Below are 288,358 nucleotides of genomic sequence, written 5' to 3' on the forward strand. Positions count from 1 at the left end.
TCTATTTATATATTTAGGAATGTTGAGATTGTTCTGTTGTTTGCATTCTGAATATATATATAAATATGTAATTAATGATACTTTTTAAATCTTATTTTGCATTAAATATTCAGCCAAATACATGTATGTATTTTCCTTTCGTCAATGTCGACCGGACAGTACTATAGATGAAATCTTGCCACTGGAATTTACAGGTATTAAAAGCGCAAAAGTCAGTGCGGTACTTCACATATAAAAAGCTTTTAATTCTTGGTCGTTTCGACTAGAAATATTAAATGTGCGTAGTTTTCACTGTTCGCACGTACATGTAAGTCATCGGTGATTAATAAAATCTCATAACTCGATTCAGTAGACACAAACTGAGGGGATCGCAATAAACTCCAGCAAAAGCGAGACCAGATGCAACGTCAAAGGAAACGTCTCCTGGTTTGCATGCGTCACTCGCAATGCAAATTTTAACACTCAGGGCAAAATATCACGATCGATAATATGACTATTTCGATAAAATCAAATATAGAATCATAAACAAGCGTTAGCCTTTAAAAAAGGCTATTCGACTCTTAGCTGATGAAAATGGAAAGTGCTTTCGCTTTGTCGATTAATTCATTTAATTACTAGAATAGCCACGTGCATCAATCAACAAATTTTACCACACACGTGAGGTCACACGTTATGAAGTAGTAATATATTTTAACGTTGTTGTTTACTCCAGAAGATTCAACTATTTATAGATAAAAGTTACCTGTGTAAAATCTAATTGCTAAAATAGAGAGGACAAATCCGATACTCTACGGGATTGAAGGACATTTACTATGTTTGGATTGTCCTAACCAATCAATAAACTTTGATTATTCATGTCTCGTAATATCTTCCAATCAGGTAGCAAGAAAAATTCAACGCACTAACTGTCCATCGTTCAATTCTTAATCTCGACTCCTAGGAGTCGATAATAATTTGTGAGACTATTCTGGTATCAAAAGATCTAAGATAACGCTTATTAGTTGAGACACAGACATATCGTCAACCATTTCATGATTATAAGTAACCATGTTTAATGTTAAAAGGAAATAAGTAACGATGACTGGCGCGATGTTTTGACATCAAAGATAAAAGGTAGATGTAAATTTATTGTCTGCTGCCTTGTTAATTAGAAAAGTAAATTGAAATAGTGAGTTGTGAGCAAGCATGTTAAAAATCCTTCTCAGTGTGTTGGTCTAATACAAAGCAGAATTCTTATGTATTTTATATAAACACGTTCTCGCCTTGAAATGGATATACTATTTGTCACTGGAGGTTGACATGGTTGAACACCCCTTCATTATCACACATCCGTAAAATTTACCGTTAACCTTTCAAGAAATGTAAAATCTGCACAAAAATATTCAATGGCCATGGTCAAAGAAGTACATATGTATGGTACACTTGACACACATTAACTGGAAAGAACATAAGTCGTCTGATAAATTATTCAATAGTTTCAACGTAAATAAGACAACTTTTGTCATATCGATAAAATATTAATATCTCGTCGGAATGAAATAGATTTCTAACACTTAATATCATTTCAAATGGGTAGTTTATGAAATTGACAAAAGAAAATTAATAATACCTCATTTGATCAATGAAAGATGCAGATTTTAAAATGATTTAGTTTCAGGTGTTTTAAATGCCATCCGTTCGGATATATGTTGATTGGTTGCTATGGTAATTCCTTTCACGTAAGTATACGGTTGACAAATCGATACGTTTGTTCAATAATTAAATGGAAGCAAATTGCTGTCTTTGGATTATCCCGTTTAAGTGCCATTTTAACACGTAGTTTAATGGTGGATACAAAAGGAGCTTCAATATAAAAGGTAAATATGTTTTACGTTACTTGAAAACGCACGTGAACGATGATATACATGTATGTATACATCATATTGACTCTAGAAGAAGAGAATTAATGTTACAATTGTATATTATTTGGTAAATAATCATAATGACTAAAAAGCATAACTTTCGATTTGTCGATTTTTATTTTCTTTGACCAGTTGGTTTTGCTTTTAAAATCAGTGAATTGCTCGCTTTCTTGTGGTTCATAATTTGTTAATGTATAATTCCGATGTCACATTTTCTTGTTATCTTTTGCTTTTGTGGACGTCAAGGTTAATTTAAGGACAACCATGCATGCAGGTGACTGAAGGAAAAAACACATTTGTTGCAGATCATTGAAGACCAATTGGTGGCCTTCGGCTGTTTTCTGCTCTATGGTCGGGTTGTTGTCGCTCTGACACATTCCCCATTTCTAAACTAAAACGTACATTCAAATTACAAAAAGTTTAAAACAAACAATAACAATTCATAGACTTGATAATATGTACCAGCATTTCATGTGTATTTTAGTCTAAACGCTATCTACATGTACATGTAATTACACCATCGAACACTTTCGACGGCCAGATAGCCCTATGCAAACTTGAAGATAAACATATATTGGTGACTTTCGGCTGTTGTCTGCTCTGTGGTCGGGTTGTTGTATTTTTGGCATATTACCTATATTCATTCACAAATTTATAGATAGAGAACGAGTGAGCGGGCACGTACAATTGAATTTTATTAGGTATGTTTAATTTCTTATTATAGGTTCAAAAATATCTAAATCATCGTTTTACCTGCATAAGGATTTATTTTTCTTGGTCGAAACAGTCAAGTAAATGGTGCATCCTTATTTCACTTTCAATGTTAACATTATATCCCTTTATTTAGCTAATGTGTAACCCATCTCCTGTTAAGCAGTTGAATCGAAGGTCAGAAAAATACCGATTCGATTAGATTATATTTTTGACTTGCAAGTCAATAATACATAGTTTATGATAGATAAGCGATGTTTTTTAGCTAATTGGGCCAAACTGAATACTTATAACGAAATATTATTTCCAATTCCCGCTTAAATGAATACTAGAAATAACAAGAATCGTATTTTCACTGTTGACTAATCGGTACGGTAGCTAATGGCCCTTAAAATAATAATAACCATAATAATAGTATTCGCAGCAAACTACACCCATATGAGTCAAGCACAAAGCACACAAAAATACAAAAAAAAACAGCCGAGAATTACAAGAAATCAAAAAGCAACATATGATTGATAGGAGATGTGGTATGAGGGCCAATGAGACGATTCTACATCCAAGTAAACATTTATAAAAGTGAACCATTATAGTTCAAGATACAGTCTTCAACACGGAGCCTTGCTCACACCGAACAGCAGGCTATAAAGGGCCCCAAAAATACTAGTGTAAAACCATTGAAACTGAAAAACTAACGCATGTTTATAGACAACCCTTTTCAAATAAATATATTTTGAATCCAACATGGAAAGTGATGTTTTGACTTTATTTCATTTTACTTATTATCACATGGGTGTTTCGGTACCGGCTAATGTACAGTCGAACCTCGTCGTGTCGAACTCGGTTGTGTCGAAAACTCTGATGAATCGAAGTAATTTCTAGGTCCCGGTAAATTCCCGTTTGATCAATGCATGATTACCTCTGATGAGTCGAACTCGGTTGATTCGAATACTCGGTTAAGTCGAGTAAATTTTATTGTCCCGTCGAAGTAAAATTAATGTTAATTGACCCCGATGTCTCGAACTTCGAAAGTACGAATTTCCGAAAGATGCAGACCTAATGATAAAAATTTAAGTCGGATGTATTTCCTAAGCCAACTATCGAGAAAAAAAAGGCACACTGTTCAAAGTGTTTATGCATACGTATAACTTTTACATACATGAATCTATTTATCCACAACTAATTAACTACTGAATTCGCCTCTGATGCAAAGTGGCAAAATTGAACACAAAAGCTTTATTGTATACGAAAAGTCATTATATATAATTGAGAATGGAAACAGTGAATGTGTCAACATTTTATAGTATCTCTTTCATCATATTGGAGCCAAGGATTTGTTATCCGTGAAAACACAAGAAGGGTAACAAATATTTAAAAAAAAAAAGAAGATGTGGTATGATTGACAATAAGACAACTCTCAACAACTGACAAAGTGACACAGAAATTAACAGTTACATGTATAAGTAATTGTACGGCCTTCAACGCTGACCAAAGTCCATACCAAATAGTGCGGCCTCTAACACCAAGCTAGAAAGGGTCAAAAAGAGGACTCCTGTAAAACCGTTCAAACATGAATACCAACGATCTTATATATATAAAAGAAAGAGAACCGAGAAACCATTGAACCACATCAACAAACGACAACTACTGAACATCAGATTCCTGACTTTTTGTATGTAAAGAACTTTAAATACGTTTACATGTATCTTGAATCATCCCATTTAAGAAAAGAAGAAAAATGGACAAGATACTTTCACTTGCTACAATTTAGATTGGTAGACAATCTTTTAACGTTTTTTTCAAATCTAAGAGTGGTCGCTACTCTGTTTCAAAAGAACAAGCAATGCGGTGGGTATGGGCTTTATTCATTGTTCAAGGTAGTATGGTGACCCATAGTTGTTAATTTCTGTGTCATTTCCGTCTCTTGTGAACAGTTGTCTCGTTGGCTATTATACCACATCTTCTTTTTTATATGTTAAAAAATTTAATAAATTGATCGTGTAAATTAAAAAGAATTTAAAATGCAGGATTTTTTTTTAAATAAACAACACTCGAGGTCCGTGTCTTTGTTTTTCAGATTTAAGTCTATGCAATTTGTTAGAAAATGATTATCTCTAGCTTTAAAGATACAAATAACAAAGACGCCTTGTTTCTTTCCGAAACTATGAAAAAAATACAAAGTTACATTTTTATAAAAAAAAAAAGCAATCAATTGATAGACTACATCATTAAACTAATTTTTAATAAGATAAACACATTTTTAGAAAGGACATAAAAAGTTAATATTTATTACAATTTCAAGGATCAAATAACGGCTGCTGTATTATCTTCTACTTCATATAACATTATTACATTAAAATGACGTCTAATAAAACAAATGGAATTTAATATTCCTTGCCAATTTTTGTTTCTCTAAAATTATTACCAATACATCGTACAAATAACGTTAATTTGTTTGGAGTCTTTTATTTTAATTTGCTGTGATACCGATCAAATCAATAAGAAAATACACTGTTTAAACATTATTTTGTTTACAAACCGAAAGCAAAAATAAATAAATGGTATCAATAAGTTAAACACCACTTAATTATTGCTTAGTTTTATTATTTATTAACTGGTGGGATATATTAGGTTTTGAAAAGTCTAACAATTGGATTTATCGTAATATTTGTTGTCACGCATATTCATACGTTATCGGAATCTGGAATTTATTTCCACTTCCAACTGGGTTTCAACGTTAGAACTAGTTAGTGTTCCGCTACATCATTGTTTAGTGTGAATGGAAGATTGGGCGCTCACAAACATATTTAACCCCGCCGCATTGTGTATATTTCTGTGTTAATCTAAGTCTGACGTTTGTATTTCCGATGGTTAGCGTAACGTTGTTTTCTGTATTATTATTTTTTTATTTTAATGTTTTTACCGTTATTTCGTATGTTTTTCTCAAACAAAATGTTTTACATTTATTTGCATTTATTCATCACTTTTTGATAGATAGTTTACAATCATACCACAAATCTTTTGTGTTATTCAAGCTAATTAACATTCATTTAATTTTGTGTTGTGGTTTCGATAAACATTAGCTGTAACAATGGTTTCCCCATTTTTGAAAATTCATTGCAGGATGTTTAAACTGTTCATGGTAATACTCATCAATACGATGGTAAAACTATTCTAAAACGGTTTGACAAGATATCGACACGCAATTACGACTATCGGTTACTGTAGTTTTGTTTCTTTGTGGTTTATAGACATATCGTTTCATTGATCGGGAAAAGAAGACAAAATGGCGGAACGCAGAGAATTGATACTATAAATTTAAAATCAATGGCGATCGCTTATATAGCGGAATAAAACTTTAATATCTATGAATTTGAGCATTTTTATACAGAATGAACATAATATCAATTTTTGATTTTTTTGCGAAGTTTCCCTTTAATGATCAATTGAGACTTGGATGGAGAGTTGTGTCATTGGCATTCATACCACATCTTCTTATATATCTACAAACACTTGTGGAAGAATTGTTTTATTGCCTGCTTCCTACAGTACGTTAAAAAATAACATTGAAAGTGGGATAGATCAGACAAACCGTTAGCTTTTTGTTTCATACCCTTGAATGGATAAGCGGACGCTACTTAAGTCATTTACAAGAATTAAAATGTAAATACGATTAAAAGAAGATCCTTTTACGAACAGTACAACCTCACGTGTTGATCTGTAATCAATCAACTTCCAGTTGTGTTCTCAGTGTGTACTGTCTTATATTTTGTTTCTCTCTCTTGCAGCTGAGTAATTATTGGCAAATGAACATCGTGGAAAATCAATGACACACCAAACCGTTCACTCATGTTGTTGGTACTCTTATTAACATTAGTTATTTTTGGTAAGTAACTTTTATCGCTATCATTTTATTTATTAGGTATATTCCTATTTTTGTGCGTAAAGGGGAGTTGAAAGATACCAAAGGTATATTTTAACCCATACGTTAAAAGTAAATTGACACCGCTGTGGTAAACAATGAAGGAAAACAAAAGGCAACATAACGTAATACAACAGTATACAAAACACAACAGAGAAGTATACACACTTTAGCTATACGAACCCCACCAAAAAACCGGGAGTGATCTTAAATGCTCTGAAGGATAGGCAGATCCTGCTCTATATACAGTGTCTAAATGTAACACCCGTCGTGTTGCTCGTGTTAGTACAAATCGTAAATGTGTCTTATATGATGCGTCAAGTTCGAGGAAAACATTACGGGTAAAAGTTATTTTGAAAAAGGGGATGTGAGTAAGTGTTCTAGTAGTCAGAACAAATACAGTTACGTTTTCCGTTTTTCAAAATGATAGAGTCGAGTTTCAAGCTGCCAGCAACTTGTTTTCCAGCAGCCAATTTTGATGATATGTCTAAAAACCAAAAACTATATGAGACCCAAACGTTCCATAAATCTAAAAATATTAGTTTAATAATATAATTTAAGAGCGGTATTCAACAATTTCTAATTAGTTATCAAAAGTAAGAGGATAATAATTTAGTACGCCAGACGCGCGTTTCGTCTACATAAGACTCATCAGTAACGCTCTAAACTTGTTTATGATTCGCACTATGTTCTTTTGAAATTATCGACCTATTTTTAAGGTTCCAAATTTAATACATAGTCACTTATATACATATACACGGAATTTTATTAAATTTTGACGACTGTTGAAAAATAATTGGTCTCAAACGCCAGTCACTCATATTTTTATTGCATAGCTTTCGTTTTCAAAAAGCTTTAATTATTTTGATATTTATTACATGTTTTTACGAATGATACTGAAATATGAAACATACGTCATAATTCAATTTGAAATCAACAACATCCAAGGTAATATAAACTGATATTCCCCTCACGAGAATATCGTATTGGTCGATATTGTTTAATATTATTTGTAAAACCCGATTTGAATTCCAAGTGAAAACTCGCGTGATTTGAAAGCATTCTAGCGTATTTAAACGTGATCATATTAGAAATCATTTGATGTTATATGGTTCTACTGTTCATTTACCTGTTAGTTAATATTCAATAGCTTATGTTCTGAACAAAGCTATTGTTCAAATCAATAATGTCTTCGTTTCTACAATATTAGCGCCAAAAATAGAATCTAGATCATAAGGACACAATTGATACATTTATTTATAAGATAAACGCCAATAACGGCACATTAAAAACACATTTAATTGTGCTTGAACCCGAAAGTAAAAAGGTAAATGAAATAAATCGAAATATATTGGGAGATAAAAAAACGAGATTGACTAAAATGATGATCAAATGGATGTATTGCAATAATTTTACCCTCAGTTCTACGAGTTTAAAAATTCATAACATATTTTACATAAGAAAATATGGTACTTTTTTTTGTTTACCTCTGAATATACTCATATTGAACCGATGCTTCTGAAGGAACCCCATCGGAATTAATCTTGTAAGACTTTTATGTGTTATCGTTGGTTGAAAATACATTTGAAGCATTGAATTATGGTTTTCCAATATGTTACTTCAAAGAACAATCAACGATTTTATCTTTTACTTTTAATTGACAAAATATTGTTTTATCAATTATGTATAATGTTGATATTTAACCTAGATATCCACTACCATTTTACAACAACCAATAAGTCATATTTATAACAGTTAACGCCAAATCATATGTCAATCTTTACCGTTAACATAAACGGGACTATTTTTACACGAGATGTGATTGAAAGGAAAGACGGACGGGAACGATGTTTTAAATATCGGTGTCGAATTTGCGAAGACCTCTTAAAGTGAACAGTCGAAACAAAAATGTAGAACTATCTTCATTTAAAGCAATCTTTTATTACAAAAACGAAGAGATGGTGTGATGGCCAATGAGACCTCTCTTCACAAGAGACTAAATGAAACAGCAATTAACAACTATATAGATCACCATACGGTCTTAAACAATGAGAAAAACCCATAACGTATAGTAAGCGATAAAAAAATCCCGAAAGCCAAAATTTAATGTAAAACAATTTATCACATATTTGAAAATTTTTCCCGTATACGAAATGATTGATTGATAGTTGATTGCATAATGTCAAACATTTTCATTGATGTTCAGGATGATCCTAATAACTCACAAATAATATATATTTATCTTAATATTTTTTTTTTATATATTCCAGTTCCTGATGATATTGATGCACAGTGCTCATCATTATCAACCCTATCAGCCAATACAAATGAAAAAGTAATAGAAAAATCAAAGGAAAGGTAAACTATATTTGTATGATACCGCCGTCACTGGAGGTTCATTTAGTGTAACCCTTGTACGTCCAAACGTTCAAAAGTCCCAAAATTAGTTTCTGTTCTCTGTCTTAAGTTTGTCTAAACCAAATAATATGAAACTTTAAACAATGCGTATTACTATAAAATACAGATCAAATTTGAAGGTGGGTGTCGTCGATTTTACTGTTCTCGAGTTATGCCCCGTATACACTAAATGCAAGTGGGGGCATTAAGTACAATAGACACATTCTCCATTTAATTGTAAATGCTATGATATGAGATTTAAAAAAAAAAAATATTTGAGAGAGCTGCATACAAAACAATACCAAATTTGATCATTAGAAAAGGTGAATGATGGCGTTTGCCTTAAACTATAATATCAAGAAGCGTCTGAAGAAGAACCAGGTTACACTGAAAAATACATAGAACACTGAGTACTGAGCAACACAAACACATTAAAAAACTGGGATTGATCTGTGCGGTTCTGAATGGGTAAGCAATTCCGGCTTTACTAGTCCGATAGTCGAACCAGAAGTGCTGATCATGGTTAAAGTAAATTCGGTGAGGAGTCTCATTCAATAATGTATCGAAAAATTTAAAGCAATTATTTCGTATATCTTGAAGTCAAGTTCATTGATTGATATGATTGTTATAAGTATGCTTGTTCGTTAATCATAACACCTGTTTACAGGGTATCGATTTTACCTCTAATCAGGCTTATTCCAAATCAAGCTCTCTGAAACATTTTGACTTGTAATTGAATTGTTTTCAAATTGTACATGTACATGTATGCATTATTACATGACTGTTTTTGTTTCATATTTTAATTTCCAGTAATTTAGACTGTCATTGGACAATTGAATCCCCCGACCATGTTGAAATAAACGTAACAAAGTGGTCATTAGCACAGACATGCGCAGAAGACAGCCTTCGGATTTATGATGGTACTGTTATTTATATCTCTTTACAACATTATTCAAAAATGAAGATTGAAAGTAGATAAATGACACATTAACAGCACATATCTGTTCAGGCAATCATTATTCGAATAGAAATAAAAAAACATGTTTTGTACTCATACTCCAATTAAAATGTTGGATTTCGTGTTTCGATCATGATTTTTGTGCTCCGAGCACTGAGCAAAGTTTTATGACTTCAACCCAAGGTCAACCGTATATATCTGTCTATAACATAAGTCAATCTCAAAATTGCAAACATTTTTTTACCTTGCGAATAAATTCATCAGTAAATTGAAATGGAAATGGGGACCAAACAGCAGATAACAGCCGAATTCCTCCAACGGGTCTTCATTGCAGTGAGAAAATCCCCCACCCGGAAGTGGTCCTCCGCTGGCCCCTAAATATGATTGTGTGAAAATGGACGTCACACTGAACTCCAAAACACATATAAATGATCTAAAATTTAAAAAATTACTTACTAAGGTCATATCAGAGGCTCCTGACTATGGAAAGACGCAAAATTGCGGCGGGGTTAAACATGAATTGTGAGATGTCAACCCTCAACCTATACCTCTAGCCAACAAACCAAAATGACAATAATACATCAATTAACAAAGGACTACTAGCAGTTACTGACATGCAAGCTCCAGACCGTAATTAAATTGATTGAAAGGTTATGTCTTCGTCATACGAAAATCAAATACATTCCCTCCCGTTAGGGTTTTAGTATTACACCATCATACTGAATATGAGAAGAACATAACTCGTATCATGCCAACAACTGGTTTTAGAATAAATGTGTTTATCTCCGAAGCAAAGACCCTGTAAGTGAATTAATAGTATACCAAAATATGCTATCCTTAATGACCTGACAACGTGTCCCTTTCGAATAAGATTGTTTAAAGGTTTTGTAAGGTTTTGAGGGGAATTGAGACATTTTTTGTGATTTGTAGAGAATATTACAATACAATATTGGATGTGAAATATCTGAGCGAACCGATTTACAAACTATATAATTATATATCTTTCTGTCTGTATTGCATTGTTGGATAACTATAATGAACAAAAAGTATGTAATCGCTTCAGCATTTAGTATTTTGATGACTGCTGATAGTTGAAAATTGATTTTTAGGACATAATACCCATGGTCTATTGTTGGCCGAACTTTGCAGCTATGGCTCAATCAAAATTATGGTTTCACGTCGTGGAAAGGCGCATGTGTGGTTCAAAACCGGAAGTACAAGCACCGGGACTGGAATAACACTGACGTACAAATCGTATGGTCAAAGTATGTTTTATATATCATAGCTAACTTTCTAAATTGACAGTTTTGGAGACTTTATATTTTTCTGTTTATACATATACATTTTGTATTTTCAAATTGTATAATTTTTCAGCACAATCGGAATTCAATAATCTGTGAGATCTTTTCTAAAAACAGTCTTGTCTAATACAGTTTAGTCATGATAGCCTAGTGTTGTTCAAATGTCAAAAATTTGTATAGCCGAAGCATAACTCTTATTAGAAGCTGTTGTTTTAAAGGTGTCGGGGAAAATACTTCTATTGACAAAGAGGTCAGAACTGATTCCTACTGTATATACAATGTGATTTAATTGAAACTGCTGGTATATATGCATAGTTTTTGCGTATTTGTATACATATCATCTTGAACAAAACATTTAGTCTAACCCATTAATTTTAAAAAAGAATTTAAATTTTGCAACAATAAAAAAAATAACGAAGGATGTCAAAGATATGTAGGTATAATACATTTACTGTTTTTTCTATTTGAAAACACAAGTGATATCTGGAGTATAGACATACGATCATCATGTTTTCAACAGGTTTGACTCAGTATAGCGATGAATACAATCTCTTTGATTTCTTATCTCTGTTGTTTATACCAAAGGCATTAAGACAGTCTGGTGCACTGTTTGGACGGGAACGATGTGGGGATTTAGCCTCACTCCCTTCGTTAAACATCTTTTAAACGTATCCTTTTGTTGTTGGTTCGACCTTTATCTCTATAATGTATAAATCAGCAATGGCTACTCAAGCACAAACATGAAAGTTACATTCATTGCCTTGACTATGGAAAGCATTATTCACCCAGATGTTGGAAGATGTGGTATGAGTGCCAATGAGAAAACTCTCCATTCAAATCACAATTTATAAAAGTAAACCATTATAGGTCAATGTACGGCCTTCAACACGGAGCCTTGGCTCACACCGAACAACAAGCTATAAAGGGCCCCCAAATAACAAGTGTAAAACCATTCAAACGGGAAAACCAACGGTCTAATCTGTATAAAAAAACGAGAAACACGTATAAATCATAGCATCCTACAACTGCAGTGATGTATTCAAGAAAAATATCTAGAGCCGAAATTCCTTCAAAATAAATTTAATGCTATCAGATTTAGCAGATGAATTTGGAAATACAAATGGCTTGTAACGCCTACCTTATAGGTTTTATTTTTAGGTTGACTTTTACTTAAGATTCATAGTTAATGTTTTATATTATCTTATTATAAACTCATCATAGATACTAGGATTAAAGTTCAGTGTGCCAGACGAGCCTTTCGTCTAAAAAAAACATCAACAGTGACGCTTAAAAGGTAAAAAAAATATATTGAAAAGCAGCTTATGTAATCTATGAATTCTATTATTTTAGGTTTACCTTCATGTAAATCTGGATACGAGTGGCCGCAACGACGCTTTGTTAGAGCTGACGAAACACACCAGGTCATCACCTCTGAGAATTATCCTAACAACTACCCAAAGTAAGTCTGATTGTTTAAATATTGGAAGCCGTTGTTAAAAAATTGGAACGTTTTCATGGCGATTACTTATTTTTTATAATAGTGTAAATTGATCTCACGACTTTGCACAAGTATTCGTCATTTCATGAATGATTGAACTATTCTAATTTGTTTTATATATCTCATTGTTACTTGGATGGAGAGTTGTCTCATTGGCACTCATACCACATCTTCCTATATCTACTCATAGCTAGTGCTTCTTTAACCTGTTGATATCTTATGTATATTACAGAGATGATAAAGAGGAGTGGGTTAATATTAAGCCAAGTGCCTCCACACCTCTAGCTATTTATGTTAATCACGTCTATTATATATTACAGAGATGATAAAGAGGAGTGGGTTATTATTAACACTAGTGCCTCCACACCTCTGGCTATTGTTGTGAGTCTTTTTTTTTATCTATTACAGAGATGATAAAGAGGAGTGGGTTATTGTTAAGCCTAGTGCATCCACACCTCTAGCTATTGTTGTTGAGGATATGGATATTGAAGACAGTCATCACTGTGGATATGATTACCTCGCTCTATATGACGGTAAGAACTTTAATAAAAATGTTTTTTTGTGACTTTTTAAAAACTAAAATAGAAAAAATATTGGAAAATGTAGACTAATAAGACAGAGATACCATCAAACCAAGTTAGGAAACAAATACAACGACGAAAAGACAAAAAACAAAAGTCTAATTTTTAAATGTTCGGTGGTTTCGTGACTTTTGTGTAAAAAGTTCAAACCGATATCTTCTATTATTTTGCACGTTTAATCCTACTTCAGATATGAAATTGTTTTATTGCAGGAAAGTGTTCATACGACAAAGAGAAAGCAAAGTTATGTAACGATAGAAAAGGATCTTGGACCCTTACAGGAAACAAATATTCCCTTATCAGATTCCATTCTGATACTGATAGAACAGGAAAAGGTTTTAAACTTCGTTTCTACGTAGGCACTGTTGAAGGTATGGAATTAAAGTTGTTTTAATTAATCTCTGCATTCACTGATATGATCGATAATAATAATTCGTATTTGTTCATTTTAAAGTCACTACATACTTCCAGTTCACCTGTTAACGTCTCCCTAATAAACTTGTGAATGAAAATATGTAATTTGTCAAAGAGACAACAACCCGACTAAAGAGCAGAAAATAGACGAAGGCCACAACAACTTTTTTCAAAAACATTGAGTAAATTTGGCTGACGGGCTAAGGCTTGCACATAAACAATGTGTACTAGGACGTCACACTAAAAAAAATAACGAACTACGATGAAACAACATATATGAGCATCAGTTTGACTTTGTGAGATGAATGAATACACAGCCACTTTGGTTCAAAATAGAGGATTTATAACTTGATGATACGAATAGGAAAGCACCAATGTTTTCTGCTCAATATCAAGTATTCTATGTTTTAATTGATGTTTGTTTTTATTGTCATGGCGTTGTCTATTTTTTTTTAATACACCAATTGTTTTAAAAAGTAAAATAACAAAAGTACTAAACTCCGATGAAAATTCAAATGGAAAGTCTGTAACAAAATGTAAAAATCAAATGATAAAAGACATCGAACGAATGAACAACAGCTGAGAACTAAGACTATGACCTTGAACTTCAAGTTTAACACTTTGGTATACTCCCGCCATTTTTATTATTTTGGTTTAATGTATGCATACTTTTGTGGATCCACACGTTTATGTCTAAGGTTATATTATTTACCTCTGCATAAATGTTGTCGATTGTCAGTAGATATTATAAAAAAAAAAGAAGATGTGGTATGATTGACAATGAGACAACTATCCACATAAGACCAAAATGACACAAACATTAACCAATACGGCCTTCAACAAGTGCTACTTAGAAATGGGCTCGACTATACGAAGACAGATGACAAAGTATTTTGCGTCTAGTTTAACCTTTAAGTTTGTTTTTTTTTGGTAATGTATGGTCTCCTCATCTTGAAACATAGTATGATTGCTCAGCATACAGTGAACTATTTAATATGTATTATTTCAAATAAGGGGTGTAACCTATCTCACTTTATATGGAAATGATTGAGAGAACCTAAACAAATGCGTTTGATAGAATATATAATTGAAAGTGGTATAATTGACAATGAGACCCAAAAAAACAAAAGTAACACCTCTTATATTTATAAATATATATTTTAATTTCAAATTCTTACCACATTTCAGAACCAAAAGGAGATTCAAGTGCACTACATGCCATTTTGATTGGATTAATAGCTGCCTGTATAGTTGTCATATTTTTACTTGCATCAGCTAAATTATACATGCGTTGTTTCAAGAAACCAAAAGTTCGTCCAAACCAAGACCATCTTCGTAACCGGAGAGCAGTTCTTGAGGCTCAAGTCCGAAGAGGTCCACTTGGATCAAGATTAGCCAGAATGATGACAGCCCAATCTATTCATTCAGAAATGACTCGGTACCTGAGCAATACAACGGAGCACGATAGCCGAGTCTCTACATTTGAGATATCCACATCACAGTCGTCAGGGGCTGGTTTGGTTTTTGAAGATGGAATGTTTCAGCCGCCATCTTACAGTGCACTTTTTCGCCATTCGGAAGAACCATCAGCACCCCCAGCAGATAATAGTGCACCGCCTCCTTATCCGGGTTCACCAGATTTAAAACTTGAAGGTCAAGGAAATACTGTCAGTGTTGCTCATGCGTCACCTATTCACGATAGCAATAAGGCCGTTGGTTGCCTGACAAATGTAGAGACGGTCTCTCCACCACCGTACAATTCTAGCTAATCCATTTGAACATTTGTCAATATTTGGAGCAACATATAGATATTCTATTCTTAAAAACGACTATCATTAAGTGTTTTTTTATTCATCGACAAGCAAATAATCTAGTTCAAGATTATGTGCGTTCAAGATTATGTGCACAAATCTTTTGAAAGAGAATTATGTAAAATATCCAAGAGTAACTGAAAAACTTTCCTTATCGGACAAATAGTTGTAAAAATCAATAATGAGAGTTTTCTCCAAATACTTTATAAATGTTACTGTGTACATATTTCCGTCCATAGAATGTATGTTATATTTATACTGTAGTATGCGTTCGGACAAAGCATGATACGACAGAATTGAAAGATGAGGATACATATTGAATGTTCCAAATTTTTTGAGCTAAAGACCAACAACAAAATGTTTATTCCTTTGATTTAGGCTTTTACATGTGCGATCAGTGATTTTGTTATATGAATGATAAACTTCATACTTTATTTTTAGTTCATCAGAAAACCTGTAAATTATTAATTCAATAAACATTTTATTTTCCTCAACTGTTTAAACAACTTATATAAGGTATGTCAATCTCTGATCATTTAGGTCCAAGATGATAAACTTTACTTGTATTTTTCACACAATATGTGTAAACAAGTTACAATAAAAAATTCCAAACTCTGAGGTAAAAAAGGGTAGTTTATGTTTCTATGTAGGTCTTCTATTAAGTATTTTCATTAAATATTTGACAATTTTAAAAACATTTGAAATAGTAATTGCACGTGTCAATTTTTTTTTTGTGTATTCAATTTTTTATACTTATTTTATTTGAAGGACAAGCACGTTTCATTGTACATTATACTAACATGGCTAACGAGAACTAAAGCTAGTATGTCTCTAGTGTGCCTTTATCATTTGGCGTTACTATATTTCCTCCAGAAATGTCTTCATATCATGGCAATATACTTTATAATTAGGACCAAAGAGTGTCAATTATGACAATGCAGTATATTTTCATCTCTTTGTATGCTATAATTTGTTTTCAACTACTTAATTATTATATTTGTATATCTTCATTATATTTTAATCTGTTATAACAGTCTTAACATAAGAACAAAGACTATAAAATCAGATCTGTTTTATGTTTTCTAATAATAAATTATCCAAAAGTTAAAACGAAGTTAGACAAAGTATTTTTTGATACTCTATTATTGATACGATTCTTATTGTTTTGTACTCTGTTATGCCTATACTTTAATCTATTAAAATATAATTTTATTAATCGCATCAACTTATATCTTCCTTGCATGGGGCATTGTCGTTAAACGTCTTTTAACGCTTTAGTACAGTAGCAAATGTTTCAGTTACCAGGAATTCAATAAGTCATCGTTCTTTCAAGTTTGTCGACCAGAATGAATAGCGTGTGAGAGATATTTTTAGTTTTAGACAACTATGGACCATTCAAAGAGTTGCTGCAAAAGCCTTTTCACAAGAAGGGAACTTGGTACCCTGAACTTGTACAAAAACTGTTTTAAAAAACCAACGGTTTACATCATGCATGTTTGTGTATTAATCTTAGAAATTTCATCTGTTATTGTGTTATTATTCATGGCACATACGTTTTTTACGATAACTACGCAAAAGCTGAATCACGAATTGAAATGCATGTAATCAATGAAAATAGTACCCACGAAAATAAATAGATCCAAAGAACTTTACTTATTTACGTTATTGCATATTCAATGTAAATATACAATTACTATGTTTGGGTTCCTTGTTTTGTAAGTATAATGTGAACAATAAATGTATTGAAATTTGAAATTTAGCTAACAATCTCCCCTCCACTCCCATCAGTTATATCTAAAAAAAAACCTCCAATGTTGAATTCCAGCCAATCATTCCGGTAGACCATATTTGCAGAGTCTAGTTCAAATTTCTGACAGGTTGACTGTAATTAAGTCGTTTGTGTGTTCGTATGTACACTTACTAACCTGTTTATTCCGATAACGCACCCTCGCTTTTAGCCTGATCAAAGGAATTACAATGTTATTCAAAAGGGACGCCTTGGTATGGTGGTCTGTGTATCGTTTAAGTGACATGATTAAAAACATTGAAGAAAAGGTTTGGGTCTTCATGATCGAATAAATATTAAGAACAATACTCACACAGATTGAAAACTATCGCACGCTTACATATATATCTTACATAAGAAATCCATCTCACCTTTTAACACGGAAGAAATATGTTGAGGCCCAACGACATATGCAACTTGGAGGTTCAAGAACATAACACAAAAACAATTGAATGAAAACATAAAAAATAATTAATTGTTTTACATATATCATCGATACGCGACATAATGGGAAGCTAAAAAGAGACAAACCAAGATAACAAACATAATCTGTAGACATTGCATGAACTAAAAAGAGCAAGACTCCTTGTTTGTTGACAGTGTAAATGTCTCCAGTACCCGCCATGCGAGTGCACCCCAATCCTAATGACACAATCGGGAATAGGACTCATCTTAACTTATAAAATTGGAGACCAACGATTTATGAGCCAGTTTGTGTCCGAGCCGACGATCGTCTGAAGTATTATAATATAATATATACATAGTTAGTGTATATAATGAACTGAATAAAGTTTAGAAGCTGGTCATGCACGAGTGTGGCGTATTAACTGAGATATGTAAACGCCATACAAATACAAAAAAAGTCAAATAACAAAAATACCGAACTTAGAGCCCGACATCACAAGCTCAAACACATTAAACGAATGGGTAGCAACTGTCATAATCCTGACTTGGACAAGCACCAATAGAGTGTACGTTACTGTTGAAAAAATTGGTAAAAGACATACACGCAATGAAGAAATAAGTCTTGTTGAAAATCAGTTTTTTTAATCATTTGTGATATTTTGTTTTTTAATTAATTACATTAAGTTGTCTTTCTTATACCATACTAAACTGATGTACTGGAGTAATCGATTGATGACTTGCGCATGAGATATCTCACTTTTAAAGGTAAGATAATCAATATAATTGCGTTGCAATCTTTACTATTTAAATTCTTTATTGTATAGAAGGGTGTTAGATATGTTAAAATGCCGGAAGTAAACCCGTCCAAATCACTGAATACACGTCTGACATTATAAGGGGATATGATATACTATTAGTATAAAACGTTTTATTCCATGTCTTACATATGAACAGAACTTGCGACTTTAGTAAGATGAATACTACAAAGAATGGAATTGGAATTAATGCATTGATCGGACATGACCTCTAGCTGCATATTTATAGAGACATCGGAAAATTTCAATTTTGGAAATTATTTCTGTAGCTTCAAAATGAACTAAGGTGCATTTTGCGAGTACTTTTGGGACAAATGAGACAAATTATATCGAGACTGGAAAAAATTTAAATAAAAGAGAAATATATGTCAAAATGAAAGTGAGTATTTTTTCTAAACTTTGAAGTTATAAATGACCTTAAATTCCGTTTTGAAATTTGTGGTCCTCAGCATCACTGTTTAGTCTTGTGTGAACAAAACGCACGTCTGGCGTTTTTAATTTTAAATCTTGTACCTTTTGTTAGTTATTATTCGTGTGTTCTCTGTCCTATATGTTCTCCCATTTATTGGTATAGCAATCCTGTCATGTAATGTTGTCATTTTAATTTCATATTTTACATTGCCGTAAAAGAGGGGGGTTTCGCATGCCACAACACCAGTCTCACCCCACCATTTCTTTCATAAAATGTCTTGAACCAAGTCAGGAAAATAGTCATTGTTATTTTATAGTTCGTTTCTGTTTAGTGTTTCTGTTGTGTCGTAGTTCTCATCTTTTTTTCTCAATCGATTTATGAATTTCGGACATTGGTATACTACTGTTGCCTTCATTTACATAAGCATCATCTGCTCTGTATGAATAAGACGCTATACGAATTTCATACGCAGTCAAAAATCATATCAAATACAGGACACAATCGATTTCTATAATTAAATCGTATACCACAGACTAATTTAACGTGTGACAATTTTTCATGATGAAGGCAAAACCTTTAGTTATCTCGAGTCCAGTAGTTTCCCTTAACTCTGTCGGGGTTGTATTTGTTAAAGGAATCCTGCTTATTATGTCCATATATTGTGAACGTGCCGAAGCGTAATGGTTTATTTTGTGTATGTCAGAAGACAGTGTTGAGAAAGGTTCATATGAAAGTACACAACTATTCATCTACTAAGTTGCAATATAAAAGATAGGTGAACTCAAAACATGTGAAGATACCAAAGGGGCAGACACAGATATTCCACAAAAATCAGCCAACTCGTGAAGGCCTTTCTAAAATGTTCGAATGGATGATTCCACCTTCACAACCTGAAACTCTTAGTTACATAGCTTCCTTTTGAGCAGTAACCTATTCCCGGGGAATCCTCATAGGAAATGTATTATTTTGGAATACTATTTTACGTTGGAAATTTCTAATCGATATCGAGAGGCTGCTAGAATTTTACAACATAGAAATTGAAAGCGCAAAATTGTAAAAATAATTCATATCGTGTGTAGACAAAAACGTAAAACTTAATATTGATTCATGGGATATATTTCTAAAATATTCTACATATAGTCAACAGATATATACAGTTTATACGCATGACAAAACATAAAGAATAAAGTTTAACCCTGACGTATTGAGAGTTAATGTGTAATTCGAAGTCATATAAAAGATTTTATGCAAGCCCACGAAGTCAATCATTACATGTAAATAATAAAAAAGAGCAGTTGTTGCCCACACCTATGAATTTTATACATATTCTTTGAACGTTAAAAGTTTATTAAATTTGTGTACAAGCTTCCTGTAATATTTACAGCTCAAATATTTATTATGAAATAATGTACAATTTTTTATTTAGATTTGTTTGTCTTCTAGAAATTTATCCCATATTCAAGTATAAAATATTATATCTTTTTTTTTAATTAACATTCATCTTTTGTTAATTATGTTGATAAGAAACAAATTAGTATTTATCTTTCACTATACTAAATATAAGGGTCTTCGCTAGCTATGAAACCTGGTTCAATTATTCTACATAAGAAAATGCCTTCACCAAGTCAGGCATATGTCTTGCGCATGTTGCGTTATCATTCGTTTAATGTGTTGGAGCTTTTGATTTTGCCTTTTGATTACGGACTTTGCGTTTTGAATTTTCCTCAGAGTTCGGTATTTCTTATCTTTTGCTTTTTGATAACAATAGAGATTGACTTATTTGCCTGCCCCTGTTGTATCACCATGGCAATCGCATATATACCGACACAACATTGATGTCGTTCGATCAAATTCATGATTAATAAAGTTCAGTCAAAAGTAGTTTGCTGATGACCAAAAAAATACATTGAAAACAATAACGCATGGTATGGGTTAGGAAACATGTGTATTTTGATTTTAAAACCAAACCAAGAGATACTGTGAATTATCTAGTAATTTCCGAGGATAGCATGTCAGTTCTGCTTGGAATGATATGTACTGCAGTTCCTTATCGTAGTAAATCACAAGAGTCCTGTAAAACTGTCGTTAAATAAGTAAAGACAACCATCATTTCATTTTTATTTTCCCAATATGCCGCCGTTCGAATAATTAAATGAGATGAAAGTTTAGTCTTGTGTTATAAAATATTAAACGTTCTGTAAGTAATTTAAGGGTTAGTGATCATAATAAGCAACATTCTAGCAGAATTATTAATTGTCAAGACTTTATAACATAAGCATACGATAGGTATATCTTATTAAAAATTTCAAAATGTTCACGAGGGAAATCGAGTGAATAACTACAGAAATGGCATAAGATATATCATGAAACACATATTTGATCAGAGCAAATATTCTGCTAAAAATGTTTTATTTAAAAGTGCCATAACCCACTTATAATTTGCCTTGGAACTTCACAAATTTATCTCTATTTCATCGTTTGCTTTTATCAAAATAGGTTCTTACTACAGCCGTTGCTTCTTTTTATAGAAGAATGCATATGTGTCTGTTCATAGATATAGGAAGATGTGGTGTGAGTGCCAATGAGACAACTCTCCATCCAAATAACAATTTAAAAATTAAACCATTATAGGTTAATGTACGGCCTTCAACACGGAGCCTTGGCTCACACCGAACAACAAGCTATAAAGGGCCCCAAAATTACTAGTGTAAAACCATTCAAACATAACACATTAGTATAAAAACGATTGACCTTGACAATGCATGTAACATGTGTAATTACTTGTTGTAATATTGAAGTATTCACGACTTGTTAACAAAGTTATATAATTGAGTCCTGAAGCAACAGCTTCTGTTTGATGGCATTGACAACAGCATTAAATAAAGAGAATATTTACACCTGTCTATTACAATTTCAACTAAAACACGCATTAAACGAACAGGGTTTGGCGTCAGCAATCTAATTTAAACTCGCCACATTAGGTATGTGGCTGTTCCTAATCAGAGGCATGTAATTATATCGTTTGTTGTTGTTTATGATAACAGTTTTTCGTCCATCGTTTTTTTCTTAAATTAGGCCATTAGTTTTCTTGTTAATATTTTTTCATAAATGTCATTTCTGGCCCTTAATAGCTGACTATGCGGTATGAGTTTTGCTTATTATTGAAGGCCATAAGATGACCTATAGTTGTTAAGTTCTATATCATATTGTCCCTGGTGGAGAGCTGTCTTATTTGCATTTATACCACATCTAATATTTGTTTATATCATATGACACATTTTGATTGAAAGTTACTTATCAAGTTTACATCTTTGTACAATTCAATAAGAAATGAATAAAAAGAATATATTTTATTTTTTATTCAGATGGTATGTCATGTTTTTACTTTAACATTAAATTTTAAATTATTTAACTTGTAATTCTACACGATTTTTATTTTGAAAACGATGACGACCTCAAGTGACAAATACTTTTAAACATACAGTATATGTGGACCTTATCTCACGGAAATGTAAATCAAATACAATAATAATCGTTGTAAAATAATAAAGCTATATTTCTGTCATATGACCCTACTTTGTTAACAGTTTAATATTACAAATACCTGGTCTTTTAAAATTATTTTACCTGAGTCATAAAATGTTCACATACGACCCGACCCTCCTTGTTTATCTGAAATGTCTATACAAATTGACAAAATACAGTTCTATAAATAAAACAGTCATAGCATATGAAAATCATAGTAAAGACAACTCAAGAAACAGATGATTAACGATGCATATATGATTTTTAAAAGCCCTTTAAATCCACAACAGTATGTTCAGTATATATAAGAGAATGATAATCCCTTTCTTCATGATCATGTACGAGCGACAGCGAGTACTTATCACGAAGAAAGGGATTATCATTCTCCTACAAACTTAGAATATTGTAAAGTGCTCAAGGATAAAATTATCTCTTGATTGGTTGTATTTAAAAATAGGTTCATTGTCAGTGCAATGTTTGCAATTAAGGCATCATGACTTTCTTTAGCTATTTCATTTATGGACTAGTTTTAGTGCTGTAAAGACTTTCTTTTAATTTTGGAAAGTTTCCTGATGGTGAATATGAATGTAAATCATGTTATATTTTAGCAAGGGATTATTTTTTGTTAATTTTCAGTTTAAATCATTAAATTCAAAAGTTGAATAACAGCTAAATTGAGCCGTCATGCTCTATAGGGAATATTTTGACCATGGGCTGATAAGAGGTCATATATGAAGAATGACATGTTATGTCCTTTTTATCGTTTACTTCAGCAGAGGACATTCTGATTGTTATGCGTTGGATTTTTCTACATTGGCTAGAGGTAAAGGAGGAGGATTTATAGCTAAAACATGTGTAACCCCCGCTGCATTATTGCGCTTGTCCCAGGTCAGGTGCCTCTAGCTTTTGTCAGTCTTCAGTCAATTTCAGTTTCGTGTGTACATTTTGGAGCTTATGAAGACGTCCATCATCACTGAACCAGTATATAGTTTTGTTGAGGGTCCAGCTGAAGAAAGCCTCCGCGTGCGGGAGTTTCCCGCTGTATAAAAGACCAATTGGTGGTTTGGCTGTTGTTTGCTCATTGTTCGGGTTGTTGTATCTTTGACCCATTCCCCATTACCATATTTGTTTTTTAAACTTTTTAAATTTCATCTATTCTATTTCCTTGTTTCCTTATGTTGTTTTTTATTCTATTAAGTTATGCTTTCATTAAAATGTACCACTGAGATTTATTTTCCGGAAAGTGCAGAATGACGTCGAAATGCTTTGCGATTACCAGGATATAGCGTTAAGGAAAGGCATGCTATAATAACCGAAATCAGTGGGAAAAACTGAAAGCAGTTTATATAAACCGGAAGCTGTTGAAAACAAAAGTCATACCAACCAGCTAAGGCAATTCTTCAAATTTAATGAATTAATATATGTTCAAATAAGTTTTATCAAGATGTACAATTATACCATTATTTTCTTTACGTATATGATAAAATATTTTATCAACAAGGTCATTGTAACCTTCATTTTGTACGATGTTTAATTAACCATAACTAAAAGAACAATGCACTTCAAGTTCACGTCATAAGATATGAAAGGTATATCTTTTGATATATTCGACATGTATATTACAAAATTTGAAAAAAGGCTGAAAAGATATAGAATACGAAATTTAAATCAACTAAATAGCAAAATACAAATGTATTGTTTTACATAACATTCCGTTCTTGTCATGCCCTGTTTGATTCAAAAATTTAAACTTCGTTTGCAAATTAAGAGAAGATATGCAAAACTTATTTGTAATACAATCAAATAAATAGTACAAGTAATTATTTATTAACAGACAAACAAAAATCTGAACGTAAGTAGGAAGGTACTTTTCATATAGTTATAATAGATTTAAACAAAACAACAAATTGTTAAAGGTTATTACTTTATAACAACTAATGAATTTCATTTTCTTACAGACATACCAAGTACGGGTATTTCGCATAGATCATTTTATTTGCCTTGAATAAAACAAAAATGGCAGAACCAGCTCAAACAAGATACACCAGATGTCGATATGTTGTAGGGGATGTTTTGACTGATATAATGAGGGAATACATGATGCACTCGAAAATTCCGTTGAGTGTTATATATAATAAAATAATGGGAGACGACAAATTTAGAAAAAGACTTAAACCGCGGGAAATTGGACAAATTCAAACACTCGAATCACTTCGATTTGGCGACTGTGATATCAGTTTAATGTTCAAAATTGCTAGATACCACAAGTTTGCAATTATAATACCAGACGATCCCTCGCATGGCTGGGATTCGTATCCACTTGAAACAGACAGTACGTTTTGTGATAACATTTTGCGCATTATAAGCAGCAGGAATGATATAAATCACAATCCTAAAACAGTCCTGTCTGAGAACGAATTCAAAAAAATGTTTAAAATGTACATAGATATTGGCAGAAGAGCTGATGAACATTTAAGTACAAACAATAACCATTTTACACGTCGGATTGAAAATTACTTAACTTGTAGTTTAGACAAAGAGATGGAAGAGAAATACAAAGGAGAAATTGAAAATCTAAAAAGTAAGTTTTACATTATATCGTATTACTTGAAGAATTTACTGGAATCTTGTGAAAACTTTATTTTGTAAAGATCAATCGTGTTTCACTTAATTGGTATAATATAAGTCCTCATGGTAATTATAAACAAAAAAAACATATTGCTAGCTGCTGTTGTCGTTATTGATGTCAGCATATTGGACCTAATTATTTTAGTAGTATAGTAAATACATCAATTTTATAACTAATAAATACTCTGAACTAATATTCTTCTTTTTATGAGCTATATTTTTGTCATCAAACTCAACGTGTTTTGTGAAACTACAAATGTTAACCAGCATGACGTTAAAATGACGAATCTGAGAATTAAATATAATGTTTAACTAATATAGGATAATGATGTTTAAAATCTACATCATTTCAGATATTTTGTTTTCCACATTTTTAATATAAGAAACAATTTACAAGATCCTGGTCGAATCCGATACCAGTATATCAATACCAATAGTGTGTGTCATTTCCAGTTACCAGGTACCTTCTGTAAATCTATTTTCTATCAGGAAACCCTAAAGTGCTTCCAGTGATTGTTTTATACATATGTAACACTCTTTCACAAATCGGTTTACTTTCAAATTGGTACCAATGTCAATTTGATCAATACGAAAATAATCAAAAGTAGTTTACAGTAAATTTTGAGGAAAATTATACGGTTTTGAACAGGAAGATGTTGCAAGCAGGGAAAACTGTGTCTCTTGCAATAAACTTGACTTCATCAGTTAACTCTACGACTACTAAAAATCTAGACTAAAATAAGGCATATGCATTTCAATTCGGTCTCAGACCCGCGATGTCGCGCTTGTGTTTCAGTTTTTCTATCTTTACGTGTATTTTCATTTTATATGTATTTTCAAAAGAACTTACATTGACCTATAATGGTTTACTTTTATTAATCGTGACTTGGATGGAGAGTGTCTCATATATTCCTATATATATTTAGCTTAACAGAAGGGTTTTTTTTAAAGTAACAACGTAATGATACAGTATCCAAATACTTGAATACGTGTCTTACGTTAAGGGCATACGATACAGTTACAGTGGAGGTAATGACGTTGCTCACGAAAATGTTATTTTCGCGTCGTCAAACTGTAACATATCTGGAAAAGATGCATTTTCGACTGATTTTTGTCATTCAAACTGATTTAATTTGAAAACGAGTTCATGGACCCTTATTTTTCAAAACGGCAATTTGTTTAATTTTGCAGTGAGATTATGTGACCCAAATTTAATAAAACTGTAAACAGAGGATTTTTTTTTAATTTTGATAAAAAAGCAGTAAAAATTTTACATATTTGATTTAATCGGGTAAAAAATAGCCTATATGCAAATTTTCATGAACTTGTAAATACAGAATTAAAACTGTATCGTATGCCCTTAAGAGACATCAAAAGGAAAAACATCAGTACAAGCTTAAAATATATACATTTGGTTTTTACATATACAAACAATTTCGTAGTGCTTTTATAGTTAATTTCTTTTTTTTTTATATTGAAGATTTCGTTTTGTCTAAAATATTTGTCATCAATATTTCTGCAGAATTAGTTGAATCCAATCCAAGATCGGATACTACCGTAAAGACGTATGCGACAAAGGAAACACAAACCAAAATCGATGCCATACGTGCTGAAGAGTTGTTTGAAGGTAAACCCTTTCTTATTATTACTTTGTTATAAAGAATCGATCAATTCTTACAGTCTTTGGATGGTTTAAACTTTCCACTAACACCGTACACCATTTCACCATTCACAATGCACCATTACACCATTACACCATACACCCTGTGACATAACACCATACACGTTACAACTTTGAATCGTACGCCTTACACATTACATCATAATGCAGTTTAACTTCAAAGAAAGCATGCAACTAAATTTATGTATAAAATCAGTTATAACCAATACTTTGCATAGTTTTAAATGTCTTACACCATACATTCACACCATTACAGGTCTCACGTGACATCATTACACCATACACCTTCTACCATTGCACCATATACCATACACCATGACACCATACACTTTTTTAGAAGTTATTTTATTAACCAAGAGATGTAATAAGTATTATACATGAAATATATTGAAGTAAGTAAATAACAACGTATCAAAATAACAGCTTTTCTTCTGTAATGTAATGCAGGGTTTCTTGCATAATAAAAACCTACTTATTTAGATAAGTTCGTGGTAAATAAAACAACATATTGCAGGAAACCATTTGCAATTGGCAGAGCTTTTGCATTCGATCAGTTTACACGAATGCACAAATCAATATTTTGCATTTGTTTGGTTGGTTGATTCAAAACAATACTTGATAAACAAGAAGTGCTTCAATGATTGGGTTGATCCTTATTTCTATATTTCATAGCTACCCTGTTTTTGGTTAAAGATCTTGATATCTGTATAGGACCTTTATCTAAAATGCAGTTTTCAATCGAGGAAAAAAAATGGCATCTATAGAAAATGTTTACATCAACCAATTCGTTTGTGTGTGTAATAATTGATGTTAATACCTTTATTGTATGTGTAGACTTTTAAACGTCAGATTTATATCAACAGTAAAATTCCTATTTATCCGTTGTTCTATCAATTTTTAAATTATATGGCTCAGTATGTGATCAGATTCCAACAAAACAGAAATCATCCTTTCACCTGCAGTTTGTTTTATGCAGTATTATAACATCTTTTTACCTGATGAGGGAGGGTAAAGGCTTGTTCCCTCACAGTTATGTTTTACCATGACAAATTATCTACGAGTCAGGACCCTATAGTTAAGTGATTGTGTTTGGTTCATGTCTGCCATATTTGTTTTTATGCCCCACCTACGATAGTAGAGGGGCATTATGTTTTCTGGTCTGTGGCTCCGTTCGTTCGTTCGTTCGTCCGTCTGTGCGTCCGTTCAGGTTAAAGTTTTTGGTCAAGGTAGCTTTTGATGAAGCTGAAGTCCAATCAACTTGACACTTAGTACGCTTGTTGCTTATGATATGATATTTCTAGTTTTAAAGCCAAATTAGACTTTTGACCCCAATTTCACTGTCCACTAAACATAGAAAATGAAAGAAGTAGTTTCAGGTTAAAGTTTTTGGTCAAAGTAGTTTTTGGTGAATCTGAAGTCCAATCAACTTAAAACTTAATACACTTGTTGCTTATGATATGATCTTTCTAATTTAAAGCCAAATTAGACTCTTGACCCCAATTTCACGGTCCACTGAACATAGAAGATGAAAGTGGGAATTTCAGGTTAAAGTTTTTGGTCAACATGGTCAAGGTAGTTTTTGATAAAATCAAAGTCCAATCAACTTGAAACTTAGTGCATATGTTCCCTATAATATAATATTTCTTATTTTAAAGACAAATTAGATTATAACCCAATTTCACGGTTCATGGAACATGGAAAAGGATAGTGCGAGTGGGGCATCCGTGTACTTTGGACATATTCTTGTTTAGTTAATAAATTGTTGTCAATAGGCTTTTCGTTTTCTCAAATGAACTGTTTCGTGTTTTCATGTCGGTACAATTAATAATCAACTCTATATTATCGATTTTGTTCATTGTTGAAGGACGAACGGTTGCTTACAGTCACTTCTTTTTAATTTTGGCGGAAAGTTATCTCATTGACAATCATGAAAAGATTTAACAAATATTATTTCCCTCTGACATTTACAGAAACTAGTACAGCAAAAATCACGGTGTCTGGAATAGAAAATGCGGCTGAAAAAGCGAAGCAGCTGAATGATCAAAAAGAAAACTTTAAAACTGACTATATAGAGATGAAAAAGGCAACCGAAGGGAGTTTGGTATTGTTTTTGCTGATTGATAACAGACTTTTTAAAGATGACAACATGATGAAAAGAGAACTGGAACGTTTTGTCAATACTTTGTTTGTTACTGCAGATTTACAGTGTATCCAAAATCATCGATGTAACATTGTTTTAGAACTAGAGGATGGTAAGTAAATGATGTAAAGTATCAATACAGTTAAACTTCTCATGAAAGTCACTACTGACATGTCACCTATTTGCCTTTTTTATAATCAAGCAGTTAAAAGGTAAAGGAAACTTTGTTTTTTTCCTTTCCCTCTGTCAGTCCATCCGTCTCATAATGGGTTACAGCTATTCCAGGTTAATCCTTCTTTAGTTTGAATGATATATAAGACGTTCTTACTGTCAATGATGGTAAATCAGGTAGGCGTTCAGAGACATTACTTTGTCTAAGTTTTTGAGGTTTTTTTTATGTAGCTCAGTGTTTCTTTTGTTCTGGTGTTTCCCTCGGCTTATGGGCGGGATTTGTTTTGCCTTATTGACAGCTTTTAATTTTCTATTCATTTAATTTTGATATAGTCAACATACGTAGTTTTATTCCTAGAGGTCATCAAACAACTTATGAAAAGTGAGCCCAGATCTTATCTATTTTAAAACCATGTCGTCTCTCAGGAAATACTTGGCTGTTTTATTTTACAGCCGAGAGCGATACTGAGGAATCGGAGAACGAAGACGATATTGTATTACATGTTGAAATAAAAAATGGAGCTTTCAAAACTGACGAGTTTCTATCACAAGACTTGGACCAATTCATTTCGAACGTCGTCACTAAAGCGAATGGAAAACCTCATTCATGCCATAACGAAGTTACAGCGGTGTTAGATATTTCCAACAAAGGTGAATATGTATTTCTCTAATTTTTGTGTTTTTTTTACATTTCCTAAACGTTGTGAGAAAAATATTTCTCCTCACTAGTGAGAAATCTGTTCTCCGCAAATGATTGGTTGAAATTCAATTGTGACGTTGAATTTTCTTTTGTTCTTCTGAATTTTCTAGTTGTTTCATCAAAAGTGCACAACTTTCCTCAAATCTTAAAAAAAGGAGAAAAACAGATTCCACCACTTTAACTCGTGTATACCAAATTCATGTATTTGGTTTTGATGTTATATTTGTTATTCTCATCGGATTTTGTCTAATGCATAGTGCGTTTCTGTGTGTGTTACATTTTAATGTTGTGTCGTGGTTCTCCTCTTATATTTAATGCGTTTCCCTCAGTTTTAGTTTGTTACCCCGATTTTGTTTTTGTCCATCGATTTACGAGTTTTTAACAGCGGTATACTACTGTTGCCTTTATGTCTATAGTTCTCCACTCTTAACAGTTAAATTTTATTTATTTAAAAAAAAACGGCAGGCCTCGCGCTTTAAATATTAAAATGTAACTGTCTCGATTGAAGAAATATCGTAAAACACTAGCTTGCAATTCTCTATTGTGCTATTTTCGCATTTCGTGATCGGTGTAAGAAAACATTTTCTCCTGACTATATCTGTTGTCGGCAAATGATTAGTCGAAATTTGATTATGACGTATAAATGTTTTGTTTTCTTCTGACATTTCCTATTGTGACGTCATGATAAAGGCGACCATGCCTGATGACGGCGCATATAAAGAACACAAGTTTCTGAAAATCTTTGAAAAAGAAGGAAAGAAATCATCAGAGAAACAGATTCCTACACTTTAACTCGTGTATTTCGATTCTTTCCCACTCTCGACAGTTAAGCCTTTCGCTTTAAATAATAAAATTTAACTGTCTCGAGTGGAGAAATATCGTATTACACTTGTTGCAGTGTAGTGATCTATATATATATATGTATTCAACTAAACTTAACACTACTTACTGTGTTTACAAGAATTATCATTGCTGCAATTAACATCAGGTCCGACGTAGATTTAAATCAAAGAATATATGTTAATGATCAAAATACTAAATTAAATCATTTTTGGTATTTTAGAATGGCAATATTGACAAATATTAAAAACTCTGACGTTTATCAGCAAATCTCAAAACTCGAGTTTTGTACCACATACTCTGCTTTTAATCACTTATAAATTATCATATGAAAAAGAAGATGTGGTATGAGTATCAATGAGACAACTCTTCACATGAGACCAAAATGACACAGAAATTAACATCTACATGTCACCGGACGGCCTTCAACAATGAACAATGCCCATACCACCTAGTCAGCTATAAATGCCTTGAAATGACAATATAAAGCAATTCAAACGAGAAAACTAACGGCCTTATTATGTTCAATAAATGAACGAAAAACTAATATGTAACACATAAACAAACGACAACCACTGGTATACAGGCTCCTGACTTAGTACAGGCACATACAAACATGGTTTGGTGGGTTTAGTAGTGTTCGTAGATAGTAGATAGTAGATGTTTTTGTGTCCTGTTAAATTGTTCCTTTTAAGATTGTTATACGATGATGACTGATGTACCCATATTTTGACTATTTTATTAATTGTGACTGTTTATTTAACGCATCATGTAAATGTTGCGGAATTTGATGAGACTGTTATTAAAGTGAGAGGGTTAGCGCTATAGAACCAGGTTAAATCCACCATTTTCTACATTTGAAAATGCCTGTACCAAGTCAGGAATATGACAGTTCTTGTCCATTCGTTTTTGATGCGTTTTGTTTTTTGATTTTGCCATGTGATTATGGACTTTCCAAATTGATTTTCTTCTGAGTTCAGTATTTTTGTTATTTTACTTTTTAAACATGTTAACGGAGTTCCGACCCTCTCCTAACCTGTGACAGTACTATAACAGTACAACATAAGAATGAACTATACAAATCAGTTGAAAAGGCTTAACTCATCAGATGGAAAAAAAAATACAAGTGGACGTGGCCGGGTACTTGTACATCCCAACAACAAAAAGACACTAGGTACATATCTGAGAGTACTCGCAGTTAACTGATATCTAGTTCAAAGCCACTAACAACTAATAAAAAAACATGTATCTAAGACTAAATTATCAATCCATATACATCCAACATCCAATGGATTTCTTAAACTGCACATAAATGTGGAATTTGTCAAGACCTCTTCTGTTATCAAAATTATCGTTTTCCGCTATTTAAATTTAATTTTGATTAGAATACCAACGACCCTATGCTCTGATCTTTATTGGTCAACTTTTTTCTGAATTTTTGAGAGTTTAGTTATACGGCATAATATTGAAAACATTTATAACGAATTTTATTTTTCTGCAGAAAGCAATTCGGCAGATTCAATACAATGTGAAGAAATTATAAAAGACGAAGCGAAAGGTATTGATAAGTAATGACTTATTCAAAAAATACCAGTGAAAACAATGCTAAGTATACTGCATTTTATACCTAAAAGAAATCGTAATTAATGTTACACTCATTGTCTTATTGTTTTCTTTTGTTTCAGAATAGATAGATCTAAATTTTAAATGCTTTGTATCAATAATCTTCGATAGATAAATATATAGAAGCTTTATTTTCTTAATAATAAATATTTGTTTACAGAGAAACATACAATATAAATACAAATTTAATAGTTGCAGTAAAATAAAATTTAGTACGATATTTGTAAAATAAAGAATAAAACTATGCTGGCATAATTTAATTGAATGCAAGCATGACACATTGTATGGAGGAAATAAGATGAAGAACCGTTGGTCATTTAGTATTTAAAAGGGGAAAATCTTGAAAGCTTATATGAACCAAACAACTATGTTATGTCTAACGTATTAAAAATGTTTAAATGCAATTGATTTTAAGCATTAAAATGAATATTAAAAAGTATAATAATATCATCTTTCAAGATTTATTGATAAATCTCCCTTTGTATGATAAAGTTATTTATTTTATTTTATATATTTATGCAAAAAAGTCCAGTGAGTTATTTATTGTCATTCTGATAAATATACTTGTGTTTGACAGCATCAGAAAACAACATACCAGATTACATGAAAGAAATTTCACAGTTTCTCATCAAAAATGAATTGCAACATTTAAAGGAGAAATTCGAAATGGAAGAAATAACAATCCCAGCATTACTCCAGATGGATGATGCTGACTTAAAGGACATTGGAATAAAAAAGGGACCTAGAGTCTTACTTTTAGCTGCAGCAAAAGAACTTCTAGAAAAAAACGGTATAATATCATATTTTCTAAATCAGGATTTCTTGGATAAGAACATAATTCATATTGAAAGCTATTACCTTTTTTATTTTTTTTATAATTGACTCTTGTGTTCTTTCATTTTCTAAAGTCTTTAAAATACACTTATAAATATTCTATGAATTAAATTTGACATAACACAGAGTTTTTTCTAAATTTTAAAAGATTTATATTAAAACATATATTCCAATAAAAGTTGGCTGCATGCTGTGTTTCAATACATGTATTTTTGTATCAAAAAGGTTGTATTCAAATGAAAAATAATCATTTGTTTTATAAATGTTTGTTTAACATATTATCTACTTTTATTTTGTTTAAGCTGTTGATACAGAATACCAACATGAAGATGAAATAGATGATGTTGAGAAGTTTCTTAAATCGCTCAACCTTCAATATTTGGAAGACTGCTTTAAACGCCAAGATGTGACAATAAATTCACTCCGTGTGATGGATGCAGATGATCTGGTGTACATGGGTGTCGACGATGTATTGACAAGAAGTAAAATTCTGGACGCTACAAAAGTTCTTAAACCATCCCAAGGTATAATTTTCAAAATTTAACACTTTTATTTTAGGAGTCAAAAATATTTAAGCCATATACAAATGAATCTTTATTTATATATAAATGTTTTAGTTACTTTTTTCGAAAATGAGTACTTACAATAGTTATCAAAAGTACCAGGATTATAATTTTATACGCCAGACGCGCGTTTCGTCTACATAAGACTCATCAGTGACGCTCAGATCAAAATGGTTAAAAAGCCAACAAATACAAAGTTGAAGAGCATTGAGGACCCAAAATTCCAAAAAGTTGTGCCAAATACGGCTAAGGTAATCTACTCCTGGGGTTAAAAAGCCAAACAAATACAAAGTTGAAGAGCATTGATTGTAAAAATATAATGTTGGTAATAGTAAAAGATATATAGATTTTATTAAACTTTCAATGTGTATCATTCTATTTCCACATGCTTGTTTTATATATATAAAAAAGATGTGGTATGATTGCAAAGAGACAACTATCCACAAAAGACCAAAATGACACAAAAATTAACAATTAAAGGTCACCGTCCGGCCTTCAACAACGAACAAAGCCCATCCATCATATAGTCAGCTATAAAAGGACCCGCTAAGACAATGTAAAACAATTCAAACGAGAAAACTAACGGCCTTATTTATGTAGAAAATGAACGAAAAACAAATATGTAACACATAAACAAACGACAACCATTGAATTACAGGCTCCTGACTTGGGACAGGCACATATATAAATAATGTGGCGGAGTTATGTCTGCTATTTCACCACGGTTTTTTTTTTTTATGACTAATACAAGTAAAAGTGTAACCACTAACAATTATTTAGGTGTGCATTATTATGTTTAAGTAGTATACATCTAATATTTCCGTCACCACAATCTCATAAAAAAAATATATATATCTTCTCCTCAAAGGGCCATTAGCTGTCAAATTCACCTTCACCGATTTGACTCCAATTCTCTTATACCTATATTTCTCTAATTCTTCGTCAATATTTCCCTTTCTTCACCTATTGTATAAAAAAAAATTAATCAACGTGTGGTTCGTTTGATCTCAGTACTTCATTGGTTAAACTCCGATTGTGACGTCGAATTCTATTGCTTTCCTCTGAATTTCCTATTGTGACGGCATGAAAAAAGGCGACCATGCCTGAAGACGTCACATAGAAAGAACACATCTTTTTGCAGATTATTCGAAAAGAAGGAATACGTTTGCCTGCACAATGTTAGAAAATCATTAGAGAAACAGATTCCACCACCAAATCTTGTGTAATACGATATTTATCCACTCTCGACAGTTGAATTATCAATTTTAAAGTCCCCGCCGAGGCGGCTCGGACTTTAAATTTGAAAATTTAACTGTCTCGAGTGGATAAATATCGTATTACACTCGATGCAGTGCCAGAATCTATATTTATACCATACTTATTCGTATAAAATTTCTGTATTCATACTCTTGTTATTTTTCATTTGTAAAATTATAGAAATAGAAGAAAGTGATATCAGCGACTTATCAAAATTTCTTCACGGAATTGGACTTCAGAAATTGACACCAAAATTTGAAGATGAAGAAATTTCAATTGAAGCATTGATTAGAATGACTGATGGAGACCTCAAAGAAATTGATATTAAAAAGAAAGGCCCAAGGGTGTTGTTATTGAAGTCTGCAAACAAAGTCAAGATGATGCGAGGTAATATTCTTATACTTGTGTTAAATAATCACAATTGCACACCTTACGTTAATTAAGTACCTTGATATTCCTTGCTTATTCGTTGAAGCTCTTCTATTTCTTTGCATGTTTTATAAATCAGTTGTTTTTAGAAAATACTTTGAAAAGCTTGTTAAGAAACACGAGTTAAAAACAAAAACAATTTTTTTTCTTAACAACAAGAACCCAACCTAAAAGTAAAAATGTTCTAGGTAATCAGGAAGGGGATCCTGTTAAAAAAAAAAAAGTGAAAGCTGTTTTTCAAAACAAGCCTCTTTTGGGGGAGATCTTGAATATTTATAGAAAATTAATTTTGTTAACTTTACTGGTTCCAAGTTATGCTCTCTGTGTTCTATCTCACAGAGACATAACTTGGGACTGTTACCAGTAATTAAACAGGTGCATATTGTTAACATAATTTTGAAAGGATCATTTCGATGGTTGGATTGAATGAAAAAAAAATGTCCAGATGTTTAAAGAGGTTCAGAAGTCAACATACAGGTGTAAACGATAAATATTTATATTACCTGTACCAAAGCATATAATGTATACATTGTTTTTTAAAAGTTAACGTGATAAATATATTGATTATTGTGCTTGTTGGAACTAAAACTTCCATGAAAAAAATAAGAATAAAAAAGCAAATAAGACAAAGATAATATTTTGAAGGATAAATCATAACCTTACAGTATGTTAAATATTATTTCGTGTATGCCTATTACATTTTACATTTCTTACACATACTGAGCGTACATTGTGCAAATATCCTCGAATGATAACATGTACTTCATCTGGTTGTCATTTTCCTTATTATTTACACACATATTTGGTAGAAAAGACTGATATAACATTTGGACAACAGCTGAGGAAAGGAGAATATGAAAACGACCAAACGATTGGAAAAGAAATTAAACAGGTAATGGTACTAACAGCTTATATTGCATTTATTCAGATGAATATGTTTGTATAAGTACACGGAGCGATACAAGTCGACAAACTGACCAAAAGCTTCACAGCTAAACTATTAAAAATACGATGATAATTGGTATGCAATTTTGGCCTTGTCTGTAGAAAACGTTATTTGAAGAGATAGTATGACGTAAAACTTTTATTCAACTTTAATTCAAAAAGTACCTCATGTACAGACTTACTTGACAATATTTTCCGATGCTTTGGACAGTAAGGACAAATTATGGTGACACTATTTCTTTATGAATACACATTTTGTAATGAAAAGTACTATACGTTAGCCATAGCTTTTCGTTGGAATCTTTGGCATGGTCGTTTTACTCCAAATTCATTTTAAGTCTTAGCGAGTGATAGAATAAATCAATGTTAGAACCTAAACTATGTGAAAATTAAATCTGATGTATGATTCATATTTAGCGTGTATGAATTTTTTCAATTCGAATTGTACAAATTAGTAATTTGACACTGTTGCGAAGTTAAAGGGAAATCACACTATTTAAACTACTAATAATAATTCATTTAAATTTTGCATGTAGACAGCTCATACTTTTTACAATATTTTAGGCGAAAAAAAAATTGGGGTCACCGATGTTGTTTTCGAGATATGACGTCATCAAAATGTAAAGAATTGCGTTATACGGTAATATAGAAATAGCGCTCAAAAATGCTAAAAGAAGACAATTTTTTTGAAAAACGATGTTTAACTGGTATAACTAAAACAGTCAATTGTAACTTTTATCTTATACACATTTATTTTTCTCAGTTTCGTTATTTTTTAAGGCCCTTTTACATTTCCCGCCATTTTTAATTGCCATTTATTATAGATTTTTCTTGAAATAAAAAAAATCTACTAATGTTTTTTCCTTCAAACTTCTGCATTAGTTGCAGCTTTAGGCGAGATTTTAAAAGCATAAATAAAAAAGGGGGGTCACCGATGTTTAAAATCCGCTACAATGGAAATAATCTTATTATCGATTTTTGGCGGGAATTATAACTTTTTCTCGTAACGTTAAAGAACGACGTTGCAAGCATAGCAGCATTTTTTGCAATGCTTTGAACTATTGGGTTAAACCTTTTTACTAAAAAATTATAATTTTTTTTATAGTAATATTTATGAAGGTATTTTGATTATTCATTATTAAACATACAGTAACAGTTTATTAAAAAGTAATTGTCAAAGTTGGAGTCATCTAAATTTTTAATTGCATTTGTTGTATAGGAAAAACTAATGTGTGCCTCATGCCGTATTAGAGAATTTATTTACGGCTTGCAGATTTAGAATCTTCAACTTCGGAAGATTGAGGGTATCTGGGCTGAAAAGTAACACGTTCCATTTATACTACCAACAGAATAAATTCAGTAACTTGTCCATTGCACCGGGAATATAAAACCCGAAATGCCATGTTTAAAAAGCCACAAACTCGGCACTTTGATAAAAAAAAAAAAGGCCTCAATGACACGGTTTTCGGTAGAAATATAAAATTGACTAACATTTATGTTATTACAAACGCTCCATAATCGAACCAAATGAAGTTCGAGTTCCAGTTAAATTTTGAGTTCAAAGTTCAAGTTTAATTTCGAATATTTTTTCCAGTAAGATTTCTAGTTTAAGCTCGAGTTACACTTATATTAGACACTTCTGAGTTATACTGTTAGATAGAATAAAAATTCTGGTAAGAGTTTAAATTTTGAGATCCGATGAAATTAAGATTAAGAATGTGGTTTCTATTTTCTGTTGGTGCACCTATTTTCGTTTGAATGTATATTCTTTTATCACATTTATCTTTCATTGTGGTAAATGCACCTATTTTTGCCAATACTGAGTTTTGAGGGGGGCAGGACATTTTTTGGTACGTTGAGATCAAGTGTTTTTAAGCTCGGGATTTCGGGATTGACCCTTTCGGGATCCGTGATTTGTTTTTTTCGATATTCGGGATGTCGGGATTTTTTTTAATTCTGGACTTATTGGATATCATGTTTTTAAGCCCGTGATTTCGGGATCAGGCCCCCCCCCTTACCCCGCCCCCTTCATTAATGATAGTTAATTTTAAAATAATTGATTGAATTCGTGTGCCAATATTTAAGCACTCTCTACTATATCATGTTGGGTTTTTTTTTTTAAAGAACTAAAGAATAAAGAGTTAATCAGCTATACCTTTGTATAAAAAAATGGATGTTCTTTACAGTCACGGTAGGGTTCCGACATTCTCCCTTTATCCTGTCGACAGTGATCATATTGAGTGACCTGAACTCGAACCTACATCTGAACTTTTATGTCTATATTTTTCATTTTTTTTTACCTTTTTTTCTTGATTTTTGCAAAACTTTCAGTGGCAAATATTAGATGAACATCCTCACAAACAGTTGTCTATATGAGTGGAATATTCGTTCGTCAGACGGACCATTAATGTGTTTGTTACAGTTTAGCAGTACTCTGTGAGACATGAATATATCTCTACATAAATGTAATTGTGTGTGTGTGTTAAATATTTCTCTTGTTGGAGACTGGTAAAGCCAAATGTATAGTACGTGTTGAATTATTATATATATATAATATACGCCCGGTTACTGGACGTATTGTGGTATACATCTGTCCGTCCGTCCCGTCGTCAACATGTCAGACATTAACTCAAAATCGCGTTAAACAATTGGCATAAAACTGGTGAATTGTTTATATCTATTGACGTGAGCTCCCTTTTTTTTTATGAATTTTAATTTTACGTTTCCGAGTTATAGGGTTTTATTCATTAAAAAAGGGGGATTTTTTAGTTTTCGGACAATTATAACTCAATAACGCTTTCATCAATTCTCATATTGATACTTTGATAAATTGTTTATATCTGTTGATGTAAATACCTTTTTGATTTTCATAAATTTCTAATATGACATTGAGAAGTAATGACTCTCTCTGAAATTGTACCACAAAATTCAATATCACAAATGAAAGGCTGAAATTGATTTAAGGGGTACATGTAATTGCTCAAAACGTTCAGGAATTAATAGGGGCCACAGACAAGCATTTTACTACATTTACTATTTTACAATAACTTGTGTTTAAGTGTATGAATCTATCTAAAATTGTACTACAAGGTTCAATACCACACAGGGAAGGCTGGGATTGTGTTTGAGGGTAATTACTCCAAGAGGGGAGGGGTTGGCGTTTCATTATTTTTTGGCAAATTTTTCGAAATATCTGAAGAAGAAATCTCCAATTGCACAGTATTGCACAATAAATTTTTATTATCTTTGATCACATTTATTTTGTGTCAGAAACCTATATTATGTCATTTTTTTTTATCACAATCCAAATTTAGACCGTATCAAGCTTGAATATTGTATCCAAACTTGCCCCAACTGATCCTATAAAGTGTTCAGGGTTCAGAGGCGTTAAATATTAAAGGAACATTTGGGAAAGATGGACGACACTTATATCATTTCTGTCGTCACATTTGAATTAAATAACGATATCAAATAGGACTCCACACATTAACGTCCAGTGGCAAGTTAAATGCATATTAAGAACTAAAACATATGAATTTTTACTCTGCTTTGTAAAAACCCGACAGGTTGAGCTGGATAAATTCATATATAAAATGAGATGTTTAATGAATTATGTATACATGTACATGTAGTATAGAAGACTATATTTATGACGTTGCATGCATCAATATTTTAAACATATAGTATAATAACGTAATCAGATCAATAACAGAAAACTACAGATTCCGATAGCTTTACGCTAACATGCTTGTACTCTTGATCTATTTGTACCCCCACACCCCAGAAAAGATACGCTGAACCCTACATACCGCATAGCTGCGAGACGCTGCCAAAGTTGTGCCATTTCATTACCTATTTTTTTGCCATACATTTTGTCTATTTCGGGTAGCATTTTCATTTTCGCACTTAAGATCAAGATGAGTCAATAGATTTTTTTGAAATTTAGATTCTATTAGATATTGAAAATATATATACATCAGAAAATTAAAAAAAATTATGTCACCGACTTCGTTTAATATCGAGAAAATGGTCGGAGGGGGTACTAACTAATGACTAAGTTACATTGAATATGCTATTAAATTCCAACGTTCTTAGTGTTGATTATGCATGATGATTATGTGTTTTGTATTGGTAAATCCTTTTTATCATAATGGTCTGGATAGTTGGTCATTCATTTATTAATGTTTATTTTGTGTTTCCAATATTTTTTATTCTTCATATTTTAGCAACTCATCATTCAATCTTTTTTTTACTTTTATTCTGCAGTATTTCCCAATTATTTTGTATTCCGCAGGTAAACCCTAATACAATCTAGAAACTCGCTAGTACAACATATCAGTTGTAAAAAATATAATATGTCCACTATCATTTCTCCTGCTTTAGTGGAACGTGCCTTCGAGCGCTCGCTTTTTCATAAATTAGCAACCTTTACGACGGAATCGCAAACGGCGACGTCATAATACAGTTACGACACTATGGCGGCGCCGAGAGCGATGCGTATAAACAATAGTGTGATTTCCCTTTAAGTGTGTCATGGTTATGCTGTTCTATTTAGATGCTTATAAGAATCTACAGCTTAAATATGTGTTTAATCCAATCCCTCAATCCAAACATTTACAGTTTATAATTCACAATTTTTTTTCGTTGACTGCTTTTTATCGTCTTTTTAAAGTTGATATAGCGTAACTAAGGAGTAAAAGAGGGACGAAAGATACTAAAGAGCCAGTCAAACTCATAAATCCAAAACAAACTGACAACGCCATGGCTAAAAATGAAAGAGACAAACAGAAAAACAATAGTACACATGATATACATAAGAAGTAAGCTGCCATGTTGTCTTTGTACGAATTTAAATTATCATCAACTATCACTATAAAATTTGTTTTTATAAAATCCCATTTAGTCAACTATAAGTATTTATACTCCGTCATAAAATGTGTTCAAATTACTTTAAGAACATGAACGAAGTGCGTACTTTACTCAAAGACGTTAAACTAGAAGATCTCTATAGTTTATTTGAAAAAGAAGAAATAACACTGCAAGAATTATTAGAAATGGGACATGAAGAACTTATCAGTATTGGAATAAAGCAGTTCGGCCGCAGGCAGAGAATAATTACTGCTGCTAGGAAAAGGGAAGGTAAAAATATTTATCAATATCAATAGCATATAGTGTTATATATTCGGTACCTCCTTTTTATATAGTTTATCAAGTTTAAAAAAAAACAATTTTGCTTTTTTATTTCGAGATAACATCGATATGAATACAGTAATTGGAGCATAATTTGATGAGAAAGTCGCCAAACTGCGATTTTTTTTTCTAAAAAGTTAAAATGCAGTTTTTAACAATTGAATCAAAGAATTTGAAATATTTCAGATATGACATGAGACATAAACTTTTGATATTACCGATCGTAGAATAATCAGGAGGTTAATGTATAATAAACTTTATTTTACAAATATTTAGACGTAAATTCCGTACATGCCAACATGAGTAAAATGTACAACATGAGTAAATTGATAAACCAATCGAAAGCGAACTGACAATATCATTTAAATAGTGAAAACAAAAAGATAAAAGACAAACAACAGTCTGCTCAACCACAAGAAAACCAAAGACTAAGTAAATGGAGACCACCAAAACCAAAATTTATCTCATATTCTCAGGATTGGTAATCATATCCTATCCGTATAGAAGTGTAAAAGAGCTTAATACGTATTGATAAATACCACGAGATTTGAATGTATATTCCTTTGCATATAAACAGTTATTCAAACCAACTATTATTCTGACATGACTAAATCACTTACATTTTGCGAATCAATTTTTCGATTTATCGCTATGTTGTGCATTTTTCGTTTGATGTTTTTTTTGTGATAATTTTCATATCATGCTACTCGCTTGAGATAGACAAATTATCCCTAGAAACTAAGCAGGCACATGGCATTGCTAATGAAATTGACATCAAATTGGCAACGTCGACATTCATTGTCATAGGTGAAATAACGATAAACAGATTATCATTGGTCATTTAGACTCCATTGCCGTCTTTTATTTTGCCGTCCCGACTCAATCGAGAAAATCAATATCGTGAAGATGATCAACAATTCTATAAATCTTGCATACAGAGTATCTAATATATTTTTTACTGATTTAATCACAAAAGATTCACTATTTGAGGATAAAGGTGTAGTAGTATATGAATCGATAGATGATATTCAGCATCTGAGACGTGATAAGTCAAGGGATCGGCCACCAGTACCTCCACGTTATTCTACAATGGAACTAAATAGCCAGCAAGGCAGTGAAAAGATGAAAGAACGCTCAAAATCTAAGGTTTCTTTTATTTATCCTTTATGTAAAAATATGTATTACAATTCCGAGAAAACAAAAACTGTATTACATTGTCTTTTCTCGCACATAAACTGGGTTTTGTGCGTTCTATCATTTACAATAATCCAATACGAATACTTAATAGATATAGGAAGATGTGGTATGAAAGCCAATGAGACAACTCTCCATCAAAGTCAAAATTAATAAAAGTAAAACATTATTATATTTAGGTCAACGTACGGTCTTCAACACGAAGCCTTGACAACCACCGAACAGCAAGCTATAAAGGGCCCCAAAATATTTAAAATATATTTAAAGTATATAAAACAATTCGAACAGGAAAACCCACGGTCTAATCTATATATTAAAACCAGAAACGAGAAACACTTGTCCGTCTCTCTGGTATATTCAGTCCCTCTTTTATGAACCACATCAACACACGAAAATTAATGAACATCAGGTTCCTGACTGGTTGTTTTGATATGAGCGTCACTGATGAGTTTTATGTAGACGAAACACGCGTCTTGCGTACTAAATTATAATCATGGTATCTTTGATAACTATTTACACCACTTGGTTAATGCCCCTGCTGGTGGACGTTTCTTCCCCGAGGGTATCACCAGCCCAGTAGTCAACACTTCGGTGTTGACATGAATATCATTAATGTGGTCATTTTCTAAATTCCTGTTTACAAAACTTTGAATTTACCGAAAAACTAAGGTTTTTTTTTAATCCCAGGCACAGATTACCTTAGCCGTTTTTGGCCCAACTTTTTTGAATTTTTTATCCTCAATGCTCTTCAACTTTTTACTTGTTTGGCTTTATAAATATTTTGATATGAGCGTCACTGATGAGTCTTATGTAGACGGAACGCGCGTCTGTCGTACTAAATTATGATCCTGATACTTTTGATAATTATTGTTGCTGCGGGAATGACTTAACCTAATCAGCAGACGTTGTAACACAAATGAACATACAATTAAGCCAGATTTATGTATTTGCTTATGACTATATCTTAACTTTTGAAATAACGTATCAAAAATATCAGAAATAATCGAACGCAAATTATATTTTATAACTTTCAAAGTTAGTTAACATTTTATTTACAATTGTTATAAACGTGATAGAATTAAACGGAAACATATCATTAAATATAATTTGTAAAATTATTACGTTTATTGTATTTTATAGACATTGCAACATTCTGGATCTGGTTATGTACGGATTCGATCAACAAGTCATCAGGTGAGGTTTCTGATCTGGTAATTATTTGTTTGTCTTTTTTCATTTAGCTCAACATTTTTTTCTTAATGTAAACATCCTTGGCTTTCATGGTTTTGTTCCTCGTTATTTGGAAAATTCATCGTTTTATTCAGCGTTATCTTTATCAATTTGAAATAAAGATTAAAACGAAAATGTATTGAAAAGTAATATATGGGGCCATATGCGCAAATATTTCATCATAGGTGGTAATGTTTACGTTGGTTTTTTTTTATTTAAAAATGCCTATATACTCTTCCGGATAGTGTTGAAATCACTGATCTCCGAAATTACAATATAAAGATGAAATACATTGATAACACAGAAGGACAATCTGCAATACGGAAAAAATCAATAACTTTGCCAACAAATTTTAGGAAGTCCTGTCGACAGGATATATTCGACATTTTTTGCTAGGATATTGACAAATACTAACACTGGTTTAATAGGCTACAGGAAATTGATTCCTGATTTCATCAATTGATTGTTTTTGGTATTAGTTTGAGAAAAATAGCCATAAAATCTTAGATATAGTGAAAAAGACACATTTATAGACAGAGTAAAATATACGAACAGTGTTTAATTGAAAATGTGGTAATGAGAAGTGAGATAACAAAATAATAGGAAAATTCAAATCCGAAAGTTCCTTATTAAAAATGTTAAATGCAGGCTTTTCCATGTGCGGAAATTGTGAATTAAAACTGGTTTTATTGCAAGATAAAGCTTTTACTTTTATAAAAGTCACATATAGTTCCCTTTTATTGAGCACAACAAACAGACATTATAGGTGAAAAGTTGGGGTACAAAACTCATATGTGTTGTAATTTTAATCATTATAAAATATGCAATGTAGACACTCTATAGAAAAAACGATCGGCAAAAATGAAACATAAGCAGACAAAAACCCATTGATTAATCGATCAAAGAGGGACCAAAGATACCAAAGGGACAGTCAAACTCGTAAATCTAAAACAAGCTGACAACGCCATGGCTAAAAATGAAAAAGACAAACAGAAAAACAATAGAACACATGACACAACATAGAAAACTAAAGAATAAACAACACGAACCCAACCAAAAAGTAGTGGTGATCTCAGGTGCTCCGGAAGGGTAAGCAGATCCTGTTCCACATGCGGCACCCGTCGTGTTGCTTATGTGATTACAAATCCGGTAAAAAGTCTAATTCGGTAGGTCAAATTCATGAAAGGGAAGGGGATTGTAGTTACATCGTAAGGAACATATCCGATATCATTTGTGAAACGGTTATTCCATGACGGTCAACCAACTCGTGATGGCGTCCGTAAAATTTACGAAGGGATGATTTCAACTTCAGCATTTGGAACTCTTGGTTTAATAGCTTCCTTGTGAGCAGTAACCCTCTATCAAGAAAATCATGATAGGAAATGCAAGCACGGGAATATCGTATCAATTGGGATATATATATACCCCGTATGCAGGTGCTGCTCAAAGACACGATTTGATGGAACAATAAAGTTAAGTTTGTCATTTAATCCCCGAGTCCGTTTTGAAATCTATCATATTCCTTTAAAAAAGTAATAACACAAACTCAGTCAAATTGCATTATGATCTTTTTCTGTAAATCAACTATTATCCAAGTAGTTTGGTAATGGAACCTGGCAAAAAATAATTAGGAATACACAAATCTATTAATATTCATGGTATTTTGTTTCCTGATAGCATGGTTCCCATATAAATCAGTTGGATGCACATATTTTAATTTATCGCAGTCTTGTAACCGCCCAATTTGACAGCTATAGATCTGAATACATCAGAAAAAACATATCGTTATTGTCACATCGGGGGCTTTTATAGCTGACAATGCGTTATGGGCTTTGCTTATTGTTGAACGTAGTAAGATGACCTATAGTTGTTAATTTCTGTGCCATTTGGTCTCTTGAGGAGAGCTGTTTCATTTACATTCATACAACATCTTTTTTGTTATATTGTTATATCTACTACATTAAGAATATATACAGGTACATGTATAGTTTGCTTGAGATATCAAATTTTGACAATTCCTTTCTTCATTCGCCGAAATAGGATCTTGCAACAGACTCTCAGATGGCTGAGTTCGGTCTTTCAAAAACTGTAAGTTTTATTTTGAAATATATATTAATGTTAGGAAATTGGTTTGTCAGCTTCTAGCTTTTAACGTCTTTGTACATTTAGAAGATAACTGCAATATATTTTAAGCTTATCCTTCGTAAAACGTAGATTTTACTATTGCACATTGAGTTTACCTAGCGACGTAGCGGAGCTTGTTGAACTGATATTTGCGACAGAAAAAACATATGACGGCCAATCCATAAATGCAATACAGATATCTACATTTAAATCCATTTAACAAATGTTTTTGCGAAAAAATACATAAATGAAAACACCGCGAAACTGTTTCATTGTCTTTAGCAACTAAATAATGTGCGTCATTTGTAGTCTCACGATGTATTTATACCTATCGTTTGCTTTAGAATGGTCTCAAGTTTTCAACGTTGACAAAAAAGAGCATTTTCAGGCTCAAAATATGACTTTCCTGTTTATTTTGTAAGAATTTACAAAAAAATCGGAATGCAAAAGGTGGCTTTCTTAGCTACGGACTGGTAGAACGTGAAATTTACCCCCTCAATATATTGGTCAACGTTCAATTTATATTATCGTTATAAACAATTTGCATCAGAATTGATTTTTTACATTCTTTAAATAAGTAAATAGTTATCAAAGTTACCAGGGTTATAAGTTATTGATTAATAAATACTTTTAAACTTATTTATCTTCTTTATCATATTAAAACATCAACAATACCAACGTTAACGTAACTTTGAATAAACGTCGCATACCTGAAGATCTGAAAAGTTAAGATATAAAAATGAACCTAAATTATAGCGAAATCTGGACGAGGAATTAGGCGTTGCATGAGAGATATATTCCTTAGTTAACAATTATTTGCACAATTTTATTACAGCGTATTTCAATTAAAACATTATTCGACTAAAGTACTGGATACTAGGCTTGTTGTATCCTTGTGGACTTACAGTCCACAACGTGAAGTGGTGGTAGTATTGACATGAATATAACAAATGTTAATCAATCTAATGCGTATTTCGTTTATAAATGGCTGCAGTGATACTCGAGGCTAAAATCTAAAAAAAAACAATGCCTAAATAAATGTCGAAGAGCATATATCACTAAACAGATCATAAATGATAGCACAATCCGACCTAGGCACGAAACTTTGCACGTGGGAGACACATTCCTCAATTTTACACTATTTCCACACTTTCTCATATTTTCGTTTATTTATTGTTTTGCATAGTGGCTTCTTGTGATGTGCCATTTCACAATAATTTCATAAAAGGGGAGTTTTGGCGCTTTCTAAATTGTTTTACACCCGCTTCATTCTGTATGTGCCTTTCTCAAATCATGACCAGATAGGTTATTGGTTGTCATTTGTTATTGTAAATCATGTTGTGTACATCAATCAGGCTGATAAGTATCTCATTTTTTGTTCGTTATATTATTTTATTTCTTAATACTGACTATGTGATATTATTGAAGGCCGAACAGTTACCAATATTTGTTACCTTCTATGAAATTTCATGCGATTGTCATACAAGTAAAGGATTAAGCTAGATGTAAAACAAGGAATAATTCATTATTTTCTACATAACATACATAAGAAAATGTTTGTACAAAGTCAGGATTATGTCAGTTGTTTTCCATTTGTTTAATGGCTTTGAGCTTTTATTTTGCTATTTGAAAATGGATATGATTATTTATGAGCTCGATTTTTTTTCATACGGTCTCTAGTGGAAAGCTGTCTTAATTGGAAATTACATCACATCATATCTACTGATTTTTATAAAACATGTTACTGTTAAAACGTATTTATTATTTAATAGATATAGGAAGGTGTGGTGTGAGTGCCAATGTGACAACTCTCCATTCAAATAACAATTTATAAATTTAAAGTAAACCAGTATAGGTAAATGTATGGCCTTCAACACAGAGCCAAACAAAAAGCTATAAATTAAGGGTTCCAAGAGAACTAGTTTAAAACAATTCAAACAGGAGAACCAACGGTCTAATCTATATCAATAAAAACACTTCTGTCTTAAACTTTCATGATAAAATTTATGATTCAAGGAAATACAAGATATTAGATTACCAAATAGATTGTTGCTGTTGCACAACTTTTTTCAAATTTGACTCTTTTAATGTTAACACAGTACTTCCCAAAAGATGCTCGCATGGCTCAGTCAGCTTTGAACTTGTCAAAAACGGTGAGTATTATCATTAGATTATATCTGCTTATTAACATTGTTTCATTAGTAAATAGGTATTGGTGTTCTGAAAAACTATGTCATGTTTGGTGGAAATAAAGGCAACAGTAGTATACCGCTGTTCAAAACTCATAAATCCATTGACAAAAACAAAATCGGGGTAACAAATTAAAACCGAGGGAAACGCTTTAAATATAAGAGGAGAACAACTACACAACACTGAAATGTAACACACACAGAAACGGACCAAGCATCAGACCAAATACCACGAGAATAACAAATATAACAAACATAACAGCAAAACCAAATACATGATTTTGGGATAGACAAGTACCGTGGCACGTCTTATCGCAATGTGAATTAACACTCAAAAATAAGAGAAAACAAACGACGCAACGTTAATATGTAACACACACAGAAACGAATAATAATATAACAATGGCCATCTTCCTGACTTGGTACAGGACATTTTTAAAGGAAAAAATGTTGGATTGAACCTGGTTTTGTGGCATGTCAAACCTCGCACTTTAATGGCAATGTTGAATATAACATTGAAATGACAACATAATACTAGTATTACAGGACTGCAATACAAATAAATAGGAGAACATATCAGACAAAGAAACACATGATTAATAGATAACAAAAAACTAAAAATACACTAGGGTTTGTTTTTTCGATGATTACCTCTACATGATTTATATATGTGTTGGTATTAGTTTGAGAAAAATAACCATAAAATTTTAGCTTTAGTAAAAAAGACACCTTTATAGAAAAACTTTTTTGACAGAGTGCTAACGTAAATATACGAGCAGTGTTTAATTGACAATTTGGTAATGAAAAGTGAGATAAAAAAAGATACTAGGAAAACTCAAATCTGAAATTTCCTTATAATCATGTCAGATGTCAAAATTTAAAGTTCAAACAAATCATTTTGTAATTTTCCTGACTTAGTGCAGGCTTTTGCTACTGCAGAAAATGGTGAATTAAAACTGACATTATAGGTGAAAATATCACAAGTAGGGGTAAAATAGTCAACAATCTGTTGTAATTCTAATCACTATTAAAAAAATGCAATGTAGACACTCTATAGAAAAAAACAGAAGGCAAACATGAAACATAAGAAGACAAAAACCCATTGATTAATCGACAAAAGACACGGTCTGAAGGAACAATAAAAGTCAAGTTGTCATTTGATGACCGATTCCGTTTTTAAATATATCATATTCCTTTTAAAAAGCAATAACACAAATTCAGCCAAATTGCATCATGATCTTTTTCAGTAAATCAACTTTTTCACAGGTATTTTGGTATCGGAACCTGGCAAAAGATTATCAAAAATATACCAAACTAAAAATATTCATGGTATTTTGTTTCCTTATAGCATGGTTCCAATATAAATCATTTGGATGCACATATTTTGATATCTCGCAGTCTTGAAACCGATCAATTTGACAGTTATAGATCTGAATATATTAGAAATAAAGTGTCGTTTGAATTGTTTCATAGAGTCACTGCGGGGCCCTTTAAAGCTGACTATACGTTATGGGCTTTGCTCATTGTTGAACGGCGTACGATGACCCATAGTTGTAATTTCTGTGTCATTTGGTCTCTTGTGGAGAGCTGTCTCATTTGCAATCATACTACATCTTCTTGTTGTATTGTTATTCATGTTATATATGCCAACACTTTCACTATTACTCTGTTTTTATTTGCCATTTGAACAGATGCCTGCTAAACACATGAAGAAATACCGACGCAAAACAGCAAAGGTAACTAAATTTCTTTGCAATCGTATGTCCTTGTTGTTACATTTGTGTTTTGAAAAAACTGTATGAAAAATGTACATATGTTATCTTATTCATTAATAGTATAATTTCTAAAGCTTTGCTCCTTTACAGAATTTATATTAATCGGATTATATCGGAATTTCTTTTCCTGCATTTGAAAATAACTAAATTTGTAGAAATGGTTTTTATTTTCTAAAAATGAAAATATTTTTAAGGATTCTGTGGACATACTACTTAGTAAAATTGCAGATTTCAAGCACAAGGCAAAGAATTCTCTGCTGCAGTCTTATATTGATATACAAAGACTGATACAAAACAAGCCTTTATCTGCTGACGTAAAAGATGAACTTAGCGCAGAATTTGGAGATATAGAAAAGGTTATTTCAGAATCTCTCAAGGATCTTGAGGATGACTTTTGTCCAATAGTTATAACAGGTACTCATTACTCAATCGACCATATTCAGTGCTGCTGTCTAAATACTTATACTGAATAATGACACTATCATGATAACCACATTATTAATTTTGTATCAACAATTAATCTGCTCATTCTATTTAATATATGTCAGCATTTACCGAGTAATATAGTAAAGAAATTAATAAATCTACACTCCTTTCCTTCAAAATCAATATAAAAATGAACTCGTTGACAAACGGAATCAGATATAGATATAAGAAGATGTGGTATCAGTGCCAATGAGACAATTTTTGTTTCAAAAATCATTACGTCTGTTTCCAGTAACGTCTGTTTTCAGATACGTAAAAGTATCAAAAACTTTTGATAAAGAAGAGTAAGCGCCGGGGGATGTAAATTATATGTTGATTTTAACAAAAATGTTTCAAAATGTGAGAATAACATTCCCTGTGAAAGTGTGCATCGTTAATCCTTTTTTTGTATTCTGAAAGGTAATTTGAACAATGTTATCAATTGTTCTTATAGACTGTTCAACGAAAAAAAAACACCCTTTTCTGCTTTTACTGTTGAGGAGACTTGTACTTTCCTTTTTATTGAAATTAAGTATATTTTTTTTGGTTTTTAGGTGAAACAAGCGCAGGCAAAAGTAGTTTTGTGAATTTGTTACTAGGCGTGGAATTGCTACCTACACACTCATTGACTTGCACTTCCACAATTTGCAGAATTTATAATAAAGAAGAAAAATCGATCGTTTTGATAAGTGGAAAAGACTACATAAAAGAATTAGTATTACAGGGAGATACTGATACAGCTGAAGTCCAGGATCTTTTACGAAAACACGGTAGTAAACCTGTCTCATCACCAACAGAAAAAGAAAACATACCAGACGAGGGGAGTGATGAGTTAAAGTACATAGATATTAATTGGCCGATCCCTGCTTTACAGGTAGGATTTGAAGTTTACATCCCTATATTGTTTTCTTATTTATCATTTCACATTCTTTATTCAAGCGTCACTGATGAGCATTTCAAAGACGAAAAGTGCGCAAGCAATTTTTTCATCATGAACATCTTCCGAACTTACTTTATTGACATTACTTAATTTTGTTTCGGGAATAACCACGGACATGCTTCATTTGTCAGACAAACGACATCTGCCTTATATAAATTATAAGTTTTAACACATTTTTCTACAGATAATGCACTTGGGATCAGGGGCGATCAACTCGTAAACTGGTGTCAAACTTGAATGTTGAGCTTGTGAGTCTTTTGAGTCAACTAGTGAGATTGTTTATCCAATAACTTTCTTGTGATAAGAAAAACACTACAGTGTTAATAGAACATGATCTACTTCTACCTTAGTGTAATTTGTTTTACATTACTAAACGGTATGTGATCTTAGGATAAAAAAAATCCTGCTCCAGAGCTCCGAAAAAGCTTCAGCAAGATTCGAAAAGCTTGAAAAATTGAAAAACACCATAAAAAAAGATAACATGAAATTAATGAATTAAGAATAAGGGGTGTCGCTAGATACATGTATCATAATGGGTATCTGATTTTGAGCTTGTTGTCCCTGAATTGATGATTTTAAGGAAATTTTGCACTTTTCGGTTATTATCTTGAATATTATTCAAACGGTTAGCAGCAATAAAGTAAGATCACAAAATTTCTAATTCTATGATCTAATGAACCTAGGTTTCGTCTTAAAATTTATGTTTCTATTTTCGTAATTCAATGAAAATGTACCTTTGCTTTTTAGGAACACATGTTGATTGTTGATACTCCTGGTATCGGGCCTGATTGTCCAGAACTGACAGAAAGATTGTACCAATACCTACCAAAGGCTTTGGCGTTCATCTATGTTATAAATACTCCAAATGCTGGCGGGATACAAAGTGACAGAGTAATGGTTTTTAATTCAATAAGTTTTACAAAGATATTTTAAAAGTCATTGATTGAACATTTAAAGTTTAATGTCATTTTGCCCACAACCAGTAGTTATTGGACGATTGTACGAAAAATAACAACAACAAAAATATAATGCTGGTTATAAAACAATAAGCGTAAAATAAACGAGATTTTATGAAAATTAAACGAACCAAATTAGTGTTAGTCAAGGTGTTGGGTACCACCTCAAAAGAATTGACAAATAAATTGTGGTTAAACTTAGTTATTGAGTTGAAAAGTAATTATCGTAATTTAAGAAGCATCTTTTTTACTTCGATTTTATTTAGATTGATATAAATGCATCAAATGATAGTCGGTCGTCACCTTTTCGGTATTGGCTGTCGATTAGTTAAGAAAGAAATTATGGTGCTTCCGTATACCGTATTATTATTTTTTTTAAATATTACAGAAGAAACATCTTGTATTGTCTGTTACGTGAATGTTTCATGAGCTGTTGTATTGGTCTTTTTCATACCGTCTACAAAAACAAATATGTAAATTTTGTTTTATATAAGATTCTTCAAATACGAGATGTGTTGATGAAACAAAATCAAGAGGAGCATATGTCGGTGTTTGATCCAGAAAGAGCAATATTTATATGCAATAAATGGGATCAAATCCATGAAGAACCAGACAAGGTTTTTCAGATGGTTCAAGATACTTTGGATGAGTGTTGGATTGGTTTTGATCCAGACAAGCTGTACAGACTGAGTGCACGCCAGGTAATGTGCTAATGATAAATTTATAAACACAATTTGTTCATCAGTGATGATAGAAATTTTCACTGAGGGAATTGTGCCGATTTTATAGTTCTTATATTTTAATTATCTAATCCTTAAAACACAAAACAAAACAAAAACATTTCAGTAGTAGTTCAGCTATCTGGCTATGTATAACTTTTTAATAAAAGAAGAAAAAAAATACAGAAAAAAAACTCTTCAACAAAATGTCAGGTCACTTCATATTCAAGGCGGAATATACCAAATTTGTTCAGGATATTTTTTCCCTGTAAGTTGAGATATTTCTATTTTTCTTTTTTTTTCTACATTTAAATTGAAGCAATATATGGTCTTCGTTTCGAACATTTTTTAAATACTTGTATAAATCCATTTTCTTAAATAAACGTTTAATTTTCATTCTATGATTTTATCTTATGACTTATTTTTAGGAGATGCAGAACTCTCTCGATGGTAAACCGGTTTCACAGGACTTTATTGATATCCTAAAAGGTATTGAAAGCATGATCCCCGCAACAACCAGAGAGAAGTACCACAGACATTTGCAGTTAGTAGCTTTGAAACATTTCACTTTTAAAAGAAATTATCAGAATGAAAGAAAGTGTATCTAAAATCTAAGTGACGCTCTGATCAAACACATTAAGAGTTGAGATGTGGGAGTTTATAATTGCGAAAGTTGTATTTTTTTTAAAATTGCTACATGTAATATGTTCCTTGGTTAGAAAATCTTGTTTTTGGGGTATTTTCGCAAATCTTATTACACTTTTAGAAATGTATTGTTTATTTGAAAATTTCGAAGTCATGGTTTATATAAAAAAAAACGTAAAACAGCCATTTTGTTACTGTTACTTTTAATGTTAAGAATAAACTCATCAAAGATACACGAATTCAAATTTTATATACGCCAGACGCGCGTTTCGTCTACAAAAGACTCATCAGTGACGCATGAATCAAAATGTTTAAATTCGAAATAATTGTTTTGGGTTACATATCGTTACATAGGTGCATAGAAAAGCTAACGAAAATTTTATCATGTTATAAAATTCTAAATCGTGATTATATTAACGATTGGAAATTGGAAGCTATGGTATTAAAAAGTTTTTGTTATGTGTTACTGTTTTATGCCCCGCCTACGAAATTCGGTCCGTTTTGTTTCTTCAGTCCATCAGAATAGTATGTGTCATCTGTTAAAATGGGTGAACAATTTCTTTTGATTATGTCACTTACTTGAAACTGTTAACATTCACAAATTTATATTCTAATGAAGAGATCTTTATGAGTTACAACAATTGATTATAACTAAATGGCTTTTTTTATCTGATTTCACTTTCTTGTTGGTGGGAGGGGGTCTTAAAGTACACACGTGCCTGCTTTTTTTTATTATTATTGTGTTAAACATAATTTTTTGTTTAAAGAACAAAATCAAATGACTTGTATTGATTTTAGCTGGCAGAGAAAACTTATAGAAAGATTATTGATGAAACTGTCTACAAGAATCCGAAATTCACATAAATCAAAACAAGACAAAAAAGAAATGAGAGAAAAAATTAAAAAAAGAATTCTGTTTGTAGAGGAAAATCTTTCATTGGTAAGAAACTTTCTGGTATTATAACAATTACTGTACCAACTATCTTTTATTATTTGCGGACTTCACTATTTAATTTCACTACGATGATGTTAATGGCCAAATTTTTCGTGAATTCTATATATTCCTAATTTCACCTATACAAAGTGTAATCAGAATTCAAAAATTCCCTCAACAACTGGCTAAAAAATAGATGAAACAAATCAAACAAATAAATAACATGGCTGATATCTGAAAAACCAAAGCATTTAGTCCAATCTTATATAGGCAAAAATATTCAAAAGGTCAAAAAGTAATAAGCCCTAGCAGTTTTTTTTTTTTGACAAATCAAACAGCGCATTTTGGGATTACTGCCACTACATTGGTGATTATAAGTGAGTTTTGCAGTTTTTGGTTATTTGTCTTAGATATTGTGATAAATAAAGAAAAACTGGAAACAGCAAAAAATGTTCAACATATACAATATGAACAAAATGGTCAGTTGGCCCCTGAAGGAGGTAGTGCCCTTAATAAGACAGTTTTACACAATTTATTTATCATGTTTGATGACATATAATATTTATTTAAACATATTTCTTTATAGTTGATTTGAAAACATGTTATTGCAACTTATATTAAAACATTTCCCCTTGCATTAGCCTGCTCTTTTACGAAATATGTAAGAGTGTCTTTCATGTGCAAGAGATATGGATCTCTCTCTATAGACGGGTCAGCCATTTATCGTTCTTTTCCGACGGACTATCATCGTAAGACCATACTCGCAAGTTGTGTCATAGGAAAGCCGACAATTCATTCCCTGTAATTTCCACCAAGGAACGGGGATCAAACAAGGAACAGTTGTATTAGTGTTCCGATGTGCTTACCACTTCACCACGTCTTTCAACATTTAAGAATCTCCTCTCCTGAAACTATTCGGCCTAGGACACCTTGACTTTAAACAAATAATCATTAGATTATCCAGTTAATAAATTGTATACGAAAGTTGAACCATCAACAAGCAAGGCTGTCATGGTTAAAAATAGAACATATGATCCAAATACAGTTTTTGGCTTATATCTCAAAAACTGAAGCATTGATAGCAAATTTGACATGTTATAAAAATGTTCAATATGTCAAAGTCTATCAGTCCTGTTATTTGAGACGAATTAATCAACACATTGTGTGGTTGTTGTCACGTATTGGTTGTTTCAAGGAAAATTTGCAGTTCTTGGTTATTATGTGAATAGTATTGAAGATTGAAGATAAAAATTAACTGTAAACAGCAAAAATGTTCAGTGATGTAAGATCTACAAATAAGTTTATATGACAAAAACAACAGTTGATGGCCTAGGGAGTTGGCCTTTAAGGACAATTTGACAAATGGTTTTATTATGTTTTCTAACTTTTAAAAATCTCAAATGAATCTATAATAAATTTTGTATTTTATTTCCTTATACAAAGAAACATAGCCATTATGACTGAAATGCAACATAAGGGTTTAAGAAAATGTGACACATACAAAGAACATTCAAATGGAATATTTAAGATACCATTAATATATACTGAAAGAATATATATTTGCTGAATTTATGCCCAAAAATACAGGTGAGGTGATTCAGGCTCTTGATAACCTCATGTTATTTTATCCAACATTCTTATTTATCTAGAAAGGGAATGATTATCTTATGCTTTTTGGCAATAATACAATAGGGTGAATTTGAATTTGATTTCCGTGTAACAAAAATTAACCCAGAATAATATGTGATGTTATTTTTACTTCAAATGTTCCACAGTATATCTCCCAATTGCGATGCGTTTAAATATGTGTGTGTTTCTGTTTCAGTTTTGAATGCTTTTTTTAAATATGATTTTTTTTTATATTTCAAAAAGAAAAAACAAGCTGTGCAGAGTAAAGCAAAAACTCATTGCAAGGAAATAGCAAAAAACGTCTTTGTACATTTTCAAAGCAAGGATACATTCGATAGGATGTTTAAATGGACCGAGGATGATCTGCCTAGTCATGGTCATATCCAAGAAATTAAAAGAGTCATTGACAAATTAGCTTTCGACTATATAACTCAGGAGTTACGCAAAAAACTTCAAGAAACAGAAGTTTCAAAACTTCGGGAAATAATTGAACAATTGTTTAAGAGTGAATGCTTTTTAATAGATAGAGAATGTGAAAAAATTGACGGAATTTTCCTAGGAGAAGAAGAAACTTTAATATCAAGAAAAATAAATGCAGCAGACAAGAGCACGATTTTTGAGTTGTCAGACATTGGTCTAACAGGCACAAAGGGGAAGATTATGTTGGCAGTAAGTTCGCCTATAATATTAGCCGTTGGGATTATATTGCTGCCAGTCGGTCTCACATATGCTATTTCAGATAAACTAAACAATGAAATGAAACTTTCTAAATACAATACAAATAGAATCGCTTTTGCAAACAAGAGAGCTTCAAAATTGTTAACCAAACTGAATGTACAAGTTCTTACTACGACAATAGAAGAATCGTTGTTAAAAACATTTAATTGTCGCATTCAAGAGTTTTTTGACAAAGAAATTCCAAGTCGAATAAAAGCAGGTGGCAAACTCATGGAAAATATTTCAAAAGATTTAAGACAACCAAGGGAAATACGAAAACACAGTTATAGTATGCAAAAAGATGTGATGCCTGTATATGGAAGAATAATTGTTGCTTCAATGGATGTCTTTGGTGAAAACATTATTGAAGCTGATCACATTGCTGGTTCTGATGTTATTGCCACTATACAGTTTAACAATGAAAATATTACAGTGGCAGTTAAATCAATGCAATATAAGGAAAACCATAACGACAAATATACAGCTACGGCAGAAGTGTATAGTATGAGGTACGTAGGAATAGTATGCATTTAAATATATATATATATATATATGTTAGCGGCAATAAGTGAAATTAGGCATTAAGCTTAAATCCTAGGCAATAAGCTAACGCCTAGGCATTAAGTTATTGCCTGAAATTTTCAGGCATTAAGCTTATTACCTGAAATCTGATGATGATTATTCAACCTATTGCCGAACATAACTTTAGGCAATAAGTGAATTTTAGAATTGATCTTTATCTAGTGATTTCTTCTTCGTATAAAGTAGTTTCTTAATTATACTCCTAATATTATATGTATTCCATACATTCATTTGACAGATCTTCATATTTTATTAGTAATTTTAGTAGTCAAAACTCAGAATTAAGGATGTATTTTTCTGACGTTTCAGTCTCGTTCTGGAATTATTTCCAAAACATGTGATACTAGTGGAAAATATCAAAATAAAAAAAAATGTTATAATCAAACTTCATTCTGTGAAAAATTGTGTATTTATAATCAAATGTTTTTGAGTAACAACTTTTCAGTATGTTTAGCAAAATGTTTAGAAAACGGGTGAAGGTACAACAAATGAATATACCAGAAACATGAATAAATGTACATCCTATCACTTTTTTCTTTTCAAAATTCTTAGATATGTAATTTTTCAATTATTTGAAACAAAAATGCTGAAACAATATGCATTTTGTACTAAAACACTAATTTACAGAAAATACGATACAAAAAATGTTGGATAGTGATTTTTTTACGATAATAGCCAAAAAATATGTAAAAATTGATGAAAATTTGAAAATAATCTAAATTGGGTTCTTTCAAAGGGCTGTAGGAAAAAAAAGTGCACCATCATAAGAGATCATCAGATTTTTTTTTACCAATTATTGTTTACAGTCATATAAACCCCAAAATCAGGTTAAGAAAAAGTTTTATTTTAGAAATGTTTGGCTCCTCAGAGGTGTGCATCTTGAACTCATACTTTTATGTGACATTACAAAAAATAAAAAAAGATTTTAATAAAGTGATAGTACCAAGGGAGTGCTGGAGATTCTATAAAATAGCTATAAAATAGCTGTGATAATTATTTAAATTTTGTTTACCAATCACTTGTCGAGCTGCTTTGAATTGATATAAAGTAGACTAAATTTGGATATAATATTTTGTTTACACCATTTTCAAATTTATTTTCAATTGGATAAGTAAACGTTCTTTTTTAACAGTTCCACAACTTGTGATAACAAATGATTTTAACACAAATTTCTATCTAGTTTTCATATTTTCTCAAATATTATTTGATGAGTTTTGATCTAAATTACATATTTTACAAGTAATTTTATTTCCGGTAGATGACATTTTAAAATTCAGTTCTTATAATGTTATTATGTAGCAAATTTATTTTTATTTAAATAAATAAATGTCTTTTATTTACTCGCATTTTCATTTTAGGCATTAAGCTTAATGCCTGCACACATTTTTTAGGATTTAAGCTTAAATCCTAGGATTTAAGACTAATGCCTAACATTATTTAGGCAATAGACTTACTGCCTAGGCGTTAGCTTATTGCCTAGGATTTAAGCTTAATGCCTAATTTCACTTATTGCCGCTAACATATATATATATATCCTTGTATTATATTTTCCCTCCAGTTCATATGATCCGTTCATCCTATATTGACTCTTAAAATTCAAGAGTTTATCTCAAAATGAGGGTAATTTTTATATGGCCTTCCAAATACTGTGTCGATCCCTAACATCACTGAAAAGACATTTATTGTCGAAATCCGGATCTGGTGTACTAAAAAAATTGACACCGTATGTTTGTGGCATAACATCGTGGCCACAAGTTAACAATTTTTTCTGTTTAGTATCAAATTTATATCAAAATCCATTTTGTTACATCTTGTGATCAATTTTATTTTGCAATCGTCAATGGCAGTCGGCAGGGTTAAAGAACATCAGTTGTTCGACCTGTTAGTCAAATGCGTTTTGTTTAAATATACTTTTTCACTTTTTTGGTCTTTTGGAAAATGTTGTTTGTGCTGTTTTTAGACCCTTCTACAACGAAATTTGTTTTACATGCACACTTATAAAAATTGCGGTTTTTATCCAACGCAATCATAGGTTTGAACGTAGTTATCAATTTAGACTCGTTTATATATATATAAGCATATAAAAATCAATTAATATCCCGGTTTCAAATGTCGTAAAATATGCACCCTTATGTTTGAGATTGCTTAATTTTTTCTTGTACAGCTGTTTGTTTGATGACCTTATTGCTAAATTTTATCACCGGTGGCAAATATTTTTGTTTATTGAGGACGATAAAAATAGATCAATTATATAATACTAGAAGATAAGCTCTGTAAAGTGACTCTCAAAGGGATGAAAATTGAAAAAGTTTGATTGTAACCAATGAAGGGTAAAGGGGACGACGTTGTCATGTTCAACAGGCCACATGGAAAGTGAAACAAGAGTCAATGAAATTCGTAGAACGTGCACTATCAATTAAAAATGAAAATTAGTTATCCGAAGACGATATGTAAAAAATGTCCCAAGATGCAAAATTCAAATATGCAATGCAATAAACAGAAGAAGGTCAACGTGCAGTATTCAACAATTGGAAAATACACTAATATAGCCAAGATAAATATAGACCCGTATCTATAAAAATAAAATGCTTAAAAAACTTGAAAAGACTGGACACCAACGTTTAATTCCCTACCAGTAAACACATAACGATTAAAATCCTCCCACGGGTAAGAACTAATGTATTTTTTTTCCCTTTTCTTATCTATCAGTAATATTTTATATGTTTGAGCATTCTCAGTTCTTCTGTCTTAAATATATTCATTCTATCTCATATATTTTCTTGTCTTTATTTTCTTAATTTTTCATTGTTTGGTTGTTTAACTTTTTTTAAATTTTGGCAAAGTTATTAAAAGATATATTCTACGCTTTAAGATCCCTCAACTAAAACCAATATGATTCAACGCATTGCTGAGAAAATTAAATTTTCATTCAATAAGTCATGTTTCGAATACTGTATTTCATGTAGTTACAGAATAGTCATATAGCAAGAAGTTCAACGTGATACCAAATATAAGTATACTACATATTTTGTATTGCAGATATCTCCATCACCAGAATGTTGTCAAGTTCTATGGCATTTGTCCAGTCATTGACCACGGAATGAAAGGCATCAAGGTTTTCACAGAATATTGTGAGGATAATTTAGACAGCAAGGTTTTTGATGAGCACATACTTTGGCAAGAAAGCCTTCCTTACATTAAAGACGGACTTGAAGGACTGATTTATCTCCATCAATCTGGAATCGTTCATAGAAACATTCGACTTGCTGCAATATTAGTAAGTTAAAATAGATTAGATATTACTTTAAAGACTTAGCAACACGAACCACACCAGAAACATGAGTTGATCTGCAAGAGTAGTGAGGTCGTCATATCGAGGAGCGTTTAGTACGGCTGTCATTTTTCCTGTAAACATGTATCATATTTTTTTTACCTAAAGTCAGGCTGTAAGATGTTTTGTTCGAACTGCTTAATCTTTATATTTGTCGGAGGTATGTGTTTTGTTTATTTTTGAAGACCGTATGATGACCTACTATTTATGTTAGTTGGTCTAGGTTGGATAGATGACTCGTTGGAAATAGTACTGTATTTGTATATTACTATGTGATTTCTTAGGTCATAGTGTATTCCGATACACCAACTTTTAAAGAAATTTGCTTTAACTGAAATTTCATTAATATATTAGTAATATATATATATAATACATCTAGTGATCTTTATATATGCTTGTTCTATAATTATAATAATTGAAGTGATTTTTACTGTAAACGATTATTTTCCCGAGCGGTGTTTTTTTTTGCAATTGGAAGATCATCGTATATATGTAAAATTCAGATCTTCTCGTCTGGGAACAAAACAACAATATAATAAAATAGCGACACTGTATTGACTTAAAATAGAATAGAATGGGTTTTACACGAAAAACAATATCAGCGAAAATTTTTATATAATATAAACAGCATTTTAATGGTTGTACATAATGTCTGTTTATTTTGGTCGTAACCTTTCCATCATTCACGACAGATATCACATAATTGAACTATGTCGAACATGAACTAAACCATGACACTTATGAACCAAACCATGACACAGAATTTTCTGTAATCTTAAATTGTGTGAAAATGTGTTTGTTTTTAGGAACAATTGACGGCAAATATATACCAAAACGAAATATGGAATGTAACAGACAGTTCAAAAATAACTGTACTTTATGCATTAGTAACGAACAACAATTTATAGATTTCAACATACGCAAGCATTATTATGGGTCAAATGATAACTTTATGATGAAAAAATTGATGTACTAATATAAGCAGTAAAATAAATCCTTACCCGCTTGATTTTACATTCAGCAAAACAACCAAATGTTTATGTTTTGTCATTGATTATCAATAAAAAAAACTCTTAACACAACCATGTCTTACTTAAATAAACTATGACAAAATCACAGTACTAAAAACCTCTCGATATGACGACCTTTCTACCCGTGAATACAAAGCTATTTAAACAAAGCCTTACGATTTTTCTATTTACGAGAAACAAGGAGGTAATGTATTGTTTGGTTGGTTGTTTTTGTTTTGTTTTTTTTTTTGTTTTTTTTTTTTTTTTAGGGGGGGGGGGGGGGGATTTGGACTTTATACTTGTGAAAAAAACATTGGTAGAAGAATGATTCTGCACCGACAATTCATCCATATCGAAGTATGAACGTGTTCTGTTTGTTGGGGAGGGGAATCTCATACACATACATGTCCATTACGTTTTTAATAAATTCTTTTTTTAGAATAAATCGTTTGTTTTTATTTTAAATGGCCCAACTCACACACACCATATATCACTTTTCTTTTGAAGATCGCAATGAAAATATGCATTTAATATATGTTTCAGGACGACAATCAATTTATAATCTAACCATACCAACCACACTAAACGATAAAGAACAATCGTAGGTTTTAACGTTGTTTTCAATTTAGACTTGCTTATATTTTTTTCATTTGGGCTTGTATTATATTTTCCGTCGGGGTTATTGTAGTCCTGTAATATTATTTTGTCATTTCAATGTTATATTTAACTTTGCCATTTAAATGCGAGGTTTTTCATGCCACAAAACCAGGTTCAACCCACCATTTTTATTCCCCTTTAAAAATGTCCTGTACCAAGTCGGGAAGATGGCCATTGTTATATTATTGTTAGTTTCTGTGTGTGTTGCATTTTAATGTTGTGTCGTTTGTTTTCTCTTATTTTGTTTTGAGATATTAAGATAAGATGTGGCACGGTACTTGTCTATCCCAAATTCATGTATTTGGTTTTGATGTTATATTTTTTATTCTCGTGATATTTTGTCTGATGCTTGGTCCGTTTCTGTGTTTGTTGCGTTTCGGTGTTGTGTCGTTGTTCTCCTCTTATATTTAATGCGTTTCCCTCGGTTTAAGTTTGTTACCCCGGTTTTGTTTTTTGTCCATGGATTTATGAGTTTTGAACAGTGGTATACTACTGTTGCCTTTATCTATATAATCCATTCATCCTATTTCGACTCTTTATTATTAATCATACCTAATGTTCGATTTGGTGTAAATTGATGCTGCCTCGCACACATACCGTTTATCTATATTGAAACAATGATATTTGACAAGCATGGATTAAAAGCAAAACAACAGTAGGTCAAGTATTGATCTTTAAAAAGGATTGTACTTCATAGCAATATTGGATTAGTCGATCACATTTCTATAAATGTTAATTATGTTGAATTATCTTTTGTATCTAAAAATGATAGTGTTGCTTAACATTAATAATATATTACCTTGGGTTTTTTTCACTTCACTTATTCAGATAAAAGATGGAGAAGCAAAACTGTCTGATGGTGGCATTACAATGAGAAAGATTTTAAAGGGTAATATAAGTGGTGGTGTGCCAATTGTTAGAGCTCCAGAAGTCTTATTATTCGATTACTGCGGTCATGAGTCGGACATGTTCCAAGTAGGTATAGTTCTATGGGAAGCTTTTTATACCAAGCGAGCTTTTTTCGATGAAAGTGCAAAGACAACCTATGAAGAACTGAACAAGCGCATTGCTAACGGGGAAAAACCTCCACTGGAGGAACCTTATCCACAAACAACTATCCGCCACAAAATTGAAGACTGTTGGGAAAAGGGTCTAGATCAAAGGCCTTCTGCAAAAGATGTGAGAGATGTAATCACTGCACTCCTAGAAAGTAGTCCTATAGCAAATTGATAAAAACGTCCTTAAGATGTTTGTTTGTTTGGTTTTATACAATCGTTCCGAAAGATTGGAATGTTGGTTAACGCCAATGCATCTATCCATCCTTTAATGATATTTTCGTGGCCTTTTTCAAAGCACTACAAGTCAACCTTCTTGAACGTTTGCAGCAAGTTTTGTGTGTCAGTGCGATACTGTTGGCGTTTGGTCTTTTCGTTCGTATCTATAATACTTATGTATAATTACAGATAAATAAATCAATTGTTGCATTATTTGAACTACACAAATGTATGAACTTAAGAGTTTCCTACAATGTGAAATATGCCTTACAACTACTTTTTTTTTTACAAAATAACTGATGCAACGTATCATTATTTAGCAATAGCTCATATCTCGACTTGGTTGTGTTTTTCTAAAACACTAGATTGTTTGTCATAAAAGTGCACCTGGTCAACCTGGAAGGCAATTTTATTATTTTTTTCATTCCACATCTATTATTTGAGTTATAGAGTAAATGGAATAGTTCAATAGAATATGATGTGGACATTTATATAGTTTGCCAGAATATTTATTCAACCACGGTTGACGCATTTGCTAACGCAGATATTATTTTCAAACCATGTGTCAAAATCAATAAATTGCTATTAATATCCTATAATTTAGTTTCTTGTGTTGATAAGGAGTTGTTTTCCATTGATGATCATGAGGATAAATCGTTTTATTATTATTATTTTGGTATTACTATTTATATTATTAGTTTTATTAGTTTTATTGTTCGACATGAACTAGCCAATCGCAGTTCGCATAAGGTATTGTTATGCTTACATTTCGAGATATGCAAAATGCAATCATGGAGCTGAGTTTTTGTCAAACAAGTGTCATTCAGATTTATTTATACTCATTTTACTAGAGTCCTTCGATTTAATGATATATAATATTTACATTAAACTTAGTAAGTTTTGTAACGTGTAAGCTTTACTCGTAATAAAAAAGTGATGAGTGTCTGTGTGAATTCAATTTTGAACTTTCTTTTTATGATATAGAATATTCTAAAACCTCAGTTTCAGTTTTCATATATTATACATGCTAAAGCTAGTAATAAATATTTATAAATATCTAATGCATTTTTCGTTTGTTTATTATTCAAATTCAATAATAAATATATAAGCAACAAGAACAGTGGAGTAAACATCAATCAGATACCAATAGTTTACTTCTTGAAAAGTTAAATCACAAAAATACTGAAGTCTGAGGAAAATTCAAAACGGAAAGTCCATAATCAAATGGCATAATCAAATGATAAAACACATGATACAAATGGACAAAAACTTCATATTCCTGAATTGGTACATGCACTTTCTTATATGGAAAATGGTTGATTAGAAAGCAATTAAAAGAGCTAAATCTCGTATGTCAGTCGCATTAATTTTTTTTTATATTGACAACGATGTGTGAACAAAACAAACAGACACAATATGTAAAAATGTCACAAATAGGGGTATACGACATCAACTCGAACCCCACTTAAAATTTTATGAAGCAGTTGTTATCCCAGTAAAAAAAATACATTACACTTTTGTATATTGGAGTGTCGGCAGTATAAACATTGAAACAGTAGCAGGAACTGTGGGTATTAGATGAGCTGATCGCTATGCATAATGGATGGATGGATGTTTAACATACAATGGTAAATTAAATGCATATTCAAGATTAAATTTTGATTGTGATACGTTTCGGAACAATCAATTCTGCTAGACCTTCAAACTGACAAAGTTTGTTCAAAGTTGACATTCAACAGGAAGTCACATAACTCACTCCTAAATATCTTGGTTCCTGGTACTACTATCCAAACGTTGTGCACGATGTTCCTACAACACAACGTTACACCACCACGACGTCAAAGAGAGTTTTCTAAAACTTTTGACGTACATTTATTCAATTTGCAAGTTTCATTTGCTTTTTTATGTAGTTAGTCAGTGATTCTAAATCTGTCTCTTTTAATTTTGTGATGTCTATTTACCATGAATTTATATACCTCCAGTTGTGGAAATCGATTAAATTATGTTTACCATTAATTCACCTTAAAATGTTACATATTGTCGTAAGAAATGAATTTGAAGGAAGGACAAATGGGACAGAAGTATACGGTTTTCAATAAATGAATTACAACAAAACTTTAATCGCAGGCCGCTAAAATTGCATGGGCATATCACCTGTCATTGTACATTTTTCATATCTTGATTCAACCCTAATACAAATATATCCGACACTCTGCAAGTAAATAAAAAGATATTTACCCTTCAGCCTTGATTAATTTGAATTGTATTAAAAATTTGCTTGACACATAACTTAAAATAAAAACAACCATTAGATAAAATTATTATATTGAAAATATGTATCTTGAAAATTATTTTCCCAGTCATTTGAAGATGTTATCTTCTCCTGAATCGTCCGTATAATACAGGGTTGCATTAATTCAATGAAACTGTATTTGTCGCTGTTTCCGATAAGTCTTTCAGTTACCTCCGTTTCATGCACAACATGCATCGTGTTTTTGTCCAGCAACCAGCAATGTTTTTTTTAAATTTCACCACGCGATTCGTTATAAGTATCAGGAATAGATAATGGAACAAATTGTGCACATGTAAAGTCGGAAAAAAACGTTTTTCGACGTTTGGACAAAATGGCTACCGTTTTGTAATGTTTCGTAGCATTTTATTTCTGTAAGACCCAAGCATGCAGTCAATAAAAAAAGAATCTAGACGTTATGTTCTTTTCGTGTATCTAACTTCTGTTTTGGTAAAATATAAATAACTTATTGAAATATCAGGTAAAAAAACCCGCATTAATTGCCTGGACAAATGAAATATCAACTTGGACAAAATGGCTACCGCTTGAAAAACGACTGGGTAGAGATAGTTTTATAGAATCTACAATTTTTGAACCCACGAACAATAAAGCAAATGTTTGTTCTTTCGATGTTATAATTATCTCACATTTTTAAGGCATTTGAAGCTATGTCTACTTATAGAACTACCTTTCATCCATTAAGTCAACGAAAAACGTCATTGGACATTTTTCTTATTCCAGCTTGATATGCAGCCACTGAGTCAAACGAAATTCGACAAAAGAACGGCTTTAATTTAACCAAGAACTGACACACTTCGTTGCTTCTGCCAAGTTTCAGGAGAATCAGAGAATAAGAAATAGTATCACTATGCATAAGAGATAAAACAGTTGTTCAAAAATGTAACGTTGGACATCCGTTTTTTCGCACAGCTTTGTTGTTTTATTCCTCAAATATACTAGTTATTACTAAGCATATGATCAAGAGCTGTAAGAACATAAAGTAAAACATATACTAAAATAGTTTTAATAGTGGTAAGTGTTTGATAACATTTTATTTTGTTTTGCGGAGGAAATTTCGAAGATTCTGTTTTAAATCATAGGGATTGTAGGAACAGCGTGCGTGACGTTCCAGGTATTAGCTGTTAGCCAGACGCTCTTATGTTAGTATTTGTGTAACATACTGCATATCGCCATCGGGAACCAGTGTAACTCCTAATCGTCACATGCTAAGCAGCATTACTTGTGCCGGAGGTTGAATATTAAACAAAGACTCACAAAACCAAGGACATTATCATAAACAGTTATAAATAATAATTTTAAGATACAACACGAACTTCACTAAAAACCGGGAGTGAAATCAGGTGCTCCGGAAGGGTATGCATTTCCTGCCGTATACGGCACCCGTCGTGTTATTTCTTTGTTCAGTTTGGCAATGATGGCAGGTTATTATGACTGAGGAAGAATATCAGATATGATTTCTGACACACTTTTGTCATAATGGCTTATCAGCTCAGGATGACGACAGTAAAATTGATTGGGTGATGACCTTAATTTGAATGATTCGTAGCCCTGTCTTAGCAACTTTCGAGAAAGCAGTATTCCTCGTTCAACAAAATCAACGAACTTTGAGCTAGCTTTAGAATAACGTTTCAATTGTGACACATATGCTCCTTTTGCTGGTGCCGCTGGGATGTTGCTACACAGAAATGGAAAGTTGACTATAGGAAAATTAAAATCATCGCGTTTGTCCTAAATTTTGGTATTCGACCTACCATGAGTAGTCATTTCGAGAAAAAGGTCTAAATATGAAGCACATTTATCTGTGTCGGTAGTATCTTTAATTTCAAGTTCACTTGGATATATTAAATGTAAATACAGTTAAGTCGGCTTCATATCTTGACTTACATCTAGAAACTGACAAGGAGGGTCGGTTGAAAACAAAATTTTACGACAAAAGCGATGATTTCAGCTTTCCAATTGTGAACTTTCCCACAAGGAAGCTATTACACCGAGAGTTCCAAATGGTGAAGTTGAAATCAACCCTTCGTAAATTTTACGAACGCCATCACGAGTTTGTTGACCGTTATGGAATAACCGTTTAACAAATGATATCGGATATGTTCCTAACGTCGTAACTACAATCCCCTTCCCTTTCATGAATGTGATCTACCGAGCACCTAAGATCACCCCTAGTTTTTGATGGAGTTCGTATTGTTTATTCTTTAGTTTTCTATGTTGGGTCATGTGTACTATTGTTTGTCTGTTTGTCTTTTTCATTTTTAGCCATGGCGTTGTCAGTTTGTTTCAGATTTATAAGTTTGACTGTCCCTTTGGTATCGTTCGTCCCTCTTTTAAATGTAAGTGATCATTGAATCTATTATTATTAAGAGACAGTACATCATCAATATACCGAAAGGTGAAATTAAGTAGAGGAGCACAATAGGTACCAATTGGGATTTAAATAGTCTGTTGGGAGACTAAACCTCCAAATTCAAAAATATGTTGTCAATTAAAAAGTCCAGCATGGGAGGGATATCCTCGTCGGTATATTTTCTCCTTGACTCTGTATGATTTTCACACAGTAAGCTGAAATAAAGCCCAAAACTAGATACATAAAACGTCTATTGTCCTTTTTGTTAAAGAAACATAAGCTGGCGAGTTCTTTCAGTTGAGCTTTAAGTTTATTATGTGGAATAGTGGTATAAAGAGTTGAAAAATCAAAGGTTTTAATGATGGTACAATGTTTTAATGATTGAGATTGTAAATTCACCAAGAACTCTTTTAAAATTTTCAGTATCCACATCTGATTAACACCACTTATTGAATATACCGTTTCGGAATATTTCTGAAGTCCTTCTTTGACTGCAGTAAGTATGGCAGTAGAAAGCGGTTTGGTGGAGAACTTGGCAGAACCTGCAATATACCTTTTATTAAAAGGATTTTTGTGAAGCTTAGGAATCCAATATAAGGATGGAAGATCCTGGTCTTCATCCTTTGGATGAACACCAAAGGAGATTAGAACCGATTTGTGGTTTTCCACGATCTCCTGCTTCGTAAGCGTACTCAGTGTAGATGTAAGATTTTCAAGTGTGCTATTTTCCCCAGTTCCTTAATCAGACAGTCAATGCAGTGTTTCTTGCAAACAAAAACAATTTTGTTTGGGGCTTTGTCAGCTGGAACGACAACCTATTTGTCATGGAGGCAAGACAATTCCTCTATGACCAGAGGGTCTTTAAAGATGGAAGGAGCTTTGGTGCTCATTGACCATTTAAGCTTACTAACTCTCATCTAAATCAATGACCTCACTGATTTTCAACTCCAACCTTTTCTTCTTTTGTCCAGTTTTTTGCATAACCCTCAACAGAATCCATTAGTAGTTTGAAGTTCTGCTTCCAATTGGTTGGCTGTGGCTCTATATTTGGGACCCTTGGACAAAAGTAGTCTCAACTTGTAGTTATCGACTATGTTTAGGTCTTTTAAAATTATATGGCCAGCAGAATTATACACGAAATGGGAATGTGAACAGGCACAATCAAGTAGTTTAGCTTTGAGGTCATCAACATTTAGATTCTGCAACACTTTTTTGTGATTAAAAATTAGAGATGCAACAGGTTTGGTCTAAGAATACGATACTATAGAAGATTTGTCCTTAAAGTAAAAAGGAATGTTGCTTTATACTCTTTTGTGGTGAAGAATATTACTTATATTTATATCTATTTTATCGATACATCCATAAGGTGTTGCAGTACCTAATTCTCTGATCCAATACTCTTCTCTTTGTCTGCGAAACATTATATATAAACTGCACCGAATGCTCATTGCCACAATTAACGTCTCTTCAGTGATGCTAGAGGCCAAATCAGTTGAAAACCTTAAAATAGTTACAAATGCGGAGGATATGATAAAACCAAAATGAACCCTAAGTATAACCAGATCCGCTAAAAGAATCAGAGGACTACTATTTCAAATTTTATTACCGCAAATTTCAATCACAACAAATAACAACATTTTCATGACAGTAGAAAATAAAGGATACTGGGATGGTGAAACCCTTGAGGAATAGCAATTACACGAGGAAGTTCTTTCATTTGCGGAATGTATACTTGACAATAACTTGTCTGTTGAATGATCTGCGAACAAGATAATTACTCGGTAAAAGAGTAAGCACGATGGCATGTCTCGTCTCCTTTACTTATGATTTAATTTATATTGAAAGTCTGTAAACAGTAAAATCACAAAAATACTGAACTTAGAGAAAAATCAATTCGGAAAGTCCATAATCACATGGCAAAATCAAACAACAAAACGCATCAATATTTAGAACAATAATGTGAAAATTTCATTAAGTTTCACATAAAAGTTAAGTCATAAAAAGATCAAATAAAAGACATGAAGATGAAGAATGTAAACTTTTTAATCATTTCAAACACTAAATATAATTCAACTATTGGTTATTGTATTTGATCAACTGACAAACCATGACATTAACATTGACATATGAACCAGGAAATGTAGTCATGGTAACTGCTAGTTAGACGTGAACACCTTACAACATTACATACAGAAAATTCAGTTGACCTATTGCATATGTATCTGAGAAAAAGACTAAACCTTTTAATAAATGGTCAACTGAACCATGAAAATAAGTCAGCTAGCTGAAAACTGTCAGTTGGACATGATCTCCGTACAATTATTCCATATATCCAAATATTGATCATAGTACTTAAGATAGGGACTTGACCACGTAAAATGGACATTCATCACAGATCCATAAGATAAGATCGACGTCAGGTGAAACTTGGTTGACAACATTTTTAGACCTTGCAAGGAAGCAATAAAACTTACGGCATTAACAAATATAGCTATAATATTAATAGTATATTACTAGTATTTGGTTGAGTATTTCATTCGACAAAAATGCCACACTTGAAAGCAGACACAAAACCATGAAAATGGGTAAAAGTAAATGGTCATATGACAGACATAAACTACCTAACATAAGGTTTCTGCATACAAGGTATGACGCATCAAGATCTTCTTAGCAACGATGGAAGAGTCCCAACATGTTTCCATTGTAACCCTTTTTTCAATTGCTGGTTGAGTAAAAATACAAATTATTTTTTTATCAGTTTTTCTCAAATCAAAAGCGATTTTAGCGGTCATGAACTGTATCTGTGTTAGTGCAATTACAGTATAAATGGTCATACCACACTTTAAAATTTGTCAAGTATAGCAAAAATGAAACATCATGTGCAGACATTTTTACTCACCCTATCAACCAAAATCCTTTTCAAATATATTAAATACATTAATTTGTTCTACTTTTTTTTTGGTTTTTCATACAAATATCTTTTTATCTATTGTTTACCTTTATTCTGTTTCATCGATATTTGTTATATCCATTCAATATTTGATCATATCTAATTACATTCCAAATTTTAAGAAAAATATAACAATTTTGGCTAAATCACAAATGTAGTAGAAAACTTTAACAATAGATTTGCCTGTTGTTGCGGGAACATAATACGGTAGTTTTTTGTTATAACCCGTTCATTTCAAGATTATTCTTCTCCAAGACTATAAGCAAATTAAACGTATAAAACAATGGGTGAATGGACACCTTTTACAGATCTAATTATCATGTGGTAGTAGCTGTCATGTAAAGCCTACATGTAAATACAATTCACATATATAGACTTTCGTTTAATCCAAAGGAAATCAAATTTCTTCTCTGAAACCAAATTAAAATATAACTGTCCATTGTAATATTTTTTAATGGCCTTTTTTTTTTAAATCAGCGGCTAAATAAACTCATCATAGATACCAGGACTAAATTGTGTATATACGCCAGACGCGCGTTACGTCTACAAAAGACTCATCAGTGACGCTCAAATCCAAAAAAAGTTTAAAAGGCCAAATAAAGTACGAAGTTGAAGATCATTGAGGACCAACATTCCTAAAAGTGTTGCCAAATACAGCTAAGGTAATCTATCCCTGAGGTAGAAAAGCCGTAGTATTTCAAAAAATTCAAAATTAACAGCTGACCTCATTATCTTTTATTTCTGGGTTGGATAGAACTAATAATAGATGATTAACATGCAGTGACATTTCAAGATGGTAGCAATATTTGAAGTGCCTCGTCTGTTTCTACTCGACACTTATATTATGAATATTTCTTATATTCTAAGAACATTTCCTTTCAAGTCTTCAAATCAATGTTTTTTATAATTATCTTGATCTTCATTATTCTTTGTGCATGAATCTTTGCTGTCGAGTTTATTATTCATTCTCATCATATAGGTTGTATATCACTTTTATAATGGTATATTTTTTGGTTATCCAATATGACTTAATATTCCATGGTCAACTACTTTCAAAAGTTAAATTGTCTGGTTAGGGCGAGACAATTCCTTGTGGGCTGTTAAGTTGTTTCAACGAATTGACTTTAGTTTTGTGTGTTTCCTTGGTGTTTGTGTTCAATTGAAATATATATGGATTGAAGCTACAAGGAAGGATAGGAACCCTGCTAAACTTGCTGTAAAAGGTCAAGCTCATCTTTGATAACTATTCACAACAGCTTAAAATAGTCTACAAAAACAAGTATAAGGTGTTAGTTGTTGTTTCTAAATTGGTAATTACTTGATATCCTTGTTGTATTTTAACATTGATTTCTTGGTGTTAAATGCCACTTATAGCACTTTGTGCTATTTCATGATCACTTTTTTTTTTGTAAATCCGAGTGCCTGGAGAGATCCCCCACCTTTGGTAAGAAAACTGACTATCCTTGTCAATAAAGACTAAAGTTTGGAGTCACTCACACAACCTAAGTGTTTACAGGATAGCGATAGAGTAGTATGACTACTAAGACCACTGGGCAACCAAAACCCCATATATATCTAATGTATTGAGCATATGTTTATCATGCCTCGTGGGTTTGGCAGCATCAAGGGAATCATGCTCCAAAATGGTTTTGTTTGTGTATTTTGAGCTCTTCAAAAAGTAAATTTAGAGTATTTTATCTAGCTGGAAATGTGCAACTAGCTGTACCATTCCACTGAGCTACCATGGCAGTTGCCATAAACTTGTTTTATAAAAAAATAAAACACTTGAATAAAATAATTACATCTTTATCAAAGAAGAAGTAATCATAAATAACAGCAGATGATGTAAATATTATGTGCATAGATATCTTAATAAAACAAATCATACAACACATAATTGTTGATAATTCATTTTGATGCATGAAAAAATACTTTTTTTAACACAAAACATATAATATATTATTTAGAATTTTAGAATCTTGTCTTTCTTTTTCAAAGGTATGCATATGTTATCTTTCTATGAGATGTCAACGTATTGGCTAATAATAGCAGAAACATATAATATCAGCAAGTATCATGATCAAATATTTTGGAAGCTATTGTAAATACAAAATAATCATCTAAAGGAAAGTCCAATAGGCTGCAAATTTTCTATGCATCAAAACAAAACATCAACTATTTGTTGGTTGTAGATTTCATAAGCAGTCATCAATTTAATACTATATAGCTTCTGTATATATCAGGTATAAAATTATTTCTGAAATTGAAGAAAGACAAAAATGAATAAATATGAAAAAAAAGTACAAGTATTTTATAACTAAAAAATTTCACAGTAATCTTACAAATATGTCTGCTCTTAAAAAACTTAATAAATTCCAACAATAATTCATCAAAATATTTAACAAAATATGATTCTAAATAATCATTATCAGCTAAAAAACATCTGAAATATATATCATTCTACAAATAATTATAACTACATGTAGATAATATATAATGACTTACTGAAAAAAAAAATCATTAATTACAATTCTTTCTTTATGATTCTTTTGCAATAGAAATAGCACCAAAGCTAGACTAATTTCATGTTATTTCTTTATGTCTGTGCCAAAATTGATAGTGCTGGGGATATGTGAAGCATGCAAATTTATTAACAGTTGGGGTTGCATTTATCTTAGGATTTTTAAAGACTTGTAATAATATAAGTAAAATGAATATTTCTTTTTGAGGGTCTAATAAAGTGCAATCCATGGCCTAATCCATTAAATGATGGAACAGACCTTACTGAATTCAATAAATTAAGCTTTTTTTGTCATGTGACCTTATATGGTATAATAAATTAATTTCCAATTAAAGGCATGTAAAATATGCTTGTGACCTTTAACATTTATCTGCATTTAAATATACAGGTATGTAAATATATCAAAATATGAAATACATGATGTAAATGTTTCAAATAACAGGATAAAAATGCATATAACTTTATGTAATACTAATGTCTACGACCTACAACCGTTTTATTTACATCAAAATCTCTTGAAACTAAATAGAAATACATCTGAAATGTTGAGTTATTTCTTATTTAATCTTACAATCTGACTATTTTAATGCGTACTTGCATAAAATACTTTTTTTTTGGTTGATCAAGTTTAAATACTTTATAAGTAATCCTAAGAGAAATATAGAAACATTTTTTTATGTTTTCTTGTTTTTTGAATCAAATAATTCAATTGAAGAGTTGTACTCTTTCAATAAAAAGTAAACAAAGATTTTTTAACTTAATGATCATTCACATAACAAACAAACAAAAATCTTTGAAGTGAGTAAATTGATAAAACAAAAATAATCTGACACTCGCAATAAAAAAAATCCCTTTTTTTAACAGAAATATATTTATCTGTATTTAAAGGAGCACTAGCTACGATATATATAAAAAAATTAAGTATATATTTTTTTAGATTAATCATCAATTAAATTGGAATAATGAAATAATAATTTGCTTTTAGCAATCAATTTGCTTTAATTTTGTTGAAATAAGCGATTATACATAATTTTTGACTGATTCACTTGCAAGTGAAAACGTCATCATCATTCTAACCGGTATTCATGTGAACTTAACTTAACCCCCTAGCTAGAGACTGACAACGCATGCATTGTACGTGAACTGGTTATTTAAAGAAAAAAAATGTCAACAATGAAAGTGAAACTACGGTAAATCATTTGATTACTAATTCGATCCACATAAATTATTTCTTATACGGTTAAAAACAATGAGTAACTAATATTTTTTATCTATAAATTCAAATCAAACAGACCTATAAAAAAATCCAATTGCACGTGCTGGTTTAACCTATTCATATCTTTATTTGTGTTTACATCGCTTATATGGTCATCTGAGGTCAAATCGATAGTTAATTAGATGGCGTCTGGATTTAAATACACACGAAACGAACCTACATATCATCTACCCCATGCTCTGTAAACTGTTTATTTTAAACGTTTGATAGATTGGATAAATGTTTTACATTGTTATTAATCAAATATGAGAATTTGAGTCAAATTGGTGACCATGAATTTAACAGCTAGTGCCCCTTTAACAACAATAATGATTCCAGCAATGCATTTAATTATTCATGATATATTTCAGTTTTTGATTTCCAATCCTTTACATATTCTTGTTATAATTTTGCTGCATAAGTTAATATATAAATTTTAAAAACTATACAATTTATTTTTTAAATTTATTAAATTCTGTAAACAGAATTTTGTTTTATTCAAACATAAAACTAAAAAAATGCCACAGAAATAATATCACTAAATAAGTAGAAAATCTTTAATAAATAACTCATAATAATATATATATATATAAATATCAAAATTTTATACAATATGTGATAGTTTTCCAGAAATTCCCGTACAAATAATGCAGAATTTCAGAATTTACATTTTATGATAAATTCAAGAGATCAGACTAATTTTTGAACAACCTTATTGAATAGGTTCAAGCTAAGTTTATATATAAATTACAATTTGTGAATATATATCAAAAAGCACACGTGTATAAGTATGAGAAATTGTGAGATATCATCTATTTCTGCATTTGCCTATGGCCCTGAATTCAAGTTCAGTATTTTAATCTTTTTTTATAAAAAAAATTTCTCATATAAACATGTTTTAACACAACGATTGGATATTCAACTTAAATCAATGTAGATATTGTAAATGCTGCATGCGAATTACACTATGAAATCATATATGCAAATATTTAGTTTTGCAACACAATTTTTGTTGCATTTTTTTCAACAGTTTCAGAATTTTAAGTATAAAATAATCATTATTACAAATATGAAGTGTTATATTCAGTATTTGAATACTGTAAAAGTTGTTGTAGATGAAATACGAAATCTAATAATGTAAATCATGCAGAAAAAAAAGCTTCTATGGTACTTCATACTGAGAAGATCCACTAGTACCCCATGGGCAATCCGTGTTTTAATAAATAAAGCTTTATCTTAAATCCTCTATGATTCTACAATGTTTACAGCATACAGCTAGTACCATTTGTGACATAAGTTAAGCTCTATCATATATGGCACATTGCAAAGGCTTTTTTGCTGAAACTTTTGTTTGTTCATACTGGCATCACATCTTCATTCTATTGCACCTGAAAAATAAAAATAAATTGTATATTCTGAAATGTCTTTTCTGCTTTTTTGTATCATGATTTATTTTAACTTTAATTCCACCTAATGTAATAATGTTGTACTTTGATTGGATTAGAGAAATGGTATTTTTCACAAATTTTTCTATATCCATATATATATAGATTTGTTATTCTCTCTGCTGGTGTAAATGTTGTACAGGAATTCCATATGCAAGGGTATTTGTTAAGGATGTAAAACTGCTAATAATTGCTCACATCCATTTCATTTGAATTTTGGTGGCTAGCTTTCTCATTAGCAATCCTACATCATCTCCTTATTATTATGTTCATACATGTACTTGACTCATATATATAACTATATAATTACCTTTTCAAAGGTCGTCTTCAAACTCTATATGTACAAATACCAATGCTTGTGGCATTTTGTCTCCATTCTTGCTGAATAAGGGAATGTGACGATAACCTATAAACAAAAACAGAAATACTTTAATTTGTGCATTTGAAAAATTGATGTCTTTTCAGAAATATTTGGGCTCAAAATATTTGAAAAATTTTAATACCAGATTTTGCTAACTCTTGGAGAGCATACAATTAATAGATTGGTTTTTTTTACTTGATTGGATAATTTATGATTGACAAAAGGACATATTTACTAAAGCACCAGTAAAACCCATGCTCAGGGAGATGACTTCTGAGTTTAAATTATATATAGAAAATAGAAGCATTCAACTCTTTCAATTAAGATTTTACTTATACCATGATATGACAAGCTCAAAAAATCATTTCATTGTTTATTAAAAACCTTCCTACAATCAGTTTCAACACGATTATGGAAAGCATGGCAGTCATTTATGATTCTGTGACAAAGGGAAGATACCCAATATCATTTCTTCTCTAGGTATAGGTAATATCTTTGACTAGCTTGCTTGCTAGCTGTACCGTGAAGTCATTATAAGGTAAGGTATACTACCCTCTTTATGAAGTAGCGTAGTCCTACAGACAGATACATTGGTTATCTGTTGGACTAGTCTACTCTTAATGGAGGGTAGTTTACCTCCTATAATAATGATTATTCACAGTTCAGCTAGACAGCAAGATATAACCTTTACCAACACACTCACTGCAATTGGCTTCAAAATGATTATGAATGTCTACTAACCTTCTTGCATAGATAAAACTGGTACAACATTGTAACCAATGAAATCATCTAAATATCTATCATGATCATAGATGACTAATCGTACAAGTGCCAGCTCTGGCACAGATATTTTGAATCGGACAACTTCATCCCAGCGTGGCTTGAATCCTACAAGAAAAGAAATAGATTTTTTTTTTTAAATGCTTTGTTTTTTATGTATCCCAAACATTTTGCAAAATGTGATTTTTTTATCCATATTTTATAGGTTTATACCAAGCATTTCTCTACTACCTGAACAAAAAAATATAAGTTTGCTTACATTTTTATTTTCTTATGCACTTGCTTTTATAACTAAACACAACATACACATTGATAAACAGTACAGATGGAAAGTTAATTATTAATGTGGTATGATTGCCAAAGAGACAACTCTTCATCCTAGTAAAAATTTATAAAAGTAAACTATTATAGGTTAAGGTAAAGCCTTCAACAATTTGTATTTTTGTTTTTCAATGTCTGAAATAAAAAATGTTATGTACATAAACCATGTGTAACATAGCTTGATGTAGACCTGACATTTCAGAGGGGATTATGAAGATTTTTTCAATGACATGTGGAATAGCCTCAACCTATCAAATATTGATTAAACTATCAATATGAATAAACAGTGGAATAATATGAAATTATGGCCCGTTGAAAAGGTGAATACCCAAAATTGTCAACTTGAGAATGTTATTTCACTGAGGGCACAGCCTGAAGTGATATAACTTTAAAGGGGTGACAATTTTGGATATTCATCCCTTCTAAGGGGCCACAATTGGTTTATTGTACCGAACTAACAGTGGAAGGGCATTCACCCTTACTTGACTCAATAAAAACACAAGTAAATGTTCAAAAATAAATGTCATTTGTGTCTTAGAATTCTCGTATGTTCAACAAAGGTAGATTCTGTTTTTAAAATATTGATGGCCCTGAAAAGGACCGTTATTAGAGATATCATCGGCACAAGATGCACGTTCAAAGCCATATTTCCTCTTCTCTCGATCAATGGGCTTCCTGTAACTTGAACGTTGCCATTTTGTTTATTCACATTTGTGACCTCATTTTCATGGGTACAAATAAAAAAACTTAACAGGTTATTTGCCAGTGAATTATAGGATTATTCACGGCTGGGGCAAATATTAAGGGTTATTCGTCCTTCCTTGCAATTAAATGAAAACAAGTGAAACTGTGAGCTACTGCTCACTGATGATACCCCCGCCGCAAGTGGATAATATTAATAGTGTAAAAATATGCAAGTGTTCGGTAAACAGGAAGTTGTCGAGTGATGAATCTGAAAACGCATCACACGGTATAGCTGACTTATATAAATCCTGAAACCAAATTTCAGAAATCCTAGCTTGTATTGTAGTTCCTGAGAAAAATGTGACGAAAATTTTCAACTTGGCTATCATGTGTAAAATCATACAAGTGTTCGGTAAACAGGAAGTTGTCGAGTGATGAATCTGAATACGCATCACACGGTATAGCTGACTTATATAAATCCTGAAACCAAATTTCAGAAATCCTTGTATTGTAGTTCCTGAGAAAAATGTGACGAAAATTTTCAACTTGGCTATCATGTGTAAAATCATACAAGTGTTCGGTAAGCAGGAAGTTGTCGAGTGATGAATCTGAAAACGCATCACACGGTATAGCTGACTTATATAAATCCTGAAACCAAATTTCAGAAATCCTTGTATTGTAGTTCCTGAGAAAAATGTGACGAAAATTTTCAACTTGGCTATCATGTGTTAAATCATACAAGTGTTTGGAAGTTGTCAAGTGATGAATCTGAAAACGCATCACACAGTATAGCTGACTTATATAAACCCTGAAACCAAATTTCAGAAATCCTTGTATTGTAGTTCCTGAGAAAAATGTGACGAAAATTTTCAACTTGGCTATCATGTGTAAAATCATACAAGTGTTCGATAAACAGGAAGTTGTCTAGTGATCAATCTGAAAACACATCACACGGTATAGCTGACTTAGATAAACCCTGAAACCAAATTTCAGAAATCCTTGTATTGTAGTTCCTGAGAAAAATGTGACGAAAGTTTCATGGGACGGACGGACTGACGGACAGACAGAGGTAAAACAGTATACCTCCCCCCCCCCTTTTTTTTAAAGCCGGGGTATTTAAAGCGGGGTATAATTAAAGCGGGGGTATAATTAACTGAATTATTCCAGGTCAGGTGATAATGTATTACTAAACAGAATTGTTTGTAATATGTAAGATATAATAATCTGTTGCATACCATTATTGTTTTTGACACTTGTCTTCACTGACTGTTGATCTGACTTCACTCCATGTATTTCTATCTTTACAAAAGGATCTATTATCTCTCCTTTCTTTGAGTTGTTTGGCTTTGGGATCTGATAAGCACTTATTATCTGCAATGAAATACATATATATTTATGAGTTTAAAGAGTTTGATTCTCATGTTTTAACTCTTTTCCTTGCATCCTCACTGGCTTTACCCTATATCTGACAACACCTCTGGCTTTACCCTATTCCTAGCAACTTCTCTGGTTTTACCCTATTTCTAGCAACCAATCTGCAATTTTCTTAGCATAAGTATTGAAAATTTCAATCACCATTACTTATAACTAGCAAATTTTTTTTTTTTAATTATAGCGGTCAAAGTGTTTAAAGAAATCGTTGATTTTTGTTCTAATGTTTTCATTCAATGAGAAATGAAAATAAATTTTGTTTTCATTTTACCTTGTGAAGAATTTGACATATAAAAGATTATTGTTAATGGCATAAATATTGAAGCAACCATAAGAATTGTACATGAATGGTTTACTGTAAAATGTATTAATCCATATGTTAAATCTTGAGTTGGAAGAGTTCCATGCTCTCTTCAAATTTAAGAATCTTTGAAATAACAAGCTGACTTACTTTAACTATCAGCTTTCTTCTCTTTGGATTTTTAATCTTCTCTGTCACTATACCAAACTTATCACCTAAAATAAAACAGCACAAAATGATTTAGATTTTAAAACAAGTAATTTGATGTGAGGTAAACCTTGAAGCTTCATATTTCATATTCATCAATGTAACGATGTATTTAAAAGTGACCAATAAGGTATATACTGTAGACAAACTTATTTTAAGTCTTTTTCAATCTTGTTTGTTGACAAAATATGATTCTTCAACAACAATTGTACGATTTGAGTTATGTAATAATCTTTTTAAATATTTGGTTCATATGAAATATGCTGGATTAATATTGTATCTTCCCAGAAGACGATCAAGCAAACAAAATATGTCAAAATTAAGCTTATTTCTTTTATATTCAAAAGCTTTCTAGTTGTCTTTGTACTAGTTTAGTCAATTCATTTAGTGTGTTGGGAATTGTACTTTTTCGTATCAGTACAGCAATAAACATATGTGTTTTTAGGGTTTCTCCTGTTGAAAAATCGTGTTCATTGATTTATTTATTTTTGGACTGAATTTTTTTTTTTTTTTTTTTTTTTAACCTTAAGAATACTGGTGAGATCTGCAGTTTCAACATCATTTACTGATAAAAAAAAAATGCCAATAAAACATTTCAATCAGGTGTTCTGAGGCTTTTAAAAAGAATATGTTGGGAAACTCAAAACATAGATACTTTCTAATTTCAGGCCTTAAAACAAGATACTATCAACTTGTACAATAAAACAGCTTATTTTAACAACTGTTACTTTTTTAAATAACTTACTTGACAAAAGGAACTGTGGCTTCAGTATGTATCCACAGCCTCCATTATCCATAAATTTCCCATGATTCAATTGTAAAGGCTCACCACCAGTCTGGAAATTCAAGGCAACTAAAACAAAACAACAAATTGAATGAATTCAGAGTAAATATAATTCCAGTTTAATATTGTATCTACCAAGAAAATAGTTAAAAATATCTAAAATCTAAAAAAAAAAAGGTGAAAATTAGACACTAATTATTCTTAACCACTTGATCAATCTATCAATTTATTGGCTTCCAATATTTCACATGGGCAAAGATGATGCCTCTGCTTGCATATAACGTTGAAGGTAAAAGTGACAATTCCCAAATTTGTACTTGATCTGAGTTTTGTGGTTATAAATAAGAATTGTGTAGAGTGGGGTGCCCATATTCGCCATGGACACAATTTCGCTGTTTTATGATTTTGAGGTGTAAAAACTTCAAAAGTTTGGCTGAAATGGAAGACATAAACCGGTAAATGATATTATATAACAAATATGATTATTTTTTAAAACGGAGACAAAATTGCGGCACCTATGGAAACGGACCGAAAAAACAGACGACAAATTTCGGCCAATTTCCTGAAAAAAACACGAATTCAAAGAAGTATTTCTAAGTAATTCTTTGACTGAATGCCCTAAATTTCAGTTCTTTACACCTTTGAAATGTCTGCTATTCTTCTTTAATGAAATTGATTTGATCAATATTGTTTAAAGCTGCGGTTATTTGGTTTTAAATAGATGTGTAAATACGGCGAATATGCGTCCCTCATTGACAAAAAATCAGAAAATTTCAAGCACCCTTTAATCTAACTTTTCAGACGATTATATTCAAACAGACATGTTTTCAAGCTTAAGAATATTTTGCATTTGAAGTTATTTTAATATATAGAAATATCAAAATAAAATTGAGAATGGAAATGGGGAATGTGTCAAAGATACAACAATCCGACCAAATAAAAAAACAACAGCAGAAGGTCACCAACAGGTCTCCAATGTAGCGAGAAATTCCTGCACCTGGAGGCGTCCTATCAGTATACTTCAAAAATATTTAGACCTGAACATAAACTCTAGAAAACATGAAAAGATGTGGCGAAAATGAGCAACCCACTTTAATGTGCATAGATGCCAACCCCCTTTTGACACAATCAGTAACAAACTATCAAATTTTCCGTATTTTTGAAAAGTTTTCAGTAATCATTCATAAACATGCATTTACCAATAAAAATTACTGACGAGTGGTTGCAAAGTGATGTGCACTAAAGTTTGTCGTTTAACATGTTGTCTGTAGTTTGTTTTCCATTCATTAATTTGTCAGATGATCTGGACTCGTACATTTCGTTTTGTCAAGGAGAAGTAGAGAAAGGGGAGAGCATAAAATGCACGTTTGCCTTTTTTGGAAGTCAGTTAGTTACTCAACAATAGGTTGATAAATCCCGAGAAACCAGAAGCATTACATTGACGTTTTCTAAATACAGGACCAGGACGGAAAAGTAATGATAGAAAAAAGCATTTTACAAAATTGAACAGCGATGATTGGTAATCTGTAACTATTCGACTTTTACCGTAATATTGTAGTTTTTATTGCAAAAACGGAAAAAACTATGCAAAAATTGTAATTGTTGGCATATATGAATGTGTTTCATAACATTTGCAAATTGGTTGAGGCAAACTAAAGTTAAAGAATAGAAACTAATTTTGAGACGTACAGACAGATAACAGTTAAACTTAGTTGTTTAATTTCTACCACTAAAATAATATAAAATTATAAACACACTTTCTCTACTACTATAAACCTACCAACTTGGCATCCCACATTCCACATGGGTGTAGGATTATAATTGCTGGAGTCAGTTCTGGACCCAGCTGGGTAAGTACGGACAAACAGTTTCTGTGACAGTTTGTTCAGTCCCTCTGGGTCATGATCTATTATCTTCAGCACTTTGTTTTCTCCAATAGATGCAAACATACCGTCTGAGAAAAAAATTAAAATTAAAAATTAGACCTATATTTGTTTTCTGTAAAAAACAAAACAAAAAACAATCATATATTCCTTTGACTCAAATCTTCCCCGATTATAGTATCGGTATATTCCAATCTAAAGTAGTTCTTGATTAAAGAGCAATATAGATTATTCCATCCGCACATTTGAGTGGGAAAATCTGATATATTTATGCACTGCTCACCCTAAAGATACCTTTTATTTCAGTCCTTATGAAAATTGGACAGTCTATAACATTCAAATTAGTTAAAACTTTGAATACAATATAAGGTTAAACATGAGGGCAATAGTTGTTTGCCAAAAGATATAAAGGCAAGAAACAGCTGTCTTATAAAATATTGGATGTTCTGAATAAAGGAGCATAAAGGAGAGAGGGTATCTGCATGGAAGAACGCGAAATAACATTGCCATTTCACGATGAAGGAACAAATAAAAAATGTCTTGCATGATGATCATTTTCATGATACATGATGAATACTGTAAATTCAGAAATTATTGTGAGGTTTTTATTATTGCGAATAATGCGACAGAGTTGTAAACGCAATAATTAAAACTCGCATTTTGTAATTTTTTAACTGTATAAAGCATGACTTTTCCCAAAATTGTAAAAATTAAAATCGCATTTAAGATGAAATTGGCAAAATCGCAATAATAAATGCACGCAATAATTTCTGAATTTACAGTAACTAACCTTTTTTATGGCTGAACGTGAACGAAAAATGGCAAAATATGTTGCACAAAAATAACCCTTAACCACCCTCTGTATACTAAACAGAAATAGAATCCAGTACCTGTAGCCAATGTTTCCTCTATTCCTTTATAACTAACAGCCTTCATTCCTATAGCTGCTGAGAATTTGGGAGATAACTTCAATTTGGACTTTTTCTTTGGTGCCCGTTCTTTCTCTTGCGTAGTTGCATCCTGTACCTCAGCTGCCTCATCCTCGTCACTGACCTCATGTTCCTCTTCATTTTCTGGCACTGCGTTTCCTACTGTGGCAAGTCTTTTACCCTATAAAAATACATAAATGTGTTAAATCACAGTCCCATTTCTTTCAAGGGTCAGTGAACTGGTCCTTATTCCTTTTTCCCTATCTCCTACTGCCTGTTGAAAAAAACAGTTTCCAGATTTTCCACTCTCTACAAGATCCTCCCCAACTCCCTCTTCCTGCTTTCTCAAACAAAAGATTTTTTATTTTATCATTAATCAATCCCTCTTCTTTGTTAATCATTTGATAGACAGCCAAATAAAACAAAAAATTCGTGCAAGAACATAAATAAACTTGTATGAATTTTAATGTTAGTTTCTTGTGTATAATTTGGAGTTTAGTATGACGTCAATTATGGCTGAACTAGTATAGATATTTGTTTATGGGCCAGCTGAAGGATGCCTCTGAGTGCAGAGTTTCTTGCTGCATTTAAGACCTGTTGGTGACCTTCTGCTGTTGTCTGTTCTATGGTCTGCTTGTTGTCTCTTTGACAAATTCCCCATTTCCATTCTCAATTTTAATCAATTAAGACCATTGAATGTTGGTTAAAAAATGACCAGGGAATATAAATCTTTCTGTAAGATTATTACTAAATAAATTTTTAGTCAATCAAGTGTTCAGAATATTCAATAAAAGTAAGATCTGAAATTGAATTAAAACTAGAGGCTCTAAAGAGCCTGTGTCGCTCACCTTGGTCTATGTGAATATTAAACAAAGGACGCAGATGGATTAATGACAAAATTGTGTTTTTGTGATGGTGAAGTGTTTGTACATCTTATTTTACTGAAAATTCTTGCTGCTTACAATTATTTCTATTTATATTGAACTTGGCCCAGTAGTTTCAGTGGAAAATGTTAGTTAAAATTTACAAATTTCATGAAAATTGTTAAAAGTTGACTATAAAGGGCAATAACTCCTAAAGGGGTCAACTGACCATTTTGGTCATGCTGACTTATTTGTAGATCTTACTTTACTGAACATTTTGCTGATAACAGTCTATCTCTATCTATAAAAACATCAAAATTTCCCTAAAATTACCAATTCCGGGGCAGCAACCCAACAACAGGTTGTCTGATTCATCTGAAAATTTAAGGGAAGATAGATCTTAATCTGATAAACAGTTAAACCTTGTGTGATTTGCTCAAAATGCTTTGGTTTTTGAGTTATAAGCCAAAAACTTCATTTTACCCCTATGTTCTATCTTTAGCCATGGCAGCCATTTTGGTTGGTTGACCGGGTCACGCCACACATTTTTTAAACTAGATACCCCAAAGATGATTGTGGTCAAGTTTTGATTAATTTGGCCTGGTAGTTTCAGAGGAGAAGATTTTTGTAAAAGATTACTAAGATTAACCAAAATGGTAAAAATATCAATATAAAGGGCAATAACTCTTAAAGAGGTCAACTGACCATTTTGGTTATGTTGACTTATTTGTAGATCTTACTTTGCTGAACATTATTGCTGTTTATAGTTTATCTCTATCTATAATAATATTCAAGATAATGACCAAAAACAGCAAAATTTCCCTAAAATTACCAATTCAAGGGCAGCAACCCAACAACGGGTAGTCTGATTCATATGAAAATTTCAGGGCAAATAGATCTTGACCTGATAAACAATTTTACTTCATCATTTAGATATGCTCTAAAAGGTTATAAGCCAAAAACTGCATTTTACCCCTATGTTCTATTTTTAGCCATCTTGATTGGTTTGACGGGTCACGCCACACATTTTTTAAACATTTTTTAAACAAGATACCCCAATGATGATTGTGTCCAAGTTTGATTTAATTTGGCCCAGTAGTTTTTGAGGAGAAGATTTTTGTAAAAGTTAACGACGAGGACTACGCCGGACGCCAAGTGATGAGAAAAGCTCACTTGGCCCTTTGGGCCAGGTGAGCTAAAAAAAGGGGGGTACTTTTTAGAATGTTCACAGCCATTTTAGTATCAGATGGACAATAAAACGATTTTATATTACAGATAAAATGTCTACAAAACTCTAAATACATAGAGTTTAAAGCAATTTTCCTGTTTATCATCTCTAAAAAGAGCTACAATAATCATCTACTGAGAAATCAATCTACAGAAAAATAGTTTGTTAAAAGTCAGAAGTTTCTGGTCAGCTTGCGTACACATATCTTAATTTAAACTTTAGTTTATGGATCTGAACACAATTCTATGTACTAAGATATATCATGTTCATCCAACAAAATTGATCTATCAAATAAAACTGCTTTGTTTATGTAAACATTTCAATACCATATATTATTCTAATAACCAGATTTATTGTGTAAATGTTAACTGGTAACCTAATTGAATATTAAATTACAAAACAGTTATTCTACAAGAATCCAGTGGCATTTAATTTGACCCACAATTCCAAAACAAGAAACTGGATTTCTTTCGTAGAGTTCTACTTTTCACTGTTTGCTGTGAACAACTCATTCGGTTTCAGTAAGCCTCAATATTTGATTAAAGAAGAAAATACTACAAAAGTGTATACATTACAAAGACGAAGCAGGCAGGTTATTTTTGCAAGTCTGCTCACACGTGAAAATTGTATCCATTAATTCTGCTTAAAAAATATTTACCTTGACCCTTCGACATAAATATAAAAATTTGAACCACACATTTTATGGGATAAAATTGGATATATAGCAGTTTGACAGACCCTAATTTTAACCATTGAGAAAGTTAATATTTCCTTAACAATAGAAAATGATTACTGTAAAAAGTACAGTTGATTTTTACAGAGTTATCTCCCTGTAGTGTTTTGTACCACCTTAATATGTATATCTAAAAATTGCCCAGTTAGCTAAGAGCACTTCCAGTGACTTCCTTTGATATAAATCTTTTTATCCATAACCTTTCTTGATCTGATTCAAATACAGATTGTGTGTCCAAGTTTTGCATACAAAGAATAGTGTTGGTTCATTTTCTGTTTGAAAGATTTCTTGTGGTTATCAAATTTTTGTCATAATGATATACTCTTTCAAACATTAGAGATACAAATTTCATTGATTGACATAATTAAAATCATAGCAGAATTTTTAAAACGTCCTTGTAAGCAAAAAATGCACACATGGTCTCTATTTAAACAAAATCAACTGTTTTCTGACCTCTTTGGTAAAGTTAGCGCAAGTTTGTTAGCTTATGGTTAGCAACACAAAAAAAATCTTTGCTGGTATGAGTTCAGACAAACTTTTTAAAGCACTTACATGAAACATATAAAATCTTCTTTGATATGGATATAAACAAAAACCCTCTTTTCTTGTATGATTTTAGGCTAACAGTTTAAGGCTGGTACATTTTAAAAACATTATCTATATATCAATCTTTTTGGAAAGAAATAATTAACTATAGTTTGTGTGGATAAAGACATCTTCATTTGTCCATTATGGAAGGAGGGACAGAGTAGTCAAAAGTGGTCTTTAGCTAAGTGGACATTCATTTTCTTTTCTGTCTATCATAAGAATTTAACAAGCAATACATTTAGGAACAAGAATGTATGAGTGAGTGAGTGAGTAGACAGATTCCCCCCTGATTCCGCACTATCATTCTCTATGTTCAGTATTCAGTGAAAATGGGGGAAAATCTCAAATTTGGCATTAAAATTAATTAGTAAGATCATATCATAAGAAACATGTGTAGTAAGTTTCAAGTTGATTGGACTTCAACTTTATCAAAAACTACCTCAACCAAAAACTTTAACCTGAAGCGGGACGAAGGCTGGAGAAACAGACAAACAGACCCACAGACCAATAATAAGTAAAATTTTTAAATATTTCAATCTGATAACAAACTGTGAGGTGAATTCAATATTGTAACTGTGAGGAGAATTTAAGCTGTAGGTTTTAACTGCTCAACGGTGTGTAAACAAGTGGAAAAACAACATCCATCTTAGCAGTAGTGTATGTTGCACAAGGCAAAAAAGAATGTGTATCAAAGTGCAATTTTCAATTTTCATATCCAGGTAAATGAGAGAAATGCAAAAGCACTGATTTATTCTGCAAGCAAACAAAGGTAAATGCAGGTATCAAACAAAAACAACAACAGAAAAACAGATACATTAAAAAGCAAAACATAAGATGTGCTACAAATGTATAAATAATTCTAATTCTATTTACCGTCTCGTCACTGAGTTTTCCTCCCAGTAAAAGAAAAACAAATAAAGCAAATAATAACAAAGCATAATATCAAATGCATATCTGAATGCTTTGGAAGTACTTTAATTTGTGGGCATCAATTTTTCGTGGTTTAAGCAATATTTACATGTTAGTGGGTTTTAAATTCATGGATTTTAGTTTTCTAACCAAAAAAAAATGAAAATATTAAAGCCTTTAGATACGAAGGTTACAAATAGTCTGGATTGAAGGAAAAACGGTTGTTTTATTTTCGTTGGACACTTAAATTCGTTGATACAGCCACCCATGAAAACCATGAAAATTGGTACCCCACGAATAAAAGTACTTTCACAGTACATTTTTTTATGCAAAGCCATGTCAGTTTCAGTTGATATCGAAATCTATGTTTGCCAAAAGTTTAATAAAATTAAATTAAATTCAAATCAATATCAATTTAAATTTTATAAGAATATCAAAATAAGATACAAATTGAATAATACACTATCACTTTTTATTCCTTGTAATTACAAACCTAATTTTCAAAAAAAAGGTCAAAAATTCAAAAGTTATGCAGCTATATTCATTTTTTAGAGTTAACAAAGTTAGAAAAAATATCTAATAAGACTAGCTTTTAACTATAAACAAAGGTATAACCATTAAATTGAATTTCCAAGTGTGACATGGTTTTACAATGCTGATACAATGTATAAATTAATTTATCTATTTTTATTGTAAAGTATCTGATGCACAACATGCTTCAAACTAGCACATAAGAAAACAACTGTAGCAGTTGTTAGTTTGTAGTTCTCTTCTTACAATGTAAATACTCTACTTATCAAAGTAGTGTATAAAAGCCATCAGCAAAAGTCAAATTTAAAACTAGAGTTATCTTCCTTTGGCCATTCAAAGCCAGCAGTCATGCAGTCTTATTTATTCAGAGACCCATGGTATATTAAACTGATCTAGACTAAGCTATTATTGTCAATCAGCTGCGTTCATGCATATATAAATAATTAATACTTTGTGAATATAAAATTTTGAATATAATAATAACATTTCTTTTATTTCTTCTACCCAGTTTTTACTCAATTTTTCTAGTCTATATGCTTGTGAGGGAATTACATAAATCAACTATCTAATTCATATTTGAAAAACAATTAAAAAAAGACACAGAGAAAATTGTGCTACAAAATATGTAAATATTTACCTTGAGAATAATTTTGCCCATGAGATCACTAGGAGATGGGATAGTTGCTGGAGGCTCCTCAGGCGCATATAAGAGATCTGAAAACAAATATATATATTTATTGCTATTTTGTGCATTTTCCTTTTGATCTTTTTTTTTTATAATTTTCTGCTTCTAGCTTGAGATGGAAAATTATGGCTAGAAACTAAGCAGGCATGTGGCATTGCTAATGAAATTGACAATGTTGTCATTGGTTAAATAGCGATAAAAAGATTATCATTGCATGTTCATCCCAACTCGATTGCCTTTCTCGCTTTCGTCGTTCTGGCTCAAGCAAGAAAATCAATCTCGTTGAGATGATCACTGATAATCTATAATTATATTTATAGTATATGTCACAGACAAAAGACTTTTGTGACTATTGCAATCTTCAATCCATGACATGATTGAATATTCATATATTTGAAGTAAACATACAATTTGAATAAAACTTTTATTTAAAAGTTATATGTCATCAGTAAGATTTGTAAAAAGTTAAAGATAAAAATAAATTTAATATTATAACAAATGTGTCATTAAAAAAAAATCAATAAAATTTTACATTCTGTGAATAAATAAATATTCAAATACTTCATAAAAAAAATGTGTTTACCTTCGTTATCCTTTTAATTACAGGACAACTAAAATACTGAAATTCAGTCAACATCAATTCAAGTCAGAATAATCTGTTTAATGTAAAAGTATGTCACTATGACCTACTTACCTCCAAAGATGGCATTTATTTTGTTAGCCATTACAGCTTGTTGTTTGACAGAACAATGATTTTCTATAGAAAGTATGACAGGATACCTGTGGATATATAGAAAAACACAAATTATTTTCATAATATTACCCCACTATAAACCACAGTGAACTCACAGGGAAATTGAAAATGGAAATTCTCCAATCAAATGGCAAAATCAAAAGCTCAAATCATCAAACAAATGGATAAAAACTGGTAAGTAGAAAATGGTGTTTGTGTCTGGCGTATTAAGTTGTACAACTTGCCATGATAAACTCCAATGTGAAGGCCATTTGGTAGATTAAAATGAGGACCATTATAGGTGTCATATCACCAATTACTCCCTCAAATTTAGAACGTATGTGAAAGTAGGCCTACTCAGACAAAAATAGTGCATTTGATGTCATTGTTCACCTTAACTAACCAACACATTTCCAGATATGATAGCATTAATGCGCTCCATGGTATACTAATTTAAGATTTCCAGAAAACCAGGGGTTATTTTTAGTAGTACCTCTTTTCAGGAGCTCTTTTCTTTCTCATATAATTTTGAATGTCTGTTGAAAATTGGCATGCAAAAAGGTGACACCTGTATAAATCCGGATATACCTAGTTTCTATGAAGTTGAACTTAAGGTAAAATATTAAGAAAGCTGTGAAAATTGCAAAATGTGGTTGAACAGATAGGAACTTTTAATTGGTGGTATGACACCTTATAAGTTATAGCTACATCAAATGTATCATATCTGGAATAATCTGTGATGTAGATACTATTCAACAAACTTAATGTTATGTTAATGTATGTAAAACCTTCCATGAAATTACCTAAACTTTACCTTCTCTCTATAGTCAATAGCTATTTTTAAGTATAAAAACTTTGAATAACAAGAATGTGTCCAAAGTACACGGAAGCCCCACTTGCACTATCCTTTTCCATGTTCAATGGACCATGAAATTAGGTAATAATCTAATTTGGCTTTAAAATTAGAAAGCTCATACAATAGGGAACATATGTACTCAAGTTTCAAGTTGATTGGACTTCAGTTTCATCAAATAAAATTGAGAATGGAAATGGGGAATGTGTCAAAGAGACAACAACCCGACCAAATAAAAAAACAACAGCAAAAACTACCTTGACCAAAAACTTTAACCTGAACGGACCCACAGACAGACGGAAGGACGGACGAAGGGAGCCAAAGCCAAGAAAACATAATGCCCCTCTACTATGGTAGGTGGGGCATAAAAACAAACTATTAGCTCTATTTCACTTATGGATACCAGGAGTAAAATTTAAGTTGTAAATGTGTTACCATAGATACAAAGGTATTTAACTTACGGTGATGCTTGGAATGCATATTCTTTTATTGCTGAGATGACATCGTGGAAGAGAATTTTTGATGTTAATGTGTAACCATGGTAAATGACAGGCTCATCGTCAGGGCCATCCCAACAGTCCACTGAAAAGAAATAAAATAATAAATTCATGTTGCCATAGTAACCAATAAATGCGTAACCATGGCAAATCACAGGTTCATTGCTAGGGCTGTCCCAACAGTCCACTGAAAGTAGAATAAAATCATATGTTTGTGTCAAAGTAACCAATATCTATGTTACCATGGTAAATAAAAGGCTCATTATCAGAACCACTTCAATAGTCCTTGGTAGGAATGTCTATTATCGTCAAGTGTCATGTTATTCACAACTGTTAGCTTCAAATTAGCCTTATTCTTTTTTCTTCAAATGTGCATCAACTTTTTTATTTTCATATGTCAAATCTCATTTTTTGGCTACAGTAAGAGCCAAAGGGAGTACATGTATTATGTTTATGGTTAACATTATTTTCACAAATATTTAACAGTCATTTGTCATGTGGGATACCCCATTCTTAACCTCATATATATAGTTTACATTGAAAAAAAGAATAAAATCATATCTGTTATAAAAAAAATAGTTCATGTTGCAATAGTATTGAATTTTACATAAATGAGCTAAAACTTCCTATGTGATTTCACTATTGTAAATAACAAGCTTGCCATATATATATATGCATGTACCTTAGGAAGCGCACGGACACGGACAGAAATATGTCTTTTGCATTGTTTGTTTTAGAGTTGCTGTCTCTTTGATGAATAGCCCACAATTATTTTTATTTCGACTACTTACATTCTACACATCTACATCCATTAGACAGAGCTGTTATGTAGGCCTCTACTTTACTGGGACCTTTCAACTGATCCTCGGCTAAATATCTGGGGGAAGATAAAAGCAATATATTTAATACAATTTTATAATTTGCTTGGTTAAACAGATTTTATTTACTTCTGGAATGACAAATAAATAAGATTTCATTATGGTCTTCAGTTATGGCACAAAATATGTAAATCAAGGTTAATTATGACAAGAGAAAAATTCTGATAAAATAAACATCAGTTTCAACTCATCACTGTTAACCAGTTCTTTTCAACCATGATTAATTCTGTTCAGTAAAAATGGAAGATGAAATTTTTTTTCATTCATCATATTGAAAAAAATTAAAGTATACCTAAACAGGAAGTAGATAACTGCTCAATAAATTGATAAAAATTAAAAGAATTGTTACACAGGAAGTTGATGTCTCCAAAATCATAAAAATGCTCACTTCACTGATAATCAGGCACTCCATTGACATTCATTCGCATTTAGAATATACATGACAAAATCCAAAACAAAATCCTTAAAAAACAAACAACAAATTTTGTAATTGAAAATAATTATTAATAATTTCATGTTGTTATTTATGTCAAGGGCATACAATACAGTTTTGATCCTGTATTTACAAGTTCATAAAAAATTTGTATATAGGCTTTTTTTTACCTGATTAAATCAAATACGTAATGAAAAATATACCTTCATGCGCTACTTTTTGAGTAAAATGAGGTAGATATTTTGCATATTTGCTCAAAATTCAGATTTGGGGACGTAATTTCTTTTTCCAAAGAAAGACATAACTTTTTTGTTATAAAAGATAAACACAAATTGTTTTTTTGTTAAATAATTGGTATTTTCTGTACTTTATAAGTATTCTAATAAAAAAATATGCATTTATTATTTAGAAATAACACATATTTATCGAATGTTCATATGAAAAATGTATCTTTTCCCGATATATCACAGTTTGACGTCGCAAAAATAACATTTTACATTAGCAACAACATTACCTCCCCTGTAACTGTATGGTATGCCCTTAATACTTACGTATTATGTGATGAATTTACAAAATAATGTGTAACAGGTCTGTTCATATCTTGATAAACTCTAGTGTGAGCAGGCTTAAATATTTGTTGATCTTTAGAGCACAGAAAACATCTAAAACCTACAATAGAAAACAATTTTAATGTAATTATCTCCCCTTGATAATTTCAAAACATTTTTTTCTGAATGATCTGACTTTAAAAGAAATAATTTAACATAATGATAAGTAGCCATCTAAGTAAACAAAACCACTGGATCATCTTAATGATTTTGTGCTGTTAGTTTTCTGTATCATTGATATATACTCAATATTTCAATATCAATTCATACTGTATCACATTTTTTTTTAACATGTTTGAAACTACTAAAAGTAACTGTAGGATTACCATTGTCTTTTGAATTGGGAGGCATTTGCTTTTCTCTTTGAGGAAACAATTTTTTAAACTTGACAAGAGAACCACAAACATTTCTTTCTGTGAAAAACAGATAAAAAAGAAATGTTTTTTATACCTGAAATTTCGTAATTTCTTAATTTTTTCGTAATTTTCACTTCCATTCTGAAACAAACTATAATTATTTTCTATGGAATGTACAAATCAAACATTATACTTGATAAAAATCCAAATCCAAACATCTAATCAATTCCAATGTTTCAATTATTTTGATTAAAATGAAAATATTTGTATTCCATTTTAAGCTTGGCAAATATTAAACAGTTTGTTTCAAATATTGGTTTATCATTGATTATTCTATAAATTAGTTGCAGCAAAATGTATGTTTACATATGGTAGCTAAAAATATCTTATTTTAGTTTGTCCTAAGACATTATTATTATTAAAGAACCTTAGTGAGCACGCTCACATACCCCACGTCCCCACATTGTCATTGGAGAAATTAAATAAGTGAAAGAAAAAAAAATTGTATAAGAAAAAATAATTTCCTGCCAATATGCACATCTAAATAGTATGTCCTTATTATCTACAAAATTTCATGAAACTCTGTTGTGTGGTTTCAAAGGAGTTGAAATGACAAACTGTTGCAGAAGTACATTGAAGCAAAAAAGTTTAAAGGGAAGTAACTCCTAGAAAAAAAATTGAATTGCAATTTCCCGTCGATATGCACAACTAAATAGTATGTCCTTATTATCTGAAAAGGTTTCATGAAATTCTGTTGTGTGGTTTGAGAGGAGTTGCGATGACAAACTGTTGCAGTAGTACATTAAAGTAAACAAGTTCAAAGGGGCGTAACTCCTAGAAAAAAAATTGAATCGCAATTTCCCGTCGATATGCACAACTAAATAGTATGTCCTTATTATCTGAAAAGGTTTCATGAAATTCTGTTGTGTGGTTTGAGAGGAGTTGCGATGACAAACTGTTGCAGTAGTACATTATAGTAAATAAGTTCAAAGGGGCGTAACTCCTAGAAAAAAAATTGAATCGCAATTTCCCATCGATATGCACAACTACATAGTATGTCCTTACTATCTGAAAAGGTTTCGTGAAATTCTGTTGTGTGGTTTGAGAGGAGTTGCGATGACAAACTGTTGCAGTAGTACATTATAGTAAATAAGTTCAAAGGGGCGTAACTCCTAGAAAAAAAATTGAATCACAATTTCCCGTCGATATGCACAACTACATAGTATGTCCTTACTATCTGAAAAGGTTTCATGAAATTCTGTTGTGTGGTTTGAGAGGAGTTGCGATGACAAACTGTTAGAGTAGTACATTATAGTAAATAAGTTCAAAGGGCGCAACTCCTAGAAAAAAAATTGAATCGCAATTTCCCGTCGATATGCACCACTACATAGTATGTCCTTACTATCTGAAAAGGTTTCTTGAAATTCTGTTGAGTGGTTTGAGAGAAGTTGCGATGACAAACTGTTGCAGTAGTACATTCTGGTAAATAAGTTCAAAGGGGCGTAACTCCTAGAAAAAAAATTGAATCGCAATTTCCCATCGATATGCACAACTACATAGTATGTCCTTACTATCTGAAAAGGTTTCGTGAAATTCTGTTGTGTGGTTTGAGAGGAGTTGCGATGACAACCTGTTGCAGTAGTACATTATAGTAAATAAGTTCAAAGGGGCGTAACTCCTAGAAAAAAAATTGAATCGCAATTTCCCGTCGATATGCACAACTACACAGTATGTCCTTACTATCTGAAAAGGTTTCGTGAAATTCTGTTGTGTGGTTTGAGAGGAGTTGCGATGACAAGAAACAGGACTGACGGACGGACGGACAGACTGACGGACGGACGGACTGACAGACGGACGGAAGGGTCAAAAACATTATACCCTGCGCAACTCGTTGCGTGGGGTATAATAAGTTTAAGGTAGTAAAATTATCAAAATAGTGTAGAGACAATCCATGCTTTGCAAATTTGCAAATTTTAGGGGGGGGGGGGGGCACCAACCACCACAACATCACCTAAATCCTCCCATTACATAAATGAGATTCCTTACCAATAAGACTCATTTGATCTTCTAGCTGCATATTTTTCTGAGGTTCATAAGCTGCTATATATTCTTTGGCTTGATCTTCACTTACATTCTCCTGTTTAACAGAAAAATATAAAGTTCAAGATTATGTTGAAAAGTTATAAGATTCAGGATTATTTTATCATTCTTAAAAACTTCATTATTTTATGTTTAAAGAGATAATTATTTGTCTTCAAGATTTTAGAAAATATGTGAGTTGTGTTACTTACTTTTTTGAATCAATATTTCATTAAGATATTTGTGTATTTGGGTGTACAATTTTTTTGGCGGGACATTTCTTTTCCTAGTTGCCACATTTAGTTTCAGACTGACCTCAAATAATAAATCAATGAAAAATTTACACTTTTTAGAGACATGAAGAAATGCTTACAAAATTGGTTCTCTCTATTTAGTTACATAACATTTGAAGCTTTATTATTACCTTTTGTTGTTCCTTCATGAACCTCTGGAGATCATCAGCTGAGAAATAACCTTTTCCACCATCATACCTGGAAAATAGTCAACAAAATACTTAATTCATATTTGATTCATAGACTTGAAAAAGTGCATAACATTTGCTGAATATAGAATATAATTTCAAAATTTACATCTTGGAAAATCAAAGAAGCAAATATTTAATTTCAAGTAAAAAAAAGTAAAATAAAACTAACTAATTTTTCTATTCATATTTCAATAAATTAAATTCCGAGTGGTGAACCAACGCCTGTGAAATCGTTTCGGTAGAGTCCCTGAAGTGGATACCTTGGTATGCCAGGTTGTCAAATCATGCAAATAAATACAATCCTTAAATAATAATTAAAATTGACAACAACACTTCAAAGGATCTGCAATTTTATTTTCTATGTCAACATGTTTCACCTGCGAGGCAGGCGTCTTCAGGACAATTTATTTACAATTTGTTTCACCTGAAGTACTCAAAGTGGTGCATATAATGTGACGTTATAATGAACAATGGTGGGTATTAGTAACGTGATGGTTATTGTTATTGTACACAAATAAAAATAGAATGATTAAAAATAGATTTAAAAACGAAAGTCTTCAAGTTATAAATAGATAAATATAAAAATGTTCTGTATCTGGTTAGCACACGGTTGTGTCGCTGGTGCATAAGTTGATTATGCTCTCATCCTTCTTTAGATCTATGTTGGAGGTTTGGTTTATATTTGACGATTGTTCTAAGTAATTGTAATTGTTTGTGGTATATTGGGTCCAGCTTTCATAATGATGGTAAACATATTCATAGTGGTGGGATTTCTTTTCCGTTAGGTAGCCGTAACTGTTGGTGCGGTATTTATTCCAGTCTATTGATGGGGTAGGTACTTCCGAGTTTATTGAACTGTTGGACTCCGATAGGTGTAGATCTTCTTTCAAGATGTCTGAAGCTTTATTTATTTTTTCTGGGTAGGTTACTGTTGATTCTCCCGCGATGATTCTGAATGTGGGTTTCTTTGTATTGTCCCATTTCCTCGCTTCAAATGGTGGCACCTATTTTTCGACTTGGGTGGCCATCTGTTTGGGTGTTCCTGTTGTTTCTAAAAAGTTGTCTTGATCGACACCTTCGTGTTTCTCCTGGATATGTTTCTTTATGTTGTATTTTCTCGTAAAATTGGCGTCACAGGTGTTGCAATTGAAAATCTGGACTATTCCTTCATGGAACGTTCTGTTATGTCTTCTCAGTGTGGATATGTTAGCCAGTTTCTTGTTGCATTTTGTGCAGTTTATTCCTAGTGATCCTTCCCTGTTCCTTTCCCTAGGTGTAATTTTGGTTTTCGCCATTTTATCGTCTTTTGTTTAACCCCCAGGGTTCTGCCGTTGAAAGTTGTCTAATGCAAGCTTCTTCTGTTCTTAAGCGAATGTTGACGTCTGTTGCTGTCTTGGTAATGCCTGTTATTGTTACGTCTTGCCTACTGTGATGAGGTGACGTGAAGTGTGTTGATACTGGTTTAAATTTGTTTTCAGTGTTAATGTCTTGAAAGTGTTTTTTATTTTTTTTATTTGTGTACAATAACAATAACCATCACGTTACTAATACCCACCATTGTTCATTATAACGTCACATTATATACACCACTTTGAGTACTTCAGGCGAAACAAATTGTAAATAAATTGTCCTGAAGACGCCTGCCTCGCAGGTGAAACATGTTGACATAGAAAATTAAATTGCAGATCCTTTGAAGTGTTGTTGTCAATTTTAATTAATATTTCAATAAAGTTATCAATTAAAATTAAAATCTTACTTGAGAAATATTTCTTCTATTTCAATCCGTTCTGTAACAGAATGATAAAAATGTACAAATTCTTGAGCATCTAATGTAGACCTCTCACCAATACCCTTGTTTGTGTCGGCTTTCTGAAAAATATAATTCAATTATTACTTTCTTTTTGTGTAATATAGTCATATCTATTCAACAACCACTTTTTACTTTGACCTAATCCTTTTACAACACATACATTCGTTGAACTTCCTTTTTTGCAAATATACCGCTACACAAGAGAGTGCTGTTAAACTATAATCTTTGTAGATTATTGCATTGCCTTGTGTATTTTGATCGTAGGCTAAGGCCCAAAGGATAGAACTACATCTGCCATTATAAGTTTCTATTCAATCAATATTAAAGTATCACAATAACATCACAAAGATAGTGGCCGTACTGCAAAAAAGTACGTTAGTATTAGCGCAATTCTTTACACTCTGCCAGCCGCAGAAAATGATATTTAACTCAAATGTGAAATACAATATGAAAAATTCCTAAATTTAAAACTAAATGTTTCTGACCAATCGTGTCACAAAATGAAATAAAAATTCTTTACAATCTTCTTTAGAGAAAATGTGCATTTTTAATTAGTGTCCTCACACAATTAACCTTGTCTTCAGAGGTTGTTTTTACATAAAATATATCAATAAGAAATGGACTTGCAGAAACTTTATCATACAAAAGAAAGAAAGAAGGAACAAACAAATGAAAGCTGGTAATTCAATGGTGGTCATTTGTTTATGTGTTACATATTTGTTTTTTGTTCATTTTTTTGTATATAAATAAGACCGTTAGTTTTCTTGTTAGAATTGTTTTACAATGTCATTTCAGGGCCTTTTTTAGCTGACTGTATGGTATGGGCTTTGCTCATTGTAGAAGGCTGTACAGTTGCCTATGATTGCTTACATACACTTCATTTGCAACTTTGGTGGATATTAAGTCACAAGTCTCATTGGCAATCATACCACATCTTCTTATTTTCATATAAACTATACTTACATCAAACAATTCATGAACATATTTCTTATCCATGTCTGCATTTAACTGTTTCAAAAGTTTCAATACTTCTTCAAAATCTAATCTCTCATCGTTATTTTTATCTGCCATCATAAAGGCATCTCGGATCCATCTACATACAATTAAGGATTATAAAATATCTCAATGGTCGCTTTTTCAAAATGTCTATATAATCTTAAACTTATGTAATGTGTATCATTGTTTTAGTTTTATTGTGCTTTGACGGGTTGCTGTCTCTTTATGTTTATAGTCCAACATCTCTTTTCAAGAAACCCTTAGAAGTTTGAGGCATACAAATGTTGAAAATCTGCTGCAAAGCCTTATATATACATTTTGACCTTGGAAAAAAAAAGTGTATATAAACTTTCCATTTTAGGAAATAAATTTTTATGAAACTTCATAGTAAAAGCCGCAAAGTTTTAGCCATAATTCCACCATTCATTTTCCCCTTTTAGTCTTTGGTAAAAAAAAAAATCCCATAAAGAAATACTTAGGATGAGTAAATTTTCATCCTGACCAGTATTATAGAATTTGATATTTAGTGAGTAGTTGGGTTGCTGTCTCATTGATGTACACTTCGAATCTAAATAATTTTTTTGATAAACGGAATTTCATCAATAAAATTATTAATATCCTTACTTGAACAGTTCTGTTCAAAAAATTAAATTTAAGTCTTTGTTACAGAGTGTTGTAAGGCACACAATGCATAGGAGTTTCTATGGGGCATGGAAAATGGAGGTTCAAACAAAAGGATATTTATCCGTCTGTTCCTTCTGGTCCATGTATTGTTCCATATTTTGAGCAAATCTTAGTCCTTTCAACCACATGTCCCTCTCTGGCTTGCTCTCTGTCAGCAGATGTAAGGTATGATGATTGGCTCCAAATATAACAGCTATACATCTCCCCCTCTGAAAAATAAAGTTTGTCCTCATTAATTAACTTTCATCGTTGTGTAATTCCATATAGTAAGCTTTGTCTGAATATATCTTTTGATTACATCAGGGATCTACATGACTTATTTTGTTATGGTGCACTGCCATTAATGTTAATGAATTCCGCCATTATCAAAATTTGTTTTTCATCTCTCAGGCCACCATCATTTTTGTTAGCAATTATATAAATTGCACTTACATGCATAGCCTCCTGATAATTACAGCTAAAATAAAATAGATATATTTTTCAAATTGGTTCTTGGAAGAAAAATCTCAATCATAAACAGCCACTTATGGTCATTCTTGACTAAGGAAGAGCCATGCAAGCTAGAAATTGTTTCAAATATAACTTACTAAATATAATAATTAATACATCGTCCCTTCAATGAAATACTTTGGATCATGCAATATATGCTATAAACGTAGGGTTTCGTAATGGTGAAAATTCATCCATCATTAAATTTTCTTCTATGGAGATCAATTCCTGTATAATATGTGACCTTTTTATAATAATAAGAATATGTCTGAAGGGAATATAGGATACTATACACAGCTTCCAAGATTTTAAATCAATTTCAATGACAAATTGGTTATATTTAGAGGGTGTTTGCTTTTTTAGACCCACAAACATATACATATTTACTATCTTCTTACATGCACTTCATATTAACAACTCAACCACAACAAAATGATGTAATTTTTGTCACTTGTGTTTATATTTCTATATCAACTTAGCTGAATATTCATAATTTTGATACATGTATGCCATGCATGTTTAGACACCACACATAGATATGAAGTATTTTATACAAAAATCAAAAATATTTTATAATTTTAATTTCTAAGCCAATAAGGAAAACTGACAATCCTCGTCCATTGCTCCCACAGGAGCCAGGGTTCGAACTCACAATCTCATTGTTGACTGGCTAGTGATTACAGTACATGTAGTAGAACAACATTAACCATTTGACCAGTGACCCTGAAACTAATTGTCATGATTGACCTACACAATTTTACTTACATCAAATGGTTCCAATCTTTTAGCATAATCTTTTTCTCCTTCTCTCACTTCTCTTATGTTTGATAAATCCCCTGTAAAAATAAATATTTCAGGCATATTAAGATTAAGTGGTTCATTGTAAAAAATGTAATATGTTATATGAGAGTCTCTAGATGAGATGTAAAGAATAGAGAATAATGGGTCAAATCTACAGAAAATTGACCCAAAAAATTAAATTAAAAAAAGCACTACAATAAAGAATATAGAATAATGGTATCAAAAATTGAAGAATAAAGAAATAAAAAACACACCCCCACTCTTTTTGCCCATCCAAACCCTCGTTTATGCATGTCGTAAATAAAACTATTGGTGTATCTTGTGGAGCATAAAGCACTATAGCTTATTCCTTATGGAGAAACTGTGGTTAGATTGCTATCCATTCCTGCATTGAATGCTGTATGTAATGCTCAATCTATTTACAATGATATACTGCGGATTCATTTATTTTCGTGGATACCAATTTATGTGGATTGAGGAAAACTTATATGTTCATGGATATTTAATTTCGTGGTTCTGGAGAAATCTGCATACAAGCCTATAGAAAATTTGGCATTCGCTGAACATTTTATTTCATGGTTCGTCTGTTCCCACGAAATCCACAAAAATTGGTATCCAACAAATAATAATGAATCCACAGTATGTTAACTCTAGTGTCTTTGAATCTTTTTATCATCAAATGTTGTCTTGTCTGGTTTTTTATTGTTTCTTCAGTTCTCAGGATTTTTTTTAACATAAACCTCGTTACATGTATTATGTTCACATTTGTTATGGTTTTACCTGATGTAGCTAACCATTCACTTTAGTATTGTTGAAGAATAGATGGAACAAGAATGTGTCCATAATACACAGATTACCCATCCACATTATCATTTTCTATGTTTAGTGAACTGTGAAATTGGGGTAAAAACTCGATTTGGCATTAAAATTAAAAAGTTCATATCATAGGGAACATGTGTACTAAGTTTCAAGTTGATTTGACTTCAACTTCAATAAAAACTTACTTCGACCAAAATGTTTAACTAAAATTTTAAACTGAAGCTGGACAGACAGAGACAGATGAAATGAAGGATGGACATCAAACAAAGAGAAGGTTGGACAAATCAAAGAACGGATGCACAGACCAGAAAAGATAATATCCATGAATGGAGCATAACAAAACATCTGATAAAATCTTACAAGACGTTTTCTTTTTCCTGAATTTCTTCTCTGATCCAGTGTAGCGTAATTTCATGTTCTGTGTGTCCAATATAAACTTGCGAGGGTACAGTATGCCACCATCTTTGATTTTGTGCAGGACCATACCCTCTGATAGAGCCTTGAGTATTCGGTCCACTGAAAAAGAGAAGCAAAACTTAATTTTCAATAATATATAATGTTTTGATATAATTAGGCTGTTAGTTTTCTCATTTGAACTTTGGTGGATAGCTGTTTCATTATTGGCAATCATAGACATCTCTTTACATGCTTCATTCTAATAATGTATGATTCACCTCCTCGACTTTTAATTAAACCAAGGAAAGATAACTTTCCTTCTTCTTCAGCTCAAAGTGACAAAGAGGCCTTCAATTCAGGCCCACAGATTAAATAATATCATTGTCTTGTCTATTTTTACTCACTTATGATTTTTCCCTTCTTGATAATTTTTTATATGTTTACCTATTATGGGGCATGTCTGTTTGTTCTGTTCATTGTTTCAATATATATAATAGAATTGTATGCTACTGCTATACGAGTAAGAGGTTTAGCTAGCTACAAAACCTGGTTTCAATCCACCATTTTCTACATAAGAAATTGCCTGTTCCAAGTCAGGCATATGACAATTGTGATCCATTCGCTTGATGTCTTTGAGCTTTTTGATTTTGCCATTTGACTCTGGACTTGAGGCTTAAAATTTTCATCAGAGTTCTGTATTTTTGTTATCTTACTTTTGTCTCTCTCTCTTTCTCTCTTTTGACTTGTGTACTAAAAGTAATTTACTTATTGCATGTCTGAAGGACTAAATTGTCAACAATCAATGAAAAAATTAACTCCATTTTGTTCATTTTATTTGTTTTACACATTAAACAAACATGCAGCTTTATAATTTCATTCAAGACATATTTCGTCTTTTCAATATAAGCCTTAATACAAACATTATATTTTAGATTATTTTAAAAGTATTGATAATTTTAGGATAACCTGAATACAATTAAGTGCATTCCTTTACTAAATGGCATATTATTACATGTATTAAAAACGTTGTCAAAAAATGTGCATGGTTGGTTGAATGGTTCAATTTAACTTTATACAATGGTATAGAAAATATTTCTTTATATCATTTTTCCTGGAACATACATTGTGTACATGTATGTTCTTTGAATTGTATTACAATTTGTTTGTGATACATGATATTTTTATAGTTTGTATTGTTTGAAATATATTTTTTTTTATATAAACAAACCAACCCAATATATACATTTTACATTTGGATACATGTACATTTGTAATGTTGGTAGTTGAATTATGAAAAGCTAAAACTGTCATTTAATGTATTACTTTCAATGATTACAAAATTAAAATTGAGAATGGAAATGGGAAATATGTCAAAGAGACAACAACCTGACAAAAGAGCAGACAACAGCTGAAGGCCATCAAAGGGTCTTCAACACATTAAGAAAATCAAGCACCCAGAGGTAGTCCTTATCTGACTGCTAAATAAAATTGTGTACTAGTGAAGTGAAAATGGACGTCACACTATTGTCATTTTTGTCCAAAACATGTAAATGAACAAAAATTAAATAATATACAAGACTAACAAAGACCAGAGGCTTCAGGCACAGTGACCTCACGGACAGGCACAGAATGCGCTGCAGTGTTATTAAACACGTTTTGTAAGATCTCAACCCTCCCCGATTGTATGAAACTGGGTATAAATCCCAGCCTATTTTGTTCCACACAAGCTATAACAAGCTGAAATAAGGTATTGTTTTGACATGAAATTACTAGACCTTAATTTGAACTTCAAACACAAGAATGCTATAATTTGCTGAATTTAACTTTGAAAGCAATGAGTGCTCTGAATAAATGCTTTTTTCCCTGAAGGACTCTTGCACTTTATCTGATTTTGAAGAATAATAATAAAATACTATGGATTCATCATAATTCTGTATAAAACAAATTTTCATGGATTTCCTGGATATAAGTACAATGAAACCTCTGTTATCCAACACACTCGGGGACCCAAAAAAAATGTCAGATTAAGAAGGGTGTCAGAATACTCAGGTTATTTCTGCAAGGATAGGCATATTTTAGGACTATGCAAATGTGTCGGTTAATTATAAAGCAGGATGTTGGAATTCTCAGGTGCCGAATTAGGCAGGTTACACTGTATAAATATATTAAAAAAAGACAAAGTTCTAAAGGTTTCAAAGTCATACTAAGTTATCATGACCATGCATGAAATCAAACATCCAATGTTAACAATCCACTAAAACAGACAATTTATTCACATTATGCAAAATTGACTTACGTTCAATATCAAAAGTCTTAACCCACTTCTTAAGCTCCTTCATATTTAGTATTTTATTCTCCATATTTATTATTCAAATATCTCTCACCATATGATAAAGGTTTATTTTTGACACAGTGATAAAGTGTCAGGGTTATATGAGGTGAAAGTTCGTCTGGTAAGGTTTTGTAACACTGACCAACAAGTGTGACAAAATTTACTTGTGGACATGTCATGAGCTGTTTTTATTGAAGTATTGGACTCCCAACAATCATTATGCACTTTTAAATACAAGATTAGGAATGTTTTTCTCTATGAAGTAAGTATTCAACCTTTATCTAATATAATTTATCTTTTATAATGATATATCCTCTCTTAAGATTCATGCAAATGCAAACGGCATTTAAAAAAAAACAACGGGATTTTTCGAAACCCATAAATGTTTTTGCAGGTATGTGATTAACATGAAAGAATAAAAATCCACTCAACCCATTCGCTTTAAGTGGGCTCACGGTAGATGTCCAGTGATAGCATTTGCTTTGCAGGATTTGAACACCTATGATACACTAAGGCACCAATTGATTAGTCTCATGTCCAGTGTTCTAGACCACTTGACCACATTCGCTTAAAAAAATATACCTTCTATAGTCGTAGTGTTTACCTTGTCACAGTGGGTGAATTTAGAAATTATAAGACATGAGACACAGTGGTACATCTAGAGGGGGTGTCTGAAGGTTGGAAACTCCCCTTTTTTTAGATTGTCAATGCATTTGAATTGGGTCATATGGTTGAAACCCTCCCCCTTTTATCATGGGTTGGGAATCCCCTTTTAAAAATGACTTGATTCTCCTCCAGAGACATGTGTTTTTAGCACAGGCACTTGCATTTTATCCATGGCAATATCTTGTATCCCAATGTAATATATATATGGATAGTAGAATCTTGCAATGGATAAAAAACAAGTTTCTGTGGATTTAAATGTATATATTATGTTCCTTGCCTATAGTCAAACGTTTTGGTGCATTACTAATTATTCATATAATATGTATTACAATTAATCTAACCAATATTGTGACCCTTCTTTAGACAATGTCAAACAGTTTTGTTGTGCATGGTGGGAAAAAATGAAATTTCAAAATTTGAAATGACTAATTTATATCCCTTATAAATAACATGTTTTATCAATTTGTGACTTATAAAACAAACAAAGTTTACAAACCTCTAGGTTCCAGATTTTTCATCACTTCCTTTAAACTCATTTTTTCGAAGACAAAAAACTCCAATAAAAACTTGACACACTGTTTTTAAACACACCAATTTTAATTACACTTCAATAGGAATAAAACATTTGTTATTTCACTTGGAATTATATAACCAATACTTATTTTTAAATGTTATTAAAGCCACTTCAACAAAAGATAAATTATTTTATAGATTTATTGTACTATGTAAACAAGAGAATTTATATAGGTCTTATTCATTACTCAGGTAGGAGCGTGCACAAGTCAGGGTGGATTTATCATTTAAATTGTTTTAATTTCTATTGGTTTTATTTGTTTATTGTTTTTTGGCACGATATTTAGGTAAGACACAATGTTCCATATCTCAACAAATTATTTAACTATTTCATTTTTTCTTATGTTTACGTTTTTTCCATTTTTTAATATCTAGAGTAATTTTAGTGATTTTTAGTTGTTTAATTTTTTCATTTCTTTTTTATTTGTTTATTCCTTTATGTAGTGTTTTGTAATTAACATTTATGCTCAATAGTTTATTGTTTTTATTGATATTGCCTCTGACTCCACTTGTAAAATTTACTTTACAAAAATGTTAATGAAATAACATGAAAAAAATGTTTAACTTACATCAATTGACTGCCACTTTATATGGATTATCTTTAAAAACATATTAAGCTATCTTATAAATTGGGTTTTTTTCCCCTTTCAATAAAATAAAACTTTCATGGTATTGGTAAATGTATAAGACACATCAAATCTTGAAAATAATGATTTTTTCAAGACAGTGTCTGTGGTCCCTCTCAAAACAGTAAGATTGTGCAATACACATTAGTTTTACTAAGTGAACTTTCCAGTCAAACCTCTTAAATTACCATAACAGTTTCTCAGAGGGGGTTCACCACTTTAAAAATTCCTCAGAAAAATAAACACCCTTTCCATGGATATTTCATAGAAAATGAATGATTTTTCAATCATTTCTAAATTGGCTCTTAATTGGAGATCCCAATTGTCTCACATGTTAATATAATTCATCCACATTTTTAACATGTAGTGTTTTTTATTACTATTGATGTGTTTGCACAGTACATGACTCTGTGCCAATAAAATAAACATCAACACGGCATGCTACTTGTTGTATTAATTACATACACAATGCAGAGTTATCTATCCTTTGGTAAATATTTACTATTTATCTAAAAAAAAAAAAACTTTGTACCATTTACTGATACATTTAAAATGTATTGTGGCTTTTATTTTTCTTCCTTGAATTTAGATTCATTTTGGATAAGAAAGATTTTCCACCATAAAATCATGATTGTTTTTGTATTATGAAGACTGAACCTGCAGAATCCAAAGTGACTCAATACCTTTTTTTCTTTTTTTTTGACAATGTTTTGAATTCTATTGGTTATTTTTTTTCAAAGGAACATACATTAAGATTAATATATGGCAATGAATCAAGACAGTAATCTAACAACACAACTTTACCAAACTAGATACAAAACAAGTCAACAATGTATGACAAGCTCAATACTACACTGAAGGTTTGTTTACATCCCAAGCATGTACAAAAAAAAATGTATCATAGAATATAAAATTATCCATCTTTGTGTTTTCACGTAACCATCACCCCTTTTATAACCATATCCCCCCTCCTGTCCAGTTTCCCATTTTTTTCTAATAATTTATCCCCGTTAATAAATTCAAATCCCTTTCTTATCAGTAAACTCCACCCCCTTTTATTTTCTAATCGTTAGAATAATGAGACTGATGATTTAATATAAATAAGTCGTTATAATGTCAAACATATGTTCAAATGACATCCTTGACAAGGTATCCTGTTAGAATGATATTTACATGTATAAGGGTGCCCTGATTTATGAATAATTTACATATTGTTTTACATGTTTTTTAACATGTTTGTTTCCTGTTGTTGTTTCAATCCTTGAACTTCCATTTCTTAAATTTCTGTATTGTATTTTTTTTATCATTTCCATGCTAAAAACTTTTTTATGTATTGTATATTGCATGTTTCTTGTATACATGTATTGTTTGCATTTTAACACATCAGGGTAAACAGGGTTGTGCTTTTTGCGATTAAGTAAACATTTTTTTAATATTCTGCCAATTAAGGATATTTAGTCTTGGTTAATCTTATTAATAATATAAATGGGTAACAGCTGGGAAGCCAGGGATCAAATAGATCAATCAGATGTGGTGACTGCAATGTACTTTACTCTGCTGACCAATTTTTCTCAGCTATATATTATTAAAATTCTAGAGAATTAAAAAAAAGTTTTTAATCCTCTATTGAGTTGGTACAACAAGAATAGATAAAATAGTCATTATATCTATCAGGTATAAGTCATTAGACAATCCCTATTTCCCCTACAATACAACTTGATCTTCCACAGACAAGAAAGACAGACACATTCAATTTTTACTTTAAAAAATAGTGTCAGTCTAGTTGATTTCTCACATATACCATTATATAACATAGCCTATAAAGTTATGTAGATAACAATCTATGTTCAGATACCATTAAAACCTTGATATATTCCCTAAAGGTATTTGAACACATCTATTTACTTATACACACAAACATATTAGATTTAAATGCACAAGAAAATTCAAGGTTTTGTAACATTTTTTAATAACATTACATTGTGAAGTGTACATAATATGAGAAATAAAATCATCCAACATTTAAATACAAAGTTTTCTTTCTTCAAATAAATTTAAAATAGGTAAATTCAACACCTATACTGGTACATTTTAGCTTCAATTTTGACTATCATAAAACTTTCAATAGTTATCAAATAATTAATTTATACTTATGAAACTATAACCCCAATATCACCCTCCCCTCTTTCAACTGTATGCACCTGTTTGTTTACATTCAAAATGCAGATACTGAAAACAAACATGCAAACAGTCAGATGGAATGTACATTTCTCATGATGAAATTAACAAGTCTAAAAATAACTCACCAAACTCTTTCAAAGCAGGTAAAAGTTTCTTTTTCAAGGCATCATAATATTTTTCATCGGGGATAGTATAATGTTCCTCCTCCCCTCTAGTGCATGCCATTTTTGTAACAGTTACAGGTCACAAACACACACCACAGATAATGGGGTAATATTTATGATTTATTTGATCATTTTTACCTGAGTGGAGTTGTCTCCCCTAGGCTGGAATTTTGTAAATCATTGCTTGTGTTAAAGTTTTTATTTCCCTAAGGTGTTTTTAGTGGATAATTTAATTAACAACTTTATGAATAATTTGATAGGATTGTAAAAATATGTGTCTATTGTTATAAATATTAATTGATCTTTTGATCTTTAAAGATATTTTGTATCAAAACAAAGTTTGGAGCTCACCTTAAAAAACATTAAATCTTTTAAAATGAATTTATATATATATATATCTTTATTCTCAATAAACCATATACATCGGTATAGAGAAGACATGCAATTATGTACAATATTTACAACAAGACAGAGCAAACAAAATAGTTGCTAATAAAATATCTGAAGTCCATTTTAGCCAGGAGCACATACACCTGTGTTAATAATCTTTATGAATTTACATAATTTAATCAATACTGATTTGTTTTTTGAAGACATAATCTCTTTGTATTTGACAATATTTGCACTTTGTAAATAATAATGTGACAGATAATGTTTCCTGTTTTCTTTAAAGTATTTACATTCTAATATATAATGCATTTCATCACCAATATCATTTTTATTACATAGAAGACAAATTCTATTGTTTCTGACTATATTGTTCCATCTACCCTGTTCAATAGGGAGCTTGTGATGTGTGGTCCTAAATCTACACAAATCAATAGACAGTTTGTTCCCAAGAATTTCAAAATAATCTTCTTTTCCAAAAAAATCTTTATTTAAGACAAGAAATATTTCAATTTAAAATAATTCTATAAAATTTAAAGTTTTGAATTCTAATGCACAAATTTAAATAAACTATTCCAACTGCCATGTTTATTTAATTAAATCTAATTTTTTCATTATAATAATGAAATTACTGAATCCTTGCAATTGTCAAGACATTAGTAACAGATTTTTTCTTTATAAATATTCTACTGTGGATTCATTAATATTCGTTGGATACCAATTTTCTTGGATTTCGTGGGTTCCGGAGAACCACGAAATTAAATTTTCAACGAATTACAAATTCTCTACAGGAATGAATGCAGACTTTGCCAAAACCACGAAATTAAATATCCACGAACAGGTAAATTTTTCTCAAACCACGAAAATTGGTATCCACGAAAATAAATGAATCCACAGTATTCCCTATTTCTTTTCTATTTGCTATTTCTATTATCAATATTTGTAAGATAAATGCAGACAATAACATGCTACAGTGGCTGAGTATTTTCAGAGAGTACATGTATCTAATCATACACCCTGACACATACATATATCATTTATTAATTACAGCAACCAAAATATCATAAAATTACCCTGGGTTTAAATTGAGCATGAACATTTACACTCAATTACCCATATTGCTCACAATAACTTTTGCCAACACATTCTTTGTGTATTACATGTACTTAATACTAAACACTAAAGATACATGCACAGAAAATAACAAAAATACAGCAGTTATACAGTCCTCGCAATGGGTGACAACTCTAAATTCTTTAATAATTACTTTAACCAAAATAATAAAATTGCTCTCAGTTTAAATTAAATAGACAAAAGAAGATGTGGTACGGGTGTCAATAAGTCAAAGTTACTCTCTATCCAAGTCACAATTTATAAAAGTTAACCATTATAGGTCAAGGTATGGCCTTCAGCACAGAGTCTTGACTCGCTCCGAACAGCCAGCTATAAAAGCCAGAAAAATTACTAGTGTATAACCATTCAAACAGGAAAACAAACCGTCTATAATCTATACAAAGAACTAGAAACAAGAAACACTTATGAACCACATCAACAAACAATTACTTCTGAACATCCGAAAGTTTTAAAGTTTTAAATCTTAGATGTTTAAAATCTAAGCTCAATTGCATTCTCTTCAAAACAAGTGAAACTGCATTGGCTACTGGTCACTATACTCATTAGTGTTCTATTGAGGTATAATACCACCATTGATTTTTCCCTATTAGTCTTTGTTAAAATTGCACTTTTCAAAAAATTGTGCAGAATTTATCTTTGTTTCAAATAAAGAAATACTTGGCATGAGTAAAGTTTTATCCTGTCCAGTTCTATAGAAAAAGTTTCACATAACATTTCATTGCATATAAGAAAATAACCATCATTGGAAGTTATAACCAATCTCCCCTTATTCTATCTGTGTACAAGGTTTAGTCACCATGTAACCTCAAGATTACAAAATTTTCTATATAAATCACAATAAAAAATAATGGTGATTTGAAATACCCAAAACATATGTTTATGACACAGAAATAGTTTTACTGCGATAAAATGTAGGATTAATAACCTACAACGGTCAAATTCAAGGGAATATTTTTTTAGACCTACTTTCGTATGCAACCCGATGTGACGTACCATGATTTGGTGGTATTACACCTCGACAGGAAGTTGGTGAATGATGATTGTGAAAACACATCACATAGTATAGCTGACTTATATTTTCAGAAATCCAAATGATGTAGTTACTGAGAAAGATGTGATGAAAAAATATTCATCAATCAGACAGATGTAGGACTGACAGATGGACAGATGGAGAAGTGGACAGACAGAGGTAAAGCAGTATACCCCAATTTTTAATGCAGGGTTATATACCACTGTTTTTTTCTTAGCTGTGGTTTAATTACTTTTCCTTACATATTTTATTTTGTTTATTTACTGTCTCCATTATGAAAAATAAAAGTTGTGGGCTAGCCTAGCTATTATTCCATTGACATAATTTGAATTTAGAGTTATTTCCCCTTAATGCTTAAGCTATGTTGGGAGGGCATATTTCTGATGACTGTATACTGACTTTAAAAAATGTCTTTGGATTTTTTTTGTGTCACTGGGTTGCTGTCTTATTATTCAACACATATTTTCAAATATTATAAGCATTTTTTTTTTAATTATAAGTGAAAGAAAATATTGAAGTTAAATAGGCACTAACTTTAAAACAATTTCAAAAGGGTGGGTCAACACAACTGAACTGATGTCCAAGATAGAAAAATTAGAATATGTGTTAAAACAACACCATGCCTCTCTCTCCAAGGGACGACATCAAAAGTTCAATGAAGGATAAAAAACCTAATTTACATAGTTTTTTCACTGACCCCCACACCCCCCTCGTAACTTAATTTGGGAAAAATTGACTGACCAATAGGGATATATGTAAAATCGATATTGGATTAAAAAAAACTTGCTGCTATGCTGACCCCCCCCCCACCCCCCACCCCCCCCCCCCCAAACTATTTGATTTAAGTTTTGTATCCTACATCGATCTTTTGATGTCGTCCCTCACAATACCTAACATTCCTCTTTAAAATGTATGAATTGAGTTGGTTTCTGTCAGTTTCATTAAAATGGACATTGCAGTAAACTTATCAAATCACCAATTGATGCAGTCCGAGCTTAAAATACAATACAGTTATATCCCAAATAACAATCAAACTGACTATAATAGAATAATTATTACATTACATGTATCTTTCACAAGAATCTGTAAGTTTGATTGGCAGACGTTACACTTATGAGGCATTTCCAAAATAAGATTTTATTTCCCAATAAATTGCTAGATTCATGACACTCACAGAATGTCAGCTTGCTCTCCATTATAACAACATATCACAACAATGCATATGAAGAATTTGATGGAACCATTCATTTCCTTGTTGTAGCCTAAAAATGTTATTAAACTAGAGGCTCTAAAGAGCCTGTGTCGCTCACCTTGGTATATGTGAATTAAATGTTAAACAAAGGAAGCAGACAGTTCATGACAAAATTGTGTTTAGGTGATTGTGATGTGTTTGTACATCTTACTTTACTGAACATTCTTGCTGCTTACAATTATCTCTATCTATAATGAACTTGTCCATATAGTTTCAGTTGAAAATGTTAGTAAAAATATTATAAGCATTTTTTTTTAATTATAAGTGAAAGAAAATATTGAAGTTAAATAAGCACTAACTTTTAAACAATTTCAAAAGGTGTGGTCAACACAACTGAACTGATGTCCAAGATAGAAAAAATAAAAATATGTGTTAAAACAACACCATGCCTCTCTCTCTAACAATACCTAACATTCCTCTTTAAAATGTATGAATTGAGTTCGTTTCTGTCAGTTTCATTAAAATGGGCATTGCAGGAAACTTAATTTGCGACCATCAAATCACCAATTGATGCAGTCCGAGCTTAAAATACAATACAGTTATATCCCAAATAACAATCAAACTGACTATAATAGAATAATTAATCTGTAAGTTTGATTGGCAGACGTTACACTCATGAGGCATTTCCAAAATAAGATTTTATTTCCCAATAAAATGCTAGATATGACACTCACAGACTCAGAATGTGCTTTCCATTATAACAACATATCAAAACAATACATATGAACAAATTGATGTAACCCTTCATTTCCTTCTTGTAGCTTAAAAAATGTCATTATTAAAAAATTTAACAATACTTAGTATTTTTTTGGGGTTATTTTAGGTCGTAAAAGAGTTGATCTTGCACACTTATCAATGTTCCACACTAATATCTCTAATTTGACATCAAAATTAGAAAGATAATATCATAGTGAACATGTAAACTAATTTATAAGTTGATTGAACTTCAACTTCATCAAAAACCACCTTGACCAAAAACTTTAACCTGAAGCTGGACAGACGGATGAATGACGGACGAACAGATGCACAGACCAGAAAACATTATGCCCATAAAAATGTGCTTTGGTCAAATGCCTCTAAAACCCAATAAGATTAAAAAAAATAAGTACATGTATTCAACTCCTAAATAAAATCTAATCTCAAATGCTAAGGTTTTAAATCTACATTGCAAAGATCAGGTCAAAACTCACTTAAAGTGTGTTTACCTCCATGACCTTAATCACCCCCAAAATATTTATAATTTCATTCGTTTAAACGGGCAGTGCATTAGAGTGAAATTAATTTCTCCTGGGTGTTTCATCATATGTAGCATAGAGGGCGTAATGTTTTCCCGCTTCAAAATTATTTTCGCGGTATTTTATTGCCTATGTTATCATTCAGCACGACATCGTCAATCTGAGCAGTCGAATTTTCTTGGTACGCTGCCTATCTTGAATTTGACAATGAACCCAGATTCTCTATTACTTAAGGAATCTCCTGCATGGTGTTTCACAACAGGACATTTTCAACACTAGTAAACAACAATTAAAGTTTCAACAGCAGCCCTTTCGAGAACCTCATCCCGGTTGTATATGCCATTTTCCCGTTATATTGCAACATGTCCAGCATGAGCGGAAGTCAAGTTTCAGGAAGGAGCCTGCTATGGTTGTGGATAACCAATATTTGAGGAATAGATGCCTATTCAACTCGAAAGCAGTCTATGGTCCAAATCAGGAATTATTTATATAAGATGAGTATTTAAATATTTATATAAGATGAGTATTTAAATATTTATATTAGTAGTCAATCGAGTGCACACTTTTCTCACACACGACTACATTGAATATGAACAAGGTCAGTCTAAAATTATCGTCAGAGATAGATTATAGAGATGTATTGATTTTTGGTATAACATTGGTTGTCATGATTTCATTACCGACAATTTAAATACCGATACCATTTTACACGCTTATAAATACTCTTTTGTTAAAAATTGTACTACACGGCTGTCCGTTAGTTTACAAAACATTATTCTGCTATTACATACAGTGATCTTGTTTTATAAGTATTGAAGATCTTTTGTTTAGAGGACTTATTATTGAATGTACTGATGTAAACCATTGGTTTGCTTATTCACTTGCCACCACTTGCTACCTCTGTTCTAAACAATGGTAATCAAAGTTTTAATTTTATATATATATTGTAGGTCATGTCATTTACATCTATGGAAAACACCTTTGTGAAATTTGAAGATATCTTGGTAGATATGCAATCTAATTAAACATATTTTTATTGTTTTACGTTTAACATTCAGCTTATCGCCAGATAGGCATATATACGATCTGCATTCTGATCATCTTGGTTTTTACTGAACATATGACGAGGTATAATAGTTTAGACTACTAATCCTTGGATGGAAGTTCATATATATATTTTTATTCTCGTTCTCCTTTTTGGGATGAAGTTTTGCTTAATATATATTTACTGAAGTTACGTGACCACTAATTAAATTGATGTGAATGATAAGATATTTAAATTTTATGTATATAGATTTATGGATTTGTCACCGATTCTGATATTAACGTGTGTACAGATTTTGCCACCTGAGTTAGACGAGGCCTTATTGATCAAAGTGGTTGTATCCACATGGTCTCCCAGTTATACATTGACATATTTGGTTACTAAAGTATTTCATTGATACAGACAAAGCTATCATAAGCATAACCGGTTGAGAGACTCATAACTGTTTGATACCATAAAACAAGTTAAACTATCTTCAGAATATTGAGGTTAATTTTATGGGAGAACTGTAGCTTCCGTTGGTCAAATTATATCCATTTCGTATATATGTCATAGGAATGTGGCTATACTATGATTGAATCATTAGTTTTGATGTTATATCAGCCTATATGAAACTAATATTGGACTTTCAGTTCAGTAAGATTATTGCTCAAGGTATGTGTCATGAATACGATGTATACCATAGTTCTATTTGGAAGAACTTACGGCTGTTAAATATATGTGGCTTCTTGGACTGATTTTATGAGAGATAAACGCATTGATGGTTTACGGATAACCAAAACTTTGTTATTGTTTATATAAGGGCAGTATGAAGCCTTATTTGCAGATATTGCGTATGTCATTTTTGTGACTTGTTAGAAGCACAATTAAGTCTTGTTCTTAGAGGTTGAATGGATACCTAGGGCATAGATAAAATTGCAGACTATATAAGTCGTATCATAAATACTGATGACTGCCGTTTTGCAGTACATAATTTTGAATATTTGGATTCCCTGTTTGGGTCCTCATGAAATTAATTGGTTTGTTAGTGATCATAACCATCGATTACCTGTATTTTACTTCAGGTGTTGGAATGTACATTCATGTTTATTGATGCGTTCACTATCTATTGGCAAGGTTTTAAATGGGTGGTATGTTCCCACAGTTTGCCTATTATTGAAAGTCCTTATGTATACATGCAGCAGTGTAAGGCATATTTTACTATTATTTTACCATGTGAGGAGATCGGCGTATTATTAGCCGTTTTTATATATCAAAGGAGATAGAATAATTTATAAGAAGGTATAAATGGGTGGTATGCTCCCCCAGTTTGCCTATTATTGAAAGTCCTTATGTATACATGTACAAGGCATATAGAACTATTATTTTACCTTTGTGGAGATCGGCGTTTTACTGGCCGTTTTTATGTCCCAAAGAAGATAGATTAATTGATCAGAAGGTATAAATGGGTGGTATGTTCCCCCAGTTTGCCTATTATTGAAAGTCCTTATGTACACATGTACAAGGCATATAGAACTTTTATTTTACCTTTGTGGAGATCGGCGTTTTACTGGCCGTTTTTATGTCCCAAAGGAGATATATTTATTGATCAGGTGTTGGGTTTACATTACCTACTAACAAAGCTAATTTTTTATTTGGTAGAGGGAATAAATCGGCTTTTGGTATATGGATTTACCATTTACGGTGTTGGGTATTATAATGGAGTTTAGTGTGACATTAAATTAACTAGTATTAACTTGGTGATAGTTTTCATGTATTGGGGTAATTTTTTATTGCATATGCTTTATTGTAATTTTTCATTTTATTGGTGTATCATGTATTGTATTGATGAACTATTTGAAAACTTGGAAGGAACCACATATCAATTTAAATTTATGTTATTTAATGTTTTTTCCAGGTGTTCAGAAACGATATTGCTTTGTCTAGTCCTGTATGTATCTGCATACTATAGTATAGAGGGGTGCACTCGATTACTGGTGTAGATTCTACAACAGATTCTCAATTAGTGAAATATGTTTTTGAGGATGTTGAAAAGAAATTAGGCCCACAAATCTGGAAGGAAGAACCGATGAGTTATTACAGGATGCGTATAATAAGTTATTTTGTGTATATATAATCGTTTTACACAACGTACCATTGGTGCGTGTATATTGGAATATCTATGTTTTAAGTGTATCAGAATTGTTGAATCTGCGTTATTATGCAATTAATTGCAAGTCAATACACATTTCAATTTGTATCGGAAAACGGATATTTACAGAGATGGAAACTGGTTTATTATTGTGAAAAACGCACAAATTTGCGTTCAGTCCTAATTTGAAATTATATATGCATATAGTAGCATTTAATCTGATTAAAATTTGTATTCATTCAGGAATTGTCACAAGTGAAAGAACTTTTTGTTTTTCGTTCAACAAATTAGCCTTTAAACTATACAAGGATGATGGAATTTACTTTGCAATTTTCTCCATTTGTTACCGATATACGGTACGGATTATATAGTTTACGATCTTGTGGTGCTATTACCGCTGCAAGGTTTGTTTTTTCAGATAGACTTTTTAAACGTCAGTCGGACACTTCAAAGGATGGCTATGTGAAAGAAGATTTATCAGAACGTAGGATTGTTTCTCAGAATTTGGGAAATGAATATCTTTTTTGTTTTATTTACATTTGGACTATATAATCAGCATCGGCGTTGTCGTGCGACTATCCACTTTACAAAGTCTTTGGTATTTATTATAGCCTTTTATGGCGTTTATATGCAGAGTGTGTACATATATATACTTGGATATTTGGTACAAGTATTGGTTATACTTGGATATTTGGTACAAGTATTGATTATACTTGGATATTTGGTACAAGTATTGATTATACTTGTTTATTTGGTGCAAGTATTGGTTTTATGTCTACATTGATGGGTGGTTTATACCAGGAGAATGATAATGTATTGATCTGTTTATTCAAAATGCAAACAACAGAACAATCTCAACATTCCTAAATATGTGAATCAATTGAAATATTGACCATATGATACAGAATTAAAGAGCCAGTTTGCTTTACAAAGTCATTTATTACAAATTTTGTAGACCTCCAATGGTTCATAGATAATATACTGAGGTGATATCCCATGATGCATTTGATAATAGGTATCTTAAGGTCATGACAAAAAACTTGACCTTGAAAGGTGTCACAAAGATAAACACTATAATTCTTTTTACATTTTCTTAAAAGACATTTAAGCATATCTTGAAGTTTACCCATCTTTACCTACGGCTTATGGTATGAATAAAGGGACTTAATCATGAAAACTTAACATTAGAATTGAGATTGGAAACAGACAACAAACCAACCACAGAGCAGAAAACTGACCATTGCCACCTATGGGTCTTTACGGTTTACCCTAGCAAAAATATCCTGCACCTGGAGGCTGGCTTATCAGCTGGCCCCAAAACAGTTATGGACAATAATAAAACCTATTCCAACATGGGGTGCTCGTTTGGTTGTACCGGCTGTATAAGTATATGGCCATCATAGTCTTTGATATCAGAATGAGAACAGGTTGAATCACATGACGTGTGTAAAGTGTGCTTATGCTCTCTGCACAATAATAATTCTTGTAGAAAATCTTTGAAGAGTTCATAGGTCGCCTGTTGTAAGGCTAAATTTCTGTCCTTATCAAATTTACATTTTCAGTGGCAATCTGTATTTTAAGTCAATCGACCACTGTTAAGATTGAAATAAACAATTAATTTCCCAATAGGCGACAATGGTAGCCTTTTTCGAGATACAGACTTTAGAAAGTTGATTTTCTTAACGAAACCTTGCTAGAATCAAAGAAAAGTTATTAGGACAGTATTTTTTGGTCTAAAAAATATAGGGTCGCGTTGCTTTTCTTAGCGTATTTTGTACTTATCTCCCATGCCTATCAATTTTGCCCTTAAAAATACGGGTCTTGTCCTAGCGTTGAAAAGTCATCTCAGAGCCTTTAGGGCTACGGAATAATTTTTATTTTACCTTTTGTATAAAGCAGAGTGCACGAAGTCTCTAAAAATAAAAAATAACGGGAGCACATATCGACCAATCAGGATTCGCCATACTCTTTATTCTGAATACCATGTTATGCTCATAAAATGGCTGCGCCCATAAAATCTAATGGTGTATTGTAACCTATACGGTATTTAATACTTTCTTGTATCGTGCAATTCATAGTGCGTTAGATGCACAAATATATATGCCACAAATAAATCATCTTCAAACCGTTCTGGCTTTACTCTCTGAATTTTCAGAATTTTTTATCGGAGGTGACCCCAGTCGAAAAATGTGAAGAAAAAAAATCTGATTTTTTGAGTAAATGCGGTTCTGTTAAAAAGGGACTGAAGATAATGCCCACTTTCTCCAATGATTCTTTATATATCATCAAGTACTGATTATATTGATAACAAAACCAATCCAATATATAACTACTACGGTAAATTTTGAACAACAGTTTTAAATGAAACCGTTTTCGTAAAAAAGTACATTTTTGAAACAGACTATAGCATTTCAAAATATGGAATATGTGTTAATATTTGTGTTTTGACATCGATAACTGTTTGTTAACTACAAAATGGCATGTTTATTTTATTCTTTTAGTTTGATATTCGTGTGAACATTTCAATGTTCGAAGGAGATCATTTCCGTACATTTTCGCTGAATTTGGTAATTTCGATAACAGCACTTGGGTCGAGATTGTTATGTTTAAAAATCGATTTATATTCACAAACTCTAGACGTGTACTTGCTCTATTCAAACAAATCAGCAGAACTTCAGAAAATGACATATTCGTTCCACAGTAAGTCAAAAGTCGAGCCCACCCTTGTTTCTAAGGTAAAATGCAATACCAATATGAAACAGACTATAGCTTAAAAACTATATAATCAATATTTCATTTGTCACCAAAATATACCGTTTCACATCAAATGTCAAGTAAAATTACTGTTTTTGACACTTTTTGAGCACTATTATAAAGAAATGTCGATGCTGTATAGATTGAAATAAACAATTAATTTCCCCATAGGCGACAATGGTAGCCTTTTTTGAGATACAGACTTTAGAAAGTTGATTTTCTTAACGAAACCTTGCTAGAATCAAAGAAAAGTTATTAGGACAGTATTTTTTGGTCTAAAAAATATAGGGTCGCGTTGCTTTTCTTAGCGTATTTTGTACTTATCTCCCATGCCTATCAATTTTGCCCTCAAAAATACGGGTCTTGTCCTAGCGTTGAAAAGTCATCTCAGAGCCTTTAGGGCTACGGAATAATTTTTATTTTACCTTTTGTATAAAGCAGAGTGCACGAAGTCTCTAAAAATTAAAAATAACGGGAGCACATATCGACCAATCAGGATTCGCCATACTCTTAATTCTGAATACCATGTTATGCTCATAAAATGGCTGCGCCCATAAAATCTAATGGTGTATTGTAACCTTAAAACATTTTAGTAATTATTGTCTTTTTGTTCTTGTTCTAAACATTCTTGAAATATTTGCCACCAGACAAAATAAGCAGTTATTAATCAATCAATCAAGCAATTAATTCATCTTTCTGAAAGATCAAGTTTTACCAGGTATATCATTAAAGAACTGATACCCATGACTTGATAAGCATCCCAGGTGTGACAAAAACTGGCAGCCATGATATAGAAAAGGTCATTTAAAGTAGTATTGGTACACCAAGGAAAGTCACATAAATAAATAACAAGCTAAAAATTAGTATGATTCAATTTTATATTAACTAAAACTTTTAAGTTCCCAGGCTATTTTTGTAAAATATCTTTAAAAAAAAAATTGCTTAATAGTTGTACTTAAAAGTTCATGAGCTATAATATAACAATATTTTTTCTAGTATGTTTTTTGTGAAGAAACTCCCAGGCCCAAAGGTGAAGATTGAAATATGTTATCATCCTTTCTTAAAAGTTCTCACAGGAAACCATTCATTTACATCATGTATAATCATGATATTACACTTTTTTGCTGTATAATTTTCACACTATGAAAGTTGTAATTTTAACTGTCATTTCCTTAATTCAATAGAAAGATTCACATTCACTGTACTTTAATCTCTTAGTATTCAGTTTAAAAACTATAACATTTATGTGCCTAGGCAGATCCAGGACGGAAGGGAGATTCCCCCCCTTTTTTAGAGAAAAATTTGGTCGATTATATAGGGACACACTGAAGAATCACTGGACTTTGTGCCAGTAAGAACCTTAAATCAAAATCTGTGAATTGTATGATCTATATGCATAACCAGAAATATAGAAAACAGAATTGAATTATTCCATCAACAGTTTATTGGATTAGAAGGATTTGTAAAATCAGTTAATTTTAATGTATAAATGATGTTTTCAAAATAAAATACTTTTAGAGGAATTGAAAAAAAAAATAATTGCTTTTTCTACTTAGATTTTTTAATATCTTCTGTTGTTTTCTCCATTCAGCTAAAGAGGTTATTGTTGTGTGCTAGAAAAAATAAGTAAATTCTTCCACATTCATGAATTCATTTATGTTAATTCTTATTCAAAGTAAGAATTCTTGTAAGTGGTTGTCTTTATTGGTAACTTAGCTTTTCATCTTAATGCAATTTAGTCTTGACTGCATTAGATAGTCTGAAAGTCTAGTAATGCATCACATTTCTCTAGACTATAGGGCATTCAGTACTTAATGTCACATTTGACAAACACATATGTAGAATGTTGAAGACTGCTACTCATTGGCGGATCCAAGGAGTGTTTAATTCAGGGTATATTATGTAAAAGTTTCATGTGTTCTGGAGTTAGAGCCCCCCGCCTTATCCCCCCCCTTATTTTTCTAAGTATCTGTATATTCGCCTGGTATTTTGATTTCACTATATGCTAATGGATATTTTTGTTTCATTGTTCATATAACTATAATACATAGTACTCATATCATTCAATTTTTCTTCACTGTGGATTCCTTTATATTTCATGGGTACCAATTTTAGTTGATGTAGAAAAACTGGCATTTTTGTAATATTGATTAAATCATCAAAATTACAGCAATTAAGTCGTAGCTACAATCCCCTTCCCTTTCATGAATGTGACCTACTGAATTAGACTATTTACGGGTTTGTAATCAAATAAGCAACATGAATGGTGCCACATGTGGAGCAGGATCTGCTTTCCCTTCCGGATCACCTGAGATCACCCCTAGTTTTTGGTGGGGTTCATGTTGTTTATTCTTTAGTTTTCTATGTTGTGTCATGTGTACTATTGTTTTTCAGTTTGTCTTTTTCATTTTTAGCCGTGGCGTTGTCAGTTTGTTTTAGATTTATGAGTTTGACTGTCCCTTTGGTATCTTTCTTCCCTCTTTTACTCTTGTTTTAATTTTACATATATAAAATACAAGAAGAAACAAATATTTTCTAAAATCTGAACACTTATTTTGTTAACGAAATTTTATCAATAAAACAAATGTACTTTTCAGCCTTAAATATTGTCAACAGGAATGACTGAATTCATTTAAAGAACTAAAAATACATAGTCGTGTATTAACGAGACACGTTTAAATGGTCATCAATTTGTTTCTGTTGATCAAATGGGTGATACTAAAATATCCTCTTACCAAAGCTGTTAAGTATGTTTACACATAACAAACAAATTCTACTTTTGGAAAACTAAAATTTTTCAAAATCTAGGTATTTTAAGTTATTAACAGCATAAAGATGTAGATATTAAATTTAACTTTTGAACTTTAAAACATTATTCAAGTTGATAAATGTAATGGAGCAGCATTCTGAGGAGTCATCATTTTTTTTTAATTTTGTGGATTTTGTTGGGTTAAGGTGAATCACCAATTCAAATGTTCAATCAAATACAAAATCTTTATCAGTTTGTGCATGTATGCAAAATTTGACAAAACCACAAAATTGAGTATTGAGAGTTTTTTTCTCAGTCCATGAAAATTGATACAGAAAAAATAAATTAATACACAATATCAATCGAAAAAAAATAATTATTGCTGTCAATGCAGTCATCTCATCTCATTTTATTGCATCCCTTATAAGGAACTTTTTCTGGACTGTCTATTATATATCAACCTTTGATTCGTACCTCACTCACCGGTTGGGATCTCCCCCTTATTTTAGATGATCAATGCCTTTGAATGGGGACATACATGTATGGATGGAACACACCCCTTTATCATGTTTTTGGACCCACTGCCCCACCACCCCCTTTTTTGGATTTGATTTTTTTATTATATGTTTTTAAAAACACTACTTTTAAGAACTGCTTTTGGGCTATTTCATGGTGTCCATTTTATTGGTGGAGGAAGCCTAATTATGAAAAATTGCTGGATCTACCAGTCTGTGCCCACTATCTATATTATTAGTATGTACATTTAGAAGGAGAAGGTACAATTTGGGGTCATTATCTTTAAATCAAATTTATTTCAAACCAAATCTTTCACAAAAAATTCTAGACCTATCCATTATGGATATATAATTTCAGTTTTTAATTTTGATGCATTTACACCATAACATGTACTTTCTTCTATATCATGTATATAGATCAAAGTATGCTTTGTGCCTCTAGATCAATAGTTTTTACTCATTTTGTTTTGATTTTTCTTCATAGTCATGGCTGTATACAGTTTACATCATGAAAATGAAATATTTTAAATGAACCCAAGACTTTGCAATAAAAACTAAATGAACCTCATTAATCATGTTTGTAATTACATGTTATAAGAACTATTTTCTTTAAGATCAAAAACACATTGCAAAGGCAAATTATATATGCATATGCATTTAGTGGTTATAACTCTAATATTTTATCATAATTTTACTACTTTTATCATCTGTAGTATAGTACACATGTAATTATAAACAATTAAATATCTACTCTAGTTCTCAATCCCTGCATACATGTACTTTTAGCATGAAGAACTGCAACACCAAGACTTCTTTCAAATATTTAAAGTTCACTTATAATTTTGTTAAATTATTCAAAATCACTTATATTCTAAGAAACGAATAACTGTCAGTTTGGAAAATAGTACCAATAAGAGTTACGGACCTGTATCACAATTTTGTTTTTAAAAAAGATCCAATATCCCAAACTTCTTAATTTGGGACTTTTTTAGTCCTCATTTTGGAGATGAAAATATCTATAGGGGCACAAATGTTCTAAGTCAGTTTTAACTTTTACTTAAATTCTGTATTACCCCTCCCTTTTCTTTGGGACTTCCTCACAATTCAATTTTTCTCGCTACCATATATATGTACAATGGTAACATTCACAAATTCAGTGGCGGATCCAGGAATTTTCATAAGTGGGGGCCCACTGACTGCCTAAGAGGGTGCCTGCTCCAGTCACGCTTCAGTGAGTGATTTCCAATATAAGCAACCAAATTTTTTCATCCTGCCCCCCCCCTAAATCTGCCTCTGAAATTAAGTTTCTATGAGACAAAACATAGCGATCATACATAGGATTTTATTTACTTACAGAAGGTTAAAACAAAACAAAATATCTATGAACTTGAATATATCTCCCAAAAAGAGGTGTGGTTTGTGAAACAGCAGTATTTACAACATGCCACCTACATGTACCTATTATATAAAACCACACATCTGTCACAAGAGTTTATTCAGTCAGATTTAGAGTCTTTTATTGGCATTTTGTTTGTGGCTTCATTGACCACAACAGGTTGTTTTACAAAAAACTATAACGCCTATTTGATTATATTGTTTTCATCTTATACCAATATTTGTACAGATTTATGAAACTTTTAATAATTTCATCAATAAAGTATTTCTAGGAAATTGATTATTTATATTAGCTACAAATTAAATTTTTGTAATGTGGTGAATATTTTGTAAAGAAAAATAAGTAACTGCATTTTGAAATTAAAATTTTTGGAAATTGAATTTTTTATGTTTTTATATATATAATGTCCATAAAATTGAAATGTATAGTGAAATTATAATCTTCTATCTTAAAACAGCATAAGTTGTTTTAATACTACAGTTTATACCGAACATCAAAATTAAAGACAACTCAAATGAAGTTGATCACTGGAGCATCTGAAACACCCTGCCCCCCTTTTTAGGTCAGTAAGTGGGTCCCCTTTATAAAAGTTGTATATCCGCCACTGCTAAAATTGTCTTTAATTAGCCTGTAAACCAATTCAAAGGAAATAACCAACAGCCTATTTAAAACAATTAACTTTTTTAAACAAATATAACAGACAAGAACTAACAACAACTAAACTACTGAACTGAGGCTCTTAACTTGGGACAGACACATAAACTATTTTTATTCAGTAGATATATATTTATAGAAATTTTGCAAGATTAAATAATAATTTTCAATAATATTAGGTGCAATAAGTGTTACCTTGAGAAAAAAGTTTTCAAAATGAATAATAGCAATGTTTAACTTTTCAAAAATAAAATTAAAGTAAATTGAATTTTAAATTTCTTACTGCTTTGGTCGTCCCAGTTTATATTCTCTGAGTTGTCGTCTTGCTCCATTGCTTCTTTACAATATCCGTTAAAAAAAATTATCACCTCACAAACAGTTCACAATTATCACTTTCTTTTATACTCCATTGAACTTTTTATAATCCAGATATATATTTCAACGTCTGTTTCAAATATGTAAAAGTAGATCACAGGTAAAATGTATATAAACTTTACTTATAGATGTCCCAAGCTGAGTAACTTAACATTTTATGGAGTACTGTTATAAAATTGATGTTGAAAACTTCATGAAAAGTACATAAAACTACAGGCACCCATCCAATGCAGTCTAATTTAGTGCATAGATGATCGGATCCAGGTTTAATTTACATGCATGTACAAATTTATTTTAAAAGATCATCAAGCAGAAACTGTTGTCAAAATACTTATAAACTTTTTGTATTCCTCTAGGATGTATGTTTCAGTGTTGATTTCAACTTTCAGAAGTTTATTTTTCACTAAAACCTCAAAGCAAGTCAAAGGTTTTATTACATTTGATAGTTGACATATTTTAAACTTTCCATCTCTAAAAAAAATAGTAATGTCATCAAAATTCTAATCAGCAATGTTTACTTCAATAAAGAATGTTTATTTCAATGTATGTTTCCAACTTACAAAGTAATTTACATAAGTCAATTAATCTCTAACTAGGTATTTTATCATCACATAAACCAGGTCCAAATTAGGAACCAAAATTATTCACTTTATTTTTAATACTGCAAGTTGATTTCTCCAATTTCTTCTGAATTATTTCTTTTCAATTCTTCAGTGAATTGAGTTTTTCTATTCTTCTGAATTATTTATTTCCCATTTATCCATGAAATATTTTATTCCACTTAATCATTAAATATTTTTTTCCCTTTTTTCTGTGAATTAATATTTTCCATTCCATCTATAAATTAAGTTTTTTCCATTTCTTTTAAGACTTGATTATTCCATCTAACTATACACTCTATCAGAAATTAGTTATATCATGTTTAGGCAGAATTAATTAATACCTACTGAATTAATAATTAAGGTATGTAGTATTTGGGTAATCGCTAATCAAGATCACATTTATCAAGGATGCATTATAACATTAACTGGTCAATAGTACAGAGTATGGTCAATAGGACATCAATGTCAACAAAGTATTTGACCAGTCAGATAAAACTTTGTAAATATTCAAATTCCACATGCATTCTTCTGATTTAACTCTCAACATTCAGATTGAGATTCATAAAAAATATTCGGAGATCAAATTCATTCATCAGGCCTTAACAGATTTAAAGGTATGGATCATATTCATGTTTAAAAATATATAATTATTAACATTAAATGAAACCAGCTAATGTTACATCAAGAAGAAATAAAAGTGAGATGATTTTGTATCTTAGGTTAGTTCGTTTACATTAGTTTCAATTTCGTCGTAGGCCTTAATTTATACATTTGTATAATACTCTCCTAAAAATAGAAAAGAATAAGATGTTTCACGGTTTAATCTTAGGTCATGTCAAATGTGAAGGGGTAATCCACAGGGTTCCAACTACATGTCCCCATTCAAATGCATTGATCGTCCAAAAAAAAGGGGAGTATGAACCCAAAGGAACCCCCCTTCCTCCTGGATCGACCACTGGTACAATTTACAAAAGTAATGTCAAAAACAAGACTGGTGTCACTACCTCGCTCAGACTGGTGATGACCATCAGTTGAACAAATTTTGAGTACACAGGCAAAATTTGCTCACATGAATTTCACATGAAAAATATCACGTGAGATTCACCTCAATCGAGCTTATACATAAAACTCACATGAAAATTTTCATGTGAATTTCACGTGAAATTTACAACCCAAAAAAATGATATTTTTCATGAATTTGATTAAGGTGGTACCTAACACTACAGGGAGATAACTCTGTAAAATCAGCTAAACGTTTTAATTACGTTGTGTTGTTAAGGGAATATTAAGCTTCTTAATGATCAAAATAAGTGTTTGTCAAACTGCTATATAACCAGTGTCATTTTTCTGATAAAACGGTTGGTTCAAATTTTTTAAAGTTTTTATATTTTTGTCAAAGGGTCAAAGTAAATACTTTGTTAAAATTTCAAGAAAATTAAACGAGCCAAATTAATTTTAGTTCAAGTGTTGGCATCAGGAACCAATGACCTTGAGAATGCAATAATGTCAAAGTTTTAAGGCCATCATCGTCCAACAGCGTTTCAAAGTGAGCCTGGACGAATGTAAGTTTTACAAAAGGAAAACCTTTCATTTATTTTTGAAATTTATATATTTGTAAATAATATAACAGATACAGTGGTTTTGTTTGATGGAAAATAAATTATACTACTTTAAAATTGATCTGTATCAACACTTTATATTAACAGATGTCGAGCGTAACTGAAAAACATAGAAAATTTGTTAATACAGCGATGGAAATGTCCAACATTTGTAATGTTCCAGGCATTGGATATGCTTCTGCTGAAAAGCTAGGAAATAATGGATATTTCTTGGTAAATAATTTTAAATGTTGAATCTTGATATATATTTTCATGAGTATAAATTCATGCTGGTCATCTATGACCAGATGCTTTACCATAATTAGACAATAATATCAGATTATTATCAGCCCTAGGTTCAATATCAACCCAAGAGCTGCATGGCTCGAGGGCTGATATTGACCGAGGGCTGATAATACATGCGATATGAAAAATGACATGTTATGATCTTTTTATCATATGCTTCAATTACAATGGAGAAAAATAACCGATTCATATATTGATCCTTTTACATGTTTCCCTAAGAGAAGTTCAAAGATTGAAAAGTTCCAAACGTCGGACCCAAAATTAAGTACAATTCGATATGAAATATTTCTATCATATACATATTTTAATATAGACGAATCGACAAAAATATACATAATGAACACTGTTTTGGAAAAGTCAACTTTTTTAAAGTAACTTTATAAATTATGTTTGAAACTTATTTATTCAATAATTCGTTTGTTAGGTTGTTTTTTTTTATTATTATTTTACACAATATACTTTCCAGTATCAAAATAATTGTTTTGTGCACTACTTTGTAATGTTTTTCATACAAAACGTAGCATTGAGGTGTATTTTACGGAATTTGCCGAGGAGTACCGGAATGCCATGCGATAATGTTACGGAAAGGCATGTGATAACAATCGAAGCATGTGATAAACTTTTCATATAAGCCCGCTAAGCACCAATTCGAAAAAAAAAAAGAAATTTACGTTAACTTAATGCTATTATCATTCAGTAAAAATATTATGTAATTTAGTCTATTATTATTAAAAGTATATGATAAGTGAATATAATATATATATTTTAGTTTTACTCCTTATTTTTAACTTAATTATTTTGTTATATCTAAATTGCACACAAACTATTTTAATAATTCATTCCTTATTTCAGGCCTGTCAGCTTTTTATGAGGTATTTACAATTAGAAGGTAGTCAATTTACAGGTTGGCTACAAGGAATAACAGGAAATAAGAAGGATGCAGATCAGGCATATATTGCTCTGGAAGAGTGGCATAAACAGTTTGGTTCCCATAAGGGAAAAGTTGAAAATGTTGACCAGACACAATAGACTTAAATGTATGTAAAATAAATGTTTGTAAGAATCTTTTATAGTTTTATATTTGTATATACAATTATCAATTCAATTTTCAATTCAATTCAATTCAATTCAAAGTTTTATTGCCATATAAACTTTACAGTTTGTGACATATAACAACAACAAAAACAAATAAAAGACAATAACTAAGTAACTCAATATATATACACAAATTCAGGTAAATATTAAAGGGTCCCCTGTCCTCAGGTCCATTGACTTTTTTATAAAGGATCCTAGTTTATTCACTTGTGTTGGTGTTGATGGGTTAAGTATATATATAACTTTGTCATTGTCAGTGAGATTAGCAAATAAATTACTTTCTCTATTAATGCAATCAAAATATGTTAATCTAATATTGAATTATGAGAACAATTTATTAGGAAATGTTTCTCATCATCTAGTACTTTACATTTTTTGCAAAGTCTCTCTTCGCGAGGAATTTTAAAATGCCTCCCTTTTTCAATTAATAATGAATGGTCACTGATTCTAAGTTTTGTAATTAATTTTCTAAATTCAAAGTTTGGGTTAGAGAGGTAAGGTTTGATCAATAGATTTGGCTCAAGTGCTTTATAAAAATTTAATTTACTTTTATCATCAATAGATGTTAACTTATTTATCAACAGGTTGTTGTAGTATGAGTTTATTTGGGGTTTAATATAGCTTTTAATATTTTTTAAATGTTTTAAATTATCACAGGTTTTTAGTCTATCTATATCAATGTTAGATTCAGAAAGAATATCTTTTGCAAAAGTGAACCATGAATAGGTGCCACTAGAATCCAAAGTTTTAGTTAATTGAAAAGATTCATGTAATAAGGGATTCAAATTTGAGGTGAAAAGCCTTGCTAAATACATATATATAATAGTTTGGGTTTTTATATGACATTCAAAAGGCAGTCTTCCCAATTCGTTCCTTGTACCAAAATTTGAGGCACTCTTGTTAGTGCCAAGGGTAAACTTGCAATACCCAAGATGCAAGTTTTCTATTGGAGTCTTGTCAATAAAATTAAATGGGTCCACAATTTTTCCAGAAACCAAAGCTCTTTTTTTAGCTTTGAAATATGTTATATATGAGTCCAAATATGTTATTTCAGAATTATAAGTCAATATAGGTCTCACTAAGGTGTCAAATAAGTTATTTGACACTCTGATAGGAAGGCTGCCAAGAGAATTAGTATATGTTTTAATAGAGAACAAAACCTTTTTTGCCTTTTTTGTTAATTCAGCTGTACTATGACTAAGATTACCATTTGATTTAATCAGCAGACCCAAGTAAGGATATTCTGAAACATTCTCTATTTTTTTGTTTTTATATACAAGTATAGATGTTTCAGGCTTTTGCTTTGTTGTTGAAAAGACCATACTTTTTTGTTTTATTTATGTTTAGAGAAAGCTGCCAGTTTTCACAAAACATGGACACTTTATTTAGACTATTTTGGAGACCCTCCTTAGATTCTGATAGTAAAAGCAGATCATCAGCAAACAGGAGGGAGCCTAGTTTACTATTTATAAGCTCCAGTGGACTTGAGTTGTCATCTTCCAAACCTTTAGTGATATCATTTATAAAAATATTGAACAAAGTAGGACTTAATGAATCCCCTTGTTTCACACCTCTAGTAATGTCAAAATAGTCAGAAATGTGATCTTTATGTTTTAAAGAGGATTTTGTATTTAAATATTGTTGTTTTATTACTCTGTAAAAAAACTTTCCTACTCCCATTTTGCATAATTTATACAGAAGGGCTGTCCTCCATACAGAGTCAAATGCCTTTCTTAAGTCAATGAAGCATGCATATATTTTTTTGTTATTTTTGTGTATATATTTATTAATTAAAGATTTTAATATGAAAATACTATCAGCAGTTCTGTGGTTTTCTCTGAAGCCAAATTGACAGTTATTCAGCTGTTTATCCACAACTGTGATTAATCTAATATTGAGTACAGCATTGAATATTTTAGGAAGATTACTGATTAAAGATATACCTCTCTATTATCAAAAACAAAACCTCTTCATTATTTCATATTTAAATTAAGGGCTCAGCTAAAATAAGTGACTGTTAATTATCAGGCCAAAAAAAACAACTTACAAATACTTGATTCATGCTTCTGTAAATTGACAAAACAAACTTAGATGAATTTACAACACATTCTACATAAGTTATCGGAGTTATTTCCCCTTCTATGACTAAAATTGAAAAAAAAACAAGAATGTGTCCACAGTACACGGATGCCCCACTTGCACTATCATTTTCTATGTTTAGTGGACCCTGAAATTGGAATAAATTCTTTAATTTAAATTAGAATGATCTTATCAAAGAAAACTTGTATGCTAAGTTTCAAGTTGATTGGACTTCTACTTTATCCAAAACTACCTTGACCAAAAACTTTAACCTTGAAGCAAGACAGACCGACGAACGAACTGACGGACCAACGGACGGACGGATGAACAGACAGATGAACGGACGCAGACCAGAAAACATAATGCCCCTCTACTATCTACTATCGTAGGTGGGGCATAATAAATTAAACAAATCTGTATCATAGTAATTATAATTATTTAAAACAAGTGAAACTGCGAGCTACTGCTCACTGATGATACCCCCGCTGCAAGTGGATAATATTAATAGTGTAAAAATATGCAAGTGTTCGGTAAACAGGAAGTTGTCAAGTGATGAATCTGAAAACGCATCACACGGTATAGCTGACTTATATAAATCCTGAAACCAAATTTCAGAAATCCTTGTATTGTAGTTCCTGAGAAAAATGTGACAAAACATGAAGTTGTCAAGTGATCAATCTGAAAACGCCTCACACGGTATAGCTGACTTATATAAACCCTGAACCCAAATTTCAGAAATCCTTGTATTGTAGTTCCTGAGAAAAATATGATGAAAAATATTCATGGGACGGATGGACTGACTGACAGAAGGACAGACAGAGGTAAAACAGTATACCCTCCCCCCTTTTTTTAAAGCGGGGGTATGATAATACAGACAGATTGGATTGTTGTCTGTTACTTCACAATTTAAGATGGCAGAAGTCACACCTTCATTGAAATATTATCATGTACCTTTTATCAACAGCTGAATATCTAGTCTTTTTTAAGTGTTGCAGTTTAAGAGTAAATACTTAAAAAAGTTTGGTTTAGGAACAAATTAGACCATATAAAAAGAATTTGATTCTGAGTAGAATTAATATCTCCCCTTATTTTCCCCAGCAGTGGTTGACATATCTCTACATTTGTATTAGATTTACCACCATTAAGAAGATTATTTTGAATAAAACTGTCTACAAAATAGGTTAAATTTATAGTTTAATGCTTGATTATTATTTTTCAGAGATTTGATTCAACCTGAAGACTTAATACTTGGACAATTTTTGGAGCATTTTGGATTTTTTAAGCAGTGATTTCATGGCACCAACATGACCAATAGAACCATAAACAATTTGATGTGATTGCATAAAACGGACTGAATTTACCCGAACTTTTGGCTGATTTCTGTGAATCTATTTTTAGTTTTAAAGAATTTGAATAAACAGATTGGTACTTTATAAGGATGTTCGCTACCCTTGTTTTTCAATTTTACTCAGATATATGAATCCACTAGTTTTATCCATGTAGTGTAATTGAAACATTTTCCTGCCAAACCCACATTTTTTTTTTGAATTCTTATTACATATATATCTTTATTTTTTCATAGTTTCTTTTAAGGAAAAAGATTCCATTTTTTTTAATGTTTGAAAAATCCTGAGAGAATCATTCCTGCAAACTTTTCAAAAGCCACTATCTCAAAAACAAGGACATATATGATCTTTCAATTTTTTTGCTTTTTAAGTTCTGTTTTTCATATACTCTCAATTTATTGCAGTCACTTAAAAAGATTATTTTTGAAACAGAGTAGCGACCATCTTTTTACTGTTAAACTTTATACCTTAAAATTAAAATAAATCAAATTTAAAATTTCTGCTTACTGATTTGGTTGTCTATATTCTCCAAGCTATCCTGATGCTCCATAGCTTCCATAGAATTAATGTTAAAAATGTATCACTCCACAAAATTGTATGTTCCAAATAATTTATAATACAACATCTTTCAAAAATAACTTATAATCATAGGTAAAATATTAATTTTACTTGTGTATTAACATCACCATACAAGTAACTTTTAACTCAAAAGGTGTTAATATCTTATATCATGTATATAGAACTAGCTGTTAATGAAGAAACTGACGTCAAAAACTTAATGAAAAAATATGAACAGTTAAGGCATCGTCCATCCATTAGCATTCAAATTTTGTACATTCAAGTTCAAATTTGTTTAAGTCACCATTGATCAGCCAGCAGAAACTGTTCAAAATACTTGTAAACTTTTAGTATTGCACTAAGAATGTATGTTTCAATGTCTATTTCAAATTTAATTCATCACTTCAAATCTAGTATAATAGTAGCCACAAATGCTATCATTCATTGATTACACAGATTTCTCTTTCTGCATTAATTGTATGCAGAACATTCAATGTTATCAAAATTCTAATCAAGTTTGAATACTCCACCAAAGAATGTCAATTAATCTCTAACTTCGGTATTTTATCATCACATAAACCAGGTCCAAATTAGGAACCAAAATTATTCACTTTATTTTTAATACTGCAAGTTGATTTCTCCAATTTCTTCTGAATTATTTCTTTTCAATTCTTCAGTGAATTGAGTTTTTCTATTCTTCTGAATTATTTATTTCCCATTTATCCATGAAATATTTTATTCCACTTAGTCATTAAATATTTTTTTCCCTTTTTTCTGTGAATTAATATTTTCCATTCCGTCTATAAATCAAGTTTTTTTCCATTTTTATGAGACTTGAATCTTCCATCTAACTATACACTCTTTCAGAAATAAGTTGTATCTTGTTTAGGCAGAATTAATTAATACCTACTGAATTAATAATTAAGGTATGTAGTATTTGGGTAATCACTAATCGAGATCACATTTATCAAGGATGCATTATAACATAGTAACTGGTCAATAGTACAGAGTATATGGTCAATAGGACATCAATGTCAACAAAGTATTTGACCAGTCAGATAAAACTATGTGAATATACCTTATTCTTGTGCAAAACCTAGAATTAAAAAGACCCCATTAAGTAATTGGTAAATGCCGAAATTTACCTATAATTTTTTACTACAAAAAACACCCATAAGCCAGGTAAAACATTCACAATATAATTCAATAAAATATTTGATTTTTTATCAATATTTGTCCATTTCATTATGAATATCTTGTTAAATAAATATTTAAAACTGATATAAAAGTTTCCAATTTCCAGTTTCAGGTACATTTTAGTTGTTCCATTAATTAATCAATTTCCCTGCTTAAATAACAGGTTTAAATCAATAGCGCTAATAAAAACAAACTCATTGTTTATTTACGACCAGAAGAAATGTCTTATTCATATACTTTTAGTTTCTTTCGGAATATTGGATTATTTCCCCTTTTGGATAGAAGAAATAAATTAAATTGTCAAGTTGGAATCAAATTTCAACTGTCAATTGCAAGAAGTGTTGATTGATTGTTAGCTGTTTGCTAAATGTCCAGTGGCAAATATTTCATGATTGTCCGGAAAATACTACCCATGTATGGCTTATAATAATCATGGGCTCTTCTTATGGGCAGCAGGTACATGTACTTGCTGATGTGTGTCAATTGTTCGATTGTTGGTTGCTAAATGTCCAGTGGCAAATATTTCATGCATATTCAGGACGATTTGGGTCAATTGGGGAATGGATCTAATTCACTGTGCCTAAGGTTTCATAATATTCAAAAACCGCCGATCTGCTCCAATCTGCTTTGGAATGTTTGGAAATAACCCCATCTACTCTTTGAATGTTAAAGACAAACAAACACTGAACTAGTATATATTTGTTTAGGGGCCAGCTGAAGGACGCCTCCAGGTGCGGGAATTTCTCGCTACATTTCTCTTTGACACATTCCCCATTTCCATTCTCAATTTTATCTTCTTTTAACAGACTATAAATTAGAAAATATATAAAAGTAAATTAATTTGTTTTGGCCATATTGTTAGTATGGTGGGTTTCAGAACTTCATATTTTTTTATTGTATATATGTATACCTACTAGTGAAATTTTAGAACTATGGTTTAGCATAGACAAAACACTGGGGTTAAAAATGTTATCTTACATGTATTAAACATTTTAAAGCTAATGTCAAATGTACTTCTTACCAAGTCCTTACCAATCTAGAACATGTGTGGTTTGTTGTTTATCTTTATTTGTAAAGGAAACATTTATAGGTGTTGTTATAATGCAGTGGTTGATCCAGAACTTTTTATTAGGGTGGGTGCATGCCACTGAATGCCACAAAGGGGGCTTGCCACTCATGCTTCAGTGGTTCTCTATATAATCAACATAAGTTTTACCATCAAAGGGATCTGAATATGGTATGTTGGTAATCTAAAATATCATGATCATATATGAAACAAGCTACATACAGTGCATTTTCCATGCAACATGGATCATCAACTAAACAGAAATCTTATTATGGCATTGACAGTAATCTTAAAACACAAAAGTTATTGTGGGATACAGACCAGTAGCTCTATACATAAGCTATTAAGGGATAATATTTAATTACTTTGGGATTTCCAATTAACCAGAAATTACTGTAGTCTGTTATAATTTAGCTACAAATCAAGAAATATGTATGGATCTATTTGTTAGTCAATGCTCACTGATACGCTAAGAGGTTGGTGGCATAACAACAGAACGATTGATTTCAAAGATATGATTATAAAGCTACATACTGTATATGCTAAATGCATAGACTTTTTACAAGTATAACAAAAGTTAGCTAGGGATCCCTCTTTTACAAAATCCAGATCTGTACATGCTTCACATGTGCATAGGCAGATTTAGAGGAGTTTTCAGGGGGTCAGGCCTCCCTTTTATGTGAAAAAAAATGTTTGAATATATAGAAAAGCACAGAAGTATGACTATAGCCGCCCCAGTCTTAGGCAGTCAGTCCCCCCCTTTTATGAACATTTCTGGATCCGCCACAGATATATGGCGAGTTGTCTTATTTACACATCTTCTTACATCTATACATAACATCTTTAATTTCTATCTAAGCAAATTAGATAATATACTCTCCCTGAAGTTGCAATTCCTCTTTAAAGTGGTAATTACACATTCAAACAATCAATGATTTAAATAGATCTTACAACCAAATCAATACTTTTGATTTTTCCAGGTCTTTTGAGGCCTAAAGGAAAAAACTATAAAACTAGGGTTTAGATGTACATGTATCATAAAATTTGCCTTTATTCATGTAAGAATTGGAAGCATCTTTTAATAATTTAAATGGGATATAAATGGGAAGCCCATTTTGATTGAAGCACAGAAAAGCATGTTTAAATGTCCAGCACTTAGTGATTACCATTGTGGCAGTATTTTTTTTTTGGGTGGAGGACCGGGATAGAAACTGACTGACTAGTAATCCTGAGTCAATTAAAACAATCAACATCAGTGTTGACTGGCTTAGTGATTTCTGTTAGATCTCATAAGAAAACAACCTTTAAAGCATTTTGGTGAAAGAACATTCAAAATGATTTTTCAAAAGGTTTTTCATACCAGCAAACACAAAACATGCAAATTAACCAAATTAATAATTCACCAGCGTCCGCCAGCTTCTTCATGTTTAACAATATAAATATCTAATTTTCTATAGTTTAAAATTGGTTAATTCAATAACTTTCTTGTTTCGTCAAGTTAATTACCCCTGTACTGTTAATTGTCATTTCAAAAGTAATTACCAACCCATTATAGTTTACTATTACTTATAATTATGTATTTGGTAAGTGGATGTATCTAATGACCACATGGTTTCAACTGCTAGAGAGTAGAGACTAATGTATCCATTACCACGAAGGTCAAATTACCTCCATGTTAATTGAACTATGTGCTTAATGTAAACATATATTTATTAAATGTATTACGAAATCACAATGATGCTCTGGCCAAGACTCAAACCAGGGTTCTCCGTGTTACAAGGCAGTGCTTCTCCAACTGAACTAAAGAAGAACTATCCTAGCTCAACTGCCTATGATTAGCTGCCTGGAGACTTGTATCAATTCTAAACAAAGGTCATCGTATCATCTATGTCCATTTAACTTATATGTCAAATGTAATAGGAGAGCATGATTTATAGAACATCATCACATTGTCTCCTCAGAGACTCAAACCCAATATCTCTGTAATACATGGTAGTGCTTTACCTGAATGAGCTATAAACAAGAATGTGTCCACAGTTCACACATGCCCCACTTGCACTATCATTTTCTATGTTCAGTGGACCATGAAATTTGGGTAAATGCTCTTATTTGGCATTAGAATTAGAAAGATCATATCAAAGGGAACATGTGTACCAAGTTTCAAGTTGATATGACTTTATTAACAAGAGTGCACACGCTGAAGTGTCTCGCCTTCTTTACTACTCATTGATATTAAGTTGATAGTCCTAAATATAAAGCTTTATTACAACCGTCACATAAACCTAATATTAACCAAGATAACTAAACATTGACCAATGAACCATGAAAATGAGGTCAAGGTCAGATGAACAATGCTAGGCAGACATGTAAAGCTAAAAATTCTTCCATACAACAAATAAAGTTGACCTATTGCTTAATAGTTTAAGAAAAACAGACCAAAACACAAAAATTTAATACATGTACTGAACAATGAAAATGAGGTCACAATTCAAATAAAACCTGAACAATGAAAATGAGGTCACAATTCAAATAAAACCTGCACAACTGACATCAAGATCATAAAATATTGCCATACACCAAATATAGTTGACCTATGTCATATAGTATTAGATAAAAAGATAAAAACTCAAAAACTCAACTTTGAATACTGAACCATGAAAATAAGGTCAAGGTGGAATGACATCTGCCCCCTAGACATGTAAACCTTACAATCATTCCATACAACAAATATAGTAGACCTATTGCATAAAGTATGAGAAAACAGACCAAAACACAAAAACCTAACTATATATTATAACCACTGAACCATGAAAATGAGGTCAAGGTCAGATGACACCTGCCAGTTGGACATGTACACCTTACAGTCCTTCCATACAACGAATATACTAGACCTATTGCTTAATATAGTATTCGAGATATGGACTTGACCACCAAAACTTTACCTTGTTCACTGATCCATGAAATGAGGTCGAGGTCAAGTGAAAACTGTCTGACAGGCATGAGGACCTTGCAAGGTACGCACATACCAAATATAGTTATCGTATTACTTATAATAAGAGAGAATTTAACATTACAAAAAATCTGAACTTTTTTTTCAAGTGCTCACTTAACCATGAAAATGAGGTCAAGGACATTGGACATGTGACTGATGGAAACTTCGTAACATGACGCATCTATATACAAAGTATGAAGCATCCAGGTCTTCTGCCTTCTAAAATATAAAGCTTTTAAGAAGTTAGCTAACACCACAGTTGCCCCCGCCAGATCACTATCCCTATGTCGAGCTTTCTGCAACTTTTTTTTAGACAAAAACTACCTGGACTAAAAGCTTTAACCTGAAGCGGAACAGATGAACGAACAGACTCACAGACCAAAAAACATTATGCCCCTCTACTATCGTAGGTGGGCATAAAAAAAGTATTTTCTAGGCTCAATTGCATATGGCTGGTAAGGTAACCACTACATGTACAAAGGGAAGCAATCCTGTAAAACTTCCACTACCTTTAGAATATCATATAATTATGACTCTCACAACACATTCCCAAAGACAACTTTTTAATAGCACAAATATTCATATATGTAATGTACTGTGGAAAATTGATTTAATATGAGGATATGATCGACACTCATGACTCATGACTGGAGGAAAATAATAAATAATATTCAAAATTCATTCCTATATCAAACATGTGATGTATTGTTAAATGCAGATTATAATATTGTTGACCCAAACTAAGAATTTCTTTTCAATTAAGCATAAAATAGAGAACAATCACATCAACCAACACAAATGTTAATACAAATTGGTCCTCCAGAATTTCTACAGGTCTTCTTCATACTAGCTTGTAACTTAAAATTTACAACAAAATTGTTTTGTGCCAAAGCGCCTGAAATCATATTAAAACATTGTTTTGGGTGGGGTTTTTTTTTGTGTGTAATTTTTTCTGATCTAAGATGGGGTGGACTCTCTGGAAATTGGTCATATTAAGTTATCTCCTCTTTATCCAACTCCATTTAATATTCAAAGAGAGATAACTCTATTTGTCTTTCTGTCAAAAGAAACAAACTCATGGGTTTTTTTCTGAAAAATTTATTATGCAGTTAAATGTAAATATATAAACAAAAATTAAATATGACAAAGATATATTTTTTACATCATTTGAAATATACATATTTAATGTTCAAAACATATCAGCTCTGATATACAGTTATGTATGTGAAAAATATATTTCCCCTCTTTTTAATACCATAATAAATGCATATTTACACATAAACAACTTTCATTTCTTAAAGACCTTTGATGTTTTAAATACAAAAATAATCTCAAAAGAGATGTAAAATTTAAAGCAATCACATTTTTTACATATTAAATTATGATGCAAATGTTTGCTAAATTAAATAAGTTCCAACAATTTTAACATTATCTCTAGGATAATATACCTAAACTTTATATAACCTTTACAGATGTATCACTTTAAGTGTCCATAAGTATTTTAATTTATCAATTAAAAAAAATATCAATGATTCAAAAAATTAAATGTTCTAATCTACATTATAGTGAAGTATAGGAACATGAACCAATTCAAAACTGTTTTCAAAGACCTAGACAAAATAACTAATAAATATGGATTTTTTTATCTTGAAAAAAATTCCAGAAAGCTGACCAAAAAATGGAACACTTTGAATCAATCTGATTAACATAATCAGCTAAGTCTGACTCCACCCACATAACAAACCATATTAATTTGACTCCGCCCACTTGACAAAACATAACAATCTATCACCGCCCAAAGTCTTTGAATACTTAATATTTTTGGCAGTTTACACAATATATAAGCATTATAATATTTATTATGCAAAATAAACTAATCTAAATAATTGAAAACAATCAGGATTTCATATATGATGACAGTGCAAAATTTCTTGAAAAATGAATGAAATAAAAAAATATACATGTATAACCTGGATTTCATGTTTTGTATCAAGAGTTATTCCCCTTAGTACAGTCGTTTAATAAATCCTACAATAAGATCAATTATGATCGACCAATCAATTTGTGATTTAAATTCTTTTCTGACTTTGAATGTTTTACAATTTACATATATTTTTGATCATACAAATTAATTGAGAAAAAATTAAAAGCAAATAAACATTCTCATTTCCATTCTCAATTTTATTAAATAGACATGAGTGGATGATATTTTTATAAGTAGAACATCTATTATGATAATGACCCAAATAAATATTCCAAATTATGGACAATGTAAGAACTCAACTAAATGTCCCTTCACTATCTATCGCCTCAATTAAAAGAATTCTTTTTTATTTTTCAATTAAATGCCTATACTTAAAGCAAAATTTATTGCAAGGTCAGAAAGGCGAAGAAAACTTTAAAAAAACTGATTTCCATATCAAAAGAGACATCCAATTAGATGAAAATATATCGTGATGATGTCAAAATTCAAAAGTTTTCAATTTAAAACTTTAACAATAAGATTTCTTACGAAGTTTCACGGTCTGATGAGGAATGCCTTATTGATATAGTGAGATTTTTAAATAGACTGGTTAACAAAATTATTCATACGAAATTTCAAATACAAACATTATAAGTATATATAATCGAGTATTTTAAAAATATTAGTTTAGCAAACATTCGTAGTTGCTTTGACATTAAGATGGTATACTTGAATAAACAAAGGCCTAACAGTGTGTACACGTAGCTTTACGATGGTGATCTATTTTTATCTAGAATTTTCATATGAATCAATTGTGTACGCTGTTTACACATGGTGATTTCATGCTAGTCAATATAATAAATTTGCTTTGTATTTTTTACCTATTGAAAGTAATAAGTAAAGAATTCATTGAGGCAAAGAATTCATTGAAGTGAAGAGTCGATGGAGTTTGAGTCATGATTTATTGCAGACATACATTAGAAATGATATAATAAACTATAACTTGTTTTTCCTATCTTTATTTGCGATGAATCTTTTTCAAAAGATTTTTCTTCACAAAATATCTACTAAATGAGAAAGTATGGGTTAAAATAGTACATCTGAGAAAAACGACTTCTTTTCCCATAAATTAGACATAATTTTCTTGATAATGAACTGGCCTAATTCTTCTGCCGAGTGAATCAATACAAAAGGTATGAATAATTGAAACATCCATCAAACTTGGGAATTTAAAAAAGAAAATAAGATCTCATTCTTTCCATGTCAAAGAGACTTTTATCATAAACAATCTATCTAAATGAACTTTTAAGTTATTTCTTAACATGTTGAAAATCTAGTTTTAAAGGAAAAATATTTACGCTTAATTAACCACTACATTTCTTTATTGCAATTTACAACAAACTGTGACATGCAAATTGATAAGCCAAAACTACTTCCAATTAAATTTAAACTTTACCATCCAAATGGTTGTACAAAATTTAGTGAGTTGCTTCCTTTGGTCAAAATGTAATTTTATTGTTATCTCCCTTTTTCACAAATGGCTTCAAAATTCAAGATAAATACAAATATGAGCACAAAACAAACATTTTGTTTACAGAACTATAATAAATAACAATAGCTAGTGAATCTCAATGCAAAATGAGTTTATTTTAAACAAATAATGACAATTCATAGAAATTTTCAAAAAATACAATTTTTATAATGTTTTTGTTCAATTTGTTTCCAAGAACACAAGATATTATTGCAGTTCAGTACTGAATGAATTAAGATTTTTTGGTGACAAGATAGACAACTCTTTAGTGAAACATGGAAGCTGCATTTGCCATTGTTGGAGTATTATTTGCTAGCCATCCCTCCAAATTTATTAGTTTGTGAATTATTTAGTCTTCTGGTTCTGTTCTAGCTCTAACCACTGGCACTGACTCTGCAAACAAGGTCATTAGGTCAAAGGTCATGTTGAAATATAAATTCATGATTTTTGTTCTCAATTTGTGTTAATATTGACTTCCAACATAAAAAAAAGTAAGAAACTTAATAAACATTTCCAGGTGTTCAGAATAAAAAGGACTTAAATATCATTGTTAAACTAAAATCTTTTATTTAATTATTTCTTGGAAAACTCATAATTTAAACTGCACATAAATGAATTGAATATATGTTATAAGGTATCAATTTTCACAAGCTTTACTCATGCATGTATATTTTGCTAATAATTTGGAAACAATACATGAATACCATAGAAATATTTAATGTCTGATAGTTTTTTTAAATTGCTAGCCTACATCCTTGGGTATTAATCTACTACCAAAAAAATATTTTTACCAAGAAAGTACATAATCATAAAGAAGTATCATTTTTCCAAGAAATGTTTTTAAAGGTGCAGATTTAATTTGAATATAGTATATTTGTTTTAGTTTGAAGACGTAAACATTGAGACAAAAACATTAATATAATAATTGTTAAATCTTTCTATTTTATTACGAACAAATAATTTTCACAGTGAACATGTTAAGTGTCATATTATTACTTCTTTTTATCAAGCACAGCTATTTCCCTTTGGTAAGAGTTTTCTCCCCTTTCACTACCATTTATCACACAAGACAACTTCTGGCACATGGTAATAATTTTCTATTTTCATAAATGCTAAATTTTGGTGGTCAAATTTACTCAGTTAAAAGTTCTTTTTGGAGAAGAACAATCATTTTGAGGCCATCAAAACTAGAAATGGCAAGCAGGCAAGCTATTTCATAACATTACTTGCCAAGTTCAGAAACAAGATACTTTGGGCTTGCCTTATAAATCATAGGCAATAGATATAAGTTCTTTTTGTTAGGAATATTGCCATTGCATTTGTTCAAGGGTGGAGAAAACTTAGCAATTCAAGATTTCCAAACAAGGGAAATAACTCTTGCCAATGGGAGATAACCCATGCTAGACATAAAGAAAGATTATAATACAAATGTACAACACCATAACCACATATGACACAATATAAATATAAAATTAAAATTGACAAGCATGCTTTACTAATAAATAAATTATTTTTAAATTGTACATTGATTGCGCTTAGAATAACATGCCATGCAGTGAAATGTGTAAAGCTCTAAATTCTAATTTAATATAATCTAAACTAGAACAACTGAGCCTGCTCTTCGCCTTTTTGTTTTCCCATTTTTATCATTCTGATATGTGAAACTTACTACCATAAATTCACGGTAAAAAATAGTTTTTTCCAAATCTGAGAACATGGAGATGTAAGGTATTTCGAAGAGACGTACAGCAACTCAGAAAACACATAAATTTTCACTTAAACTACTAGAGGTCAAAAACATGTCTTGATTTTAACATCAACGGAATTCATATACTTTTAAGAAAGGTTAGATAAGCACATGAAAAAATGTGTCCCCCACAATGATTACCGAAACTAATTTTATGCACTTTAAATGAAGACGTGGACTAAAAGTAAATTAAAACTTTTAAACAAGATTTTAGTATCAGATTTACTTTATTCTGGTCATTAAAAAGCAATATCCACCATTTATCTTCCACACTAATTTGAAGTTTATTATGTAATTTTAAACTTTTAAAAAAAATGTATTCATCTCAAATTTTCTCTTGTCATGTACATTATTAATTTAATGACTCGGTGCTCATATTAGGAAATTAAAGGATAAAAAAAAATTCAACACCCCCACATTAATATTTGATCCTGGAACACCCATTTTAATAGAAACCATTTAGAATAATGAACCTCTAAAGTTACAAAATTAACGCCCTTCAAATTACGCCTCCTTTCGTAGCTAAAATGACGCTGTTTTGCTTCATTGACTTGAGCACATATTTTTTCAATACATGTACATACTTCATTCAACCTACAATAAATTTTCTTAAGGAATTTTAATTGATTATAAATAATAAAGTGCATAGCTTTGGTTCAAAAGCACCTCAACAAACAAAATTCTACCTTCACAAAATAACTTTAAACAATTTTCAACAATTTTTTTATTAATTTTGTTTGGGGGGGAATGTTTTTATTTTGATTGCGGTATTGCGAGTTTAGTGCTTCAATACCAATTTCCATCCTATTTCTTAAATATACCTTTCAAAAGTTGGTTAAAAACTAAAAGAGGAAAGGGGGTAGTTAATCTATACACCTTATCGCTATTTGTCCGCCATTACTGGATACCACAATGTTCCCGTTAAATTATGATTGTCATAATACAAAATATCTGACGCCACAATGCAAAAGTGATTGTTGTGTGCGTCAAAAGTTCAAGTCTCCAGTGCAGCTGGGATAAGCGATAAGGTGTATTGGGTCATTGAATGACCTCACATCTCCTTTTTTCAAAAGTGTTTTTAAAACTCCTCTGTAAAATTTTCTATAAACAATTTAAGACGAGCAACATTCACTGCATTGCATGATCTAGAAATGGTATGGAAAATACAGTCAGATCTGAAAAAGGCAGAGATACTAAATTTTATAAATATTTTGAAACATAGTCATTGCGGCTGCTTGGCAACTCATCAAATGTATAAACATGATAAATGCAAGTTTCTAAAACTGAATTTTTATTATTTTTTTCATTGATACTTATTTTCATAGATTTGTGTGTAAAAGTGAACCACAAATTAACTTTTTTACAAATTAAAAAAAAAATCAATAAATTTGCAATTTTTTTTAATAAATCCAAGAAAATTGGTATCTTTAAAAAAAAAAGGTTATAAATAAATCCAAAGACACTATAGTATGTCTCATAAGACAAATTAAACATGATCAGTTAAATTCAAAATGGCCGATATTCATAAATTTTCACTTTTTGTTAAATCTGACGATTGTATTTTCTGTGACAAAATTATAATGTAAAAAAAATGAAAATTATTACATAAAATATTGTATATATATTTATAAACATGCAAACAACATTATTTTCCCTACCTAAAGCCTATACAGCTCTGTAATTATAAACAGCACTAAATTATCACATAAGCAAAATACAACTCAGTTTTCAAGCTTTTGTTTAATTAAAATTACACAACAATAAAAGCACTTAAGATCTACAGGGGAAAAAGTACACTACAGCTTGAGATAATTTTATTTTTTCCACTGATAATCCTCTTATTGTCCACTGATGATGAAGTGGACAGGCAAATTTGAATCACCAGGCATTTGTTTTTTAATAGAAATGTATATTTTTTTATTTTTTCAAGAGTCAAAAATTCCAATTGTTTAAAAAAAAATTTGAATTTACGGTCAAGTATTTTACAGGGTAAAATTTGAGTGGACATGAGTTTGCTGTCTTCGACGATCCAAGCTGTAGTGTAATTATACAAGTATGATTCCTGTTGCAAAGATAAAATAATCGGAGATTTTTTTTTCTAATTCAACAATATATGAATCATATGCTTGTAGCAAGTTGTGTAACTAGCCAAATAAGATTTTAAGACTTCATTATTAAAACATTAAAATTTGCAACAAAAATCATATTCTTTTTTACATTTGGTCACAATTATATTTAAAGATATAAATCAAATTCTTCTAGTTTCTTTCACAGCTTCCGAAAAACAAAACAAATCACGATTTATGCATGCAGTCTGAGGCTCTATCTAACAAGCAGCGAAGTTTGATAGCTTTTAATTATTACCGATCATATCGTGTTAATAGTCTTGAACTTTAATTGTCATGACATACATGAGTACTTGCTTTACAAACATGCTACGGATTAAAACACATGTTACATGTATATTGGTTCGTGTAAGTATCTATTATGCATTCAAGCACTAATACATGTACTGGACATTGATCATGGCATTGTCTTAAATGTTGCTATTTTTCTTAGGAAATGCATTGTTTAGGAGTGGCTTTTGAATGCAAAACACTTATGAATGACAGAGGCAGATTTAGAGAGAAGGGTCAAGGGGACTCCTTTTTTTGGGGGGAAACATTCTATAGGCAATCACTGAAGCATGACCTCAGTGGCCCTTCTCTTAGGCAGTCAGTGGGCCCCCACTTATTTAAATTTCTAGATCTGCCACTGAATGAGTGAGCTTTTGTATAGTAAATGTAAGCATCACATACTTAGTCTTTTCCTCCTTAGTAAAAAACATTTGTTAAATTAGAGCTGATAGAGACCACTTAATTGTTGATTTTAAGTACATGTACTAAGAAAATTACCACTAAACCTTAAAATTTATCATTGCTTATGGACCGGGAACATATTCATTTACATGACTAGGGTTTGCAGCTGTTAAAACTTTACTCAGTATATAAAATCAATTGCTCAAACATCAATTCTACATTGTAGTTCTTTGATTGGTTGATTTCTGATTCAGAGTACAATCTAACTTTACTCAAAATGTCTATCATCACAAGGGCCTACAATCACTGTTTTTGTATGTAATAAACATTTCCTAAATATACAGAATAGTTTACAATGTATAACATTTGTATTAATGAAGTCAAGGATAGCTAGCACACAGATATTTTAGCTACTTGTATATGAATGATATAGATTTATATGACATTCCGGAGTACACTTTGTTAATATAAAACAGCTTCAGACTGCATGCACCGTGTTGCTTTATAAAGTTTCTTCTAAAAAAATTGTTTAAAAGTTATGTAGTTTAAACAAAAGCTTAATAACTGAATTGTATATATAAATATTTGCACATATATGAAATAAAGGGGTACATCTTTTACCAGTATTACGACATATAAGTGTAAATTATAATTTGGCAAAACCAAGCTTATTTCAACAGATTCTGCAAAGAGGTGTGCTTATAATATTTCACCTTTTGAATTTTCATACGTAAAAATAACTTTTCATTTACAAGTTATTTTTCTTATAGGCTGTGAGTTAGCATATATGTATTCAAGAGTTAAAGTGCTGGGTAAGAATTAGAATTATAGTTTAAAGGTTTTAATTCGTAACTATGGCAATTTAAAATATTATAATAATTGTCCATATTTCTTAGTAAGGAGAAAATAAGGGTATTTTTCAACGAGACAGCGACCCATCAGCACCAAAAAACTTTAAAAGTTATATGTACATATTTTGAAAATAAGTGAAAAACAGATAAATAAAGAAAAAAATGAAAATCCCTAAATTCTTAAATCACCCATTTTGCTAAAAAATCTGTGAAAATCACTTGGTTCTTTATGTTACAACATAGCATTACAGATCATGCAGCCTGAAATATGGGTTAGCATGTGCACAGAAGCAAAAGCTTGAACTGTACAACCAAATAGCTTACAACAAAAAACCTGTGTTTCTGCTGAGGGGGATTTAGAAGGAGCCACGTCGGAAAGGGCCCTACTTTAGTTGGAACATTTTGGTTAATTAATGAATCACTGTAGTAGGCCCGCTTTTCTGCAGTCAGTCCCCCCTCCTTTCTGATTTTTTTTTAATCTGCAACTGCTCATAATAAACAATTAGGAAAAGGAGTTGATGGGCATATCTTTATATTTTGTTTTCTTTCAAATTCAAAAGTTATCTGTAGTTGACAGTTTAAAATGGGTTCCTTTTGTTTTTTGCCAATTGTTACTGAAGTAGAGTAATTCATACTTATATCATGTTTTACTTCACTTCTAAATTCATGTTTTTATTATCGATTTTAAAGCTAGTACCAAGACTTCTTTAAAAGAAGTTTATCGTGGCAAGAAATTTAGCAAAAGTCAGTGTTTTAAAACACAGAAAATTTGATTTTTTTTATGGGATATTTAATCAAGGTCAGCCAAAAGCACAGGTTGTAGGTATTTTTTATAATTTAACTTCATTTGTATCAAGCTTTTGCTCTCATAAGAAACTGTCCATATCCCAACAATGAATTATAATAGCGATTTTGTGGAAAACTTAAAAAGTTTTTTTTTTAAAAATCTCAATTTTAAGTGAATTCCTTTGAAGATTCACAGAATGAAAATGTATCAATTTCTTTCAAGAAAAATAAATTAAATGCTGCATGTTTCAAGCTACAGAATCTTTACAAATAATTCAAATATATTTACAATACAAAAATTTCCATACTTATATGAATAATGAATCACAATTAATTTTTCATTTATCATAAAACAATCAAAGTCCAAATATATAAACTATGTTTCCACAAAATAAATTGTCAACTACTTCATGCTTCATACAACGAAAAAACATCGAAAAAAAAAGGAAAAAAATAAACTAACTTGAATTAGGATAGTAATAGTGCAGGGTTAAGCGAGATGCTATCAATATAACATAAAATTACCCTCAGCTTTCTTTTTTTCCTTTTTTCCCTTTTTCTCTTTTTTGTTCTTTTTATTGCCTCTCATTTTAACAATGACCGGTGTTCCATTATCATTAACAATCACTTGTCCGTTTTCCACGCCATTATCGCGTACTTGCTCCAAAATTTTCAGCTTCCTGCTTTCTAGAGAACTTGACGAGGCTGAAGAACTGGCATCGTCATCCTTATGACCTTTTTTAGTTTTGACAGAGGTGACGATTTTCTCTTCTTTTGGTTCCCTCTTGCTGAAGGTCCAGTTATCTCGGATAACAGCATGTACCACTTCACCTTTAGAGATGACGGTTCTTTCCTCATCCGATTCACTGGTTGATGAATCTGACGAGGACCCAGACGTGTAGTCACTCGACCTTGAGACGTAATATTGCTTACCTGGAGCCGATCGTCGAACAACCTGTTGAACCATTTGTGGATTTTGTATGTATCTTTGAGATGGGCGCTCTTCCCTAATGACCTGTGAACTTTGAACGTATCGAGCAGACGGCTGAACTTCTCTGATGACCTGTTGATTTTGAATATATCTAGCAGATGGTTGACTTTGTCTAATGATCTGTTGTCCCCCATTCATCATCACACCCCTTGAACTGTCAATCACTGTCCTATAACCTCCTTGAACAACTTGGGGCGATACTACACGTCGCTGAGCAACTCTTTGAATCTGTTGGTTAGCTGGAAGAACTCTGGTGACGATTTTTTCCTGTCGATGCCTTGGCATGCTAATTAGACTAGGTTCTGCAGAAATCATGCTTCCATTGGTTGTGAGGGTCTTAACTGGTGCCTGCATATGTCTCATGTGTCTTCTGGATGGCTCTGTAACAACATACTTGTCAGTCACGTCCATCACTTGACCGTTAGTGAGATCCTCCTCCAAATAAACATATCCACCTCCTGGACGGACATATGTTCCTGATCCACTATGACCTCCATGACCTGCAGTTACCACTGAAAAAGAAAATAGACATTTTTAATTTAAATATTTTTTTTATAAATTCTCAAAAATAAATGTATGGTATACAAAAGCCTAAACCCGATATCTAAGAAATAAAATAACGAAAATACTGAACTCCGAAGGAAATTCAAAACAAAAGGTCCCTTATCAAATGCAATAATCAAAAGCTCAAAGAAATCAACAGAATGAATAACAACTGTCGTATTCCAGCTTGCTATAGCTATTTACTTATGCAGAAAATGGTGGATTAAATCAGCTTTTAAAGCTTGCTACCCCTGGTGTTATAGCTTGCTAAACCTCTCACTTGTATGACAGGGGTATAAAATTCCAATCTATGAAGAGTTTCAATGCATACACTTTTCAGACAGGGGTTTAGTTCTTGCCTTAAACCATAAGCTTTACCTTGATTTACAAATAAGATGTGGTATATTTGCAAATGAGACAATTTACTCACCACCAGAACAATATGACATAGAATTAAACAACTATAGACCTGTTGTATATCACATTATGGTTTCCAACAATGAGCAAATGTATTAACACATTCTCAGTTATAAATGGCCTCAAAATGGATAATGATTTTTGTTAAAAAAAATGTAAACAAAACTAGAGGCTCTAAAGAGCCTGTGTCGCTCACCTTGGTACATTTGTATATGTGAATATTCAACAAAGGACACAGATGGATTCGTGACAAAATTGTGTTTTGGTGATGGTGATATGTTTGTAGATCTAACTTTACTGGACATTCTTGCTGCGTACATATATCCCCATCTATAATGATTGGCCCAGTAGTTTCAGTTAAAAGTGTTAGTAAAAATTTACAAATTTTTTGAAAATTGTTAAAATTTGACTATCGATTCGTCTGAAATTTTCAGGGCAGATAGATCTTGACCTGATAAACAATTTAACCCATGCCAGTTTTGCTCTTAATGCTTTTGTTTTTGAGTTATAAGCCAAAAACTGCATTTTATCCCATGTTCGATTTTTAGCCATGGCAGCCATCTTGGTAGGTTGACCAGGTCAACGGACACAATTTTTAAACTAGATACCCCAATGATGATTGTGGCCAAGTTTGGTTTAATATGGCGCAGTAATTTCAGAGGAGAAGATTTTTGTAAAAGATAACTAAGATTTACGAAAAATGGTTAAAAATTGACTATAAAGGGCAATAACTCCTAAAGGGGTCATTTGACCATTTCGGTAATGTTGACTTATTTGTAAATCTTATTTTGCTGAACATTATTGCTGTTTACAGTTTATCTCTATCTATAATATTTTTAAAGATAATAACCAAAAACAGCAAAATTTCCTTAAAATTACCAATTTAGGGGTAGCAACCCAACAACAGGTTGTTCGATTCATCTGAAATTTTCAGGGCAGATAGATCTTGACCTGATAAACAATTTAACCTATGCCAGTTTTGCTCTTAATGCTTTTGTTTTTGAGTTATAAGCCAAAAACTGCATTTTATCCCATGTTCGATTTTTTGCCATGGCGGCCATCTTGGTAGGTTGACCCGGTCACCAGACACAATTTTTAAACTAGATACCCCAATGATGATTGTGGCCAAGTTTGGTTTAATATGGCGCAGTAATTTCAGAGGAGAAGATTTTTGTAAAAGATAACTAAGATTTACGAAAAATGGTTAAAAATTGACTATAAAGGGCAATAACTCCTAAAGGGGTCATTTGACCATTTCGGTAATGTTGACTTATTTGTAAATCTTATTTTGCTGAACATTATTGCTGTTTACAGTTTATCTCTATCTATAATATTTTTAAAGATAATAACCAAAAACAGCAATATTTCCTTAAAATTACCAATTTAGGGGTAGCAACCCAACAACAGGTTGTTCGATTCATCTGAAATTTTCAGGGCAGATAGATCTTGACCTGATAAACAATTTTACCCCAATCCAGAATTGCTCTAAATGCTTTGGTTTTTGAGTTATAAGCCAAAAACTGCATTTTACCCCTATGTTCTATTTTTAGCCATGGCGGCCATCTTGGTTGGTTGACCGGGTCACCGGACACAATTTTTAAACTAGATACCCCAATGATGATTGTGGCCAAGTTTGGTTTAATTTGGCCTAGTAGTTTCAGAGGAGAAGATTTTTGTAAAAGTTAACGCCGGACGCAGGACGACGACGACGACGGACGACGACGCCGGACGCCGGACGCAAAGTGATGAGAAAAGCTCACTTGGCCCTTTGGGCCAGGTGAGCTAAAAACAAATATGACATACAGCAACAATAAACAACAACTGAATTACAGGCTACTTACTGGAAGAGGCATGCACAGAATCGGACAGGGTCAAACATGTTCAATGGCAACATGTTGATGTGTTGCTGTGTGTTTGTTTATTCTACATTGGTAAGAGCTATAGGGGGAGGGGAGATCTCCCAAAACATCGATGTTTAACCCAGCAGCATTTCAAAGTGGACCTATATTAATGTGCAGCCCATGTTGTATTGGAATTAAATCATGGCTTTGAGAATGGATTATTGTGGCAGAGTTATGTTATAGAAATAGTAAATCATATTGACAATTAAAAAAAAATTTATACATTTAAGGGATAGCTTTAGAACTTCTTAAATATTTATAGAAAATAATAAAAGATTAGTAGTGATTATATAAAGATGCTTGGGAGTTTATCAGACTGAATCTACTTTTTTACGCAAGACTTGCAATGAGTTATATAATGTTAAATGAATATTTATAGAGAATTATCAAAATGAATAAAAGATAGATCATTTATGAACAGGTATAAAGTTGACAGGAGCGAGCAACTAGCAGGTGGCATTAGAATTTGTTTACTTTAAAACTCAAATGTATGCAGCTGGAATTATATATAGCTAAATATATATTTCTATGCTTTTGTATGAATAAAAGTAAAAGAGGTTATACATTCCAAGGGCAAGTTCAAATTTCAAATTGTAAAAAATCTTCATGAAGTTTCAACATAGAAAGCCAAATTTAAACACCAATTAGTTTTTTTAAGATGAAAGACCATTAAATATTGATTATACTTATGCATATAATGTGTGTGATATATACGTGAGAGTTGTGGCAGTTAAAATTTTTAAACTTTTAAAAACATAAGTGTTATATTTGCCAAGCAATTTGCCAAGCAATTTTTATCTATCTATAATATAACTGTCTTGGAGACACATCCTGTCCAAAGTAGGGAACCCTGGATGTTTATAAATGTGTTGTCCTTTATACAAGTGGTTCAATAGTGTTTCTCAGTTCTCGCTTTTTATTTAGATTAAACTGTGGTTTCCATGTTTGAATTGTTTTCCACAAGTCAGTTTGGGGCCCTTTATCATGTTTATTGCTTGCTGTTCGGTGTGAGCCAAGGCTCTGTGTTGCAGACCGTACTTTGATTATGGTTTATTTTTGATGGAGGGTTGTCTCATTGTCACTCATACCACATCTTCTTATTTCTACATAATATATTTCAAAAGATTCGATGGTGGAATCTATTTCTTTTATGAATTTTTAGACAATATGAGGACAATATGTGGACAAACTTCAACTTTCTTTTTCAATGATCAGGAAAAGATTTAATTCTTTCAACATGTGTTCATTGGGCATTGCTGCAGTTTTGTTTGATGTAAGGAAAACAAGAAAAACTTAAAAGTTGACATATGAAAAATTTGAGATCTAGAGCATTACGCATTTATAAAATAACAGATTTTTTCAATGATACACAAAGGTCCCCAATGGTAAAATTACAGCAAATTCAATCATTTTTTTCATTTATAAAGGAACATAACTTCAAAATAGTGAAACAACACCACCCAAAATTTTTCTGTGTTTGGTGGTAATAAGCATTAAAAGGGCATACAATACAGTTTTGATCCTGTATTTACAAGTTCATGAAAATTTGCATATAGGCTATTTTTAACCTGATTAAATCAAATATGTAATAAAAAATATACCTTCAGGTGCTACTTTTTGAGTAAAATGCGGTAGAAATTTTGTAGATTTGCTCAAAATTCAGATTTGTGGCCGTAATTTCTTTTTGGAAAGAAAGACATAACTTTTTTGTTATAAAAGATAAACACAATTTTCTTTTTGTTAAATAATCGTTAATTTCTGTTTTTTATAAATATCCTAAAAAAATATGCAATTTTTTATTCAGAAATAACTCAGATTTATCAAATGTTCATGAATTGAGGAAAAAACGTCATTTTTTACTGCATGTTTATCTAAATAAAAAAAAATCCTCTATTTACAGTTTTATAAAATTTGGGTCACATAATCTCCCTGAAAAATGAAACAAAAAGCCGTTTTGAAAAATAGGGGTCCATGAACTCGTTTTCAAATTAAATCAGTTTAAATGATAAAAATCAGTCGAAAAATGCATCTTTTCCCAATATGTCACAGTTTGACGTCGCGAAAATAACAAATTACGTTAGCAACGTCACTGCCTTCCCTGTAACTGTATCGTATGCCCTTAAGTAGACGTTTCATTAGATTTGCTTGCGGCAAACTAAGGTTTGATAATGGAAATGAATTTCAGGACAGATATTCTGAGACAGACATAACCAAATATTCAACCTGAGTCAGATTGGTCAGGGAAAGTATAAATCAGTTCAGAATTGGAGCCAAGGATATAACAAACTTCCAAATACAAAATTCAAATTTTAAAGCTTTCAGACCAAGAACAAACATTTTTTTCAATCTAATAATCTTACGAAACATTTTCTCCATTGTTGCAAAAGACATTATTTTTGGAAAATGTAATTTAGGTTCGAGATTGTATCAAAAATTTACATCATTAGAAGTTTTAATGAATGATCAAATCCTATTGAAAAATTTTATAAAGACAAAAACTATGCACCTACTTATGAAAATGTGAATATTATGCAACCCTAAAAATATATGTAAATTTCGAAGCACATTAAAATTCAATATAAAATTTCAAACACTTAATTTAAAAGATTCATTCAAACATTATCATTACTTTTTTTCAAAATTTTATTTCCTATCTGGAAGTTGAATTGGTTTATATTTTAGCATGTCTATGCCAACTTTACAATTATTAAAATCATCAAAAAGATATGTCACTATTTGGAGGCTAGAGGCTGAGCATAAATAAAAATAATAAAACACATGTACAATAAAAGGCTGATCGTAACCTTGAAATTTTGCAGTAAACATTCAGAAAACATTGCATATTAAATTCACAATTGTCAGGTTACCCATAAAAGTTCATAAACTTTTAGCACAAACATGCCATGATGCCCTACATTTAGTTTACCTTTGTCGGAAATCTAACAGAAAGTACCAAACTAGAGGAAAGCAAGGTAACCTCAATTATACTATAAAGCAGTTTTCTCCCCATTCAACATGAAGGCGTATGATGTTTGTTTTAACTGTCAGTATACTGTATAGTATCATGACTGCTTATAACAAGTTAATTTTGTTATTTATTATTTGGGGGCTTTTTTAAGAAACAAAGTGTTCTAACTTCAGACACAGAGCATCATTCTACAAAACTTCCAAATATATTGGTTGGGGTTTATTGTCTAGCAGCAAATATTAGGGTGCTTAAATGTGGATGGGATAAGAATATGATGAAATTATCCCATTTTTGTACTGACCCAGACCTACAATTTACAATGTGCTATAAGTCCAAAAGGTAGAAATGTAGACGTCTTTGAACACATTATTTTAACTCAAAGCAGAACAGTCTTTGCTATTTGCCATGCCCCTATTAGCAGAAAAACAGCAAATACCAATTTTAAAATTTTTAATTGACACTGTAAAGAAAGGGATGGAAACCCACAACTTCTTGCTGTCCAGGTTGAGGTCAACCGAGACCACTGTGACCGTTCATTCATTTCCAAAGAGAATGTTTGAGCCATGGAAAATATGATAATATATGGATTTATATTTTTGGACAACTTAAAATAATTAACATGATATAAACAACTCCACTGTTCTATACTGAATTGAAAAACATCTGATGTGAAAGGGAGATAACTTCAGATAAAAAAAACATGTTTATTATCTCCCCTTTGGAATGGCATGTGAAATTCAAACCTGAAAACAAAGTTTTAAGCTGAAAATAAAGTTCAAGCACATAAAGCATATAAAAAAAAATTTGTGTATAATGATGATGAAATTATACATGTAAATAAATAATTTTAGGTACATTAATTCAAAGCCATCCTCAATTTTGAACTTAAAACATAAATTTCTGTTTTATATTAAAACTTATTTCCTTTTCCAAAATATTTTACTTCAAAATAGTAATCTAGAAATAAAAGAACAAAATGCTTTGAGGATGATTTTGGCGGAGGGACAGACTTCAAAATTTTTAACATTTTTTATTTCACAATGCAACAAAAAGTCAACTCTAGCTGATTAAAATGTTTGGATAATGAAAATCCTCATGCATTGATCTTTGAAACCATTTGTGCACTTGCATGTAAAAAATGTTAATAATCATGGAAAAGAGCTATCAATAAATAAAAGTGCAAATTGCAAAATATAATTAGTTAAAAGAAGGATTACCGTGAATACAACAGCAAGCAGGTACTGAGGCAAAGGTCAAGGTCAATCATGGTGTGAAAAAAAAACACGAAATCAACACGATAAAATATCTATCTTTGATGTGTTAATATAATTAATTGTTATGGGCATAGATAGTGAACTATGCCAAATTTTGTTCAGCATGAATCTTGCTTCCATTTTATTTTTAGTCTAGACAGGAAAATTGAAGCTTTAATTATTTCTGAATTGTTTGCTTTACAATTTATAATTATATTGCAGATTATGTAGAGAGTTATCTGCTCTTTTTTTCAGAATCAATTGAATATAAACGAATGCATGGCTTGATCCATTAAATATTAAAATACAATATATTACACAAAGTTTAAAGATACCATCAACAGTAAAATAATATCTGATTCAAGGACCAACACAACTAGTTTCAAACCTTGGTAACAGTGACCTGGTTTCTATAGTCTGTAATTGAATGAAAGATGATAAAAGTTAAATCAACTTTTACAGAACTTTCATCAAAACAATTAGAGAACAATAGAAATTAGTTTGAATTATTGCTTCCAAGTACAAATAGCATGTGCTGATCTCTCAATTGATAATGAAATTAACTTTCAATGGTATTTTTCAGCTAAGTGTAAGTGCAATTATACAATAACTGCAAACTGTTAGAGTGCTGAGAAATAGGAAGAAGATATGTTGTTGTGTTAATTAAGAAAACTATTATTGATTACAAAAAAATAAAAACATTTTTAGTGCAATATTTTACAATATCTAACAATATACAAAAGTAAACAGTAGACTAGAGGTCACCAAACAATATACAACAGCAAAATTTTTACTATAGGTCGATAAGCCAGCAACATAACAACATAATAAAATACAACATTGAGTTATATTGTCTGTATGAATGGACAAGCCCTAAATGGTCTAGCTGAGAGCAGTTCATATTAGGATTACCCCCCTTTTTGTCCCTTCTTTTTAAGGGTTACATGGTCCGCAGCTTACATGTACTCAGTTGACATGGTGCAGAGTGTCTTATCAACAATTATACCACATCATCTTATGTTTACAGAGACAATGATTAAGTTGGCATACACCCTTACCTTGAGGCACTTCATCAGAAAATGACACATTTCGCTCCATAATCCCAATTATAAAATTATTTCAGCTTAAACAATTACATTTGCATTTTGTTTTATAAACCTTCAAATAAATTCACTTCATTATGGGTAAATATTTAAGTATGTTTTTATAATCCAGGATGGAACTCAAAATTTCAAATCATCATTCGCCTGTCAGAATTTTCTATTTCCAATCAAAGATTTTAATGAAGGCTTTTTTCTGTAGCTATGTAGCAATTGTAAAACCAATCAACCATTTAATTACCTTACAGTGGGAGGATTAAATGATGCAGTCATTTTCTCTAATTTAATGTTCATAAGTTTATTTTAAAATCATTTAAAACACTTAAGGTTTTCATTGGTATATAATATTTAGGGGGGCTGAAAATGAGGGATTTTTTTTATACACTTTAATGGCTTTTAACTGCCGTTCCCTTTAGTTTTTAGTGACTTCTCTCAGAACCCCCTCTTTCTGCAATAACTGGATCCCCCAATTTCTTTCTATCAAATTACTGGTTAGTCATCTCTGGCACAACTTTTCAAATTTTTGGTTTTCAATGTCAACTTCTATTGAACTGAGTTTTACTGTGTGTATTGTTGTGCGGATTTTTTTTCTACATTGGCTAGAGGTATTATGTGGAGGGTAACAATGAGATCTAAAATACATGTTTAACCCAGCCGCATTCTTGCCTGAGTGGCCTTTGTTAGTCTTGTATGATTTTTGATTTTAGTTTCTTGTGTATATTTCGGAGTTTCGTAGGACATCCATTATTACTGAACTAGCATACAAAAGTTGAAGGCTCGACAAAAAATGATATGTCCATGATAGTTTTAATTTTCCAAGTGAAAAGCCTACCAAGAAGTCATGGACCTGTTTAAATGATGGAAGGTTCAAGGCTCAAGACTTTAATAGCCACAGGTTCCCTCAAAATCAATGATCCGGCAAATCTTGAAAGCCTCAAATTATTGACTATCAAAGGGAAAATACATAGATCACCCACAGTTTTTGGTGGGGTTTATGTTGCTTTAAATCTAATATATGTTTTCTATGTTGTGTCTTGTGTATGTTTATTTGTCTGTTTCTTTTTTTAGACATGGCATTGTCAGTTTATTTTCCATTTGTGAGTTTGAATGTCCCTTTGGTATTTTTTGCCCCTTAGACTTTAAGAAACAAATCAGCTTAATGATAAAAGAGGGACGAAAGATACCAAAGGGACAGTCAAACTCGTAAATCTAAAACAAACTGACAACGCCATGGCTAAAAACGAAAAAGACAAACAGAAAAACAATAGTACACATGACACAACATAGAAAACTAAAGAATAAACAACACGAACCCCACCAAAAACTAGGGGTGATCTCAGGTGCTCCGGAAGGGTAAGCAGATCCTGCTCCACATGCGGCACCCGTCATGTTGCTTATGTGATTACAAATCCGGTAAATAGTCTAATTCGGTAGGTCAAATTCATGAAAGGGAAGGGGATTGTAGTTACGACATAAGGAACATATCTGATAAAACGATTGGTATAGCCATTAGTGGTTACAAATGTTGATGGCTATTCAATGACCTAAAGTTGGTTGCATCTACATCAGTTGGTCTTTAGTAGATAGTTGACTCAATGGTATTCATACAATATCTTCTTATTTTTACATTTGATTTCATTGTTTGTAATCAAAATTAAGAATCAAGTACAAATTAACCAAATCTAGACTTAAACACCATTAAATAATGATTGGATTGAATGTCATTTTCTGTAAGAAGTCAGAAATATGACAGTTGTTGTCCGTTCTTTTAATATTTTTGAGCTTTTGATTTTGACATTTGGTTATGGACTTTCCTTTTAGAATTTTCGACGGAGTTCAGTATTTTTGAGATTTTACTTTTTTACACCTCTGAATTACCAACAACTCATATCAATGATCTTCCCTAGATTGATTTGTTGTCCTTTATCTGTTTTGTTTTGTTTAAATTACTTTTCAATATTATCTTAAACACACAATTTGTAGAAAAGAAGAAATATGTCAAAATCTATATTGACAGCAGTAAGGGATCATGGGAATAAAGAGCTGAAGTGGAAGAAGAGGGTCAAAAACAGAAGGAAGAAGCTTAGGGGTACATATAAAAGTCAAATTGTAAGAAAGGGATGAGGGAAGGATGTGGAACTAAGGGTAGGAAAGTGTGAATCTTAGACCTCCTGTTCATCCCTTCTTTTAAGATAACAAGCTAATTGCTATTGTATAGATCATTCATCTTGGAAAATGTCCCCCTGCCTTAAATTCTAATTACAGCACTGTTTAGCATCTTTTAATTATGATATGGTTTATGCAATGCACTATTCATATGACAGGACTTGTTTGTACAATTGCAGAAATGTTCTTGAACAGCAGAAGTGCACAAGTTTTGCAAATTCATGTCATCTGCAAATTCTACAGGGAGATAACTCTATATTTATTTTTAATTTTTCACTTTCCAGTAAAAAATATTAGAATATATTATTCTACCATGTTGAACCAAACTGTCCCTTACATATTTTTCGTTCACATGAATATTGTTATTGTTTCAAGCAGAAGAATGAAACTAAATTCTGCAAATGTCTTGTCCATGAGTAATAACTCAATCCCCCCTTTTTAACATACTCAACAAATTTAAGTTAAATAACCTTATACAAAGGTGGTATTTCAGTGCAAGGCAACTTTAATGAAATCGTATTGATTCAAAGGTCAAAGAACCAGACATTTTGTATATCAGTTACATGAAAACTAATGAAGCATGAAATGTTTGGTAAAATTGAGGAAGTCATGCATAGACAGAACACAGATACACAAATATTGATTATAAATACAGAAAATAATCTAAACAACTAAAATATATGTAAAATATACACAAAGATCTAGTACCAACCTCTCCTTTCCACGTATCGACGGCCGTCCATATTTTTTCCCCAAAAAATTTATAGATGATCTCAATTTTCTAAAATTAACCTTTCAAATATTAAAACCGGTTCTTTTAGCAAACAGAAAAAATCCATCAACTCTATTACAGGTAGGTAGATCTATCCATTTAAAAATCTATAATTAGACTTTCATTGATTGGTTGGTTCCATGCATGAACAGTTATTCTAGTCCAGTTTAATATGAATCAAAACCTATAGGGTTATTAAACCTGTTATGAAATATATACAACAGCATTATCAAATTGGGTAAATTTGTGTTCAGAGTTCCGTGAAATTTGGACAATTACATTACATGGCCTATTAGAATTCGATCAATACATACATATATACATGTAGGTGTGTTGAGCCAATGTGTAAACAAAAATTTATTCAAATCCTAATCCTTTATAAGAACGAGGAGACCTTTTTAAACTTTAATTCTAAAGTGAAATCTACTTCAACAGAAATATCCTTTATAAAATGACAAAAATTAAATTTAATAGAATATTTGTTTTCTTCTTATAAGTTGTAACACTAACTTGAGGCAACTTTGCATAGATATTTGCCTTTTTTCTAATAAAAACATTTTAAAAAGACTTGTAGGTGAACTGTTAACAGTTTATTCTAAAAAAAAATTAACTGTTAACAGTTTATTTTAAAAAAAAATTAAGACATTCTTATGATGAAGTTGTACATTTCATCTTTATTCAAATGACATTCCTTTAAAACAATTCTTTCTAATATTTTTTAAGAGTATTCATATACATTGAATAAGACATCTTCTTTTTCATCATGTTTATTTGGTGAGATTTCTTTTTTTTGTCATGGGCAGCAGTATATATATTGATATAAGGGGCCATTTCTTTAGTTGATCATATTTTGGTATAAGAAACCTGTTCATAATAATCCTAACCCCAAAATACTATAATCCATTTCATAACGTTCATTTTTTTCTCTCTTTTTCTCTTTTTTAAAGGAAGGAGGGGGGTCAGAACAAATTTTAACTGCACAACATGAAGTAATCATGACCTAACAATCTCATAAAACTCCACAAAATAACTTTATGTACATGTGTACTGATCATGATTTTGATTGTGTCGTCAGCCATGGTTCTCTAATCTTGCCTGAAGCACTTGTATTACAATTTTTCGCTATACAAAAGAAAAAAATATTCTTTTCTCCTTTTCAAATCTATCTAACACTGTGTGACTGGTTCATAATAATTCTTCACAATTGTAATATAAATATCAGACATTCATTCCTCTTATTATGCAACTATTAATAAAAAGATTATAAATATTTTTTTTTTTCAATACATGTCGTTTCTTATTCCATAGGTAATATTATGGTTCGATGGGCTAAGAGTACATAATTAACAAGAGCATACGAAAACCTGTTACTAAAACTTAAATTATCTTGACCAAGATTAAAATGAAAAGTAATTTTGAAGGTACGAATATTTCAAAAAGATAAAGAAAAATGTATTCCTTAAAAATTAGTTGCTGTTAATTACAAAAGATTGACATTAAATTATTAGATTGAGGGAAAATACTAACTTCACCTATTTGTCATATATCATTAAAGGCCATGTTTGCTAGAGAACAACTCTATAGGATATACAGTTTAATATGCATTAAATAAATGTTTAATTTTATGATTTAGTGTCAATAATTTAAGGCCTTCTTAAAATATTAGAAAGTGAAAAAATTTCAACAAAATGAAATCATGTGCCATTGCCACTTTGAAAAAAACTTAAAATTCAAAAAGTGCCTGTCCCAAGTCAGGAGCCTCTGGTCTTTGTTAGTCTTGTATTTTTAATTTTAATTTCTTGTGTACAATTTGGAAATAAGTATGGCGTTCATTATCACTGAACTTAAGTATATATATTTGTATAGGGGCCAGCTGAAGTACACCTCCGGGTGCAGGAATTTCTCGCTACATTGAAGACCTTCTGCTGTTCAGTGTTGTTTTTTTCTATGGTCAGGTTGTTGTCTCTTTGACACATTCCCCATTCTATTCTCAAGCAAAACACATAAATCACTACAACTTTTTTGACTTTCAAATTTTTTAAGATGCAAAGCCAGTCTATTTTTGCTTTGCTTTCAGAATATGAGTTAATCATATTCATTCCTGTTATCTATATTTCTTTATTTTTAATTATATATTCATAAACTTATCTGCAGTCATGCCAGTTGTGCTTTTAATGAAATTGTGAGTTTTCAGAAAATGATCTACAAAGTTCAATCTCCAGACTTGAAATTTTATCCTCAAATATCTCTCAACTTACTTCAAGTGTTAAATCTAGTGTTAGGTACTTTTATTTCTTGCAATGTGACTTGTGGCCTTTTGCTAAAAAAAATTTAACTTTCTAAATATTGAGAAAATTATCTAATACATGTATCCTATAACATTATACATTCTGTACAATGAATACCAGCTTTTTAAATATGGGTAATTATGATTTAAGGATTTAACAATAGCATATATCAAATTTATAAGTCTATCCATCATATTCTCATTTTTCAGTGACAGCTACATGTAGTCCAAATGTACTACCCATTATCAAGGTTAACATTTTTGCAAAAATCTACCTACATTTTTGTACATGTAGAGTATTAGTTTTGGTTTAAATATGCATGAAATACTAGCCACTGAACATTATGCACATACTACTGTAAATTTTGAAATTAATGTATGCATTTCGTTTTGTCAATCCTTGACCACTGGCAAACATGTTTATCTAAAACAAAAATTAGGAAAAAATCACTACTAAATTTATAAATTTCAGGGTCTTTTTATTGCAAAACGCTGAAGCTACATGTATTGCATTTTAAGAATTAATCAAAATTACCTTCTCTATTTCTGAATTTAGCAGTTTAAGGCCATATTTAAAAAAAATTAAACATGTTTTTACTGATCACATTACAAAATGAACATTTCGACTTTTCTTTCTAAATGTCCTGAAGGGAGATGATTTATTGATTGATTGTTGGTGTTTAACAACACTTTCAGCAATCTTGGCTATATCATTGCAGCCATTTTTTTTAGTGGAAAAAGCCAGTGCATGGAGAAAACTTATGATTTTCAGAAGGAAAACTAGCAATGCTAGTCAATTAAAGTGGTACCTAACACTACAGGGAGATAACTCTGTAAAATCAGCTAATAGTTTTAATCAAGTTGTATTGTTAAGGACATACTAAGCTTCCCAATGATCAAACTTAGTGTTTGTCAAACTGCTATGTATCAAACCAATTATTTTTTTTGAAAGTGAATGGTTATTTTGTTTTGAAATTTTTATACATTTTTTTTAAAGGGTCAAAGTTAATACTTTGTCAGAATTGAATATTAGACCAGCTAAATTAATTTTAGTTAAGGTGTTGGGTAACATCTTAATTAGATATAGGAAGATGTGGTGTGAGTGCCAATGAGACAACTCTCCATCCAAGTATGAGTGACTCGAATAAAATGTATTTTGCCACTAGCAACGATAGAACTCACAACCTCTTTGTAGATAAGATACATGTAGTAATCACTGAAGATGGTGCTTTAAACCACTTTCAGCAATCTTTGCTATCTCATGGCAGCCATTTTTAATTGATTTAGGAAGCCAGTGCCCTGAGAGAACTATTGGAATTTCACAGGAAAACTATAACAATGCAAGTCAATTAAGTTTATAGTGACTAAAAATGCTAAAGAAGAGAAGAATGCATTTTGCCACAAGCAGAGATCGAACTCACAACATCAGATTGGACATGCTAGTAATCACTGAAGATAGTGTTTTATACCACTTTCAGCAATCTTTGCTATCTTATGGCAGCCATTTTTTATTGATTTAGGAAGCCTGTGCCCTGAGAAAACTACTGGAATTTCACAGAAAAACTATAACCATGCAAGTCAATTAAGTTTATAGTGACTAAAAATGTTAAGAGAAGAATACATTTTGCCACAAGCAGAGATCAACCTCACAACCTCAGAGAAGACATGCTAGTAATCACTGAAGATAAGAGTTTTTTACCATGTTCTGCTATATTTGGTATCTTATGGCAGCCATCTTTAATTGATTTAAGAACACAGTGCCTGGTGAGATCCACTCATATTCAACAGGAAACTTTTCAATGCAGAGATCGAACCCACAACCTCAGAGTAGAAAAGCTACTTGTACTAAATGTAGATGGTGTTTTTTACCACTTTCAGCAATATTTGCTATCTTATGGCAGCCATCTTTAATTGATTTAGGAAGTCTGTGTCTGGAGAGATCCACTAAGGCTTATCCAGTCAATTAATATTTAAGTGACTTAAGTTAAATGCATTTTGCCCCTAGCAGAGATCGCACTCACAACCCTAGTTTTCATAAGATAGCTATAGTGATCCCTGAAGACGATGAACTACATGTACTTTGACCACACAGCAATTATGCCCCCTTGAGGAATTTGAACTTCTTCAGTAAAGTGTAACATTTTTATTAAATTCAAATTGACCTGAGACACCAAAAGTTTGGCTGAATCACTGATCAGTATTGTCGGAGTTATAAATGCTTTCTATTCATAAATAAATTTGAATAGCACATTTTTATTTCAAATTAAATATAGGAATATTCTAAAATGCAAAAAAAATCTTTTTTTTTTTTAGATTTAAAACAATTAGTAATTTTGCCACCATATTCATAAAATTATATAGATTTAAAAAGTGGTTGACCGCAACTTTAATTCCTTCAAATATCATAACTGTATGTATATCTTAATTGGCTAAATAGTCCCAAATAAGATCTACTTTTTTCAACCCTGAACAATTTCTAATCCTTATATCAATTCAAAATATTTTTTAACACCCACACATTTAAAAATTCTTCAGTAAATCATAAATATGATTATGAAGGCTAAATTTTAGAACAGGTCGTTTAACATCTATAATGCTCAAAGAAATGTCATCTCTTAGTGGTTTGTATTTCTGACGCGATTGGCATGGCTCATAAAGCACATATTCATCAAAATATTACGTATAATTAAAAAAGTGACAAGCACTTTTTTGAAAGAGATAGGACCACGAGGTCAAGTGTTTTTGAAAACATTTCTTCTTTTTTCTTTTGTCCAGTAGTGAATGTAAATAATAGGTATCATTATACAAACTGGTTCTATAGTATATATATTATATGTAAATGTAAATAACATTACAAATGTGCAAAATATTATAAATCTGCAGTGGTGACTCCAGAACTTTTTATAAGGATGTGCCCACTGACTGATCTAAAAGGGGGGGCTGCTCCAGTCATGTTTCAGGTCCCCCCTTCTGGATTCTCCTATGCTTTGCCATTTTAAAATGCTTTAATAATGAGGTTAAAATTAGAATTTTGTTTAATGCAATTCTGACCACTAATAATCGTTTCCAATATTTTACAAGACAATACAATTTCACGTTTTTTAGTTAATTTATGTGTTTTCTTCTTTTCAGGGGAGAATACAAATGTTTTTACTTCTTTCTTAAGATTTCTGTCATCTGCATTTTTTTTGTTATTTTATATCATGGGAAAGTTATCCTTCACCGATTTCTACAACAAAACATTTACACTTCTTTAATTGTATAAAGAAATAACTAGGAAAATTCCAAGAAAGGCGTATTCAAGCAATCAAGGGTCAGATCTTTTTTCTTCCTTAAATTCAATTCAATTAAGTCAACTGCCAGCATAATAGATTATGGACAAAATCATTTCTTATTTTTTTTTATTTTTCATTGTATATTTTATGTAAATGAATCTAATTTAATGATGTATTTAGACTTAAAAGTGTGAGTGAGTTGGTTCATTTCACAATGACAGTCACAGTTAAAATATGCCATATTCCAAGACTATATTCTGAACCCTTCATAGCAATTATCATAATTCCCTCAACCGAGCCAGTTCAAACAGAAGTCTGTGTTAACCTTTCACAAGTTCAATATATATAGATTTTAAAGCTCAATTGAGCTATTTAAAAACTTCATTGAATTTTTAAAAAAATTATCTGCTTTTGACCCTTTTTCAAGTTAAATTTTGTTTCCCATTCAATTTGTATTTGTGCAGTCAAAAATATTACAGCCATAATAAAGATGCAAATTTTTTAACATTGATTATATTTTTTGGTGGGAAAATTTTTCATTGTAAATTTTTAAGAATATATTGCAAAATTATAATAACCCAATTGCAAATTCTTCCTTTTTATGTTTGCAAAATATTAAATTGCACTTCAAATACTGAAATTATGTAAAAAAAATGTAAATGCAGAGTTTTTTTTAGTCAGAATAAGATAAACTTGTTTCTGTCATTACTTTAAATCAACCTCCCTGGTTGGCATTGTTCAACTCATGGAGCAAGACAATCTCCTTTTGAATGCAAGAAAAGTTTTTTCAATGCATGACTGCAAATTGAATATAAGGCCCCAATATGGGAGATAACTCTAGCTTGAACCTACAATAAAGAAAATAAAACACAATACAATTTTGTTGGTATATAATTTTATTAAAAATGAAAAGTTCTCTTTCTCTCAGCATTTGATAATTTTGCACATATTGGTTCTACCAAAGAAAAAGGGGGAGACGAATATCTATCTAGCTATGGCGTTTGCAGTTCACGAATTCAGAACTAAAAGTCTGCATGTAGACTTTTACCTATTTATGTATATCAGTATATGTGTATATTAAAACATCCAAATATTTTACAAGGAGGTTCTGACGACAAGGTGAAATGTACGTGTGTAAAATCACAAATCACAGGTGAAGTGAATTTTATCAAAGGTGAAATTGATGAATTTGATAAATTTGCAGGTGACTTACTGGATTCTTTCGTACTTAAACCTCTTTTCGTGACTCTTGAAGGCATATTGCAACTGCTTGCTTCTCTATCTTCCAAAAAATATTCAGCCGTTGATAGTTTGCCTCGGGAAATGTAATGTCCCGCGAGACGTCACGTGGTATGTCAAATTGTCTATTTGTTATCTAATCATGAATGCATGATTGTTCCTTACGTTTCGCCGCATACTTTTTCCAAAACAAAATCGCGGACTTCACCGAAGAAACTGCATGGTAATATTAAACTGCATATTATATTTTTTTTTATTTAATACGCATTAATTGCGAATTTATAGATTTTTTTCCGCAGCGGTTGCTATTTTTTTTTTAGAAAACTACGAGGCCGTCTGCGGGATACATGTCACAAATGTCCCGATACACATTTTAATATATATGCCCCCACCATGCCATATAGCACCGTCCCTTGGTGCCACTTGCAGTTCAGCTAGATATATTTAGCCTACTCACAGTATTTTTTTCTGTTACTTTCTGACACACAGGTTTGTTGTTTCTTATTTGCGTCTGTGACTATGTATAGCTGTATTGTTTATAATATTTGTAAAAGAGAATAATATTACAATGATATTGTATTATGCTCCTTGTGAGCTTATTTTATGGAAATAAAGCATCTTCTTCTTCTATATTCAGAATTTATTTGTAAGGTCATTTTTTTTATTCAGGTTTCTTCATTTTTATTTTTTCCATTATTCTCTTATTCTTTAATGTAATATCTAAGCACTCTGACTGAATTGTTTTTAGTATATTCCGCAAGTTTTTTTTGTTTTGTCTACTTCTTGGGTCATATCATGGCACTGATCGATATTCTTTCATTCTAGATGGGGTATCCAGACCTAAAATTATGCATATATGCGTTGGCATGCAATTAATATGGGGGCAAACATTTTTCAATTAAGGGCCCAGGCTTTCAAAATATATCAACACAAATAATTCCAACTTTTAGTATGATAGTCCCAGACAAAATTAAGCGATATAATGAGAAGTTTTTGAACTTTGACAAAATTAAGTGATATATAGAACTTTTTTTAAGTCTAAAGAACAAACGAACGGTGCCGAAAATTAAGTCTTTTAACGAAACATGATGCATAACAATCAGATATGGTGCAAAGAAATGCAATGCAGCAAGAAAATCGCGCACCCGGATCACCTCTATCGCAGTGGACATCTTTTATATGTATCAAGCACTCAACACATATTATATATATTCTATATTCTTCAATTATTGGATTCTTGTATTGTTGTTGTAGTTATTGTAAAAATAAAGACCCCAACCAAGACAAACTGAGTTTTACCCTCCCCCCCCCCCAAAAAAAAATCCTCAATGTTGTCATACCTCATATGGGTGTTACAATCTACAGTGATAAAGATAAAATTGATAAAACTATTTGTCATAAACTTGAGATGAAACGTCATACACTTGTGATTTGATATCTAGAACTTGAGATTACGGAAACTCCAGATATACTTTCAGCACTAGTGATAAAATTGTTGTGCGCTTAATAAGTTGGTGTCGACAATACAGATTTTTTTTTTTTTTTTATCAAATTAAGAAACATATTATTTTAAAAAAAATATCATAGTTACCCCCTTCGCCATGAATTTAAATGGCCGTTTCCTAATCTGCATCCCTAACACTTCCCCTTAACATTTGTTATTGAAATTTATGCATGGAAATTTCTTGTCCTGGATACTATGATAATAATTTTATTTGCAAAATACACCTATATGGGTCAAGCAAACACAAATATAAACATAACCAATACAAAAAGTGAAGAATTATAAATATAAACTTTAAAAAATATGTACTATGAAGTATAGGTTTTCAGAATTAATTCGGACAATTTTCGGACTGTTCATTTGATATTGTTTTACAATGTAATGCTTGTGTGTTATTTCTTGGTACTTTTTGACATTTAAGCAATGTATTTCAATCTAATTTCATCAGACCACTGAATGTAAATCTTGCCTTATGATAAAGATGCGTATTCATTGTTGAAGACTGCATATTTGTTCACACATTGTTACTATTTAACAAGACTCTTTCAAATTTGAATTTCCTTGGATTTCGCTACTTTTGACATATTTGTTTTTTACATGCATAGAGGTATTTTTCTGTTGGGTTTCTGACCAATTCTTTGACGCTAACCCATCATTAGCTGCTTCATAGACGGGTAAAATATATACATTGCGTTGTATTGTACTTCAATGTCCCTATATCAATTCTTCTGAACATTAACGTTAAAACCATAGATCATACTATTAGGAATCAGATGTTCGGTAGTTGTCGTGTGTTTGTTTGTGGTTCATACGGGTTTCTCGTTTCTCGTTTATTACATATATTAGTCGGTTGGTTTTACACTTATACTTTTTTTAAGCCCTTTATATAGTTTGTAGCTTGCTGTTCGATGTGAGCCAAGGCTCAGTGTTGAAGACTGCACATTGACTTGGATGGAGAGTTGTCACATGGGCACTCATACCACACCTTCCTATATTTATTAAAAAAGATTCTTTATATGTTAGAACTTTCCGTAAACAGTTCCTGAACAAAGTGAATTTGGTGTAATTCTGATCATGTTTTCAGATACCCAATGATCATGTGAACTTATTTCATTTGGATAACTGTTAAAGTCCAACTCGTCAGTGAAAAGACATGTTTCCGTCGCATTCAAGCAAATGACCTTGACCATACATAAATGAAGTTGAATCATACGAATATCATGTTATGCAAAAATTGCGAGTCTCATTCACTGTATATGAGATAAAATTGAGAATGGAAATAGGGAATGTGACAAATCAACAACAACCTGAGTATAGAGCAAATAACAGCCGACAGCCACCAATGGGTCTTTTTACTTTTGCAAATATCGCATTGAACAAACAATAGTGTATTGCAACTTTTAAATTAATCACTGACTTGATCCACCTAGAAATATTGGTCGCTCAAAGCTAAATGTTATGTTTCGATGACCTCTGAAATATGAACCGGTGTTTTCCGTGACCTTTAAAATATGAACAGGTCACGGTTTCAGTGACCTCCAAAATATGAACCGGCGTCAAACTCAAAGGTATGACACATTTCAAATTACGATTCACACCCAATTAGCTAACAGCGGATACATATTTCAATTATATTTCTTTGCAGAAGACAGGAGCAAATTCAGGATTCCGTAAAAGGTATGAAATTACATAAAATGTAAGAAATACCATCGAAAGTAGCAAGGAGAAAATAATTTTGGAAGATATTATGCTGAGCAACTATAAATTTTCAACCAACGGGCACCAAACCCCTTGAAAACCAACGTTTAAACGTTTTGTTTATATAGATTAGACCGTTGGTTTTCTCGTTTGAATGGTTTTACACTAGTAATTTTGGGGCCATTTATAGCTTGTTGTTCGGTGTGAGCCAAGGCTCCGTGTTGAAGGCCGTACTTTAACCTATAATGGTTTACTTTTTAAATTGTTATTTGGATGGAGAGTTGTCTCATTGCCACTCACACCACATCTTCCTATATCTGTTGACCGTAAAGATAGAAAGTGTTTCAACCAACGTTGACAATGTTAAATGTGTTTTGCATCCTGGATTTCTACCGTTACACAACTCCAAGATAGTATTGAATTAAGCAGAAATATTAATAACAATATAACTTTATTATAATATCTCCAATGTAACTTTATAGTATAATTTATGCATACAATATATAAACATATAAAACAACTTATATAACAAATGTACAAATATCCCATTCAAGGATTACACAATAGGAGCATGGATATGTATATATGGGATGGGGTCTAAGAAAAAAATCTCGCAATATTTTTTTTTTCTATCACATAATATTTTTTGGTGAAGGTTCGCCTGGATCTCGAGGCCTGGATCCTACCCTGTGTTGAAGAGTAAGCGCATTTGTTGAAAGACTTAACATTTCACATTCACGTCGTACAATCAATCAACATTATGTTTTGAATTAAAAAAAAAATGTAAACGGTTAAAGCCCTAACCCTGAGCATTAGTACAAAAATGTTCAACAAAACAATAACGAGTTAATAATATTGCAGGGACAGCCAACAAAATTTGTATATATAATTTCCTCCTTTAAAAATGGGGTAAGATGATATGATTTTTTGTTTTTTACTCGAGTTTGTTAGGACCACCCACTATGTGTCATTAATTACTTCCTTAAGACCCGATTCAAACTGTATAGAAAGCATGTGGAGGCCTTAACGTAGGGTACCGTAGGTAAGGGAAGCGTAAACAAGTATTTTCTATCTTGGCCTTATACCAATTTTACTCGGATCGTACATTTCATCTTCGAAAAAACCTACAAGAAACAAAATACGTGCAATGCACTATATTTGTTACTCCTGAGCTGATTGCTATGACTCGGAAAATAAATACAAAAATACAGATCATCAAAATATAATAGTCTTACAAATTGAAATTTAAACTGAGTGTCACAGATCAAATCGCCCTGCATGTAAAATTTGATATTTTTTATTGCTTAAAGTTCACACTCGAAAAATTAACACATCTTTGATATTCATCTGAGGTACAAAGTTTATCATTCACATAAAGTATTTAGTAACCTTAACCTGACCTTGGTGATAACTTGCAAACTTCTTTTTTGAAAAAAATCTACATGGTAACTAGACTTGAAATAGGAAACCGAAAAATGAGTAAGACAATAAAAAATTCATCTTCTTTTCTTTCAAATAAATAAATATCAAAATCTTATAACACTTCATATATCAGTATTAAGGATATTTGATGATATAATTACTGTCTTTTAATTTCAATAAAACTTCAGTGGTTCAAAGTTGTTATAAGAAAAATAATGAATATACAACGTTTAAAAATAACATTGATTGTTACATCATACAACTATTAATGATAAATATAACGGAAAATACCGAGTGACGTGTTTTGAATGGATATGGCGGTAAAATTCAGGAGATAAATCTAATCAACCTCGGGTTTATATGTTGTTCACTTCCCATCAGTGTCATATTTGATTTGGTGAAATGCGCCCACAGAAATTATGACGAAACAGTTCATCAAATTTTAAAACGATTAAATCAAACAAGTTTTATGGAACATGAATAAAGTGTAAAGGAGTATTTCAACACATGTATAAATATATTATTCAATAAAGTCACCTACGAAACGCCAACACGTTTACCACACATGTTTAATTACTACTTAAAAGTTCAAAAACACAGTACAAATATGCATTCTTGCTTTTAAAATTTGACCACACGTAACTATAGTCTTCTTAAAGACAACTTAAGGGATACCTTTAATTTTCAAAGGTATTTAGGGCAGTATTTGCAAATGGTTAACCGGGGTTTACATTTCTCATCATGTTTTGAAAGCGTAAAAGTTATTCTTAAACGCTTAAACAGGTCTTCCGGTCTATTTTGCAAACATGAAATTGATTCGCGAAAATTCGTTGCACTTGGTATTTTTTGCGTTCTTTCAAATTGCTTCGGCAACTTCAATATTCGTTCGCTTCACTTAATTACGTTTGTTCTACATTTTTTTACTACACTTTGTGGATGTAAAATGTACAATCCATATTCATGGGTGCATTATTTCATAAATCACGTAAATTTATTTCACTAAGCACAATTCCTATACAAAAATGTACGCCTTTAGATTTATGAGGGCCCTCATGGGGTTTTTGATTATGTGATTATATTGGCAAAAAAATGGTGATTATGTGATTACTAGGACCCCCCCATGAGGGGCCTCATTTATTCAGTATACAGGGACTAGACTGCCAATCAATGCTACAGTCATCCATTTCTCGTCGGAGATTTGAATATCTACTCTAGGAGGTGTATAACTACATTTACTCAAACTTCTTAATGACAAAGAATATTGTGTGAAAATGTGTGTTGAAAATATATTGACAAAACCACCTATTATAAACGCATTACTGATTTACAGAGTTATTACCCTTAATCAAGGTCAACTCAATCAAACCTTCGGAATGTTCTTGGACATCCTAATTTAGATTCGTAATTTTCACAATTAACTACTTGGATACATAAGTATAAAAATAATATTATGTACATATATATATAATATCAATATTCATATTCTTTTTCATACATGAACGATTAACATATTCACTTTTTGATTATGACAGTAGCACTTTATTATGATAGTGATGTATTCAATTCCTGTTAAAAATTCGAAAATTTGGTTTGGAATACACGTCTACCAGTATAATCCGAAACTATTTTTTCTTGTTGGATATCAGTTTTGATTTCATTCTCTACCCTGTACCTCGCGTAGTTTATTGCACAATTCATTTTCGTCAAATTCACTTTCTCTTTTGATATCTTCTGCTCTTTTTTGAGTCCTTTTCGAACCTTTTAATGTCAACACTATCAAGAGAACTATTTTCACTGTCCGAATTGGAATTTTTCGAAGGTCCCTCTGGAGTTGGCACATACATTTTCGCGATTGGAACTCCTTTCACATTACTAAATCTATTATTAGCAGAATTTAGATATCGGGTTTTAATTACTTCTTTCGGGACATCGCTATTCGAATCCGAATCGCTGCTACCGACATTTATCGTTGTTTTATACAATTTGTGTATGTTGTCGCGATGTTGGCGCTCATAATCATCATTTCTGTGAACAACACGCTGTGTTGCGTATCGTCCTGGTTGTTGTGAATCATCAACAACGTAGACAACTCTTCTTCCTTCCGGAATCGAATTAACTGCTGGAGCGTAACCATTTTGTGATTGCATAACCCTCACTGTTTGTGGACGGGTTGTTGGGCCTTGGACATATCTCGGTCCTGGCATGATTCTCTCTCTTGGAGACAAGGCGTACCTTTCCGTAGGTGTAACGATCCTTCTTTGCACAATTCTTTCTGAAGGATATCTCACGGATCCACCAACTACGGACCCGTTAATAACTGACCCCTCATTGCGTGTGATGATGACAGACCCTTCTCTACGTGGCATCATGACTGGTCCTTCATTCCTTGTTAAAATGACGGATCCCTCCTTTTTACCCTTTTTGCCCTTTTTACTGGGGATAATAACTGATCCCTCTCTTTCAGGAATTGACATTCGGACAATCCTTGGGTCATCTGCAACTTGCACAGGCTCGTTCATGGGCATTATAACAGATGCAGCCCGAGATCCCGGACCTGCTGTAATAGCCAAGGGTTTCTGACCTTGATATTCTATCGCACGGTTTTCTCCTTGTGCGTCTTCGTTGTAGGACTCGCTAACATTTCTAACCTCCCCAGTGGTAAGATCATGTTCCAAGTACATAAATCCTGTGTCAACATAATAAGTGTTCTTCTCAAACTTATCTATAAAGACAAAAAAGAAAAGGTTGTGATTTTTATCATATAAAAGGAAACCCAGATTGTCCTAGTCCAATATAGCCTCCAATCTTTGACAATTGTACGACATTTAAACTAGAATGCCGTGTTTGTAACTTTTTCGAAATTGATTACGTTAATCAATTTCATGTTTGATGACATTTGATGTAAAGATTTTCCAGAGATCAAAGAGAGAATGAAGAAGGATTAATTGTTGGATGGAGAGGTGTCTAAAGTCATGTGACCAATTAAATGCATAATCAGGACGAAAAACATGTTAGCGCGATATGAATTCGAAAGCTGCTTTGTATACTAGACTGACACACTGAGCTAGATTTTTTACGTGATATAATTAACAAGGTCAAAAAAATGTGTCAATTTTGAAAGAGTAAAAAGGGGGACCATTCCGTTGACCGATTCACAAACAAAAACCTTTTACAGGTAAAAACTAATTTTTGTTTATCTATAATGTGAAATCAAACAGACCTAAAACAAGGCTAATTGCACGCGGTCGCTATCTCTTTATATGAAGGTTTGTTTATATCAGGTTATGTGACAGTCGGCAGTTTTCGGCGGTCATCTCGATGATTATTTCACGATGCTTTACTGACCATCATTGGATTTATGTTGAGACTTAATGAGAAAGATTTGCCTGATTCACGACAATGAGGTCAAGGTCAGATAAACCCTGCCAAACAGACCTGTATACTAGTATATTACAATCATTTTATGCACCAAATATAGTTACCCTATTATTTATATACTGTATAGTATCCTAGACATGAAAGCCGTTAAAACTTAAAATTAACCAATAAACAATTAAAACAAGGCCAATGTTAGATTATTTATGCTAGGCAAACATATACACCTTATAATCTTTCCTCTTAAAAAAAAGAGTTGCCATTATGCTTTTAGTATCAAAGAAAAAGACTAAACAAGGACAATGATATATCATTGACTAACAAACCATGGACCTTAGGTTAAAGATAGACCATAGCTGCCAAACAGACACCTAACAATAATTCCTTGCACCCGACATATAACTGTCTATCTCTTGCACGTTAAAGACACCCCTGTAGATTTCGAAAAAGAATAGGCTAATGCCGCTACAAGGCAGTACTTACATCCGCAAAGTGGAAAGGGATTAGTATAAGTTGCAAAATCCCAATCCACTATAAATAAATATAACTAACTGTCTTATTGCTTATAGCATTTGAGAAACAAAACTTACTACGCTTCTTTAATCCTTATCACTGATCCATGGAATGATGTCAAGGTCAGATGAATCTTGAACAATAGATCACCGATCCATGGAATGATGTCAAGGTCAGATGAAACGAACAAAATTAGTTGCTTATAGTATCCGAAAGACTGATTTAACCATGAAAACTGAACAATGACCAATGTGCCACGAAATTGGTGTCAATGTCAGATGTCATGAAATCTGCTAGACGGACATTTGAAACTTATTTGATACATTTAATATTTTTGACTTATTATTTGAGCACGACCCTTAACCTTGATCTACCGAATTAACGAAATGAAAGTCGAGGGCAGTTGAACCCTCGCCTATTTGAAAGGCAAATAGTTTAACCCTTCAAAACAACAATGATCTTATTATTGATAAAGCAAACTAGATATTTGACCCATTGACCTATTAAAAGCAGCCTATTGCTTGATAAAGTCAGTCATGCATGAAATAAAGGTTAAGCTGCCTGAAATGTTCTTGAAATAGGCCGTTTACAAGAGCTGAGTGGGTGTGATACAATTTTATACATGTATCTTATTCTGCTCAAAGATCATGTTTAGATATACATTTATGTTTACAGATGAATATTCATATCAAGGAGAAAATTCATATTCGGCCTAAAAGTAACTGTTGCATAACTGTCTAAAATTACGCTTTTTTGATTACAGTTGTGGGTATACATTATTGATAGGTTGTTAGAATGGTAGAATAAGTAAGAAGGATTGTGATTTGCATTTCCGAAGTATAAAATCCTGACAAATAAGTTGCATGTTCATAATTATAAAGCGTGTACAGACAAATATACAAATGTATCTAAATGAACAATCCAAAACCAAATAGTTGGCATAAAAAAATTGTAAGAGTTCCACGGAACCCGGTGTCTCGCCTACTTTTGCTGTAAATCGCAGGCTCAACAACAATGAGGAAAAAAATCAATAAAAATATTCCTCTTGTTACTATTTTATGATTGTAAGAAAATCTAAGTCCATTTAAAAGTAAATTACAGAAAAAACGGGAAAAATGGGATTTGTTTTACAAACTTTACTTCTGGATACAATCTTATGATCATAAATAAGCTTCTGTCCAAATTTGGTACAAACCCAGGATAGTTTAAGAAAGTTATTTAAATTTTAAAAACTTTAACCAGAGTGAATGTAATGGTTCCCCGCAGAAAAAACTAACTAACACCGACGCCGACGGAATGTAGGATCGCTTAGTCTCGCTTTTTCGACTAAAGTCGAAGGCTCGACAAAAAGGGAGCAGATAGCTTTCTAACTATAAGTTAGCAATTGAAATTGAGATATTTTATAACATTCAACAAAATCTAAAAAAAATCCTGCCCACGCCCCCATATTGTCACTAAACAAACACAATCTCCCTATGTTGTTCAATTCCTAGACACACTACTCCTACAACACTAAGTTAACGAATGAACATTTTCTGGGAGATACATTGTATGCACATAAACATATTATATCCTTATTAGGTTTAAAAAAGATTCATGAAAATCGGTGTGCATTCAGAGTAGTTGCGATGACAAACTGTTGCAGTAGTTTATAGATAGGCCAACATTTTCTATAATAAATGAATCATAACTTCCAGTCGATATGCACATTTACATAGCATGTCCTAAATATCTAATATATTACTACTAAGTAAATTCAAACGGATCTTATTCCGATGTAAATTTTTGATGTGATTAGATAAAGAACGCAAATGTACAATCGAGACGACCTTTTCCTTAAAAAAAAAAGAGGGACAAAAGATACCAAAGGGACAGTCAAACTCATAAATCTAAAACAAACTGACAACGCCGTGGCTAAAAATGAAAAAAAAAACAAAAAAAAACAATAGTACACATGACACAACATAGAAAACCAAAGAATAAACAACACGAACCCCACCAAACACTAGGGGTAATCTCAGGTGCTCCAGAAGGGTAAGCAGATCCTGCTCCATATGTGGCACCCATCGTGTTGCTTATGTGATATCAAATCCGGTAAATAGTCTAATATGGTAGGTCACATTCATGAAAGGGAAGGGGATTGTAGTTACGACGTAAGGAACATATCCGATATCATTTGTGAAACGGTTATTCCATAATCAATTAATAATTTAAATAATCAAAAAATATGTTGTATAAGTGAAAGCCAAGGATGTATAAAAACTACAACTGCAGTTTGAAGAGGACATAACCAAAAGGGACCTAAATAACAGTATAACCAATCTAAGGGGTGTTGAATTGCCTTTTCGTTATTTTCGTCACTCTAACAGTCCATCAAAGTTTGATAATATGACCCCTCCAATCCAAAGACCCCCTTATTGCCTTATTTTGTAGGAATTTCGAATATGTTATAATAAAAAGTAATCGTAACGACATATTCTTCACACTAATTTTAAAATAAAAAAAACCTTGGCCGCTTAACAATATATGAACAATGCATATTTGTGTTGACGTTTTTAAACCATTCAAACTTAAACAGATCGAAATTGAGAATTAGAAATTGAAATACAATATATGCATACTTTCATTCAGGTTTATTTGATATTTTAAGTTTAAATTAAATCACACCTACCAAATGCAATTTTCTTTTCACTTTTAAATGGAATTTATAAATTTAATTATTTCGTGAAATTCTTAGGAATGCCACACGTCTGCATCAGATAACGTCATCGTATAATCTATTATCACTCTAGGTCAACTCGATCACTCAAGGTCAACTCGATAGACATATCAACAATGACATTTCTTTACAGCTATCTGATTATCGTCGACAATGCATAGACAAAGGCGGATTTAGGGGGGCAGGGAGGCCCCCTTTTTGGGAAAAAATTTGGTTGCTTATATAGGGAATCACTGAAGCGTGACTGGAGCGGGTCCCCACTTAGGTCAGTCAGTGGGCCCCCACTTATGAAAATTTCTGGATCCGCCACTGATAGAATCACCTTAGGTCTATTTTATGATGGTGGTGCTTTTCATTTGACAATATTACAACACAGAGTTCAAGTGCATTTACGAATTAATTTACCGTTCAAAAAAAAAACAATGTCTCTACAAAGTTGCAAGCCAGATTTCCCTTGACCTATTTTTTGCAAAGGGAATTTCGAATTGCAGAACAATCTCAATTTAATTAAAATTTTAAAAAATGAGCGAGTGCGGAGATTTAATCGTAATTAGATTGAATCTCAAATATTGTGAAGGATAATAGATCATAAAAGTAAAAGAGACCAAAATTGTTTGATGTTAAAATCCAAACAGCATGCTTGGGCTCTCTAAAAACTTTTACGAAAATAGACTTTGCTCATTAATAAAGGTCATGAATACGGCAACTTCTATATATACGACTATATTTGTCGTGTTTAAGATCTGTTTATAATGTAGTGTCCCAAAATTAAGATGTTTCTTTACAGTTTTACCAGTTTTCACCTTTATTTCTACTCGACAGAGGTATTATTGCAATTGCCACACGTGAACAAATGACAAAAAAGTAAGCACAGGTACATGTCAAAAATGACAGATCAAAATAGGGGGGTCCGCGGTTGGAAACCATCCATTTACTTGGACGATCAATTCATTTGAATGTGGACATGTGTATGATTTGAATCCCCTTTTGTTTATCCTATGTTGAGGAAACTCCCTTTTGAAAATGCTCTTGGTCCGCCCCTGGATTAAATGACACAGCTTACGACAATGAGCAAACTCCATACGACAAAGCAAGGTTAAAAGTCTTAATTAATCCTTCTTAAAGGTGAAAGAGATTTTTTTTAACAAAAAATTATATATATATATCTAAATATACATTTTGTTTTCAATAAACTGTATTGCTGACTTGCAGTTTTACTGTCGGAAATTCGTAACATATTCCATTCACAGAAATGTATACGCCAATATTTTTCTTTACACATTATTGTATATATCCAATTAAGGTCATTAAGATCTATATCTAAACGTCACTCAAACGTTTTGTCAACAGTGACATATGTTTCAAAGATCGGAATCTAGGACGGTTGACTGACCCAACTTTTTAAAAACGCGTCGTTTTGAAAGATTTGTATAGCTAGAGGTTACGTAATGGGGGGTTTAAAACGAAGTGTATAATTCCTCCTTTTGGCGACTTGTCACGTTAAAATAACAATCATATTTGCTCGTTTCAATTTAATTTACCATTTTTCTAAAGAAGTTTTACGCTGAAGTGGGACATACCCTGGTGTGCTGCCAAGTTTTGTCAAGTTTACAAAACAGATGGCCATTCATAAGAATGTCCCTCTATATAATTTGGCCAGAATTCTATCAAATTAGAGACTTTTTATATCTAATTTACGTTTTTATGATAATAAAAGGACACACTCTGGGCAATTAGCATACACACAAAACACATGTCTACAGTACATCCAACCAATTGTCTTGAGTATAACAAACTTTTTACGAATAAAGTCAGAGGACCATAGAGCAGACAACAGCAGAAGGTCACCAACAGGTCTTCAATGCAACGAGAAATTCCCGCATAAATACTTCTATGGTGTTTGCTGGCAAACATGATGAGTTTTTACATTTTACAACTTATAAAGTTCTACCTTGTCCATGATGTTTATTATATCTAGACTAGATCATATTCTGTGCAGGACTGGTAATCAGATTATAGTGGTCTATTAGCAATTATTCTTAACAATATATTAGCTGGAAATAGGCATTCAGAGTTGTCATGAAAGAAAAAACTACAATTAATATGGTAAATGCTTCATATTACATATATCAAGGGCAGGTATGCAGGGAAATTTTATTTCTTATGTCAAAGTCATATATATGCTCTCTGTGGGGTGAATATTTAGCTATCAACGTTGCATGCGAAGGTGCATGGCCAAACATACCAATTAAAACTGTAGAGAAGTTTTTTTAACCCCCCAAAATAGGAGATTAATCTGTTGTATTGAAACCCAATCATAACATCTTTTTTTAATAGAAAAACACATGCAAATGTGTAAAACAATTGTTTTATGTGAATTGAAACAACGTATACACATTTTCTTCACACGTTTATAGATTCTTAAACCTAGTATTTTAATTGAAAATTCAACAAACCGGTTTATTGAAAATAACTATTGTATTTGTCTCTTTTCCTTTGATCTTTCATCCGTGACGAATGAAACAGACATTAAGATATTCATCAATTATTCACCTGAGACCGATCAATACAAAAGAATACGGGGAAATAAATAATTAGCCTGTTAACACCTAACCAATTTGTAAATAAGAAGCTAGAAAATTGTAAATAAACATTGCAGAATATTAATCTGAATAAACTTACCATTTGCTACACGGTAACGAACATTCTCCATTGTGGATATTTGAACACAATTACGAATAATGACCTTTCAATTGTGAAGATTTGGATTAACTGAAAAGGTAGTCCGATCTATTCGTCTGCAGTTAAAGATCTACCCGGTATATTCCGGTCGTGACGTTCTGATGCGTGAATACAAATTATTATTGAGTGTTTATCGACTAAAATGTGTCCCAGGGCTCCTTTATTTGTTCTGGGTAAGAAATAGAGACTTTATCCCTTCTATTCGGATTAATTGCCGCCAGGTGAAAGACAGGTGAAAAGTATTCTAATTAGAGCAACTGGTTCTGACGAATGTTAATGTCAGTTTTCATGGTCGCGTGCGTTTTTACTTTTCGGACCAATGGATTAATTATGTTTACTTGAAATTTTATTGGTATACAAGATTTCATGGTCTGTTGGAAGTAAATTTTCGGGATTTTCCTTTTAGCGAAAATTTAAAAGTTTCATCCACATAAATCAGGGTGATATATAGTGCTTTTTTAATGCAAACACCGCAATTATTTACATTTTATTTCAGTAAAATTGTCTATAAAATTTTCAAAAGTGATTGTGTGTCTTTTTCAAATATTTTATTTTAAATAAATTTTAATGACTATCGAAGAAAATCGGTCAATTATAGACAAAGGCTATATATAATAATTATCCCCTTACATGGATGTAACTGACAAGAAATTCAAGTTATGTACGAATACTTTACAAAGCAGTCAATTTACCATTGATTAACAGTGGCGGATCTATAAATTTTCATAAGTGGGGGCCCACTGACTGACCTAAGAGGGGGCCCGCTCCAGTCATGCTTCAGTTATTCCCTATATAAGCAACCAAATTTTTTCCCATAAAGGGGGGGGGCCTGCCCCCTCTAAATCCGCCACTGATAAACAAAGATGAACATATAGATATTTTATTATCTAAGACTCAATATTGTCATCCAACATGCTAAATGAATAGGTTAACATATTACAGTTTGTTCCGTTGGTGTCATTTCGAACTCCAATCACTTTACCTTTTAAAATTGTATGTACATGTATGCATATTTTTTTCTGAACGCCCCCAGCAGGAAGTGATAACACATTTATTAGTTAGTAATTGAAAGGTTCAACACTCCCCAATCGCCGAGTAGAGAGGCGAGAGATACCAAAGACACATTGAAACTTCGTTGGTCGAAAACGAACAATGAAAACGCCATTGATCAACGAAACTGAAAAGATAAACAACAGTCCTTAAAAAACAACATAGAAAACTCAAGACTGAGCAACACGAATACCACCACGAACCGGGGGTGATCATAAAGAGATTCGGAAGGGAAGGTTGATACTGCCCCCCATTTGCCTATGAAAAGTCTTGCTATATTTGCTTATATCTTAGAACTTCTCTTGACAGAAAACGATGGAAAGGATAAATATAGTTTTATCTTATTTGATTTTATCATGTTCACTAAAAACTAAGCAACACCAAAACTGAGGGTGATCTTAGGTGCTCCGGAAGGGTAGGCAGATCTTGTTTCACATGTGGCACCCTTTGTGCCGCCCTATCAACGATAGAATGTTTAGGATAACTTTGTACATTTAATATTTGCAATTTTCTTTTATTGGAGTATTTTTATCTGTAATTTGATAATTTTAACATAAGGTTTAGTATTATAATAACTAAGAAAACATCTATAATGAACAAAAGTAATCCCCCATTCCCGCTTAAAGCTTTGGATCCGCACCTGATCTCGTTTTTGCGTCCGTAAAATTTACGATGGGATGATTGCAACTTCACTATTGAAACTCATATCGTATCAATTGGGTGATTTATATTTTGTATGCAGGCGCTGCTGGAATGTTGCTACAAAGAAATGAAAAGTTCACATTTGGGAAGCTGAAATCATCTCTTTTGTCGTACAGTTTTGTTTTCAACCGACCATCATCAGCAATATATTTATGTTAGTCTAGATATCGGTCAAACTTGGCTGTATCTGATGTATCCACATCTCTAGTTCAATGGTATAGATTCGTTTAATGTAGTCATCAAATGTAAAATTATTTAGTGAGAGATCATCATCTATGTAGCGGAATGTAGAGTTAAAGGACAATGCTAATTTCTAAGAGGGGCACAGTTGGTTCCCATGGAAATGCCGATTGTATATTGAAAAAGACGTCCTCCGAATGTAACAAGTATGTTGTCAATCAAGAAATCAAGAAATCAAGCATCTCGAGATATCAGTTTCAGCGACTTTTTGTTGGCATCATAGTAATGTTTTACAAAGTAGTATTTATCCCTCCCTTAGACAAGATACTTGTTTTTACGTTAGCCATTCTTTTTTTATGAAACAAAACAATACCAACTCTTTCATTTTTCTTTTAGCTTTGATTGGAGAATACTTGTGCAAAGTGTAGAAAAATCAAATATATTAACGTATTAATATATTATACAATTGCAAAATAAATGAATCTAAGATTGTATCTACTCTAAAAGAAATTTTTTAGTATCCAAAATCTGATTTACGCCACCTCTGGAATAGGTAGTTTCACAATAAGTTTGAAACAAGGCTTTGGTTGCTGCTAAAATTGATGTTGATTATTTAAAAAGAGGTTTCGTGGAACACTTGGAAAACCCAGCAATATACCGTTGGTTGTAAGGACACTTATGTAGTTAAGGTATTCAATAAGATCCAGTTTCTTCATCTTGGTTGAAATTCCAAAGGAACATAGAACAGCGGAGACGGATTTTAGTTGGATGTAGGCGCCCGCCCCCCCCCTTTTTTGGGAAAAATTGGTTGCTTATATAGGGAATCACTGAAGCATGACTGGAGCGGGCCCCCTCTTAGGTCAGTCAGTGGGCCCCCACTTATGAAATTTTCAGGATCCGCCACTGAGTTACAGACCTATGATAATCAAGGATGACCTCCTTAGTAAGTGTCGTGGAAGTATATGATGAGTTTTCGAGTTAATTGTCAACACCTCATTCATTTATCAAGCAGTTTGTGTACTGTGATTTACACACAAAAACGATGTTGTTTGGAGCTTTATCTGCGGGGACAACAACATATTGTCATGGAGGTAGGACAAGTGTTTTGAAAGTAGCATGGATGTTGATAGACCAATTCAGTTTCTTAATTCTGATTTGTATCAACGACCGACCCACTGCCTTAATCTTTTTGGAAAAAGTATCCTCGTCTTCTTTCTCGCGTTATCAAATATATCGTGTCTATGTATGTTGGCGTTTGTTCACACGATACAATTAACCAAACGACATCCGATTTCAGTGTTCGATGGTGTCATTTTTATCGAAACATAAGCAAACAATCAGATAGAAATCGGATGAAAAATCGACAATATAAACCCATGACACACATGCTGAGCACACAGGGTGCTATAATTTATGTTTTGTTCTGTCTGTCCCATTTTATGTTTATTCCATCTTTCCGGTATCAACTTATCCATCAATCTTTCCTTCCACTCCTTTGCTGTCTCCATGGAAAGGATGTGTTTTTAAATTATATAAGTTGACTTATTATATAACAATAAAGTTTGAATTGAATTGAATGCCTATTTTCAAAAAGTCATTTGTCCTCGGATTGTAAAAATCTAACATAAGTGGTAAACATGCACCAGCTGCACCTGAATGCATTTCATATAAAAGATACATAACAATTTATAATATGAGGTTTTTTCAATTTTAATTGCTCTGATTTTCCATGGTATGGCATTACTATATAAAAAGATTTAAAACTAGACGAACAACTTTATAATTTGCTGTTTGTTGACTATATATGGATTGTGTATTTAATCTCGCATGTTGAAAGAAGACCCTTGAACTCTTATATAAATATATATATTTTGAACGACATGAATTAAATACGATTTCTCAATGTAAAACCTTAACCTTGTTAGAATTCTACTTTCAAAGAAATGTGAGTAATAAATTAAAGAAATGAGAAAATATCAATTGAAAAAAAAAATAAGTGAAAAGAGAAACATGATCATAACCATAAGAGAGGAGACGAAAGAAAAAGTAAAGTCGACGAAAGATTTGGAATTTTAAAACTATGTATATACTTTTAAAATAACACATTTAGGCAAATTTTAAAACAAATTAATTTTAACGTACTTGAACAAAGTAAATGTGTGGGCTTCTTGTTGAAGACCGTTCTTGGACCTATATATTTTTTACTTATAAAATTGTGACTTGGATGGAGAGTTGTCTCATTGGCACTTCTTATTATATATCTATATACGCCAATCAAACAGCAACCACATCACTAACATATTCAATAGACACCTTGAGAGTAATAAAGTCTTTAACAATATAGACTGGTGTCAACCCACAGGCACTTTTCTCAGAAAAAAAATTCCTATATACCTTAATATGTTTAAGGTATATAGGAATTTATTTTCCGAGACAAGTGCCTGTGTATCAACCCAAATGTGTCAAGCACATGATCAATGTGACAGGTTTCTACACCGTTTCAGAGCAAATAAATACTTCACTTGATTTTGTTATAGGGTTCTATGTCATACAAGCCTATAACCTGGGAAGGCTGGGGGATTACTTCGATTCTTAATTGAAAGGGAGTGCCGCTGGTGTTTTCTGTTACCCACCCTTTTCATATAATTTAGGTTTTATAAAATTTATACCTTTTCATATATATTGCGTAGGTAAAAATGTAACCTTTTCCAATATTGTCTGGGTTTCATGTGATGTGTAATGGTGTGCCAATAACAATTTGAAAGTTTCAAAAGAGAAAAAACCTTGTTCATAAAAACAGCCGGAAACAACAAGAAAGATGACAGACGAAGAGGTTATGGGATCTTTTTATATGTTTCTGATAGTTTTCCCGACCTATTCATATATTTTCGAGCTCTGAAAGGTGACCTTATATATAGGAAAAACCCCACTTTCTCTCGAGTGGAAAGGAGGACACGATTCAGCAATTGAAAATGAAACACGTTCCTTTACTGTCAAATAAAACAAGTTGAAATTTCCAGATTTATATAAGAACACATTTAGGGATAACTCTTTACACTGAACTTTTATATGCAATGCAATAAAAATATCTTGTTAGTAGCTTAATGTACATTCCAACTGATATTTTATAGTGTGTCTTTCAATGTTGAAATGTTTTACTACAATAACTGTTTCAGAAAAGGGAGAAGGTTTGGTACCACTGATTAAAACGTTTAATTTTGTTAGCACTTGTCCTAAGTCAGGAATCTGATGTTCAGTGGTTATCGTTTTTTTATGTAGTTCATACATGTTTCTCGTTTTTTATATAGATTAGACCGTTGGTATTCCTGTTTGAATGGTTTTACACTTGTAATTTTTTGGGCCCTTTATAGCTTGCTGTTCGGTGCAAGCCTAGGCTCTGTGTTGAGGACCGTAATTTGACCTATAATTGTTTAATTTTATAAATTGTGACTTGGATGGACGAGATTTGTCTCATTGGCACCTATAACACATCTTCCTATATATATATGAACGCATTGCAACCGCTTCTCATCCCTCGTTGTAATCAGATTCCAGTTTTTCTCATCTGCATACATTATAATTAGGGTCGTATAGGGGGGGGGGGGGTACTTCCATGACGAATAACGATTAAATCTTGCTAAATGACGTTAATTATGTATCTGCCTGTCCCAAGTCAGGAGCCTGTAATTCAGTGGTTATCGTTTGTTTATGTGTTACTAATTTGCTTCTCGTTCATTTTTTTTTGTACATAAATAAGGCCGTTCGTTTTGTCGTTTGATTTTTTTAACATTGTCATTTCGGGGCCTTTTGTAGCAGACTATATATATGCGGTATGAGCTTTGCTCATTGTTGAAGGCCGTACAGTAACATATAGTTGTTAATTTCTATGTCCTTTTGATCTCTTTTGGACAGATGTCTCATAGACAATCATACCACATCTTCTCTTTAATATTACCGGTATTTTTTTGTACACTTTCTTTTCTTTAGACGATTTTGACGAATCACAAAAATAATAGTCCCGATAATTATTCGAGACCTCTGATGAATCACTTAAGGATATTTTGACGAATCACGAGAACTTTTTAACCAATCTAAAACCAGTGGTAGCCGAAAATGACCGTTGGGCGCCTGAACGATAAAGAATTACTACCCTCTATTATATATATTATCGCCACTTTGAATGCATTAATGAAACTTTATACACGTTAGGGAAATCAAATAAAAAATATATTCAATTTTTTCTCTCTCAAAACATAAATTTTCACACGTCAAACATTAATGTTGAACTTCATAGAACAATTTGTTGATTTGCACCAATTATATATATATAGACGGTTTTCTTATCTTATGAAATTTCAACGTGTAACCTTAAACGTATTTTCCGACTGATAGAAGTAACCCTTGCCATACATTCGGAGGCTCAGTACATGGATGTATAGTGAAATCCATATTATAAAACAAATGGTATGAAGACGATTTGCAACATTTCTGTACAACAATGTGATTTTCATTTGAAACGTGCTTCACTTTCTTGCTATAGATGAGTTCTACCGTGCAGTCCCTTTGATGGGAACTGGCACGTTTGCACTCGCCGCCCGATGACGTCAACTTACTGATCTTTATAGAGGCTCCATAAGGTTGACCTGCTCTTAATTTGTATACTTTACCAGTTCAAACAGATCAACAGTAAGTAAACTTTTAAACTGAATTTTAATGTGCGTATTGTTATGCGTTTACTTTTCTACATTGGCTAGAGGTATAGGGGAGGGTTGAGACATCACAAACTGTTTAACCCCGCCGCAGTGTTGCGCCTGTCCCAAGTCAAGAGCCTCTTGCCTTTGTTAGTCTTGTATTATTTTAATTTCAGTTTCTTGTGTACAATTTGGAAATTAGTATATGGCGTTCATTATCACTGAACTAGTATATATTTTGTTAAGGGGCCAGCTGAAGGATACCTCCGGTGCGGGAATGGCGGACAAATAGCAATAAGGTGATTTAATCGAGTTTTAAACTTATTTGAGTCTTCTTATGTTATATCGTCTTCAAGAATAAGTCACTATAATTTCTTTCTATTTGAGTGAAGAAAATAACGCAACGAATACATGACGTTCTTATATGATATTCTTCTCTCTTTCTTATGTTACATGTATGTTGACACCTTTGTTTTTACTTCTAAACGTTTAGTACCTTTTTATAAAAAATGTACTAAATGTAAAAACACAAAAAAACTGAACTCCGAGGAAAATTCAAAAAGTAAAGTCCAAAATCAAAAGTCCAAACACATCAAACGAATGGATAACAACTGTCATATTCCTGACTTGGAAGATCTTGAGCTTAAGTTTATCGTGTTCTTTTACATGTAGAAAATCTATAGTATCTCATGAAAGCTGAATATTTTCATAATTGCCATACATGCTCTCAGTCATGAAAAAAAAAAAATTACTTTAAACCACCAGCTTATTAAACAAGGATGCACTTTTTCATAAGATTTAGCCATGACGATTTTTTTACGATAATTATTAAGTTATTTTTTTTCTGCTTTGCGGAAATTATTAAGTTGTACTTGTAAAAATTACGAAACATGATTTTTTTCAATTTCTTTGAAAAATATGCAAATATTACATGAAGCGCACTGTTGGCGGAAACATTATTTTTATTTAACATATGAATCAATATCGATAGTTGACAACACATATATACATTTGGCCCAATTACCAAGCAAGCGTCAAAGCTCGTAAACTTGTTCTCCGGAAAAGTTTTGAGAGTTGAACTATCATTATATCATACAAAAATCAGTTTTGATCTGTGAAGTTAGACATTTTCTCCAAATAATCCAGTCGTGATATTCCGCTACTCTACAGTTGCTACATTGACTCCCGAAGGATCGTCAATTAATCATTCGGAACCAGCTCGGGTAGAAGCGGAATTACCCGAGAAATGCCAATTGACATTTTCGCTTAATAAGGGACGACATCAAAAGATCAATGAAGGATAAAAAAAACTTAATTCAAATAGTTTGGGGGTGGGGGGTTAAACTGCTGCAAGTTTTGTTTATCCTACATCGATTTTTACATATATCCATATAGGTCAATCAATTTTTCCCAAATGAAGTTAAGAGGGGGGTAGGGGGACAGTAAAAAAAACTATGTGAATTAAGTTTTTTATCCTACATTGAACTCTTGATGTCATCCCTAAATGACGTCAGAATTTAACAGGCATGCAGGAACAGGAAACAAAATTGATGTCACGTCAGACTATGTTTGGAAGCTGTCGTTTGGTCTTGTTAACCTTAATTGTAAATTGTAACCTCTCCTTATGCGTGGTTTTTGTACCCATGCACAAATTGAACTCAAATTAAAAGAAAAAACCCTTTACCTAAAATAAGTGGTTTATTTTGAATCAGATACGCAGTTGTGTTCAAACTGACTAGATGAATGTCAAGTCTGATTTATTCATTCAAGATCTTCCAAGAGGTTGTATTAAAACACTGAAAATAGAAAAGGAAATAATATGACAAAAGGACAACAACCCAACCAAAGAGCAGAACACAGCCGAAGGCCACCCATTAGTTTTCAGCACAGCGAGAAAATCCAACAAATGCACGTGGGAGGCCGTCTTCAAATGTATTACTAGCATTAGTTATGGGATTTTTTACACATCCTCAAATAAATGGCATAGCTTTTGAAATAATATTGAAAATACAAACTCAGGGCATGTTTGGTTCAAACATTTGTAAATTGTATGTGGAATTTTATTTGCCTTCACTGTTTTTGGTGTTGTTGTGATGCTGTCTCATAAACATGTTTTATTCTCATGCAGGGTTTAAAAGTACAGAAACTTGCCAGACTTTTCTACATGTAATTTTAGTGTATTAAAGGTCCAATGTATCAGGACCAACTATTTGAAACATTTGCAGTGTTGATTTCATGTAATTTGACTTGTGGATAAATTTATATTCATCCTCTCGACTACTTCTCGATGTTTTATTTTACATACATGTCTCTATAAAAAAAAAGAAGATGTGGTATGATTGCCAATGAGACAACTATCCACAAAAGACCAAAATGGCACAAACATTTTAAAACAACTATAGGTTATCGTACGGCCTTCAACAATGAGCAAAACCCATACCGCATAGTCAGCTATAAAAGGCCCCGATAAGACAATGTAAAACAACTCAAACGAGAAAACTGTCGGCCTCATTTATGTAAAATAAAAATGAAAAAAATAAAAAAATATGTAACACATAAACAAACGACAACCACTGATTTACAGACTCCTGACTTGGGACAGGCACATACATAAATAATATTGCGGGCTTAAACATGTTAGCGGGATCCACCCCCCCCCCCCCACCCCCTAACCTGGGACAGTGGTATTACAGTACAACATAAGTACGAACTATAAAAATCAGTTGAAAAATCAATAATCGTTATACATCTGATGCCACATACAGTTAATATTTCGTTTTCTGTATAATATTTACGCATCGCTCTCTGTACGATTAGGATCCTTTACAACTACTCTTTGAGTGGTTCGGTGTTAGCCTGTTGAAAAGTAAAACTATTGTTTTACAGTGCTGGTCCAAATGTTCTATCTTTATCCCTGTCGACCTCTTTACAGAACCCAACTTTTGTATTAACTGTTTCTGTTTCTCGTCCTGCATTTGCGTCAGATAAATACCGCGGGTCGTTGGAAGACATGAGGCAGCAACAAACCAAAAACCAAAAAAATAAAAAAGGTTACTTAATTGTTGTCAACATTCGAACTTCAACAAAAATCCTTCAACCATCGACCGTGTTAGACATATTTCGGCAATTAATGTCGCTAATAAAAACCATCTTTAAGTATAAACAAGAGTAAATATTACATGCCAAGCTCTAAATCGACTCCGTCGAATCATTTTGAAAAGAAGGGGCGTCCTTAACTTGCAATGAGACGAGTTTCTTCAACTCCCTGTTGGGTGTCTCACTGTGACTTTAAGATGAAGAACAGCAATAAATGCGCTGTTCGTTTGTTATTTCGTTTTTTGCTGTTCAGGAACTGATTTTGTGTCAGAAATTAATATCAATTATCATTTGTATTTGCTTTTCAAAAAAGCGTGAGTGAAATTATCACAATAGCTTTTGTGTGAGGGATAGATACCATTTTCCTTTGTATTTGCTTTTTCAAAAAAGCGTGATTGAACACATTTCAATAGCACCAATAACAATGTGATAAACTTTAATATTACCATAACAGGATAACTATAATGTATGTTACAGTATAAATGTACGAGTATTATTAATCTGTAATATAATAAAATATTGATACGCTGAGCAGATCTGAAATATCCACCATGCCATGTCAGTCCGAAAACCTTTCGATCTTTTGAAATAAGTAGAACTAGTCATTTCCGGTTTAAATAAGACAAAACTCTCCTTCAACGGCAATTTGTTAAACTCTAAATATTCTAAATATCTATATATAATTAACTACAGTGTCCACTTTCCTTGCTAAATACTTTAAGGATATGTATGGCATTTGTAAATATTAATTACACCACATCACATACAAACATTTATAAATCCGCAGCGTAATAATATACAGATGATTGAGCAAGCAATATTCCATTCGACCAATATTCACTATAATCCCAAATTTTATCTTTTATATCTAAATCCTATTTCAAAATTATTCACTAAAAAACGACATCGCCATATGATGAACGAGTCGAGTAAATACTAGACCGTACAGTTCTAGCGGAACCCGGTCTCTCTCGTGACATTCTGACAATAGTAGAGCTTGCCGCCGGTCTGGTTACGTATGTCTCTACAGATCTTGGTGTAGTAACGATTGATGCGGCTGGCCTCGTTCTGGTCACAACAGTTTCTACTGGTCTTGATGAAGTTATAACGGATTCTACAGGTCTTGCTGTGGTATATCTTCTCTCTTCAGATCGGACTACTCTGCCCACGGACCGTGCCCGCGTCACAACTCTTTCTACTGGGGCAGTAACAATCCTCTCAGCTGGTCTAGATCTTGTGATAACCCTTTGGACTGGTGCAGGTTCGACTACTCTTTGAACATATCTCTCGACTGGTGCAGGTTCGACTACTCTTTGAACATATCTCTCGACTGGTGCAGGTTCGACTACTCTTTGAACAACTCGTTCAACTGGTGCAGGTTCGACTACTCTTTGAACAACTCGTTCAACTGGTGCCGGTCTTCTTATTACTCGAACTTGTTGCGTCTGCATGACTCTCTCAACTGGTTGTTGCACCACTCTTCTAACGGTCGGTGCAGGTCGGATAACTCTTTGGATTTGTTGTGGAACTACTTCTACTCGTTGTTCCCTCACAACTTCAACGGGCCTTTTTGTGACATACTGAACAGGTCTTTCCCTTACATACTGAACAGGCCTTTCCCGAACATACTCAACGGGTCTTTCCCGAATATACTCAACCGGTCGTGTAACGATCCGCTCTGCCGGTGCCTGTTTGATTATTCTCTTTTCTACAATGTCTTGTGTCATGACGCTATCTAATGGCACTGGTTCAGAAATAATTCTTTCGTATGGTGACATTGGATCAGTAGAATCGACTGTCATGCGCTTTACCGATTCTGTCTGTTCACCATTGAGTTCCAAATGATCGATATCGCCGTTTTGTATTGGCGATGTCTCAGCTTCAAAGTCTATGTGACTGCTATCGGACATGTTACCGTTAACCTCTTTTTCAAAATATGCAAATCCTGTATCTACATAAAAACTGTTTTCTGTGTCGCCTGTAAAAATAAAGAAATTTCATTGGTTAAAATTTTGTAACTTTTCCTTTGAACTTATTTGGTAATGCATTAAAACATGCATTTAAAACATAATGGTACTGAAATAAATGTGAAAATATTTTCAAATTCTTTTTCTTTATCCTGCAAATAAGATACAGATTCATATCTTTCTGTCCATACATTTCATCTAAATAATACGGGAATTCTTATCAACTCCCACCATATGTTTCTAGGTTTTTCTATTGATACTAGTGAAATCTATCGGGTAAAGAATTCATTTACGAAAATTCCAGCTGTAGTTATCCTTTAATAGATACATACCGGAAAAGTATGGAAAGCATCTTTTAGATATCTTTCGGAAAAAATCATTTTTGAAAATAAAGATTTTAGCAGTAAGCGTGCTTAAGATATAATATGTCGTTTATAATGCTTATGAATAAAAAGAGATGCAAGTTGAATTATCGTCTATGATACAACAATTCAAATCCCACAGTAAAATCATAACGACATCTAGACTAATAGGTGGATATAAGGGTATTAAACAATAAGCTATATAAAACCAAACTTTAAAGCGTCTCCAAAATATACAAAAAGTTATGAATAAATTTAACAGTGACTACCCACTAACAAGATCTTCAATCAGTGACGAATTTTCTAAATGACAAAAGTATAAGATCTTACATAAGATTATAGCTTGATGAATTTTGTTTTAATGCTTTTTTTTTCTTTATCCTTAGTCCCTCGCTGTCTTTACTTAAATTTTTCTCATGTATCCAAGATGACTTCGTACATACAATGTTGTAAAGAACAATTTGAGTAAGGAAATGATGCTAGTATTTTTCTTGTAGTTATACTGTAAATGATTCAAATTTATTGCTTCTGTAATTGTGTCAAAGAAAATCCCCTCCCCTCCCAACTCCCCCAGAAAAAAGAAGTAAATTTTGTTTAATAATGAATAAAAGCAGACGTGGGATTTTCAATAAGACACGAACCCAACGACAAAAATAATCAAAATTCATATAGACGATAACATATATAAATGATAGACTGGTGTCTCTATACTATATAAAGCGCTAAATATATTCCCTTCACAAATAAGAATATGTGGGATGATTGCCAATGAGACAACTTCCCACCACAGACCAAATGTCGTAGAAATTTTAAAACAACAATAAGTCAAAGTACCACTTTCAACAATAAGCAAACCCTAAACCGCATAGTGAGCTATCCCGAAGTGACAAATGTAAAAGAAAAATCAACGCAAAAACTAGCAGTTTGATTTATGAAAACCAAAATAAACGAAAAACAAATATGATAGACAGCAACAACAACAACAACGGAATTATCGGCTCTGGACTTCGGATAGACACATGTATACGTTATGTGGCGCGGTCTATAAAACGAGGTTTCAGAATTGCCTTCATTCAACCAAACTCTAACTTTTTAAAGTGGGGGGGGGGGTAGTACCTAAGAGGGGCCGGCTTCAGTCATGCTTTATATAGTAATTGTATACGTATTGTGGCGGAGTCTATAAAACGAGGTTTCAGAATTTACTTCATTCAACCAGACTCTATCTTTTTAAAGTGGGGGGGGGGGGGGGGGGGGGCGTAGTACATGAGAGGGACCGGCTTCAGTCATGTTTTATATAGTAATTGTATACGTAATGTGGCGGAGTCTATAAAACGAGGTTTCAAAAATGCCTTCATTCAACCAGACTCTAAATTTTAAAAGTAGGGGGGCTTAGTACCTAAGAGGGGACGGCTTCAGTCATGCTTTATATAGTGGTATACGTAATGTGGCGGGGTCTGTAAAACGAGGTTTCAGAATTGCCTTCATTCAACAAAACTCTAAATTTTAAAAGTAGGAGGGCTTAGTACCTAGGAGGGACCGGCTTCAGTCATGCTTTAAATAGAAATGCCTTATATATATATATTTATTACATTGGTTGCAATGAATTACTTTGATTTCCCAGTTAGATAAAAACCGATAATTTCACATGTGAAATAAACGTGGTTATTTCACTCTCTGACATCATACAACAATAGGCGCACGCGTTGTCAAGACGTCGATAACATCGAAACAAAACATGCGTAGGAAAAACATGTAGTTCCTTAAATTTTGTACATTAATTTCATTAAAAAAAGCAATTTGACAATGTAATAAAAAGTATAACTAATCGCCGTATTTGAATATCAAAAATAAGACAACTTGTGACCGAACGCCGCTATGGATTAAACTCGTGCTGCGCACTCGTTTAATCCATGCGTCGTTCGGTCACGCGTTGTATTATTTTTTGATATTCAAATACGGCGATTAGTTCTACTATATATATATATATAATCAACCAATTTGTTCCCCCCCAAAAAGAAGGGCCCTAACCCCTTAATCCGCCTCTGTATTTGCTTAATGATATATCGTACTACTTTGTATTGTCTCTGGTCAATGATATATCGTACTACTTTGTATTGTCTCTGGTTAATGATATATCGTACTACTTTGTATTGTTTCTGGTTAATGATATATCGTACTACTTTGTATTGTCTCTGGTTAATGATATATCGTACTACTTTGTATTGTCTCTGGTTAATGATATATCGTACTACTTTGTATTGTCTCTGGTTAATGATATATCGTACTACTTTGTATTGTCTCTGGTTAATGATATATCGTACTACTTTGTATTGTCTCTGGTTAATGATATATCGTACTACTTTGTATTGTCTCTGGTTAATGATATATCGTACTACTTAATTTGTATTGTCTCTGGTTATTTAGGGAGTCTATGTGTTTTAAGTATATCCCCAAATGAGTCTTGTGAGAGAAAAGATAAATGATGAACAAGCTTAAGTTTGTAATGTCTTGAAGAAGCAAGCATTTACATGTACAAACAAATACATGTATAATAACTTGCTGCAGCATCATTTGGCTGATTATTGGTTGACTCCAGTTGCAAATATTTCATGCATTGTTCAGGACTGGATCTGGGTGGTTTAGATTCTTGATTTTTTTTACAGCCTTTTTCTCTCCTTTAAATAGTTTGCTCATAATTCTCTATTCTTTATAATTTAGCATCCAATTATTCTTTTTCTTTTGTTTGTCCCTATTTTTCACTTTGCTTTATTTTTGCCCTGTTTGGCCATAATCCTCTATATTCTGAAAGCCCAATCCAGACCCTTGAAGGTATATTTTGTAGGTTACGTATAAAGTGGACTTTCACGTCGGGATCATTCGGGTTACAATTTTATCGAAAACCGACATAATTCTCTCAAACTTCTGGGTTAAATATGCGGTTGATAAAACACGAATGACAATTGCTGTGAATGGAGTAATTTAACAACGATATAAAGCTACTGAATTTTAATTTCACAGTTAAATGGTTTAATTGAGTGACCAATTTCAATATAATACATGTAGTAATGATATAAGCTTAACCTCAATAACAATTTCTTTTCAAGTTCTCAAATCTAAAAATAATACGAGAAGTTTGTATTACGCTTACAAAATGAAACCGTCCTGAATTCTTTTTAAATAATGCTTTGTGAAATTGGGTTAAATAGAGATATTGAAAAGGGGGGGGGGGGGGGGGCGTACAAAAACTACAAAAGCAAACTACACCCCTCCAATTGCCACCGACTCCACGTCTCCCCATTAATAAATTTAAACCAAAATAACAAGTTTAAGATTGCCTATCTTGTATTTATATAATAATACTTTAGAATGACCGTTACAAAAAAAATAAAAATATGGTATGATATGTATCTTAAGTTACATTTGTTATCATCTTCGTTTATTTTTAAACTGAATTCTTCGTGTTTTTTTAAATGTTTGGACTACCGGCTGCTGGACATCGACAAAAAATATGTTACCAAAACAAAACCGTAGTCATCTTACCATGAAAGAGAAGGAAATCTAATTAAAATAAAAGCCTTCAATTGCTCCTGTGTTTGATGCGCGCGACATTTCAGAACAAGAGCAATTTTAGGATTTTGTTTTAATTTGATTGATACGGATGATCCTAAAGAGGGGGCGTAAAGAAAGGGGGGTATCTGCACGAAAAAACGCGAAATAAAATTGCCATTTCAAGATGAACGAACACATAAAAATGTCTTGTACGTTGATCTTTTTAGCGATTTCACGAAACACGGTGAATAACGAACATGTTTCACTGCAGCACGTGAAATAAAAATTGCAAAACACGTTGCACGAACAAAAATCTTTTACCACCCTCCTTAAAGCCCAACTTGGCCTTGGCAAGGTCATGAAAAACGTGTTAGAATGTTTACAAAATAATCAATTTCGTCAATCGTGTACATTTAAAAAAAAATATTCTGAGCCACTTAAGAGAGAAAATCTTATTACTTTACTTATTGTGTTAAAACCCTTCAAATGATTTTAATTCTCCTTAGATCTGAGATTAGTGCTCTTGAAGGATAAATTTCTACCTTTTCACAGTTTTTAATTATGTAATAATAGAACGCACATAGTGGAATTAATGTCAAGTTTGAAATAGGCCAACTTTTTGTCACAAACATGTTTTTAATTTGTTTATAAATATGACAATACAAATTATTAAAATTCTTTCAAACAAATCAAATTATGTCGAAAAAAAATCCATTATCAATGAAGTATATGCTCTTCATTGAAATCTCCTATAGGATAAGATAATATTTCTACAATCCCCTTCCCTTTCATGAATGTGACCTACCGAATTATACTTTTTGACGAATTTGTTATAACATGAGCAACACGACGTGTGCCACATGTGGAGCAGAATCTGCTTACCCTACCGGAGCACCGGAGATCACCCCCATTTTTTGGTGGAGCTCGTGTTTCTTATTCTTTAGTTTTCTATGTTGTTATGTGTTCTATTGTTTGTCTGTTTGTCTTTTTCATTTTTAGCCATGGCGTTGTCAGTTTATTTTCGATTAATGAGTTTGACTGTCCCGTTGGTATCTTTCGTCCCTCTTTTGTAAAGTAGCAAAAATAAAAAAAATGATTTTACGCTAAACGTCAAGTTGAAACCATTACATGGATCTTCAGTGTAATTGAACGAGGGCAATGTTATGAATGCATTAGGTGAATAATACACCTTTTTAAGGGGAGGTAATGAAGATATGTGTATGTTTTCTGATTGTCTGTAGCCTATTTTAAAGAAAATCATATATTATAGCATTAATTAAAGGGTCAAACAAAAGTCAATTGATTAAGGAAACTTTTTGTTCGCAATGAGTACCATCCAAAAATTTAAAAGAGGATCTGCTGTAACATGCAAAAATAATTTAATATTTGGGGACAACCATTTATTTTCTAGGGATGGGGGAGGGAGCATGCTGATTTAAAAAATAAATATCCTTTTGTAGGAACATATGAAAATGAAAAGTTAATCCTCACCCTCCCCTTAAAAAAAGATAATCAGAAGGTTGCCCCTTAATATTTTCAGTGAAAATGGTAAACCTAGTCAAATAAAAGGAACCCAAAAGGATCGCATGTTCATTATATCGTAAAGAGTGACGTTACCTTTTGAATTTAGAAATAGGTGGAAAACTTAAAAATTAATTTACAGCAGCATAAATGTTTAAAATTTATTAATCTCTAATCCGAAGAAACAACATGTCGAAAACTTATTGCTATTAAAATGACAATGTAAACAGCCAGTGTTTGTACATTCATTTTACTCCTATACAATTAAACCTGTGAAAAATATCATTTGAATTTATCAAACAGAAAATATTTTACAGTTGAATTATTAAAGTACTATTTAAAAAAGTGAAATTCTATTGATTGTAAGTAAGATCAGGTATTTTAAACTCCAGTCGAGCTCGAAACGCCTACGGCAGGTAAAAATAGGTAAGAGACAGAAGCCTCTTAAGAACATTCTTTCGCCCCCTGATATTTTTTTCTTTTATGCTGTCCCTGTATTATGGAATGGACAATCAAATCTTTGTTTGAAATATATAAAGTTCAAGATTTTTATTTAAAGGTGACTGTATTTAGCAGGTTTAGACCCGGATAATTGGTTGAAAGGGGGAGTTGTTAATTTGTCGTTTTCAACTACAAATTGGAACAATTGACCCATTGGTGGCCTTCGGTTGTTGTCTGCTCTTTGTTGGGGTTGTTATTTCTTTGACATATTCCCCATTTCCCTTCTGAATTTTATTTTTATATAAAATAAGAAGAAGTAATTTGAAGATGTGTTCAATTACTTATATTATAATATAATGAATTGTGAAAAAAATAATCTCCGTCTCTCTCCGTGTATCTGCTTAAATACAGCTACATGTATGTTATCAGTACTCAAACCTCAACTTTAGTACTCAAATATACATACATAATGTGGCACTGATGTCAAACCTAGTGTACTGATTTAGTACCATAAAATTACAGTACTATATTTGTACATTTGTTGTACTACTCATGCATACACCATATCTGTATACTATAATCATGTAGTACTCAGTACACTTGAACAGTGCTATAGCTTCATTAAAACTAGAATTTGTTAAGACATTTAACTTGAAAGGCAAAGAAACTTGATTATTGAACTAATACAACATATTTTTGTGTTTTTGTACTGTGATAAATGGTACTGAACTATAAAAACATGAAACTGTCACTTGAACATTGTATAACAAATCCTGCATTGTTAAATTTCTGTGCTGATAATAATTTTTTGACGATAAACATGCATAATATCAATCAGTCAATTTAAGTAGTACTAAAAAGTACATGTGCACAAAGAAAGTGTGTATATAACATCTCCAATTAATAACGTCCAATGGTATTGTATATAACAAATTTCAAATATATTTTTATGATTTTGGTTTTCCAAAATTTTGGAGACAAACGCGATGTGCGCACTGTAGTAGAAGATTATTTGTATTCTAATTTTTTTTTAAATACTTTACTATTAACTTAAGCATTAACAAATAAGTAAATACAGAAATTAAATAAAATAAATGAATATTAAAAGATAAAATAAACTAAGTATAAAATAATGCGCTTACGAGTACATCAGTATCCCAGTCAAATGTATAACATTTAGTCATCCAAAAAATTGTGATTAAATGCAAATATAATTATTACAAGTCTCTTTTAAAAGTCAACATTTAATGGCGGTTACGCTACTCAAGCATATAAAAAATAAGCTAGAAAATACCGGGTACGTATATTTTCTATTAGACTAATAGCTGTAAGGTAAAATATAATCCGCATTAAGTCACCGGAATGTGCAAAATAGAAAGTTGTAAATATTACATAATTTTAAAATTAGGATTTTGGAAATTAGTTAAAATTTACATCACAGCATGCTTTAAAGACTGTTTTTACGAAAATCTATAACTTGTAAGGTTTGTCAATGTAAAATATATTCAAGGGAATTATATGAATTCAGATGGAACTATTATATTTAGCACTTGATTACTACTAGTATTGTTTATTGATTTCGTATCTTTTCTACGCCATTTGAAATAGAAGTAAAATAACACAAAAAAAAGTGTTAAAATAATTGCATTATAAGTGAAACACTGCTGCATAACTAAAGAACACTCTTGAACCCAAAAGTTATAGAATGACATAATATTTACCATTTTGCTGTTATTGAATAATTTTAATGCAGCTGTAAGAATTCATCTAAAATAACAAAATACTGGTCAATATTTAGATGACCATTTGACCAAAAAAACATATTGCGGAAAATAAATAATAGAATTTATCGGAAAATTATAATATAAATATAAACTAAAAATTCCTATAATTTCTTCTTACCATTAGCAGTGCTGTAATGGACGTTATTATCCATGATTCAAAGTTCCATATACAAATGGACGAGTATTTTTCTGACAGTTAAATGTATGTAGTATTCTAGGCCGCATTAACAATATTTGTATATCCTTTAATTTGAAAATATCAACTGGGCAGCTTGTTAAAATCTACCCAACTGTGAGGGACTTCTGTGTAGGTTTGTGTGGTATAAGGTTATTGAAAGCAATCGTCGAATTCTATTTAAATTTGACCTGTATGCCATAATTGTATTGAAGACAATTTCAACAATTATTTGAATCCATTTAAATTAGAACGTATTGAAGTTGCTTTAGGAATTTTGCCAAGGATTAAGAATTGGTCGTGTAGAACTATTGACCATTTAGTACTTGTGAACATTCAACAAGGCGGAAAGGCTAAGAGTGTTGAATATAAAATGTGTACGGACTTTCCATTGTTGTCTTTCGTTAAAAAATTAATACACGGTCATAATGACTTAAGATTCATGGATACACTTCATTTAAGAATTGAATGCTTCTTTTTGTAAATTTATTGGGGTGTAAAAGCGTTGAACGAAGTACATTTTCCGCGCTTCATTCTAAAAATGTACGCACGGTCAACGCTTTTACAACCCTATAAAGTTACAAAAAGAAGCATTCAATACTTATAATTACATTTTTTAGCTAGGATCATGAAAACACGATTTTGATCCAGTTTTATTTAATTCACCTGTGAACTTTTTTGTGGGACCTCATGTCATCATGCATGATAAATGTTATTGTTTCATGCAATTGTTTACGGAATAACACGTGATGTGCTGTTAGCCAATCAGAATAACGTATTATAATGAAACATACATCTAATGTAATTAGTAAGATTTGATTTTTTTTTTAATCTTTATTGAGATGTAAAAGCATTGATCACAGTACATTTTGTATGAAGCACGGAAGCGAAAATTATATGTCGATACTAAATCAGTGAAATTTTGAGTTAAATAAGCTTTATTTATCACTTTTACGTTTTTGTGGAGTTTTCCTGGAGGCAAACAGATAATGTGGGAAATAAAACATCACTTCAAAAACACAACAACATTATTATTTTCCACGTACTTTGAAGTTGTCTTCATGCAAATGCCATGTTTCCCTCCTATTTGATATCGGTTAAACATCAATTACCTCGGATTAAAAAATAATTTGAACAAAAAGAGAAAAAAGAAGGGCTTCTTGACCAAATTTTACGATTTTTGACGACAAGATTTTTTTTTTTTTTTTTTTTGTATATTTCCATAAAAACTGCTATACATTTATGGCATTTTGGGTCATAGAAATTTACATCTGGGATGTTTTAAGCCTCAAGGATTGAATGGAGTGTAGACACATTGCCGCCTCTTGTTTCTGGTGTTTCAGAAATTGACTGTGCTTATGTGTTATCTGCTAGAATATTATGTATAAAACAGCATAGTTCGATCGAAATGGGACCGTTTAAACATGTTTTAAATAATGAAGGAGTGTCACATTTATCTGCATAAATACATCATAAACTCCTTTTGAGGTTCAGTGGGTGGTCTGCTATAGCAACTAAGAGACATTTGCACCATCAAAACATTCCCAATGACACCACACAATTCTCAGTCTTCCATTACGGGTGTACGTCTTTTATTACCTACCAATATAGTTCGTTCATTTCTTTAGTCCGGAAAGCCTATAACAATCAATCTGCACTTTATTTTAACGAAAAAAAAACAGAATAAAAATCAGCATTTATGTATATTTTTTTTCTATAGGTATCAAACCACCATTTCACAAACCATTGTATATTCAACCACATTTTTCATTTTTCTATACACTCCACTTTTTAACCAAATTGAATGTTTAGTCATGTGATGTACCGGAAGTGCTCTACCACAAGGCATAGCATGTTGGTTACAGAACATCTTAACTCTCATACTATTAAGTACATCTATATCCTAAAGTGCGATGCAATTTCATGCATTAGTAAATTTGGGCCAATATTCTATATTTTGAAATTTTCACCATTTTTTATTTTTGAGACTCAACTTTTTCTGTTGTAGTGGCTCATTTTCTCTGAGCCCATTTTTCTCTATTCAAATAACCCCACTCACATCCTTATACAACAGTTTCTTCAATTGCACTGCGCAAATCCTAACTCGTCTTTGTATGCGTCGCGTCATATTTAATATTGTATTCATTATATATATACTTTATGATATTCAGTTATTGAAAAATTTATGATGCATTTAGCTTTTCATCAAAACATTGATTTATGATACCTATTTTCATTTTTTGGACTGAACACATCAACGCCTGTCATAAAGTCGATCAGTTGTAAACACGCCATGCGAATCTTTGATTTATAATTTGAAGAGGAGGGCATGTGGTGTACACGCAAATAAGACAGTAACATCTTAAAAGGTAAAATAACGTGGAGCCGTAAGCATGCTGTTGTCAACACTAGACAAGCTATCCACAAAATGCAATAAGCTCTAGATAGCTCAGAGTCTAGTTAAGTCAGTTAAAACAACGTAATGACGTCAACATGCTGTTGTCAACACTAGACAAGCTATCCACAAAATGCAATAAGCTCTAGATAGCTCAGAGGCTAGTTAAGTCAGTTAAAACAACGTAATGACATCTACATGATGTTGTCAACACTAGACAAGATATCCACAAAATGCAATAAGGTCTAGATCGCCCAAAGTCTAGTTAAGTCAGTTAAAACAAAATAATGACATCAACATGCTGTTGTCAACACTAGACAAGATATCCACAAAATGCAATAAGGTCTAGATAGCCCAGAGTCTAGTTGAGTCAGTTAAGCTGTAAATAATTTGAATATGGACTCTGTAAAAGAACCGTTTTTAAACTCATCAAAATATGTTCTTTAAAGGACAAAACAACGTAAAGACATCAATTTGCTGTCGTCAAAACTAGATAAGATGTTAATACCATGTAATTAGCTCTAGATCGCCCCGCGTCTAGTTAAGAAACGTCGCACGCTACTGGTGTTACTTTGGTGAAATCGCGGACAAGACACATTCATCTTGTTAATTTTTAAACATAAACAATGATATTATGAAGTGTTGTATATCATTTTAAAGCTTATAAACTCTTCTTTCAGGATATTACAATTTTGTATATGTAACAGACCATTTTCATTCATAAAAACTCAATAAAACCTTTATTTTGCAATATGATTTCCTTGTCCCGCGTTACACTTTTAGTTTTGTGAAATTCTGAATACCGTAAAAAACATATAATCTTTTTTACCAAACGATATAAAAGTTTGTCTAGAACAAGCAATTTATAAGTGGGCGATGACGTACTGTCGATTTTTCTCTCTCGAAAAGACGGAAATATAAGAAAAAGGGATCAAGATGATACAAATTATGTGTCCCATGCAAAAAAGGTTGCCGTAATTTTTCAAAAATTGTCCCAAAAAGGGAATTCCAGAGCAATCCCCATGTCGAAAGTAAATAATTCTTATACTAGTAATTTGTTCAAAGATCACACTTTCACCTCATGCAATAATCAGGAAATTTTAAAACAAATTATTTTTATTCGAGTTGATTAGCAATGTCCGACATTTTGTCCCCTTCAAACCAAATTAAACGTAGGGTAACGTTTTCTGTGTTCTCATGATGTTTATTTAATACGGTGCCATACGCTACATATTTTTTTTTTATAATGAATAAAAGTACAAACATTTATCTCTATTTTAGTATTAAATTCCCATAAATTAAATATAATATATAAAATATCAGATAAAACTAAAATGTCCGATACAATGTCCCCACATACGATTTTGACGTTATTTTTAATAAAATATGCATCCAACGTTCCGACTAATTGTCATGATTGCAGTTTTCACAGACGATTTGGAATACGACTATTTTATTTTGTTGCTTAATAAGAAAATTTTAAAATTAACTTTTTATTTTGAAGCTCTACCGATTCACAAAGAAGGCCGGGTGGGGAGACTCGGAGATTTCCTCGCGGAACTGAAGTGTTTTCCGGACTATAATAGTCGGATCCACTAGAATACAAATTAATAGTAAAAACAGCTATAATAATCGTTCCCGCTAATTCCCTTGCATATATTCAAGTTGTGCAGAACTGCCATGCTAGATATGCCGCAGTCCCTTTGCCTTGACATTCTGTAGTGCAAAAATGAATGCATTTGCAGTGCAAAGTTTATCCATAAAAACAAGAAATCGATTGCCCGTATAATTAAAATGTATATAATTAAATTGTTTTAATTCAACTTACTTTTTTATTTTTAATTTGTTAATAAAACTAAAGCTGAACATATTTTATCTAAGAATAAAATTCCTTCTTAGGAAAAAAAATCAATCCTTTAAAATTTATTGTAAAAAGCCATCTGAACAACATGCATTCCAATATTTTTATTTTGTCTTACGTCTTTGAGTGTGTAACGTTACGCTGCGAACAATTTAATAAAAAAAAAAAGACTATACCAAAGAACTTATATCAACACCAGTGGCGGATCCAGAAGGGGGGGGGGGGTGTCCGGGGGTTGGAACCCCCCTGTTTTTTGGGCCGATCAATGCATTTAAATGGGGACATATAGTTGGACCCCTCCTTTATCCTAGGTTGCCCCCTTTTTAAATGGCTGGATCCGCCCCTGAACACAACATGTTCTTTCAAGGACAAAACAACATAAAGATTTAATAATAGATAAATACTAACGAGGCTATTGAATAGACCAAACCCTTTAACATTTTATGGGACTAATTATTTGCTTACAACGTATATCTATAAAATGAAGATGTGATTTGATTGCCGATGAGACAACTCTCCTCAAGAGACCAAATGACCCACAAATTAACAGCTATAGATCATCGTACTGCTCTCATAATTAGCAAAGTCGAAACCGTATAGTAATTAAGTTATTCTATAAAGGCCCAGAAATCACAAATGTAAAGACGTTACCCGCGATGTTCGTACCTTATTGGAAAATTGGTGTAGTTCGCAAGATGCAAGTCCAAAATATTTAATTCTGTGATTAAAACATTAAAAAAAATAACAGCCTAATTTTATGTACAAAAAATGAAAGCGAAAAACAAATCTCTGCTTGAAACTAGATTTCTTCTTGGCTATTGTATATACCAAATTTCATTTTATATCTGACAACTCAAGTATTGTTCTCAGTATGACATCCGTTACAAAAGAAACTCACAGTTACTAAAAGCCGGCCTTAAGCACATTTAATAACCATCTGATAAAGAAACCATGTCGTCCTACACTATATTTTAGTAATCTGAATTAGAAATAGATTTCACAGCATTTTGAAAATGAAAAGTACGTAAAGGGTTTACTCCTATCATCTGTGAGGCCCCTCATGGGGGGGGGGGGGGTCCTAGTAATCACATAATCACCATTTTTTTGCCAATATAATCACATAATCATTAAATATTTGCTTATCTTTAGTAATCAAATAATCATAAACTAAAAATACAGTCCTAGGTAATCAAATAATCATGAAATATTTGGCTTAATAATCAAATAATCATTAAAAAACCGGCCAAGTAATCACATAATCAAAAACCCCATGAGGGCCCTCATCTGTTATGAAATGCGTTATGCGATTGGAACTCCAAATTTCTAGAAAACTCATTTTGTTTAATTCCAGTTCAATACGTGTGTAAATGAATAAATCACATTTACACAGTACGAGCAAAACAAGTTATAAAATTTCATTTTTAAATCCATATTCCTTGATAATGGCTCCTCTGATGAAATTCCCTTTATTCTATAGATTATTAATTATGCGTTGCCTATGTAAAATCTGGAAACAACTGCAACCGCGAAACAATGGTGCCCCTATCAGGAATTTCTAAGATAAAATTGAGAATGGAAATTTGGAATGTGTCAAAGAAAAAACAACCCGACCATATCTTTACTAGTTCATTGATAACCTAAAGATATATCCTTTTTCTGTCATCAAGAAAATTTGAGGCATACTTTTATCTATGAAATTATCTGTTAATTTATACACATTTTTGTCTAGACTCGGTCCAACTGAGAGCTTGACCTATTGTTTAGACACTTGACCATTAGTTGACCTAAACTTTTTGTTCGTCTTGTGTCTCATTAAGGAATACCGCACATCTCCATTTATTTATATTTTACCCCATAATATACGATTTTCTTATTAATTTTATCCTTAAAATTATATATATAAAACTTGGATTAATCTTGTTTTCAAATCTCAAATGAAGTCCAACTTGTTGTAGTTGCATAAAAAATTGCAAGAAAATAATCATACATAAACAGGCAGTTACATTTCTGGTTTTCTTTGCTCATTGTTAAAAGACCATTCATTAAGTGACCTATAGTTGTTAATTTCTGTGACTTTCGGTCTCTTCTGGAGAGTTGTTTCATTGGCAACCATACCACATCTTCCTTTTTATGTGTTTACCTTCATGTGTCGAAGGTCGAACAGTTACCTATAGTTGTTCATTTCTGTGACTTTTGGTCTCTGCTGGAGAGTTGTCTCATTGACAACCATACCACATCTTCCTTTTAATGTGTTTACCTTTACGTGCATCTACAGTAGTAGAGTTGTTTCGAGGCGCCAACATTTGGAGCAGGATAATTAAATTTCATAGGGGGAATTAGGGGGGGGGGGGCAGGGGGCCCGGCCCCCCTTTTTGGGAAAACATTTGGTTGCTTATATAGGGAATCACTGAAGCGTGACTGGAGCGGGCCCCCTCTTAGGTCAGTCAGTGGGCCCCCACTTATGAAAATTTCTGGATCCGCCACTGAATTTTGCATGACAAATAGGAACTAGAGTTTAAGTTCATGGCTATTGGTGAACTAAAGTTTGGCCAATATCAACAAGACCCCTTTTTCACTCGGGTAAGTTCGTGAAATATCATGTCCGTAGTGCCTGTAAACTGACTGGAATGTTTTGAAAAGTTTTTTTGTTCACACAAATATTCTAATTTGATATCAACCAATTTTGAATTCTAAGTCTCGAAGGTTAGGGTCACAGCACCAAATGTACGATCAGGGGCGGATGCAGGAATTTTCGAAAGGGGGGGTGCTAACCCAGGGCAAAGGAGTGGGGGGGTGCAAAACATATGTCCCGATACAAATGCATTGATCGGCAAAAATAAAGGGGGGGGGGGGGGGGGTTGCGCACCTACGGACCCCCCCCCTCTGGATCCGCCACTGACGATTATAATTAAATTTAAATCAAATACCGAAATTTTATCAACTTAACATAGATATAGGAAGATGTGGTGTGAGTGCCAATGAGACAACTCTCCATCCAAATAACAATTTAAAAAGTATACCATTATAGGTTAAAGTACGGCCTTGTGTATGGATGTAAGACAATATAATACCTACCTTAATTTGTTTATATCCGTGGGTCAAAGTTTAAGGTCACAGTGTCTTTGAACATTTTGAAATTACGGGGGAAATTTCCGAGTACAATGCAATGTCTTTTAAGCATTTACTTTGTCAACTTTTCTGTTTTCAGATAATATCTCTTCATCAATGTTTTAAATACTAGTCTTCCTATGAATAGTTAGTTTGATAATATTCCATGGTAAATATTTATATTAAATTATCATGATTATATTTGAACAAGAAATAAGATCTTACCAAACCTGCTTGGATTATGTTCCTCGGAGCGTTGAAGAAAGTAATTGAATTTGAGGTCAATATGTCAAAAGTCAAGGTCAAAGCAATTGAATTATCATTGATAATCATTGTTACGCTCAAATTAAAATTTTCAACAAAATCTGGAAACTAAAGATTTTAAAGGTGTCAAACAAAAAATCAAAGGATGAAAACAAGCCCCGTTTTCTTCTTTTACAAGGATTTATAGATCACAAATGCATTTAAGATGCTTCTGTAATGTTTGACACTGACATGCCTGTAATTGAATGTGTATTACAATAAAATAAAACATGAAATTAAACTGTTGCTTTTGATCATATTATAAAGACAACAATTATGTTAAATGCCTCTATTACGTAAACTTTTATTTACAATACATTGGAAAAGTAGGATAACTTTTTTATTACTAAGTTGGCATAGGACATCATTTTTTTCAGTCAGAAAGCCATAGGGTTGTAACTTTTATTAAATGTTTTTATTTTTTGCACCGGTCCTATAGACGATAAATTTTGACCGGTCCCTAAAGGGAGCAGATGGCACATTCACTACCCCAACCTTTTTTCATTTTTTTTGTTTATTTTATTGATTATAAAAATCAACTGACCCTATCTGGCCTATCATAATTAAATAGCCATAATAATACACTATTTCAATAAAAGAAATAAAAATGTGTTAGATCTGATTCATTTATGGCTCATCCCTCCCACTATAGGAGACATAATTAAAAAAAAATGGTAGACGTCTGGCAAAAGAGAGACAACTGTTGTTTTACTTACTTTTGTAAACTGGAATCCGCTGGAATGTATTTAACGATTTTCTATGAAGTAAGTTGAGAACCAGCTTACTAACTTTTGTTGAAAATGAAGTGTAAAACTTTCTCCATTTTTCCTTTATTTTGTTGGTGAAATATGCTCCCAAATTGATGTAATGTCATGGTTTGGGCATAACTTATTTCAAGAAACAGTACTGTAACGCATAATAAAAATATGATACGTTGTGGCGGAGACTATTTGCTATGCTCTATGATTCGGTTCACGAAGTAATTCAAACAGTTTGCAGTGTTTTTTGTTTACCGATCAGAGGACCGTTTCAACATGATACATTTCAATGAATAAGTAAATAAAATATGACTTCAATAAAAAAAATAATCTTTCTATGGAGAAAAAAATATACAATGTGGTGAACTCTGAACGCCCTGCATAGCAGGTTATTTAAAAGTGCGTACAACATTTTGAGGTTTTTCGAATAGACATTCCTTAAAATTGAATTCTATATTCCATTTCAAGGAGTAAATCATGAAAAAAACCTTGATGACATCACAGTCGCACGACAAGATTATGTCTAGAAGCTGATAGACAAAAAACATTCAACCACTCAGAAGACGTGTTACACTATAAAATTGAAGTTCATAACAATAAAACACATTATCATCAGCTTTCAGCACTGGCATGCAATAGGTAACACAGGTCAAAATATGTTGTACACGATAGAAAAACCAATTGTTTTGAATGACAACCGGGGAACAAAGCTTATTGTTTCTACAGCAGTCTTCCGTGTTCATCTCGAAAGTTAATTAGATGGTGTCTAGTGTAAACTGTTTTTTTCCCAGAATGATTGTAATTTGAATATACGTTGTTGTATGTTATAAATCAAATATATTAGAGTTTGAGTCAAATCGGTGAACATGAATTTGACAGCTAGTGTCCCTTTAATAATTGAACAAAAAAAAATATCATATTTAAGAATTGTTTTTAAATATCTCTTTGCTGGTGCCCCTTTATTAGATATAGTGGCCTCAAATCTGACGTTACTTAGATGTACGAGAAGACTATATAATACCTGCTACAGTTTTTAATCTAATTGATAGAACAAAATAAATAATGATTATTTCATATTTGATGAAACTAATGTTTTGATTGATACAATAAATAAGTTTGAATTCATCAATTATCACATGTCAACCATGCATTGACAACTCAGTTTGGACACAATTCCTACATATATTTAGCTCTGTTTATTATTTTCGAATTGATGCCCTTTAAACGTGCACATGTCATACTATTTGGTCTGCCTCCTGTGGATGTAGCTCTATAAACTTTGTATAAAATGACCGAGCTCCTACAACATGCGTCATCAAACTTGTGTAATATGAAGCATCTCCTCTTAAATGATTTAACAAACTTTAAAATTGAGTATGGAAACGGGGAATGTTTCAAAGACCCGTCCAAAGCGCAGAAAACATTCAAAGGCCATCAACGGGTCGGGTCTTCAACACAGCGAGAACATCTCGCTCCCGTAGGCGTTTGGGATTTTAATATATTAGGATGCAGCTCCGCCTAAATGATTCAGCAAACTTCGTATATTATGTCGCAGCTCCGATTCACCAAACATGCATATTAGGATGCAGCTCCCCCTAAATATTGATTCAGCAAACTTTGTAGATTATGTCGCAGCTCTGATTCACCAAACATTTATATTATGACGCAGCTCCTCCTAAATGATTCTGCAAACTTTGTATATTATGTCGCAGCTCCGATTCACCAAACATTTATATTATGACGCAGCTCCTCATAAATGATTCAGAAAACTTTGTATATTATGTCGCAGCTCCGATTCACCAAACATTTATATTATGACGCAGCTCCTTCTAAATGATTCTGCAAACTTTGTACATGTATATTATGATGCAGCTCTGCCTAAATGATTAAAAAAGTAAACTTTGTATATCTTGACTCAGCCCCTCCCAAATGTTTCTGCACAATATAGTATATTTAATATGACATGATGTAGCTCCATATTCATGGTTCAACAAATTTTGATCATCATGACGCTGTTTCGTTCAAAATATATGTACTTCGGGAAGAAAAAGTGTGATAGTCGGCAAAAGAATATATGTATTCATCTTCTTTTTATAAACTATGTGATGATTTTATACTTGAAAAATTGAATGTAAAAAGTTGTAAATTATACTTGGTGTGAACAGAAAGAGCACAAATAATGCTGTCATGGCAGAAGTGGGACATTTACCAATGCAATTGTCTATTTTATTAAGCATCCTTAAATATTGGATAACTTTAGAAAAATCTGAAGACATTTTACTAAAAGAAGCTCTGGCACTATCTAAAAGTCTACATGAAAACGGTCACACTTCATGGTACAGTTATATTGTTAAAGTTTTGGAGCTTCTGGATCTCACTCCCAACAGTTTACTACATAACAGTAAATATTGTATTAAAAAAATAGTCATGGGAAAACTTAAAGTATTATATATAAAAGAATGGAAAATTAACATTTTTAATAATATAAGAAGTATTAATAACAAAAAAAATAAACCTCGTACATTTCGTTTTTTCAAAACGATTTTCAATTTTGAACCCTATAAAAAAGTTGATAAAAATGTAAATAATGTCAATTTGCTGATCCAGTGAATTATTCATAGACCAAATTTAAATTTTACGGCACTAATGGTATCAATAAACAGCTTAATAACATATTTACATGTCCAATATATGCATATATAAATATCTGTGGTTTTAATTTTGCTTTTGTGTTTATTTGCTTTCTTCTATATTTTGTCATCTGTATATCATTAGGAATTAATAATAATCATCGACATTGTAACAAATTGTTTGTAATTATACTGCTCTTTTAGGGCGTCCTTGATTGACAATAAAAATATTGTATTGTATTGTATTGTATTGTATTGTATTGTATTGTATTGTATTGTATTGTATTGTATTGTATTGTATTGTATTGTATTGTATTGTATTGTATTGTATTGTATTGTATTGTATTGTATTGTATTGTATTGTATTGTATTGTATTGTATTGTATTGATTGTATTGTATTGTATTGTATTGTATTGTATGTAGAAACTCTAAAAAAATAATTAAAATCAAAGAGCTGAATAGATCTGAGGGGAAAGACGGCCCCTGTTTCTATTTAATTATGTTTTTGGAAAGGGGGGGGGGTATCTTTTGATAGTATTCATATGAAGAACGAAAACGAGAACAGCTAGAACATGTAGAAAGGTTGACAATATTGAAATCAATTGTTGTTAATGTAATTTCATTTCCTTAGTTTAGGATTCAATTTGGACCAATGGAAGAGATCTGCATCTTCTAAATCTAAACATTTGATTTAAGTTGATATTTAATTATCTAAAACTCAACTGAATTCTGTCATTTCACAACAACTACAATATTTTTTAAAATCTTGATTGTGTACCACTGAACTGCAGGCTAGGACCATTTTCCATTTTTTGTGACAGTACTCTTGGATTTTTAAGTTTTTTCTTTAGAAAGTGTGGACTGAAAAATCTATTCAGTTTTAAATTTCCATTGTTAAAGTTCCGAGTTACAACTCTCATCACAGGGAAACAGGTACTAATAAAAAAAAACAATATCATGAGTGATGTAAACTGTGTGAAGCTTGTTTCCAAATCTTAATTTTGAAATATTTGTAAATAATAAATATGTTTAATGAAGTGTTTAAATACATTAACTTTTATTTTAGTGGATAATTACTCATCAATTGAGGTGCTTCTGAATTGGAGGAAGATTCTCAGATTTTTTTTCAGAAAAAAGTGGTCTCCCTTATTAGCGACAAAAAGCGACGAGAAGAATATTTTTTTCTTGTCGCTTAATAGTCTTCTTGACGCTTCTTGTCGCTTTTTGACGCTTCTCGTCTCTAATTATTGAGACCCGAAAAAAGTAATAAAATTGTTTCTTTCCCCTGTCTCATGTAACCCCACGATCTTTGTTTATTTTGAAAGTTGTTGACCTACAAATTAAAGTATTGCATGTTGATGTTTAAATCATCTACAGTAAACAATATTATGTTTAGATTTAACAAATACAAATTTGTAATTAGTGCACGATCTCTAAGAATGATTTAAATAACCAGTGAACTGGTGAAGGATACCCCTGCTTCTTCCAAGAATGACGTCAATATAAAATACAATGTAGGTTGGATATATTTAGAATATTTCGTCATACTAATTTTTCCGGATTGTAAAATAAACGTAAATAGTGTAAATGAGAGTTCAAGATACGATAATTTCGTGAGAAACAGAAGGGAAATGTGTAAAACAGTGTTTAAAGTCAAACTGTTCATTTCTGGGTCTCCGGCTTCTCTTCAATCTATAAAGTCAGATTTGTTGGGGGGTTTTCCACACTATAACATGTATAAAAACAAAATGAATGATGTGAGGGAGTGTCACTCTGGTCAACCCCATAGGGGATTGACGGCTTGAAGCCGTCTTTCCCCAAAAACTAGGCTTTTAAACTGTGTACGCCTGACGCACAGAAGACTCATCAATGCCGATTTAAAGGAAACAGTCGGTAGGCCAATTCAAATTAAGTTTTAAATTCGTTTAATGCAAGATATGCCTTTAGTAGAACACCCTTATGTCTTTCGATTAGTTAAATTAAGTTTATATAAGCCACTCGTTCTCAATTTAGGGTCGCAATTCTATGTACCGCAGTGTAAAAGACATATTCAACCAGAGATTTGTACATTTCTATATATAGTCGGATAGGGAATACCGGTGCGGAGATAGAAATAATTGTTTTCCACATGTAACTCTCACAATTTAAACAAAATTCAGCTTTATGAACGTCAAAAACAGTATTTACGTTACTGTCCACGACAAGGTATCAAATTATTAAAATCTCAGTCTCGTGTTATTTGAGTTATTTGTGCACAAAAAACTCTGCAGTTATTTGAAGAATGATCATACTTTTCAACTGATACTTGTATAATGCATACATATAACACATTTTAAAAATTAGATTGAAACCAACTCTAAATTTCATGTGTCGACTTGAATATTGTGTTTCTTAAACGAAGTTAGCACTGCATTAAATGTAGTTAGTCTATAGCAAACAAAACTTATTTGTTTTATTCCTTAGACATATTGTTTAAGCTGACAAATATCAAATATAACAAAATTGTTCAGTTCACTTTGATTTTGCATTTTTTTCCATACCAAGGATCATGGTTATAAAAACAGGAGATATTTACGTGTTGCACGACACAATAATAACACACATCCCAAATGTCAACAGCTCTTAGTTATTAGAAAGGTGGAAGTATATGTACAATTTTTACATCTGTACTGTCTTCTACATAAACAGTAAGTATTAACAACGAATGACTATCCAGCCAAAAATATTTACGTTACCGATATTTACGATACAAAAAAAAAAAGTAAAATCACAAAAATACTGAACTCAGAGGAAAATCAATTTGGAAAGTCCGTAATCACATGGCAAAATCAAAAAACAAAACGCATCAAAAACGAATGGACAAGAACTGTCATATTCCTGACTTGGTACAGGCATTTTCAAATGTAGAAAATGGTGGATTAAACCTGGTTCTATAGCGCTAACCCTCTCAAATATACCTTTGGAACGGACCTAGGTACTGATCATCATTTTAGCACTTTTCAAAAACAGCGTCTATGACGTCATTGTTTAACACGTTGTTTACAAGATTTTATGGCGTTACATATCCATACATGACCATGATGACAGTAGAGAGATAAAAGCAAATAGAAGAGCAAGGTAACTATGACAATGTTTGATATTTATTTTTTCTTACGTTTTGATATAAACTGATGAAGTAGAAGTTTAATTGTGTTCCATGCTTAGTTCTAAATTCTTGTCATTTTCAAATACACTTTTTGTACTGATCATTTACGCAAGTTAATAGACCACTTTCGAGTTCATCCGTCACCGGCAAAAACTCGTCAATTATGCACGCCTTTATGACGTCATTTACCAGATAGAGGGGCTCGCCTGTATCCCTGCACTATTTACGTTCATCAAGCGTCTTAGTGATCGTCTTTGTGCAGGATAAACTAGAAAAAATGGTTGCTCTGTAGGTACCTACTGACAATTCCCTAATGACAGCAGTGTTGATTGTCTATTTTCAGAATTCAATTTGCCGAATAATTCGTACAAAATAGAATTATAATTTTCCAACCACTCGCTCAACATTGTAGGGAAGTGACGACGCCCCTAAACGCACAGATGACGGTGATAAAGGCGCGTATAATTGACGAGTTTTTTCCGGTGACGGATGAACTCGAAAGTGGTCTAATGAGGAAAGTATTACGTTACGATTGGGTAACGTAAATATTTTACAAATTATAACTGAATTATAAAGTGAATACAATAAAAAACAAGTTGTCTTTGTGATTTTAAAGTTGGTTTATAGATATATGATGCTAGTTTCAGTAGTTAAACTTAATAGAAATTAATGTTTTTCTACTGTAGCTTCATTAAAAAGATGCGTAGTAATGCTAGAATTGTCGTGGAATTTCACCAATAGTTAAGCAGTCAAATCAATAAAACGTGCTAAAAATGCATCTCAACATTTATGATATGCTATATCAAGATAACAAAATGAACAAAAAACATTACATACAAGTTTACCAATTACTACACCTAATCTGCTTTTGGGTCTAATTGTAACGTAAATATCAAAATTTTATTATTGCTTAATAGTATTTTTTTTATTACATAATTATAACATACATTATGTTTACCTAACTAGACCTTCTTATTATTCATATCTTCGTTCAAAACAAAGTGTTTGCTAATATTGTTCATATTTTGATTTCACTAAATTAACATAAAACTAGAACATTATAGTTCAATTTGATGCAACATGTACTCCTTTTTCAGGTATACATGGCCAAGTCACGAAGTCAAATCCAAAAAGAGTACAGAGAAAGAAAGAAATTGAAAGATGGAAAGAATTATTTAAAGAAAGAATCAGACAGGGTGATTAAATACTATGTTCCAGCAGCTGAATTGCCAACTAAGGAAAGAAAAAAAAAAGAAACGCAAGAGCAAAGGTCCACAACCAAACACATAGACGCAAAAGAAATGCAGCAGCGTTGGTTTTGAATGAATCTGTTACAGAAAGCAGTGGTTATGAAAGTATAGGTAGTCCATTGGTGGTAAAGTTGCCACTTGTTGGAAGGAAGAAAGGAGGAAAAAAGAAAAATACAAGAGCTTTAGCTAGAGCCCATGGTACAATGAAGCGTTTGAAAGTAGAAAAGGAAAAACTTCTGAAAAAATTAAAAGCAAAGTCCAGACAACTGAGATTAATACTGGAACTAGAAGGCCATCGGAACCTTGTACACCTAACAGCAAAACTGAATTAGAACTGAGAGAATTAAATTTGACACCCAAAAGAAGGGAGAGGGTAAAGCGAAAGTTAATGTTGAAGAATGTGGTGTTGCACGAAATTTCAGAAGCAAGAGCGTCAACTTCGTCCATGTATGAGAGACAGTCCATAGCTAGACTAGTTTCTGGATAGTTGTCAAAGAAATACAGACTCAATCTTGCTATAAGTAAAGGAACTGGTATATGTAGAAAGACTTTGACAAAGGTTTCCACAAAGCGGGTTAGACCAGACAGACGTATTTGTGCAGTCAAACTGCTTGCTCTAGATGTCGAAGATTTCATGAGCAGAGAAGATAATAGTCGCATGCAACCAGAAAAAGGGGATGCAATTAAGATTTCGAAAGGAGAAAAGAAGCAAACAATTATTCTAACAAATTATCTTGCTGATCTACATAAGAAATTTTCTGCAGAAAACCCTCAAGTGAAAATTTCGTTGGCAACCTTTTGTCGTTTACGTCCACGCCATATCTTAACAGCAAAGTTCATATCCCGAACATCCTGTCTATGTATAAAACATCAGAATATGGCCCTCAAGTGTCAGACACTTAAGAAATACAACATTTTCGTAAGAGAAAATCCAGAACACTAAAAATTTGTCAAAGTCTTGAAATAGAGCGTTCTATGGACCAGCTGCTAGAAAATCGAGTGGCTTATCGAGTATGGAAACAAGTCGTTGTGGAAGATAAAAAGAAAATGAAGATTATAGAAAATACAGTAGAGAAAAATGAATTTATAGAGATGATGAAAGTTGAAATGAATCAGTTTGCAAGTCACGTTGACAGAGTACGGTGTCAATATAGAGAAATCAAAACACTTAAAGATAGCCTTAAAGAGAAAGAAGTTTTAGTCCAAATGGACTTTGCAGAGAACTATTCGTGTAAGTCCCTTGCAGAGGTACAGAGTGCCTATTGGAACCCGACCCCAGTCACCATACACCCAGCAGTGGTATATTTCCGAGGCCAATCAAAATTAGAACACAAAAGCATCGCAATAATTTCTGATGAACTTTCTCATTGTACCAGTACAGTGTGCACATTTCTTGATTCTTTAGTTCCAGTCTTGAAGGAAATCTGTCCAAATGTCGAGTTTGTTCACTACTGGACGGATAGTCCATCAAGCCAATACCGCAATAAAACCATTTTTGACCTCATAGCAAATCATTCATCAGATTATGGAATTCAGGCCCGTTGGAATTATTTTGAGGCTGGGCATGGCAAGGGACCTTGCGACGGTCTTGGTGGAACAATTAAAAGAATGGCTGACGAAGCAGTGAAGAGAGGAGCAGTTGTTATTCAAGAATTTTTCGATTGGTCAACAACTTCAAACATGAAAGAAGTAAAATTTTTGTTTGTAAAAAAAGAAGAATGCAAAAAGAAGCTCGACCAACTGAATAAAATAAAGCTGAGGCCAATTAAAGGAACAATCAAGTTTCATGCTGTAGCCTATGACTTACAGACGGCCGAACTTTGCACGAGAGAAACTTCATGCTATTGTGGCATATGCTTGAAGGGGAAATTTTGTGAATCATGGAGTCGACAGACATATGACGGTCACTCAAATGATACCAGTCACACAAAAGAAACAGTCAATCAAAACGAATTGCAAGAAAGTAATGAGATCCAAAATAAAGATTTTCATGAAATAATAATAGTAGAAGTGTCAGTGGATGACTTTATTGCATGTGTTTATGAAGGTCAGTGGTACATTGGGAAAGTTTTAGATATGGACGACGAAGATGTACAGGTTACCTTTCTCGAAAGAGCGAAAGCTATGTTTAGGTGGCCAACTTCACCTGACACGATATGGTGCAAAAAATCAGACGTCTTCTATAAGCTTGATCATCTAGAGCCTTCCGGCAAGAGTAAACGCTTTTGGAAAATAAGCCCAGAGGACAGAACTAGAATTGAGAACAACTTTGAAGCTCATGAAATGAACACAAATAAATGAAACATATTTGTTGAATCGTTTAACATGTTTGATGCATAATCTTTGCATTTTGATATTTACGTTACCAATTAAAAATTTGAAATTTTTGTCTCTTTTTTGATGGTTGACAAATGTCTGAGTTGATAAATTCGTTGTACATTCAATATAAAACACTTTCAATGTTTAAAGTCAGAATTTCGGTTTAAAATTTTATAAGTCAGATTATTGATATTTACGTTACATTTACACAGGTCTATGAAAAGTTTAAAATATCTACCATGTAAACATTTCTTTGGGGAAACCTTTATCATATTTCATTGCAATTATTCCAAAAAAGGTATCAGCCATAAATTGTTTACTTACAATGCATTGAACAGTAAAAAAATTAAATCAAAGAAAGTGATTTTATAGAGTAAAAGGAACAGCTACAGTTTAAAAACGGACCCAGTTTTGATTAGGCTGATTCGGTCATATGAATTTCGGACCATGGTAACCAGAAGTGAATTTGAAAGTCAAAACTGTTGGTCTATTTAGATAACTCAATATTTTGAAGTATATTGATGAGCATTAGCTTTATTTAATATGTTTAAAACAGTCAGTTGCAGATCACGTAAATATTTTGTGATCTTTTGTCAAAAATTGGACATAAAAGGCTTCAAAACTAAGAACTGATAATTTTTTTATCCATGTTTATGAGTAGAAAAGAATTGCAGTTTTGGTTAACAGGTTTATTTAGGTATAATGTATGAAAGGTTTTAATGTATTTTTGTAACCTTTATTACAATGTATTTAAGCATATGCCTTAGCCACCGTAACTTGAGAATGAGTGACTTGCGTTTATTTCCAGAAAACTACATCATATTTCATGTCAAAACAAAACAAGCGCATAGTAACTTTAATATATTTTGTTCCAAAGATCTGGATAAAAACAAGCATTGCTACTATTTTTATGCATAGCATTATGGGGATTACGTGTGACCTTGACCGCCGGTAAGGCCTATTTTAGTATCCGCACTCTAACTTAAGTTTGCCTCATGCAAATTTTATGAAACTCATACACAAGGCAAAGAACAAAACCTCGAAAATATATATAAATAACAAACATCACAAAAATACACAAGACTAGAACTATAGATTTCTTAAAATCTAGCAGTGCCATCAAAGGCTTTTAAACATTATTTTCCCATATTATAAGCAACCTGGAGTGGGGTCAAACGTGCCCTTGGATACATTCAGTTTTGTTTTCGATAAAATTTACAGAAGAAAATGTTTAGTTTCGTGGAAAATGTGGAAAAATCCTTTTACTTTTCCGTAACAACAGGTGCACAACTGCAATCATTCAGGGATTGCAGGGGGATTGTACAAAACTAGTAACGTCAATTTAGCATTTGAAGTAGAAAAAAAAGCTTACAGTTTTGGAAAAAAGTGGAAAAGATTCTTCAATAATTTCACAGTAGCAGAAACACTACTTCAACCTGTGTGCAAATAATGGAGTTTGATATATATCTGCAAGATTTGGAAAATGTAGAAAGAGGTGGTGACAAAATATGTGTCTTTTTAAATTTTCCTAAAAACTAACTCAGTTCGATAAAAATGGGAAAAATTTAAGAAACAACTTCATAAAAGTAGATGCACAAAATTAACATCGGTGTATTTTTTTAGTGGAATTACGTAGATTAAACTGGAGAAAGACGGTTCATAACTCCAAACTTTCTCCGGATTTTGTAAATTTGTACATTTTCTAAACATTGGAAAAATCTGTCATATTTCAAAAACAAATAATAATTGTAATATCCGTATTTAAACAAAGGGATGCAACTATGAATGGAACTTGACGGAATACATATTTTAAATCACGATTACCTCCCTTACACTCTTGTTCTTAGATGTTTAATATTTTTGTTTATTTGGTTATATGCGCAGTTGATCACTTTTTTCATTATCTTATTATGTAATTTACGATATCCAATTAACCTGCGTATACAATCAGACGAAAACAGATTACTGGAGTACGAACGAGAACAAAAATAAAATGCGAGATAGAATTTAAAAGAATATAGGTCAAGCAGTGAAAAATATCATAAAAGAAAACATGGGGTTATTAAATTTTATAATCTTTATTGCAAAATTACACCCATGAGGGTCAAACAATACAATCAAACAATGAAATACAATGTAATGCAATGAAATACAAAATAAGGTTATCCATTATCAATAACAACATCATTATTTTTAATCACATAACTTTTCATATGGGATTGAATCAACCTATTGTAAACTTTATATTGAAAGGATGTAATTTCATTTTTCAAAATACAATTTCTAATTTTACAAAATTGATTTGGTTTTGAATTTAAACGCATTCTTTCTCAATTTTTGTTCCCAATGATTAAAACTTTCTATATTTGCATTATCTTATTGTAAGGAAGAATATGGGAGTAACATTTAATAATATATCTTTGCTAAAGAGACTAACATTTTCAAAATGTATTAGTTTATACCCCGAAATTATTTCACAACGATCAAAATGACGCATGAACATTGGAAAAGATGCAACTAATTAACCACCGATGTTATTAGTATGTATTATAGCCTTTGTTAGTCTTGTATTATTTTAATTTTAGTTTCTTGTGTACAATTTGGAAATTAGGATGGCGTTCATTATCACTGAACTAGTATATATTTGTTTAGGGGCCAGCTGAAGATCGACGCCTCCGGGTGCGGGAATTTCTCGCTACATTGAAGACCTGTTGGTGACCTTCTGCTGTTGTTTTTTATTTGGTCGGGTTGTTGTCTCTTTGACACATTCCCCATTTCCATTCTCAATTTTATTATATTTTGTTCTGTTCTTTGTTATTTTTATGTAATGCAGAAAACGTTCTAAGTTGAAAATGTGTGTCTTTTCCTATTGTCAATGTTAAAGCTGAAGGGCCAGCTGAAGGACGCCTCCGCGTGCGGGAATTTCTCGCTACATTGAAGACCTGTTGGTGACCTTCTGCTGTTGTTTTTTATTTGGTCGGGTTATTGTCTCTTTGACACATTCCCCATTTCCATTCTCAATTTTAACTTTATTTAGACAATAACATATGTTTAAACTATCAAACCGATGCCCAAACTTTGTCATTTAGTTAATCAGACGTAAGGAACAAACAAAAAAAAACTTTTCAAAACATCTTCTCTAATGGTGTTCCCGTCAAGTTGATCTTGGTACCAGTTCAAATCCAGTGACAGCGTCGAATTCATTTGTTAAATTTCACAAATAGAGGAATACGAGACTTCCAGAGGCGGATTTAGGAGGCATGGGGCCCGCCCCCCCCCCCCCCCCCCCTTTGTGAGAAAAAAAAAGTTGATTAAATAGGGAATCACCGATGCGTGACGGAAGTGGGCCCCCTCTTAGGCAGCCAGTGGGCCCCCACTTATGAAAATTTCTAGATCCGCCACTGACTTCCTCAGATCTATGCAATTCTCGAATACATAGAGAATTCAAAAAGGTATCACTTATAAACATGTATAAATCTTCCGTACAATCATCCAGATAGTGTACAGCTTGCATTTTGGTTAATTATATGATGCTTCTGCCAAACATCTGTCCCGTGATGAAGTAATCCAGAAATGATTACGTAAACGGTAAGAGATTCAACAACGTGCACTTCAGTTTATTCGACTGCATGAGTCATTTTGGCCAAAGAAAAAGGCAGAAGAATGCATTTTTCATTGAACTTTTGATCTTTCTATTAAAAAATGTGTGATCTACGTCTTGTGACAATTTTTCTTGTTTACAAACAACAGCGTCGCTTGAACTATTCAACTGACCTAGAAATTGTTGTGTTTACATCAATCAGTTGTGGGGCACTGTAAGGAGACATAAACTTTGGATTTTGATTGGATGTTCTTGCTCATAAAAAAATACATGGTCTGGAACCACCATAACAAAAATCGAAAAGAAAAAATCCTCGAAAAAATCAAATCATTAGTTTTCAAACCACATGATATTCTTGGTATTTTAATTGTAATGCATCTGTACTTCGAATTCGCAAAAGCTCGGACAGTTTTTGCAATAAATGTATTGTACTTCCATGGTTTGACAAACAATAAATCATGGAAGTACAATATTGACAATATAATACTTCCATGGTCAAAACACCCAGGCCCGTAACGTGGAATTTCCAAGAGGGAGTTCGTTTGACTCACAAACTCGACTTTAACAGTCATAATTAGAACAGAACATTGACTTTAACATAGTCCTATAATATAAGACTCTGGAGGTTCATATCATTTACATTCAACGTTTTTTATCGGATATTTTTTTTTTACTATCAATGTTGTCTGGGGTTCAACATTGATAGTAAAAAAAAATATCCGATAAAAAACGTTGAATGTAAATGATATGAACCTCCAGAGTCTTATATTATAGGACTAGACTTTAACAGAGCTTATTTGTTTTCAAGGGGGGGGTCGTCCGAACCCCCCCTCCTGGCTACGGGTATGAATTCTATATCAAAAGGTCTCGATCTTTAGTACATAAAGTTTGAATTTCACAATCAAAGTCAACACAGAGGGAGGTATAAAGTTATGACCACAACAACATTGTTATTGTCACTAACCGGTTCCTTGACCAGGGGGACTCCTCAGTTTAATTCATATTCAAATGATGTTGTTTAAATGACCAACATAACATACACATGACCACTCGATCTCACGGTCAATCCATTCACTAACTTGCTATTTATTTACATAGTTTATAAAATTTTAATAATGTAGGTCTGATATGGTCAACTGTACTTTATTTCAGTGCAAACATTCCGGCCGTGATTGACTTTCATGAATTTGTTTACTCTGCTTTCTCTCTATATATGTGGATGAATATATGCTGTAAACAATGTTTTATTAATAATTTTGTTTGAAGATGTAAATGAACGGATTATAAGAATACAATCTTTAAAACTCCATAAATTTGACTGCTAACTGTTGATTTATTTAAATTTCGTTGGGTACCGTGAATTTTCGTGAGTTTTGTTGGTACACCACGAATTCAAATGTTAAACGAATAACAAAGTTTCTAACCGTTTTGTATGCAGTTATTGGCAACACCTCGACATCTGATATCCACGATAATGCAAGGTTTCAGCAATTCACGAAAATTCGTACTCACGAAAGTAAATGAAACCACACTATTGAATATCAAATCCAAAGGCCATATCGGTTAAATACACATATTTGTTGTCTTCAATTCGCTGGTGATGATCTGGCCACAAGTCCAGAGGTAAAAAAGGATTTAAAATATGCGAGCGAAGAAGTTTAGGGTATACTCACCTCACCTCACCTCACCTATCCTCTTCATGTCGGTCGGCATTTAAGGCCCTGATGCACTCTTTCCATGTTACACGGTCTTTAGCTGCTGTTCTTTCTGTAGCCCAGCTGTTCCATCCAATTGATGTTCTTTCAGTCTCTACAGTCCGTCTCCAGGTGGTTTTGGGACGTCCATCTTTCCTCTTTCCCTCAGGTTTCCATGTCAGGATTAGGGTATAAATCGGTTAATAATCTATTTGAATATAACTAAACAAACGTCGTTTCGCTCGGCTCGATTTGTAACATGACGGACAATACATCCATCGTGCTACCCCCAACATATTCCCCGGCAATCCTGGGTAGAATCTGCTCCTCTCCTTCTATCCGTTAGATGAGGGTACGGAATCAGCCGAGTTGAGATGAATGACCCCCAACATTGGAACTATGATTTGTTTCCGTATTATGGTCTCTGAAAATTTATAATAAACTAATAAACTCATAAACTACAAGTTACGAGACCGAAAAACAAGACTTTTCATGCATGATATATTTATTGTGCTCATATCTCAAAATAGAAGCCAAATTATATCAAAATCTTAAAATCAAATATATATATATATTATCTTAGTTCATAACGTTTTGTCATTTAAGCTATGCAATAACTTATATCACAAAAATAAAGACTCGCTTCGGAATAAGAGAAAACAGCTGGCGAGCATTGCCTTGCTTCTTGATTCTTAAGCTCGTACTGAATAATTTTTACATTCTTCTAACATGTACAATGAATTTACATATCAAATCAATTGTATATATATATACTATATCTTTTGACAATGATCGAATAATGTATATATCTCTGATAATTTCATATTTTGGTATATCACCAGCAATTCCCCCCTAAAAAACACCAATTGGCCCAATAAAATATAACACTGAATTTTATGAAGCGTAAGGTCAGTTTAATTTTTATGAAACAAATTGTTTCAAGCATGGTTGTGAATTATTTAATTAAAAACGCACCATTATAAATATAGCTTATTACATACCACTTTCGTTTCACGTGAACGTGCATGGCAAATACCTGCACAGCATGCATGACAGTGTCATACCATTGTGCACTCTGTCAGTTAATTATATATAGATACTTAATAAGCAGTGTATCAGTATGTCAGTATTGTTTAACCTTCGGTACTTGATGCTACGTTGGAGGTTAGTACATTTTGTTTTTGCCCTTACAGTTCTTACAGAAGAAAACACATAATTTATAAAAACATGATTTATTTTTAGAAGAGATGAAAGGATTTCTTTTTGTATATATTTTTAGATTATACAGGGACTTTCTGTACTAACAGAAAGTCCCTGGATTATACTCGAGGAATATATCAAATTCAAATTCAAATTCAAATATTTATTGCCATATAAACTAAAACATTAAGTTTGTGACATATAAAATAATAAACAATATAACTATATTTCACATATATATATACACAATCATCCATTTACAGTAACTATTCCAGTGTCCCCTGTCCTCAGTTCTAATGACCTTTTGATGTAGGACCCCAATTTATTTACTTGTGATGGTGTTGATGGATTGAGTATAGAAATCAACTTTTCTTCATCAGATAAATCTTTAACAGAAAAATTAAAATCCAAGTTGTTAAAAAAGTTATTTCTTAGTTCCATATTTAATTTACAATCTAATATAAAATGTTTTTCGTTTTCTAATGTTTTACATTTAAGGCATATTCTCTGCTCTCTAGGGATATTTGTATGTCTGCCTTTTTCTATATTTAAATTATGGTCACTTATTCTTAGTTTTGTTATTAATTTTCTATAAGTAAAGTTTGATGTTCTTAAATAGTCTTCAAAACATAAATTTTGTTTAAGATTCTTATATAAATAAAGTTTACTTTTTTCATCTATGTTTTGCATCTTATCATGTATCAAATTTTCAAAGAAGTTTTTAGAGCTTGTTTTTATATAAACTTTAAATGAATTATCTATTTTTTTGTCTGAACTAGTATTTTGTTGAATTTGTGCTATATTTATATTAAGTTCACTTAAAATATTTTTAACATAGGTAAACCAAGAGTATACTCCTTCCGAGTCTAAGTTTTTACTAAGCATGTAAGCTTCTTTCAAAAGAGGATTTAATTTACAGCATTCAAATCTCTTTAAATATAATAATGTTTGTGTTTTAATATTAAATTCTATAGGAAGTCTCCCCAATTCAGCTCTAGTTGCAAGATTAGATGCATTCTTTCTAGTTCCTAGTAAAAATTTACAAAATTGCAAGTGTAATTTTTCAATTGAACTTTTTTCTGCAAAATTTAAAATATCTACTTCCTTTCCAGAATTTAAAGCTCTGTTTTTTGCTCTAAAAAGAGATATATATGTGTCTAAATATGTAACTTCAGAGTTGTATATCATTATTGGTTTAATGAGGGAATCAAAGAGGTGGCATGCAACTTTGACTGGTAAATTATTCAAAGACTTTGTGTAAGCTTTTAACCCAAATAATGCTTTTTTGGCTTTTTTAACAAGTTCTTTAGTGCTATGAGACATGTTGCCATTGCATTTAATTAATAAGCCTAAAAATGAGTATTCTGATACATTATCAATGTTACTGTTTTTAAAATTCAAAAATGTTTTTTCTAGTTTAGAGCATGTCCTATTAAATATCATAGATTTTGTCTTTTTAATATTCAATTCTATCTGCCATTTATCACAGTATAAAGCTAAATTATTTAGACTATTCTGTAGCCCTGTTTTAGTTTCTGAAAAAATTAACAAGTCATCTGCAAAAAGCAGGCAACTTAGTTTTGAGTCTATAATTTTTAGAGGATAACACAAGTCATTATCAAAGACCTCTGTGATGTCATTAATGAATATATTAAATAAAGTAGGACTCAGTGAATCACCTTGTTTTACCCCTCTTGTAATATTAAACATATCAGTTACCATGTTTTTGTATTTAATTGAAGACCCAGTGTCATCATATTGATGTTTTATAATGTTAAATAATTTCTTCCCTACCCCCATATTATAAAGTTTGTACAAAAGAGCATCTCTCCATACAGAGTCAAATGCCTTTCTTAAATCTACAAAACAAGCATAAAATTTCTTTTTGTTTTTATGTAAATACTTATTTATTAGAGATTTTAATATAAAAATGCTATCTGCAGTTCTATGGTTCTCTCTAAAACCAAATTGGCTGTTACTTAATTGTTCATCTATAATTTTAGTGAGCCTATTGTTTAGAGTTGCATTAAATATTTTTGCAAGACAATTAATCATAGAGACTCCTCTGTAGTTATTGGGATCATTTTTATCTCCAGATTTATGTAATGGGACTAAAAATGAGTTTCTCCATGTTTGAGGGTATTTCCCTGTTAAAAGAATAAGATTAAATATTTTTACATAATTTTTAATCATAAATGGGTTAGAGTATTTTATAACTTCATTTATAATTCTATCAGGGCCAGCAACTTTCCCTAATTTTAGTCCATTTATAACTTTTTTTATTTCTGAGAAACTGAAAGGTTTATCTGTTTCTAAATTTTCTATAATATTATTTTCTATATTCTTAAGTTTATTTTCTATTTCCCTTTGGAAGGTGGTATTAATTTTAGTTGGATTTCCTTGATCTATAAAGTGCTTGATCAGTTTGTCTTCTTCTTTTAATATTTCAGGGATATCATCCGTTTCATCTGTTCTCTTTTTTATAAATGATTTTAGAATATTCCAATATTCTTTTGGACTTTTACCACTATTATCCGAAAGTGAAGCAAATATTTTTTCTTTATATTCTATTTTCTTTAGCTTTACCATCTTTTTAAGATTTTTGCAAAGAAGAAAATATTTTTGTTTTAAATGATTATTAATAGGGTTATTTTTTATTTTATTACCAATGGAATTAATCTCTCTTTTTGTTTCATAAATTACATTATCTGACCAAGGTTGTCTTTTCTTCTTTTTCTTTTTCTTTTTACTTCCAAAAAATTTCTTACATGCTATCTCAGAAATATTTTGCAAAATATGAGTAAGCTTTTCAACTGCTGCATCAACACCATCTTGAGTTTTATTAATATCAAGTATTTCCAGACTAATAATTTCTTCTCTGATATAATCAGTGGATAGAGCATTAATCACCAAGTTCTTTGATTGTTCTGTCCATTTATAAGTATTAATACTCTTCCATTTATTATTATCTAATTTAAACTCAGTGTTCTCATTAAATGAACATTTTAAAAATAAATCAATTTTGGCATGATCTGAAAGATATGTAAAGCCATTTGTCTTAAAATATTGAACTGAGGACAGGAGACTCTCACTCACTAAAGCATAATCAACAGTGCTAAAACCATTTTTAGACATATAAGTATAATAACCTAATGAGTCTCCTAATAACCTTCCGTTTACTATACGTAGCCTCGAGGACAAGCAGAGATCCAAAAGATTTTTACCATGTGTATTTAAAACTTTATCTTGGTTAATTCTCTTGTTTTCTATATCAATGGTATAGTCTGGTGGTAGTAAATCTGAACCATCAAAATTATTTATGTTTAAAGAATCATTTTTGATATAATCTGGTAATTCTCCTGTTCTGGAGTTTAAATCTCCTATAACCAATATCTTACCCCTACTAGATAGAGTGCTCAACTCATGGTCAAGCATAATAAAGTCATTTTCAAAATGTGTAGATGAAACTGGAGGAATATAAGAAGCACATATATAAATGTCGTCTGATAAACCAAAAAAATATTTGTCCACCTTCAACCAAATTCTATTTTCTGATAGTGAAGCATCCTTTAAATAACTAATTCCCTTCATATATTCTTTTCTGATGTAAATTATTATACCTCCACTATATCGTCTCGACCCTTTTTTCTTTTTACGACATTTTGAAATTAAGTTGAATCCCTTTACTTTGAATTCCTCACATTCTCCTTTCCAGGTTTCTAATAAAATATTAATATCACTTTTTATATTATTTAAAAAGAATGGATCATCTATCTTGTCCCCAAGGCCATGAACATTCCATGATGAAATAGAAAGCTGTTCTTTCCTAGATATCATAAATTTATATATATAAAAAATAAAAACTCCATTATTTTGGTCTGAGCTAACTTGATCTTGAGATAAAAACTATAATATTGTAAATTTTCAATATTCTTATAATAAACCATACATGCACTTCAAATTTAAGTAATTTACACTTGTAAACTTCATATTATATTTATCCTATACATACATTTATACTCACATTGCAATGCAAGATACAAATGTATTGCATACAAGGAAAGATAACTCTTACCCTTTGTAAATTTTGTGTTTTTCAAGCCTTTCACTTTCATACAATATAATCAAATTTTATGTTAATTTCTTTTACAGATAATGGAAATGTTTGAATAAATAAACATCTATTAGGTCTTTCATCAAAGAAAAAAAATAATTGATACATACGTGTGTATCTTATGGTTGTTTCTAATAACTTTTAAAGCTAATTTTATTTATGTTATGAATCAGAAAATGACCAATTCTTATTTCGCATATACCATACAAGTTATTTTTCATTAAGCTAGTATCATTCAAAAAATGATTAACTATACTGAACTGTATTTTTCTTTAACACAGTTTGATTAAACATTTCTTTTCAACATTGATGCAAAATTTTACATACCTAATTTCAAAGATTTTTTATAAAGGGTAATATTGAAATCCACCCAATTAAAAACTATACTAAACAAAAACAAACCAAATAATTAAAAAAAATAAAAATATAACAACAATAAACACCTGTTTTTTGCTATATCAATTATCATTTACCTTTTTTCAATTACATTTAGTTCAAAACAAGAACTATGTGTTTTTCATTTCTTTTAACATACATTCTATAAGTGATAACATGTTATCCCTGCTGTTAGTTTGTGTTGTGTGATTGTTGTATCTTAAATTACTATTCAGGTTTTGTGGCGTCTCATTGTTGTAGCTATAATGATTACCCTGCCATGACAGCTGTGTGTCATCATTGTATGGATATCTTTGATATCTTACATCTTGAGTTTTATCTTTAAATTCATGATATTGTCTCCTATCTATAAACCTGTTATTAAAATTTCTATTTCCATTGCCATGGTTACTATAAAGTTTACCCCTATGATTGCCATTCTCTGAATCGTCACCTTCAATTTTTATACCTAACAAGGTATTAAGAACCTTTTTCATGTTTGATACAATAATTTTAACACCAGTCACATTAGCATGTACCCCATCATAGAAATCAATAAACTTTAAATTAGCATATGTAACAAATTCTATAGATTTCTCATTACAAAATTCTTTAACAATACTGTTATAAACAGCTCTCTTATTTTCATATTTTAGTGATAATCTGTGATCTTTATAGTATCTTGGAAGCAATTCGCCTATCACAATTGTTGATTTCGGTAATATTTTCCTAGTCTCGTCTACCAATTTCTCTATTTCTAATAGTACTTCTTCTGCTTCTTTTGTGTCTAAATCATTTGAACCAATTTGGAACATAACATTTTTTGTTTTCACTTTACCAGACTTCAAAAATTGTGTCGCTCCGTAAATGGTTTTATCGTACAAAGTTGTTACCTTCACTGCTCGGTTCCTATACATTCTACGACTGTTGATATCCTTGATAATGGAAGATCCTATAATCCAGAGATCTTGTTCCTGTTGATGTTCTCTATTAGTTGTTTTTGACTGTATTTCTTGTGTCTTATTACTAGTATTTAAGCTTGAGTTTTTTTCATTGCTGTTTTTACTCATTCTCTTTTCTCTTGTTTGTTCTTCCATTTCAAGCTGTATGTCATTTTGCTCCCTCTCTTCCCTGTCTTGTTTTTGTGTTTTTGAAATCTCTTCCTTTATTGTTTCTATTGTGATGTCATGTAGTTTTGTCATCTTGTTCCCTATTGTTTCTACATTCCTTAAGCTTTCATTTGCCTTATCTGCTATTTGTGTTACTGTTGATGTTATTTCATTCACAAATGAGTCTAACATTTCAATGTTTATTTTGTTTTGCCTTATCTCACCTTTGTTTTCTTCTACTTTCTTTTTTGTCTTTGATTGGTCCGTTTGTATTATTTCATCTAACTCGAAGTGTGTACCTCCTTTCTCTGACATTTTTGTAACATTTTCTTTTATTTCTATACAAATTTCTTTCAGAAACGAAATTTTCAAATCTTGATCTACCTGGTTTTGTTCAATTCTATGCAACACTGTCTTTATGTTGTCAATATCTTCAGTTTGTTCTCTTATTTTGTTTTGAAGACCCGTTAAATCATCTTTTTCATCATGTTTACATTTTTCTACGTCATTCTTTTGTTTTGATTTTGAATCAGCTGTCGACTCATCTCTTTGAACACCTTTCTCATTCTCGGAAGTTTCTTTTCCGTTATTTTCTACTTTTTCCTCCTCTGCATGTACCACTGAAGTACCAGTGTTTTCCTCGCTATCTGTCAACCATATGTCATTAAATGGGATGTTTCTAAATTTCGAGTCCATATGTCCAAAAGAGTTACGTCCCTTTGCACGATTGTCTACAAACTGTGCTACACTTTCGGCTATAGATAATTTCTCGTACTTTTCCCATTCTCCCGTTTTTTGTCCCTGTACCAGAATCGTGTTAGTTGTATAAAATAATGTGATAACAAATAGTTTTTTGTTGCTGAATGACACTGTTACTGTAGTTTTATTCAACTTGGGATGGGGTAATTTCCAGTCAAAAATTTTACTCTCGTCATTAATTGTTAAATTATTCGCTTTTTCATCAAAGTCATTCCACTTTACCAGATAATTAGCGTTTCTCCTAATTTTAGGAAGTATCTGATGGCAAAAGCCCTCCTCCACACTAGAATTGATGTCTTGTTACATTTCAATGTACATACATTTTGGTTACCTCCCTTGGATGGTATCTTTCCATTTTCAGCCATTTTCTCTTATAATCTATTCGTTTAGTTCAAAATTATACTTTCCCTAGTCATTTAGTGACTATATTTAGACAATAGCCATGCATGATATCTATCCTTTGTTTGCATCAGACCAAAATAATAAATTTTTAAGAGCTCCTGAAAAATGTGCTCTGTGCTTCCGCCATTTTGTTTGTACATCATATGCACAATGCGTATAGACACTAGCCTAGTTGGATTGTTCTCTCTCTCGAATTCTCGTTATCATAGAGTTTATATTTTTTAGATAAATTGATTTAATATTTTCAAAAGAACAACCTAAATACGTTGAGAAAATGTCACAACAATCTTTTTCTGAATGAATGACGAAATTTTATTTTCATTTTTGGGGTACAACTAATCAAATTGCTCATATTGTATTCCTTATGACCCTGAAACAGCGAATTCGACACTCTATATCGACCCTATCAATTTTATCCTGGAAATGGAAAAAAACGGATTGATAATATATATTTAAAAATAAAATAAACCTAGTATCGCATCTCGTCGTGTCGGGCCTGTTAAAGCTGACTCGATAAGGGTTTGCTTATTGTTGATGTTCGTATATATATGTGTCCTTCAAAAACTCGTTCTACAAACCTTTAATGTGCCGATAATATGTTCCAATCCGAAAATGGGTTCACATTTGTTGTATAAATATAAACCAAAAACTGATTTCCAAAACATAACAAACCGTCTAAGGAGGTTTTTAAACCGTTAAACAAACAGGGGCAATATCTGTATCAAAATTTTGCTTCGAAATTGGTCAACGAAAACTGCTTTTAACCGAAATTGTCAACTAAAACCAGTTTGACTGCAATAAATAGCAAGTGTCTGCACATCTCTTTACATTGTTAAGTCAGTCGATTACGCATATAGTACTTACTCTATAACAAACTAGTGTATCAGTATGTCAGTAGTTTTGGACTTTCCATATTTGATACCACGTCGAAGGTTAGTACATATTTTTATTCGTAAAATGTTTGCATCAAATAAAATGAACTGATCACATAACTAAATTTGAAATACACTTTGAATAAAAATACCATTGAAAGTGAAAGTGAAATATCTGATTAAAGAGTAACATAATACTTACTGAGTGTCTATTGATACATTGATTCATTCAAAATGAGAATGGAAATGGGGAATGTGTCAAAGAGACAACAACCCGACCTTAGAACAGACAACAGCAGGAGGTCAACAATAGGTCTTCAATGTTTGCGATAACAGAAAGCATTCACAATGTTATATAGAATTTGTTTTAATTTTGAATCTGGGACTTCATTTTTGTTTTATTTTTTGGGGGATATAAATGACGAATTTGTTTATTTTCACTATACGTATAGACATACCATTGAAATACAATTATATATGATTAATGACTTCCAAATTTGGATTGTACTCTTTCGAATACTTCTTCTAATTTTGTTCATATTGTTCCATTAATTAATTTGCAATACTTCTATTGAGAAATCAAAAATCAAGCAAGGTTGAAAATGGGGCGTTTAATCAAGTTGGGGCACAATATTTAGAATCTAGAATGCAATTCTTGGTAATATATTCAAAACGAAAAGCGGAAAATCTTATATTTACAAAATCAATAAATAAAGCCAGTTTCATATCATTCTCAGTTCTTAGGTCCGAGAACACAATTAATTCGTAGTGCATTTCTTTTAGAACATAAATGAAAATTAAAAAATTCCCACCTGCGCTTTCTCAATGAAATTTTTACAGTGTGTTGTACTACTTTTGGGACAAATTATATCAAAATTATAGAAAACTTCATCGCCTCTAACTCAAAATATGGACAATTTTGTGTTTAGGGTGTCTTGAAATCTTTTGACAGCTTCCAAAGTTCTAATTTTTAACCTTTTTCAGCCGGACCAAATCACTACTTTTCTGTAAAATTCTGGACCCAAATTTTTTTAAAGTGTAATTTCACCCCCCTACTTACAATTTGAGGCATTAAACATGGAGAAATAAATTTGGAAGGGGTATAAAAATTATTGGCAAGTAACCCACTGTTAACACTAGGGACTATATTCGTGAACAACGAAAATCAAGGGACGACAATTGTGGTCTCGGACCTAATAGGATAGAAAGAGTTGACAAATCTTAAAAAAACTTGGTATGACCAAAGCTTAATAAATTATAACACTACTTGCAAAGTTTCGTAACAATAGGATATATATTAAAGACAATATGTTAAATTCTATACTCATCTTTGCGTGTTAAATTTTGACGTTAAAATTGAATAATATCAACTATCAACATTTTGGGCTTTGAAAATTAAAATATTGCAAAAAAATACTTTTTAAATGCCCTAATATATCATTTATTATGTACTTAAAGCAATAGAGTACTCATTTGATTTATCAGAATTAGCATAATTATTCAAAAGTCAAATTTATATCAGCCTGGGCCTAAAAATTGAGGTTTTTCAATGAAAGGGGGCCTTACATGAAGATGTAATATTTTCCAGCAATTTTAAATTTGTGAAGCTTTTTGGTTATAAATAATCCTTACATATGTATTGAATGTACTTTAAATGGGAAGAAAAGTCACAAATAACATATCATATTAGTTTAAAAGGGTCTTAAGCCAAGTAAGACTGGAAAAAAATAAGGGTCAATTTAGGCCGTGCCACATATTTACATTAAAAAATGCATATTGAGGCTATAAGAAATAAAAAATTGTGTCTTTTTTATCATTTCTATACTCATGTGACATGATACAACAAATCTGAGCACAAAAAGGCTCTTGCAATTAACTTTTCTTACAGACAGTATGGTCTGATACAAAGATTTCTGCCTTTTTAAAGAAAAACTTGAATGCAATTTTAGTCTCAACAGGCTTATATTTAAACCACTTGCTATCCTACAGAAGAAAAGAAAGATATTATGTGAGATGGAACAGGTAAAATAGACATTGTAAAGTGCTTTTGATACAAATTTAGTGAGGTCTTTATTGTGGACTTCAAATTTTATGTACCAAGAACCCCACTTTTGACTTCATCCAAACAGGGCGTTAGACAAGGGTCATTTATACAACACATTTTGTACATATTGTCTGAGATAATCTTCTTTTCTGTAGATTCTGAGTTCAAAAACAAGTAAAAGAACTAGATAAAGGCATAGAAACACAAGTATTGACACATGAAAGCCTGTCAGATAGAAGGTCAGGATGCCATGTATGCATCAGTATTGAAAAGGCCCTAAAATGCCTATTTTGACCATAAAATGCCAAAATTGGTCATTTTTGCAGAAATTCTATAAAATAAAAGTTTAAATCCTTTAGTGTCATGCTATTTGACAAATTGACACCACCAAATTATTTAGGGAAGTTGCCAAAGTACAGATTCTATATTTACAGACTTCACCTCTTAGATAGAAAGAGTTGACAAATCTTAAAAAAACTTGGTATGACCAAAGCTTAATAAATTATAACACTACTTGCAAAGTTTCGTAACAATAGGATATATATTAAAGACAATATGTTAAATTCTATACTCATCTTTGCGTGTTAAATTTTGACGTTAAAATTGAATAATATCAACTATCAACATTTTGGGCTTTGAAAATTAAAATATTGCAAAAAAATACTTTTTAAATGCCCTAATATATCATTTATTATGTACTTAAAGCAATAGAGTACTCATTTGATTTATCAGAATTAGCATAATTATTCAAAAGTCAAATTTATATCAGCCTGGGCCTAAAAATTGAGGTTTTTCAATGAAAGGGGGCCTTACATGAAGATGTAATATTTTCCAGCAATTTTAAATTTGTGAAGCTTTTTGGTTATAAATAATCCTTACATATGTATTGAATGTACTTTAAATGGGAAGAAAAGTCACAAATAACATATCATATTAGTTTAAAAGGGTCTTAAGCCAAGTAAGACTGGAAAAAAATAAGGGTCAATTTAGGCCGTGCCACATATTTACATTAAAAAATGCATATTGAGGCTATAAGAAATAAAAAATTGTGTCTTTTTTATCATTTCTATACTCATGTGACATGATACAACAAATCTGAGCACAAAAAGGCTCTTGCAATTAACTTTTCTTACAGACAGTATGGTCTGATACAAAGATTTCTGCCTTTTTAAAGAAAAACTTGAATGCAATTTTAGTCTCAACAGGCTTATATTTAAACCACTTGCTATCCTACAGAAGAAAAGAAAGATATTATGTGAGATGGAACAGGTACAATAGACATTGTAAAGTGCTTTTGATACAAATTTAGTGAGGTCTTTATTGTGGACTTCAAATTTTATGTACCAAGAACCCCACTTTTGACTTCATCCAAACAGGGCGTTAGACAAGGGTCATTTATACAACACATTTTGTACATATTGTCTGAGATAATCTTCTTTTCTGTAGATTCTGAGTTCAAAAACAAGTAAAAGAACTAGATAAAGGCATAGAAACACAAGTATTGACACATGAAAGCCTGTCAGATAGAAGGTCAGGATGCCATGTATGCATCAGTATTGAAAAGGCCCTAAAATGCCTATTTTGACCATAAAATGCCAAAATTGGTCATTTTTGCAGAAATTCTATAAAATAAAAGTTTAAATCCTTTAGTGTCATGCTATTTGACAAATTGACACCACCAAATTATTTAGGGAAGTTGCCAAAGTACAGATTCTATATTTACAGACTTCACCTCTTAGGTCCGAGAACACAATTAATTCGTAGTGCATTTCTTTTAGAACATAAATGAAAATTAAAAAATTCCCACCTGCGCTTTCTCAATGAAATTTTTACAGTGTGTTGTACTACTTTTGGGACAAATTATATCAAAATTATAGAAAACTTCATCGCCTCTAACTCAAAATATGGACAATTTTGTGTTTAGGGTGTCTTGAAATCTTTTGACAGCTTCCAAAGTTCTAATTTTTAACCTTTTTCAGCCGGACCAAATCACTACTTTTCTGTAAAATTCTGGACCCAAATTTTTTTAAAGTGTAATTTCACCCCCCTACTTACAATTTGAGGCATTAAACATGGAGAAATAAATTTGGAAGGGGTATAAAAATTATTGGCAAGTAACCCACTGTTAACACTAGGGACTATATTCGTAATCAAGGGACGACAATTGTGGTCTCGGACCAGTATTTTAAGTCATGAATGTTCGGTAAATATTTTGCTTATTGTCCAAAATATAATTCGAAACCGAATTAAACTGGTACGTTTCGTTTCTGCAAAACCGAATCCGGTTCTTCATCGTTGTATGAACAGTTAATTGTTTCGAGATTAGAACACAAATCTGGTTAAAATTTAAATTTCAAAAACCCTAACCCTAACCGTTAATCTAAAACCAGTTTGACTGAATGATCCATCAAATACGACCAAAATACGACCTTAGTGTACGATTCAATCAAATGCGCCCTAAGTTTACAACTGAATCAAATACGTCTCAAGTTTACGACTGAATCAAATACGCCCTAAGTTTACGACTGAATCAAATACGCTCTAAGTTTACGATTGAATCAAATACGCCCTAAGTTAACGATTGAATCAAATACGCCCTAAGTTTACGACTGAATCAAATACACCCTACGTTTACGAGACGTTAGAAAGTAAAACCCATATGATATATCCGTGCAAACATACAACACGTGTTCCTGTCACGGGACACACTTTATTGATACCAATTGCAAAACAAATTGGAAAACTATAAACATATGTAAAGAACATATAACCCATTGAAAGGACAATTGAAGGACATCTCAACCGCGATAATAAGGTATATACTATCGTACAAATTGCATGCATCGATTCAGGCCTAGTCCAAACAGTGGCGGATCCAGCGGGAGGGTTCCGGGGGTTGGAACCCCCTTTTTTGGACGATCAATGCATTTAAATGGGGACATAAAGTTGAACCCCCCTTTTGTCCTGGGTTGGGAACCAACTATATGTCCCCATTCAAATGCATGATCGACCAAAAAGGATGTTTCCAACCCTCGGACCCCTCCCACCCTGGATCCGTCAATGACCAAATAACTTTTTTTTATCAAATTATGAATTATGCACCACAAAGGTAATGACTATATTTGGTATGTTCCAAAATAATAATTCAGGAAGTCATTGTGTGGTTTATCGTATTCCACTGAACCAAAATTAAAAAGGGGGAGCTAGGGCCTTAAGATATGCGAAGCGATCAAAATTTATGCCCGATCTGACTTTAGTAGTAAAAAGCAATTGTGTATTTATATACGTTTCATGACATTTGGTTGAAGCAAGCTAAAGTTAGAGAACGGAAACCAATCGTGGGACGTACAGACGGACAAGGGTAACTCTAAATGCCCCTCCGCTACGGCGGGCATACACAATGAAATCATCTTCTATATACGAATGGTACAGTCTGTGTACTATATCTACACGTTTCTTTTGTTTGTAGTTTATCGCCAATTCAAACTGAACTAAAGATTTACAAATAATTTTTTCAAGTTGACTGTCTATGATCCTATTTTTGGTTAGTAAGAATAGTTCAAAGTTCTTCAGACACTTTCATTTATATAGTTCAAAGTTGGATTAACTGTTCTCTGGGTCTCGATCAGTGACTAGTTAAACTCCGACAAATGTGTTAAATCCAAATTAAAAATGATTTTTGGGATCAAGTATTCGACTAGAACGGCAAACAATATTTTGTTGATATTTCAAAATGTACACATTGGGTCTCCTTTGAAAACGCCCCTGAAAAAATAACGAAAAAAAACCCCAGCATATTTATTACGGTTTAATCTTCGAGCCCTCCCCCCTTATTTTTATAAATATAAGATGTACACGAAAACAAGGGTCTGTGCATGTCACGAATAGCGAAGAGATGTATGAACAAAACACCAAATTTTATTTGGCTAAAAGAGAATACCATTTTTAGAATAAAGAATAAAAAACACAAATCATTTTGAATCATTATTATACATTACAACAGTTACACCCAAATAGTGTATCACAAATTTAACCCGTGATATTATGGTTACGTGTTGCACAAATGCACAGTCAGATATGACTAGGAATTCGATCACGAATTCTGCACGCAAGGAGCACACACTAACAGCAAATCTGATACAATTCTTTTTCACGATCAATAACCAATAAATATTTAATTATACGCCTCATTTTTAATTTTTAAATAATAATACCTACCGACCGCATACAGATAAAAAAAAAACCATTTTACACCAAAATATGAAAAGACTATGAATTCGATCACGAATGCTGCACGCAAGGTGCACACAGAGAATAAATCTTATGCATTATTTTTCCTGATTGAAAAATAATAAATTATTCGCATCAAGCTCCCCATATTAAATCATGGAAACTGAAAACAGAAAACTTTAATATTTCAATTTAATGTGTCACGTTTGATGGCACGGTTATTATCTCTTGACCTCACTAATCTGGGTCACTAGTATACTTTCAGTAGATGCTGTTCACTTAACAGTCGGCTGACTGACCTTGCGGTTAAAATAGACAAAATGAACTCTATAACAGACGATATTTTTATTAACTTAGTTTGAGCGTAATTATCTTGCTTTTATAATTCAAAGCAAACACATGATATAAAAAAATTATCAATAAATCATAACTTAAAGTCATTATTTTTTTCTCGTAAACAAATCCGAAATATGCAATAACACTGAATCCTTTCGGTGCCCCTCGACCGAATTGTGTCCACGTGAAGACGGGGTGATTCCCAAGGATTATATTTACATTTTAGCGTGATAAAGCCTTCAGTTTGCTTGAATCATTGCTGTTGTAAAGTTGGATAATATTATTGAGAAAGAAATTGTGAAAATATATTAACATTATTTGAAGGAATATTTTAATATTCAAATAACCAAGGATTATTAAATTATATGATAAACATATTGTAGTAAATAAAATAAGGTAAGTTAATAATTTATTCATAACTTTGTTTATCTTTTTACAAAATGTTCGTTTTTCGAATTTCTATATGTATAAAGTTAATTTTGGACAGTTACATTTATAGTTGTTCTGAGGGTATAAGTCAAAGATGTTTTCCTAACAATTTTGTCATCAATGCTGACTAAATTGTTTATTTATAGTTTGATTTATTGAAAAGTTGATATTAAATCTCAATTTTATGTTTTTAATGCATGTACATTCCCCTTTTAACGAGTTGTCAAAGAAATTTGAAACGTTTCCTACCCACTTGGTTTATTAGTACATTACGGTTTATTGTTTTCTTTGTTCATGGTCACCGATCACTCACTGATCAGCTGTTTTCCCTTGTTCTAAAAAAAGAACATGATTATGTACGCATGCGTAATGAAAGTTGGAATGATCGGTGCGTGTTTACTGAATGCACATGGAGTCCCAGATACAGTGATCGATCCATGTAAACAGTGTGTATTGCGTTAGTCAGTATAATTCTGGAAAGTTTACGTATATATTAGAAGGTTAGACAGTAAAATAAATTATTTATTTGCAGAAAGATGTTGGATAACGAAAGACTGTTGAATGATGTTGGTGTATCCCCATTTGAGTGTGGATCAACTTCAATGCCACCCATACCTAAAGGAGGATTACTAGTTCGGGTAAGTTCAATTTAAATTAATTATTTATTTAAAAAAAAAAATGATAATTTTTAATTAAGAGAACATATAATTTTATTTGCAAAAATACACCCATATGGGTCAAGCAAACACAAATACAACATTTAATACAGACAGTGAAGAATTACAAATATAAACTTAAAAAAAAACATAGATTAAGAGATATACTTGAGGAACTTCACAGAGTTTGAACTTTAGTTATTACAGTGGTTATTATATATAGAATCTGATTATCTGGAAACAAAAATTATCACATTTACATAAAATTGATAATGATACTGTATATACATCTCTACATGCCTTGTGTACATGTATTCATATGATAACAAGGTCAAACTTTCATTCTAATCAATATATTTCAAAATTTTACTTATTCCATATTTTGAACTTAGATTAAAAGCTGATTATCTGGACAGATATAATCAGGACTTGAACATGTATAGCAAATACCACCTACAAATACTTTGACCTATGATGGTTTACTTTTCAAATTCTGACCTGGATGGAGAGTTATCTCATTGGCACACATACCACATCTTCGAATCTTTATATCTTCATTTGTAATTACAATGTATGTACACATTTATGACTTGTACATGTATAATAGATTCAATTGACTTGTTTGAATTTAAAAATTAATTATATTATATGTACTTGACTCGTATATGATCTCTTGATATCTTAGGTGCCACTGAGTTATTTATTTTATTCATTTTAATTCAATGTACTCAACACATATTTATTTTATTTGTTTATGTATTTCAGGTTGCTTGTGCAGGTGCCTGCTTTGCAGAAGGCCAAGTTAAGAAGAGGGACATCAGACCTCAATTGCCTGGTTTGGAAATTGCTGGATATGTACAAGATGTCTGTAGCTCACTGCCAAATAAAAACTTCACACAGGGCGACAAAGTTATCCTTTACCATGATGAAGGTGTGCTAAGCACAGGCTGTGCCGAATATTTAGCTGTTAGTGATGTTTCAAATTGCATACAGATTCCACCATCAATACCACTTGAAGTAGCTGCACAGTTGTCTGGAAGTGCACTGACTGCATATTGTGCACTGATCAAGGCCAAGTCGCATGTGGAGAAATTAAGAGAAGTAAAATGTAAGTGTCTTGTCAGACTTCTTTACATGTGGTTCACATTCCTTAAACCTTGACATGCTTGATGAATATTAAATTAACATATAAAAAAAAAACCGACCTGAAAATGGAAAAGAGAGAAAACTTAAAAACAGTTAACATACAGAATATAAATGTGGGTTGTCACTTGGTAATAATTATAAAAAAAATACCATCATTTTGCATATTTACTTGGAAGAAACACTGTATTGTTATATATTCCACACAAGACTACAGAGTTTCGTCTTGGTTAATTATAACTAACCATTTTCATTTCTTTTTCAGCTTGTGTGAATGTTATGATTATTGGTGCTGGTGGATTAGGTCTATGGGCGGTCAGAATAGCCCAGGCTTTAGTAGGTCCAACAGATAATGGGGTCCGAGTATATGTAGCTGATCACAGTATTGACAGACTCTTAGCAGCCCAGGATCATGGTTGTTATGACATTATACACTGGAATGAAGAAGACCATGAACAGTACATCGTAGAGAGGACTTTAGATGCTTGCAGAGGTGGTGTCGATGTTATAGTGGATTTCGTCAGTTCCCCCAGAACAGTTCAAAGAGATCTCAAAGTTCTGAATAGGGTAGGTTTCATTGAAAGTTTAGGCTAGTTTTTGATATCCTTGGAATAACTTGATTATTAAGTTCTATTGGTCAAAAAGATATTAGGCAATATTTTACATTTCAATTCAAGTAGCGTTTCTAAATTGAATAATCTGAAAAGTGTTGGGTCTTTAAACATGTTAAAAATGGAGAAGTATTTTAAAGAATGTTTAAATGTCGCCCAAGTCTGTGAAAATTATATAATCCGACCTGCAAAGGCAATTGAACAACACACTTGTTCAGAAATTGCAGGCTGGTATTTAAAGAGATTAAGACAAATTTGCTGTTCTGTTCAAAATTACTTATATGATATAAAGATTGTCAGGTATAGATGTAAACTGTTGCTTATGACTTTTGTATTTCATTATAGGAGGGTTTAATACTGGTTGGTGGAAACACATTGTCAGAAGTCAGCATCAATTTGAATGTACTCGCTGCTAAACAACAAAGTATAGCTGGCATTCCCCAGGGAACATTTGAGCAACTACAACAAATTATTGACATGGTGGCTGACAATAAGGTAAATTGAAAATTGATAGCAAAAAATAACCAGGAAAATGTTGTTCCTTGTTTTATGTCTAAATCAAAGCAAGTTTAATAAAAAAAAAAAATTGAAGAAGGAAGAAAAAAAACACCAGAAAGCAAAGAAAATATTTTAATAATCAAATGGATGGCAACCTAAATAAAAAAGGGAGTGTTTGTAATTAAATGGAAAAGTTATTTTTGTACAATTGAAAAGAAATTAAAAAAGCATGTAAAGTAGAAATGACTAATTATTAAAGCATGAAAGTATCATCTTATAATAAAAAAAATAACCAGAAAAAGTGAAAATGCTGCTACTATCCAAATTATTATGGTGTTGTTCAACTTATTTAGACTGTGTTAAACTGTTCTAATGTGTTATGACAAATATTTAAATTTTGCTTAAATTTATTTTCCAGGTGGAGCCACCAATGTATCATGTTTTCCCAGCTTGTGATGCACAACAAGTATATCAAGATTTAGCACAATGTCGGATCATAGGACGCGCTATTCTGAGTTATATGGACTCGACACAAACACTTGATAACCAGCATTAGATCTGAAAATTCCAAACAATTTATCTGTGATTTATTCTATGAACGACTGACGCCCCCCTCAGGGATTCAGAAAACTCGCAAACAATCAGTAGTTTGTTGAACACGCCCCGTAGAGGCTTAAAGGAAGTTGATACCACTAGGGCGTTGCTGTTGTAGGCAACCGTCAGTCTGGAAAAACAGAACTTATTTCAAATGGTGCTGTGATATTAATTTAAATATTCATGAACATGCAAATTAGTGTATGACTTGAATATATGACCTTTTGTTTATATTGTGTAAAACTCTTAAAATTGTAAATTTTGAACATGTTCTGAACTAAGGTATATGTACATGAAGTTCATTTAGAAATGTTAAGAATTATATAAATTTTGCCATCTGAAAAGAAAGAGTATGTGACGAAATTGTATACAAGTTTGTTGTGAACAATTAGAGAGAAAAAGTGAACAAAAGTTGTGAAAGTTGTAAAATAAGCATGTTCGCTTGCAATTGAAAATGGCATTATTAGTTTTTAATGTAATTTCGATATAGATATTTTTTTTCGTTCCAAAGAGACATTTTGTGAGCAGTTGGAGATTTTTTGCAAACGGTCAGTATTTAAGTGCTGGGAGTAATAATTTAATTTGGTGCAATCTATACATGTACAAGATGTGTGGATGTTAAGTTAGTGCTAATTTTGTATGGAAGTATGGTTTTTCTTACAGTGCTAATTGTGTATGAAAAGTATGGTTGACTTGTGCTAATTTTATATGGAAGTACAAGTGTGTTCGAATTGTGCGAATTTTGTGTGGAAATACACTTGTGCTAATTTAGTGTGGAAGAATTGTTTATAAGTGTTAAAATTGCATGAAAGGTACAGGTTACATGTGTAATTATTGAAAGATTGGTTGTTTAAAACTTGTTAATGTTTTATATAATTGTAAAAGAAATAAAGTGGAAGAAACACTCTATTTAGATTTTTTATCTGACAGGCATGATGAGAAAGAAAGAAAAAAACAGCACTTTGGGAATCAAAACTTGGTTTTAGTGTGCCTCAGTACATTTCTACTCAAGTTAAGTACCAGCCTTAACCTACATTTTGATGACATTTTTAGGTCAAGCATAGATAAAGTGATGTCTTGGGTCAGTTAAACTCCCACTTTCCTTCCAACATACTTGTATTTAGGAACCCAATCATACTTCATAACACACTAAACAGATAAAACTTTTCTTGTGCTTTAAGATCAGATCAAGGATATATGAGATGTACATCAAAGAGACAGCAATCCAATAGGGTACATCTAAGAAAGGCATTTGTTTAAGTTAGCTTAATTAGGGAAAATATCTTCACTGGAAATTTGAAAGCTGATTTTATCTCAATATTGAATCCTTTGTATTCTTGGTTTCCTTTTGTTACCTCTACCACTTCTAATACTGGCCACTGAGTGTTAAATATACAGATAAATGGACCCTCACATTTGTGATCAACTAGTATCTGTTTGTAAAGCTGATATTGAAGGCTTTTAATCATTTAGTTTTATCAGTTTGATGTGAATTAAACAGGAAAAAGAAATATGGGTTAAACTCTAACAACAGTCAGAAAAGTACAGGATTAACAGCAAACGTAAAAAATGTGTGTGCAGTAAAACATTCCTTTGTTCTTATATTGATCTTTCACAGCAGCTGTTGTTTTCGTATTGGAATTACCGAATTTATGCAGTACAGCAGAACAAAAACGTTGATGAATAAACTATGATTAACAAAACAAAATCCAGTAAATAAAAATTAAAAAAGAATTTGGATTGAATGTTATTTTGTGAAACAGATTAAAGTTGCCAAAGTGAAAAATAGGTAGACCTTTAGATGTTGGTATTGCGAGGTTTATGTCGCGTTTACAAATACATCAAAGGGACTTTATCGGGCATTAAAACACAGTTGATAAAACAAAGATTTCTTCATGGTGTACTTGTAGTACGATAAAAACTTGGCAGTCATAGGGCCTATTTTGTTATTAGATAATACCTGTAACATGTAATTATTATCACGAAAACAAGTTCATGTAGTCGAAAAACATATTTGTCTTTATTTGTCAAAATAGTGTTATGGTTGCGGATTTAGTTGTTTGTTTCAAGTACATGACCTAAATTTGGGTCATTTAACTTTATATGAGAGAACAGCGTTTATGTATTGACCGATTTAGTATCCGTTATCATTATGCAACTGTTTAAATGTCTATTTTATAACTGCCTGAGGTTATTTTTGTCTGAATGTATAATAGGAATATGTCGAGTTTTCTTAAACAGTCTAAAATGTGTTGCTTAAATTCATAATAACATGTTATTGAATACATTATTTAATCGGAAAAAAGAGATTTGCTCTGGGGCATTTAATATATTGTTAGTACACTTGTTCCAAATTTGCTTTATAATATTAGAACGCATCGATCGCATCCCTTTTACCCTGTACACTCAGCATTTTTAAACTGTTACCTTCACTTTTTAACCCTTTTCATCGTTTGATATCTCCAATTGCATTTTGACCTCCAATTAATCTCTTATTTTTTCTGCTTACGTATACAAACAGAAAACGTAAACAAACTCGGCTATCGATTTATCTTCCCTTGTCATATACCAGTGCAACGAACTGAGATATGAAACCAGGTCACGCTTTCAGAGTGAATTATTTGTTTACAACGGAAAACACTGACTAGATATTAGTCATATATTACAGCATAGAAGAAAGAGTATTCCACTTGTTTACGTAATTGAAAGCACTTGACCACTAGTGGAAAACATTTACCCGTACAAATACAATTCCATGCAAACTATCACGTTCACTCATAATTCATAGGCCAATATTATTAATATGACGTAATTTACATTTTTGACACCCATCGCTTTCAAGGATGGGATAGGGATATAAACCTCATAGATACCAGGATTACATTTTTGTATTTACGCCAGACGCGCGTGTTGTCTAGAAAAAAATCTGCTATATGGGCTTTGCTCATTGTTGAAAGCCGTACGGTGACCTATAGTTGTTAATGTTTGTGTCATTTTGGTCTTTTGTGGATAGTTGTCTCATCGGAAATCATACCACATCTTCTTTTTTATATCATCAGTGACGCTCGAATCTAATAATATATTTATAGTCTTTGACCTGTCAGACATCTTCCTTTCCGAATACTTACTCCAGTATGTTAAATAACATTAGATTACAACTTACATAGATATAACGATGCGAAAATCTCTTATTGATTGAGAGGTTAAACCCAACAAGGTCAATGCCATACTAAGTCAAAAAATAATAAAAAATAGCGCAGAAAAGTAGTTTCCAGATGCTAAATCAAATACTGCATATTTAATTGAAACCATACTTGGATATATTGTTAAATGAAAAAACAGGAAGACACCTATTGATTTGAAGGCCACTATCTGATATGTCAAGGTCATAGTTACTTAAAAATGTCCCAAACAAAGAAAAATTGTTTCCGGATACTTTAATCAAATACTCGTATGCGCTTGTAATAATTCCTAGATATATGGTTATTTATAGCGAGACGAATATCCCTACTGAATTTGAAGCCCCTATATATAAAGTCACGGCCATCGTTCTAAAAAATAGAATTTTTTGTAAGACAATATTTGTGTCTGTGGCATGACAAGTAAAACTCATTCTTAAAAAATCATATATGCCATCTGGTCGATAAATACGTTTCCTCATGATAATTTTGAAAGTGGTCTTTGATTTTGTAGTTGGTAAAATGCAGATAAAACAAGACGAAGATATATGACTAAAAAGGGATCTAACAGAAAGAGTAAATTTTATCGTAGGGTTTAGGTGAGGAAATTGTATACAGAGTATATTGACAATCATATATACTTTAATATACATATACTTGTAAATAGGACTAAATTTGTATATACGCCAGACACTTATTTCGTCTACAGTAGACTCATCAGTGACGCTCGAATCCAAAAACGTTAAAAAGTTAAAAAAAAAAACCAAACAAACAATGTACGAGGTAACATTGTACACAGAGTGAAAATCGTAGAATGTACTTTACATTTGTATTTGATCAAATAATGTGTGAAATATCTCCAAGTGCATTATTTTGGCATATTGGAACATTCAAAATTATTGTTGTTGTTAATCCTCTTCATGTTCTTGAACACATAAGGCATCAAATATCAATTTATTTGCAGATTTTTTACACAAAGGAGTCAGACAATTCAAATACAAAATACAATTCGATAGCACAGCATACTTTTTTTCTGTCAGCCCATCCTTTCCAAAAAGCTAAAAGAAGCTATATCATCGCTTAGAATAGCGTACATTTTTTTCTTTGTCATGTCATTGCACATGCACCTGTGAAATGTCACGTCGAATTCAATATGAAAAATGACGCAAGGTTTTTGGAAATAAATACTGATTTACTCTTCATGCCATATTGGACATCAGAACACTAATATCGAGCCTCATAAAAAAGAGGATTAGCGCTATAAAATCAGGTCCAATCCACCACTTCTACATCTGAAAATACCTGTACCAAGTCAGGAATATGACAGTTGTTGTTCATTGGTTTGTTGTGTTTTATCCTTTGATTTTGCTATTTGATGTTGGACTTTCCGTTTTGAATTTTACTCGGAGTTCGGTATTTTTTGTGATTTTTCTTTCTACTTAAATACAATTTTCAGTTTGCAATAATTCAATGCCACCTAGATATTATTGAACTCTTCTTAAATCTCATTTACAACTTTTCCTTTAAACTAATCGGACAATATCAATAAAGATTTCCAGAAAAATACAATTCGAATTTGGCGAGTTGCTTAGAAAAGAGGGACGAAAGATACCAGAGGGACAGTCAAACTCATACATCGAAAATAAACTGACAACACCATGGCTAAAAATGAAAAAGATAACAGACAAACAACAGTAAACATAACACAGCAAAGAAAAATAAGCAACACGAACCCCACCAAAACAAGGGGTGATCTCAAGTGCCCAGAAATTTGGCGTCATATCTAATGGCATCGAAGAGGAAATGTCATTATCATCTTATTTTCAGAGAGTTAAAGATTACATCGGATGACATTTTTCTTTTTCAGATGAGTTCATTTTTGTTGACAAACAACATCCTCTGAAACTAAAAGAAAGCAAAGCAAATTTTACAGTGTGATTTATATGCATACAAATATTTGACACTAAAATATTTATCAAAACAAAGTTTACAGATGTTCTCCTTCATGGATTTGTTACTAGGACTAGTAGTTCCTGTAACGATGATACTAAATTAAATGACAAAAAGATTTGTGTTGGTGCATGACAATTTGGTCATACTCGTGGCATGCACAAGTGATCTTACAAATTTTCATGAACTCTATAATAATAATTTTATTAATTGTCATTAAACATTTACAATGTCTATGGCAAAACAAATTTAAACAAACAATGGAAGTCTTGTTTTGAACATTTGATTTGTCGAGACGTGATAACGAGGACCAATATTAAGACTGCACAATCTTGTTGAGGAGGAAAGTTAGATTTCTAAATTGGTCATGATCATTGGTCCAGGTATTGATAACAGGGTAACAAGGACATGTATTATGACTGTGCAATATTGTTAATGAAGACGGAAGTATGATTTCTGGAATGGTCTATTTGAGTATTCCGATGGCCAGAAACTAAGTTGTAATGTGGATTCAGTAGTTCAGATGAAGAGAATGCTGTTTGCATTGCTATTCTGATTTTGATAAGGATGCAATTCACGACTTGAGTAAAATCGGATCGAACAGAGTTAAAGCTAATTTGCTAAATAGAAGAGTGATTGCTGATCAGACGGAATACTCATTACGCAAGTTATACATGGAAAAAATATTTACTTATACAGTGGATATAGGAACTTTAAACCGTTTCGTTTTCTTCTTCTAGAGAATGGCAAGCAGATTATTATGATATCAGAGAATAAGAAATATACGTAAGAGACCTACAACCAATGAAGCAGAATGTGCAGATCAATCGTTTACAGCTTCAATGAATTATTTTGGGATACCACTACATGATTCTGAAATAAATGACAATCATAATCTTTAATAACACAATAGTATTACTGGATTAACTCAACACATTGGAAAGACTCTCGAGGAAAGACTATTATATTTGATGTTCCCTTAAGGCACGCTTCATCTTTAATGTTACTAAATGTTATAGATATTTTGCTTTTTGAACATTTAATATAACGTCCAGTGTATCCGCTGAAGCTTATTCTAAACAGATAGTTCGGTACATTTACCAAATAGCATACGTGTACAGGGATCATGCTTATAATGTGCTTTGTCCTTAAAAAAACTAGTCACTGAAAACAAATGGATCGAATAAAAAACCAAATACAGTTAGGACCAAAAGGGTCTTATTAAACCTTGACTACAGTTATACTTTGATTTCAATGTAGAAATATTTTTATGTAATGACTGCCTTGAAATTACATCTGTTTCAGAATTGTATAGTACATCCAACAATTGTCCACCATTGTGACAAATGTATGACAAAGTGAAGGTCACGTCTTCATTCCATTCGTTCTTCAAGTTTTGAATGTGATCGTACTCGGTAGTACGCAGTGCTTCCTTTATAATACACGAAGAATATGAGTCATATCAATATAATTGTTTTCCATGACACAAGGGTGTGTCTTAAATCTAAGATCTTGATACAATGATGTACTTGCATACGACCATTACCATACCTATATGATGCACCATGTATATAATACGACGAATACGTACGCAATTGGTATAAATCAGCAGAAGCTTGAAGGTAGTATTGTGATGTCAATAAGTCCAAATAGAAATAGACAAACATACGAGTTTTTCTGGAAAGTGACCATTCATTCATTCATTGAAATTGAATTTAGAAGATATTGAATATAATCAAAAGTCATATTTATTTGTTGAAATGGACAATGAATTTCCTTTTTTAATAAAAAAACTGACACCAACACTACGAGATCAGTTGTATTTTCTAAAACCATTACCGCATGTCTCTGATGGAAGTAAAATGCAGATCATAATGTAATTAGTGAAACCGAACGGGAGGGGATTACAGTAATATATTTCCTACTCAGTGATCACGTAGTTGTGGTCGAAAACTTAATATTTATCCCCATTCTAGTTAGGCATTTTCATACACATTGTATGCCTATTTTTGGAAGTTGGATATGTCAGAATTGTTTTTTTATCAATTGATTATCTGCTTTCTATCTTTTATTGACAATTTTTACTGCAATATCTTTGTACGGACGCCATCACGAGTTGATTGACCGTTATGGAATAACCGTTTCACAGATGATATCGGATATGTTCCTTATGTCGTTACTACAATACCCTTACCTTTTCATGAATGTGACCTACCGATTTAGACTGTTTATCGGATTTGTAACAACATAAGCAACACGACGGGTGTCACATGTGCAGCAGGATCTGGTCGCACTTTCGCAGCACCTGAGATCACCCCCAGTTCTTGGTTGGGTTCGTGTTGCTGCGTTTTTAGTTTTCTATGTTGTTTCTTCTGTATTATTATTTGTCTGTCTTTTTATTTTAGCCATTGCGTTGTCAGTTTATTTTCTAACTATAAGTTTGACTGTACACCTGGTATCTATTGTCCCTCTTTTGTTATAGTTCGTTTTAATCTATTGCTCAGATAAAAACTCTAAAGAATACATGTTTTCCAGTAAGCATTTTATAAACAGTAAAATGTACTTAATACATATCCAAGTACAATTTTTACGCAGTTTATTTTTCTTCTTTTATATAAAGTAAACAGAACAAAACACTTATAAGTAAATAATGATAGGAAAATACCTAGTTGCAATCAATCTATAAGTCACAAAGAAAAATAAACTACGATGAATTGTAAGATACAAATTTAAAATACAATAATAATACAATACAATATGCTTTATTTCAAAAACACTCAGTCACATTGACATGTGAAACAAGAGGTAAATTACAAAATACAATCACATACAATTAAATAAATAAATAAAACAACTTAGGAATGAAATATTTAGAAAATTACCTTACTTTATATTATAGTATTTTAATATTAAAAAAAAAAATTAGTTTCAAATCCATTTAAAACTTTTCTTCAGACAAGTTTCACTGATGACAATCGTAATTTTATCACTCTGTTTTCTGTTCCTTTTCTTTTAGTCCGCCTGTTTAGTCTTAAGACGTATTCGTGTCGTAGTTATTGTATTCTAACTATATCACCAATAGTGTTTTCATCTTATATCAAGAATGAAAAATCGTTTTCTGCCGAATTCCGTGCGTACGTCACGTATTTCTAGAATAATCTTCATCGCGTAAGTTTGGAAGGTCAAACATAATGTCTTGTTTGTTATTGTATCTCAATTTTAATGTTTATTAATTTCTTTTTATAACTACAGGATTGATTACCGTTGAAGTGTCATTCAGGTCTATTTACACAGGGAAATGGTAGTAGGCAAAATCCAAGTAAACTTAGGTCTACTGTAACACATATGGGACAACACGGGTCTTCACTAAGCAATACAAAGTAAAATCGTACCTCATATACATTTATAGGAATATGATTGGTTAATAGCGACCTCGTGGAGACCGTGTATATTCAATATTAGGTTAGTAGGGAGGCGGGGCCTATTTCAAATGGTAGTAGGCAAAACCCAAGTTCACTTAGGTCTACAGTAACACATATGGGACAACACGGGTCTTCACTAAGCAATACAACATAATATCGGTTGCGTGCCTACTACACGTGTTTTCCTTACTTTATTCAATAAAACTGTTTATATTTGAAAACTAACTATTTTAAATTGTTGAGAGCATTTCTACAAAAAGAGCAAAACAGTCGTTATGTAACAATTGCATCAGGTAGTTGCTTACTTGATGAGCCCAATCAAATCATATCAGTATGAATGAACAGCTGCTTGACGGATAGTTTCATTGGATACTTATAGTCAACCAGTTGATGTACCAATGCATCTGACGCTAGCAAAGAAAATGTGGTACTTAGCAAGGCATTTTTTTAACGATTTAACTGTCATCAGATTCAATTTACTCAATACTCTTCTAATTAAGCCATAAAATATTTTCAAACCCTTAACGTTACTTAAGGTCCTTTTTTATTTTTCAATATTTGTATTATGTTTTGGATGTTGCAATATGTTTTTGCATAGATCATCACTGAAGAAACATTATTTGTCGAAATGTGCATATAGTGCACCAAAATTGGTATAGTTTCAACAAGAAATGTTCAGAATGGCTTTTTTTCTATGAATAAAAAGTTTCACAGTTGTTGGTATATGTTTCTACAATTTGAGCAGGACTTTCGTTGCCTGTTTCGTTTACTCTTGTAGATCAATGGACTATGTGAGCTTATTAATACAGACATTATATGTATCATTGACAGTCCAAGATAAGATTGTTATTGTTCAATAGAGTAAATATCAGGAAAAAGTAAAATAGAAAAATTACTGAATTACAATGGAAACTAAAAATAGAATGTCCTTTATCAAACGGAAAAATAACAAGCCCAAACACATAAAACGAAGTGAAAACAGCTTCCATAATCCTTTACTTAACTGTCTTTTCCTTGATTTAGATATTTCGGTTTTAAACGGGAAACTACACACTAAAATTAACGACAAAAGAGACGATTTTTTGTTCCCTATTGTTAATTTTCCATTTTTAGATGGTGATGTTCCTTTGGCACCATCTTACGGTGTTTAAATTTCACAACTTGTTCGTTATGCCCGTGTCTGTTGTGACGTTTTTGATTTTAACGAACGCAACCTAAGTATTACTGGTAAATTATTAAACCAGGGATATCGTTACCATAAATTACTTAAAACCTTTACTTTATGTTTCCATAGATATACATATTTGGTTTTGAAGTTTGGTTGTACCTGTAGGAAACGGGCTAGCACATCCTCATTTTTACGGAAATGTTGTTAACCGTGCCCGGAAATTTAAAAATGATACATGTAAACTTGTTGCTCCTTTAAAAAAAACTTATTCTTAAAGGTTACCTATTCAACACTGTAATAAGATCATTGAATATTGTTTTTATTGGTAAAAATATTGACTTTGTTATCAGTAGATTAAAAGCTATCTAAATATTACTAGTATGTTATATACATATACATTTTCATGGATCTACAATCTGTAGATACCTGTTACTTGGCATTGCACAAGATCATGTTTTTCTCTGGCTGTTTATGACATCTTTACACTAAATCCATTGTATTTTGGATGTGTACGCTTAGTCTTAGAGGCATGATTTTTTTATTAGTTGTTAATGGCTTTGAACTAGCTGTCAGATAACTGCGAGTACTCTCAGATCTGTTCATTGTGTCTTTTTTTGTGTCGGGATGTATAAGTACCCGGCCACGTCCACTTGTTTTATTTGTCTATCTGATGAGTTAAGCCTTTTTCAACTGATTTTTATAGTTCGTTCTTATGTTGTACTGTTAAACCCCTGTCCAAGGTTAGGGGGAGGGTTGGAATCCCACTAACATGTTTAACCCCGCCACATTATTTATGTATGTGCCTGTCCCAAGTCAGGAGCCTATAATTCAGTGGTTGTCGTTTGTTTATGTGTTACATATTTGTTTTTCGTTCATTTTTTTTACATAAATAAGGCCGTTAGTTTTCTCGTTTGAATTGTTTTACATTGTCTTATCGGGGCCTTTTATAGCTGACTATATGCGGTATGGGCTTTGCTCATTGTTGAAGGCTGTACGGTGACCTATTATTGTTAATGTTTGTGTCATTTTGGTCTTTTGTGGATAGTTGTCTCATTGGCAATCATACAACATCTTCTTTTTTATATTAGTACTGTTATTTCCTATATATATAGAAAATGAAGGAGTAAACTAGGGTTTATAGCTAGCGAAACTTTTAAGTTTCAACTAGCTTTCAGTAACTGCAAGTATTGTTCAAACGATCCTCTATGTCTTTTTTGTTATATATTACCATAAAATAAAAAAAATCAGTATATGTTGAACAGAACTTTACAATGCATTATTGAAATTCAATACAATTTTGAAAATATGGTTGTCTTAATGAGGTCAACAGCTTTCAAAATGTTCATATTTACCGGGTTTAACGCCTTTTAGTAAACAAAGACTAAGGTATACAGATTTGTTAATGTTATGTAATTTTTATGTATACAGAAACAAGGTGAGATTTTATCATTACCCGAAACCTTGTTATAAGACGAATGTCTGTCACGTACGAAAGCAAAACGGAGTAATATAGGTAAAAGAAGAGTTGGATGTTAAAACAAATATATTTAACAAAATGAGATGAAAAACATAAGACAAAAGTACATGAAAATAAAGACAGTAAAAAAACACGTTTAATAATTATATGCGCCCGAAGATGTATAAGAACCGAAACCGTTGAATAGCTATATGACAAAAATACATAAAATAAATAACCAAATTCATTTAAAGTCAATTCTGCCTGAGGGAGTTGAAACCTTAGTTTATTAATAATTTCAAAATTTTATAAACGGACAATTTTAGTAAAGTTTGTTAAATCATGTCAGTACCGAAATACTGACTACTGAGCTAGTTATACCCTCGGGGACTGATAGTCCACCAGCAAAGGTATCGACCCAGTGATGTAAAAAATTTAAAACAAAACGCATTATTATTTTTTGCGTCCGAAGCGCTTTTTTGGATTTACCTTCAATGAACGCGCAGAGTCAAACATTTGGAATCCGAAGATGTTTTTCAAAATGTATAAACAGACAATTTTAGTAAAGTTAGTTGTAAGCATGGTATAGTTTTTTGTATGTATGGACAGATTTATCACTGCCAATTTATTCATAAAGTACCTATTATAAGGATATAACTTTGTCTGGTACTTACGATTAAATTGCCAACATTGTAAAGTAGGTTGTATAAATAAACACCAAAAAGAACGCGTAAAGAAGGCTAAATATTACATCTTGTATTCATTTATACCACAAAAATGATAATAGTACGTTATGGCATTTTTATTATCCTCTTAAAATTAAGCGATATGATATTAAATGATTCGGTTTATAGCACCAATAACGTTAATAAGTATCACTAAACATGCAACAGGATAAAATATAAATCTAATCTGCCAAAACCTTCAAGTAAGATCGAGTTTAGAAGAAAGCAAGAACTTCACCGAAAAATTAGGGGAAAAGAGAACAAAAAACGGATTTAATTCGTTAAAACAAACCCATAATTTATAATATTGTGAACTAAAGATGTTTGTATATGCTGATAAAACAGAACAACTTTAATCGAAATGTTCAGGACTAAATATAAAATCCCCCAATACCGTTATATACGGTCATTGAGTTTGAAAAACATGTCTTGAAGCTTATACAATTCTTTGTTTCCTTTTTTGGCATATAAGCCCCGGGCTAAAGATACACGAAACAGTTTAAGTGCATCAAAAAGTTAAGAAAAACCGAAATGACCTGTTATTAGATCTGCTACGGAGGAAGAAAAGGGGTGGAAGTACAGTTTGATTATTAATAAATACAATTTAAAGATATATATATGTAAATTATGCCTGAACTAAAGTTTCAATTATCCGTCGGTAGTGGAACAATTATTTTAAGAAACATATCTTCTTTATGCAGCAGATATTATATTTTCACGACAATAAGCAAAATGATAAACGAAATAAGTCATACATTTGATATAGATATACAATGTTGAATCAGGCCCAAGTTTAAGGTGTTTAGATGCGAATCATTTTTTTTTCTGTTTATATTGCATACACAAGTTTTATCATAATTAACCGATAATTTATTTTGGGACAACCATCTGTCACGTAAATGATATTTTGATAAAGTGCGCATTACTTTATAGTTTTTTAGTTATTTTGTCAATTTGCAATGCATTAAACTCATATTCACACAAATCTAATCCATCAAAAGAAACTTTTCAGTTTTGAAATATAATTACTTCATATCTCGAGTTTTATATTTTAGCTGTGTCTATTATTATGTGTTTATCTCTACTAATACTTTTGCTACTCTTAATGTATGATGTAGTCACCATAAATATACGATAATGATAAATTTTCAAGCTATTTTTGCATAACAAACATTGAACATATGTTACGTATGTGTTAATTTTAATTCTCACAAATCGTCAATGTAACTGAGTCATTTCTGACTTGTTTATTTTTTCATGACAGTTGCGAAATATATTTGTAAACATTGCATTATTATCGAAAACTGATATCTACATAAACTTGAGATTTTCAATCTATATACTAGTTTTAACACGTATTTTACCTATTTATGTTAATTGCACAAAAAAAGACATTTTAGTGTATCATAATTTATCCTATGAAAAATAGATATGGATAAAGATTACTTGAATTTATTTATACATCAGAATGCTTAAATTATAGATACTACGGTATTTTAAACAAACATCTTTTTTTTTTAAAAGTACTTTCACTACCAAGTAGGTGTAAATTTTATGTTAATTTTACCATGATACAGCATTGATTTTGTATCCGAAAACAAGTTAATGTAATATCTATCATTAAGCTGTAGAAATAGTACTACAGTTTAACCTACTTATTTTTCTAGAGTTCTCTTCTTTTACTACCATGCAATATGTTGTTGACCTAGTTTTGATAGTTTCCTTTTGGTATGGTGCTGTTTCTCTCTCTTCCATCGGTATACAGACACAGACCGTATAACAAAAAATCATCAATATATGTTATTAAGAACGTAAAAAAACTATTAAAATAATTCTTCAATCTTTTTCATAAAGAGTAAAACAAAATAAAAAATCCGAACTTGGAGTAAGTTCTAAACTGAAAATTCCTAAGCAAATATCAAAATAAAAAACAGAAACACATCAAACGAATGGTCAACAACTACTGTTCCTGACTTGGTACTTGCATTTTATTATGTCGAAAATTGTGGATTAAACCTAGTTTAATAGTAACTGTTGGATTAAATCTTTAAATAACTCTAAATAATTCCTTAATATGTGTTGTTTGGGAACTTCAAAGGGATCATGGTCCCATATCCGCTTGAACCCCGAAAAAAAATATTGTATTACAAACAGTTTCTTAATTTCAACATAAAGACCATTCTGATGTTCGGTGTTTCTTTACCGGTTATATGGGCTCATATAAACTGTTATGGTAACAGATCGAATGGCATCATTAGCCGGGATATTTCAATCCAGTGCAATACTAATGTATGTCAAGAACAAACAAACAATACGAAACACCAAAATATCCTACTAATTATGTAAAGAGAAGGTTCTTCTTTTGTAAATTTTACTTAGCCACTTATATCTTTCTTTTGCGTTCTAAATAAATTTTTGGGAATGATCAAAGACACGAAACAGAGAAAAGAACAAAGACAGCTAGAAAGAGATTGATGTAAAATAGAAAACAAATAAATATAGGAAGATGTGGTGTAAGTGCCAATGAGACAACTCTTATCCAAAAAAAAATTATAAAAAAAGTATACCATAATAGTTCAATGTAGAGCCTTCAACACGGAGCCTTCGCTCACACCGAACAACAATAAAGGGCCCTAGAAAGAGAAAACTAACGGTCACCCATCTATATAAAAAAAAATATTTAGAATATTACAAAAGAACACAGACTATTAATAAGTATGATAGTACTATTACAAGAAAGAGATATGATAAAGATGAGGTCTGGAGCTGGCATGTCAGTAGTAGTAGGCTTTTGTTGATTTATGTATCCGACATTGTAACTTTGATTAGTTTTTTGTGTTACCTATTCTGACAATGGACTAGGATTTTTTTTAAACGGAGTGTTACTGTCCGTATTGCTATAGTTTTCTACCTTCTCTAGAGGTATTTAGGGGAGTGGGCGGATTGAGATCACACATACATGTTTAACCCCGCCGCCTGTCCCAAGTCAGAAGCTATGGTTAGTCTTGTATGTTTTTCATTTTTATTTCATTGATTATTTAAGGGTTTAATATGACTTCCGTTTTCCCTTAGTACTACACAATTCAATTAGGGGCCAACTGATGACCATCTTCGGGTCTTGATTTTTTTCGCTGCGTTGAAGACACATTGGTGGCCTTCGGCTGGTGTCTGATCTTTGGACGGGTTGTTGTCTCTATGACAAATCCCCATTTCCATTATGAATTTTATTGAAAGATTTGACAATGTTACACACACTTTACCGAATTCAAATAATAACACTATAGATTTTATGTTCTGTTAGAATACACATTGAACATGTGAAAGCTTGGAAAATTCATTATTTTTCATTCTTCATGTAAGCTTTAGGCGAAATTATAGAATCTCGATACATTAACCAGTTACATTGTTTTTAAATATTCAGAACTAACAAAGTGGCCTGATTACAAATTTGCACATGTATGGTTTGCTTTCGTATAATTAGAATGTCAGTGAAAATTATACATAAGTATGTATATCGTGCCTGTTTGAAGTACTGTTTCCTGAATGAAAAGAACCCTTACATATTGCAGACTGTAATGCAACTGATCCAATTATAGTGATACAAATGTATCATCTCAGTTTGAGGGTAAATATTATATTAAGATAAAAAAAGAATCTCTACTACTAAGAATATATTAAATAAAAAATAAACAAAACGAGAAATAAAAATAAGACTATGAATATATTTTAATTAAAAGATGAATCAAGTTATGTTTTAAGTGTTCTATGTTAAACATAATCGTTGAATTTAATGTCTTTGTATTTGCATAAACAAGGTAATATTTTATCATAATTAACCGATAACTTATTTCGGGACAAACACCTATCACGCAAATGATAGTATAAAGAAATGCGTATTTTTTACACACTTGTCATTTTGTCAGTTTTCAATGCATTAAATGATAACCTTAGCTGTTTTTGGCAAAGATTTTAGGACGTTTTGGTCCTCAATGCTTTTCAACTTCGTACTTTATTTTGCTTTTTCACTTTTTCATTTCGAGCGTCACTGATGAGTCTCTTGTAGACGATACACGCGTCTGGCGCAAATACAAAGTTTTATTATATAAAAGTACATACTATGATACTTATTAGAGCTTTCTTACAAATTGACGAAAGCTACGTATGTTTGACGAATCATACGTAAGACTCACTATAGGGATCCTTTATTTTGACATATTTAAATAGTAGTCGCGGAACTTCGGACAATTGTCGTGCATGTAACGACACTTATTAAATTGGATTTTTCTTGAGACACACTTAGGATTTCGGGACGTACGATAGGTTAGAATATGATTATTGATACCACAAGGCCGGAGGAGATAACACTATACTGTAACAATATATTCTAAACATAGAGTAGTCAGACGAAAAAAAAGCCCTTAGAAGACTTAAAACCGGCCCCTCCCCCACTCTTTATTGTAATAATGTTGCACTGTTTAACCTAAGAAAATGTCAAAGCAAGAACATTGGCTTCTTCCCTAACAGAAACACAAATACTTCCCTCATTCAAAATTTGCAACGCTCAAAATAATAAAATGAAAATGAAGAAAAAAATATATGATCTTCTTTCAATGCCATATGATGGTGTTCGTTTAATAACTTTTAAATCATCGCCTCTCCCCTGTTAATATTCATTGACCCCCTTCCCCTAAATGAGTATATATGTTACATGCACCGGATCAATAGAACGGTTATTTTAGCGCTTAACTGCGTTTTTCCTATAGTCCTGAACATTCATGAAATATTAGCAACTGGACTCGACATTATAAAATCTACAATATATATGGTGTAAAATTGTAGATTTATTTTCTTGATATACAAATAAAACTGAGAATTGAAATGGGGAATGTGTCAAAGAGACATCAACCCGACCATAGAAAAAACAACAGCAGAAGGTCAACAACAGGTCTTCAATGTAACTAGAAATTCCCGCACCCGGAGGCGTCATTCAGCTGACCCCTAAACAAATATATACTAGTTCAGTGATAATGAACGCCATACTAATTTCCAAATTGTACACAAGAAACTGAAATTAAAATAATACAAGACTAACAAAGGCCAGAGGCTTCTGACTTGGGACAGGCGCAAAAATGCGGCGGGGTTAAACATGCTTTTAACCCTCCCCCTATACCTCTAGCCAATGTAGAAGTCTTTTTTTCTAGATTTATTCAACATTACTTTTTAAAAACATTAACAACAATGTAGCATCATTTTGTAGCAAATCTCGATATTCGACGCTGACAAATTGCTGAAAGTGTAATGTAACAAATAAAAATAATTGTGAATACTGTCGTTAAATTTAGATTAAGGTCCTTCGATAATGTCATTGAATTATTAATCGTGAAACTTGTGCTTAAAAAATTCCCGCGGAAATGTGTGTACTCGTGGTTTACGTAAGTAACGTATCGGACGTAAGTGTATTTGACACTATTTTTCTCTATTTGATTACATTAAAATCGTGTATTTTTGCGATATTTTTTTTTTTTAATTAAACTTGATTTAGAAAAGAATACTGTTCAACTGGATAAAACAAAGACTCCTTTAACTGTTATTGAAGAAATGAAATACGTGCTTCCTTTACGTTCGTTCGTCAATTTGTAAGAAAGCTCTATCACGTAAAAAATGTGTACTTTATTGTATATTTATATTTAGCAATTTACATCCTTCCTTTAAGATGTTAAACGGAATTGGCTTTCAACAAGCATTTGAAGACCATTCACCTTTTTTTGTGTCACCAACACTGTTGCTAATTTTAACTACACAGTTGCGTTGAATTAATTCTTTCTTCAAAAATATCTATCAGTACATAATGGTAAAATGTACTCATGAACGTACTAAATACACTAAATACACGAGTTAAATGATAGATTCGTATATTAGAAAATGATCAGCGACATACAGACTGAAAGAAAAAAACATTGCAAAGAGAGAGATGAAATATTCACAGAAAGAAAAGAGAGAACAAGAATAAAAAAAACAGAACTGGTGGATTACCGAAAAAGAAGAAAGAATTACATCTTACATTATTATCTTTTTTTTCAGTTTCATAAATGGTCATAATTGTATAAAAATTTCAAGCAATAATCTTGTCTAGTTTTTCTTTCCTTCCTTTTATGAATATATTCAAGAATCTGGCGTTGATGGCTTCGTTGCGTGTACTAGATGTATATATTTCTGAGCAACACTATCGAACTTTTAACTGTTACATGAAGGTATCTTCCAATCGGACGTAGGCACTATTGACCATAATTTTCCAAAAATGTGCCATGTTTATATCTTTGTTTAACAGTCATCCTTTGGAGAATGCAATATCAATGGGTTTTATTGTATATTACAGTTTCAAGACACATTATCAATCATTACAATTTGTATAAGCATGTGAAACTGGTACACACCAATCCAATTATGTACCTTAACCATGTCAGGTTTTCTAAACCACATATATTTATCTTTTTAAACTACAACTGGTAGACACATTATAAGTATGTAATTAATTTCAATGTTGACTTTTAGATAGACAATTTAGAGTGCAATGAATTATATGCAATTGACAACAACAGTGTTAATATCAATTTTACTTAATTATTTTTAAAAACAAGACCATAAAAGTTAACACTATTGTGCTAACGTTGACTTAATCAATAATTCTAGAAAAGTAATAATCATAATGGGGTAATTATTTTATCCAAGTTTATGTAAATAAAGTAATATTCATGTCGAAGCAGGGAATCTTGAGGAAATTTTGTTAATAACACAGTTAAAGCAGACAATGAAAGCTTTCACATTTAGCTGCATTGTACAGAACAATTTTGATGCCATGCAATGTTTTACAGTGTTTTACGCACGTCATACACATTTCAGAATGTTAATCTTAAAGAAAAAACATGTAAAGTTATTAAATGTAACTGTTTATTCTATTTTAATCACAATGTTGATAAACAATTTATCGGATTAACATGGTAAACATAACCACAGCTTTTGTTCTGTCTACCGGAATTTTTTGCGGGTAAGTATAATCAGATTTAAATACAAGTTGGTTAAAATTTTAACAGACTGTGTTAAAAGTGAGAAATCCAAAAAAATACTGATTGACGTTTTTTTTTCATTTTGACTGTTAATGTTTATTCACAATCACTGGGTAGATACCATTGCTGTTGGAGTTTTTATTCCCTCGGGGTAACACCAGCCCAGTAGTCGACTAGCACTTCTGTTTTGACATGACTATCATTGATTTTGTCACAATTATGAATTAACTGTTTACAAAACTTTGAAGATTTTTTTAAATTATGAAAAGATAACCTTAGGTGTATTCGGCCAAACTGTTATGAATTTTTGGTCTTCAATTCTCTTCAACAGCGTTTTTTATTTTATTTGAGCGTCATTGATGAGTCTTGAGAAGACAAAACGCGCATTTGGAATATACTCGTTGTCATCTGAAGAGCAGAAATACTAGAACGGTCAATCAAAGCAAGATGGCGTCCATAAAATATGATTCACATGTTTGATAATGTTTTACTGTGGGTTTAGTGAGTATTTGGCTTGTTTTTGCTTCGATTTGAAAAGAGTATCTTAAAGAATGCAAACTTTCACTTCACAAACAAATTGAGATTAACTGGTTTCAACAATGAGTAAAACCCATATTGCATTTATAACCTACATAGTTATAAATTTCTGTGTCTGTCGTTGAGAGTTGTCTCATTTACAATCATACCCCATCTTCTTGTTTTTATATATTAACATTCAATCTTCTGTGAAAGTGAAACATAGTTTTCTATTTTTAAATATGAATATAACTTTCAAACTTGAGAACAGATAACCAATCACTTGTATATTAAGCATTTTCCAGGAGAATGATAAATTAGAAGACAGGTTTCAGTTTTAACTAAATATATCTTAAAAGTTGTATGCTTGTTTTTCATAAAAGAAAACAACAAGTATCTTAAATGAACGACTTTGTTTCTTTTTTAAGAATTGGGAACTTAGTATTTTTTCCAGTCAAAATATCAATGAAAGGGTCAATTGTTTTTGTAAATAAGTCAGTCTACGGTTTTCAACCAAGATTCTTTCAAAAATACGGGAAGATTGTGTATATTTTTAAATTTTAGATATGTTATTATAATAATGTATGATTTTTTTGTTTTACTAATTTTTCACTTTGGTTTGTCCATTTTCAATGATACCAATAAAAAATCCTTGTTTTTGTCTACGTCATTATTTTGTAATACATTTGCATGCATACAGCGTACATTAATCTAATCTGTCCGGATATTGTTTGAGTTATAACAAACATAAGTGTTATTTTGAATTTGATATTTTGAAACAGTGTCAAAAACTGAGAAGTATTTTTACTTTTTCATTATTGACTTTTATTCTTCTTCAAATGTCGTTCCATTTTTTGTTACGAATTATAGGATTAGACTTAAAAACTTATAAAAAACAGATCAAAATAATTTAACTGAAATCACGTAATGTTTTACATATCTAAAGACGTATTAACTAACAAATACTAAAAATAGCAAATTAGTTTGGATTTTTTGGATCAAATACCAAAATCAAAAGCTAAATGGCATCAAACCAATGTATGATATGGGGGATTATACTTTGTTTATTATTTTTTGTAGCTTGCTAGCTGAACCTCTCACTTGTATGACAGTCGAATATAATTATGCTATGTTTGACCAAAACATGTACAAAAGACATAACAGGTAGAATGTAAAAAATTAATCTTGCATAGGGGTCACCTCAGTCTTTTAACTGTGTCACCCAAATTGATAATTGATTTTCCTTCTTAAAAACAACCAGCTTTCTTTACGCATTTTGTTTGTTATGCTTTCGATTAGAAAGAATTATCAAATGGAAAATCAAATTCAAAATTATCAAACGTTAATGTTTGGTGTACTTTATAAAATTAGTAAAATACCTTTCATGCTATACATTAGGTTATATTTGTTATTCAATACTAAACATATGATATGTAAATGAGCCAATTTTATAATCGATTGGAAGTGTTTGTTTCGAGTCATTGACATTATTAGTTGCGTAACACTTTTCTACTTTAAATGCTTAATTCGGTCGAATAATACGTTTAAACAAGAACTTTTACTAATTGATCGGATTTTGATATATTTAACATAAAATAAATTATTGCCACGTCAAAGGCGCAAAATCCATTTTTGATGCGGTTCGTGTTGCTTTTTATTTCTGTTTCCTTAAAAAGTAATGTTAAGTAGACTTTAACTCTAACTTTTTGTGTATGTATTTCGTCATTGTACAGTCTGTCGATATGTTTCAGTTTCATAAGTAATGTTTCGTTGACTGTTCTCTTACAATTGTATATGTATTTTTTATTGTGTAGTCTACCGTCATCTTTCAGTTTTTCTTAGTATTTTTTTGTAGACTGTTCACTAAATGTTTGTGTATGTATGTTCGCCATTGTGAAGTCTGTGGATATCTTTCAAATCATAAGTAATGTTTCGTAGACTATTCTATAAAAAAATAGTAGTACGTATTTCCGCCATTGTGTTATCTGTTGATATATTTCAGTTTCCTTTGAATTGTTTGGTCGATTGGTTTGTGAATGTATTATCGCCATTGTGCAGTCTGTCGATATCTTTCAGTAATCTAAGTTATGTTTTGTAGACTATTCTCTAACTTATTGAATGTTTTTTCCACCATTGTGTAGTCTGTTGATAACTAAGTTATGATTTTACTTTGTCATATTTGGAAAGTATAAGAAGTGTTGTTCATCCTCAATTATCTGGAAACGGTTATTCAGTTAAATTGTTCAAAATTTAAAAAAAAAGAAAAAAAAAGATTTTTGTTTTCAATAATATATTTCAGTTAGAGGGGGTTCACATCATTGTTTTTGAAAACATTTTAAATGTTGGTATACTGACGTTGCACTTTTAATGTCTTTTCCTTTTAAAAAATGAATTATTTACTTTTCATTTAGAGAGTATTTTTTTTTATACATAAGCTCATAGGTACGTTAATTATTTGGGTTTTTTCTGATGGGTTTGTTTGTATAGTCGTAGTATATACTGCTTTCTGGTAAAGTAAAACACAAGATCTCACTAGAAATCACAAGTTTTGTTGAGATTACGCTTACCTTCAGTTATACAAAATCAGAAGTCGTTAAATTTTTATACGCGTTGGCTTTTACTAACAAGTCCTAACTATACTATATTTTGGTCAACTCAATTAGATCAAAATATGCGTTGTGCTCTGCAGACAGACAGGAGCCAGCATGACTTAATGATATTTACAATGCAATAATAAGTAGTCTCGAAATATGCAAAATTCTATTACGATGATAGTATCTAAAAAGAGAGAAAAAAGCATACCGTATAATTCCAGGAAAAATTGATATAACTATATATTGGCTTACAAAAAATAAAATGAGTTTACATAAGTTATGAATTTCAGTCATCAAAAGAAACTTGACACATAAAAAAGACTTATATTTTCAAAACCAGCCCAGTCAAGCTTGCATCTTCGCCATGGCATGAAAGTATGGGTTTTGCTTTATTTAGAGTTCCTTTTATAGAATTTCGTTTTCATTTGGAATAACGTCATATATCTTCTTCATTGATAACATTAATCCCCTTACTTTCTGTGTTATCAAATTTCAGCTCCTCGACGTTTGTACTAGTTTAAGACATTCAAATGTTTGAACCTCGAGCATTTTTTGTAATGCGCACATGGTGAAAAATTATACCGTTAATAAAACTAATCAATATTTCACAATGCAGCAGTAAAAAAACGAAATTAAGTCAAATAGGAATATTCTGATCATAATTCTGAAATCAAACATGATATTATTGTGCATTTGGTTTCCTATCCAAATAAGCTAAGATTTATTAAAACTGTTATTCCGTATTATAAAGCAACAGATTGTAAAAAAAAATGGACAAGTTAAATCGCACTAAATTCCTAATGAAAATTGTTTTTTGAAGTTCATGTTCAAGTTCAACACATTCGCTCAAGCAAATAATTGCATTTTTTTTATACATTAACTAACATATTTTATTGCTGACAAAATAAAGTTTTGAGGAATGAGTTAAATGTAAAACGATATAATGTAGACAAGCACTATGTGTGACCGACTATTTTAAAGTTAATGAGGATCAAGTTCACAGTTAAAAATAAATTATTAATTGTTATTTTGTCCAATATCTAGAACATTATTAGTACGAGACACACTAGTTTTGTCGATTGTCGTTGTAAAGTAGACTAAGCGTGTCATTTCCTTTCTGTCTTTTTATTTCTTTCAAATTCAACAGATAAACTATGTTTGGCTAGCAAGAAGCCTTGCTAGACACATATTTTTCTAATTCATAATCAACCACAACATAATCTTGCTATATATTATTCCGGAGTAAGCGATAAAAGCGAATACCAGTTGTTTTCCCAGAACAAACAATCCCTTCCCGAACTGTAAAAAAACGCTGCCACATGAAATCAAAATCAAGGAATTTTGGGGTTCCCGATTTCTCTTCAACTTCGTACTTGATTTAGCCTTTTTAACTTTCTATGATTCGAGCGTCACTAATGAGTCCCTTTAGACGAAACGCACGTCTGGCGTAAATATATAATTAGGATGAGTTTATTTACCCGTTAGGAACACGTCATATTTAGTATATCGCGAAGTATCATAGATAATACAATAGTGAAAAAATAAGACATAAGGAAACGAATAAATTTGATCCATTTGTTTTAAATTAAGAGAGAATACGGGTGTCTAGAATACTGTGATAATTTAAGTCCATATTCTGGTTATTTTGTTTAAAACGCAAAATTATTTTGATTTACATATTGGTTATCTGATGATATGATACCAATTATCACAACTCAAATTTATCTGATTATTTTTTGTGGTGTCTTGAAACTCAAACATTTTTTTCATAAATTATGACACCACATTTTGACTGGAATCAATGTCGGATGATTCATATTACGGTTCCTATATTTAGTATTTTATGGGTTGATTTAAATTGTTTTTAAATCTATTGTCAGTCAACTCAGTTTGGGGTCATCATCTCAAAACAATGTTGAACTTTATTTAGAAAAACGGGAACCTCGATGGCACCACTGGCAATCACGGATTTAGGTAAATAAATAAATGGTCTGGGAATAATGTGTCCTTAATCTTTGGGATGTGTTTGAGTGGTAGATTTAATATCCCCAAATTAAATAAAATTTAGTATTTCTTGTGATTCTGTTAATAAACCCTGTTCGTTTCTGTCATGCATTAAGTAATATCTTGAAAACTGACATAGAAACCAGAGCAGTGATGTTTCTCGTTGGGTTGATGTCTAATTGCCGCAAACTTAGCTGCAAGTTAAAAACCCAAATTTTACTACACCTCTTAATACAAAATATATTTTGAACCGGATGTATAAAGGGACACGTGTAAGCATTTGAACTTTCAGAGGCAATTTAGATTTGTTGTTTTGGTTGATTACAGTTCACAATGATAATGTATTGATCTTGCTGGCGTGAAATAAAATTAAAAACTAGAACGATTTCGTTATCTTAAAATAAATTAACAATTAAAATTTTACAATTAAATTGTAAATGGAAATGTTATACGAGTTTTCCCAACTGTCCCAAACAACTTAAACATTTATAAGATTAAGCATAAAACTATAATTTTATTTTATTGTTTTTACTCTTGAGAACAACACCTTAGATAAAACTAGCATGATATCGTTGGTATAAATTTTATATAACTCTTCCACGACACTAAAATATGTAAATATTACATAATTCTATATTAATATATAAGTGATGAGGTAATATTGAGACATCTTTGAAAATTTGTATTGATTTTTAAATTTATCTCTGTGTCTAATATAATTAAGAGCCTTGAACTGTTAAATAAGTTTGAATCAAAATAACTATTTTATAACATTTGTTGTCATGCTATTGTATATTCATATCATTTAAGTGTATGCATGTACACCTCCAGACAATTGAAAAAGATATTCATTTCTGAGGATGGACTGAAACTGATGAAAAGTAGAAATAAGAGTTTTTTGTTATAGTTATAATTACTTTGTTATTTAAATTATTTATAATGTAATTAGCATTAATATGATAGCTTTTGCATATGTTTAATGAACATAACTACACAAGCCATAACTTCCTACCTGGAGTGATAACCAATATTAGGGGCTTCTCGTGCAAGTTACTTCCGGTATTTTCGGTATCGTATGTTTACTTTTCCATTGTTGGGTCAGATAATTTTTTATCATGACGTCAAAATTAAACGGGAACTTTTGTGATGTCCAGTTATGGCGGATAAACAGTGATAAGGTTTATTGGATCCAGGGATAAATCTGTTTATACAGAACCAGCTGTTGAAAAAAAAACAATCGTAAACATGGCTAAATCTAATGCTTTAAATTTTCAAAATGATGCTAGTTTACAAGTAGTACTTGCTAACAAATGCCATTGACAATTATGAACCATGAAAATATATGAACAACTGTTATACAAATGGGTGGTTAAGCGAGCTACAAAACCAGGTTAATAAATAAAAGCAACAGTAGTTTACCGGTGTTCAAAACTCATAAATCGATAGAAACCCACTATTTTCAGCGGAAGATGTATGTACCAAATCAGGAATGTAGCAGCTGCTTATTACTTTCACCGTCCATTGATAGCGTTTGTATTTGTCAGTTTATATTAGCGTCCTTTTTTTTTTTTTTTAACTCGGAGTGAAATATGCTTGTCTATACTTTTTTTTACAACTGAAGACTAAATACGTATTTCTTTTTAGAAAAAAATTGTGGCCTCGCCACTTTGAATATGTGGTTTTGTAGAAATACAGCTCATTCATTATATGTTGCAATATTCCTGATTTCATATCATGTGTAAATTTTTTATAACAGCAGGAACAACAATTTTTCGGAGACAAATTATGATTTATGCTTTAATAGGACTCAATTGTGAATAAAGAATCGAAATCTCAGTGACATCTCAAATATAGATACTCATACGATCACTGATATAGATCAACATGTCTATGTTACATGTCCATATATCTAAATACAATTGAGAATGGAAATAGGGAACATGTCAAAGAAGCAACAACTCGCCTATTTTATGGAATGTGATATGACATTCATACAAGTGAGATGTTTAGCTAGCTATAAAAGCAGGTTTAATCCACCATTTCTACATAAGAAAATGTCTGTACCAAGTTAAGAATATGACAGTTGTTATTCGTTCATCTGATGTGTTTGAGCTTTACAGCTTTCCATTTGATAAGGGACTTTCCTTTTTGAAATTTTCTCGGAGTTCAGTATTTTTGTACTGCATATTTCTTATAGTTTTCAAACCAGTTCAACATAATAATGTTTTTTTCTTACGTAGATATTTGATTTTCTTTTCGTTATTCTTTTAACAATAAAACATCCTTCCTATGGTTGCAGCGAAATGCACATTTTGTTGAAAATGAATCAACGATTTGCTATTCCTATTCCATTGATAAAAATAATTATATTAAAAACGATTTAAGACAAGAAAAAAGTAGCTTGTTAGAAAAAAACATCTTCAATGCTTATAAACAAAACAGCTATCTTCACTAAGGTTGGGATTTACAACACTAACATGTATACATATGAGTATCTATGAAAACAATATATTAATGTAAAAGTATTTCAGTTTTCTTATTTGATCAGCATGCAATGAAATGTATTTACCGGTTGAAAAGTACGCTGTTAATTTGAAATAGGATTAAAATTCTGTTCAAAAGAAAAAAGAAATACATACTAATATATATTTCACATATTTTGACATGACTTCTTTCAAATCACGGTCCTGAAAATATAAAGAATTATGCCATCATTTTATGTGCATGATACGTTGCCAATATACTTTTCAAACTATCAAATAATGATGTACGATGTAATTAAATAAACAAACAAAAAACAAAATAAAAAACACAAAATAGAACAAGTTAACAAAAACTAACCCTAGAAAAGATTGAAATTTGGAGATCAAAACATATAAAAAGCATACACAGACATTGATAAATTTTTCATAATAAAAATACACAAATTGAGGAGGAATATAAAAAATACACAATTCGAAGAAAAATAGAGAAGGGAAACAAAATACATAACAAAACAAGGAAAAAAAATACGGTAAAACAAAAAGGAAACGCACTAAACTAGAAATTTACCCAAGTGCACAAAACATGATTAAGGCCGCTTAAGACATACTTCGTCATAATATTCTCTGAATAAAAATGGTTAGTGACAGCCAGAAAATGTAGATTGAATAAATTAAAACCAACCTCTGATCACTGCATATATTTCTGACGTATAGAGTGTAATAGGGTCCAAGGTCTTACAGTATGACGAAGAAATAATGCTGGGTAGTTAGAGTTTTTTTTTGCTTATTTGTATACCGAAAAATTATTCCAGACACACATTTCGTCTACACCAGACTCACCATAAACGCTCGAATCGAAAAAGTTTTAAAGGTCAAATAAAAAAGATAAGGGTATTCAGTACTTGACTACGGATCGACTCTCCGTTTTGAATTTTCCTCGGAGTTTGGTAGTTTCTGGGGTGTTTGTTGGTACTGACATGATTAAAGCAAATCGTTCTAAATTTCCTCATTCATAGATTTTGAAATTTTGAAGAAACTAATGTTTGAACTCACTCATGTAAAGTAGGGGTTAAAAGTATTTGGTTATTATTTTGATTAATTTTTGAAAACATAACTCTTTTATACACCCTTGGCTATAAATTATTCGGCATTGAGCATTTCTGATTATGGTAAATCTAAAATGACCTCCTGACGCATTAAAAGCATGACGTGTAATTTTCTGTATTTTTTTTTATATAAAAAAAGTGAAAAAAATACAGTGACGGGAGGGATAAGTAAAGTTTTTAATAAGGAAGATCAGACACTCTAATGACCCATACGGCATATAAATGAATTATGCAACTTTCAAATACGGAAAATAGGGACAACATTAACCAGTTCTTCAGAACGCGTTATGCTATCAATATCATGTAAAGATGTCACTTTATTTAAATGAAGTATGTCTTTAAACTCGAACAGATTCAAAATTATGATAATGAGGACCTTGAAATAAATCATTTTCGCATTGCAAGACAAAAACAAGTCATGTTCTTTAAATAACGAGACTCTTATACTTTTTATTCGAGTAAAGTTTCTAATTGAAGGTTATTCAGTGTGTATAGTATGACAATTGATCTTTTAAATTCATTCTAGGGGGAAAAATCAAACACAAATCACGAATCGACCAAATATGGAAGATCCAATGGATGCTATAAGTACTGCTGAAATCACGACATGTATTTCGAAGATGATAACATATACACATCTTTGATACCTTCTGAATCCCTTTTTTTATTGATACTCGAAATGCCGCCTGCTAGACAAAACAAAACAACAGTAAAAACTATTTTGAAGCAGTTAAACATTGTACCGACAACTACGAACCTCCGAGGTAAGCTCTCTGCTTCTTACCATCAACACCCAATGATATATAAACACTTGGTTTCTTTATTAAAGAGTCTGAAGAAAAAGGTAAAATCAGAAGAATTCCGAGGAAAATTCAAAACGAAAAGTCCCTAATCAAATGGCAAAACAAAGCTCAAACACATCAAACTAATCATAAAAAAAATAATAAATATCATATTTATGACCTGGTGTAGACATTTTCTTGTGAAAATGGTGGATCACACCTGGTTTCAAGGAAAGGAGACAAATAAATGTACATTATTATTGTCGAGTTATTTTTATGTTTCGTCTCTGTATTTTGTTACCAAAAAATGTTGTTCTCACATAAAGAATATATACTACTGTATTATATTTACTTTTATCAAGCATTTAAACTTGCGTTTTTGACATTCTACGTTTTAGAAGGTTTTATTGTTGAATATCTTTATGTGAGAATTCAAATATGCATTCTTTTTGTTACGTAATTTTGGCAAAGTGAAATAGTAATAAAGATCTAAAAAAAAATATTTGTACAATCTTAAACCATTTCAACTTAAACATTATCATTTAGATTTTAATGTTACGAAAAAGAAAAAAAAAGTTGGTTTAATTTTTTTCTGCACCAGATACGTATTTATGTCGATTGATTATTATTATTATTATTATTATTATTATTATTATTATTATTATTATTATTATTATTATTATTATTATTATTATTATTATTATTATTATTATTTTTGTCCTTATTAATATTATCATCATTATTTATTATTATTGTTATTATTATTATTATTTCAAATTATAGAATTGAATACTATAATAGTATCTTTAAATGGCCTTGTTCTTTCTGCTATTTCGTTGAGCTGTTGTCTTTCTGACTCATCCCCTTTGTTTTCCCAATTTTATTGTCTAATAATTTAAAAAAAAATAATGAAAGAAAATGTTTTCCTGTGATTTTCATACATGTTAGAAATGTAGATCAGGTGTTCGACAAGTGGAGCAATTTCGAAACGATGTCCTTGAAATGTTTTGAATCTGATTGTATGACTGTGAGGTGACTTGAAACATTAACTTCAAGAGCATAACCAAAAACAAAGTATTGTATCGTATCAGTTATGTAATCATTAGTATTAGCAGTTTGATAATTACGTAAACAGTCTTAATGCGCTGTCCCAAGGTTGAAATCTACGTACATGTTCCAATTAAAGTATTATTACTTATAATAGTTATCAAAAGTACCAGGATTACAATTTTATACGCCAGACGCGCGTTTCGTCTACTTATAACTTATGATAATATTAATATTGAAATAAAAATGATAATACAAATCATTACTATAATTATGATAATTACATGTAATTTGAAAAATAGTTATCAAAGGTACCAGGATTATAATTTAGTACGTCAGACCCCCGTTTCGTCTACATAAGACTCATCAGTGACGCTCCAATCAAAATATTATTAAGCAAAACAAGTACAAAGTAAAAGAGCATAAGAGAGACGACGGATGTTAAAGGAACATTCGATTCATAAGTCGAAAATAAACCGACAACGCCATGGCTAAAAAAAAATAATACCAACAGAATGTTTCAGTTGTATACACCCTTGGCTCTCAAATATGAATTCATCGTTCCTGATGATGGTAAATCAAGAAAAAAGTATTATCACAATAACACTGAACTCCGAGGAAAATTCAGTCGGAAAGTCCTTAATCACATGGCAAAATTAAATGACAAAATACATCAAACGAATGGACAACAACTGTTATATTCTTGACTTGGTACAGGCATTTTTAAATGCAGAAAATGGTGGATTGAACCGGGCTTTATAGAGCTAAATCTCTCACTTTTACGCGTTCAAATCAATTCAATTGGAACGTGTTGATGTCCTTTTTGTTCCACTATTGAGACGATATTTCTACTGGTTAACTACCTGTGTCTGAGAGTATCATCAGCTCAGTAATCAGTTCTTCAAATAACGATTAAAAAGAAACAAAGAATAATACACGTGCTTGCTAAAATGAACAAGTCATCTGAAGTTTGGACCAGACTTTATTTAGATTCCATCCAGATGACCTCCACAGACTACCAATGGTCATATAACCTGATAGAAAAAAATATGCATATAAATGTTAATAAATATTGGGCACTACCAACCAGATTGTTCTAAATCTGTTCTATTTTATGTTATTGGTTAACATATATGTTAATCACCGTTTTACCTGTATAAGAATGATTTGTTTTGTGAGCCAGATCGATTAAGGAGATTGTTTTTCCTTCTGGCTTCTTTGTTTCACTTTTCAATGTTGATATTCTTTTCATCTATGCAGTCATCTCTTCTGAAAGTCAATTAAAAGGCTTCCTGAATAAAGATTCAAACGAGTTGAATTATTGACTTGCAAGTCAATAATACATTTTATTTTGACGAATTTGAACCAAACTGATTGCTTTTCGCGACATATTACTTCTTTATTCGACCTTAATAAATGTTTGAAATAAAAACTGTCTAATTCAAAGTTAATGTTACACATCGAAACATTAAAAGCATTTTGAAATTGATCTTATTATTTTTCTTTCAAATGTATTTTAGGTCTTGTTTCAAAACATTATAGAACAAAGTTTAACGTAAATAAAGGCAACAGTAGTATACCGGTGTTCAAAACTCGTTGATCGTTTGAGCACAAACTAATCTGGTTAAAACCAAATCCAAAAGAAACACATCAACTATAAGATAAAAACAAATGAACAACAGGAACATTCATAACAGAGAAACGCACTATCAAATAATATATAACTTGTTGACTTTTTTGAAGGTCTATAAGGCAGCATCTGATGACACACATGTGTGTCCTTGAAATAATAAAACAAAAGACTAAGTAGATACTTGAAATACTATGCATCCTTGTGATCAAAATTTTAGACTTTCAAAAACTTGATATATTATTATAAAAAGGATAAGGTATATTCCAGAAAAAAATGTTATAAACTTTGAAACTGTTCTGTATGTTACATATACAAACTTAAATAATAAAAATACTAAAGAAAATTGTAACGGAAGACCCTTATGAAATGGCAAAATCAAATGCTCTTAAGCTAATGGGAAACAACTGTCATATTCCTGACTTAGTACAGACATTTGTTGAAAGTGGTGGATTAAACCTGGTTTAAAGTTTGTGGATGTACATTTATTAGAAGTTGGATAAGTTAAATGTTTTTTTGTCCGAACGGTTTTGATAATTTATATAACTGTCAACCAAATACCAAATGCCAAGGGTGAGTTGAAAACTAATGACCGTCAAACGTGTGACTTTCAGCAATGAACAAATCAATACCGTATATAGCAAGTTATAAGATATAAACAATTATCGTTTTTTTTAATACTTGAATTTGAACGAATAACAATACGACATACAGGTATCGAAGACAACCACTGAAAAAAGGGTTAACAAATTTTGTGAGAACTTATAACAACATGATATACATCTTAGAAAATACTTTGTATCTATACTATTAACAATCAGTTTGACAAAGTATGACTCACTATATCAGCACTAAGCCCAAAATAACCAGACAAAAAAAGTTTCGAATTATGAGAACTTGCTGTTACTAGCAACTATATACGTTTACTAATACGTAGGTTTTCTGACCATGGTATAAAACTTAGCGAAACAGTCATGGTGTTAATCATTTAGTCACTTATATGGCACAGGCGTTGTTTTGTAATGCGTAGTTACTGATACTTATACAAACTATTTAAATCCAATGCTAGAAATACCTCATTTTGGTTTTACATCTTAAAAGATAATTTAAATGTTATTGATTTTGATGTAGGGATCAACATAAAATAGACAACAGTGTAAAAAGAAAAGTCACAAAAATACAGGATAAAATGAAAAGTCACAAAAATACAGGATAAAATGAAAAGTCACAAAAATAATGAACTCCGAGGAAAATTCAAAAAGGAAAGTTCCTCATCAAATGGCAAAATAAAAATCTCAAACACATCAAACTAATGGACAACAAATGTCGTATTCCCGACTTGGCACAGGTATTTTATATTTCAAGCTTATAAAACATAGTACAATATTTGGGAAAAAGGAGAAAAGAAAAGAAAAAAAAAATACATCCGATAATATCCAATCAATAGAAAACCAACTGAACAGGTATTTCAAACACACCAAAAGAATAAACAGCAAGAACAAGATCACCATGTAAAATGATATTTCCTTCAACGTTTACGTATTTTTTTCCTGGTATGTTTTGAGTGCAATTTGAGGTTTAATTTCATACAAAGTTTACCGTCCTTGATTTGTACCAAACTCTTCTTGATTTATACATTATGAATATGTTTTTTAAGCTGAGATGTTTGCATATGTTTTAGCATTGATAGAATTGAGAACAGAAATGGGGAATGTGTCCAAGAGACAACGAACCGACCAAAGCGCAAAAACCAGCCAAATGGGTCTTTTATGCAGCGAGAAAACCACGCACCCTTAGGCGTGCTTAAGCTGGCCCCGAAACGAAAATGTGTACTAGTTTTGTGATCATGGACGTCATACTAAAATTCGAAATATATAAAAAAAAAAATCAAAAGCATACAAGACTAGCAAAGACCAGAGGCTCCTGACTTGGGACAGGCGAAAACATGCAGAGCAGTTAATATGTTTTTTTTAACCCACCCCTATTTCTCTAGCCAATGTAGCAAAAAAACAAACACACAGCAATAAACATAGTAAAACTCAGTTTACAAGAAGTACGACATAGACCATCTAATTGAGATATCAATCAAAAAATAATAACATTCCGGCTTAACGATGGATCGATAGGAATGTCAGTTAAATAAATACATAAGTATTAATGGCCAAATAGAATTTTCACATGTTATTGTCTGTAAAAAGAAAAATGCTTCTTTTTTAGCCCTTTTTTAGCCCCTTACTCCTAATAGTATGCACATTGTGGTACAATTTCAGAGTAATTGAAATACTTATACACAACTTATTGGGGTTCGTGTTGTTTATTCTTTAGTTTCCTATGTTGTGTCATGTGTACTTTTGTTTGTCTGTTTGTCTTTTTTTTTCATTTTTAGCCATGGCCTTGTCAGTTTGTTTTAGATTGATGAGTTTGACTGTCCCTTTGTTATCTTTCGTCTCTCTTTTATTGTCCTTAAACTAGACAAATGTATGTTTGGGGCCCCTGTGGGTCCCTAATTCCTAAACTGATGGAATCATAACCCCCAAAATCAATCCCAAACTTCCTTCTGCGGTTATAAACATTGTGTTGAAATTTTATTGATTTTGATTTTCTTATACTAAAGTTATTATCCGGAAACTATCCGTCTTCGGACGACGCTGACAACGACGACGACGTGATACCAATATACGACCGCAAAAATTGTTGCGGTCGTAAAAAACAAGTGTAATCATAATTACTTTTAGGTTACTTTAAGATTACATTCATATGATTACTTGCTGATTACAAATCTTGTATAAATATGAAAATTGTTTTTGATAGACAAAATGAAAATAAGAAACTGTAAAGCTTAAAACCTTGTTTGGTGTGATAAATTGTATCATCTATATAACAAATTTGTATAACCAAGTGTTTTATTTTGTTAACAGTTTACTGAAGGAAATTGCCTCTCCAATATGTCGTTGTGAGATTGAGCTCATATGATACAAAAATATGCCTTGAAAACATTGTTTTCTTTTCCCTTGATTGATAACTTCTGATATTAACTCCAATTTTATATAAGTGTACTCATTTTTGTTTCTAATTTGATTTAATTCGAAGCTCATGGTCACTGTTTTTTATTCTAGTTTTCTTACGAACTGCGTTTTAAATTGATTGGTTATCGTTAGAAAACTGTCCTAAAATTTGGACACATTATTTAAATCGGTCGATGTCCTTGTAGATGTATATGATTAGTTTTTAAACTTTGTTAGTTTAATTATCAGATTAAATCTGATATTTTTATAACAGCGGTTTTCACAATTTAAATTGAATTGCATAATAAATGATTTTTAACACGCACTTGTTTTATTCCTTGCCATAATACAAATCTAAAAGGACAAACACATAGCTCTCAGTCAGATTTAAAAATCATCTTAGTTATCCTGTAACATTTATTGAACCTATAGAATTCCATGTTTGGTATGTTCAAGTCCTATTGTCATTTGATAAAGAAAGACGAAAGGTATTAACTAGATATTTTATTTCTTATCCCAGACATAGATTACTTGGCACAACTTTTTGGAATTTTGGGTCCTCAATGCTCTTTTACTTTGTACTTGTTTGGCTTTACAACTATTTTGATTTGAGCGTCACTAATGAGTTTAAGACGAAACGGTCGCCTTGCATATCAAATTATAATCCTGGTACCTTTGATAACTATTTACTAATAAAACACAAAAAAGTCGAAAACGAACTGACATGCTAAACTATACCAAACACACCGAAATAGAAATGTAAATACTTAACCACTTCAAAAGATGAAGATTATCGTTGATATTCTGGAAAAGTAATATATTTATGTTAAAGGGCATGCTGATAATAAGCATACGACTAATATGGACTATCCTCTATTTTTCGTTTTTGTTATGCAGCGCCTTTTTACGGTTTATCAAAAACATTGCTACGCCTTTTTGTCGTCATCCACATGTTTATACACATTATTGGATCAAGTATCACACGTCCTACATTATCTGTTTGCACTTTCAAACCTAATGAAAACTTACATTGAACATCCCATGAAACATTGTGAAATTGTTTTGTTAGATGATGTAGATTCAAATTTGTATACTCAATAAGTTTACGGGACAACACATTGCTACTCAGAAACCGAAACTTTGTATTGTGAGGAACACAACTTATCCAATAACAAGGAACAGAATCAAACGAATATTGTGTTTTATTAAAAATCTAGCTTGAATAAGTCTATGAAGATCTTAAGTTCTTACTTCCTTAGCTTCAGTTTTCATTGTTAACAGGAACTACGTAATTGAATGTGGGTGTTTTTCATATATATTTTCAAATATGTCAGATTGATTATGGAACGTTTTAGATTCAAATTAATCTTTCTTTTTTTTCACCAGTTTTTTCGTATTTATTGGTAAATAAAATAATTTTATAATTCTTTATGTCTCATCTCCTTTCACTGGCAGCAGGTCTAACTGAACATCTGTCAAAGTAACAAGTACTAGTTCAGAAAATGTGTACATACCTTGAACTGAACTGAACATGATAAAAAAAGTTAAAATTTCACCTACATTATTATTTGTTTGACCTATATTGAAATAGGTAAAACAGACATGTAACTGATAGACATGTTATACAAAATCAGCTTTATTATATTAATGCGGTAAAGGTAAATTTTCATAACTATTGACTGTTCCACTTGTGAAGCACAATCTGCTTTCTCTTATGGAGAACCTGAGATATCTCATGTTGTTCGTGTTGCTCAGTCTATAGATTTCTATATCATGTTTTGTATACTGTTGTTTGTCTTTAGACCTTTTTAGATTTTGCCATAACTTTGATAAATCTGTTCTCGAATTTTGAGCGTAAATGTCCTTTGGCGTTTTCGCGTCTTTATTTAAAATGGGAAAACATTATGGGAATAAGAAGAACGGTCTGTAATCTTAAACTTATCAAGTTGGTCGTGTTGTTCACTCATTAGCTTTCTATATCAAGGATCGAGACCGGATGTGTTTGAAAGTGTCTCGCGCTATGCCTACATTACTCGCCATGCGAATTCACACTTTGTCTGAATGTATAATCATAGCAAAATCATGCTATTGGTATTGTCAAGGTAACGTTATTTTTACTTGACCAAAACTCCGCTTCTGATTTCTTTCGTGCCACTGTGTGATTTGGAAATAAAATATTTTAATTTGTAAATGATACTAAAACGACATAAACAATAACATTAACGGTACCAATATTTCTACACCAGATGCGCATTTCGACAAAAAATGTCTCTTCAGTGGTGCTCGTGGCAAAAATATGTAAAATTCAAAGCTTATATAAAAGATGAAGAGCTATAATCCAAAAATTCCTAGTGCCTTCAATTTCAATTTATCATTTGGAAGATTGTTCTTCTAGTATTATTATTTATTATTATTATTATTATTATTTTCATTATTATTATTATTATTTTATTATTATTATTATTATTATTATTATTATAATTATTATTATTATTATTATTATTATTATTATTATTATTATTATTATTATTATTATGATTATTATGATTATTATGATTACTATTATTATTATTATTATTATTATTATTATTATTATTATTATTATTATTATTATTATTATTATTATCATTATTATTATTATTATTATTATTATTATTATTAATTTTGTTTACTACAATATAACTTTTTTGGGGATTCAATTGACACAAAGTCATTTCATTCGCATATGTCATCAACTAAAATACAAACATAACAAACAAAGTAAGCTATGCTATGGAAAGCCACAGTGAACCCCCCCGATTATTATTATTATTATTATTTTCCCCCTTAGAAATACATGGATACAAATAAATCTTCGGCTTTGACAATCCCGCCGATTATTATAAATTCTACAATCTTCGGCTTTTCAAAATCTTCGGCATTTCAAAATCTTCGGCTTTTCAAAATCTACGGCTTTTCAAAATCTACGACTTTTCAAAATCATCGGCTTTTTCAAAATCTTCGGCTTTTCAAAATCTACGGCTTTTCAAATCTTCGGCTTTTCAAAATCTACGGCTTTTCAAAATCTTCGGCTCTTTAAAAATCTACGGCTTTTTATAATCTTCGGCTTTTCAAAATCTTCAGCTTTTTAAAATCTACGTTTTTTTATAATCTTCGGCTTTTCAAAATTTTCGGCTTTTCAAAATCTACGGCTTTTCAAAATCTTCGGCTCTTTAAAAATCTACGGCTTTTTATAATCTTCGGCTTTTCACAATCTTCGGCTTTTCAAAATCTTCGGCATTTCAAAATCTTCGGCTTTTCAAAATCGTCGGCTTTTCAAAATCTACGACTTTTCAAAATCATCGGCTTTTTCAAAATCTTCGGCTTTTCAAAATCTACGGCTTTTCAAATCTTCGGCTTTTCAAAATCTACGGCTTTTCAAAATCTTCGGCTCTTTAAAAATCTACGGCTTTTTATAATCTTCGGCTTTTCAAAATCTTCAGCTTTTTAAAATCTACGTTTTTTTATAATCTTCGGCTTTTCAAAATTTTCGGCTTTTCAAAATCTACGGCTTTTCAAAATATTTAGCTTTTCAATATCTACGGCTTTTCAAAATCTTCGGCTTTTCAAAATCTTCGGCTTTTCAAAATCTTCGGCTTTTCAATATCTTCGGCTTTTCAAAATCTTCGGCTTTTCAATATCTTCGGCTTTTCAAAATCTTCGGCTTTTCAATATCTTCGGCTTTTCAAAATCTTCGGCTTTTCAATATCTACGGCTTTTCAAAATCTTCGGCTTTTCAAAATCTACGGCTTTTCAAAATCTTAAAGAGCCGAAGATTTTGAAAAGCCGTAGATTTTGAAAAGCCGAAGATTTTGAAAAGCCGTAGATATTGAAAAGGCAAAAATTTTGAAAAGCCGAAGATTTTGAAAAGCCGAATATACTGAAAAGCCGAAGATTATAAAAAGCCGTAGATTTTTAAAGAGCCGAAGATTTTGAAAAGCCGTAGATTTTGAAAAGCCGAAGATTTTGAAAAGCCGTAGATTTTGAAAAGCCGAAGATTTTGAAAAAGCCGATGATTTCTGAAAAGTCGTAGATTTTGAAAAGCCGACGATTTTGAAAAGCCGACGATTTTGAAAAGCCGAAGATTGTGAAAAGCCGAAGATTTTGAAAAGCCGAAGATTTTGAAATGCCGAAGATTTTGAAAAGCCGAAGATCGTAGAATTTATAATAATCGACGGGATTGTCAAAGCCGAAGATTTATTTGTATCCATGGATTTGTAAGGGGAAAAAATAATAATAATAATAATAATCGAGGGGTTCACTGTGGCTTTCCATACTATGCATGAAGGCCGTACTTTAACCTATAATGGTTTAATTTTTAAATTGTTATTTGGATGGAGAGTTGTCTCATTGGCACTCACACCACATCTTCCTATATCTATTAAAACTCATTTATTATATTTTTTTCATATTGTATTTTTGGCTTATCCCCTGGTTTCAAGTCAAACTAAAGATTCGTTTTGAGAACAAACAAATCAATTGATAATATTTTACAATTGGCCAAAAAGACACATACATAATTATCAATTGATAATGACGTATCAACTATTCATTCATGTTATAAAATACGATCGAAACAATGTATGATATATCTAAGTATCAATCTCAAGATCTCTCAAATGAAGGTAGCTATTTGTACTAAAGGTTGCTTTGATTTAATTTACATAAATATTTTGTATGTTGCCAACACGTTATGATCAATTGATTTGAAGATTTTCCATAAGATGTCTTAGACTAAAGAAAGATGAAATGAATCAACAAACTTCTTGTTCTACACTGCTGCTAACTTTCATTTGATATCTTAAAACGTTTGAATTAAGGAGTTGGAGTCAAGCTGGTTAAAATTGGGTGATGGATTTTAATCAAATTTTCTTTGAATATAACTGTTATTTTGGCAATGAAGGAAAAAGTATTCCTCACCACTAAATGATTACAAACATTTAACATTCCATATAAAGAAGAAGATGCGGTATGATTGGTAATGAGACAACTCTCCACAAGAGACAAAACGACACAGAAATTAACAGCTGTATGTCACCGAACAGCCTTTGAAAAAGAGCAAAGCCCATACCGCATAGTCAGCTATAAAAGGCCCTAAATGACAATAGAAAACAATTCAACGAGAAAACTAACGGCCTGATTTATGTTCAAAAAATTAACATTCAGAAATATTTAACGAATCAATAAACGACAACCACTGAATTACAGGCTCCAGACTTAGGACAGGCACATACATATAGAATTCGTCGGGGTTAAATATGTAAGGTGGATCCATTGTTTTAAAAAAAAAATTAAACGCAATGAATTTTGCTTGCTCAATAGACCTCTTTCGAGTTCATCCGTCACCGGCAAAAACTCGTCAATTATGCACGCCTTTATGACGTCATTTACCAGATAGAGGGGCTCGCCTGTATCCCTGCACTATTTACGTTCATCAAGCGTCTTGGTGATCGTCTTTGTGCAGGATAAACTAGAAATAATGGTTGCTCTGTAGGTACTTACTGACAATTCCCTAATGACAGCAGTGTTGATTGTCAATTTTGAGAATTCAATTTGCCGAATAATTCGTACAATATAGAATTATAGTTTTCCAACCACTCGCTCAACATTGGAAGGAAGTGACGACGCCCCTAAACGCACAAATGACGGTGATAAAGGCGCGTATAATTGACGAGTTTTTTCCGGTGACGGATGAACTCGAAAGTGGTCTATTAGGTTCAGATTTATGTAAACGGTCATATAATCAAAATAAGGAAAACTAGTTGCAGGTAGAACTGTTGTCTCTCAGTTATCGTATGTAAGTATTGGTGAAAAGCTAGTTGTTAAGCTTAACAACATTATGCATGTTCTAGCAAACATTCAAAAGATTTATTCTAATTTATACAGCATGATGGCACATATCCTTTGTGATGATTGGTACGTAGTTCAACCCTATTCCTTGTACAATTAAGATATTTATTGTTCTTTAATTGTAAAGTCGATTTAAATCTTTTGTTTCTCATACTATATTGAGCCACACGATCTATCTCTATATATATATGACTTGTATCTAAATTATCTAGATTCAAACAGGTTTAAATATACATCAGTAGGCGGTAAAGGGTTATATTCGTACGAAGTATATCATATAATAGGTGGTTACGTTCATTTCATCTCTTGATAGGTAAAGATATAAACTTAAGTCACGTTCACAATCATACATAAAATAATAATATCCCAATTGTTGTGGGAGAAGATAGGGACTACACAATTACACGTACACTCACTTGCCATGCCATTGCATTGTCATCTTATTTTCGATCTATGAGTTTAATTGTCCTTCTGGTGTCTTAAACCGCTCTTTAATGAATCATTTTGAAGGAAATCTTCTCTATTGATGCCTTGCTGTACATTTTTAATGTATAAGATTTCTTAACTTTAAATAAAAAAAGATATTTTGGCCTCGAGTAGCTGTACATTTTTAATGTACAAGATTTCCTTAATTTGAATAAAAAAAGATATTTTGGCTTCGAGTATTACTGAAAAGACATTTCTTGTCGAAATAAGCATCGTGCATCTGGTGCAGGCAGTTAAATTGAAAACGTTGATATATTGCTCAATGAAAATCTCGGGTTGAAAATGCTAAAACAATTATTTAAATATATCAAATTGCAAGTTCTAATCCGGAAGGACAAAACCGATATCTCTACGAATCATTTACATGTTTTTTAATACAGCATTCAGCACATTAAAATTAATAGTTTGAGGAAATTTGAAATTTAAAGCTGTCGCTGTATGAGATTGGGAAATTTATAGATCTGAAAGATTTTTTTTAATGTCAGACGTTTTAATGTCAGACGTTTTAATGACACACGTGGAGGTCTTCAAATGAACAAAACATCTATGCGTCTCCTCCTCATCCGGATATGCTAAGATTTGGATAGTACTGTGATTTTCCGATAATTTGCTTTGACATAAAGCTAATATCTGTTTTTTTCTCATGTAAGATTTGATTATCTATTGTGACCCATCTAGCTCAATACGTAGGCATGAAGTAGAAAATGGCATTTAATCATCTGGTTTCAAATATTCCTGGTAATAAGACGTCCAAGGAAATTATTAGAGCCACAATAAACATATCATTTTCAAATTATGAATGCATTACTCGTAACAATTCTAAACTCTTGACTAAACCAGATTTTAAGCTATTATTATAAATGCACACATAAGTATCAATACATTAAAGTTATTTAAGAAAAGATTGGACTTTGACGTTAACAATTTTACAGTACTTGACCTAAAAACCCAGGTCAGTGACATTTATGTAACAGATAAGTCTCCATACATATGTCACTTAAGTAAAATAATGCAAACACATTATGAATACAAAAGTTATATGGAATCAAAATGCAATTAGTCTTACAGATACAAGAGGGCAAAGTCCAAAACTTCACGTAAGAACAAAACGTAACATGACCTTACGGTTTATTAGATCTCCTTTAACTTTGCTGTTTGGTTCGTTCTATAACGAATAATGTTTAGATTACACCTAGAACAAAATCCAAAGTTCAGTACTTAAACAGGGTTCATGGATTAGCATAGTCAATCCCACCACATTCTGTATGCGCCTGGTTTAAGTCAGGAGCCTGTAATTCAGTGCTTTTTCATTTCTTGATGTTCATCATATTTGTTTTGCGTTCTTAGCTTTGTATATAGGTTAGGTTTCTCGTGTGCATTGTTTATTTGACATTTGGGGACTTATTATAGCTTACTATGCAGAATCGGATTTTGTACTGTTGATTGCCGTACGATGACCTATATGTCCAAACGTCTACGTCATTTTGGTCTCTAGGGGAGAGTTGTTACATTGACAATCATACTGCATCTCCTAATTATTATATTTATCCGAGACATTGTTGTCGTCATATACAGTTATACACTACCTGAACATGAAACAAAAATCAAAGATAAAAAAAATGTAGAGAAGATAACTAAAACGTGCTCTAACCTCCAATGGCATCCCGACCCTCCAAACGTTTAGAAAGTGATCTGTAAAGTATGTTTAATGCAAGTAACTTCTTTGTTTCAATTTTAATTCTTAACTTTTTAACGGGATTCTATTCTTACATCACATATTCGTCAAATAAACCAATCAAATGATATATCTCTCAAATCAGAAAAGAATGCAAAGCAAATTTTGTTAAATGGTTCAGCCTGGTGCGTGTCTAATGCATGTCCAGTGATATTTTTTTAGCGGAAATATTTTGAATTGAATAAAAGAAACCAATGATAAGCTTTTAAAACAAAAGACGTGTAGTGGTCTTAATTTGAAAATAAATAGTTTGATGTATCTCTAATCATTTATTTCTCTTGACCATAGTTCTGTGTGTTTTGTTTTCGGCGTTCTATTTTGCTTTATTTATTTTCGTTTTTTTTCTGATTTTATTACATAATTGAATCTTTCAAAATTACGCCAACATAGTTTCGTTAAACTGATAACGTCTATATGTATTTCCCATCTCTGATGGTTGCATTGCAATTTGACCGAATGTAAATTTGCATGACCGTTTATACATACAAAGCATAAGAAACATACACTATGTGTACATCTGGTCTGGCTCCTTGTTATTTTCGTTTTTTTCTGATTTAATTACATAATTGAATCTTTCAAAATTACGCCAACATAGTTTCGTTAAACTGATAATGTCGATATGTATTTCCCATCTCTGATGGTTGCATAGCAATTTAACCGAATGTAAATTTGCATGACCGTTTATACATACAAAGCATAAGATACATGCACTATGTGTACATCTGGTCTGGCTCATTTTTGGAATTCAATCAGGTTTTGTTTGTTACCTTGGTTTGTCTCTTGGTAATCGATTAACGAGATGTAAACATCAGTAAACTAATGTCGTCTAATAATTTCTAACAATTGTACGATCTGTCAGAACAAAAAAGAAAATAGCCGAATCCTTAAGTACAACCACTTTATTTAAAGACTAGAACATGAAACAAAAAGTCAAATATTACACAAATAATATAACTCTTTAAAGTTATCATTGTGAATATTTAGTACGCCACACATGCGTCTCATTGTCAAAACAATAAAGATATGGTCGAATCGTACAGTACAATCGTTATATTTTAAGGCTAAGAACATAAAACTGAAATCCAAATACTAAATAAATAATATAACTCTGAAAAGATTGAATATAAGGTACACCAGACATACGTCTCATTGTCATAATATTTGTCTGTATAAATCAGTTGATAGCGGTGACGTTTAAATTGAAGGATCTTGTAACAAAAACCCATTGAAACAGAAAATACAAAAGGATTGGATATTGATGGAAAAACTATAAGACTATTTAAAAATCAAGTATTCTAACAAAATGTAGTGCACCTAATCGTTAATTGTGATTTATCGACACATCTCAAATATAATTTTGACGTTTTTGTAGCATACGTTTGTTAGCATATAAACAAATACAAATTATCACGATAACTATATTATAGTGATGGTGTTCGTGTTGCCTAGTCTTTAGTTTTCTATTTTGAGTCTTATGTACTATTGTTTGTCTGTTTGCCTTTTTATTTTTAGCCATGTCGTTGTCAGTTCATTTTCTATCTATGAGTTAGACTCTACCTCTGGTATCTTTCGTCCTTCTTGTATAGCATAATTTAATCAACTTAAAAAAAAGTATTTCTAACGACACAAACTTGAAGACATAACTCAATGTTTTAATTGAAATGTTGATCATGAATAACTGTTTGGTTTCTCATCATTACCCTTACTCCTGTACATTCGATTTTCGACGTGGATATAGTAGGTGACATATTTCAATGTTCTAAATCTATTGTCTTGAAATATCAATCAGAAGCATATCATATTCTACAGCTAAAATCTCGGAAATTGCAAGTCAAATATTAGAACTTATCAAACCAGTTTGCATTGGAAAAAATGAATAGAAGGAAAGACCCTTTCTATAACTTTTCGTTGCCAACAAAAATCTCGATTGCATTAACTGAATCTGAATCTAAATATGTACGTTGCAGGGACAGTATATGGCAACAATGACAATGGGAGAGAGGCGTATGAAGATTAGTCCACCTATGTGAGAGCAACCGAAGTCTTACAGCTCTGAATTGTATTGACACACGAGATTTCTGGTAGTCCATTCACATCGGATATTGTTCTTACAACGAATGAATTCTTCATTGTTCAGATTTGCTTGGTGGAATTTTGAACTTGGGCAATGTCCTTCTATAAATTAGTTCACTCGTAAATACCTCCTTATTTTAAAGCCCAGTATGTATATATTATTTCTTATGTCTATATAAAACCAATTCCAGACTAAAATGTTCAATTCCCAACACGTCTTGCAGGATCTCAAGGTTGCCGACTGAAAGTCTAAAATTTTGCGCTTGTTCTAGTCCTTGTGTCGTACACACAAGCCAAAAGAACTATTTGAATCTCAATTAGAAAATTTATACAGGTCATATTGTATTTGTCGGACGGATATGCGGTTTTTTTTGTATGTTTTTTTTGTGTTCTTTAATTGATTTTTTCTAAATGTTGGGCAATAAAGCGAATAAGCATTAATGAGATAAAACGTATGTTTTTTCTTATCTTTGCAAAATACAAAAAAACACAGATTCATTTTACAGCTCAATCCAAGTAAATTTAATATGTGAGTAGGTTTTTTAGGTAAACAATTATTTTAACTAACTCTAATGGACTTTTTCCTGCTCATGATTTATCTGATCTATGACCAGAATAAATATTATTGATGAAAATTGATAAATGACCTATTGCACTTTATCATATGATAATGTCATCAAAAGTTGATTATACGATTTCAAGGTTTTCAATTTTA

The 288,358-nt window shown here is 31.7% G+C and overlaps 8 protein-coding genes across 12 annotated transcripts; 5 read left to right on the plus strand and 3 right to left on the minus strand.

Moving 5' to 3' along the window:
- Positions 1–1,748: 1,748 nt before the first annotated feature.
- LOC134684968 (deleted in malignant brain tumors 1 protein-like) lies at positions 1,749–15,799 on the plus strand. Its single transcript, XM_063544291.1, has 9 exons — positions 1,749–1,856; positions 6,401–6,498; positions 8,805–8,892; positions 9,742–9,851; positions 10,999–11,154; positions 12,541–12,649; positions 13,097–13,221; positions 13,482–13,640; positions 14,872–15,799. The coding sequence occupies exons 2-9, from the start codon at positions 6,462–6,464 to the stop codon at positions 15,450–15,452; spliced, it is 1,365 nt and encodes a 454-aa protein (XP_063400361.1). The 5' UTR covers positions 1,749–1,856; positions 6,401–6,461; the 3' UTR covers positions 15,453–15,799.
- A 2,722-nt stretch (positions 15,800–18,521) lies between these two features.
- On the plus strand, positions 18,522–33,598 carry LOC134684970 (uncharacterized). The gene is made up of 8 exons (XM_063544292.1): positions 18,522–18,879; positions 24,396–25,018; positions 26,588–26,692; positions 28,717–28,998; positions 29,511–29,708; positions 32,099–32,155; positions 32,798–33,010; positions 33,357–33,598. The coding sequence occupies exons 2-8, from the start codon at positions 24,454–24,456 to the stop codon at positions 33,596–33,598; spliced, it is 1,662 nt and encodes a 553-aa protein (XP_063400362.1). The 5' UTR covers positions 18,522–18,879; positions 24,396–24,453.
- A 7,613-nt stretch (positions 33,599–41,211) lies between these two features.
- LOC134684237 (uncharacterized) lies at positions 41,212–64,652 on the plus strand. Its single transcript, XM_063543502.1, has 15 exons — positions 41,212–41,387; positions 42,415–42,584; positions 43,773–43,826; positions 45,903–45,950; positions 48,086–48,139; positions 49,867–49,911; positions 50,145–50,364; positions 50,970–51,289; positions 52,103–52,246; positions 52,806–53,012; positions 53,459–53,574; positions 54,474–54,615; positions 56,482–57,464; positions 60,577–60,814; positions 63,364–64,652. The coding sequence occupies exons 1-15, from the start codon at positions 41,303–41,305 to the stop codon at positions 63,763–63,765; spliced, it is 3,228 nt and encodes a 1,075-aa protein (XP_063399572.1). The 5' UTR covers positions 41,212–41,302; the 3' UTR covers positions 63,766–64,652.
- Positions 64,653–76,344: 11,692 nt separating this feature from the next.
- On the minus strand, positions 76,345–167,542 carry LOC134683452 (1-phosphatidylinositol 4,5-bisphosphate phosphodiesterase delta-1-like). The gene is made up of 22 exons (XM_063542743.1): positions 167,376–167,542; positions 149,015–149,992; positions 102,740–102,895; positions 101,525–101,595; positions 100,331–100,479; positions 99,554–99,686; positions 98,537–98,649; positions 96,721–96,787; positions 96,264–96,354; positions 93,805–93,922; positions 92,734–92,819; positions 91,907–92,027; positions 90,554–90,639; positions 89,812–89,888; positions 84,284–84,503; positions 83,291–83,464; positions 81,472–81,579; positions 80,670–80,734; positions 80,023–80,158; positions 77,744–77,890; positions 76,952–77,047; positions 76,345–76,584 (listed from the first exon to the last, which is right to left on the minus strand). The coding sequence occupies exons 1-21, from the start codon at positions 167,419–167,421 to the stop codon at positions 76,956–76,958; spliced, it is 3,234 nt and encodes a 1,077-aa protein (XP_063398813.1). The 5' UTR covers positions 167,422–167,542; the 3' UTR covers positions 76,345–76,584; positions 76,952–76,955.
- LOC134684238 (uncharacterized) lies at positions 127,018–133,027 on the plus strand. Its single transcript, XM_063543503.1, has 4 exons — positions 127,018–127,190; positions 128,283–128,408; positions 129,333–129,517; positions 132,874–133,027. The coding sequence occupies exons 1-3, from the start codon at positions 127,095–127,097 to the stop codon at positions 129,507–129,509; spliced, it is 399 nt and encodes a 132-aa protein (XP_063399573.1). The 5' UTR covers positions 127,018–127,094; the 3' UTR covers positions 129,510–129,517; positions 132,874–133,027.
- A 3,495-nt stretch (positions 167,543–171,037) lies between the features above and the next one.
- On the minus strand, positions 171,038–181,586 carry LOC134683453 (uncharacterized). Its single transcript, XM_063542744.1, has 2 exons — positions 181,315–181,586; positions 171,038–174,747 (listed from the first exon to the last, which is right to left on the minus strand). The coding sequence occupies exons 1-2, from the start codon at positions 181,343–181,345 to the stop codon at positions 173,735–173,737; spliced, it is 1,044 nt and encodes a 347-aa protein (XP_063398814.1). The 5' UTR covers positions 181,346–181,586; the 3' UTR covers positions 171,038–173,734.
- A 9,926-nt stretch (positions 181,587–191,512) lies between these two features.
- On the minus strand, positions 191,513–225,049 carry LOC134683454 (KH domain-containing protein 3-like). 5 transcript variants are annotated; one of them, XM_063542750.1, is made up of 2 exons: positions 224,959–225,049; positions 191,513–193,071 (listed from the first exon to the last, which is right to left on the minus strand). In XM_063542750.1, exon 2 carries the CDS (start codon positions 193,001–193,003, stop codon positions 191,987–191,989), a length of 1,017 nt encoding a protein of 338 aa, XP_063398820.1. In that variant the 5' UTR covers positions 193,004–193,071; positions 224,959–225,049; the 3' UTR covers positions 191,513–191,986. The 5 variants fall into 5 exon arrangements, with proteins under 5 accessions (XP_063398820.1, XP_063398818.1, XP_063398819.1 ...); XM_063542748.1 differs by lacking the exon at positions 224,959–225,049 and adding an exon at positions 223,937–224,242; XM_063542749.1 differs by lacking the exon at positions 224,959–225,049 and adding an exon at positions 208,224–208,370.
- A 15,126-nt stretch (positions 225,050–240,175) lies between these two features.
- On the plus strand, positions 240,176–244,238 carry LOC134684971 (uncharacterized). The gene is made up of 6 exons (XM_063544293.1): positions 240,176–240,273; positions 240,360–240,465; positions 241,249–241,591; positions 241,892–242,193; positions 242,583–242,732; positions 243,154–244,238. Exons 1-6 carry the CDS (start codon positions 240,176–240,178, stop codon positions 243,289–243,291), a joined length of 1,137 nt encoding a protein of 378 aa, XP_063400363.1. The 3' UTR covers positions 243,292–244,238.
- The last annotated feature ends 44,120 nt before the right edge of the window (positions 244,239–288,358 follow it).

The sequence above is a fragment of the Mytilus trossulus genome, chromosome 9, assembly GCF_036588685.1.
Source record: "Mytilus trossulus isolate FHL-02 chromosome 9, PNRI_Mtr1.1.1.hap1, whole genome shotgun sequence".
NCBI lineage: Eukaryota > Metazoa > Mollusca > Bivalvia > Mytilida > Mytilidae > Mytilus > Mytilus trossulus.

Excerpts from the sequence above, each read along its gene's own strand:
- LOC134684968 (XM_063544291.1), top strand. The coding sequence starts at position 6,462 with ATGTTGTTGGTACTCTTATTAACATTAGTTATTTTTG. Across the intron at positions 6,499-8,804 it reads ATTAACATTAGTTATTTTTG|TTCCTGATGATATTGATGCA; the intron begins GTAAGTAACTTT and ends TATATATTCCAG. Across the intron at positions 11,155-12,540 it reads GTACAAATCGTATGGTCAAA|GTTTACCTTCATGTAAATCT; the intron begins GTATGTTTTATA and ends CTATTATTTTAG.
- LOC134684970 (XM_063544292.1), top strand. The coding sequence starts at position 24,454 with ATGGCAGAACCAGCTCAAACAAGATACACCAGATGTCGATATGTTGTA. Across the intron at positions 26,693-28,716 it reads TGCTGAAGAGTTGTTTGAAG|AAACTAGTACAGCAAAAATC; the intron begins GTAAACCCTTTC and ends TGACATTTACAG. Across the intron at positions 28,999-29,510 it reads TGTTTTAGAACTAGAGGATG|CCGAGAGCGATACTGAGGAA; the intron begins GTAAGTAAATGA and ends TTTATTTTACAG.
- LOC134684237 (XM_063543502.1), top strand. The coding sequence starts at position 41,303 with ATGGGACATGAAGAACTTATCAGTATTGGAATAAAGCAGTTCGGCCGC. Across the intron at positions 48,140-49,866 it reads CTTTGAACTTGTCAAAAACG|ATGCCTGCTAAACACATGAA; the intron begins GTGAGTATTATC and ends CCATTTGAACAG. Across the intron at positions 50,365-50,969 it reads TTGTCCAATAGTTATAACAG|GTGAAACAAGCGCAGGCAAA; the intron begins GTACTCATTACT and ends TTTGGTTTTTAG.
- LOC134684238 (XM_063543503.1), top strand. The coding sequence starts at position 127,095 with ATGCATTCTTCTGATTTAACTCTCAACATTCAGATTGAGATTCATAAA. Across the intron at positions 127,191-128,282 it reads AGGCCTTAACAGATTTAAAG|ATGTCGAGCGTAACTGAAAA; the intron begins GTATGGATCATA and ends TTATATTAACAG. Across the intron at positions 128,409-129,332 it reads GAAATAATGGATATTTCTTG|GCCTGTCAGCTTTTTATGAG; the intron begins GTAAATAATTTT and ends TCCTTATTTCAG.
- LOC134683452 (XM_063542743.1), bottom strand. The coding sequence starts at position 167,421 with ATGCCTTCAAGAGTCACGAAAAGAGGTTTAAGTACGAAAGAATCCA. Across the intron at positions 84,504-89,811 it reads TGGGCAAAATTATTCTCAAG|GGTAAAAGACTTGCCACAGT; the intron begins GTAAATATTTAC and ends GTATTTTTATAG. Across the intron at positions 83,465-84,283 it reads AGAGGAAACATTGGCTACAG|ACGGTATGTTTGCATCTATT; the intron begins GTACTGGATTCT and ends TTTTTTTCTCAG.
- LOC134683453 (XM_063542744.1), bottom strand. The coding sequence starts at position 181,345 with ATGGAGAATGTTCGTTACCGTGTAGCAAATG. Across the intron at positions 174,748-181,314 it reads TCGTTACCGTGTAGCAAATG|ATAAGTTTGAGAAGAACACT; the intron begins GTAAGTTTATTC and ends TTGTCTTTATAG.
- LOC134683454 (XM_063542745.1), bottom strand. The coding sequence starts at position 200,869 with ATGGATAATAACGTCCATTACAGCACTGCTAATG. Across the intron at positions 193,072-200,835 it reads CCATTACAGCACTGCTAATG|GCGACACAGAAAACAGTTTT; the intron begins GTAAGAAGAAAT and ends TTATTTTTACAG.
- LOC134684971 (XM_063544293.1), top strand. The coding sequence starts at position 240,176 with ATGATTATGTACGCATGCGTAATGAAAGTTGGAATGATCGGTGCGTGT. Across the intron at positions 240,274-240,359 it reads GTGATCGATCCATGTAAACA|AAAGATGTTGGATAACGAAA; the intron begins GTGTGTATTGCG and ends ATTTATTTGCAG. Across the intron at positions 241,592-241,891 it reads GAAATTAAGAGAAGTAAAAT|CTTGTGTGAATGTTATGATT; the intron begins GTAAGTGTCTTG and ends TTTCTTTTTCAG.